The following is a 272,959-nucleotide window of genomic DNA, read 5'->3' as shown; positions in this document are numbered from 1 at the left end:
GTGGGGAGGTCATTCTCTTGGGAAAACGTACAAAACTTGTTTTGTTCCTTGATCACACTTCAAATGGTCAATCCCTGGGACAGGCTTCCTGGCGAGCACTGCTCCCTCAGAGCAGACGTCCGTGGCCTAGCGGTCTTGTCTCCAAAGTGGCCAACCATAAACATTATGACAAGGAGAGCCTTCTGTTCCCGGCATTCACCACCGGTTGAAAAACGACAATGAGATGGTTTTGCAGAGCTGGCTCCTGCCAAGGCTTGCGATGGGCAAGAGAGCCAGAGCGCCAGGGCACGGGGGTGCCTCGGGGGTGCGAGGGCAGCGGGCAAGAACCTGGCCGAAAGGGCCCCGAGGAGCCCTGGCCAGGGGCTGTGCTCAGTGCTACCGAGGAAAAGCAGCAACCCGCGGGGGCCACGCTGGGGGCCCCCTGGGAGCCTCGAAAGCTTCCTCCCCCCGCATGCGGGGCACGAGGCCACCTTCGTGGGGCACCAGCAGCAGGCACCTGGCCAGAATGGCCCAAAGGAGCCCTGGCCAGGGGCCCTGCGCCGTGCAGCAGAGGCAGGCAAAAAACCCCGGGCAGGGACACTTGCTCGCCCACCGCGGGGGAAAAAAAGCCTTCCTCCCCCCAGCTGCGGGGCACGAGAGGCCACCTTCGTGGGGCACCAGCAGCAGGCGGTGACCTGGCCCGAGGGAACGCAGGAGCCCTGACAAGCGGTCGCGCTCAGTGCTGCAGAGGAAGGCAAAAAACCCCCGGGGGCCAGTGCCAATGTGCCCCGGGGGAAAATTCCTTCCTGACCCCAGGCAGCGCTGGCGATCGGCTGTTCCCTGAGCACGTGAGCGGGACCGGCCTCCTCGTCCCACGGGCCGGGCACGCCTCCCGGGAGATGCCCCAGCCCTCTTCTCCCTCAGCCTGGAGCCACCTCAGGGGCTTCCAAGAGTGACCAAACACCCCTGGCCTGATCGACCTGGGGGGACAAGAATCCTTCCTGTGCCTGGCAGGGCACCAGTGGGTGCTCCAAAGCTCTGGGACCCCTGGCAATATCTCTGCATCCCATAACTCACGGCCACCGCCCCTGGCTCCACAGGGATGAAGTCGGTGAGCTCTGCAGCGCTCCTCAAGAAGGCATTCCCTTGGTGGTGCCATGGCTGTCCAGCTGAAAAAGCCCAATAGCCTTGAGCACCTCCAGGTGCTGGTGGTTCTTCTCATCCCCTGAGGGGCTTGTGTCTGCTCCCTGAAGGCTCAAGCGAGATTTCCATCCATCAGATGAACTTGGAACATAGCCTTGTCACAGCTGCCCTTGAAGCGGAGAAGCTCCAGCAACTTCATATCCAGTGTCCCCCAGCCTTCCTCCCTCAGCCCCCGGGGAATCCCACCGGCCCCTCCAGGCCTTCCTCTCGGGTGTCTTCAGGCCGGTGCCAGGCCAGCTCTGGACAGGGGACACAGGACGAGGCCCCTTTTGTACTCCCCCGGGGCACTGTGACTGCTGCGTTGCCAGGTGATGGCACTGTGACACGGGGGTGACCAGGGGTGACGCAGCCCCCCAGGCGCAGGATTTTCTCACCACTCCTTACCGATGCACCAAGGGACATTTGTTCCTGCCCTGCTTGTGGGGAGGTCATTCTCTTGGGAAAACGTACAAAACTTGTTTTGTTCCTTGATCACACTTCAAATGGTCAATCCCTGGGACAGGCTTCCTGGCGAGCACTGCTCCCTCAGAGCAGACGTCCGTGGCCTAGCGGTCTTGTCTCCAAAGTGGCCAACCATAAACATTATGACAAGGAGAGCCTTCTGTTCCCGGCATTCACCACCGGTTGAAAAACGACAATGAGATGGTTTTGCAGAGCTGGCTCCTGCCAAGGCTTGCGATGGGCAAGAGAGCCAGAGCGCCAGGGCACGGGGGTGCCTCGGGGGTGCGAGGGCAGCGGGCAAGAACCTGGCCGAAAGGGCCCCGAGGAGCCCTGGCCAGGGGCTGTGCTCAGTGCTACCGAGGAAAAGCAGCAACCCGCGGGGGCCACGCTGGGGGCCCCCTGGGAGCCTCGAAAGCTTCCTCCCCCCGCATGCGGGGCACGAGGCCACCTTCGTGGGGCACCAGCAGCAGGCACCTGGCCAGAATGGCCCAAAGGAGCCCTGGCCAGGGGCCCTGCGCGGTGCTGCAGAGGCAGGCAAAAAACCCCGGGCAGGGACACTTGCTCGCCCACCGCGGGGGAAAAAAAGCCTTCCTCCCCCCAGCTGCGGGGCACGAGAGGCCACCTTCGTGGGGCACCAGCAGCAGGCGGTGACCTGGCCCGAGGGACCGCAGGAGCCCTGACAAGCGGTCGCGCTCAGTGCTGCAGAGGAAGGCAAAAAACCCCCGGGGGGCAGTGCCAATGTGCCCCGGGGGAAAATTCCTTCCTGACCCCAGGCAGCGCTGGCGATCGGCTGTTCCCTGAGCACGTGAGCGGGACCGGCCTCCTCGTCCCACGGGCCGGGCACACCTCCCGGGAGATGCCCCAGCCCTCTTCTCCCTCAGCCTGGAGCCACCTCAGGGGCTTCCAAGAGTGACCAAACACCCCTGGCCTGATCGACCTGGGGGGACAAGAATCCTTCCTGTGCCTGGCAGGGCACCAGTGGGTGCTCCAAAGCTCTGGGACCCCTGGCAATATCTCTGCATCCCATAACTCACGGCCACCGCCCCTGGCTCCACAGGGATGAAGTCGGTGAGCTCTGCAGCGCTCCTCAAGAAGGCATTCCCTTGGTGGTGCCATGGCTGTCCAGCTGAAAAAGCCCAATAGCCTTGAGCACCTCCAGGTGCTGGTGGTTCTTCTCATCCCCTGAGGGGCTTGTGTCTGCTCCCTGAAGGCTCAAGCGAGATTTCCATCCATCAGATGAACTTGGAACATAGCCTTGTCACAGCTGCCCTTGAAGCGGAGAAGCTCCAGCAACTTCATATCCAGTGTCCCCCAGCCTTCCTCCCTCAGCCCCCGGGGAATCCCACCGGCCCCTCCAGGCCTTCCTCTCGGGTGTCTTCAGGCCGGTGCCAGGCCAGCTCTGGACAGGGGACACAGGACGAGGCCCCTTTTGTACTCCCCCGGGGCACTGTGACTGCTGCATTGCCAGGTGATGGCACTGTGACACGGGGGTGACCAGGGGTGACGCAGCCCCCCAGGCGCAGGATTTTCTCACCACTCCTTACCGATGCACCAAGGGACATTTGTTCCTGCCCTGCTTGTGGGGAGGTCATTCTCTTGGGAAAACGTACAAAACTTGTTTTGTTCCTTGATCACACTTCAAATGGTCAATCCCTGGGACAGGCTTCCTGGCGAGCACTGCTCCCTCAGAGCAGACGTCCGTGGCCTAGCGGTCTTGTCTCCAAAGTGGCCAACCATAAACATTATGACAAGGAGAGCCTTCTGTTCCCGGCATTCACCACCGGTTGAAAAACGACAATGAGATGGTTTTGCAGAGCTGGCTCCTGCCAAGGCTTGCGATGGGCAAGAGAGCCAGAGCGCCAGGGCACGGGGGTGCCTCGGGGGTGCGAGGGCAGCGGGCAAGAACCTGGCCGAAAGGGCCCCGAGGAGCCCTGGCCAGGGGCTGTGCTCAGTGCTACCGAGGAAAAGCAGCAACCCGCGGGGGCCACGCTGGGGGCCCCCTGGGAGCCTCGAAAGCTTCCTCCCCCCGCATGCGGGGCACGAGGCCACCTTCGTGGGGCACCAGCAGCAGGCACCTGGCCAGAATGGCCCAAAGGAGCCCTGGCCAGGGGCCCTGCGCGGTGCTGCAGAGGCAGGCAAAAAACCCCGGGCAGGGACACTTGCTCGCCCACCGCGGGGGAAAAAAAGCCTTCCTCCCCCCAGCTGCGGGGCACGAGAGGCCACCTTCGTGGGGCACCAGCAGCAGGCGGTGACCTGGCCCGAGGGACCGCAGGAGCCCTGACAAGCGGTCGCGCTCAGTGCTGCAGAGGAAGGCAAAAAACCCCCGGGGGGCAGTGCCAATGTGCCCCGGGGGAAAATTCCTTCCTGACCCCAGGCAGCGCTGGCGATCGGCTGTTCCCTGAGCACGTGAGCGGGACCGGCCTCCTCGTCCCACGGGCCGGGCACACCTCCCGGGAGATGCCCCAGCCCTCTTCTCCCTCAGCCTGGAGCCACCTCAGGGGCTTCCAAGAGTGACCAAACACCCCTGGCCTGATCGACCTGGGGGGACAAGAATCCTTCCTGTGCCTGGCAGGGCACCAGTGGGTGCTCCAAAGCTCTGGGACCCCTGGCAATATCTCTGCATCCCATAACTCACGGCCACCGCCCCTGGCTCCACAGGGATGAAGTCGGTGAGCTCTGCAGCGCTCCTCAAGAAGGCATTCCCTTGGTGGTGCCATGGCTGTCCAGCTGAAAAAGCCCAATAGCCTTGAGCACCTCCAGGTGCTGGTGGTTCTTCTCATCCCCTGAGGGGCTTGTGTCTGCTCCCTGAAGGCTCAAGCGAGATTTCCATCCATCAGATGAACTTGGAACATAGCCTTGTCACAGCTGCCCTTGAAGCGGAGAAGCTCCAGCAACTTCATATCCAGTGTCCCCCAGCCTTCCTCCCTCAGCCCCCGGGGAATCCCACCGGCCCCTCCAGGCCTTCCTCTCGGGTGTCTTCAGGCCGGTGCCAGGCCAGCTCTGGACAGGGGACACAGGACGAGGCCCCTTTTGTACTCCCCCGGGGCACTGTGACTGCTGCATTGCCAGGTGATGGCACTGTGACACGGGGGTGACCAGGGGTGACGCAGCCCCCCAGGCGCAGGATTTTCTCACCACTCCTTACCGATGCACCAAGGGACATTTGTTCCTGCCCTGCTTGTGGGGAGGTCATTCTCTTGGGAAAACGTACAAAACTTGTTTTGTTCCTTGATCACACTTCAAATGGTCAATCCCTGGGACAGGCTTCCTGGCGAGCACTGCTCCCTCAGAGCAGACGTCCGTGGCCTAGCGGTCTTGTCTCCAAAGTGGCCAACCATAAACATTATGACAAGGAGAGCCTTCTGTTCCCGGCATTCACCACCGGTTGAAAAACGACAATGAGATGGTTTTGCAGAGCTGGCTCCTGCCAAGGCTTGCGATGGGCAAGAGAGCCAGAGCGCCAGGGCACGGGGGTGCCTCGGGGGTGCGAGGGCAGCGGGCAAGAACCTGGCCGAAAGGGCCCCGAGGAGCCCTGCCAGGGGCTGTGCTCAGTGCTACCGAGGAAAAGCAGCAACCCGCGGGGGCCACGCTGGGGGCCCCCTGGGAGCCTCGAAAGCTTCCTCCCCCCGCATGCGGGGCACGAGGCCACCTTCGTGGGGCACCAGCAGCAGGCACCTGGCCAGAATGGCCCAAAGGAGCCCTGGCCAGGGGCCCTGCGCGGTGCTGCAGAGGCAGGCAAAAAACCCCGGGCAGGGACACTTGCTCGCCCACCGCGGGGGAAAAAAAGCCTTCCTCCCCCCAGCTGCGGGGCACGAGAGGCCACCTTCGTGGGGCACCAGCAGCAGGCGGTGACCTGGCCCGAGGGAACGCAGGAGCCCTGACAAGTGGTCGCGCTCAGTGCTGCAGAGGAAGGCAAAAAAAACCCCGGGGGCCAGTGCCAATGTGCCCCGGGGGAAAATTCCTTCCTGACCCCAGGCAGCGCTGGCGATCGGCTGTTCCCTGAGCACGTGAGCGGGACCGGCCTCCTCGTCCCACGGGCCGGGCACGCCTCCCGGGAGATGCCCCAGCCCTCTTCTCCCTCAGCCCGGAGCCACCTCAGGGGCTTCCAAGAGTGACCAAACACCCCTGGCCTGATCGACCTGGGGGGACAAGAATCCTTCCTGTGCCTGGCAGGGCACCAGTGGGTGCTCCAAAGCTCTGGGACCCCTGGCAATATCTCTGCATCCCATAACTCACGGCCACCGCCCTTGGCTCCACAGGGATGAAGTTGGTGAGCTCTGCAGCGCTCCTCAAGAAGGCATTCCCTTGGAGGTGCCATGGCTGTCCAGCTGAAAAAGCCCAATAGCCTTGAGCACCTCCAGGTGCTGGTGGTTCTTCTCATCCCCTGAGGGGCTTGTGTCTGCTCCCTGAAGGCTCAAGCGAGATTTCCATCCATCAGATGAACTTGGAACATAGCCTTGTCACAGCTGCCCTTGAAGCGGAGAAGCTCCAGCAACTTCATATCCAGTGTCCCCCAGCCTTCCTCCCTCAGCCCCCGGGGAATCCCACCGGCCCCTCCAGGCCTTCCTCTCGGGTGTCTTCAGGCCGGTGCCAGGCCAGCTCTGGACAGGGGACACAGGACGAGGCCCCTTTTGTACTCCCCCGGGGCACTGTGACTGCTGCGTTGCCAGGTGATGGCACTGTGACACGGGGGTGACACAGCCCCCCAGGTGCCACCTCATCCCCCGCCCAGCACCCCTGGGAGGAAGGGCTTTGGGGCACCGGCCCCGGGGCAGCCTCTGTGCCCAGGAGGCCCTGGGCGCTGTCCCTGCCCTTGGTGGCCATGCACGGGGCACAGCTGCTGGGAGTCCCTCTCCATCCATCTGGACAGCCAGACTGTGCAAAGGGCATTTATGCCAGTCACGTTCCTTTGGATGGGGGATGTGAGAGGGGATAGACGGGCTTGTGGTTCCCTCTGCATGGACTCTGCAGAGATGCAGAGAGCACACGCAGGATTTCCTCACCCTTACCAATGCACCAGGGGACATTTGCTCCTGCCCTACATGTGGTGGGGTTGTCCTCTTTGGAAGAAGTCCTGGGGTTGTTTTTTTGTGTTCTTGACCATCTTTTTCCTTGCACTTCAGTAGCTCTTCTCCTTTGGACTTCACTCTTGATACCTTTCTTGAAAGTGATGGCAGCCCTCTCAGCCCCTGTCTTGCCCCTTCTAGTTTTCTTCTGTAGTCCCTCCATGTCCCTAATCAAGTCTTCAGTCTTTCCTTGCCTTGATCACAGATGGAATTAATCCTTCTTGACCCTGAGGAGTGAGAAGGGTCCCTAGTGGTGCAGGCGAGTTCTCACCAGGACTTTGCACAGTGCTTGCCTTCCCCATGGCCAGGCCTGTAGCACTTCAGAAACCTCTTCTGCGTTTGTTACAGAGGGTGTTCAGAAATTTGCTGGTGTCTATTAATGTTAGTAAGTATCTAGTCTGGGGGTTTACCTGTTGTATTACTACTTTTGATCTTGAATGCAACACTTCACAGATTGCGGCCTAAGTTCACCTTGTTGACAGATCAATCAAGCGCTTGGATTTCAATTTGCTTTAAGGCATGTGGACTGAGCAGGTTTTCCCTGCAACACTCAGGAAAAACTGACTCAGTTGCATAGACCAGCTTAAAAAACCTCAGCTAAGTATCACCAAAGGAAAGGGTACTTTATAGAGGGTAGAGATTGGGAGACTGACAACAAATCACCCCAGCAATCTTGTACAAATCCTTGAAATGTAGGAGGACTGTTGGTCTCTCTCCCATAAGGCTTATTTCTTGAGTTGTCCATCAAGGGAAAAGGGAAAGCCACCAAGCTGTTATTGGGGATGTTGCTGTAGGCTGCACAAGACGGCCCCAGCTGGGTTCCTATCTGAAACGAGGAAATGTTTGTGTCTGTCTGAACAAACCACTCTTTCAGGCAAAACACCATTATTCACATCGAAAACAATATTAGCAAATACTTCTGCCTCTGCCCACTCCTGGCACAGAATGAGCAGAATTGCCTTTTAGAAGCAACCGGGAAAAAATAACACACAGGCACGCACAAAGGCACACAAGTATCTGTGTCTGTGTCCATATTTATACCTACCTCCTGGGTAGTGCAAACCAACCCAGCAGTGCTGGTGAGGCTCACAGAGGGCACATGCTGACAACACCAGCTGGAAACAGCAGAGCTGCAGCCAGAGCAAAGGGAGACGAGCTTGAGGGCATTGCAGCAGCAACACTCTTGCAAGACTTGTTCATCTGCAAAGGCAGGGAACAGGAGAAGCAATGGAGGGGCAGCTAGTTGCCAATTCCCATGATGTCCTGAGCTGGTACCAAAAGGGAAGGGTGGGCTCTAGAAGTAAAGCAACAAGAAACAGTGACCTCCCTAGCCAGGAGAAGGACCTTTGGCACTGGCTGGCATGTCCATTCATGGGCCTCGATGTCAGCCCCCTACCAACGGTCTCTTTACAGAAAGAGCAGTCGACACAGCCTGTAACACCCCAGCAGCTGCTAGAGCTCCGGTCACTGTCCTGGTCACCCATGCACTCACACCACAGACATCAAAAGCAGGGACTTGCACAAGTTTCTGTGGCATAGGCTACATTTCAGAGAGCTTTTCAGGTATCATCTGCTTTCCCGACCATGCAAACCACCCCTCTTTTCACCATTCCTGCCAGCCTCTGTTACACTGATGCCATGCACTGGTATATGAAGATAATACGTTAAAATTACTACAAATCATCCCCTTTGTCATTTTTGTAACGCTCTTTTTTTAACCTGTCAAGCTGGTGAGAAGTTGGTATAGAAATATTTCCTCTACCTATATTCTTCCACCAAAAAACTCCACAGCAAGACCTAAACCATAAGCTTTAAGTGTTATAAACTCTGAAGTATCACAGCACCGAAGGAAAGTCACAAGCTTGTCAGCACCTAAGTATCTTATGAGCAATCTCCTACGATGCTCCCCGCTAGAAACCTTCCTGCTTGGAGGAATTCTGTGAACAGTGGCTAAACCCAATACCGGTCAGGGAGAAACTAACTCTCCTACAAGAGCATGTGTGCTGTGAAGCATCTAAAAGGGATCAAATCAAGGAAAGTGAGCCTTGGGAGGTCTGAAGTTTCAGCCTCAGCAAGCATGCAGGAAGGACAAACTCATGTGAAATCTGCTGAGAGTGAGACGCTGAGCTGTGACTTGCAGGAGCAGTGTGCCTCTCTGAGATTTCTCTTCCTTGTTCTCCTCCCCTCAGGTAGGAATATTGTGAGAAACAATTTCACAAGTTAAGCCCAAAAAGCAGTGTTCCAGTATGAAAAATGTTCATGCAAACGATCACTTTGCTTCAATATACATTGTGTCTGTGAACAGCTGCCTTTACATACATCACAAAATATCAAACCACTGCAGAAAACAAACTAAAGGAATAAATCTTTTACTAAGCCTCAATGTAACATCACTGTAACATAAAAAGCAGGTTAGCTGATACTCAAAAAAAAAAAATAGAGAGAGAGAGAAGCACAACCAAGGTTGTGTTTCAGTCTGTAAAAACTCCTACAAAGAAAACGTTCTAACAAGTTACACCAATTCAGAGTCTGGGATCTCAGGCCCAAGAGAAACCTTCAGCCCAGTGAAGACGATGATGGAAAATGAACAGGCAGTGGCTCAGTGAGTGATTTGCCACAGTACACAGCAGAGGCATTAGCAGAAAGAGACCATTTATGATCAATCTAGAATCTAGATTTTAATCTAGAAATTATTGAGAAGAAAAAAACAACCAACCAAAAAACCCCCAACAACCACCATCTTCTTTTCATTATGAATTCATTCCCAAAGCAGATATGTGCCTTTAGATGTGTGAACATTTATTCTCACTTCTGCAATTTGAAATACCTTAAAGTTGGGAAGAAGGGGGAGATTTGCCCACCTTCCATCCAAAGAGACCTAATTTGTCTTTCCTCTGGATGGGCAATGGTGCTCCACTTACAGTCTTGTGATGCATGGAGTCTCCACATCCTACCTTGAGATTAGAACTATTTTTAGGATTATTTTGTAAACATTCTTCAGATAAAGTTAAGCAGTATCAACACAGTTGTACCTTAACAAACTATCTTTAACCTCAGGACCTGGAAGAATGATGGAGAAGATCATGCTGGTGTTATTGAAAGACTTTTAAAGAACAATGTGATCATCAGGCACAGTCAACACGGGTTCACAAAGGGAAATTCCTGTCTTAACTGATTTTATATCCTTGTACAATAAGGTCAGCCCCTGGTGTGTGAAGGAATGGTTGTGGGCAGAGTTTTTTCTGGGTTTTAGTAAGGCTTTCAGCACTGTCCCTCACAGCATCCTTCAGGACAAGTTATCCAACTGTGAGATAGTGTGCTGGGTGAAGATCTGGCTGAAGGACAGGGCGCCAAGCCTTGCAGTGAATGGGGCTACATCTGGCTGGTGACCAGTCCCCAGGAACAGGGATCCTGTTCCTCAGGGTTCAATTCTAGGGCCAGCTCCATGCAATCTTTCTGTCAGCGATCTGGATGCATGAGTTGAATGCATGGTTGGCAAGTTTGCTGATGATGCTAAACTGGGAAGTGCTGCTGACTCTCTCGAGGGACAAGAGGCCTTGCAGAGGTCTCTGGATAGATTGGAGCATCGGGCAGTCATCAACGGCATGGAAGTGAACAAGACCAAATGCTGGATTCTGCACCAGGGACGGAGTAATGCTGGGCACCAGTCTAAACTGGGAGAGGAGTGGCTGGAGAGCAGCCCTGCAGGAAGGGGTCTGGGGGTGCTGGCTGACAGTAGTCCTCCTGCAACAAATTACATTACCAAATAGAGACCCTCCCACAGAGAAACAATGTTTGCTAATGAACATTAATTACATCATTGCTTTAGAAGTGAAAAACCAAAACATCTGTGTTCGAGTGGTCAATTCATTAAAATGCAATGACTGTGCAGAGAGCATTTAAAGGCTGGGAAAGCTAACCAATTTCCTAGTAAAGAAATCAAGAGTTTCATGAAAATCCCTCTCTTCAGTTTCTTAAAGTTAAATGTGTCCAACCTATGATGAAATCACAGAGAGAAATATGGCAACATGGAGATACCAAAACAGACAGCAGTTGAAAATTCCCATCTGTAACCCGCACAAAAATGGAAGAAACAGGCAGTTACAGAAACAGGCAGACTTACAGATCTAAGACATGGTAAGCCATTAGCAATTACAGGAACAACACTAATGATGAAACATTTTTGAATAGCCAAACACATATCCCAGAGCCTCCAATTATTTTTTCTCCTTATCCCTGGTCCAGCTGTGGTAGAGTCCATGAGGCACTCTTTAAAAAAAATAAATAAATAAATAAAAAATGAGCTAAGTAGAGAGGGTTAGTGAAGAAAAATCCAGAACTGTAAGCTGACCTAACATAAACTTCCTCCCGGTCCCTTCAACATGTCTATTTCCCTAGTCCTGCAGCACTCCCACATCTCCCAGCAAATAACCTGCTCCCTCCTGCCCTGCCCCTTGTTTGTTATTGCCCCTCAAACTCCAGAGAGGTTCACCAGGCTCTCCAGGCTGTCAGGTCCATCCATCCAAAGACATTTATCACACCCAGCTCAGCCCCCTAATGCTGTCCCAACTTCTACCTTTCTAATTCACTTCCAGGGTTAGACAGGAGCATTCCTGGTGTTTCAGGAACATCAAAGCACTCTGCCTGATTTAAGCTTCCCTGTTTCGTATGCTTTCCTAATAGAGACATAGGTTTCAAAGCCGCCTGCTCTTCGAAGCAACAACTACCACAAAGTTCAGAGTCTTCATCCACTGCAGCAGAACTTGGCAATGGAAGGGGGCTCGTGGCTTATGTGTCCCACCTGTCCTGAAGTTCTCTGAAGTTTCTGAAAGAAAAATCCCCAAATCTCTCTCTTTTTTCAGCTGTGTCATCCCTTAGATTGGATGCAGATATCTCCACTTGTACAAAGTGGGGACTTATCCAAGAGAAGGGTGCACAAATCCCTGGAGAGAATCACCTCTTAGGCTGCTCCACAGGCACATCCCAAAACAGCTGCTGGCAAGGTGTCTTTCAAGGTGAGTACCGCCAGGTTCATAAATTCTGGAGATAAAGAAGAGAGAGGAAACTGCATGTGAGGTGGGAACCTGCTGGAGCTTGTTCTCCCTCCTGGGGTCTTGGTCCTCCACAGAAATGGATCAGTATCTTACTCTGCACTTCCATGTTTCCTTGCAGATTGTGAAAGATCTCAAAAGGCAGGGCAGGCACTATTTTTTTGTTCCCATTGTCGGAACTGTTAATTTAATTTGATGATCAGTTACTATGACCTTGCAATCCAGTCTTCTCCACAGAGACTGGCAGGACCACTAAGTAAAATGTGTTCATCTTCAGCACCATGCAAATAAAGGCATTGGAACAATTCAGTTGCAGTGGAAGAGAACTGTTCAAATCCATCATAATTAACAAAGACAAAGCTTTAAACAAGAGGCCAGAGAAAAGACTAATACTAGTAACAAAAACAGACCACAGAGATTAAAAAAAAATTGAGTAGTAAGAGGCAGACATGAAATGATGGCTATAGGGTAAAGGTCAAGAAAGAATATTTTTAAACTCATTGGAAAAGAAGGGGATTCTTGCAGGTCTTACAAATTTAGAAGTACAATATGCAAATAGCATTAATGAGAAAAAATGGTTGAACGTGAAGATAGGTTAGGGAGCTATCAAGCTACTATATAATTTTCTAATAAAGATAACTATCACTTTTGTGTCCTTTGATATTTAAAAATAGACAAAGTATTAAAAAATACCAAGTACGGAACAATGCCAGAATAATCTGGGGAAACTGGACTGGGAGACCTCCATTTTTCTTTTATGATATGCACTTTAACAAAAGCCATAATGACTCTCAGAACAAAGGAAGAATATAAAAGATGATGAAGGTAAAAGCCAAGACGTTCAGAGTGTGAATAAAGGCTCTGCTTAGATTAATGCGGGGAGGAGGAAATCATGCAACCTGTAGAAGAAAGAACAGGTACAAGAAGAGGAGCAAGGTGAAAGTTATTACATGTGGTTTATAAATCAATACAACAGAAACAAGAGATTCCCTATAAAATGTTTTCAAAACTGACTAAACCAAGGCTAGTCCAATGAGAATAAACTAAACGAAAAATTATGAAAACTAAAGAAATCAAGAAAACCAAAATAATTTTGGAATAAACATCTCTGGAAGTTGTGGGGTTTTAGTCCCTGACTCAAATCGATCTGTCAGTACCTTTTGTTTTTTAATGGAGGTTTGATTTCAGTGGAAACAGTTCTTCCAACAGGGAGTGCTGCACACAGAGAATAAATAAGGATAATTAACTGATGACATGAATTCGGAGCAACAAAATCATGTAGCTCACAAAGTGCAAAGAGGCAAAAGTGCTTCTGTTCATGTACGGGTCACTCCATGTGTGGTCTGCTTCCTTCATCTGCCAGACAGTAAGGCTCATTCAGCACATAGTTCTGTTTAAGTGGTGTTCACAGGATTGGTGCCTAGGCAGTGGCGCAGGTGGCTGAGAAAAGGATGCAAGTAAGAGAACTGAAAAGATGACAGTGAAAGTAGGACTTAGGGCAGGGAGGGAAAGAGAGCAAAACAACTATCACACAAAAACAAAGTGACAGCAAAAAGTTTGAAATAATTCAGAAAGCTGAAAAGTAAGCATAACCTATTAACACATCTAACAGAAACAAACAAACGAACCAGAGTTGCAAAGAGATTTAAGCAGCAGGAAATTCACTTAGACTGCATGACAGAAAAAGAAATAATTGTATCACGGAAAAGAAATATCACTGCTCCCGGTGACCAGCCTGGAGCTCCAGCTGATCCTTCATTACGCTAACCAAAGAATAGCTGTCAAGGTGACGAACGCCAGAACCGTTCAGTACCACTCAGTGACTAAACCAGAAAGGTACTCAATTTCTTTCAGATCTGTTTCAGACCCTTAAAGAATGCTAGAAAGCAATGAAGTAATCAGTCTGTAAAGCATCAGAGAACAAAACATCAAGGATTCAGTCTCTGAACCCTGTACCCTGGGGTACAGGGGTCCCCATACCCTGAAATAGTACGTTCATCTATGACCAGAAAGCTTAAGATCTAAAAATCTGATGGAACTCCAGGTCTGAAAAGAATATGTTCAGAGGAGAATAAAAAGCAAATTAAATTGAGGCATGGATACAATATATTTAAGTTTTCCATTCTAAAAATTCCTGTTACAGTCAGGGATATAAATCCTTGAAAAAAAGGCAGAAAAAAAAGAAGAAGAAATAAAGGAAAAAGAAAACAGTTCTATAATCTAAAGATACAGAAGAAATCTTGCAAGTGTTTTATGATGGATCATTTATATGTAGATTCCAGTGCTTCAAAAGACTTTAAATATAACAACTGAACTTCAAATTAATATTATAGTCATACAATTTAGTATTACATTCACTTTGCTGGCAGATAAACTAACCAGAAAGTCACACAACTAGCCTTGAGTCATGCAGCAAACATTTACAAGTGAAGAGACAAAAAGCCTTCCTTCTAAGCCTCTTCAGAATCTCAGAGAAGGGTTCCCAGAGTAATCTCTACTCTTAGTGCAAAACCATCATCAGCGCAAGGCCAACGGCAACTGAGTTTTTGACTCAATGTGGCCATCTTAGGGCCTGCCTCAGTACACTCTTCCCTGTCTCCTGTGGTTAAAAATAAAACAATGCATTTTCTTTTTGTTTCACTTGGGAACCAAGAGATTTTATGTCCCTGTGGGATACTGATGTTCTGAAAAATTCACTTGTCTGGTATTTGAATTACCACAAAGTTGTCTAAGTTATGGCTTCCTGTTGGCCCAGCATCAGTCTTACTCAACTTTTGCCATCTTATCCAACTGCTGTGGATAAGCCCTCTCCAGACCCAAGTGTCACTTTTGCATTGGTGATGATAGTGATGATGGGAGAAGTGGATAATGAAACGCATGGCTCAATGGAACTAGGAATATTTTCTGATAAACACGAGGGAAAGACTTAAAGTCGAGACTATTAGCAGTATAAACCTAATATACACACCCAATAAACATTTGTGACACCCAAGCTTGGTACGGAAAAGGTGCTGTACGGCAACATCCCAGGACCCCTTTTCCTATTAATGGAAAATCCTTGCTGCTATAGTTCTGAAGACATGGGTTAAAACAGAGTCTGGCTGAAGAGCTGCTTCGCTGTTACAAAGCTGGGCTTCAGTCTATGCCATGAACTTTATTAAGAACCAAATAAGCAAGCCCAGGAGGAACAAAGCATAATGCTTAACAGAGGGATTTCTAGGCTTTCCCTACAGGAAGGACAGGGCAGCAGCACTTCAGTAACTCACTGAAGGTTTGCAGTAGAAACATGAGTGCAGTTTTACCTGTTCATTCTAAATGAGCAAGATTGGTTCACTTATTACAAACAAACAGATAAAAAAGTGCCCTGAGATCTTTCCATGATTCCAAACAGAAAACGATGTGCTTACTGACATGAGTAAGTAATTATGAGATTCACTCGTAGGGTCTGATTCAAACAGCTTTACCATCACAGTTTACAAAGAGGGAACTCACCCTCCCCTTCTTCCTCTGCTTTACCCTCACCATAGATATCAAATACATTTAAAAACATATCGTGTAAAGTAAACCTTGGTGTAAGAGAAATCAAAGAAAGTAGTCATTATTTTGCCCTTCACAACGATCAGTTCCCCCTTGTGGTGGCAGAAAAGCAGGTGGAGTGTATCCATTCTGGGGAGAATTCCGACCTCCCCCTTGAGGCAAGAACAGCTGCAGAATTTTGTTATGACACAGGTAGGTCCAGGGAAAAACCCAGAGGAAGAACCCAGCTCTGATCAGCTGAAAAAGGCTGCTGCATCCCAAAGAAGTCGTCACACTGACCTTTTCAAACATTGTTTTAAAATGCCCACGTGGACCGGTATGACAGTCTCACCTCCTACACCTTTCTAACCCATTCCTTGAAAATTATTTGCTTGACCAGAGTCTGGCCGACAGGGTGGACAGGACAGGTTACCAGGCTCATATGCACCACTCGTAGTATCAACCCATTTCTCATGAACTCTTGTCTTGTCTCCTCCCTTCTTCCCTCTGCAAACTACTGTAACTGCTTAAAAAGAAAGGGGGACAAAACAAACAAACAAACAAACAAACAAACCCACAACCAACCCACAAGACAGACATTTTCTTACTAAAATACAGTAAAATCACAGTGCTGGAATCCAGAGGTGGTCCAGTTCTCTCTGGTACCCAAAGGCAGGAACCACAACATTTATAGCACATTTGTAAAAGACTCCCAACAATGAAGACTTCAAAACTTTCTCCATCTCTTTCAATACTTCAGCGTCTTTATCACAAAAGCTATTTTCTTGCAAATCTAACCTGAGTTTCCTTTTGTTGCAATCTATGTTCATCACTTCCTATGCTGTCCATTGCTGATAAGGGGAGCAGGCTGGAAAACAGAAGCTGTAGCTACATCTACATCTAGTGCTAATAGTCTGTTAAAAGAGCTCACCGGTGTTTTACAGAAAGCTAAATGCTAGTAAGTCAATATGTCAGTCCTGAAAGCTATTATCTGCTATTGAGGTGATATATATTGGACATAATAGCAGTGTCAGATGTTTTGGGGTACTGATCATGAACAACTTTTCAAGAGATGGAGGAGATAATACCTTAAAGTATGGGAAGAAGCTGATAAATAAGACAACAGCAGCAGAAGAAAGCCTTAGCTATAATACATGGGTTTATACAGTACTTTTTTTTGTAGAAATGGAGCTGCATGCTTAAGTCAGGGTTGGAAGCTAAAACTTATAAAAACTCAGAAGAAATTGGTTCCAGGTCCTGTTTTTGTGGGAAGTTTGATCCAATATGTAGATCTCCACACAGGGAAAGCCTATGCAGTCTCTTGCAGCCAGACATGAGTTTGCTCTGCCCATGTTCCCAGGCAATCAAGAAGCTGCTTGGCTACAGTAAGGGTGGCACTTAGCCCGTATCTGCATAAAACCACAATGTATATAAACACAAAATCAAGGGCAGCAAACTGGCTTAGGGAATCTGCAGCCCCTTGGCTTCCTTTTCTAAAAACAGCCTCAGAACACAAAACATATGGGGTCAAGCATGACAGAAGAGTTGGCTGAGAAAGTACTGTAGTAACTGGGAAAAATTGTGATGAGAATGCAGAAATTACATAGCCTGGAAATTTTGCAGTAAAGAATAAGCTTGCCTTGAGACATAAAAATACATGTAAACACAAAAAGAACCTAGGAAAGTATAATAGAAAACTGAGATGCAATTGCTAGCTACTAGCATAATCATTGTTTTCTCTATTATTTATGGGTTTAATAGCAAAGCAGCATGATGACATCCATCTGCACGCCATTAGCTGTGGTAAAGGATGGGTTTATTACAACAAGATAAGTAATAAAATACTTTAAACAAGAAAAAAAAAAATGTTTGGCTTGGAATTGTTACAGTGCAGCACAAGTTATTAGGTGTGAGTCAGGCAACCTTACCAACAGATGGCACTGATCTGTGAATTGAGTGGCTAAACATAGTATATTATTATTATACCTATGAAAAATCATAAGGAATTATTTTCAAAACAAGTGCACACCAGATTCTGTATATGAACAGTATATCCAAGGTGTAGACTCATAGGCATGTGCATATCTATGAATATATATGTAGAGTTTATATAAACCAGATTTTTACCAGAATAGTAGGCTGGAAAGGGGCGTTAAAAGGAAGTTAAAGAGGGGAGTTAAAAGGGAAAAAAAAACCAAACCAAAAAACACAAACAAAAAAAAAAACCCCAAACCAACAAGGCAACACATATCTCTGACAGAGCAATCATTTTGGATGGAAAAATGTATTAAACACTGCAGTCCCTTCAGGCACCTGCCCCATATGGAAGCCCACTAAATGTTCTGCCCTGTTGGCTGGAAGGCGCTCTGCTTTCGCAGTCTCCTCAATATGCCTGTAGACCTCGTGCTTCTCCCTCCTGCCACAGTTTCGCATCTCTGCTGGCATCTCCTCAGCCCTGACCACATATTATTTTACCCTTGTGGTTTTCTCCTTCCCCCTTTTCTTACACAAATTCTGGTCATCATTCTCTTTCAAACTCCTGCATGTTAACCTTATTTTCACTAGAAAACAGACTCTACATGCAACAAAAGGTGCAAGTTTTTGCTGTTATGTCTAGGAGATGTTCCTAAAGCCACTCAGCTTTTTGTCACCCCTCTTCTTCAGTGCCAGAAGGTGATGCTCTTGCTGCTCAAGGAGGTTTTCAGTTAGTTTTACTGTGGCTTTGATATCACTGAGGAAAACCGCATTGCTCTGGACTTGGTCTACTAATGCCATAAAGTATCCATTGTGCTTCTGTATTTACTTGCATTCGTAGGTGAATGCACAGCAATGCAATTTTCAATAAAAAGCTTCAGAGAATCTGTTTCCTGAAACTCAGCCAGATTTTATTATTCCTGATTGAATCTTATAAGAGTAAGTAATGTGTACCTGTTTACTGTCAAGAGGGACAAAATTTAGATTATTAAATCTTTTGAGAGTGCCTGACAAAAGACTGAAATGTTACTGCAAAAATATGTTGCTGAAAATATTAGTGGTAAGAAACAGGTGGGTAGAGGAAGATAAAGTCACATTAGCTGAGACTGTAGGCATTTTCCATGGAATCCATCACCATTCCTACCTCTTGGCACACTGTGGATTAAAACTGTTCATAAAATGTTTCCTGATACAAATATAGCACAAACATTTCCTGTGGGAAAAGGGAATGCAAGGCAATTTGCTGTAATCTCTTACCACCACAGACGGGTGGAAAGGGCGTTAGAACAGCGCAGAGCTTCCAGTGATTTTTCAGCTGATGCCTGTAAAAAGTTGTTCCTACCTTGAAAAGGCCCTTAAAATCAAAGAAAGGTGTTTAGTTTTCTGAAGGAATGGTGAAATCTCTTTGTCTGGACACCGGGTTTTCTAGATTTAAAAATTATGCTTATTAAACTGAACAGTAGGAAACAAATAATATTAATCCAGGTCCTTCAGTGTTTCCCTAAAGTTCAGAGATGTGGATGTGCAGAGATAACCACCTCCTGTATTTTACACAGCTAAAAGAAACATTTTTCATAAAACAAAGAGGTGCTGGCAGCCCCAGATCAGCATGTGTCCCAACAAGAATGAAAGCACGTGCCAAACAAGTGTTTTGTCATCTCCTGTCATGGCTATTACTGTGTGCAGGTCTGGGTCACGGGAGGAGGTCAAGAAAAGAGCAGTAAAGAGAAGAAAGAAGGAAAAAAAGAGACAAAGGCTTACTAAGGGCATTTGGCTCTGAAAATAAGCTTTGAAAGAGGGTTTTTTGACATAACTGATTATCAGTGGGAACAAGGAACCAAAAGACTTGACTTCTATCCTGGGGTTCAGGACTTGGCACATTCCTTTTAAAAGCCATGGTTGCATTATAAATTTTCAAACCGAAACATTCAGATTTTATCCTCAACTCCTCATTTACTTAAAAGACCACACAATTTTGTCCAACCCCTTCATGTCAAAAGGGATAACTCTTTCTAGTTACGCTTGATGGATAAAACTAGATATTCCTTATATTTTAGAGCAACAGGCTATGAATGTAATTGTCAAACAGCACGATACTTTAAATGTCTCCAACTTTAGATGGATAAATGGTGTCATCTAAATCAAACAGTGCCCTGAGCTACTTTGTCTGTTTATATACAGCACTGAAATGCTCAGAGAAATGTGTTATACCTCAGCAGGAAAAGTGTTTCCAAATGTCCACCCATACACTCCTTGTTTTAACACACAGAAGTCACTCATGGTTTCTAACTTGGGTTTTAGCATTAACTGGATGTGCAGAGTGAGCTCAGAATAGGCTGGCAAACTGATATCATCTATTCAACTGCATGATTCTTAATGATTAGACTAATATGCTCCTAATCAAAATTATATCTGATCACTCGGTATATATATTCAGTTAGGACTCTGACCGGCATTAGGTTTATACATACGTCTAGTTCAGGTAGCATAACCTTACACGTTTGAGTCACTGTGCACCCTAGAAAAAAAAAAGTAAAATACCAACAGTAAATGGCTCAGTAATATTTTTAGTTCGGCTGATGTGTCTGCAGTTATTCTCCTGTAATGAAGAACAGAGCTACAGCAGTAGCTCACCACAAGCCCAAAAGAGTACAAGCATTCAGATTTCAGTTGGGATGCTGGCTGCAAAAAGCCCCCTCATTGACACACAGTCCCCTTTGGCACTCATGGGCAGACTTTTGGAGGCCAAGGAGGCATATGGCCTTTCTCATGACTTTTGCCTTAGATTTGGCTGGGGGAAGTTAATAACATGGGGTGAAAATAAACACGCTGTGGCCCACACGAGAAAAAATGGTCTCCTCTCTCCTCGCCCCGTCCAGAAACCCAACAAAGAAAAATAAATTATTTGTATTGAAGTATGAACAGACTTAAATGCAAGGATAACCAAACTCAATACACATATATATGCATCTCCAAGGTCACCATTTTTAACCTTTTTAAAATAATTGTTTCTTAAGGATAGTGCAGTGTACACCCAGCAAATTATTCTAACTGGGCAGGAACCGATCAATGGCTAGTAAGCCTGAAGTTTTAATACTATCCTTAAAAGGAGCTAGAAAAATACTATCTAGGAAGAGCACAGAAGCCTTGGTGTTATCTCTGCCCACACCTGAGTCCAATGGCACTTTTAAAAAATAAGCCAGTAAGGCAGACTCTGCACAGAATAACAAGCAGCAAGGGGAGCCCACCCCTCCGCCGGGCTCCTGCTTCCTCAGGGCAGTGGGCAGAGCACCCTCAGCCCGACGGTGCTCATGAGCTTCTGGCTTCATTTCAAACATGTCACACCAGCAGAGGACTGGCATCACAGAGCTGTCTTCTGGTGTTTCACCCACGTCAGCGTTCAGGTGAATGGAGGCATCAAAGGATCCTGAGCAAGCCCACAGGTGATGACAATGTAGTATTACCCTTGTGATCCACGTTCAAAAACAGGTCCAGCTCCAAATCTTGATCAGTTACAACATGTTTCCTCCTTCAATTGCATTACAAATAAACACTTATTTTCTTCTGCTTAAAAGCAGATGGATCAAGTGCTCCGGTTCTAACTCCAACCCCATCAACACATGTGACAATGGGGTAGGATTCTGTATACCTGAGGAGCAGGCTCCTGAGAAATTTCTGAATTATTTTCACCGGCATTTGAGTATCTCAAGCAGAGAAGTTGTGCTACCAACAGCAGGGAGGAAAGGCTTTCTGGCACATAAAAGCAGCACACCCGGGAGAAAAAAGCCTCCCCAGTCATCTCCACGAGGACACCAGAAGGTGATTTCAGACACTGAATCGGTGTCTAGTTCTCACCATTAAAAAAAATTGGCTCACGCTGACCGAGATGATGGAAAAAGTGAATATAATAACAATAGCAATTCTCAGTACTAGGAGAAAATAAACCTTTCAATAGCTGATGGTTGTCTAAAACTAATTTTGTATTCTTTCATATGTTTCTCCTCTTATTTTATTTCTGGTATTTGCTATATCTAAGCATGTTTATGGACAGCTTTTTCTGCCTGTCCTGACTCCGAGGCTTGACAAAAATAATAAAAACATACTTAAAAAAGTAATAAGATCACTATTTAAAAAATCTTCAAACCAAACTAGAGGAGAGCTAAAGGTATACAGGACAAGAAAACACAGCAATGGAAAATGTATTAACTATATTCCTCATGGCTGTGTTCATCGTCTTCTACATTGTTTCTTACATGGAGCAGTCAGCCAATATTCAGAACCATTCACGTGAAAACAAGTGAGTTTTAAATGCTAGCATTGTTGTGGTTGACAACAAATGTAAAGTGCTGCTTATCCAAACACATAAAGCAAGCAGATTACTTAGGAACTCTAAAGTTTACCACTTAACGCAAGCTCTCTGCCCCAACTCCCCCAAGTGAACAGACCCGTATGATCTATGAACAAGTTTGGTTTATTCTTCCTCCTCTCCCACTAGACACCACCAGCCCCACAAACAAACTCTGCCAGCTGGGCTGTTTATGTACCCCCTCCTGAAATGAAGACTGCCTTCCCAAGCAGCATGGCCTGATGGCTGAAACAGTTGGTGATAATGTCCTGGTCCCCACACTAGAACACATTTCAGGAGTTCTACTCAGTGCTAGCCTGATCCTATGGATCAAATGCTGACTAGCATCCCTAGTTCATGAGGTACGCACTGGGACCACATCTTCCAGCTGTGGTTCTTCCCAGCACAATCCAACACACATGCTTTGAGATGGCTCTACAAGGGGAACTAAGGTGCAGTAAGGGGACACTGCCAGGAGGTTCACTTATAAAAATGTCTGAGCTCTACATTTGGGCTAAAACACCCGGGATAGCAAACTCTTCCTACTTCATCCATTTAAGTTAACCATAACTTCTTCAGGAGGTGCAGGCTCAGCCAGGACAGAATGCTCTTCAAAACCTTCCATCCTCCACTCTTAGATTTTACTCAGCCTCTTCCATACGCTTTGGTATCTCTGAGAACCAGTACCTCAGGCCATCTGCCTGTCCAGCCGAGGAATGCCTTCATGCCAGACAGAAGCAGGAAGGTGTCTTGTAGCTCTATTTACAAAAGATATTTTTTTCCCACTGGCAATTAATAATGAAGCATGCGTGCGCGCTATGGAATCAGTATTTTAATAAATATGCATTCTTAAAAAGTAATACTACAGTATTGGCTTATTATGGGAGGTTATATCTGTTTCACAGAAATCCAACACAAACAGAAGTAATTTCATAAATTTCTTTGTTTTTAAAAGAGTTCCAGTGACCTGAAAGGAAAACAATAATGAAAAGTATGTTCCACATTATTTGAAAAACAAATAAATACCACTTAGACTTTGCAACAACTTCTATTTGCTTTTGTAATGCAAAGTGCAGAGAGGACATACATGTAATTTCCTGCTCTTTCATAAAAGTAAATATTCTGTAATTCATGATCTTCAACATGTAAAAGCACAAATACAAAAGGGAGTTATAATTTATAGCAATTTCCTTAATTCAGGTTTGGAGTATTTTTTTTTTTTTTTTACAATCCTGAAAAATAATTACATTTTAAACAAAACCAGCAAAATGTGGCATTTTGTTTATGCCATTTTCATAGCAATTTTAGAGGGGAAAACTAGAACTGTAGGACACTGCAGTTCTACAGGTATTTCTTTACAATAGAAGTGCTTTTAAGCTAATATCTTACTAAGACACTCATTTCAGTGGAGAAGTGGTGCAAATTTAAATCACTGGGATAATTCTTACAATGGTTTAATGCTACTTAGAATTATAGGAGAAACTGTTCTGAAAATGATGAAAACATTGAAGACATGAATGAAACTTAGCCAGACAAAAAAGGAGAACAAAGCACTGGAAGCAAAGAAATAAAAAGTGATGGTATCAATACTTCAATATTTTTTTAAAATTTAAAGTATCTGAAAACACAAAAGCACAGAACAGGAGCTTCTTTGAGTGGAAAGACAACCGGAGCTGGTTTATCAAGGTAACAGTAAAAAGATTCATATTGGATTTGGTGAAATTTCCATCTCCAGAATAAAATATAGCAGTGTAAATAGCTTGAAAAGCACAGTATCTTCTGGCAGCATCAGCTGCAGATGCCCCATTGCCTTTCTTTCAGTCCTAAGAAGCAAGTTTTTTCCTCCTAAGGCCCACTTGGTATCAGGATGAACCTGATGCTAGTTCTACCTGCTCCGTAGGAGGGAAGATACTTTCTTGTTCACGCCATAGTTTCCTTTGCTTAAGAAGCGCTTGGAGAGACAAGAGACAACCTTTTTGGTTACAGCTAAATCAGCACTTCCCATTCTTTCAAGAGTAAATCCGTGCCAGCACCTTCCACCATCCCCAAGCAGAAATGCAATTACGTTTTTAGTCCTGTCAAGTTGGAAAATCCTGGTTTCAGAATATAGATCCTTAATGTTTCTGCATTTTTTACATGGAAATAAAGAAAATATTTTGACTTTTGTAAAGCACTGTGAATCACAGAGGAAGGTGCTAAATAATATAATTATTAAATAATTTATTTCAGCACAGCCATTGCATTCTTACTGAATAGGTCTCCCTATATGAGTGTTTGTAAACTTAATGCGATGTTTACTTGCAAGAACAACAAAAGACTCTTGTAAAGAACCTACTTGAAAAGTCATAAAAAGCTTCTTCTAAAGTTGGAGTTAAGTGAATCCTACAAGTGATTAGATAATGGGCTTTATGAATGAAATACAAATTAATGTCAAGTCCTATTCCTGTTCTGACGAGCAAGATTAAACTAAGTTATCTAAAACATATTTTTAATTTAAACCAGTTTTAAGAGTCAGTCTCATGGATATGAGTATCTCATACATAGCTGAAATTTACTGTTTTCGTCACTTTAATAATAACATTCCTTGTATAGAGAAAACCAACTGTTGCAAAATTATGAAAATAAGAGTGTTTTATTACTGTATAGCATAACACACAGACACACACACAGAGATGGTATGTTCTTAGGAAAAACAGTGGAATACTGCACCCAGATCAGAAACATTATCAGCTTGCAAGGAGAGCAGTGTTTAGAAAGGTCTGAGACCCCTACGACTCTGAAACAAGGAAATAAATCACTGCACATAAAAGAAATTGCTTTACCATCCTTTAAATAAATGGAACATGCTCATTTCCTTTGCCCAGGAAGCTTCACTGGCTGGCTAAGCAAGGAAAACCTCCCACACTGACCCTTGCTAGCTCAAGTCGCAACTGGCTCAGAGGAGCAAAACTCATACCTTAGGCACAGCACACTATGGCCTGGCAAAGTCCTCCCCAACACGGAGTAAAGAAGAGGGTATCCAAAACCTTACACCATGAAGGAAACACGAAAAGCCTAAGTCTTTTGCTTCAAAGTGTTACAGATATAAAATACACCATGCAGACCGTTTGCAAAGTCCAGATTAAATAACATTCCACTTTCCCAAGACTCAGACCTGTACATAATCAATAAAATGATGACTTAAGGAAAAAAAACCCCAACATATATAAATAAGCACAACCCTTCAGAAGCCATTCCTCATGCCTGAAGGCAATTACGGAAGGACCAGCTGTTTTGTCAATTATAGTTTGTTGAAAAGTACCATCTAGTGGTGATTTTATATTACATGCTGCAACTTTCTTTGGCCTGGTAATGTCAGAGCACAGATTCACCAAAACCGAGTTTCTCACTGTGATGCCACCCTATACAACACTTTCCTTAAAAGAGTGCATCATCCTTTGCTCTTAGCTTTGTTCACATACCAGCTTGTGAACCGCTGGAAAGGCATGATATTCCTGAAGAGAAATGAAAGATCTGCCACCTTGCTGCTGAGTTTAGCTCATTTTTGGGATTGTAGTAGTAAAGACTTGTGGAAAGAACATTATAATAATTACTGAAATTGTTTTTTTGCTCTATTAGCAAAAACCTCAGGTGGCGTTTTCTATCAAATGAACTAAGAGAGCAACCCAGGAAAAAAAAAAGCACCTTGGCATTTTTCATGTTGCCAATCCTTGGTGTAAGCAGGGACATGTTTGTTGTAAATAAAAATATAAAAGGTTTTATTGGAATTTTTGCTATTGATTATCTACATTTGTGTAATCCACATCAACTCTGATGTCAAAGCACAGGCTACGCTGTTCAACATGTTTGATCATAAATATGCCTGCAGACCACATTAATAAGTCCCAAGTTCTCCTGAAAACAGCAAGACCCAAAGAACAAAAATAAAATAAGAAATAAGTGCTGCTATGTTTTTTTACAGTCTTTAGGGTAACAAAACAGTAGGTGATAACCAGAAGTAGGTGTGTTTGTTGTAGCTCCTGGTTACTGCAAGCCTGCAAAAGGACAGAATATCGGGCATCGTGGGTATCTACACCATCGAGGATTCTGCCCAAATGCTCAGTCTCACATGCCAGGACCCGTATCAGCTTACGGAAAGAATAAAAGCCAGGTCCAACAGAGCTAAGGGTAACGGATAAAGAATATTATTTAAACTTCCACTTAAGCCCATGATGTCAAGGTTATAAACTTCAAGTAAAGGATTCCCAGACAGACTGCAAACGGCAGTGGTTCGCACAGCAGCAGGGGATCTACTCTTGGTGGGTGATCTGTGGGGGTAGGAAGGCAAGCATGCACAACTGATTAAACAGTTTGCCTTCCACTGTCCTTGTAATTTCTGTTGCTATCCAGACGATGAACCGTCACATTGGCCTCTGTTTTCCTAGCCCAACTCTCTACATTCCTGGCCTTGCAGATGCAAATCTCATCTTAACTTTTTTCCCAAAACTCCTCCCAGAGGAAGACACTCAACATTCATTTTGCTGCTCCAAATCCCACTCACATGAGTATGTAAATCCTATGGCAAGAATTCCCCTTCTGTGTGCACACAATCTTTCAGAGTGGTTTTGACTTCCAAATAGCTCAACCACTAAATGCAAAAATCAGTTTAATTGCTAGACTGTAAAATATGCTGCCTCATGGAATGGTGTGTCACGCATTACATAGGTCCTCCTCATACAGATGATCTAAACGCACATTCTTTTCCTAAAAGAAAAAACAAACAAACCCCAAAACCAAAACATTAATTTTTCTCTCTGCTGGTTCCTGCTCCCCTTACATTATCCAATTAATCCTTCAAGCCCTCCTAATAGTTTCTGGTATGACAACCATCACAATATGCTCCACCCAGTCCAGTTTATCTTTCTTCTACCATGTCGTAGTTTCATTTCACTGGTTTAACTATTCAGCTGTTGAAAACAGCTCTAGCAGAAAATCTTTATTATTCCAACTGCTTGACAAATTCATTTCAAAGAGAGCTTGTCAGTGCTTTTAAATACAGTCAGCCTAACAATTCTGAGTTTATTTCAGTTTCACAGTAGCGGGTCAAATACAATTACTTCCGCTATATGTTGTAGAGATATTTTTGAAACCTAAAGCATGTATACTTTCTCAGGTGGTCCTTTTGGAGGCCAAGTTATAATCACATGGTGTCAAACTGGATAGAATCATTCCTTATTGGTTTACATGTAAATTACTTCCAATTATTTCTTGTTAAGCATATTATGCTTGCATGAATTAGAACTGTACTGAGTATTTTAAAAAGACAAATATTCAACCCTAGTAAATATTAAAAAATAACCCATGCAAGATAGTAAAAGTAGAGGATAAACCATTTTCTTAAAACATTTGTGTCATTTCAACTGCTTCAGATGGCTAAAGTAGGGAACTGAAAGCCAGAAATTTGAATTATAAAAATACCCAAGAGTGAGATCCACTTTACAAAGGTTGATTGTAAACATTACATTAAACATATCTATTTCAATAGAACAATCAAAAATAATCTGACTTACTTGCTTTGGTATGATATGAAGCACATCTACATTTTCTAGCCTCAATATTTTCTAGCTTAAATGTTATATATTACTTCTGTTACAGATTTGCATTGTTAATATGCAAATTATACTGCAGAGTTCCAAACCCTAGAGAAAAGGGTGATAAACTTTACAATACCTATAAATGGAAAACTATGTGTACATGTGCACACAAATGGAGCTCTGCATACTTCTCCCTTGTCTCCTCTGTGCTGATATTGTGCTGCACCCCACATTTGGGTAATATGTTCTTGCCCGAGACAGTAATAGCTTGACACAGTGGGTGTTCTGGAATTTAAAAGCAACAAAGGCTCAAAATGTCAGTCAAGTCCACGCTGGGTCTTATTCATATGGGGCATGGCACAGCCTGAAGGTTTTTAATGACAATACTGCCTCAGATTATTGACTGTTCCTGGTTTATCCACCAAATCCTGCCAGATGAGCTGGATGAGGTGAGGCTGGTGCTCCCCAACAGATGGATGCAGGCAGGATTTTGAGGAAAGAACTGGGTTTAACTGTAGTCAGAGGGTTAGAAGGCAAAAAGAAAAGAGGCTGCACCTCAGGACACCTTCCTTTTCAAAGTGTAAACACCCATGACTTCCAAGCCTACATGTAACAGCACTTTAGAGATGCTCTTAATTCTTGCTCACCTACCACAGTTCATCTGAAAATATATTAACTGCAAATTGGTAGCAGTTGGCACCCACTGAATGATGTTACAGAGTAATATGTTCTCTTACAGGAGAATTTCTAGGCATAAAAATGGTTTCACCACCTGGTTCACATACAGGCAGACTGTGGATGAAATCTGTAGAACTGCAGAGGGTCACCCTTACAGTACTGCACTGGCAAGAAGCTCTGAAACTGGAGAAGTGGAAATCACCAGAGCAACACTCACAAAAACAGTATACGACTATACAGGCTTTCAGAGGAAAATTCAGACTTGCCTGTACTTCCAGTGGCTTTAACCTGCATGGCAGTGAGGCTGGGTCAGGACAAATTGCAGAAGCCAAGCCATCACACTGGTGGCTTCTCAACAGCTTTGTCACTGCTGGTCCCCAAAGCGGTGAGCTTGGGTACACCCACACAGGCTAGAACAGAAGCTCTGGATTGCAGAAAGGATATTCTCACAGCAATAATGTGACTTTTAGTTCAGTAAAGTGTACATGTATGAGAAAAATGGATGTAATTATTTAAGAATTTGAGATTTCCGCACAACTAATGTTGCAGCGCTCTCAAAACTAACAAGCTGCAACAAGACTTTTACCATCCCATACCAGGTTAACTTCAATAAGTAGTTCCCATGCCTTGCCCCGGCACAGCCACCAATCCCTCATGAGGTTTCAACAGTTCATCTACTGTTCCTTCATCCTCTCAGGCCAGTCCACCCTGCTTCTTGCCTCTGCTGCATCCTTCTTGTCTCTCCTCCCTCTGCTTCTTCCAGGTCTCTCTTCATCCAGGGACCCTCTTCCATACCCCTTAGACCTATTTAACCACTTAGCAGGAACCAGCCACCACTGCACATTATCCACTTCAGCCAACCCACCACCCCTGAAGCCAGCCCACAGCTGTATATTGTTAATTAACCCAGCTGCATTCCTCTACAAACTTACACTTCTTTTTGTTTGAAAGCAGAAGACAGAAGAAGCACCTCTTAGTGTTTTTACTTCTACAAAAGCTAGAAGCATGACAGGAATGACACAGCTTTCAAGCATATAACGTACAACAAACAACAAACCTGTGTTTGGAAATATCAATAGGAGAAAAATATATTAGCTGAGCCTTTAAAACATAAGAAAACAAGAGCATCTTGGAAAAAATACAGTGCTAGTTAGAAAAAAATATGTCAGTTCAAAGAGTCTGGTTCTGAATTTCTATAAATAGATGGGATTTTTGATCTATAGTAGTGCATGTTTTGTTATTCAGCTTTGGTCAGTGGTAGAAGAGAGAATTAATCATCCTTTGTAACTCTTTTGAAAGGTTGGCCATGGAGAAAGTACTAGACATCTAAGCAAACCTCAGAAGGCTGTGTCCTATCTACAGTTCTAAAAAAATTATGTTTCAGTAAGAGCCACGAGTTCATCCTGACATGTTTTTCTTTCTGGAAAACACTGCTTCTTAAAGCTCCTGTCTGATAAGAACCAAATCATGGGCCAAAGTAATTCCAAAGGATTATTAGCTACAAATACTTGGCTAGCTGCCCCCCAAAAGGCAAGCAGAGATGAAGGTGACTTATTCAGACAGAAATTCTTAGGCCTGTGACCTAAGGATGTGCAGCAGAAACATCTGTCCTTGACTTGTGGTTGATAGTCACAGGATTGCTACGGCTCTTCAACTGTGACAGGCTCAGTATGTCATGACAGTACCTATTGAATGGAAGAGTTAAAGAGGGCCTCTAACCCAAAAGTGCAAGACAAAACAGTGGTAATCAGAATCTTGAGACCATGGGGCAATCACGTCAGGGACTGGTAATTCATCTTATGGACTAGGTTAAGATCTGCGCTCACTTTGAGCGTCTCTGAGACAGTGGTGTGTTCCACAGTTTCAGTCTGTTGGGTTTTTCTTCAAAACATCCCTGACTGATAAAAGCAAAATTTGTTGAAAGACTTTTTAGCTCTCTTTTTTGTTACTAACCATTCCCTAAATTGTGTAACTACTTTTACAAAAATTCTCAATCTGCAGCGTTTCTCTACACCTTTCCAAAATTCTCTTATTCTGGACATTGAGGTACGTTCACCTTTTATTTGATCCATTTTTAAATTAGTAGCTTCAATTCCCATTTCAGACACGGGATTTAATCCATGCAGTACCAAACCCAGTTTGATCTTTGCAATTCATAATTGAGATCACAGTTTTACTTCAAAACAATCAGCATTTTCTTAGTTTATACATTGTTCTAGATAATTTTTTTATTTCTTGATAAAGACAGCCCAACAACAGCTTCATAGAGTCAACCAATACCTAATATTAGTTGGTATAAACTAACACTTTTGTTCTGTATTCTCACACTATTAGCTAGTTGAGCACTGACAGACACTTCAGCCCTGGGGTTCGACCAGCTTTAGCCAAAAGATCAACGTTTGCATTACACAGAGGCAATCTCTGCTTGACTCACAAGCCAAACAAAACCCATTAGCTAATTAGAAAAAGGACCTTTAGCAGTTCAGCCAGACTGCTCTTGCACACTTGTGGTGGCAGGTTATCCACTAACCTAGCCAAAGCCAGCAGACTGCCCAGCACTCCTAAAAGGCAGACCTGCTTGGGCTACAGGTGCCTGTAGCAGGCTGAAGGAGGTTTTGCAGTGCAGCAGGAGATGCTGTCAGCAATGACAAGCCCTGGCACAGCCCAGAGGGCAACCGCAGCCTATAAAGATACAAGAAGACGAAGGTTAGTATGAACTTTCGATCAGGTGCTGCAGCCCAAGATAAGATTTTGGTCAGATAAAAAATAATCAGTCCTTACTGACAACAGTTGCTAGGCTTGCTTTCTTAAATTGGCAGAAAGCTATGGAGAAAGACTTTCATTTTTATTTCATATACTCACCAAGTTTAAGCTCTGAATCAATAGTCCGTAACACAAATAGCAAAGAAAAACCAAAATACCAAATTTTGTGATAAACACAGCAAAAATATCTCTCAGGTAGATTAATCTTCTCCAATGTAGGCAGCTTTCATAAGAAAATGCTGCAAAGCTTGTAGTTCACATGGTTTTGATAATTAATTCATAAACACTGACTTTTCTGAAGTTGGCCTTGTATTTACAACTTTTTCAGAGGACAGTTTGGCATTTTAGCAGAAAATCCAGTTTGCTGTCATGTCACAGCAATTTTAATACACTGTGTTCTGAATTAATACTCACACTTGGTTTATGATTTACGGAAATGAAAATCTAATTCTTTCCATTACTTGGTTTCTATTTTTAGAACTGTCACTATATCAACACATAGGTCATTTTAAGACTATGTAAAAAATAAATTTTCTGGAGGATCTGGAATTAAAACAAATAAATTGCTTCCAGGTAATGTTTTTTGAAAGTTGTTTTATTTTCCCTTTTAAAAAGAAATTACTGTAATAATTCCTGTGGATGATTTTAGAAACTATGTGAAAAGGACTCAAGTGACAGCATGTGGCAAAGGAACAGCTGAACTGCTGAGTATGTTACACTGTACCTTAGCCAAGACACTCAGGCCAAGGGTAAGGCAGCAAAATGCCTTTAAGAACAAACACAGGTTTAAGCCAAAACACCCTCCAGCGCCATGCTGCTTTTTGCATTTCAACAACCCAGCTGGTTTTGGGGCACTGTTACACATGCAAGTCTTCACCCAGGCCCCCATCCCCGGCCTTTGACCCTACAAAAGCAAATATCAACTAACACCAGCACCTAATATGTCATTTTGTCTGCATTGTCTTCTGTGGGAAGGGAAGATGAACTCAACACTTGCTCCCGCAACACCAAGTGTGATCCCTGCCTCCCACCCCTGGCCTCATGCCATGGCAGTGACCGCTGGGGACCAAGTGGTGTGACACAGTTTCAGCCACCTTCAGAGAGCACAGAAAAGGAGGTTATTGAAGAAGCCACTAGAGGCAGGTAGCACATGAGCAAGAAGGGCTTTGGGTGTGCAAGAAGGCACTGTGCAAGGAGGAAGGCATTTGGGAAGCTTCTGCTATTGTGGAGCAGGCAGCTGAAGAACCAAGCAGCACAACAAGAGTTGTGAGCAAACATGACAATGTCCAGCTACAAGAAAGTTAAGCATCCTGACAATTTCTTGGGAAAAAAAATATGGTGGCTTCTTTTTTCCTAAGAGGGACTGTGCTGTTTATGTTACCAAAGTGGGATAACCCCACAAGCATTCAATACCATTTTCAAATTAAACATGAAAAATAATTTAGCAATAATCAAGACAAGCAGAAGAAAGAAGGTAGCACATGAAAAGATAGTGTTCTGACACATTTAGAAACAAACTAAAATTAAAAGAGACATTACAGAAATAAATTATTGGATTACAACAACACACCCCTGCATTTACAGATGGTAATTCCAGGGAAAAAGGGCCAGCATTTCCTCAGAAGTGCTGGATGTTTACTTAATTGTGATGACTTAACACTGTCCTGAACAGAAAAGTGCCAGTTTCTGTAAGAACTGGTGAACAGCAGGCACAAGAAAAAATTATTAGAGACTCACAAGTAGTGAGAAAAGAGAGGAGCTTTACTAGTTTTATACTTGATGAAAGCACAAATTTAAATGACACCTCATACATGGCTCTTCTTTCAAGACCTGATCTTCTGGAAAGAATCCAAGAGGAAATGCATTGCCTTAAACAGAGAGGATAGATTAAATGGAAGAACTCTGCTAACATTTTGAAGAGGGTAGGCAAAAAATGTTTTGTACTATAACTTGATGGTATTGCTGTTAGGCAAAGAGGAAGACTTCAATGCTTATTACACTCACACATGTCACTATCTGACCCACCAAAAGATAATTTAAGTACTGAATTCTCAACCTAATGAAGAAAACTGGTAATTTACTCACTTTGAAAGTCAAGAAAGACTCAGGCAATTTAAACCTGTGATGAATCAGTAAGAATGTTTAGAGAAAGCATTTCATAGAATCACAGTCATATAATGGTTTGGGTTGGAAGGGACCTGAAAGACCACCCAGTCCCACCCCTGCCCGGGGCAGGGACACCTCCCACCAGCCCAGGCTGCTCCCAGCCCCGTCCAGCCTGGCCTTGGGCACTGCCAGGGATGGGGCATCCACAGCTGCTCTGGGCAGCCTGTGCCAGCGCCTCGCCGCCCTCAGAGTGAAGAATTTCTTCTCAATATTTAATTTAAATCTGCCCTCTTTCAGTTTAAAGCCATTCCCCCTTGTCCTGTCACTACCCTCCCTTGTAAAAAGCCCCTCTCCAGGTTTCTTGTCAGCTCCTTTAGGTACTGGCAGGCTGCTATAAGGTCTCCCTGGAGCCTTCTCTTCTCCAGGCTGAACCATCCCAACTCTCAGTCTGTCTCCATATCAGAGGTGCTCCAGCCCTCTGATCATCTTCACAGCCTCCTCTGGACTCATGTCAACAGGTCTATGTCCTTCTTACATTGGGCTCCCCAGAGCTGAATACAGTGCTGCAGGGGGGTCTCACCAGAGCAGAGGGGGAGAATCACCTCCCTCACCCTGCTGGACATGCTGCTTTTGATGCAGCCCAGGGCATGGTTGGCTTTCTGGGCTTCAAGCACACATTGCCAGGTCATGTTGAGCTTCTCAGCAACCAGTGCCCCCAAGTCTTTCCCCTCAGGGCTGGTTTCAATCCCTTCTCTGTCCAGCCTGTACTTGTGCTTTGGGTCACCCCAAACCATGTATAGGGCCTTGCACCTAGCCTTGTTGAACTTCATGAGGTTTGTACAGGCCCACCTCTCAAGCCTGTCAAGATCCCACTGGATGGCATTCCTGCTCTCTGGTGTGTCAACCACACCACAAAGCTGATGTGGTCAGCAAACTTGCTGAGGGTGCACTCAATCCCACTGTCCATGTCACTGAAAAAGATGTTAAGTAGCTCTGGTTCCAGTATTAACCCCTGAGGAACGTCTCTTGTCACTGGTCTCCACTTGGACATCAGTCTGTTTCTTTCCCTACTGACAGCTAAGCCACAGCAAAAATTTTGGACTGATAGGCAAACTGCCTCAATGCAATCACACAGGCTTTGCATAAAAAAACCAGACAGCATTATGCTTAACCCAATCGTGAAAAGTAGGTGGGCAGGCTCACAGTGATTACTGACATGCTAGTTATAAATACTGGGACAGCCATGACATCTGGAAGGAGTATGTTTCAAAACTGATGGATTCCATAGGGTCTAGTTCCTGTTTGTGGCCATAATAATTTGGTCCTCTGCAGTGCTGCTTAATACCATACCTCCACCACTGCTGCAGGCATTGCTCCTGCCTTTGTTGTCTGCCAAAAGCAGTGATGTTCTACTTGACACTCTAACAAGCCTTGCCAAGAACTTCCATTGCAGAAATATTTGTCTGTGGCTACAGGGGTCCAAACAACCAACCAGTGTAATGTGGTTCTAATAATATCATCATTATCCACTGTATGAATTTCCTAATCTCCAACCAGAAGCTCTGCTATCACAACCCCAGCTGGGCTGCTGAGGCTTCTACCAGGGTACAGGGGAAGCTTTTACACAGAGCACAATGTCAGCTTCCCCCTTCCTCAGAGGTGGTCTGGCTCCCACTAAAAGCAAACCTGTTTTCCACCTTAACCCACCCAGAGCCAGCTGCTGGTACTGCTGTTGTAAGCAGATTTCTCTGGGATTCTTGGCAGTGACCCAGCTCAAAACTAAACACCAGGAGCACAGAAAGCTGATGGGAAATCTTCAGCAGGCCCCTTCCTACACAACAGGGCAGCATGCATCTTGCTGCAATTTCTTTGAACTTCCCTAGCTTTTGTTCATTTTTTCCTCAGGATTCCCAGGAAGAAAAATTCAGGCTTCCTAACTGCATCCCACCTTTCACAGTCCTTCCAACATGTCCTCCCAGATCCCTAACACTTCTCTTCATTCTGGATTTCTAATCATAAAAAAATCCATATTTGCATTAGAAGTATTTTTCTTGCTGCAAAACAGGGGTGCTTGCAGCCTGTATTTCATGTACTTGCTGTAATAATCCACTCCAAAGACAGAAATAGGGGCATATAGCTGAACTGAAGGGGAGCTTCAGACCAAAAACATCTTTTTTTGCTGTGTACTTGTTACAGAAGATAGTGACAGTAAATGAAAGAAGGAATTATGCAAACAAAAATTAATAAATGGAGATTGAAGTAAGAGCTCTAAAATCTCAATGATTTTAAAGGCATTTAATACCAATTTTGTTCAACAGACTGACAGTCTTGTATGTTACAAGACCTTACCAGACACCGGGAATAGTTTCAACAGACCGTAATATCATTTACCATTGCTTCAAATCTGCACAGTGTTCTGGCAAATCCCAAAAATGCTGACACAACTGTGTTTTAAATAACCACATATTCAGCAGCTGGAAAACATCCTCCTAAAAACAGGAACAGGAATAGCCTCATGTTTGTAGCCTCTGTAAGACTGCACAAGCTGTAAGCTCCTCAGAAATAAAACTACTATGATTAATTTGTTAGGGGCTGTCAGAATGACATGATATACAAATGAAAACAAAGTTGCTAAGCATTTTCATATTTCTCTTTCCAAACAACCAGGCACAAATGAACTACAAACAAGAAGAAACACATTTCAAGTTAATATTTTGTTACTATAGCACCTGAAATTATTTTCTCTCTTTCTCTTGATGACAGCACGAGTATCACAAACGTTAAAGCACTAATACTGACAAAAGTAATAGCAAGTATTTTGTCACATTAAAGAGAGCTGGTCTACATTGCTACTTGGCACTCTTAGTAACAATGCCAATAATTTTTAAGTAGTTCATCATGCCATAGGTGATTACAGTGGCTTTGGCACCGTATCTGACTTTCTAAAAGACAAATCCAGTTCTGTGATACAGTTTTGTTGGGCTATTAAGGCATAAATGGAATAAAGCCTGAGCAATATATTACATTTTTAAGTAGGAAGCCTTCCACAGTGAACCTTTAAAAGTTAACAAAGGTTATGAAATGGTCATGCAATCTGTTACCCTCATCAAAAATAGTAACCCAGGATATGCTCATCAGTGTTTTAAATTCCCCCCCCCCCCCCCCCAAGTTTAAATACAGCACCCAAAAAATTGCTACTGCATGCAGAAGACTGACACTTCAGCTGTAAAGAAGTGTCTTAAGAGGACTTCTTAAGAGTTCATTAAATTTCTAAGGGATTTAAACAGGCTATGCTCTTCTAGCAGAGGAATGCTGGGATTCCAAATGTCTATGCCTTTCTTACAAACTTATCAAGCATTTTCGTGACCAGAAATGGAGAAACATGACTAAAAGCAATGTATCTCTATGCTTGTTAGTTATATCACCTGGTTTTGTAGAAAGCTGAAGCATCAAAATCAAATTATGATTTTGACAAATTACTTCAACTTGTTCCCATTTACAAAGTCTGCTCTGAAGAGTATGGTGAAGTTGACTTGAGCTCTTTGTCTAGCACTGGAGAACTGACTTCCAAGATCCTTTTCCAAGACCTCAACAACCTGCCCTTTAGTTGACTCTTCAACAAACCTCATGAAGATGAGATGAACTTCAGCAGATTAGCTGCTAGTCAGAACTTGGTGGCTTTGAGGGTGGAGCCATTTCTTAGAGCTCAGAAAGAACAAAGTATTGATTTTTTAAAAAATCTTCTCAAAATTGTCATAATCTTGTATTGTGGATATTGTCACAGAATATTGACTTCTCTGTTTTTACTTAGGACTGTGACCAGTCACACGCCTGAGCGAATGCTGTATTAAAAAATATTAATAGCTCTGAAATACTTAATAAATTAACTTTTTTCCCCTCGCTTCTGAAATCCCTGCAGCATTGATACAATATAATATTTGCACCTCCTGTTTGGCTATTTAGATTAGGCACCTGGCCACAGCATTATCTTTAGGCACAGGCAAAGTACCCTGCAGTTGAGGGAATGCTTTGGAGGTACAAAATGACAGCGTTCTGCAGCACAGAAACGCTGATTGAGTCAGACAGCTTAGAACAAGAACAACCTTCTACAGACACAATGTGTTTTATACTGACACACACACACAGCCCAAGCTGCATTTCACATGACTCACTCTTCCCTTCTCTGATCCTCCATGCTCTCACACTACATTTGATAGAAGTGACATGGAAAGCTGTGTGTGCAGGCTGATCCTGCAGCAGCCACCGAGTCCTCTGCCAGCAGACAGATATTCAGGTTCCTGACAGTAACCATTTTATTTGCTTGAAGAGCCTTCTCCTCTCTCAATTTCCATATCAGACAATGGAAAGGTGTATTTTTTCTTTAAATATTTTCAAAATCAGGAAGTACAGCTGTATGCAAAAGTGTTTCTCCTTTTTACAAGTGCAACCATTCAAATCTTGTCTCCAGTATCATCGAAGGTGTTATTACTGATATTAAATAACCAACTGAACTACAGAACAATTAATAAAAGAAAAAGCTTGTCAATCTGTTTTCCATGGTGGGGTAATTAACTTGGCAAGGGTTATATACTACAGGAGAGTTGTCCATTCATATCAGCCTTCCAGAACAAAAACACAGAGTGAAAGAAATGCTAATGTATCTCCCCCTCCTCAGATGTGGCTTATCTGATTATGATGCTACAGCAAAGAGCATCTCATGGCCTCAGAAAAGTAAGCAAGGCCTGGATTTTAGTCAGGCATCACATCCTTAAACAAAAGGTTTGGATCCAAATTTAAAAAAATATATCCTTAAGCATATATTGTAGAGTAATACATTGGAAAAACCCTACAGACCAGCTAGCTATTGATGCCAAAACTAAACAAACTACTCGGCATCTTATTCAAATAAGGAACTTCATTTATGAAGACAGCAATAGCAAGCTACTTCACAGTAAGCACTTATCCTGATATTGTCAAATAATAAAAGTGCAGGGAATCTTGTACATGGACCACAGAACATAAAATAGAGTTGAATTTCAGCACTAAATTTCAGTATGACAGAGCAATTAACAATTCTAAAGAGACCAAGCAACTCCTTCACCCTGTCATAAAACTCCAACCAGTCTAATAAAGCTATTTTTACTGCTAAGGAAACATTATTTTTTTTCACCCTCAAGTACTGTGCAGTGTTTCTTTAGTCCCCAGAATGCTTCCAGGTGACATTAGGAAACATCACCATGACCTCAAGAATGTAATGTCTGACAAACTATCATCAAACATTTTTGATTAAATGATGTCCTAGGGAGACAAAGGGCAAGAAAAGACAAGTACTCACAAGAGCAAAACAGAAAGCAACACAAGCCATGGGATATTCATTTCTAGCTACAGTTTGTCCAGAATTTCCAAAAGAATGCTTTAGCTTCACCCCCGCTTTTAGCTGGTGGGGAACAGCCGCTGTGCATTTATTTTTATAGTGGCACATCAGTTGCCTCTGCTGGCCTCCCTGCTCCCTCTGAAAGCAGCTTCAGCTACAGACCTCTCCCACTAGTCACTGGTGCCCCACAGCCTCTGTGGTCATCCCACCAGGTCTTCATCGCAGCTCCAGGCAAGCTGATGCAAGTCAAGTTTTGACAGAAATTTGACTAGTGCTATAGAACTCAGCCAGCCTTATCACAGCCTCCCACCCAGAAGCAAAGGGAGGTTTTGGCTGGCTGAGGTACAGGCTGCAGGGGCTGGGTTGCCCCAAAAAGAATTTTTGACTTCTCCCCGCACTCCATTTTGCCAGCAGAAGGATCATGAGGCAAACCCCCAGCATCATCACCTGAGCTATGGGAGACTCTGGCTACAGCACTGTTATTTGTGTAACGGAAAAAAAAACAAGGACTTACATACATAAAATCATCTGAAAAGTCAGCTCCCTTTGCCTGCAGGCCTTCAGGACATGGTGGAGCTCCTGCATTGCTACCTGCCCTGCCCATGAACAAGGAGTCCCATCACAGCAGGGTCACTGGGGAACCCGTGGCCTCCTTCCTCACACTGCCCAGCCTGTCCCATACTACGTGCCCAAAAGATGTCTCCTTCGCATCCTCCTCTTCCCCAGTCACTGTGGGTCCCTCACCTGCTATCTAGATGCTGCACACAGCTAGCGCTGCTCTCTCTTTGTAAGACAGCAAGTGACTTGTTGCAGCACTCTCAAAACCATCAAGCTGCAACAAGGCTTTTACCACCCCATACCAGGTTAACTTCAATAAGTAGTTCCCACACCTTGCCCTGGCACAGCCACCAATCCCTCACAAGGTTTCAACAGTTCATCTACTGATCCTTCATCCTAGGCCACCTGCTTCTTGCCTCTGCTGCATCCATCTCCTTGCCTCTCCTCCCTCTGCTTTTTCCAGGTCTCTCTTCATCCAGGGACCCTCTTCCCTACCCCTTAGAGCTATTTAACTACTTAGCAGGAACCAGCCACAGCTGCACCTTATCCACATCAGCCAACCCACCGCCCCTGAAGCCAGCCCACAGCTGTATATTATCAATGTTAATTAACCTGCCTTCGATTCCTCTACAATGACTCTTGCTTTTTCCTTTGCCCCTTGAGGTGACCCCATCTCCTCAGGTGGTTCATCTTCTGGCCCCTGACTTTAGCTCACAGCTTTGGCCAAAAATTGGATAAACCCCTGGGGCTCCAGCTGAATGAGCTTCTCCACTCCACTGCCAGGAACCCCGGGAGAAAGAAGTTCCAGTGGCAGGGAAGGAAAGAATTGCACAGAAGTGTCCTCTTTACTGTGACAGTCACTGGGGCTGCAAGGGCAAACCACACACTTTCTAGTCACCAGTCCATAAAAAACACAACAGTCAAGCAACTACTTACCAGAATGGGTACTTTGAGCTCTGGTGCCTTGTAGGCAATTTTCCGAGGGACAGCAAGAACCCTCTGGGGCCATCACAAGGGAGTTCAGAGAAGTAAGGGGATACCTGGGGACATGACAAATGCGCTTCTCCATAGCAATTCTCCATAAGGGAGAGAAAACTTTCTGATCCAGTCAGATAAATCTGGTGGGCTAAGATTTGTGGTGCATTTCAAGAGCAACCGGCACAGCCACATGACACCTACAGATACAGACACGTGAGGACATTACAACAGATACCAAACTTCCACATTTTTTCCCACTATAGTAGCCAAAAAGAGGTGACAGCAGAGTGTACTAACAGGTTTTCACGTGGCATCTGCACTGCTTCTGCAACTTATCAATGAAAAAGCAGCATGATCCATGAAATAAGTTGATAGAAGCGTTACACACTTCTGCCTTTGATACAGTGTCTCCTATGAGTGGACCACAGAATAGCTGCACAAGTATGTACCAAGCACTTTGAATTTCAAAATTACACATTCAGGAAGGGTCCTTTTCAAGTGTGCTGGGAGCTCAGCACAACTTCTGTACACCCGTGAAACCCCAGGTGAGTGTAACACTGTTGAAGATGCAGAGCTCTCCCCAGTAGAAACGCTTGGGTCCTCTAAAACCATTTTCAAGTTACTGGATTTCTGGGAAGGGATGAGATTTGAGAGAAAATGGCTGCACAGGATTTGTGAGCAGCATGTTGCCCAGGCCTTCTCAAAGGTAGCACATCAGCACTGACTGTATCTATGCCTACCTGATAACCAGCTGATACTTTACAAATCTGTGTACATGAATCCTATTTAGAGGCTGAAGAGGAATTGCCTTGACAAGACGGGCATATGCTTCCGGCTGTCCCAAATACAGGCAATGTATTACACAGGATATTGGGCTCCTGGTTACAGTTTGTAGCTGAAGGGGAGTGTAAGTGCTAAGTGAGTTGATGTTGATCCCACTGTCTACAGGGGCTAGCTCAGGCAGAGCCGTAATGGAAGCCATACAGTGGATTAAAGACAGTGAAGATACTGCTTGGGTGGTCAAAGACTAATTGCAAGGGCAGAGACTAGAACACCTCTCCGGTGCAAAAGCTGAGGGATTTCTTAGCAAGAAAAGATAGAGCACAGGTTGCTGAGCTGTGCACAGTACCAGGAGTCTCACTTGGTTTTCATTTGCTGCAGCAAAGCAAACGGCTGAGCTGTGCGCAGGGGTACAACACCAAGTCTAGCACTGGCTCATTTCCAACAAGGACGGCCACATCAGTTGCCAGGGCATGGTTTTGTCACAAGGCGATACATCTATTAATCCATGGTTTTGTCAGAAGGCGATACATCTATTAATCAACATACTCATCAGACCTCTGTTAGTCTCAGACTCTAAATGGGCAGCTGTGACCGAGACTACCACGTTCCTCTGTTTCACAGGTCGAATAGGGCTTGTTAACAGTATGCATGTGTGACTCAGGGCTTTCACCCAGATTATTCTGCTCTCCTTCTCCCATGCCTTCAATGATGTGGATGCATTGATATTTTCTCCAGCAGCAAGACTAGCTTGAGGTTCCAACCCTCTTCCATTTAGTGAAGTTTATTCCCACTGCAATACCACAGTTTATGTTCTCCTCAGATATGCCACGTCAACAGGTTTGTTAAGGTGCTTGATAAAGTGGACCTTTAAAATAATTCAGGTTAAAATCAAAGCAGGGGTTTTGGGGGGGTTGGTTTGTTTGTTTATTGTTGTTTTTTTATCAAAAGGGATACAGGAACATGGAAGAATACAGACACAGAGACATGAAGTTCTCCGGCTTATCCTATCACACAAATTCAGTGTAGAAAAAGCTCTCTGAGCCCAGTAAATTTTAAGATGCATTACTATGTGTCTGCATGGACTAATGTCCACACTCTCTTTGGTTGTCTCCCCAAAAAGAAGCCCAGTGAAGCAGACACAGCAGACATTTTAGCAGGAAGAAATAAAGTTTCTAATTGCCTCACAGGAAAGTGCTTTGATTTTCAGAATTTTTCTGCCACCACAAATCTCTGCCACTTCATAGCATGTGATCATACTTACAAGCCATGTGTTTCAGGACTTCAGATAATGAACAACACATAGCCTCATCATGTCTTGGGAAGCTAATGTTCTCAAAATCTACTACTGTCAGACACATCAATCATTACTTCGCATGCATGAGCCACAATAATTTGAGTGTCTTCATATTACCTGCTGCTGATGCTGAAAAACTGATTAGTGGCCATTTTCAGTATGGGGTAATCTACTTTCAGATGAAAAATCTGTTTTAATACAGCCTTCTGGAAACAGAAATTATGTGGAACCTTGGCCAGATGCCAGATATTCACCCAACTACTTTCTCACTCCCCACTCCTCCAGGGAGAGAAAATAAGATTAAAATGCTGGTGGGTCAAAATAAACACAAGGAGATCGTGTACCAATTACCATCACAGGCAAAACAGCCCAGACTTGGACAAATTAATTTAATTTATTGCCAGCTAAAATAGGGTTGGAGAGTGAGAAATAAACACAAAACCTTAAACATCTTCCTCCTACACTCCTTTTTTCTCCAGGCTCCACTTCATTATCAATTCCTTTATCAACGGCCACAGGGTGGGGACCGGGTGCTTCAGTCCAACACTCCTTCTTCCTCACACTCTTCCCCTGCTCCAGCACAGGTCCTCCGCACAGGCTGCAGTCCTTCAGGACTAAATCTGCTCCACTGTGGTTCTCCATGGGCTGCAATGTGGATACCTGTTCCACCATGGTGCTCTCCACAGGAGAAAGGGAAACACTTGATCTGCTGTGGTCCTCTCCCGGGGGTGCAAGGGAATCTCTGCAGGCATGCCTGGAGCCCTTCCTCCCTCACCTTCTGCTCTCTGCCCTGCTGCCAGCACCTTGCCACGAACTCCCCATACATACAAGTAGCTAATGCTAGCATTAACTGCAGTTGGGAAAAGTTGTCTTTGCATGTCACTGTAACACAGAAAAAAGCACCTAGATCGTGTATTACCAAATCAGTGCTTGCACACTATATGCGGATTGTGAAGATGTAAATATTCTTTTTAAAATGCCAAACACTTGTGTGAAATTCTTCTACAACACCAGTGACGAGCACGGGTATAACTGTGGAAAACACTTGCCACCACACAGCTTGCCATGGCAAGCAGGCAGAGAGATGCAGTAAGCACCCAAATTCACAGCACTGTTAGGAAGTAGCTGACATACCACCTGCGCCGGCGAGGCTAAATGCGGTGCTTCTGCTGCAAAGGGCATGTCAACCACATGCGAGTGACATGAAACCTTACGCTGTTAGAGGTCTGTTAAAGATCTCTTAAATGCTATGCCATGTGCCGGGTAATGTTGGAAGATGTACTGGTTTTTAATAAACATCCTGCATGTTTGTGTGTCCAAGACACACAACTCTAAGAAGGAAGGTGGCAGTTACACTGTTTATCCTTTCTCATGCATCTGTCACTTAAACTACTTAGAGCCGATACAGCACTATATGTACAAGAACTGGGATTGGGAGTGGAATAACTTGACAGGTTATAATGGAAGCATTGTGAGCATGGGTCCCCCATGGGCTTATAGGGCTCACAAGATTCCCTTCCCTTGCCTCTCATGCAGCACACTCTGGGATGGAAAAGCTGTGTTATCTTGTGCCGAGTACACATACTAGTTCTCTTTAGGAAATTTTTCACTGATGTAATCTGCAACAGACTGTACCAAGCAAGTTCAGGCTGAATCCCCTTGAATTAACCTCCTGGATAAAAAAATGGGCCCTTTACAGGTGACAAACTGGAAGCCCTGTGCTTTCATGTGTCAGCCAAAAGCCGTATGCAAGATGCTCGCCTTTGACTTCGGAGTGCTGTACCACCCAGGATAGCTGCTCAAAGGGCGACAGCCTCCCCCTCCGGCCACAATCTGTTCCTGCTCCTACTCCTCTCGGCTTCCTGCTCTTGCCTTGCCTCAGATTTCTGCTGGGTCGGATGCACAAACCAAACCAAAAGCACCCTGAAAAGAGCTGGAAAAACTCCTGCCAGGCACTGTGGCATCAATGCCCAACAAGCCCAACAATACCGCACAAGTTTCCAATGCCAGGGGCTGATGCAGCCACTGTTCCTTGCAGCATTCACAGAATGAGGAACGGGGAGATCTCCACTGTGTTCAACTTCCCACTCCCAACTTCACTCTGACACTGACATCTTGTGATCAGCTGTGCATATGGCAACACTCCTGTGCTGATGGGGATGGGACCCTGATTTCAAGGGGATGCTCATTCCATGTTATATCTCCTTTCTTTTCCTGTGGGATCAGTGGATCTCCTCATAGGCTAGATGGATCAGAGTCAGAGCTAAATGAAGATTAGAGACAAATCCATGCAGGTGATGAGGTGTAAACAGACGATGCTGGGAAATCTGAATTTCCATCAGCATCACTAGCCCTAAACACAATCCCAAAATGAAGTCAGCGCTTCCAGCAACTGCGCAGCACCATTAGCAAAACCACTTCTCCACATGGGTCCCTCACCAGCACCTTTGCTGAGAACACCACTCCTCATCCTGCCTGCTGCTTATTTAAGGTGCATTCTTCCATACTTGCCTCTTCCATACTTGCCTCTCAAAGCCCTTTCTTCTCCCTGTTTGGGCAGGGTCATTTGTGGCAGGTCTCAGTGGAAACAAGAGAATTTTCTCTGGCTGCAAAGAAGTGTTTCAACTTTCCAGGCTGCACTCAGGCCAGGTGAAACCATCTAGGAATCTTTTTGCTTTTTACATAAAATTATTTCACCCTCCCTTGCTTCTTCAGATGGAAAGATGTGCCCAAACACTGTGGCACCTTTGACCTTTGGAAAAGTTACAACCACCTCTGCAAGGTAATTACCATTTTTTTCAATTGTCCAACATAAAACAACTATCCTCATCTTGTTAGGTCAACCATTATCAAGAAACTACTATACAGTTCTGTACCTTCACAGTACTGTTCTTTTAAACCTCCATTGTGCTATATGCATATATCTAATGCACAGATAAATCTGCTAATTTTTTTTTCTAGTGAAATCCCCATATGCCAAAAAGCATTAGAGCCAGCGATGCACTGAACTTCACAAACTTTAACTGTCCCTTACGGGAGGCAGGGCAAACATTTAGCCATCTGTACAAAAAGGTGGAAAACAATTTGTGAAAAAGTAAGAAATTCTAGCAGTAGTCACCATGAAAGTTCCGTTATATCCATTCTGTTACATCCAAGCTGTCAACACATTGTAGTCTTGAATACTGGTAAGACTGCTTTTGCATGTTGAAAGCACTAGAATGTGACCTTGTTGAAAGGTTCCAATGTTTATTCCATATGAAGTTACCATTAAATCCATGAAAGTGATCTATATGTATATGTTTCAGCTGGAAAAAAAAATATGTTATAAATTACAGTTTAGATATAAATTACATTTACAAAGTTGGTTTGGATTCATAGCCATCCAAATTTAGAAACCTTGTAAGTTCACAGACACCTGAAGTAATCAATCCCTTCTGATCCATATGTCCAATATAGAACTCTGAAGAAAAATAATGTGAGGTACAGCATTTAGGCCACATATCTCAGTGAGTACATATTTTCACACATTCTCTGCTATTCTTGGCACCAGTTGACAAACCCCTGAAATGCCAAGTCTATACCGGTAAATTAGACACGCCTGGGATACTCCTAGGCACTCGGGCCAACCAACATGACGTGCTTGCTTTTATGCTAATAAATTCCCTCATTCTCCAAGCAGGCTGGCTGCACACAAACAGCTCCCAGGAACACATCAGCTCCAGAAGAATGCCCAGAAGTCCTTGGAAGTGCTGCTCTACCTGGCACAGGCCAGCATTGTGTCAGCAAACAACTATCAGTTTACTGGAGCAGGTAATCACATTCCCTTTCCCCGGGCGCTTGTTTAACTACTACAAACGTTGCCAAACCCTTCTGGCAGGCAGTGTCCAAACACACTTGACACATGTAATACAAAACACTTGTCCAAACACAGTTGATACACTTGAGGGAGGGGATGCCACCCAGAGGAACCTGGGCAGGCTGGAGGAACAAGACCAGCTCCAAGGTCCTGCACCTGAGTCCGGGGAATCCCCAGCATCACTACAGGCTGCAGGATAAAGGGATTGAGAGCAGCCCTTCAGAGAAGGACTTGGGGGTACTGGTAGATGAAAAGGTGGATATGAGCCAGCAATGTGTGCTTATAGTCCAGAAGACAACTGGCTGCATCAAAAAGAAACGTGGCCAGCAGGTCGAGGGAGGTGATTTTGCCCCTCTACTCTGCTCTCTGAGACCCCACCTGGAGCACTGCATCCAGCTCTGGGGCCCCCAGCAGAAGACAGACATGGACCTGTCAGAGTGGGTCCAGAGGAGGCCATGAAAATGGTCAGAGGGATGGGACACCTCTCCTGTGAAGACAGACAGAGAGAGCTGGGGTTGTTCAGCCTGGAGAAGGCTCTGAGGAGACCTTATTGCAGCCTTGCAATATATGGAGGGGGCTTATATGAACGATGGAGAGAGACTTTCTTCCAAGGCCTGTAGTAACAGGCCAAAGGGCTACAGTTTTAAACTGGATGAGGGTAGATTTAGATTGGACATAAGGAAGACATTCTTTACTGTGAGAGTGTTGAGACACTGAACCAGGCTGCCAAGAGAAACTGTAGATGCCCCATCCCCAGAAGTGTTCAGAGTTGGGTTGGAGAAGGCTCTGAGCAAGCTGATCTAGTGAAAGACATCCCTGCCTGTGGCAGGGGGGTGAACTATATGATCTTTTAAAAGTCCGTTCCAACCCAAATCATGCTATGGTTCTATAATTCTATATGTCTGACACTGCAATCCATACTAGATGAGATCAGCTACAAGAATCTTAAAATTTTCAAATGTTTTTTAAGCCCTAGACCCAAATTTTTAATGACATCAGTATAACTGAAATTAGACAGTTTTCTTATGCTAATTTTAGCAGTATTTGTATCATTTGCTTCTGAAATGAGGTCTGAATATTATCTACCAATACTGATGTTCACAGGAAAGCTACCAGAAAAATCATTCAAAACACCTGTGTGATACTGTGCCAGTTTAAAACTGGCAGATCACATAAAAGAGAGGTTTTGTAACTGAATGTCTCTTCTTAGAAAACAAATTTTGAGAGCATTCCCCCAAAACTATTCAGAACTGTGCACATTCTGCAAAGTTAAGTGTGTATTAGCAGCATTTCATCCACGTTTTAGACTGCCAGTGGGTGGCATCAGAAGCACCATCAGCTCATGCTGTACAGAACTCTACTCAAAAAAAATCAAAGAAAAAAAGTGGCCTGTTACACAATCCTACTGACAATGCTGTGCATCACAGTCCAACACCTTAGTTCACTGGCATGGCTCTGTGGCTGCATACATCCCATTAAAATGCATTTCCAATCCTTTAAGCACAATCAGCAACTTACTATAGCACACAGACACAACATTCATATTTAAAAATAGTAAATTAATTTATTGCACCTCTATTCAGACAATACCAGTCAGCATCACTCTGTGATATTAAGGATTACAATAAATTAAAGCAGCTACCACACACGTGAGACCATTATAATTGCTCAGTACTGTTACTGAGCTGGTTCAAATCTACTTTTGAGACTGTGATATCATTTAATAGCAGAAATTAGACTAATGTAGCTTAGTCTGGCATACCTTGCAATTTTCATTACTTCACTGGCTTTTACTTTTTTGACACTTACGGCTGAATTTGCCTTTTCTAAAATCAACAACTGTACCCCATAGTATTTGCAGAATGATGGACAGATGACACTAGTCAACTTCTAGGACACCATTTGAAGCAGAAAATCACAGTATGCTACAAAGAGCTATTTTCACAGTCCATCACTTAATGATGCTGGAAAACACAGGTGCAACCTGTGAGGACTTTAAGGTAGCCATTGACCACTTAAACCAACAGGAAAGACACATACCAAATGTTCCTGAGGAAAAGCGTATGTAAGGATTATGATCATCTGCTTGTTCCTGAGGATACAAGTCTGCCAACTGTGATGCTAACAGCTTATAAGGGTATCAAAACACAGCATGTGCAAAACATAATCCATTTTCAAATAACCAGTGTGCCAGCACCTGGATTTTTCTGCAGCATAGCAGATGTTAGCAGACAGAAATGCCTTTTACCCAGGAACTGCTCCATCAATGCTCTTGAGGTCTCATATTTCCAGTGCTTGTTTGCTTTCTTGTATGTCTGAGCCAGAAGTAACTTGTAAGTATGGCCAGTTTCTCACAGCACACATGCTGCAACGGACCTGTGCCATTCACTTTTCCATGCATCTAACCTACAGACGGTCCTATACTTAGTTATCTGTTCCAGGCTCAGTTTTACTTACCTTCTACCTAGAGACTCTCCTGGTAAAGAGGAGAGTTTTCCTGTTACTAACTCATGTAAAGAATGAGTACCTGGCAAAAGGCACAGTGCTCTTACCAGTTCAGAGGTTCATTCTTAGTTCAGGGGATTTTCAGCTTCATATGGTCACCCCCACAGGTAAGGAAGCCTTTAGAGAGCAGGAAGGAATCTCTTGGAAAAGCTGCACAGCTCTTCCCAGTGCTCCGTGTATTTCACAATCGTATCAAGCTTGCACCCTAGCTGGTCCATCATGAATTGCACTTCTGTTTGGTGTGCTATTTATTACTCGCTATGCTATTTTCCGTTACTCCAAACTAGGAAGACAGGCACAGCCCCGCTGGTTTGATGACAGGCCAGACTACGGTCCTTTGCCCTGTTTGGCTAGTGGGATGTGCCTAAGATCTGGGCTACCAATACTGGAACTACCCACACAATGAATCCACAATTCAGCAAATCTCTCGAATGATCAGGTTATCCTTGGCTGAACAGGGATTACAGGGACTCTGTCTTGCAGGCTTTCCTCCTGCAGTTCAAACAAATATAAAGGAAACCCTGTATTTTTAGTATTTGCACTGCCTTTTCACTGTCTAGCTCAGGGGTCCTCAAACTACAGCCCATGGGACAGATAAGGCCCTCCAGGGTCCTCAATCAGGCCCCCGGTGTTTACAGAACCCACCTGACCCCCGCCACACACACACCCCCACACACACACCCTGATGGGGTTTGGGGGGGAAACCAAGCAGCCGCAGATGCCTGCCTGCCACTTCATCCGCGCACCAGCCTTCTGTTTAAAAATTTTGAGGACCCCTGGTGTAGCTGGATGTTGGTGCTTGACACCTTTGAGTCAAGATCAACACCTGATATCAATTTTCAATTTGGTTAACTTGTATAGGCATAAAACACAGCAACCATAAAACTTAGCCATCACAAAAGTACTTAATCCTGTATTTCACATTCTAACAGATGAAAGCAATACTCACACCACCTCCTCATTTTACATACCTGTTTTTTCTGCAAGCTTTTTTAACCAGTTTTCCAATGGCCTCGACAATGTCAGTCATGAAGTACTGGGCCTGACAGAACTCCTCTACTTTCACAGGTCACTGTCAGGTGGATAATCTCCAACCTAATGCAGAATAAAATGCATTACAATAGTTGCTATTTCTCTTACAAACTCTAATGACAAAGGCAGTAAATGTTTCACACACTGACATAGTATTCAAATCGAAGGCTGTGTTAACCAGTGAAGAGACTCTAAATAAAAGCCTTCCTTACTACTAATTTTTTGCATTCAGAACACTAATTGTCCAATCTGATTATGTGTTATCTTCAAATTACTGAATGTGTTAATCAAACTTATCCTCAAAACAAGTTCTGGGTTTTCTTATACTGATACCAAAACCAGACAGGATCAGGATCAAGATCCTGGCAGGATCAAGACAGCTCTAACCTGGTTCAGATCAGGTCTCACTGGATTGCAGCAGCAGGCAGATAAGTTGAAAAATTGCTAGTTTATCAGCCACTGTATTTTAAAAATAACTTGTTTGGCAACTGAACTGAAGGAAGACAGCCTCCCATTCTATAAGTTCACAATGTAGAACAAGGCATCGTTTTAATGCCTTTTTCCAACCTCTTTGCTACAGACCACAGACAAATGCTGAATGGAAACCCAGATACATCAGCAGTCTTTCAGAGCAGTACAATGTCTTCTCAGTCCCCTAAAATAGTGGGTTTCTTATGTTAAGCTTGCACTTCAAGGTCTTGAAAGTATTTGCTTATCAGAAGCTGCTGCTACCACCTTACCGTGTGGTTGCTCTGCACTGAATTTAACAACAGTGCTTCTTTGCTTACAAACTATTCAAGAGTCATGAATTTTGTTAATTGTTTCACGAACCTACAAACAGCTGTGTTTTGTCCAAGTATGTGGCCAAACCGGCAATGCGAGCACCAAAAGCCCAGTTTTTAGTACTGTCTTGTTAGATCTTAGATGTTCACCACACAAGTATTTGAACAGTCATCGCTAGAAATTATGCTGATCTCTCTCTCCAGTCCCAATCAGTACGCAAAAGGGAGAAATACAGTTATTAGGGGGAAAAAAAGGAAGAAAAAAAGAAGTGCCATGGCTATGTCGGGAAGGGGAAAGGGGAAGAATCAACTATCCCAAGGCCCACTTATGCCTGTAGGTTTGTTGATGAGGAAGCAGCCAATACACTTGGAAAAACCTGACTCAGCAAATACCCGCTCTCCAGTAAACCAGCGAAACGACCTCAATTTCACCACAGCTTTTCAGAAACACAAAAAGGTAAGCATAAGCTATTGAGGCAGGCAGCTGCACACCCTAATCCTCTGCCCAAGGCCCGGAACACTTTCGCTTGCGTTGCTGATGGCAGTGTTACAGTCCGACTTGCTGCACCCCACCATCCTCAGCCCCACCAGGCATTTTGAAGCAAAAAATCACAGTATTTTCTGTGCTTCTAGGACACTAAAATTTTCTGTGATTTTCTGTGAAACACGGGCCACCAGGCTCTACGGCACTGCCACACACTGCAGGTAAACGGTGGTAAGTCACCGTGTTGGGTTTGCCTAGTGGGGGGGGGGGGTGGGTCGGCTACGGGGGTGGCTGCTGTGAGAAGCTGCTGGAAGCTGCCCCCGTGCCCGCCGGCCCCGGGGGGAACCCAGGGCTGAGCCCACCAGCCGCGGGGGCAGCGGATTTAAGGGGATAAACACCACCACCACCCCCCCAAACCTGCACAACTGCAGCTGGAGAGAGGAGTGAGGAGGTGCGAGAGGCGCAGCCCGGCAGCCCCCCGGGGCTGGGCCGCAGGGGGCCGGGGGGGGTCCCGGCACCGCCGCAGAGGCTCCCCCTGTGATAGATAGTAAACTGTTTGTTCATCAATTTCAGTTAAAAGACAAAGGAGAAGGAGGTTGCCACATAAACCATGTAAGACTAACTGCAAGGCTAACTATATTGCTACATTGTGTGAGACTAACTGCAAGCGCTCAACTAACCAAATATAGTAGAGCAAGACAACATTGTGTGAGGGTCAAGGAAGCAAGGGAAAAGGGAGTACAGAAGTACGAGGCGAGGAATTCGTGACGTGAGGAAGACAAGGAGCCTTCATCCCCACGACCACCAGGAGGCTGAAGAAGACAATGAACGACCCCCTAGCAACGAGCCGCGCAGACGCAGAGTACACCGCTAAAGGAGACACATATACAGGAAAACGAAGGGTATAAAACCAGTGACTCTCGGGAGCTGGGCGCGCGCCGTTGGTGGAGCAAGAGACTCCCCGGCCGCCCAGCACTGTTTTGCTTGTTGCCGCTTGCTTTAATAAACTAATTCGGTTCAATTGGCTCTGGCCTTGACCAGTTATTATCGCCAACTTATATAACACCCCCAGCCCGGGGAGCCCCCGGCCGGGCAGCTCCCCCCCGCACCGGGGGCAGGGGGTGCCCCAGGGGTCCGTGACCCGCGGGCAGCCCGCGCTGGGGCAGCTGCCGGCAGGGCCGGGGCCCCGCGGGGAGAGGGGCCGGGCCGGGGACCCCACATTGGGCCCGGCTGTGCCCGGGGGGCCGCACCCGCGGGGCCCCACGCTGGGGCCGGGAGGGTGTGAAGGGGATGAGGCGGCAGAAGCCCCGAGGGACGGACCGGCCGTAACCCCCATGGCCCAGCCCCCGCCCGCTCGGGGGAGGGAGAGAAACCAGGAATTGGTGGAGCCCGGGAAGAAGGGAGGGGCGGGGGGAGGGTGTTTTTTCTGATTTGAATCGCGATAAATCACAGTAATTTCCCCAAGTCGAGTCTGGTTTGCCTGTGACGGCAATTGCTGAGCCACCCCCCAGCCCTCCCCCCGACTCATGAGCCTCCCGTGGGGTTCCCCCTCCCCTGCCCGGCGGAGGCGGGGTCAGTGACAGAGGCGCTGCCAGGCGCCTGGGGTTCAGCCAGGGGCAAAAGGTTGCCTCAACTCCCTAATTACCAAACTCTGATCTAATTAAACAAGAATGTGCACAGGGTTTGGGTCGGGCTGGCCCACCCTCTCAAGCCGGTAATGCTTATGTACGCACCGTCGCAAGTCACCAAAACTGATGGCTGAGAGGACTTCACAGAGGCAGCCAGCCCCGGGCAGGAACAGCGGTAAGGCCACCGCCATATCAATTATGCAGAAAGCAGTCTGCAAGTGAAGAAGTGGCTGCAAGAGGAGACAAGCTGATAAGGGGTTGCTATCACTGATTTGCACTAGAAGCGAGAAACTTGTAAGCAATCTTGCGCATGAATGAATATATAATGTACTATGAATATGCAAGTACTGTACTATATGTTAACACGTACCCCCAAGTACGGTGGTGTGCATGTTACCAGGAGAGATCCCCCACGCACCCAGCGCTGCAATAAATCAATGTCGTCTTTCTGTACTGTCATTTGCTTTGGAGATTTTTCCTGGTTACGATTTATCGGTAACAAAACCACCCCAGTTACTTAGATAATACAAACTTCGGGGCCTGCGCCACCAGGAGCCTCGAGCCCACGCCCCATGAACTAGAACGCGACCACCCCCGCCAGATTCCTGACGAGGAGAGCCCCTCCCGCCGACCCAGCAGCCCCCGCCCCGCCCTTCATACGCGGCGCGCCCTCACTGGCTGCAGTCGCCCGCTGGCCCCACCTCTCCCCCTCTCCCCGCCCTCCGCCCGCCCCCAGCGTCCGCCGCCGCCAATCCCGAAGGGCGATGTGGCTGCTCGCCCTTGGGGCGGGGGCGGCAGCCCCGCCTCCCCCACTCCCCCGCCCCGCTGCCAGGGCGGCTGCGCCTGAGGTGCGTGGCGGCCGGCGGTTGGCGGCCCGCCGCCAGCCAATGGGCGTGAGGCACCTCAGAGCCGGCGCCCGATGTTATGGGGGGAGGCGGGCGCTCGCCCCTGGCTTTGGCCGCTCACCGCGGCGCCGCTTCGGAGGGACGCGCCAGGCGATTGGCGGCCGTGCCGCCCGCGTCGCGGGGAGGCAGCCAATGGGCGGGCGCGGCGTGCTGTGAGGGGCGCGGCGGGCCGGGCAGGGCCGGAGCGGAGCTGTGCAGTGCCGTGCCGTGCCGTGTTGCGCTGCGCTGCGCTGAGGAGCGGCGGGATGAGGCCGAGCGGGCTGTGGGTGCTTATGCTGCTCTTGGGCCTTGCCCAGGTCGCCCTGCTGGCGAGGGGTGCAGCGGCCGGCGAGGAGGAAGAGGGTGACGGAGGTGAGAGCGGGGGAGCGGGGGCTGCCTGCGGATGAGGGCTGGCGGGCCGTTCCGCGGGCCTCCGGGCCGAGTCGGCGGGGCGAGGCGTTCCCCCCCTCCCGTGCGGGCGCTGGTGGCTCGGAGAGCTGCTTGCTCCTCGTAACGGGCTAGCTGCCGCTTGGCTGCGCGGCGCCTTCGCCTCGCCTCCTCGGGGCTGAAAGCTGGCGATTAGCCATGTTGGCGAGTGCTGGCTTTGAAATTACCGGTGAATTTGCCATTTCGTTATTCGACGGAGCCCCCTTTTCCTGACCCCCTTAGCTCAAGGAATCTGTGCACCCTGTGTGTCTCAAACCGAGTGCCTGGGCTTCTCCCCAGAAGGAAAGCCGCCTGTTGCTAGTTTCTTGGTGGTTCTTCCCATTGTCTTTGAATTTCACTGATGCGTGTCTTCTCCTTTCCAAAATTAGCTGAGACAAAGCTGCTCGGACTTAAGTTTAGCAACTGTACGTAGGAGGCAGGCCTTTGAAAGTGCTGGGTTTTTTGTTTTAAGCGTCTTTCACGTGGATTTTGAGAAATCCTACACCTTTCATATTTCCTGCATTAACGCTGCTGTATGTTAAGTATTGGAGGGCGTTCAAGGAGGCTGGATTATGGATGACCTCCTGAACTCCTGTCCTGCAAATTCTTGCTTAGTGAACAGGCACTGGAACTTGAAGAAATGCATTTATGTCAAGGTACGTTATCTGTGTCACCAACTGCATAATGTGTAGGATACGGATTAAGAGATTTATTTTTTTAATAGGATATCGTATCTGCAATAAGGAGATACATATATTTCACCTTAGAATTAAAAAGAAATAGCTTCATGGGAAGATTTTGCATTATGTCTCTTTCTCTGCTTTTGTTTAGAACATTTGATTACTATCACTTTGTAGTCTGTGATGAAGCCTGGTCCTTATTTCCCCCGCTACCATCAGATGATGAAGTAACACCTGTGGTGTAACAGTGCAGCCTGAGTCCTTTGGCAGACAGCAGTAGCTCAGTTTCTCACAGCCAGGCTCTCATCAATATTTCCCATGTGTGCTGTGTTTCTCATCGTGTGAGTTCTTGGTATCAAAGATGCATAGTGATGGAAGTATTTCCTCCTGTGTGCGAGTTGAACACTAATCCTTTGCACAACTTGAATCGTTTTCCTATGTCTGTTGGGTATCTCAAATTTGTATATAAATTGTGAACCAGGCTTTACCAAGCCTTTGCTTTAAAAATACATGTAGTTAGGCATTTCCATTTTTGTCCTTGAAATGCAGACCTGTAATAAATTTACTTAGTAACAAAGAAGTAACCTTATGTAAATTGATTGTTCAGGGGATGAAGCCTGGTTTTGTCTGGATTTTTCTTGCACTGTATGGCTTTGGAAAAGAAATTTGACTAGGGCAGTGTGGCAAATACACTTGCAGCAGCAAAGATGCTTCAGTTTGGGTGCAGCTATTTTATTTTCATGAGCTGTGTTATGCAAATATTTATTAGCTACTTCTGCCTCTTCAGGTGTTACAGTTAAGCTCATTCTGTATCTGTTATTTTCAAACTGTAACTCAGTAACGTAGAGGAAAGTTTGTTGCTCTTTCATTAGAAAAAAGTGCGGATTCCTTCTCCCGTACTTGGTCAGGTCCTTGAAACAGGCCTTTCAGTCCCAACACTAAAGGGGATGTTAGAGGTAGCTAGGATAACCTTAGGTACTGGTGAAGCTGGAGACTGCAGAGGGCGAGTTTGTACTGTTAAGGACCAATCTATAGGTGTGGTTACCGTTTTTGTTTGGAAATTCATGCCCTCCTTAAGCCAGTTGGCAAAAGCTGGAGTCCTGCTGTTCCATGCTACTGTCCTGCCTCCACCTCCAAGGAGGAGGAAGTGGGTGTGTATAATATCCATGACAATGCGTCACTGTCAAGGAAGTTTTATGTTGGCAGGCTGTACAGACACTTGCAGGGAAAGATAAAAAAATATTTTGGTGATGGACGTTAGATCTAGTGGTAACATTTTCTATCTATGCAGGCTGTTTTTGGAGGTGGTGCTTTGTTCTCGGCTTCTTAAACCGTGAGCCTGTGCCACAGTAGCTGCAGTGGTCTTTTGTCTGTTGGGGGTGGGTAGTTAGCAATAGTAAGCCTGAATGAGAGCTGCAACCTGGTAGTGAGTTTCAGAGATGCGTGAGCAGAATTGGCCGGCTAGTTTTGTTCAAATTCCTTTGTGTCAGGAAAAATCAAGTCTGAAGTGATTTGCTTGGAAAAGCAATAGGCATTGCACAACTTGCGGGGAATTCAGGCACAGACCAACCATGAACACTTTGTGGTGAAACATAGCCCTCAAAACTGCTGGGTACAGCTTTGTAGTTACTTCTGTGAGCAGAAGTTTTGAATGCTGAAACCCCCTGAAAACTAGGCTTTTTCACCAGGACATTCATTCCTGTAGGTACGTGACTGCTGTAGATTCACTTCAAGGGTGTTCTGACAGTTCAGCCCTTTCACTGCAAGTGCTCAGAGGTAGCAACACAAGAGGCATTGTCCACTTGCAAACAGTGCTTTTAGCTGCTTCGTAGATCAGAAGAAATGGTAGTAGTTCTTGGAAGAAACTTAATCCAGGTGACTACTGTTGTGTGATAAATGACCTCCTGTGATCTCTTCCCCTCATCAGAAGCTTTAGTATTTTGGTGGTGTGTATAGTTGTGTTCTAATTAAGATAAATACATTTTCTCCAGGAGCACATATTGTTTTCTGAGAGCATATAAACTTATGTTTTTTAATACCTTCTTCTAACAGAAAAATAGGTATTGCAATTTAACAGCATAGTTTTGTCTATGGTGAGGTTATTCCTGTGGCTGCCTTTGGTCTTAAAATAGCAGGGTTTGGTTTTTTCATACCTGTATATTACATATTTATCATTATCAACTTTCACATTTTAGGTGATATCAGAGTAGTTTCAGAATTCTTGTCCTGAATAAATAACTTACATGTATGTGATTTACTGTCCTACTGCAGCAACTCCGATCAGCTTAGTCACAATTGAACAACAAACCTTAATTTTCTTATTTTTCTTTTCCCTAATCCTGGGACTCAGTGGTTGAAAGAGCCTTAGGTTCACAGTTTTCATTTGGGATGAGGTATTTTCATTACTTGCTCTGTGGCTTAACATTCCTTTAAAGTCATTCAAGAAGGTCTGCTTGCCTCCAATGACAGCAGTTTAAAAAAATGAAAGTTTAAAGGAACATGTGAGAGATCAAATATTAAAGAACCCATCTCAAATTCCAAGCCAACAAAGACTGAACCAGTTGAAATATCTTGGCTTCAGATTTCATGTGCGAACTTTGCTTCAGTAATTTAGCAAATGTCCTTTCTCCTTGAATGGCCTGTTCTGGACCAGTGGATTGGGCCTCCTTAAATAGAAGGCTTCCCGAAAAAATTCTTTGAAAGAAGTTCTCACTCCATTAATTTTTAGGAGAGTACTTGGTATCCACCAGGTGCACAGGAATGGATTTTCACAGGACTCCTGTGACAGTCACTTGTTTGCTTTTACACTCACTGTGCAGCCTCCTGCTGATCCAGAGCAGTGATGCTTCTGTGAGTGGAAAGCCTATCCAATGAATTGCAGGCCTGAAACGTTGCTGTAACTGAATGCAAGATACATTGAGGTGGTAGGGGTGGGATCGAGCAGTCAGGAACAGAAGCATAATTTTGAAGCACTGCCTCTAAACCATCTTGGTAGTAGTGAAATGATGGCATTTGAGTGAGTTTGTTTGATTAGACCTTCAAACAGGCAGAGCAGAGCATATCAGTTGTGGTGTTACAACTGTAATGAGTAAGGGTACAAGGGAAGCATTGGGGACAGATAACATCTACTTATTTGGTATGAGACACCTGATATTTTTCCAACCACAAGTTGCTGCACTTGAAGGACAGCTGTTTTGCTGCATGACGGAAGGCTTCTTTTTGAATTCAGGTATCATCCGTGTGCCCCTCTTGCCCGACAACACATGTCTCGCTTCCAACATTTCAACAAGATACCCAATGTACTTTGGTAACGGCCATGACATAGGTCTGTGTGCGTTAATTCTTGTTGTGTCCATTTTACTAGTTTGCCCTGAAGCGCAAAATACATTTTGACACTTCACTGAAATACTTATGCTGTTAGCTGGTGTAGAGTGGACAAAAATTAAATGGTCAAGCATCTGAGTCCAAGCTCTTTGCAAACTGAAGTAGCTGTCATTTTATATGGAGCAGGAACTAAATTGTGTTGATACTTTTTTAACCACAGAATATACTTACTAAATCTTTAACCTGCTAGTGTTGTTTTAATGTTAAACTTGACACAGTCTAATCCCTATTGCATTTTTACTTTTCCAGAATCTGTTACAGAAGAAGCTGATGATGGTGGTGATGATGATGATGATGAAGATGATGATGATGATGATGATTCTGTAGTTAAAGAAGAAAATGGTGTATTAGTCTTGAATGATGCAAACTTTGACACCTTTACTGCAGACAAGGACACTGTGCTGCTGGAGTTCTATGCACCATGGTGGGTTTGCAGCCTGTGGTACCTCCTTAGGTGCAGGATGTCAAGGCTGTCAGGGGCTTCTCTGACAGGACATGCTCCTAAAAAGTGAGCTTGGGTTAGGAGTAGCTGGCATGCAGGAGAAGCACTGGACTCTGCGGAGTCCAAGGTAGGAGACAGTTCTGGTGGTGTGGAGGTCCCCATTTCCCTGCCCCTGTACAGACAGACAACAGCGAGCTCTTTCTCCACAGATGTGGGTAATGCTGAGGGATCCCATGCCAAGAGAAGGACAGCCCAGGTTCAGTCCCTGCTCTGTGCCTCTTGGGGAAGGGAAATGGTCCCAGTGAGCTCCAGAAAAGTAATGCAGTGTGATCTGGCAGCCTGCTATTGTGTCCTTGTGCTGGCCCACTGATAACTTGCGCGTTTGCTCACCTAGATGGACGAAACTTCCCTAGTAGGGGAACTGCGAGAAGGTCTCCCTTGTCCAAGTTCAAATCTCTGTCCTTGCTGGAAGGGTGTGGTGTGAGTAGGGATATATAGCTCATTAGTATTAACAGTTTAAACAGTGCATTGTACATCTAACCAATTATGATAATTCTGCTGGCATATCAGTGTACACAGTAGCACTGGTGCATTTAGGGGAGCTACAATGGATTTACCTGCATATAACAGACAAAGGATCTAGGCCAGAATGTATCTTCTCTTGCATTCTTATGGACGAAAGTAATAGGGATGGTTATTGGGGGAAAACAAGAGTAGGATACATTTGCAGTCAAGTTGGTGAGTTAGTGTTGCAGCCAAAACCTTTTTGCTTTGTGGCTTAGTGATATAAAGCTGACTTGTTTCTCCTCTTTTAGTCTTTAAATAGAAGGGGGAATATGATCTTGCTTGAGGTGGAGTTGCATTTTAACTAGTACCACTCTTTTACAAAGAATCCCATCCCTGCTTGGCTGTAGATACTATTTCTGCAGCTGTAGTTTGCCTGTGTGAAAACTGAACAAGAAGCTGGATTTATTTGAACAGAAGGATGCGTGGTCATCACAGACTAAACACCACTGTTGTTTTTTTTCTTTTTCCTACTCCCCTTCCTGCCGGTTGAGAGGCTAAGGAGCACAGACTATCTGCTACATGCTACTTTCCCTCTCTTTTTTTTTTTTTTTTTTTCTGGTTTCGTCTTCAGCTTCATAAATTGTCATAGAGTGGTTTGGGTTGGAAGGGACCTTCAAGATCACCTAGTTCAAATCCCCCCTGCCCTGGGCAGGGACACCTCCCACCAGCCCAGGCTGCTCCCAGCCCCGTCCAGCCTGGCCTTGGGCACTGCCAGGGATGGGGCACCCACAGCTGCTCTGGGCAGCCTGTGCCAGTGCCTCGCCACCCTCATTTCTTCCTAATACCTGATCTAAATCCACCATCTTCCAGTTTAAAGCCATTCCCCCTTGTCCTGTCACTACACTCCCTTGTAAAAAGCCCCTCTCCAGGTTTCTTGTCAGCCCCTTTAGGTACTGGCAGGCTGCTATAAGGTCTCCCTGGAGCCTTCTCTTCCCCAGGCTGAACAACCCCAACTCTTAGCCTGTCTTCCCAGGAGAGGTGCTCCAGCCCTCTGGTCATCATTGTGGCCTCCTCTGGACTTGGTCCATGTCCTTGCCACGCTATATTCAGCTGTGTTTTATGCTGGTGTCCTCTGTTGTGGCAGCTTTTGCAGCTAGAGCCTGTGTTCTTCCCAAAGAGGTTTGGTGTGGCCAAAGAGAGAGCAGGTGGTGTTCTGCCCTGGTGGGTGTGATATTTCATTAGGCAACTTAAATACAGGTTCATTTTTCTCTTTAGTTCAATTTAGGGTGCTAGGTAGAGAAGATGAACCTAGAGTAGGGAGAAATTGAAGTCTGAGATTTTATTTGGAGGGTCAGGGAGGAAGAAGCATGGTACAAGGTTTGAGATTTTGTTGTAAAAGCAGCTGTTAATTACATTTTACAATGGCTTTATAAAGCATATATGGAAATGTCTGTCAAATGAAAAAATTACAAACCAAAAGTTGGTGTGGTGGTTTTGCATGGCAAAGTTTTGGTAGCAGGGAGGCTACCAGGGTGGGTGGCTCCAAGATGGATCTGCTTCTGGCCAAACAGTGGTAGTGCCTCTGTGATATTAAGGAGGAGGGAAAAATAAAAATCTGCCAGCAGGAGAGAGGAGTGAGACTACATGAGAGCAAAAGCCCTGCAGACACCAAGGTCAGTGAAGAAGGGGGAGGAGGTGTTCCAGGTGCTGGAGCAGAGATCCCACAGCAGCCCACCGTGAGGCAGGCTGTCCCCATCAGCCACTGGAGGTTAACGGTGGAGCAGGTACTTACTTGCAGCCTGTGGCGGTGGGTGCCCAAAGGAGTCTGTGGCCCATGGGAAGCCAGCACTGAAGCAGGTTTGCTGGCAGGACTTGTGACCCTCTGGCAGACCCACGCTGGAGCAGTCTGTTCCTGAAGGACTGCACCCCATGGAAGGGACTCGAGCAGTGTGTGAAGAACTGCAGCCCGTGGGAAGGACTCATGTTGGGGAAGTTCACAGAGGACTGTCTCCCAGTGGAGGGACCCTATGCTGGAGCAGGGGCAGAGTGTGAGGAGGAAGGGATGGCAGAAACAACATGTGATGAACTGACCATAACCCCCATTCCCTGTCCCCTTGTGCCCCCTTGGTGGGAGGAGGAATCGGGAATTATATTGAGCCTGGGAAGAAGAGCGGGGCGGTGAGAAGGTGTTTATTCTGATTTGAATGGTGATAAGTTACACTAATTTCCCCTAGTTGAGTCTGTTTTGCCCCTGACAGTAATTGCTGAGCCACCCCCCGCCCTTCCCTCAACCCATGAGCCTCCCATGGTGTTCCCCTTCCCCTGCCCAGCCGAGGCAGGGAGTGACGGAGTGGTTTTGCTGGGCACCTGGTGTTCAGCCAGGGGCAGACTACCACAGCTGGGTTTTGAACAAACAGCACATTAACTACAGTTACTCTCTATCCATGATCTGAAAACATAGCAAGACAAACATTTTTATATTGATTTTGTGAACATCTGCCAGAAGACATCCTGGAAATGCAGAGCAGCAAAACATTCCTGTGGATCTGTTTTTCATTTATGTATCTACTTTTGTCTTCCTCTGGCAGGTGTGGGCATTGCAAGCAGTTTGCTCCTGAATATGAAAAGATAGCCAAAACTCTGAAGGACAATGACCCTCCTATTCCAGTTGCCAAAGTAGATGCTACTGCAGCCACCTCACTAGCAAGTCGTTTTGACGTCAGTGGCTACCCGACCATCAAAATCCTGAAAAAAGGCCAACCTGTTGACTATGATGGTTCTCGGACAGAAGACGGTAAGCACCAGTCCTTTGCAATTCTCTGTAAAAAGAAAAAAAAAAAAAAAAACCCACCGAAGAGGTATATGGTCTTGCTTCTTTGTGTGACTGTTTTGAAGGACTTTGATCTGAATTACTTTATCTTAAGCAGAATAACACTGAAGACTGAAATTCTCAGTTGGCTGTGTGCTAGAAGAGAATCTTGTAGGTAGTGGGTAGTGCCGTTACTGATGGAAGGTTTCTAGAAATATGACTTGAAGAGGAGGTGGTCTCATGTTTGCTGAAGGATCAGCTAATAAACATCTGTTCTGTATACTGACTGTTTATAAAACCACTTGGTTTTTGCTTAATGAATATGTCCAACTTCAGTCAGAGCCGGGGGGAAAACTACCTCATCTGTCTGTTGAGATGGAATTCATGTGCTGTGGTGCTGCAAAGTACAGATCTGTGCTCTGCATAAGTAAGATGCTGTGTGGCATGGAAAGGAGACCTTGGCAATACCAACAATGAAGTAAAGCGTAAAGGAGCTTGATTAAGAAAGTGTTCTTGTGTAAGCTCAACATGTAAGCTTTGGTCCAAGACCATGCTTGTCACTCTTGAGTTTTAAATTCTTGATACAGACTCTTGCATTTGATATGCTACTGGTATGATAATGCAGACTTGCTGATTGGGCTGTTGAACTGTCTTTCAGCAATTGTGGCCAAAGTCAAGGAGGTATCTGACCCCAATTGGACCCCTCCACCAGAAGCTACCCTCGTATTGACCCAGGATAATTTTGATGACATTGTGAATGGTGCTGACATAATCCTGGTGGAATTCTATGCTCCATGGTAAGCAAGAAGACAGTCCCCTGTACTTCCTCAGCACAGCTGGCCTGAACATGCTTGGTGAACCTGTTTTATGTTGTTATGCCTCTTCTAAAGAGGCTTGCCTTGGTAGGTGTGTATAGCTCTGGTGTCCCTTGGTTCTAATCTGGGTCTAGGATTGCATTGAAGACTAGGCTGGATCTGTGTCTCAGCAAGGGGTGGTCTCCAAAATTTCATTGAAGATTCTCCTTGTTTATCTACTAATTTAGGAACATGTTGAGAGATCTGAAAACCAAAGGGATTTGGTCCTTAGTTTAAAAATGGCCTCTGAAATTCAAACTACTGATAGTAATGTGGGGCCAGCCATAGAGGCTAGCATCAGGTTGGAGAGACAAGTCTTCTAGACCGAAGACTTCTTCCCTAGTGAATAACCTCATTTTTACTTTCTCCATTCTGGAAGGTTAACCTTCTACTTCAGAGGTGGAAGGTACCTAGCAGGACTTATGGCTTGTAAAAACTGCCCTCCCCTCTCCTTCCCTAGGTGTGGACACTGCAAAAGGCTTGCTCCAGAATATGAGAAGGCTGCCCAGGAGCTCAGCAAGCGCACACCTCCTATTCCCCTAGCTAAAGTCGATGCCACTGCTGAAACTGAGCTTGCAAAGAAGTTTGATGTTACTGGCTACCCAACTCTGAAAATATTCCGCAAAGGCAAACCTTATGACTACAGTGGTCCACGGGAAAAATACGGTACTGCAACTTCTGTTTTTTTCTTATTTCCTGAGGGTTTGATCACATATGTACCTATAGGACTTGCAGACTCATTAATATCCTAGCAATGTTAGTTGGGAAAACCTGAAAGCCTGCTCTCCTGCCTATGTAGGGCAGCATTAAATTTGTCTCTAATCTTTGTAATGTCTTCTGGTGGTACTGTAAGCTCCTTTTTAATATAAGATAAATACACATGATGAAGCAGTGGCAGTACAACTAAATGGGCGGCATTTAATTGCTTTGGAATGTGCTCTAAGGGCTGGTAAAGTGCTCAATATTACATATCAATAAGAGGGAAGACTTGAGACTTCCAAGTCCAAGTAGAACTTCGGCTCATAGGGTCAGGAGACGGTGAAGGGTCTGGAATTTCCTTGAGGGTTTCTTGAAAAATCAGCTGATATCCATGGAACTAGTGCTTGGCCACCTCTTCTGAAATCAACCTGAAAGAAAGTATCCAGAACTGTAGCTTTAAAAGCTTGGACTGAGTTCTTGCTGACTTGGTCTTTAAGTTACTGCAGGAGGGCTGCACAGAAAGAAAGATGCTCATGGGAAATGTGGTATTAAGCAGTGTTGCAGAGGGAATGCCTGAACCTTTCAGTTCAGTAAATGTTCTGAGCAACTTTTTGGGGCTGGGTTTCTCTCACAGGTATTGTCGACTACATGATTGAACAGGCTGGTCCTCCATCCAAACAGATTCAGGCTACCAAGCAAGTACAGGAATTTCTGAGAGATGGGGATGATGTCATTATCATTGGTGTCTTTAGTGGAGAGAATGACAAAGCCTATCAGCTCTATCAGGAAGCAGGTAAAGAATGTTTTAAAATCATTAATGAAATTAATGTTTTGTTGAGATCCTGCCCAGGACTTTGGGCATGGTGAGATCCTTTGTTTCTGCTCTTCGTTCAGGGGGGAAGCTGGAGAGGAATAAGACTGAAGGGTGTTCTTCCACTTGTACTCAAGAAAAAAACCTCACACTAGATTTTGAGGCTATAATTAAAGTATCAGGCAGTTACAGGAGATACCTGTTGGTATCATGTCCCTAAAAACATGTAGATTAAAGAGGAGGGAAAACTCCTGGCTGAGGAATAAATCACAACTTCTTGGTTTAAAGCCTTGGTGGCTTTGTCTGCCATTGCTTGTTTTGTATGACAGTTCCAGAGGCTCAGCTTTGCCAAACTTGTTGGGGGGGGGGGGGGCGGGGGGCCTGGAAAAAGAATAATCATCCACCTCTGTATCAGTTTAGTTAGACCATTCCTGGCAACATTTGTTCTTAAAAACTGTTTTGACATTGTGCATTGACCATCCTGTTAATGATATTTACTACCACACGGAAGAGGTATAACAGTTAAGTGCTCAGCCCGTGTCTCACATGATCAAACCACTCACAGCAGCTCTTGGTTTCTGCCAGAGCCTTGAGAGCAGTGTGGGCAGTTCTTCTCCCCTGGCTCTGCCTGCTTCTGGGACTGCTGTCCTTTATAGTTGAATCAGGAGCTGATTTGGTTGTTCCACTATGGCAAGATACAGAACTGTTTCCCAGGCTGCCCCAGAGCCAATAGACTGACCAGATGACCTTGTGAGTTTCTTTCCAGCTCTACTTTCTGTTATTTGGGGAGAAGCCAGCAGTAGGAGACTGATAAACAAGTAGCTGTTTCACCACATGTTTGACAAGCTGTTAAAGGTTTTTGAATACATAGGCTACCTTATCAAGTAGATGGGTGGTTGAACAGCATTCAAATAGTGCTGCTTGAATTGTATGTATTTTAATGTGCTTCTCAGCCCTGGATGAGAGCTGTTCCACAAGACTATGCGTTGTTCTGTGTCTCATTGGGAATGGGAAGAGTTTCCTTGCAGTGCAGTCTTGAGATTTCAGTTGGAAACTGTTGGTTTGCTTCTTGATGACTTGCCTTCTCCCTAACCTTAATTTTTCAGCTAATGGTTTAAGAGAAGATTACAAGTTCCATCACACCTTCAGCAGTGAAATAGCAAAACTATTGAAAGCACCTTCAGGAAGACTAGTTGTTATGCAGCCAGAAAAATTTCAGTCAAAGCACGAGCCCAAGATGCATGTGTTGGATCTTAAAGTGAGTAGCTGATCCAAAGCTAGGAAGTTTGTGCATGGATTGAAGGTTCTCTTTCTTTGTACATATGAAGAGTTGGCATCGTCCTGTTGGAAGTACTCCACTAGATATTTGAGGCAACCTGTTTGTCCCCTGAAACTGTATGGCTTTGTTTAAGAACGCTTTATGAAATTAACCCAGAGGTTACATATTCAAATAATAATTGACCATTACAATACTCAGTTTAAGGGTAGAATAGTAAATTCTTTAATGCTCAAGGATGTGAAGACTATGGTGACAGCATTGTTTATAATATGCCCCTCTTATTTGTGCATGCATCAAGATCAATTTTCAGTACTGTGTAACAAAAATGCCACTTAAATCCATTTGTCTGAACTTTTTCCCTGATTTTGTTACACAGGACTCTACAGATGGCTTGGAGATTAAAGAGCACGTGCTAAAACATGCTTTGCCTCTAGTGGGTCATCGCAAGCCTTCCAATGATGCTAAAAGATACACCAAGCGTCCTCTAGTGGTTGTTTATTATTCTGTAGACTTCAGTTTTGACTATCGTGTTGGTAAGTTTGCCAAGACTGCTGTTGCTCTGCTTTGGAAGGAAGCAAGCAGTAATTAACTAGAAATTACTAATCCTGTTGTGTTCTTGTTTTTCAGCTACCCAGTACTGGAGAGGCAAAGTCCTAGAAGTGGCCAAAGACTTCCCTGAGTATGTGTTTGCTGTTTCTGATGAGGAAGATTATTCTTCTGAAATAAAAGATTTGGGCCTGCTTGAGAGTGGAGAGGATGTCAATGTTGCCATTCTGGATGAAGGTGGCAAGAAATACGCCATGGAGCCAGAAGAGTTTGACTCTGATGTACTCAGGCAATTTGTGCTGGCATTCAAAAAAGGTACAGTTTCTAAAATAGGGTTGTCTAAGCAGTTTGCTTTGTTTTTCCCCTTCCAAGAGCTTTTCCTGAGGCAATGGCTGCAAAAAAGTCTTACATGCAACCTTACAGTGTTCTGTGGGTTAAAGCTTTTGAACGTTGTTTGCTTTTTTATTTTCAATCTCTGTTCATTAAGTTTGCTTGGACTGTGCTGTGGCATCTAGCTGTATTCTAAAACTGAGCGTGTTTGGCAGGCCTAAAATGTTCTTGCAGCTTTGAAGAGTGAGCTGAACACTCACATTTGGGACTAATAATAAATCACTGTGTAATACGTTGTGGTTGAACAGCTATAAAAAGAGGGAGAAAGGTTCTAGGGGTTTGTGAAACAAATTGTTGCCTATATTTCATGAGGTCATTGTGCTAAAAGGTCACCAGCAAACTAGTCTTTCATGCGGAGGTAAGTTAATTTACCGACATAATGCTTTTCCCTGGTGGGAGGATGTACTTCTGGCCTTTCTTGGAGGGGGGAGATCATAAGGACTGCTCTTACTGTATTTTAACGGTGGTGTGTGTTTTACTTCCTTCTAGGAAAACTGAAGCCTATTGTGAAGTCCCAGCCGGTGCCAAAAAATAACAAAGGGCCTGTGAAAGTGGTAGTGGGTAAAACTTTTGATACCATAGTAATGGATCCAAAGAATGATGTTCTCATAGAGTTTTATGCCCCATGGTGTGGACACTGCAAGAAACTCGAACCAGTGTATACAGAGCTAGGCAAAAAATACAAGAATGAGAAAAATCTAATCATAGCCAAGATGGATGCTACTGCCAATGACGTGACGAGTGACCGCTACAAAGTGGAGGGATTCCCCACTATCTACTTTGCTCCAAGGGACAAGAAGAACAACCCTATTAAATTTGAAGGCGGGGACAGAGATTTAGAGCATTTGAGCAAATTTATAGAGGAGCATGCAACAAAACTCTCCAGAACAAAAGAAGAGCTTTAGATAAGATGGGGGTGGTGAAGAAAAATTGTTTTATGTTGTAGTTAAAAGCAAGTTACTGACAAAACTTCAAGAGAGAAGAATTAAGCAGTTTGAGCAAGGAAATCATTGAGCAGTAAAGCAATTGCAGTATCTTTTTTTTATATGGCAGAAGAGTTTTTTTCTGGACAATGAACTTCTAATATGAATGTCTTACGTTAGCTATGGTTTTGATCTTTGGAGAAAAATACATCCTTTATTTTTTGTGACTATCTTGAGCTTGGTTATTTGACTCCTGTGTTTAAGATAAAAGATCTTACCAAAAAGAGAGAACCAGATCCCTCGGCCAAACAGATTTCTCTGTCTTGTTTGTTGATATGATTACTGGAGGGAGCAGTGTTTCGAGCCACTCTCTTCTGATATGTTTCTGTATACATATTCATGTAACTATTTCACTATATTCATCACTGAGGGTAAGAATGGAGGTTTTCTAAAGTGTGGACAAATTATTCAGTCCTATTGAGATAAGACACAGTGACTTGCTTACTAAATGTGCTCTAGACCTGTCTGCTTTTGCTTTGTGCCCCTCTGTACAGAGGGTGATGCTAAAATACCAAGTTTTCCTAATTTACCTCTCTTTACTAGTCCATATTGGCCCATTTACGTCTTAGTCTTCCCAAGTGTGTTTTGGAGTAATTGGAGTGTGCCAAAAAGAGCATCTGGTGGGTGGTAATGCTTGGATTCCAGTATCGAAGCTGTGTATTACAGTCTCTTTCCCTTTTGCAGAGAGGAAGGTTTGGTAGTTGCTCTGCTTCAGGGAAGCAGAATGAGCAGTCTGATGGACTTCAGTCCTGTGGCAGTTACTGCAGGTAGAAAGGATGATTGAGTCTACTCTGTGCTCCACTTGGGAGTATGTGCATTTAAAAGTGGATTTTGATCTTGAATGTCCCGGTTTAGAGATGTCCATAAATTTATGGGCCATGATGAGGTGGTAGCCTTATATAGACCAGAAGCGCTGTCTGCCTTTTCTCAGAGCTGTGATGCTGTGGTGTGTGTGACTTGACTCTCACTGAGGTGGCTTTGAAACATACATACTTTTATGGGTAATGCTTCTCTCCTAGCAGCACTATTTTGTGTCTTGCAAAAGACCAGTGTCATCAGTGTATCTTCAGTATTTCCTTATTGTATTAGTTTTCAACTTTGTGGTGGGTGTGCAAATCTAAAACTACCGCCCAGTCTTTTTTTTCTTCTGGGGAGATGCTGTCTTCTGTATAGTAAGGATAAACATATCTGGGAGGTAGCTGTTAAGGTATAGTCCAAGTACCCAAAGGGGCCTGCAAGGACGTATGTAATCTTTATCCTTTCCTACTACATTTTGCACCCTGGTTGAAGGGATGTGCCTTCAAACAGGACTGTTCCTCACTTACTGTTACAACCTACGCGGCAAAGCATGGCTAGTGACTTACTTCTGCAGAGGTGTATGAGACTGCATGAAGGTTTTCTCTTAATTAACAATTTAGCTGAAGCTAGTGAACAAAGCTCACCAGCAGATTAGGAATGAAGGGGACAGCATCACATCTCCACAGGAGTGGCGGGGTGTGCTGGATAGCATTCAGCTCCTGTTGTTTATTGGCAAAAGCTGGGAAGTGCTAAGCAGCTATTCAGGATTAGATCTCAATTGCTGCTTTGTGTTACAGCGTAGGCATTCACTGTAGGCACTGGCATTGTCATTCTCCTCTTGTCGTAGAGGGCTTTTTCTCTGCTGTCCCTAAATGCACAGCTACCTGTTAAGCTTAGGCACTATTTCACCTGCAAGGCTTAGCAAGTACATTATCTTCCTGTCACTTGCTATTTCTGTTTGCAGCCTTTCTGTAGAGCCTTCAAAGGCCATATCTGTGATAAATGTCTTGCACAGCCAACGGGACTGAGATCAGACTTCGCTGAGCACCAGCTTATGTTAGAGGTGACTTTTTTAGCTTTAGAAAGTATACATAAGCCAAGTAGCAAGTGCTGTCCTGTCTGCTAGCAGAGATCAACGCAGTTCTGCAAAGTAGGCAGACTCATAAAATCTGTTCTTAAACATAGTTCAGTTTCTATCCCTAAGTAAATATCAGGCTTAGTATACTGCAGGGAATTAAACAGCTCCTGCTTGTTAGTTTAGTTTTGCGGGTTTATAGGGATTTGTTCCAAAACAGATGTTGTCTAACCAGCAGGAGGATACTTTCACCAAAATTGGGAATAAAAAAAACCCCAACTCCTTAACACCTTTATTGCAGTGCTGGATACACAGGGGTGGATCATTCCACCTAATGGGCATGCTGTGTGTTACATTTATATAGACCATACATAGGTTTATGCATTACATTTCTTGGAAAAGTTATACATGTTCATTCATTTACCAAGAATAGGTGGTGCTATGTTAATTAAGCATTGTGTATGCTCCTTACAAGTATTTAAGAAAACTTCTGGGGGTCTCAAACAGTAGTTGACCCTCTAGTTACAGTTGACAGAGAATTGAACCTCAGTCACCTTTCCCTATATACACTTGTCTTGACCACAGTTCAGCTTCTTTTGGCAAGTTTGATTTCAGATCTGGCTTTGCAAGATCTTTTGTTTTAGTTCCTTCGTGAAATTAAGGGAAGGTTAATCAATAATGATACAATTATGCACAACTACTCTGATGGCAATTATCCATTATACTGAAATGAACAGTACACAGTGACAATATGGATAAGTATGGAACACGTAGAAGGCAGGGTGAAAAGTTCTTTATTGGTGGTGAGGACTACAGAATGGTCTGAAGCTCTGTTCTTCTTAAGACAAACAGGGTTAGAGTTGAGCATAAATGTTTCTCACCTCTCTTCTTGCAGGTGGTAATTTCAGTGTTGGCAATGACTATGTTAGCTACTGTTTCTGTAGATCTCTTCCATCAGGAGCTGACATCATTCTGGGTGATAGACTACCTCTCCAGCCTGCTGGGAGCCCTGGTGGCCATGAAAGGCAGAAGGCCCAGGGTGTGACTGCATGGTGGTCTTGCTGTCTTCCTTGCCTCCACTGGTGGAGACAGCCGGTACACAGTTACTTCAGGGCTGTGCTCAAAGACCTGAATTTTCTTCCGGAGAAGCAGTGCTTAAGGCAGAGCTGAATGAGGAAGAGGAATATACTAGCTGTAGCATAAATAACTTAGTTTCTTGACAACAGCAAGCTGCAAAAACACAGTGTTACCCCAGTAACTTATACCCAGTAGGCTATGGGTTTAGGTTACGAGCAGTAGAGGGAATGAGGATTTGATCCATCCTTACGCTAGTGTCTTCTGGTCACGTTTCCTGCGAGTCCTTGGCTGTGCAACGCACCTTGGCTTCTGCACCTCATAATTTATCTGTTTATCTTGATCACTTCCCAGCAAGATGAGGGTACTGTTGCCTGTCAACTTTGGGCAAAGTCCTACTGGAAAGCAAATTGCTTTCCTTAGCTGCACTATCCTGTCTTCTGCCGTGTGCACTACTAATATCACATCGGCGTTCTGTGAAACTCGCTGGGATGGCTACCTCACTAGGCCTGTTATCTCTTCTGAGATAAAGCTCTCTACCTGAAAAGTGATATTAAGGCAATTGATGTCTTTTAAGGGAACAGGTCATACCATCTTTTTGGAATTTGCTTAAGGCATTATGCATGTCTGCTTTTCCATTCCCAGTGCATTAAGATGCTTTCCTAAGCATTCTAAACTTCATTAAAGTATTGTCTAAGTGCTGCTGCTTGTAAGAAGGGGACATCTAGGCTAAAAGGAAAAAAATGCATGCAGTGCAGAACAAGGGTGCTCCCTTTTAGCCACAGCTGTGTGAGCATATGGTGTCATTTCTTATTACAGTTCCAGGTGGAGGAACACCTGCAGCTTATGCTTCAGCACAGGGCTGATTAGTCATTGTAGTAATAACACATCCTGGGTAGGCTCCAAGGAGACTGGCCTGGTGTATCTCCCACATATGCATCCACTAGAAAACAAAAATTTTTCTGTAAATGGTAGTACATCATTAAGTAGTTGTACTTGAGACTTCAGGGTCAGTACCTTTTCCTGCAGGGGCAAGGACTGAGACAAGAGGGAACTCCAGCACAGCTGATACTCCCTGAAGAGTATGTCACTACTGTGTGGCGGGGACATTCAAGGTGATTCTAAATACTGGTCTGGGATCTTGATACTGCATTAAGTGCTGGCCTCTGATTCTGGAAGAGATGGTTAACAACAGAGGGTCCAGCCTCTGCTCCTGCAGGAAAGGTGCCCTGCAGGAGTTCTGCAGCTGGCCCTCACCTTCCCTTGGCAGCCATGGACCTGCTGCAGCAGGGCTTGTGCTACCTTTTTTCTCAGCTAAGGAAACAGTCCTCACATGTTCTTGCCTCTGCTGAACACCCTTGGCCACAAACCTGAATGTCAGGCCTCTGCTCCCACGGGGAAGGTGCCAGGCAGGAGTTCTGCTGCTGGCCCTCGCCAGCCCTTGGCTGCCACAGACCTGCCGCAGCTGAACTTGGACTACCTGCTTTCTGCACCACGGCAATGGCTGCAGCATGTTCTCACCTCTACTGGGCCCTTGGCCACCGAAGTGAACGTCCAACCTTTACTCCTGTAGGGAAGGCACCAGGCAGGAGTTCCGCTGCTGTCCCTCACTGGCCTGTGGCCACCACGGACTTGACGCAACAGCATTTGGGCTACCTGCTTTCTGTGCCAAGGGAATGGCCCTAGAGCATTCTCAGATCTACCACAGGCCCTTAGCCACAAATACATATGTCCAGCCTCTATTCCTGTGTGGAAGGCGCCAGGCAGGAATTCTGCTGCTGGCCCTCACCAGCCCATGGCCACCATGGACCTGTTGTGACAGAGCTTTGGCTATCTGCTCTCTGAGCTGAGGGAACAGGGAACAGTCTCTGTGTTTTCTCAGCTCTGCTGGAGAACCTTAGCCACAAATGTGAATGTTCTTTTCTGCACTGGAGGATTTTACTTGGTTTCTTCTCTATAAACCATCTTTTTACTTTAAAAATGTTAATTATGGTAATACCTAGATATGGTCCAGGATTAGGCTGGGAGCAAGCAATCATGGCACTGTGGAGCTGGAGACTAGTCCACAAAGTTTCCTTCCTCTTGTGCATGAGGCTAAGCGTGGGGGAAGCAGTACTGAAAAGTAGAACATGAATAAGAATATACGATACAGGTAAAAGACTTCTCAGTAAGTAGCATTGACTGTAGTGGTCAGACTCGTGTCCTTTCTTTCATGGTACGCAAGAGAAGCTGCTGCAAACTGTCCATGTTCTAAAAGGCTTTTTGCTCACAGCCTGCGTTGGACATGGACTGGGATCTGAGGACTGAGTACTGCAGTCTGTATGCTCAGCCATTGGAGTGGGGTAATGAGTTCATCAAGCCCTGTGCGAACAAGTATCTAATCCACTTAAACTGGTATAGACCCTTGTATTTCTTAAGCACAAGCAAGCCAAAGACAAATTGCTTAAGTTGTAAAACCCCCTTTCTCAGTGCAGAGCAGGTATCTGAGCGACCCTGGCTGAAGGCACTGAAATGCTGTAGCGTCTTGCCTCAGGTTGCAGGCGTTTCTAGGACTTCAGCTAGTAGTGCCTCACAGCTTAAGTATGGAGGTGTCGCAGGAATCGCTGCGCATCACTGCAGTGCATTTGGCAGGGGAGGGTTCCCCTCCTGTTCCTGCCTGGACCTGTGGGACCCGTGGTAGGTCACATGAAGCCATGCAGCCATGGGCAGGAGAAACATTTTCCTGGCATGTGTGACCTGTCTTGCTATCTGTGCCCAGAATCCCACAGAGACCACAAGTCAGCTTGTTTTCTTTCAGCTGCTTTGGACGTTGCTCTGTACTGAGGCTGGTTCCTTGAGACTCAGCTGTGAACATTCTCGGAGGCTGCAGGCTGAGGTCACATAAACGTTGGTGCTGGGTTTTCTGTCTCATGAACAGCTGGTTTCACATGAAGCTGCTGTGCTGTTATCTGATCTTTCGCAGCACAGCTTTCTGCACCATTTCTGAAGGTCTGGACAAACTCTACACACCATGAAATCTAAATTATTGTGTCTTTGCAGAGGCTGGGTGACACCACCTGGATCTAGAAGGACATGACCATTCTCCAGTTTCATTTCTGCGTGTAGCAAGGAAGAGATCTCTTTGAATTACCATGAATCCTCATATTAGAAAGGTGGAACCTTCAGTTCCAGAAATGCTGTTTGTTCCTATCCCAAGCTGTGTGTGGCTTGATTAACAAAAAGGTAGAGGAGGTAAAGCTATATTTAATAGAATCATGCAAAGAAAACCCTTATCACAATCAGTAACCTGGCCCTCTGACGGATTTCCATGTGCTGGGATTTTGAGCAGCCAGTTTTTTTCTTCGTGGTGAAAGCTGATGCTTGTCACCCCTCCTTTGATTAACGCCCTCCTACTTGCTCTGCCTAAGTTACAGTAGCCTTCCTGAAATCCAGTATGTTTTGCCTTACAACAAGGGAGAATTGTTCTTCAATACAGCCCAGTAAATTGCTGTCCAGCATGATAGAAGCAAAGAAAATACAGAAGAAGGTGTGTGTGTGTGTGTATATATATATGTATATAACAGAAGAAAATACTGCTCAGAAAAAAAATTAATAACTCTAATTTCCATAGTCAGAGAAATCAAGGCTAGACAGGACCATTTACTCACCTACTCCAATTGCTTTACATATCAGGCCACAAGTTTTCAGCTGTTTGTTTTTTATATAGAGCCTAATAAGTTGCATTTAATCTATGTACCTGTTTAAAAAAACAAAAAACAAAAAAAACCAAAAACCCCAACAACAACAAATCAGTGTGCAACACAACTAAAGCTCCTCTTCTCTGCTAAGTGTCGATGCTATGCCAATACTGATTTCTGAACCACAGAATGCATTCAGGAGGTGGAACGTACCTCTGGAAAGTGGTACTGCCTTGAGTCATGAAGGCAGCTTTGCATTCACCTGCTATGAGAAACATTTTGTATGTTATTTTTTGCTAATGCCTTTGGTCAGTGGATTTTAGTCATGTATTTTAATGTGGGGTTTGGCTCTTCTGCACTTTGAATTGGGTTTGGTCATTCACAGTCTCAAGATGTTATAAAAACTCTACAAGCTTAATTAAGCCATAGCTCTCCCCAACCAGCAGGTCTTCATCCAGCAGGTCTTCATAGAGGGCCTAGTGTCAGGTGGGTTGAGCTTTGTTCAAGATCCTTTCAACAAGCCTCAAGGAGCAGTAATAGAGCACAAAACTACAGCAGATGCACATCAAGAAGTGTTTATTGGTGTACTAACCAGTCAATTGGAATGTAAGTGGCCTTACTACTCCGCCTGCCTCCTCATTTTTCTGAGAGATCACCCTTAATGTTCAATTTGGGTAAACCAGCCAATCTTTAAATAGAAAAGTCACATTCTAAATAAAAAGGAAAAGTCACAGAGGGGTTTGTTTTTAATTTTTTCACTTCCAAGATGCATCACAATAAGACCTTTGAAGCATGCTGTTTTCTGTAGTGACACGGCAGTGGGAGTAAGGGCAGCAATTCCTCATACCAGAAGCAGTCCAAAAGGATGGGTATGGATCAAAAAGTCCTTCTTTGATCACGGTGATGTAGCAACAGCTTCAGTGGTAGGAGCAAATCAGTGTTTGGGTTTTTTTCCTAACAATGCAGCCCGTTTTGCCAAGAATTGTAGCCTGAGGGGATCCTGTTGAACTATGGATACATAGGGAACAAGTCATCCTTTTGGCTGTAAACCACTGCACTTTGAAAGATGAGACCGAACATGCTAATGGAAAACATATTGCTTGGAAAGGAAAGAGGAAATTAGGATAACATGTGAAAATCACTACACATAGGGAACCATGAATTGGCAGTACTAGCTTAATTATTCACATATGCCACTAGCATATACGTATCGATAACTATGTGAGTGCAAGGAGATGTGGGAAAACAGTCTGAGAAATGCATCAGCTCAGACACAGAAAAAGTAGAACTATGAAGATGTTCTAGTGGGAATTGTGGATCTTGCATTAGTGTTTGGGGGGAAAAAAACCCACAAGACTCGTTTGCTTTGAAACCTTCCTCGTTTTCATCGTATCACTAGCTGAAATCTGTAATCAATTTAGACAATACCTTTTTAATGATGGTAAAAGAATGAATGAGCATTGCCTGACTCAAGAGCAGCACTTCCCTAATAGGCAAATAAACTATCAGCTAAATCTAACTGATTCAGAGACTTTGACTTCAGAGAGTCCATCAAATGCATTCAAAATTATACTGCTGGGCTCTTTTGGATGCCACCAGAAAGAAGTGGTTAATATGTGGTTCTCTGCTACAACGTTTCCTTTCTCCTAGGTCAAATTTTCTTTCTTCTCTTTTATTAAATTGAGTCCTGTCTTAAGCTTTCAGAATAAGAAAGATACAGCCAGCATTATGGTAGCAACAAAGTTTTCCTCATCCCATCACAATTTATTAAATCCAGTAAAAGACTCAGTGCCTAAAAATTAGGTGACTGGTCCCTGCGCTGGTGTGTAAAGTCTGAAGTTCCATATCTGGGATGCACCTACAGGGTAAAAATCCTCCCGCATGGGGTGGATTAAGCATCTCAGACAAGATCCAAACTAAACAAGGTGGTGAGTAAGGAGCAATCAAGCTCCACCCAGCAGGAAACAGCGAAGAAAGGGCCTGAAAGTCACCTCTTGTGCAGGCTTAGGCAGATTTCTTGAGGTCACAGGAATATGCTTGCAGTCAGTTGTGATCCTTAGCATAAAAATCCCTCTGGAAAGCAGTGACTGACAATCTCCATCAAAGAATTTCTCTTTAAGCAGGAGGTGTGACCGTCCATGTTTTTCTAACAGTGGTTATAGCACCTGCCCAAGGTCAAGAAGACACCTTCCCTTTCCTAAAAATGCTCAGATGTGCATCTCTTGAGACAACGCTGTAACTCTCTATCTGTCAGACAGCTAAGCTGTCCCTTCTGCCACATCTGCTGGGAGAAATAAAAATTGGTTGGGTTAGAGAAAGAAAACAAAACTTCACTGCATAGCTGGTGGAGGGGACCAGCTTACTGATCTTGTTCATGGTGCAGGCAGGTCCTTCTCACCCAGTACTTAGGTGTAACCTGTGTTACATTGGCACACAGCTGCCCAGGAGAGCATGGCCAGAGGCAATGACTTGGCTGCTAGGCCTGGTGCATGGGGTTGCTCCCAGCCCAGCCAGTCTGCACAGCTTGGCGGGAAGCTGGAGGACGCATCTCCCCAATCCCTATACGTGCAGAAAAGCAGGTGGGAGAAAGGGTGATCTGAGATTTACCTCTCTGTGCTACTTGCTTTGGAAGAAAGACTCTGAAGGTAAAGGGCATTAAGGGAAAGAGCTGGGGATGAGGCAAGGAAGTATAATGCTGAGGGCAAGAAAAAGAAAAGAAAGATGGAAGAGAACGGAGCACCAGTAAGAAGGGGGACATAAGGAAAGATGAGGAAGAAACCAAGAGGTAGGAAAACCAAAGATGGTGAGAATGTTGCAATACAATACCTAGTCAGCTGTCTTTTCTTACTTTAATTTCTAAAGACAAGTTTCCCCCCCCCAAAAAAAAATGAAGTGTCTTTTTCTGTTTTGTTTTGATTCTCCTCTACAAATCTGCATTATTTCTTTATCTGTGTTAAAACATGGCTTCATTCATTATGTTGTAATATTGAACTCCATTGGCACATCCTTCTCTTCTCCTTATATGCCAAAATTATTGATACCTTTAATTTCTAGGCCCCACCTTTAATGATTTGAGATACATGAACAGATGAAATGTACCTTTAGAAGTGCTCCAATGTGCTCTGAAACTCCCTTTATCTGACCAGGTACACTTTCAAAAGTGAGGTTCTTATACTGCTTCACAAAAATACTTAGCAGTACTTTTAATTGGGCTGACTAAATGGTATGTATTTATAAATGTGTTTGTATTCATAAAGAAGTAGGAGTTAGTTTTCAAGAACAAGTTAACTACAGATATTTCAATTTTCCTCAGAAATCCTTTGGTTTTTTCTGAGAAAGAGCAGACGGCGCTCTTCCCATTACTTAAAAATATTAAAAGAACCCCAAAAGTTACATCTCTAGTTCTCTGTGCTGTGCAGCATTTCTCCAAACCACCCTTACCTTAGAAATGCCCTGGATTCCTCAGGCTTTGGCTCTCCTGAGGCGCTCACGTTTCCCACGCCCAGATTTTGGATCATGCACCAACCCTCCCTTCCCACAAAACCTCATAATTTCTCGTAACAAACAAACCTGATATGCTTTTCGTTTTCCCCTGGAACTCTAAAACCCCACAATTTCTGATGCGTTAGACCCCTTCCTTGCAGCAGGGCCAGACGCGGCACCGGCCCTGTGCTGCCCATTTGCTTCTTGCCCGTTTCCCCATCACAGCCCTGGGTGACGGGTGCAAGGGCCCGTGGGGGTTTTGGTTCCTCCATGCGGCTAAAGGCAGGGCAGCAGCTGCGCAAGAAGCGTGTGGGGCCTTAGTGGCTGAGCACCACGGCCATCCTCTCTGTCACCCTGGTCCCCAGACAGGTGGGAGCAATGCTAGCCACTGGGCATGGCACTCAGCTATCCCAATGCAGTTAGGAGGCGTAAGATGCAATTCAGCTTTACGCAGTGAGCTCTGTCTCAGAGGGTCATCCCTGTTAGAAGCAACACTGCTGTGCTTTTTGCATACCGCCAAACTCATCTAAATGAGCAGATTGTGCTCTGTGCTTTGAAGGCTGCAGGCAGCAGCAGGCAAACCGGACCACCAAGAAAGTGACTGGAAGTATGGATATCGAGAAGAACAGGTACTGGATTCTTAGAAGTTGGCTTTCTACTTTTTGGGGTGCTTTCCTTTGCACCTTTTCACTGAAACTGTGATGGGGAGCGGTGGCTGCAAAATGCAGTGGCGTCTGCTGGAGGGGCAAAAGACCAGTCAAGTGCAGTAGTGGGAAGGGGGGAAAGAGAGAACGAGGAGATCAATCTGTAACTGACTGTGAACAATCAATTGAGATAACCCACTACCTTCGGACCAGCCGAAGCACTCACTTCCCCTCAAAGCTATTTATACCTCAGGATTTGGTTGCCTTTGCAGGTCTGGCTACCAGAGGAGCGATGCCCCTGCTTTTTTCTAGCGATGTGTCCACCTCTTTCATCCAGACACGGTGAAAGCGAGATGAAAAACGCTTTAAATCCAGCAGCAAATTACCCTCGCTGCCCAGGGCGTGGCCGCGCTGCATGCTGGGATGGCAGTATGCAAATCACGGGGAGCCGCCTCTGCGGGCCGGCCCACTTTCCTTGTACTCCGGCTGCCGGCTCCGCAGCGCACGGCTGCAACGCTCCTCATCTCTTTTCTTTTCTCCTTGTTAAGGCCAGCAAATGTTTTCAGGAGCCTCGTAACAACTGGCGGTTCCCCCCCCCCCCCCTCCCCCCTCCCCCCATCTCTTTACTGTCTTTTCTTAAGAAAACTAAGCATCTAGTATACGCACGCAACTGTCATGCTCGTGTCTGCACGCAATTGTTGCTTGTTTGCGTCTCCTTCCATCACATTGTTGTCCTGGCTTTGGTAGGTGGAATTGCAAAAAATAACTCCGCGCCGACCAGCTAAGAGAAAAAGGCTGGCTGGGGGGAAGGAGATGCTAGGCAAAAAATGGTGTTTAAAAAAAAGGTCTGTGCATGTGCTGCCATTGCGGGAAGGGCTTCCTTCATCATGAGCAACCCGCCGAGCACAAGGAGCAGCCCAGGTAACAGCAGGAGCAGACGGGCAGGACCAGTCGGGCTTGGGACCTCTACCAACTGCCAGAAGCAAGCTGCTGGATCGGCTCAGCTGCAGAAAGGAACTGCATGTCTGAGAGCCTCCCTCCAGCAGATTTTTCAGCTTCTTCTGCACGTAATGAAGACAGATATCAATAAGCACTGATTTATGTGATTTATTTTCCTCAAGCTTCTCCCTCCTCTCCCTCAAGGGCCACTTTTGCTGTGGGAATATAGCCCACCTCTTCTGCCTCGCGAGCCCTGGGACAGACACAGCTGCGCTCTCTCCTTCCATAAGTGGAAGCAACTGGTAGTTAATCTCTCTAATTGCTACTTTTGTCCTTCCCCAAAGGCCTGGGATTATCGAAGGAAGATGGGTTTTCCTGGATTTGGAGGTCTTCTCTTGGATTTTTCTCTGAAGGCCTGTGGGTACTTGTCTCCCTTGGCCATTAGGTCTGGTGTAATTCTTCATCAGAAGTGTTTCCATAAACGACTTCACCAAATGCTTCCAAGCTCAGTCTCTCTTGAGAGTTTCCTTGGTGCCAGCGTATGTTCTGGGGAAAATCTTTCCCAGTTAAAGGCTGGGCAGGAGAACATCTAGTTTGGTCCTACGCTGGTGAATGTATAGTAAGAGGTAATGTGCCCAAGCTGTGTGAATTCAGCACTTACTGCGGAAAAGACACAAGTATTTGGTTCTTTAAGCTCCCAATACATATGCAGAAGTCTGTCTGTCTCTCACCCACTGCTATGTGTTCGTAATATCTCCTCCTTGACTCTTCCCAGAATCCCAGCAACAGGTGCCCTTTTCCTTCTGCGGCCTTGCTAATTGCCACTGCAACCGCTATTGCATGACTCGCTGAGCCCCAACGAGCACATGAAAGTCTAATGAAGTAGACTGTTAAAAAATCCTTGGGTCTGGAGTGACCCATAGAATCATTTCGGGTGGAAAAGACCTTTAAGATTATCAAGTCCAACTCTTAACCCAGAATGATTATGGACAGAAACATGAGGTAGGTAAAACTGACTAACAGGCAAGGAAGTTCATTACTGTCAAAAAGCTTTCAGAAGGGCTGTGTGTTACATAAATCGACTAGATGAACTCACTCAGCAGTGGCAGAACCTGAAACACAGAATATGGTAAAGCAGAGAGAAATCCTTCAGAGGCTACGCTTGCTGTACTTGGTTTGGAATCATATGATAAATGTTCCCTGTGTTGTCCTCTGAATGTTCATTTTTTGTAATGCTGAAGATAGCTGTCCGCAGAGAAGAGATATAGTAAAAGGGTAGGGATTAGCGAAAAATAGGTGCCTAAATGTTTGGGTGGATTGCTGGTAGCAATGTTTTCGGTTTTTGTTTTGGAGCAAGAACTGTAGCATTATTAGCTATCCAAAACTAAAACCTTCACATCCAGTCTCTATCTTGCATCTTGAGTATGGGCTGCAATTAAATACAGTCACATCTAACTACTGAGATGCTAAGCTCCTGCACTTCAATATCAACATTCTCTTTATTCTTTTCTTCTAGGAAAGTTGTATTATATGTCATTACTACAAATTGAGTAAGTTCTGGTCTGTTTGATTTAGTCTGGGTTTCTTTTTACTTGCTTCCTAGAAGATCACAGACTCAGATCTTTATCTGACCAGCTTTCTCTTCTGAAGAACTACAGGAACACAAACCAGGTGCAACTTCTTGCTTAGTCCTCCTGCTTACAATGAGAACTCTGCAATAGCAGGAGGTATTGGAAGCTATTTGGTGTCCATGGTGCCATTCATTGTGGCTACATAAATTTTCATTAAAAAATAACTGTTTGCAAAATGGTTTATTTTATCCATACTGTTTGGCTCCTCTGACACTTGGGTTTTTGCCAAGGGAATGTTTCTCTGTACTGTAGCTGCTTTTTTTCCCCAGCTAACATGCACGATAGGTTTCCATTTCATTTTGTTTTCATACTTGCTGATAATTAGGTTCATACCTTCAGTCAGTGTAAACCGGTATTGCTTTATTAACATCAATTACTGTTGGCTATTATTTACATTGGAAAAGCACCAATATGTCTCAACAAAACCAGCACCCCCCTCTGACAGACAACAGGGCAAACAAGAGGCAAGGGACACTTGCCTGCAAGCTCCTTAAGGCAGAGATTTAATGCATTCCAACATACATCAGCTATGGTCCTTGGAGTATTCACGGGGCTAGGACAGTGACAGGGAACGGCACACACTTGTTGCAGCACATTCTTAAAGCATATCTCCTTTAGATGTATAACTTGCCATTGTTTTAAGTTGGTGGGGACAACTTGTTAAATTATAGATCCATATTTTCAAGGCAACAGAGGAAATTATTTCATGTGACACTGTTAGCAGTGCTTCCTTCTGAGGCCAAGTAAGACTTGGTTTACCTGTACTCAGGGTTTCAGTCCTAAGAGAGATAACCCGTATCACTGTGAAAACATTTAGTGTTTTCTGGGGTGGAAACAAACTGTGAAGTAGCTGGAATTACACAACATGTCTATTTTTTTTCTTGCATAGCTTCCATACAATTTAGAGTTTGGGAAGACTCTCTCCCTGTTGGGAATTAATTAAAATTACTTCATTTAATCTCTGCAGACTATAGGTATTTGTATATTCAGAGACTTCTAACGCCTTTCCCTAGGGAACGCTTGCTGAAGAAATAGCTCAGCTTTTTCAGCAGAGGTAATGATGTTGAGTGTTTGCAATTATTATTTCTTACACTAAGCATCGAAGTTAATACTTCCAGAATTCAGTTTAAATAACAAAACAAACCTCTAGTGAAAGGATAACTTTGCCTAGAGAGAAGGTACTATGTCTAAATGTACTTTGAGCTATGTTCTGTTCAAAATGGTTGTTTTGCTTTAATGAATTTCATAATCCATTAGTCTTACACTACCTCCGTAAAATGCAGATAAAAGAAATTGAGTAAATTCTGTAAGAAACTTGTCATATCATGAGGAAGATTATTTTCATGTATTTTTGTTTACCACATTTGACTCTTGCTGGTTTATGGTATAGATGTTGTGGCCAAAATGATTGTGATTAGTGTCTAAAGACCGATGCGGAGGCTAGGAAGGCAATGGTTTTCCTTTTGCAGCTTATTTTGAGGCCAATCCTCTTCCCTCCTGCACAGGTGTAGATAACCCTTTGGCAGAAAAATAGCAATATTTCTGTGGCACGAAGACAGACTGTCACGCAGAAGCAAAAGGTGTTCCGCCTGGTGGTACAGGCACCGCACCTGCGTAGAGGGGCAGGGATGCACTGGAAGCATCAGCTGTAAGCCCGAGGAATACACCCACAGCTACACAAGGGGCTCCCCCGGGGAGTTGCTCTGCTGGTAGGTAGTGGAAGCTCTCCCTGGTGGAAATTTCAGTGGTTTCTATTAAGTTACCTTAACCTTTTTTTCTCAGTCTGCTGAGCTCCATGGGTTTGAGATGGAGAAAACCAGTGGCTCCCTAAATAAGCTACTCTGATCCTAAAAAGGCCTATGAGCCTGGGAAAAGTGATCAAAATTGCCTAATGAAATTTCTACTTGGGTGATCAAATTAAGAGCACATGATTGTGTGTGCCCACACCTCTTTCACTATCACTGACCTTTATATCGCATTCATTTGCGTGAGACTCAGCTGTTGCAGTTTATATCACATAGTAATAAGAAGATCACTAGCTTTTGCTTTACAATATTCTAGTGATTAATATTCTAATAATCGATACTCTGAATGATTAATCAAGTCAGTCTATAAAATTTCATTTGACATCTACAGCTGGAGACAAGTTTCACAGGTTCAAAATGTTATGAAAAGAAGGCATTTTATAGAAAAATAGTCATCACGCAAATATAAAAGATACTTTGTGGCATTATTACCCCCAAACATAAGGTGCAGTGTAAAGACTTGCTGTCCAAAATATATGTTGAGCTGACAGTTGTATTTAGCAGGAATATATTTACTGATCTAGTGACAGCAAAGCCAGCTGTGAGATGTAATCAGGACTCCCAAATACTTAAAAGTCAGAAAGTCTGAATATTTAAAAATTAAAAGTTTAAATTTTAAATCCACCCTCAATTCACAACAGCTTATTTTCTGAAGAAAACACTTTGAGGCTGACCTTTTGCTACATTTCTTCTAACAACATTCATGCAGCCTTTTCTGTTTACAGTGGTTGCCACTTCCTCCGCTCAAAACTTGTGACCTCCAGGATATTTTTCGGAAACAATGAGGCAAACTCTAAATTCAGGGCACATGTACTGCCCCAAGATTTGTACAGACCTGCCAGATGGGGATGAAACTTAGTTATTGCTTGTGTTTGAAGGGAAGGTGGGTTGTTGAGGCTTTTTAAAACAACGTTGACAGGGTTATATCTTCGGAGGCTTGTTGAAGTGGGTCACAGCAGGGACGGGTGCTGCGCTAACAGGGTTAGCAGGATATTTAACTTTAACCCCTCAGTGTGTCTGAATTTTAAAAAAGACCTCACAGCAGAGGGATGTTTTTTAAGCCGCTTGCACTCGATAGGAAACGATATTAGAAATTGCAGTCGCATAGCATTAAGTCTTCAGAAACGCGACCGTTTATTGCCTTCACAGCCAAATCCCTGTGCAGCTGAGTGTATCAGCAATTAAAGTGGTTGAAAGGACTATGACAAAATGACAATAACCTATATACTATATATACTTAGAGATTGTGATTCAACACAGTGGCCAGCGCGGGTGCAGTGGGACGAGTCTCCAGTGCTAGAGGGGATGGCCGGGATGTACAGCGTGCTGGAAGAGGGAAGGAGATTGATCCTGCACACCGCTGCTGCGGAGGGCCTAGGGCGGGCTCTGCTGGGTCTCACTTATCTCAATGGCTTTCTTTAGAAACAAGTGTGCTTGACTAGAGGACGTGGCTTTTCTAGAGGAGGGAGAAGTGGTTAGAAAATAGACTCAAGATTGGGTTTCCAAAGCAGGGAAAAAAAACTCCCTGCAAAAGCAGAGCAGACTAGAATCATATACTGTAAAATGATTTAAAAAATATTAATTCCTTTGAATGCAGCGTTGAATAATGCAAGTGCCTTTCCTCACATGCCAGATACTGCCTAGGTCTTATTAAATATCTCTGCGGTAACACAGACATTACACAGTGCTGTGCAGTAAAGTGGGCCAGGTCAGCCACGGCCTCTCACCGCAGACATGACAGTGCTGATGCGGAGCCAAAGCTGCAGCACTGCCCCGGGCACTGAGGGGGTGAGCCCCGGGGGGGGCAGGCAGTGCCCCGGCATGGGCCAGGCCTCAGCCGGGTCCAAGGAGATGTCTGAAAGCTGGGATGAGGAGGCTGAAAGCTGGGATGAGGCAAAGAAGAGAAAATGGCAGTGAGCCCTGGCCAGCAAAAAGCAACTGTGGGCCATTGGCAACATGGGTGGGCTGCTAGCACAAGTGGGGGGGCATGGTGGTAAAAAAAGCCAACGTCAAAAAAGAGGGGAAGGCTTCCCACACCTCACAGAGGTGCCCTGCTTCCCACCGGCTGCCAACTGCCACCCTGCCCCTCGCAGTACCGTACTGCGCCTGGGCCTGGCCATGGAGGCATGGCTGCCTACAGCATCAGGTCAGGCTAAGCCAGTGGGGGGCCTGCCACGAGAGGAAGAAAGGGGTTTCCCCAAGGTGTTTGCAACCCTTCCGCCCCCCCACCCCCACCCCAGAAAAGGCACAATGTTGAGTTTGGAACCTGCTCCATAATTTGTGCTCGCTTGGCAAAGCATCCGCCGAGATGGCTGTTGCATAAGGGTGGGCACTGCTGCACTGGGGGAACAGGGAGCCCCTCTGCTGGGGTCCTGGTGGCTGGCTGGGCAGCAGCTCAGCGCGGGTATGCCTCACATATTGACCCTGGTATTTGACACCAGGCTCTCAGCATGATCCCTGAAACACATATCCCTTGGGAGCTGGAAGGGTCTCTGTTTGTAGAGGAGAGGGCCTGTGGCTGGGGAAGTGTTCAGGGCCCTGTGATGGAGGCAGAGCTGAGTGTTTGCAACCACCCACACCTGCTGCTGCGTCAGGAAAAGGAGCCAAATTATTATCACATTGATTAACAGTGCTAAATTAAACATTAACATGTGGCAAAGGAGAGTTACTGGAAGGCTAACTCAGGCTTTTGTTAACAGAAAGCTTCCGCACACTAGAGGAAGGGATGTTGTGGAATACTTGTAGGGGGGAAATCAGGAAATGGTAAAGAAAAACCTGAAGGGGGGAAGAAAATATACATTGGATTTAAACCTATGACAGCAAGCAGGTTTCTACCAGTACATTCATGTGATTTGGTTTTATGGAGAGATTTGTCGTTCTTGATTTCCAGAGCTGTGCCTGAGGAGCTTGCGGTGCAGTTGCACAGCGTGAGCACAGCTGAGCCCTCATCGCTTTGGCACGCTCAGCCTGCGGGCATGGTGGGAGGGGGCTGGGGGGCGAGAGGGGTGTGCAGTGCCACTGGGCTCTGCAGCTCACAAAAGGAGCCTTTTGTTTGCGTGCTGCGTCTGTGGGGCTGCAAGGCATTTGTAAGGTACGCAGGTGAAAGGCAGGCAGTGGAAAAAACACAAGAGGGGAATGGAAAAGAAGGGTTGCTATGTGTTTGTGGGGCTGTAAGGCAGTTGTAAGGCAGACACAAGTGAAAGGAAGGCAGTGAGGAAAAAAACCAAGGGGGAATGGAAAAGAAAAGTAAACAGAAACAATAGAAGTTTAGCCAGCAGGCTTTAAAAATTGAACAATAAATGCAAATTTCACATAGAGGAAAAATGCTGATACAAAGAACCTACAGGAAAATGAATCTGTAGTAGCTGAGGCTATATTCCTTTCAGCACAATTAGCATCTCACAGTTCCAAGACATAAACCCCTCAGTCTAGAAAGAGGAGGCTGAGATGGCTCAAGGCTACAAACTTTGAGCTGCCACCTGTGGAAGCAGTCATCAAAGAAATATTTGAGCTTCATGATGACCAAAATTAAATACATTTCTGCATAAAACAAGGGCCTCCACCTTGCTCAGTTGCCGTATTCTCTGATAAATCAAACGGCACATTTTCTTGAAGCACGTAGAGCAGAAATTCTTATGTCTCGTATGTGAAAGGTTTAGGCAGTCATCACTTAATTTTTGCTATTTATCTTTTTGACTATTCTGTTTCATTTACCTGTGAAAAGCATGCTTGAAGTTGTAAGCATGATGTATTAGAAATGAAAACCATTAATTAAAGCAGAATCTCAGGTAAGTGACTCTTCTTTCCTCCTGTGCACCCAGCAGTGAGTAACGCTTTCAATTCCCTCTGAAGCACAGTGCCTGTGTTGTTAACAATGGTAAAACCCAAGTAAGTAGCAGGCACTGGCTTCTCAAAGAGACTGGAGGAGAAAATATATTCCATGAGGGACTAAGATTAAAAAATATGTTCTTGACTCGATGCTCATTTATTCCAGAAAATCAGAGGCTAATAAAAAAGACTGTCAGCTTGCAAATTAAAGGGAATAGGACCTACAAAAAAGGGGAAAGTCACTAAAGCACTTGAAAAAGCAGAATCAGGATGAGGAAGGTTGAATTAAGTGTATAGTGTTGGAAATATTTCTGAGCCCAGGAAGCTGCATCCCTGCTTTGTCTGAGCTCTATACAAACATAATTTCTATAATGTTCTATTGCAAGTGATATTAGAAATATGTGGAAGTTCCATAGCAAAAGACTAGTCAAGTGCAGCAGTGGGAGTGGAGAAAGAACAAAGAAATCTGTAACTGACTGTGATCAATTAATTATAAGAACCACTGCCATCGGACCAGCCAGTATACCATACCTGCAGCAAAATTATTTATATCTCTGAAAACGGCATACCATTTCTGTTATGATGGCACCACTGGCACCCAGGTTTTGCAAAATTACATTACTGTAGTTTTCTCTTTTAAAAACAATGCAGCTGCATCTCTTTTAAAACCCAAAGTGGAATATATTTCGTATGGACCTTTTCCTCTAAGCAACAACAGACAATGTTGCATCATGGGTAAGTGATATGCAAATAAGCAGCCTCGAGCCATAAATTGAAAACGGCTGAAGAAGGATGCTGTTGTCTGAATCTTTTCAAGCAGCAAAGCAGGCATTACATGTGATCTTTGATAGGAGAAACAAAACCCACGTTTTCAGATAATCTTTACAAGTGAATTGAACAGTCCTCCACTGAGTACCGTGCGCTACACCTGCATTTCTGCCTCTGCAGCCCTCTGGAGAAGGCAGAGTCATGGGCTTATTTATACCCATATATTTGTTCGGTTACGCCTGCTGTAGCTCATAACACCACACATACCTTTCTCTGCTCGAGAGGGGCTGCCGAAGCCTTAGCACCCTGCTCCAGAGCACAGCAGTGCTGCAAGTAGTAACAAAGTGGAGAGGCCAGGAGCAATTGGGTGCACTTGGGATCTGGATCCCAAAAGCTACTAAGAAACTACTCTTGCAAAAGAGAACTTTTCATTTAGGGATAAAAGAAATACCTCAAAAATGTCTTTCTCTCCTTTTTTTTTTTTTTCTTTTTTTTTTTTTTTCCCTTCCCTGATGATATTTAGAGCCAAAGTGCATCAAGGAAAGAACACATCCAAAAGGCAGAGTTTCAGCTCTGCTTGCAAATGAAATCAGCTAAAGAATAATCTTCCTTCTGCCCCAGACTGTCCCACAGCCACCTGCCCCTCAGCAGTGCCGGAATAACTGCTTCTGCAGCAAAACCGCACACCCCTGGGAGAAAAATGGCCTCAGTTCTGAAAACCAAAAAAGCCGTGTAATATGTGGAGGGCCCTGGGTAGTGGATCAGCTCAGCCATACAGTTTACAGTGCAGGTCTCCAAAAGAGCACAGCTGCCAGGGTAATGAACCACAGCACTGGGGCAAGAGTTCTGCCCTCCAAACTCGGCATCTCACTCGCTATTTCATTGAGTTGCAGTTCTTTTCACTGTCCCCTTTCTGGCTGTGTAGCAAAAGAGACTTCATGAGCTGTTCTGCAGCCTGTGCTGCTGCCCTAAGCCTCATCCCCTGCAGCCTCACCTTTTCCCACTGATACCCTGGTTGCATAGTCCCACCCTCTCCCTTGCATCAACACAGCTAATCCAGAAAATGGGTAACACTTCAAGTGACACCTTTTCAGCCCAACGAGTTCATGTGCAATTGCACAGGAGCAGTGAGGAAACAAGGGAAGGATGGAATTGCCCTGGAAAATCTTCAGGAGCCTGATTTTAGAATGTCTTTAAATTGCTGTGTGTGCAGTAGCCCACTGTCTTGTCTGAGGAGTAGATTAAATAATCCTAAAGAGAGAAAATATCATTCCTAGTGATTTCAGAGAGATTGGCTTGAAATATTCCAGGGGCTCAATTAAGCTTGATATCTGTGATCTATTAGGCTTCTTTGGGCTTTAAAAGGTGAAAATACAGATATTCCTTACTCTCAAACCAAGCTGGCTGCCAGAACAGAAAATGGAATTATTTTCTGAAATTTGGAATAATGTCTAAATCTCAAAATTTGGTCTATTTGGCCTCTGTATTTCTGATACTAGGTTGGAAGCAAAAGCAAATGTTTGTTTTACTGTAGAATACTGGTATCCTGATGGCACCACAATTAATAAATCAGTTTCTTCAGAACAGTGCTGCACTTTCATTCCAATCCCCACGAGGAAGTGAGGAGTCATAGTTTATCCAAATTGTTCTGTCTGAAGGCACATCAGGCTGTTGTGCTTGAGACCCAGCAGGTTTAACCTGGGTCAGAGAAAGCTTATTACGACACAAGTAGGGGCACCGAATCAGGGTCTCTTTCATGGGAAAGTAGTGTCCAGCCAGCAATAACAGCCAGATCTCTTGTCATTAGCCTTCCTCCTTAAACTGAGGACCTTTTTACCTTTCCTGATTTGTCAGGAGTTCAAAAATGTGTTTTGTTTTTGCTTTTGCAGAGTTCTTTTGGCTACATCAACCTATTGAGCAGAAAGGGAGGCAGGGGAAAAAAAGAGCATGTCATTGCATAAAATCAGTTAAAATGCACTGCAGGATACACAGCTCATTTGGAATGATCCCTGAGATTATTTGCTACCTCTCATTTTTGTCAAATACCTTGATAATGTTGTAAATAAGTTTGGTTAGGGATTTGTTTATGCCACATAGTTCATTTGCACATGTTTTACATCAGTAATATTGTATCCAGGATTTTCAAACAAGTTCCTGATCTAACAATATCTTTTTGGGCTATATCACAGTAGGAACTTATTTCATTTGTTACTACAAAATCTGTTTTGCTGTGAAATTTATTTCCTTCAAAAAGTTGCAAAATTGGGCCACTCTCATCTGCCTCGCAGTGCTGTGGTGCCATTGCTGTGGCAGGCTCCAGCAAGTGCGTGTGCATGGCAAGTAATCTCTGTTTTCACCCTTAAAAGGGATTGTCTATTTTCCTTAAGTTTTCATACCCCTATTTTCATGTGTTTCACTAACAGGGCCCTGCTTACCTTCACAGATACATCTTTTACGTACTGCAGAGATTTTCAAGGGATGATAGGCTTAGAGCTGTAAGAATAATCCCTTGTCATGGCAAAGACCCAAAGTATTTGTAAATGCTGGCAGAGACAGGAACCTGGGGCCAGCCCACAGGCAGACATCAGGATTGGGCCTGTGCTCATTACTCCTGGCTTCATCTTTGGCTTTGTTCCAGCCACATCTCCACAGGCCTCACATTCGTTATTGTTTTAACATGCTAAAGCAGGGGATATATGTCATCTTCCACAGCACCTTTTTCAATATATGTGTAACAATACGTGCTGGAGCCTTGCTATCTGTTCCAGAGGACCCCATCTACAGCACCCACCCACTTTGAATGTAGTAGGACAGGTTTTTTATAAAAACTCGAGAGGATTTCTTTATATAGCTTGTGTTAATTTGTTTGTTGTGAACTGCTGTTCTTCTGACTAGCCCTGTTAGGTTTAATGCTGACTTCTCTCTCATTACCCGCTGTCTGTGTCTTTACAGACTTAACCTGTGGTCAAAATATTTGACACGTTAAGTGAGAGAGTTAATGTTGCTACAGAAACCTTTACGATTGGTTATGTCTGGTTACTTTTAATTCATTTTGACAGACTGAAAAAAGGTAACAAAGATTCTACGGTGTGCTTCAAATATAGAGTGCTACACACAGCATTTCAACATCTAATATTCGTGATGGGTGTATAGACGATCATTAAAAACAACAAATGACCTCACCTGACACTTCGACATGTACTACAAACCACATTCCCAAGAGTGTTTGAGGAATGCAAGACAACACACAACTCAATGAGCATCTCCACATCATCTATACATTTGCCAACGTAAAGAATGAGAGGTGTCTCCTTCCAATGTGTAAGAAGGGAAAAGTAACTTCTGTTACTCAAAGCATTCTCCTGAAGACAAATAACTTCTGGAGAGGTATTTGATCAATATTGCTGATTTTAGCAAACAATAGTATAGCTCATATATCAAAAAGGAATTTTGTTTATCAAGATAAAGCATTCAAAGCACATTACAAAGGAAATAAAACTTCCTTGATTTCCATACAGCCTTAATATGCCTAAAGAAAATATGTGAGTCTGGAGCTAACAAACAACCCTTCCAAGTGATCTAATCTGGCAATAGGGTTGCGGTGGGTGGAGATAAGGTCCAAAAGACATCTCTTTTCTCCTTAACCTTAGATCTCCTAAAAGAAACACGTAGCTTATTTTTTGTTATGTTTTCCTGAACATCCCTGGACTCAAACAGTTTTAAAAAGCATCTCGACCGTAACCAAGAAGCAGTAGTAAAACCAGTGTTTGATGATGCAAATTTCCCGCTGATGGCTGAGCTCCCAGGTTAAAATCAACCAACTAAATATGACAGTACGGCATGCATTTTCTTTGAAATAACTTTTTTTGTTCTCTGTGCCATGCTGACAAGCTCTCTAAATTGTTACAGACTTGCAAGTGTCAGCTAAAGACAAAGTGATGTCACGAATCTAACTAAATTTCTCGCTAGCATAGACTACTTCCACTTTCTTCCCAGGAGTTGTAATAAGTAAGTCCATAATAGTCCAGAATTATCAGAAGCCATGTGTAGCGGCACCACAACTGCTCTGCTGTTGTGCTTTTTGCATTTTGTCTATAAATGCCATAGTAAATGGCAGGATATTTCAGAAATGGAAGGAGTGATCAGAGACATGATGTAGTTGCAGGGGGTCTTTGTTGTTTCACCTAAGGGAAAGCCTAAAAATTGGTATTTATGTAATTAGAAATTTGGACATAAATACCTTATTTTGAGCATTTCCAGACATGGAGGTAAATGGTTTTTTAACTTCTCTCTTTCTGGTTTGAAGATACAGCACAATTTTCTATGCTGAATAAACTAAACATTACAAAGACTATTAATCAGAACAACAAGCTTTCCCACCTCTAAAGGCAAGAGATCACAACCACAATATTTAAAGACTCGCAGCGTTCATGGTTATTAGCCTACTCAAAAATAAACTGTTCAGAGACTAAAGCTAATTCTATTTGGTGCTGTTCAGACAACTTTAGAAAAAATCATCTGAAAATTGATTTCTGCCAATTTCAAACAAGAAAATCATCTTGCCATTTCTTTGGTTCTGACAGCCCTGACTATCTCCACTCAGAAAATTTTATTTCAGTTTAAATTGCCTACCAGTAAGTCTCTTGCTAGCGTCTGTACTTCATCTTTCTGATCTGACTTGTTCTTCCAAAGCTGAATTGATATTGCAATTTCCTAATTTATGTTGACATGTCATCTTATTCAGGAGCCCAAAGATGTTGAAATCTTAATACAGTAGTAATGTTATGGCCTGTATAAACTGGTATATCAATTACATTTGTCATATGGAACATCTGTGTTGAATTGCTTTTGGTAGGCCTGATCAGGGAATAAGACTTTGTTACGGTGAGAATGGGGATTTAAATATAAAAATACAAATTATGTCCATGGATGCCAATAAAAATCATGTTCAAAAATATCCCTGTTCAACAAATAAAGATTTAGGGCTGCCCCTGAGAAGTGCTTAGCACATCATGGTTTTAACTTATTGTTACAAATAATCTTCGCTATCAGTACTTAGCACTTAGCTGGCCTTCAAGTAAAAAAATAAAATAATGGATGCCTCTTTGCATAAGATTTTATTTACGCTATATGTTTTTATTAAGGTTACAACCTTTTACTACACAGTTTATGACTAAACGCAAGCAGTTAAACGGTTTACGACAAAGCACTACTTAGTGAAATCTCATTTAGTAACAGTGTGAACTGAAATCCAGATCTAGCAGAATATTTCAATATTGGCAGTACTGTAAGCATGCAGCTATTCCTTTTGATGCTGAAAATATTGTGCATGAGATTACTGCTGAATTGACGCCATATAGTGTTTCATCTCTGCTGCTGTCTAGACTCTCAGACAGAGGGTTTTTTGCTGATGTTTTTCTGCAAAGGCTATGCACACTGCATATTTGTGCTACAAGTAAAAAGCAGTGCTCCTCTTGCCCTTTTCTCAGTAGCCCTTCCCAAAATGATAGTGTTAGAAAAGGCCAAGGCTTAGAGAGACAAGAAAATTAGGATAATTCAATCCTTGGCAAGCAGATGTCGAGTGACTCCTAACTTTTGTATGCCTGCAAAAGTGGGTCTCTGTGATTGACTGAGTGCCTTTAAAGCAAACAAAACAAAAATTAACTCTTATTTGTCCTTCCCTCTCCTCTCCTCTGCAGCCTGGGTTTAATGTTGACCTCCAAAATATGATATTTGGTATGCTAGAAATCTAAACAACAGCTACTTTCTACACTTCAAAAATGCACTATGGAATATGAAAGCAGGTTTATTTGAGAGGCTGCAATGCATTAGGAAGGAAGGATTCAAAGTCTGGAAAGACACCTACGTTTTTTGTTTCAGGGGAAAATTATAATCAATATGTTACCCTTATATTAACAGCTCCATTTTTTGATTTTTATTCTAAAAATTAGTCAAGACTAATAATGTATTTTAACTTCAGTTGAAGGTCTTCTGAGAAAGGTGAAGTACAGTTAGATGATCCTTGAGAAGGTACTTTAATAAAGCATTGAATAGCACTGGGCAAGCACATACACACACATTACTGCATATATTTAAGCACAAGTAATGTTTATGTTGCTACAACAGTCAGGAATGACCTAAGGGGGCCACATTTGGGTTCACTGTACATTTATAGCAATGTAGGCTGTTATCCAAGTTTGAGCCAGGGATTCTCCTTCTGAAGGTTTTCCTTCTAGACTTTCTCTCCTTGTGCTATAAACCTTTTTTAAGAACAGCTACATTAAAACTGGGATGAGAAATTGAAGTTCCTTCTGAGTTTGGGTTCAAACTGCTGCATTTAGGCAGATTTCAGTACAAGAATCTCATGTGTTTCTGGTTGTCTTCTCCTCTCCCCCAAAATAGTATTAATTTTTATTAGAAGTGTTGTATTCTTGCCTGGCAGAACATATTTCACTACTTTTGTTCAAGCAGAGTAAATACTGGGAAACATAGCTTTTAGATTACCAAGTACAATAGTATACAATTTCTTATCTCTGGTATTTAGCCGTTAGTTTACAGTTCATATAGAAACTGGTGAGAACATCTAATGTAGAGCCATTAAGATTGCTTTGCTTGTATTTGTGTAATTTAGTTCAGTAACAGGCATAAACCATCTTATGTGTTTATAGCGTGGGCTTATGCTGGTTTACAACAGCAATTTTAGATTGACACTGGTTAGAATACTTAAGCCTTCTAGTACCAGCAAAGCCTGCTATAGGGAACTGCCCCAGCATCCTCCTTAATGCAATGTGTGCGTGGTGAGATATAGTTTGTAAAGTGTATCTCCGTTGGAAAGAATTGCCTTTCCCAGCGTCCTGGTTTCAGCTCGGATGGAGTTAATTATCTTCTTAGGAGCTAGTGAGGTGCTGTGTTTTGGCTTTGATATAAGACTTTTCAGTTTCTCAGGCCTTGTTAGCAAAAAGGCTGGAGGGGCACAAGGAGTTGGGAGGGGACACAGCCAGGCCAACTAACCCCAACTAGCCAAGGAGGTGTGCCATGCCATGGGACAGCATGCCTGGCGTATGTACCCGGGGGGGGGGGCGGGGGGCAGGGTGTTGCTTGGGCACTGGCTGGGCATCAGCCACGGGCTGTGAGCAGTTGTGTTGTACACCACGCATTTCTTTCTTCCTTTCCTCTGGATGTTATTCTTTCCCTTCCCATTTTCATTATAACTCTTATTGTCATCATTGTTGTTATTGTTCTTTCATTTTTATTCTATTTCAATTATTAAACTCCACCCTTGAGTTTTGCGTTCCTTTCCAACTCTCCTACCCATCCCTCGGGGCGAGGGGGGAGTGAGCGAGCAGCTGCGTGGTCCTTAATTACCAGCCGAGGTTAAACCACAACACCCAGCATTTCAGAATTGTGATCTCTGCTGTCTTGCACCACTATTGCAAGAAAAAAACCCACATTTTGAGATATTGGGTATGTTTTTGACTACTAACAGCAAAGAATTTTCCTTTAGGTGTTCCGATTCCATTTCCCTACCTAGCAAATGTTACCTGACACTCAACTGTTACGAGGACAGCCAGGTTAATTAAACACATATATTCAGCACATTTTACTGACAATGTTTCCTGCTGAGATGGGAGTTTTCTCTAATTTTACATAGCGGTCCCTGAATCATCCTGACTTCTGGAGAACAATGTAATGCCCTACAATGGAAATTCTCAAATTAAAAATCACCGGAAAAATCAAAATGTGCCTGAGGAATGAAAGATTCTGAGAAACAAGCAAAATTTTTCTCAGAGGTCTATTTTTGTCTGGTATGATAACTCATCACCAAGGCCAACAATCAAGAGAGCAGTTTCTACAGAAGCACGCAAGAACCTCTAATCAAGAAAAAGATTTTTTCTAATCCTCCTCAGCTTTTCGGTTTTGTATGAAAAATGATCCTCTGTGCAAGACCATTACCCACATAAATGCCACAACAGTATTATACCTCAATATATGTGGCAAGAATTTGCACAACTTACCAATGCCTGAAGTAAAATACGGCTTGTTTCGATATCTTGATTGACTTTCATTACTGTTAAAACTCACCTTTTATGTTAATACAAGTAAGTGTAAGTAGCGTCTCAAACTGACTTCCTCTCTGCTATAATTTTACATCCCTCTTTCATAACTCCATCAATTCATCTCCTCTTTTCTCTAAACAGACCCACCTTTTCCACAAATGTTTTCCTTTTTCTGTGTCGTTTTCCTTTGTTTTGCTTTTATTTAGACACCACAGATGAATTCCAAATTCCTTTTAAGGAATGGGATTAACTTTTAGTTTGCCATGAAGTACATTTGTTTCCATTTTTATAGGTCCTAATGATTCATCCACATGCTTAGTTCCCTGCTGTCAATGGAGAAGGTACTTTCACTGAGTTACCCACTGTACTGCTTAGGTTTCCTATTGTGTTATATGCATATTTTTCATCAAACAGTGTATGTATGATTCCTTTTGGCTTCCACCACGTTATCCTGTCTGCACTGGTGTTTTGTAGGCCATTCATAAGGCAGTAATCAAATAGGTCATTGTGAAGACATCATTTGGATTTCTGTATGATTTTAACTTTTGACATGGCTGTACTTTGAAGTCTTATAACATCAGTAACAATATTTCCTTCTTGGTTTGCTCAGTCTTGCTCAGACTGTGACCCCAGCCGATGGACTGCTCACTTGATACACCTGAGCATCACTAAGGATGCTTAACCTTGGTCTGTCTTCCTTGCCTGCTGCTCCAAAATTCTAGTAAGACAAACCCAAATGAGATGAAGTAATTAACTCACCTTACTGAGTATGAGTGAGGAGGAACTCTAAGTCCAACTGGTAAATTCACCACCGCTGTCAATATGACTGAGGCTTGGCCATAGGGGCAGACCTTTGTCCTAAGACTTCCAGAAATTCAGCCAGATGAAGAAAGGCTTAGTAATTTCTGTTGTATTTTTGTTTGTCTTAGAAATTATATAGAGCAGCTGTGGCGGTTTGATCCTGGAAAGGTATATCTACCTTACAAACTGGATCAAAAAACTGTAAATGTTATAAACAAATTTAAAGCATGGCTTTTGGGACAGACACTAGAAACAATTCTGTAGGGCAAAAATAGAAATAAATATAAATAAATCCTCCATTTTCATTTCAGTCCTGCTGCCCTAACAGACCTTTTCACAGCAGCTGAGATACAGGCCAGAGAACACATGGCAACAGAGGACAAAACTGTGGGCAATTTGTCATCATGAATACATTGGAAAAGTCACATATTTACAATTATTTCTGTTAGACAAGAATACTTCTGCCAACTGCTCCTTCTAGCTGGAATTTACATGCACTGCTCTGATTTTCACTGAGGCTGAATACTTGGGTCTTTTACCTTTTTCACCAAATAGGTGGTAGCACTTACAGTCTCCTCTCTAACCTCTGTCCCATATAACAGACCCCTACCCTCATTACCCTCAATGTCAGGAGGAATTGCACCAAAGGCAAAGGAAATTTTTTAGACAGTGATATTACCATATAAATGTTTGACATAATGGTTAAATTGCTCAGCCTGGATTTCTGCAGGTACATCTTTCCTTTCTGGATTCTGTTCAAGAGTAAGGCTTAAATTACTGTTCAGCATTTTCAAGACTTTTTTTATTTTCTGGAATATTTCTTTGTTTTTAATTAGCTGTCATGTGCTTTTTTTCCAGTCACCCTTGCAAAAATAGAGAAATCAGTCTTTGGCCTTAAGAAATCCAGCTTTAAATCGATCGTGCAGGTGTGGCCTCCCCTACAAAGTATCTTTCCTGAACACTAGTAAGTCTTACTAGAGAGCAATGCTTCTGCGAGTTCTTTACACTCTACACCCTTCCACACCTTTCACCATTTCCCATCCAGGTGTAACTTGCACTTTACTACTGCAGTATTTCCTTTCCAATTCTCCTTGGCTTCTTACAAGTAAAGGTCTTTGTTTCCCTGGTTCTATTTTATTCTCTGCAGGTTAGGTAACACTTACTAACCACCTAAATCTTAGCCAGGCATATGTACAATTTTTTCCTGCTGCCTTTTTATCTAAAGTCATCATCAGTACCCTATTGTATTCAAAAGAATGAAACATTAAACTTGTACTTAAAGTTGTACTCCTTTGTTAACCACTATGGCCCAAGTACCTAGAATCATAGCTTTATTACTTCTGTCAAAAAAAACCCGGACATTTGGAAATGCTGTGCTTCTTCCACCATATGGTACCACAAAACAAACTATTTCCCGCAGAAGTTGCACTAGGGAGTGAGAACTGACAGTCACAGCCCAGAGTTTATCTGAGATGTCACTTTACCTGCAGACTAATAGATGTGGCCAGTAGCTGTCAATCTATTAGGAAAAGTAAGTGCCTAAAAAGGTATTAAAATGACCAGTCAAGGTTAGCAGTGGGGTGGAATATAGAAAGGTTAGTTTAACTAACAGTAATAATTTCTGTTAACCCACTACCTTCGGACCAGCCAGCACAAGTGCTGCTTTGTGTTTTATATAAATCTCTCAAATCTCTGTTCCACCCTACTTAGGATGATTTTTTTCACTGCTCCAAGCAAAGAAGATGATTAATGTATAGTATATACGTTGTGTCACCAGCACCAGTAAACAATCTCACTGTCCCCTTGCTGCATTTCTTTGGCAGTTCAGATGGCAGAACTAGTTCTTGGATTGCAACAAATTTGCATGATGGGAAATATAAGCAAATGACTGAGTTGGAAACTGCTATGAAAACATTGAGTCGAGAGACTAGCAAGAGAGAGGTGTATTTAGTTACTGAATTAAAAATAATAACGGGTGCTTTGAAACTGGTGCAGAGAGGCAGATTTTGTGGGGCTTGTTCCATTTTCTGAGCTCTTCCGCATATAATTAAGAAAATAAACACTCTACAAGCCTGTTGATAAAATGCAGCAGATGGCAGTAATGTACAAAGAAAACACGATCCTTTGCTTATCTCAGGATTACTCTGAGCATAGAGACTTCACCCTTCCTCACACTGACTGGCTGGCCTAGAGCTGTTAAATGTCTCTCCATTTTATTTGTCTGGATTTCTACTTGCTTCAGTCTATTTGTCAGCAAGCGTCTTAAATCAAGAATCAGACAGGAAGATTCAAAGCTGCATGCCTTTACAAGTTCAAAAGAACATCACTGAGACGCTCTCAGCATAAATAAATAACCTGAAAATAAATAGCTGCTCGCATTAAGACGCGCCTACTCAGAATAAGAATGTCATCTTGATTTCATTTTAGCCATATTTTTGAAGCACCTGTGCCAGCAATTAAAAGGGTGAATCAAATAAATCCAATTTTATGGCTTTTAAAAAGCAGTATTTCATGGATTCATGCCTATTTGAAAAAGATAGAGCAGTACAACTCTCCTCGCTATCGGTTACAGAAATTCATCACGTATTTCCTGCAAAAGTGTAAAAACTTTCAGTTAAATGTGGCACATCTTACTGAGAAACATTTAGTATTATTGACATGTCTCAAGAGGTGACGATATAATTTTTAGCATCCCAAGAATACTTGACTAAAAATGAAAGGGAAAACAGATTCTCTGATGCTGCTCAGAAGACCTTTAGCAGGGAGGTCTCCCAAATCCTTCCCACTCCTGGCTTCCACGATGCCCCCACTCATTCTCTTTTCTGCCAGCTTAATAACGCTGGGCTCCAGCTCACAGCCCGTGAGGTTTGCGCTAGAGCGGTGCAAGACTCAGCTTTATGTTATAGACAGAACTTGAAGAATCAGCTGAAAGGTTCTGCATCTGATTTTCAGCCACTACTGAAATACATATGAAACCGGAGGTGAGTGTTGGTGTGCTATAACATGCTGGGCTGTGACAAGGGGATTGTGGCCACCCTGGTGATTTGGCTGTGGTGTGGTGAACACCAGCATTGCCAGGGGTGATGAGCTGCCAGGTGGCTTGGGCATGAAGTGTCAGAAATCATGAGTTATGGGCTTCTGAGGTGTGCTCAGATTCTAGCCACCCCGCAGCTGCCTGTCAGAGTGCACACAATGTACATTTCTGTGAATTGCACACAACGGATACGATCTGGGTGCCCGCTGAGGCACGTGCTTTCAGCTGCAGCAGTAGCTGAAATCTCCCCTGGAGAAGTCCCTGTGGCCAGTCCCAGGCAACACAATCAGTCTCCCAGAAAAAGAGTGAGCATGGCATTGAGATTAGGAGTTAGGAAGGAGGCAGCTTAATTGTATATGCTTTAGTCTTCAGACCTCTTTGGCCCCATGATTTTATGTATGTTAAGGTTGGAAACAAACTGGTGCAAGTTGGCAAAGCTCAGGCAGCACCTAATGGAGAGCACTGAAGCTCCCTTGTTTCTCCCTGGTGAATCTGGCCTTGATTTTAACCATGAGGGCAAGAAATGAGCTTTAAAGGAAAAGGCAGGTGAGATTCACTGTTAACCACAGCTCTCATTAAAAAGCACCCATAAATTCATTTTCACTCCCTGCCTCTCTTTGGTGCTCCTCTGGTCCAGCTGCAGGGATTATTTAGACTTTCCCCTCTCCCAGGAATGCCACCAGTGACCAGCATTTGGGTAAAGCTCTTTAAGACCTAGAAATGAAGGAAATATTGGTTACTGTTTTTTCTCGAGAATTTTATTTTTTTTTAAGGAGCAGTAATGCTTCCTTCTCCTTTATCAGTGACCAGAAAAGTAAATTAATAGAAAGTAAGTGAATAGTAAATGAAAGCTTTGTTTCTTTTTTTTAAATGATTCTAGACTTTATTGGCCACAGCCAACTCCATTGCAAAAAAAAATATTAAAAAAATATAATCACTAGATGATAATACCAACTCTCATTTACTGAAAGCCAGTGGCGACTAAGATATGTCAGCAAGAATTATGCTGCAGATAAAACTTACGAATATAGAGCCCATTTTCATTAGATCAGCCGCACTAGTAGGTGCAATACTTAGAACCGGGTCTAAGTGAACCTATTTTGATAAAGGGAAGCTGATCTAGGAAGAGTTTTTCAGAATTCATGCCACTGTTAGATTGCAACCGTTGCCTTTCAGAAGGGAACCAAGCAGCATCTAGTATGACTATTTCGACCTAGAAACTTCTAGCCAGAAGACCAGGTACCTTTTCCACCTGTTTGGCGTCAGCTCAGCTCACTGACGGTCCAGGCCACTGTGGTGTGTAACACTTTCCTTTTCACAATGAAAAGATGTTGTTCTTAAAATGATTTTTACTTCTCATATATCTGCAGACTTGGTGCTACCCCTCATGAAAAATAATTTCTGGAATAGACTAGTCCATGAAAATGACGTTAATTATTTCACGACTCTAACAATAACCTGGAGGCCAGCCTGTTGGCATCCCACCTAGTTACTTCATTTGACATCTTTTATTCTTCAGGGGTTATTTACTTAAAAAGTACAGCCTAACATTATTCCCAGTTAGAGAGAAAGCGAAACTCTATTTTCTGTCAGTATTGTGGATGGATGTAAAGGAATACTACTGTCTGTAAAATAAATCAATTGAAAATATGTAGAAACTTGTCTTGTTCTGAGCTGCATTCAGCATGAATATCTAAGCATTTATGGAAAATCATCTATAGCACAGCAGCTCTTTAGCCTTTAAAAGGAAGATGTTACTACACTGTACATATCAAACAAACACAGAAAAGATATGAAGATTATTAGTATAACCTCAGTTATCTTGGATATGTCCTTAACATAAAATTTAATCTTCCCATTTTTCTCAGCCAATGAGGCATATAGATTATGATCTGCAGCTGCTGGCCGAATGCTTAGGTACACCTGTGTTAAGAGAAAATGTTCTTCCTATATTTTGTGGATTTTAGTTTCAAGCTGTGCCTGTCACTTTAGTGTCTTTTTATGGCCCATTTTTTATTTTTATGAGTAGTATTACACAATGCTTTCTCAAAACCCCAAACCAATTATACTGAAAGAGGAATCTGAGTCAAATTCATAATCTAAAGACTCTCATTCTTTTAAAAACAATTCTAAATTTAGGTTATCTTTTGAATATGGTAAACCAGAAATGATGTGACAGTGACAAGCCATACTGCAGTCAGTTCTTTAGGTCATCCTGTGTGTAAGAAATAAGGCAGTGCTCAATTTCCTCTGCAGATGAATGCAGAGATATCGAAGAGGATAATTACAACAAATACTGACTCAAAGAGGGAGAACATATTCTCTTAAACATAGCAAAATACAAAAAGGACAATGAAAAAAAACCCCAATGGAACAAGAAATGTCAAAAGTAAAAAAAAAAACCACAAGCCCAAACCAAAAAACTATGAGCCTAGAGCTATATATTCCTGCATGTAGAATTATCTATTCCTGCTCTGAAGGAAGTAGGAAAAGACAATACAAAATGAGAAACGCATTGGATTACAGGAGCTTTGTGGGTGTGAAAAGTACGTGTCATACAGAAATTTTATCTGCTTATTTTATTATGGTTTTAACTGTTTTACTTTAAATCATGGCATGCACTATTTATACAAGCTTAAACAGAATATTAATTAGAAGTGACGGTTAAGCCTGAATATAAATCAAGATGTTAAGTGAGCAGTCTCAGTGGACAATTATAATTAGCATTTGAATGTATAAGTACGTATTAATTGCAAGCTACCCAAAGAACTGTAGAAAAAGCTATAGTTTTGAGTATGAACAGGGCTGGATTTCATATGATTGCATTTACTCATACAACACATTTGGGTAAAAACGGATTCTCTCAGCTTCCTGGTCCCCTGAACGGCCTGCAAGCAGATTTTCTTAATGTCTGTCAAGACAATGACTGGGTTTTTTTCTCAGTCAGAAAAGAAGCTGGCGAGGATTTCCTCGACCCCAGGATGCTGGATGGCCTTTTTACAAACCCTCCACTGAAAGCAGCTGTACATGTGCCAAGTGGTGTTTGAGCAACACGTTTAAAGAGCGCTCTGCTGACTGCACCCCAAGGAAACCGTAGCACGAGTGCCCAAACGGCGTCTCACGTTCTCTCTGTCCCTGTCATTGTATGGTGTTGCTTACTGTGGCCTGACAGTGATCTGAGCACTGCTCTGCTTCACATACTGCTGCTGGTAAGAAGGGAATTAGAATTTAAATGATAATTTCATTAGGGATTCACAGGTCTCAATAAACTCCAGCTGACTCTCCATCAGCTGTGCAGCTCTGTAACACTAGCAGTAGTTAAGGGTCTGGTTTTGTCAGTGGTACAAGCATGTAAGTCAGGGAAAGAACAGATATATATATATATATAACAAATAATTTCTTAATTTCTTAAAATCTTGAAACCTAAGACTTAAAATCATTTGTATCATCTAAATATTGAAATATTATAAATATATATTCTAAAAATAATTCTTTAATTATGAATACAAACATTTTTGTATACAAGCATTGCATAACTTGCAGTAATATATTGTATATGCTAAAAATACTACTTAATCCAGGAGGAATATATTGTAACACAGTATTTCAATTTCCTACATAAAGCAGTAAACCAAAACTTACATTAAGCGAATCTGAGCCTTTGCATTCTGACATTGAATTAATTTTTACTTTGATAAGAAAAAAAGATTGAAATTAAACAACAGTAAAAGGTGGGAAAAATTTTAAGTGCAGTGAGGTGAGCTATGAATTTTCATCATCATTATTACTACTACTTTTTATTTCCTTGGGGTTTGCAGGGAATATTTGGTATTAAAAAGTCATGTTGGAAAATGAAAACAATTTTTTGCTAATACTAATGAGGTCTCTGATATTCTGCCATCCAAGGTTTACCAAGTGTTTTACAAAAGCCTGCATCATCAGTATTCTCTGATAACAAATGAAGAAACAGGTGTAAAAAGTGTGAACTGCTCCAAACACCATGATACAGCTGGGAGAGTGAAGAACAAACCCAAAGCCTCCTGACTCATCTGCATCTCCTCTGTTGTGTCACCAGTAAGTAGAGCACTAATGAGATATGAAAAGGATATGTAGGCTTTACATTTCCACACATGGATTTGAGAAGGAGGTAATAGTGAAAGAATACTGGTACTTATTTACTTTATGGTTGGTAGATGAGCTGGTGGTCTTCATAAAACCCATCAGCACCTTGCAGGAGATGTTTGGTGTACACAGACATATTAACAACTAAAGAAAATGAAACCAAAAGCAAGGAGAGAAAATGAAATCAGCGTTATACCCCACAAAGTAATCCCTCAAAGACTGAAGCACTACTAAGATGCTATATTTAGGACAGAAGTCTTAAAGGTTGTTTTCTAGCTCATTGGGCCTGGCACTCTGCTTATCACAAGTGCTAGATCCTGTAGTTTATGTCACGACCCTAGCTGGGTCCATAACTCTTTCTCCTTTCACCTGTTTACAACCTAGTCGACACCTCAATGCCTTCCCCTCTCCGTTCTGTACACACTCCCACCCCCATCCCCTTTTCTCTGGTTTTCACTCATTTACGCTCAAACATTTTTATTTCCTTCTTTTCCACACTGACTTCCTGATAGGGACGAAGAGAAATCCCTCCCTCCTGCTGCTTTCCTCTCTCTTTCCTCCTTAGTCCTTATCAGTTGCACCAGGGCAGCTCCATGTCACCTAAAGCCCTGCTGTAGGCACAACATTTAACCCTTTGACGTATTTGAGGAATACCAGAGTCACTTAAAAATGCTGCAACAATACGAAACACTGGAACTGCCTAGCTACCAAATTAATTCTTGAATGTCTATTTGTACTAGACAAAATTTACCTCAGGTGGCCTTCCTTTTGCACCTCATAGCTGAAATGATGTCTCGGCTATCTGTGGGCTCTCCAGACTAGGGGTAATTTCATATTTATCTCAGAAAAGGGTCTTCTGATTTTTTGAATGAATGGATTTACTACTCATGTAAGTAAGTAGAATGTTATTCCATCAGCTAAAGACAGATTTTATTTAAAACTTGTTTGCATTTATACTAAATTAGATACTGCACTACTAGTGTATCCATTAACTATAAAAATAAAAAATACATGTGTAGTTTTGCCACTGTTTTAATAATGTGACATATAATTGACCTGTTTCAGTCATCAGTTAAACCATACGTTATCACCAGTCTTGCACATGTACATAAGAACAAGTCAATCTTTTAGTCTAGAGAAGTATTAAACAATATTTAGCTGTGTCTACAGTACCTGGGGTCCCACTTACTCGTGCTTTGTCTGTTTCCAGCCATTTTCACAACATGTTGTGGATTTCATGTCTTAGTAGATGTCTATAGGTAAAGAAGATTTTCAGTAACTGACCTGGAGACATAAGACTTCTCCAGCAAGCAAGTCCGGAGCAGATCAACTCTCAATCAGATAATTCAGACCATAGGTGGTGATGTGAGTGGCGAAACTCCAGAAGGTATGATCGCATAGCAACATGCTTTCTTCTGGTCTTCACTTAAGATAACACATTTCCCACCTGTAAACTTTTCTCTAATGTTTCCCTTTCCGTAAAATTCTTGCTTGGCATCTAGTTACATGATGTTGGATTTGCCAGAGTTCGAGGCCATTTGGTAGACTGAGGTCTACACACGTGTTTACAATAAATGTTCTTCTTTACCTACATAACTGAAGGAAAAGAACATTAGAAATAGCCTTTGCCTTACAATTTTCCAGAATGTATTGAAAAAATCTTAGTACTTCCAACTGAAATACCTGAAAAAGGTTTAAAATTACATTTTGGTAGAACAGTCCTACCTGCAGGTTAATGCATATGTGCCGCACACCCATTTTACAAGTGTCACTTCAGGAACTGAGCTGCTTCAGACAGCTGCAGTCCACCTGAAACTTGGAATGCTGCAGCAAACGCGGCACCCACTCAGCAAGGCACATAAGCCTACACTTAACAGACTTTGCTGAGTAAGTATCTACAACTTCAAGACACTGCAATCTGTGCTTTCAATATACCTTCACTGATATATACAGGTATACCATATCATAAGTTCTTCTAAAAGCAACCTCTCTGTAACAATAAGACCCAAATTTTGATATTTTTTTTTCCTGATCTACAAACATGCATCTTCCCTCTCCTCTCCTGATCAGTTTGGAACTAGCAGAGATTTACAACAGGTCTCAGCATCTGGAGCCCAAAGTCTGGGCATGTGAGCAAGCTACCAGCTGGCTCTTTCAATAAAAGAAGTGAAGGCAAACAAACTTGATTCTGTAACTTCAAAAGCAAATTGAAATGGGGAATACCTCTTCCAACGAAGTCTGACAGTCTATGACTTGTTTTAATCAGATGCATGGCAAATGTTGCTGTAATTTTTCTTCACAGTATATATGCTTTGTAAAATATCAGAAAGGTTGACCAGCTGTACTCCAAACATCTTCAGCCTTTCCTGGTCTATTATACATTCCATCATGTATTTTGAATGTGTATACAATATGGTTAACAAGATAATAGGTGTTGGTTCCTTGTTGGCTGTTTCAGACCATAATATAATCACATAATTGTAGTCTTGAAGCATCTCATTTACCTGTTAGGCCTGAACTGCAGTTCTCAAAAGCCAATTGTAAGGATGCTCAGGCGAGACAGAAAGGATGTGTGGATTCATCTATGCATGGGTAAAAAGCTTAAGCAAAGCATGACAGAAAATAAATTCAGGGAGAAGTAGCTGAAAACCAATGATTACAAAATAAGAAACTCAGTAAAAAGTATCAGTAATAATAAAATAAGAACTCAGTAAAAAGTATCAGTAATTCTAAAACTATATCTATCATCCTTATTAAATCACAGAAGTGAAGTACTCCATGAAAGTGCCATGTAAACTGACAAAATCATAGCTTCCAAAGATTTAGACCAGACTGGTATTTGTAACTTTTTACTTTTTCTTAACAACAGATGCTGTTCCTCTCCCTTATTCCCTTGGTACAAAACAGTGTGTCTGTGATTTGCACAGGTAGGATAAGCCTGTCAGGAAATGGGTTTAACAGCCCCAAAGCACTTGAAATTATTAGTATAAAGCAAAATTGTCAAATGGTAAATTTTACTAAAAAATTTATTCATCACCTGGAAGACACCATTGCATGCCATCCAAAAATCTTAAATGAGTTTATACTTAGAAAAGAGGTGTAAGTATTAGTACAAACCACTGAGCCAATAAACTCCTGAAGCCCTTTGATGAAATTGTCTCATAGTCTTATATAAAAATTCCTATAAAATATCAAGGAAGACAAATTTTTTACAATAAGTAGAATGTTTGTTAGCTTCCAAATCTTGACATTTCAGCTGACTGATCTCCTTCAAAAAATGAGGCATTTGGAAACAATCTAGATAATTATTAGATAATTATTAGATAATAATAAAAATTGTTCTATTTACACAAATACTAAGGTTTTATTGAAGCAAGCCAGGTAGCAATAGTGTGTTAAACTTTTAAAGGTGCTAAACTAAACTGCTGCATCTGTTATTGCTTTCCAGTTAATACAGCAGGTGCACAGTCCTTTCCAGAGTTTGCCTTGGTATCCTTGACTTACAAATCTACTGCTTTCTCTTTTTTTTTTTTTTGTTTTAAGTCCTGTAATTAGAAATAACTTGTCCCTTTAATGTATTACTGAAAATTATTTCCATTAACAATAAAATACAAGATATATATCATTACAGAAAATGTTATCGACATAAAGGAAAGAAAACGTGCATTATCTTTGGTTCTTTGCAGTGTTAACATTTTGGTCTCATGCATTTTAGATCTTCGGCAGGCATTATTTCCTAAATTAAGGCACTGGCAGCTTATGAGATATGATAACGTCTCACTGCCATATGCAATGCTAAATGAGTTTAAAAGTCAGACTGTGATTTCATGGTACCATAAACCTGAATTTAACACTTACGCCAGCACTGGATAAAAACCACAATGGTGATGTAATTTGAAACACTGACCCAATATAAACTCTTCCAGATGTTTCAAATCTGTTTATGGCCTCAGATGAAGAACTTTGCAGTAACAGGCTTTAGTGCCAGAGCAGGTTCTCTCTCTGAGCTGCTCTGACCTCGAGACGCCTTAGGGAGCCTGTTTCACCATGGCTGATGCAATGCCTGCATGGAAAACACACCATCCAGTAACCGCGTGGTCCAGGCCAACAGCAATGTGATCATAAGCCCGTTCATCTGTATTGAAGACATACTCGTGGGAACCTTGCAGTGCCCTGACGCAACAGCGATGGCTGAGGAACCACCCCTTCACAAATAATATAGTCAGTTTAACAGCTGCTTTTCTGAAGATAAGATTACCATCTTAAGTATTTGCAAGTCTTTGTGCAGCCTCTGTTGAAAGACTGCAGTACAACAAAAAAAAATAATATGTATATGCTTATTTTACATATAGAGGGGGGAAAAAATAAGGCCAACCCAACACAATTTGTCTTGAGTGAAATCTGGCAGAACAGATGTTTATATGTGCCCCCAGCCTTCACTTGTTGTGATAAACAGATTTTTAATGTAACAAGAAAATGGAAAAAAACCTTTAAAACTGCAGACTTCTTTCTGCAGGCCTACAGTATCTTTATATTGCACATGGAAAGTGGCAGATATTAATAGAAGCCACAACAGGGGCCACTGTAGCTATGCCTAACTATCGACTTTTATGCTATTATTCAGTATTGTATATATATTATTCGTGGTCCTATTGTATATATTATTTTGCGTGGTCCTGCGACTAAGTCTAGGCGTTTTTCAAACCCAGTGGCAAAGTAGCCTCTACTGATGGTGAGATCATCACTGTTAAAATTTTGGCTATTCAACAATTGGGAATAAATCTTTTTCTGATCCCCTCTTCTATTCTATGGATAGCATGTGCACAGGCTTTGTTTTTCTCTTGTTTAAGTAAATGTGAATTCTAGATGATCTTCCTCATGGAAGACAAGATTAAAAAAGGATCAGGTTTCTGAAATGAAACAGAATTCTATGGTAGTTCATAAATTGGTGTATTCCATAGTCTACACGCATTATCAAAAGCATTTACTCCTTTACGCACACATCATATTTTGAAACATAGAGATGATTAAAATCTTAGAAACAATAGTACGATGCATAAATGGAAAATAAAGTGCAGTTTTACCAGTTCTGACTTACTAATTCCATGGGAAATGGTAAGGGTTCTTAAACGTTTTTACTGCCATTGGTCATGGACAATGAATACTGAATGGCCAAATAACAGCTACTCAAGGTCTCCACTTCCTTCTGCAAGCTGCATTTTTCTTTACTCAGCACCACTGCAGATTTAAATAAGAAGTTTAGGACTAGCTGTTAATTTGAAACATTCACATTTTCAAGGCACGCTTATTTACAAGTTAGGTTGCAAATCCAGCTCTAACATATAAGACTGTTTCTACTAAACAGATCAAAATTATGTGTTTCTTTGCAGACTTGACTTCCAACTAGCAGACATGACTGTAAGTAGGTTTTGGGAGTGGCAGCTCAGTGTTTATCCTTCTAATATAATGGGGGTTTTTCTGTATATGCTACTTCTACTGGTTCTTTCAGTCAAATTCAACATCCAGTATTAAATTCAGAATAATAGTAAATAGTAAAGGTTCACATGTTTCCTCCCTCAAAAAATTAAACCAGACCAGGGACACTCCCTGCCTCCCAAAAAGATCTCTGTATGAATATACACTGGACAAAACCAGTTCAAGTCAAATTCTTCATCTGTTCCGCAGTGTGCAATTTAGTGATCAATCATATAAAAATGCTTCAGAAAGATTGCTAACCACTTAACTCAGGTCCCAAATTTACATTTATGTATTATTGTGTGTGAAAACTTGTTCAGATAATAAATTCCCAAATATCACACATTATTTAATGAAGAACATGCTAACTAACACAGATTTTTCAGCAGTCCTTAGAAGCATATACGTTTTGAAGCTTCTCCAGCAGAGAAACACGGGGAATTCTCTCTTGGTTAGTAAATTTCTAGGTGTTGTTCACTTTGAGCTAAAGAGTAGAAGATAATTTTAAATATAAAATCTTACAGCATAGAATTGTTCTCTAATTCACAAATGCAGGATGTTATCAGCCACAAAATGTAAATATTAAGCTTCTACAGCAACATTAATTTAGACACAATGTACATCTGGTTTATTTTACAGTACACATTAAACAGCAGAAGTGTAACAAGCAATGTATTCCATTAATTTTATTACTGAGACGTATTTTATTATTATGCAAGCACTAATTATATTTTTCCAAACAAGTGTGGGCAGTTTAGTTGGTTTGTTCCAGATGTTAGCATCTTATTCTCAAAAACTGTGAAGCTTCTGCAGTTTAAGAGGGGCCATAAACCTGAATAAATGTAACAAGGAAAACAGGACGAGAAAGACTGTCTCCATTCCATGCAGGAAAGCTGACATAAGAACATTAACTTTTGCATTTCCTGACTTCTTACATTTCAACAGAGTAGCTGTACGTGTGCATGAATGTAGGGTTTCATTTATTTATTTTTGCATTTAATTTCCTAGAGTTTGGTGTTTTTTAAAAAAAAAAAGGCGAGTAAATAATGACAAAAAGCCTTCTGTTTATGCAGTCTAACGAAGCTGATTTGGTGTGTTTGATGTGGTATTCTCTGCATGCTGGATAAGGCACACAGGGGGAAGTGTTTTTCAACTATGCAGTTTAGAAGAGCCCTCTGAACTGCTGCGATTCTTTGGATACAGCCTGAATCTCAGGATTAATGAGGTTTCTCTTTACGCCTTCATACAGTGTCTCCAGAAAACACTGCATACTACAAATAAATGAGCTATAGCTCCGAGAACATGTAAAGTTTACTCAAAGCATGAATCTGAAGCTATTCATGCTGGCCAGTCCTGCAGCATTGTACAAACTGGTTTTAAAGATGCAGCTTCTGTAGCACTTTTCTGGTCCCTTCAGTCTGTACGCAGAGAAGGGCAGCAAAAGCTGGTGAAATAAATTTGGATACTCATAATATGTGTCAACGAGCAGCTGTCAAACGGCAGCAGTTTTTTATTATGTAGGATCCTCTCTACCTTCACACTAATATGAACTTCTCAACCCGCGAAAGATACTCAGTGAAAGAGGCACTATGAACAAGCACATGATGTGCAAAGCGTGTGCATTTGGCTGCCACACTCTGAGGAAGCATGAAGAGAATTCTGAATCAGTTACATGAAGTATGGGCTAAGAAGGTGGAAAAGTGCAGCACTTCCAGAGGTAGGCCATTATTCTTAACGACGCTGTGCACAAAAGTAGTCATGAGGTTCTGTTTTTGTGCAGGCATCACTATAAGGCTGAAGCTCAAATACCAAATGAGTCATTCAGGTTTCAATTTATTTTTGTCTATTAGTCCAGTTTAAGAACCAGAGTGCAATCTGATCACCGCATGCAGCGGATGCTCTTCAGTTAAGCTCCATGAGCCATGGTAGACATCGAGCCACAGCCAGACTGACCTTTCTAAGATCTGCAAGAATTATGTGCACATGAGCCTTTGCTTGCTGTATGGTGTAACTAACAGAGCACACTGCCCTTTCTTATCTGAAAAGTTGACCCAGCTGTGGGCAAGGTTTCTCTCTCCGCGTATTTGGCCACCCAAAACAAATATGACATGATTTAACCCCTACTTATCTTCTGATACTGTATTTCAATATTGCATTCAAATCTTCCAATACAGTACATTCTGTACTTCAAAAATAATTTTAAAATTTCACAAATATGAATGTCAGTGACATCTTATATGGTATGTTTCCACTCCAATAATGACATTCTGAGATGCTAAAGCCTTCTTTTCTCTAGGCATCAAAAGCACTTTATAAACATTCATTAATCCTGGCCTCATTTTGAAAATGCAAGAATTAGGCACATGGAAATGCAGTTGCAAAAAACCACAAAGCGAATCAAAGGAACAGTAAAGCACATCTGTTCCCTTATCCTGGACCATCTACTCCTCACACCTCAGGTTCCCAGCAATTAATACTAAACTAAAGAACTAGACTGAAATAATCCCCAAACCCTCTTCTTTGACACACAGTTCATCTCAGAGAGATGTTGTTGAGCCTTCTCTGTTCAGTGGCACTGTTTGGAATTGGTAGTTGGTGACTGAGAAGAACATTGGGCAGTTTTCAGCTCTTTGTAAAACAGTTGCCAATGGTAGCCTTAGATAGGAACACACGTGTTTTGATTGCAGAGATCAAATAGAAGATTTTTGCCATTTACCAATCAGTTTAAAACCTAGACTGGTAATTCTCAGTTTTCTATAAAACAATTCTGCCGTTTAAAACATTTTCAATAATTTTTGCCTTTGTTTATCTCCAGGTTAGATATTTGTTGTCATGAGACCTGAATGGAATCCCACCCTAGTTTTACCACTGCATGGATAACTGGAACTTGCCCACGTGACTTCCATCAACAGAATTCACAAATTTTTACCTTTGGCATTGGACTTGCACATACATCAGTGAATAATTTTGCTCATAAAGTCAGATAGCTCTTTTGGCTAGGTAAACCCACAAAAATCCCAAAATTGTTACTTTCTTTAAAGCTAATAGCATAGTTTAGGACATCCAAATCAAGACCAAATACACTTGGAAAGATGGCAGCATATGCAGAACATCAGCATTTTGCTAAATCACAGTTTCTTTGCCAAATTATGTCCTTTTCTGGAGGACTGCCATCCCAAACCTTGGGGATGTAAAAAGCAAAGGATTCCTGCTTTTTAAAGAAGGGCAAAATGTTGTTAGATCATAAGATACATGAAAAAATACTGCCAGCTGCTCAATTTACTGACACATTCTGAGAGAGTGTGGTACAGATGAGAGGGCAGATTTTGGCTTAGGATCAGGAAATATCTTCTATTGGAACAATCAGCCGACATGCAAGAAAAAGCCTGAAAAACTGCAGGATTCATTATGTAATATACATATGTTTCCCATAACCTCAGTTTTCAAATTCAGAATAATTTACAATAATTAAAAGCATTCCCCAGCTCAGGTCAAGACATCAGAGTTGTTGAAATGCTGGTAACTACTAATGCTTGATATATTTTCTCCGGCCTTTCCTACTATTGCAAGTTACTTTTTTTATTATTATTTTTCAGAAAAAGGTGTTGAAGGCCAGTGAGTCTTCAGGAAAAAAAAAATCCATAGGGAGGAAAAATCTCAAAGTTTTCCAAGATTCTTTACTATGTCTTTATACGCATGTATCACACCTATGATTTGATTGGATTTTAGAAGCATAGTGTTGACTCCTCTTAATTGCATGCAGCTATGAAATGAAAAGTGACAATAGAACATGATTTATATATGATATAACAGAACAAGGCTTTATTCTGTTTCTGTGTGTGCTATTTGAAGGAATAAGCTTTTAGGGTGCCAAAATTATTGCTAGCCTTGTTAACTATGTTGGAAACAAAACAGTTGACATAAGGAAAGCCAAATCTGTTCCTTTATGAAAGTGTAATATGACAGAAAATCATTTCATTGTCAGCTAATGCTTCAGTTTATATTACACAATTAGATTTGCAATAAACTACAAACAGATTTGGTAATGTCACTTGTACCAATAATCCTGGAAGAAGTAAGAGTGTACCATTGAGCTCCCCAACACCAGCGGGCTGAAAGCAACCTGAAAGAGTTACAGGTATGCAACCGAAAACACACCTTGGCATGTTATCGTTCATATTTTTTAATTTGTCTCCAAACTATATAACAAGTTTAGCTCTAGCTTATGTGTATTAATATTCCAAACACTTGGCTCATTAGTCTAATGAAATGATGAAAAGACCACACAAATGTATGGATTGTTCAGTAACCCTGACCCCACTCATTCACACATGTAATAGCCCTGCCATTCACTCATGCATAGAAATGATCACAAAAGCAAACAATGCTGTGCTCACTCATTCACTTAATTAGTTAGTCACTGTTTCACTCACTTGGTTGACTCAGTCCTTCGTACTTACAGCCTTAGAATCTCATCTCACTTTCCCAGTGAGTAATGCCAATTAAAATTCACTTAAGACCCACATAGATTGAGAAAATCAGAATCACACCCTCAGTCTGACAGATACTAATCTTCATGAAACAATCCCTCAATGTGACTTGGAAGTATTTTAAGGTATAAGTAGAAATTTAGTACTGTACAGGCCTTGCCTAGCCTTCTCTTTTTTCCTTTCTACCTCACTTGCTTTGAAGCAAAAGAAAGGGTTCTGCCCTTGATATTATTTATTTAAGTAAGCATTATTGGGAGCAACATGTGGCCTTTTGCACACAAATTAAAGACAAGGTTTGAACAGTTCATAGTTGTCAGCAGTCTATCCTTCATAAAGCATTTCTCAGCATCAGTCTGTGCAGACACTCATTTATTTCACAGTTTTCTTGGCTAACATCTAGTTCCCTTAATTTCTTTTAATTGCATATTTCATACTCAGTGTAAAGGCTTCTGAAAGGATAGGATGACAAGTAACATTTTAAAATTGTTAAGCCAATGACCTATTTTTATTCTATGATACAAGTCTGAAACAAACTCAAATTGGTGTTTCCTTCTGTTACGTATCTGACCAGCATATTCAGCTGACACCCAAAATGCAATGTTGTCTACACATCTCACAAGGAAGTCTTGCATCACTGCATCACAGAGTAATGTGCAGGTCTGTCTGTATTTGTACATGCACCTAAATCACTGTAATGGTGATTCTTTCTGTCATAAAGCACAAAACCCTCTTATCCTCTGATTTTGGAAATAAGACCATTATTTTCTCAGTAATAGCTTTTCCAGACCAGCAGTAGAGTGATTTTTGTTTTTACCATTTTGATCTTCAGAGATATTATATGATAAAGAACCACATCTTTGGCAAAAAGTCTGCCAACTAACTAGAAATCCTTACAGCTAGGAAGTTAACTCACTGACACAATGTCACAGTAGTGAATGGGTCTGTGTAATCCTTTTCTAAAATTTCCATTTATTTGTGAATGTTTTCATCAAGAGGTAAGACTGGAAAACAAAAAGCCTGGGGTGCTGGAAGGCTTTGCCTTCAGTTGGTAGGGACCAGCAACTCAACTCACTACGGGATCTCCACAAAGATGCAAACAAGGAAGAGGAATGGGGCAGCAGCTTGGTATGATCCTGGACCTGACAGAAGCTTTCTGCAACCCATGCCCAAGGGATGAGCTTTGGAAAAAACTCTAACTTGAAGAGGCTTCTGAATCATAAGAAACATTAACACAACCCGGAAGCATATTCAAACAGGATCCATAATTTGTACTTTGTACATCTCCATAAAGCTTTGTGAAGAACATCTTATTTTTATGACTTGCATTAGATGACGTTTACCTAATGGGTGGATAGGTATCATTACCTTTTTTGCTTCCAATGTAAAGTCTTTACCATACATCTTCTTAAATTCACTTTTTTTGACAAAATACCTTACAAGTCCTGGCAAGATTTAACAGATTATCAAATCCACTTTCAAAGTATAGGTATTCACAGTCTTCTCCCATAAAGGCAAGAAGACCAGGATTTTTTTCAGTTGAATCAAGTTTATGTTATGAAATAACACTTTCATTTTTCCTTTATGAATCTACCAACCTTCAGAATGTCAGATCATGTGTGTATATATATATATATACATGTATATATATGTATATATATATATATACATAATATGCATTATTATATTTTCTAAAAAGGTAGGTAGGGTTGGTGCAACTGTAAATACATCCCACTATTTTAGATGTCAGGATTAGGTAATTCTAGAAAGGACAGGATTGCACCTTTACAAAGGATGACCTGAAAGTGAGTATACTGTCAATATAAAAGAGAGAATGAGGAGGGGTAAATGATGCTACAAATGGAGGCCTATGCATGGCAAATTCGCACACAAATGGAAGTGTGGCTACATTTGGAGGTAATACTTTTGAGAGGTGAAACGATGAACAGAAGAAAAGAGATTTTACAACTGCATTTACTTTTGCAAACAATCTGATTTATGACTATGGGTATATTGCTCTTCACTGTCTAAAGAAATACTTTCTGCAGCCAAACTAGAAGATTTGATTCTAGTCAGTCAGCTCTATCCATCTGCTAGGGTAATCGAGCCACTGCCTCTGAAGAATCTTGACACCTCAGACACAGAGCACTCAAACAGAGCTCAAGCTTTTTATCTTGGATTTGGCCTGATGGTACACCATCCATCAAAGCTCATTGAATGCCCACTTGAACCTTTAAATTTGAGCAAAATCCTCCCCTGTGAGTAGCACACCCAGCAGTATCATAGTTACACTGCCAAATACACCTGGAGATGGGGACAGGGCTCTAGAATTTAAGTTCTCAAGCATGTGCTTTCATGGCAGTTTTGTTACATGAGACCATTTAGACCTTTAAATGGTTTGACTATAACAGTAAATGCAGATCAGGTAAAGAATAAAAAGAAAAGGGAAAAGCAAGCAATAGGGATGGGAGAAGTTTGTCTTCCTCAACTTAAGCAGCTTCTGTGACCATAAAACAAACAAAAGTAAATTCTTTAAAGTGAAACCTTACCTATAGATAGTTTTTTAAAGTCAAATTCACTTCTAACTGATGCCGGGGAAGTCAATTAATCCCTTTCACAAACTGAAATGGATGCTCACATGTAATAAGCATTATCTCTCTGTTAAAAAAAAAGTTAATAGGAAACCACCTGCATTGCTTTCCTTGTTGTATAAAAACAACACTGGAGTTTTCCTTTTGGCAACATTTCTCCTTAGCCAAAAAGATACTATCATGCATTTGATACAGAGCCATAGTTTGAGTTAATTGTTTGTGCCACTCTCACTTCCACCTTTATTTGTCTTGCATCCCCTTCCCTCAACAAAATCTCATTGCACTCAGTATGATAGAGCTGAGGTGGCCTGGCATGCTGAAAACAGTTATACTTAGTATAAAATAGATGACATACCTTTATCATGATACATGAGGCAAACATTCGGTGAAAGGTCAGGCAGCTTTACACTACTTGCAGCGGGAGGGACACTGATGCTTTTGCAGAGCTAAGAACCAGCTGCATGTGTTACCATTTGCAGCACCAGACACAGACAGACCCTAAATGGCACAGAAGTCATGTTTAGCAGTGTACTTACTCTTTTTTCATGCATGCGGTCTATTTAATTTTCATGGTGCTCTCGTGTTAGACAATACACCTACGCTTGCCACTGTGCACATTTTTCACTCTGGCTGCGTACACCTCCCAGCCTTCTTCGGTTATGTGAGTTCCCGGGTACGGGGTCTCGTGACAAGCGCGTCAAGTCAAATGGCAACCACACCTCTGCTTGCAGGACAGGGAAAGGGTCTTACAGCAGGAGTAACTTCTGCTAGCAGGGACCCTTGGAGCATGGTGCTTCTTTTGGAGGCATGCCTTCAGCTGCAGGGCTTGGTCCAGCCCCCAGGCCCTACACCTTCGGCACATGAGGCACCCAACCAGACGAGGCCACGGTGCTTGCTGCAAGTGAACAAACAGGGGAAGGCAGTGCAGGGAGTCAAAAACCACTGTGTATGTTAGGTCTTGCAGTGACTCGGCTCCTGGTTCTCTTAATCTAGCCTAATGGCCACTGTGTCCAAAGATACATTGGCTGATTATCAGATTATTAAATTCAGTTCTGCAGAGATGCACATAACAAACGGAAAGAAAGAGGTCAGAAAGGGTTTGCGAAACAGGACATAAGGTTGCATTTCTTTCAGGGAAATTGGCCCAGAAGTACCATTAAGATATTAGTGGAAAAACATTTAAAAACATCATAGTGGATCTCAAAATGGGTAGTTACAAAACACAGTCATTAGCTGTTTTTTAAAAGTTAACACAAAAGTAGTGCTTTTTTAATAATAATGAAACAAGAAGCCAACTCTTTTAAGAGGGCATGAACTGACTTCTGTGTAATCATTGCCATGCATGAACAGTTTAATGCCATCACAGATTTACTAGCTTAGGCTGTATATACGTTTCCATGTGTGTCAACCTTTGGTAAAATCTTACCAATTTCACATGAGCTACAATGCAGAATTTAAGCCCTGCAATAAGCCAAGTTACCAGGAAAACTACAGATTAGCATCAGGAATTGAATGAGTAGCATATGGAAGGCACATCTGCCAAAACAGACACGGAATATGTTTTTAAAATAAATAAAATAAACAACTCCCAAAGAAACAAAGACCATGCTCCTAAATGACCTGCTGAATGAAATATTATTTGCAGTGCTATAGGCTTTGCTTGTAGGGGTAAGGTACAAGAAGGGGAGTGTGTTCATCTTCCTTCTCTCCCCACCAGTGAGCAACCAAGCTCAAAAGGAAGCGGACTGAACCTTTCCAGGCTGCGTGGCTAATACATGAAGTCCCCCAGACCAAGCCACAGAGAAGACCCACCCAAAAGCTGCAGGCAGCGTTGTTAGAGCGCGATTTGGAAGCACAAAGCCAAGTGATGCTGTGATCGAGTCACAAGCTTATCTACAAGAATTACAGATGCAGCTCCAGCATGCCTGCTCTGGGCTGCTTGTGGCGGGGGTGGCCTAGCTGTGCTTCTCCGTAGTGAACCCAGGCGGACAACAGGAAAACTGGCCAACATTCGTGGTTATTTCAGGCTAAGGCAGTTCCCTGACTGGTCCTGCTTGGTTCCCCCAGCCAGATGGAAGAAATGCCATGTGATTCTGACCACAAGGAAATCATTAGGATGATAAATGCTTAAAGAATAAGCTATGCTTTGGAAACACCATCTTGTCTGAGATGTCAAAATCTTAATTTAAAAGAAACCACTCAACTATCACTTTTGCTTTGAAGTGCTGTACCTTTTTTTTTTTTTTCTGTATTCAAATGCCACTTTTTTAAAGGGGGGAAGAGGTTCAGAAGTACACCCCAATCATTGTTTGCAATATCCTGTGATGCTGTTAAACAATTCTTTTAAAGTCTAATTGATGTTTGTGATCTAGCACTGACAAATCCTTATTCTGCTACTTTAGTCATACATACAGTATGAACATACATCTTTCATTCACATCTCGGGAACATTGAAAAAGTTATTCTACAATGTGTTAGCTATAAAAAAAGGCAAAAGCTTTCAACAATTCCAGAAGGGTCTAAACCAAATCTGATACTTTTTTCCTAAGTCTGATTTTATTTTCATTGTTATGTAACACATGTATTTCTACAATGTTAGCTACTTTTCTCAAAAGCACTATTACATGCTGTCATCAGAATTAACTCTTTTCAGAATGACTCCTCAAAATACCAGGTTTTGTAATTATTTCAAAAATATTTGTACTATTTTTGCCTAAAGATCTGGTCTGAATGTCTCTGCATAAAGCAGATCCTTGTTCAAATAGGTGTTCTTTAATCATAAAAATGCAGCAGAAACAGAAAACTCTTTGGGTGTTTTATGGTGTGAAAACAGAAAGTCTGTACGGAGCTGGTTTCAACATCAAACTGCCGTATGCAGAAAAAAACCCCCGACCAGCTGCTAAAATTCTGCTGGTTCTTTGAGACAGCCTGAACAACTGATCAGAAGATTGGTGCATGATGGAGTTCCTCACTTTAAAAGCCTAGAAGGGAGCCTTGGTGGAAAGGTTGTTTTGCTACAGTGCAAAGGAGAAAGAGTAACTCCATTCAAAATGTGTTTAATTTTCTAGTAAACATTGGTTTCAGGTATAATGGATGATAACCTTCTGGGCAAGAGAGAAAAACAAAGTTATCTGTGCTGAGGTCTAGTCGCAGGATAGGTTCTACAAGGCAGATTTTCCACCTTGTGACTGATTGTGCCTTACAGTAAGTTACCCTTTGCTTATTGAGTGATGATTATTCACACTTACTAAGACCAGATCCCATAAAGTGCAACTCTAACTCTCAAAATAAATTACAAATTCTAGGTTGAGAAGGGACTGGGGAGCCATTTTGGTGGTGGCAACCATCTTGGGGCAGAATTGATTCAAATAGCTGGATTTCCAGAAATTACTAATATTTTGCAAATGTGATAATTTTAAGATAATCTTTCCAACTGTCAGCCATTCCACTAGAATTAGAGGAAGGGTACAGCAATCTACCTATGACACGTAATCATAAGAGGAATAATTTCTGCCACACATTTTTTGCTCTTAACTCAGAAGACCTCAGAGATTTAGAAATAAAAGTGAGTAGTAGAAACCACTTTTCGAGGCCATGAGGTAAATTGAGAACATACAGCATAGGAATGCCCCCTCTTAAGATCTCATTGCAGGTTTAATATTCAATGAAGTTTGGAGGTTTTAAGTACTTACACATTTGACACATAAACCAACTGCATGATTTAGGAACGAGGTTTTGTTTGTGATTTAGTTCCCCTGCAGAAGACTTATCACTCAAGACCTGCTCATTTGCGGAGCTTTGACCCTGAAGATGCACCAATGTATTTGTGAGGAAGAGGGTTCCTGATACTTGGTAAAGAAAGATGAGGGGAATAGTCTGTGAAAACAAGGATGAGGCTCATGCTCCTGTGCACCTCAGAAGCGATGCTCAGTGCGGGATGCACAGGAAAGGGGTACGGTCCCAAGGGAAGGACAAAGTGGCTGTTAGGAAAGTTTTATCTTCACAGATTTATTTTTCACCACTGAAGATGACAAAGGCTAGAGTGACTGAAGAGGGGGAGTACAGAGGACTTTTAAAGGAGCAAGAATCCTCAAGGTTTAAACAGAACCTCTGCAACAAGTTTGATGCACGGGGCAACGGTTTAGAAACGGGGGAAAACAATAGCAATCTTAAGAGGCTGGAGACTGCACGTAACAAGCCACACGATCCAAGCCTGGTGTGGAGCAGACACCTTTGCCGCTGCTGTGATTTATTACCATTCCCACGACAGGGCAGGGCAGGATTGTGGCAGTGGAGAAACCACTGCTGGATGCAGAGCAACGAGGCAGGAAAAGCCGAGGGGAACACCGTGATGCACAAAAAAACAGGGCACCTGCCGGTGAAGTTTGCGTAAGCAAAGGTCAAACGCCCCGACGTGAGGCAGCCCCGGGCAGTGAGTCAGCCAGCCGGCGGGCCCGGGGAGCGGCAGGGGCGCCCGTGTGCCGGGGTGGGAGGGCGCAGGCCGCCCTCGCCTCAGCCCAGAGCCGGCCGCGACCCGCTGCGGCGCCGAGAGCCGGGCGGAGGGCGAGCCGCCTTGCCCGCCGGGGAAGCAACAGGCGGGGGGCGGCGGCTGAGGGGAGCGGCAACTGAGGGGAGCCGCGGCGGCGGCTGAGGGGGGCGGCGGCCGAGGGGAGCCGCTCCCCTCCCCTGCCCGCCGCCGCGGCGAGCCCCGCGCCTCTCGCCAGGGCTGCCCCTTCCCGCGCGCGCAGCGGCGGGACCGTTAAAACCGTTGCCGCTCCCACTTTCGAACTGATTCAAACTCGGCAGCGCCGAGCGGCGCGGCCCCTCCCCAGGCTGTGCCGCGCTCCCTCCCGGTGCCCGCCAATCCTCTCGCCTCCCTCCTTTCCCCTCCCTCTCCCCCCTCCACGTGAGGCGGCGGAGAGTCCCAAGCCTCCCCGACGCGGCGCCGGGCCCGGCCCCAGTGAGGGGGAGCTGGGGCGCGGCGGGCGCGGGGCTGGGGCCGGAACCGGGGGGCGGGAGGGGGAAGCGCGGAGCCCCCAGTCCCCCGCGGGCAGCGCGAGAACAAAGAGTTCTCCCACCCCTCTCTCCCCCCCCCGCACGTGGGGAGCGAGTGCCCGCCTCTCGCCCCGCCCCCCGCCGCGCCTGATTGGCGCGGGGGGGGCCCTGTCCGGGGGCCGTCCAATCGGGGCGGCGCTCGGCGCTCGCCAATGAGCGCGATGCCGATTGGGCCGCTGCGTTTGGCGCTCGGTCCGGGAGGGTGAATCCGGCAGCCGGAGGCTGAGGGGAGGGAGAGCGGCGCGGCGCGGAGCTGGCGGCGGCGGCAGCGGCGGGGCGGCGGCGACGGCGGCGCGAAGCCGGGGCAGGGGGGCGGGTGAGTGAGCGAGCGGGTGGCAGGGCGGGCGGCAGGGCGAGCGACACCTCGCGGGCTTGAGGCGTTGGCGCCGGGAGCGGCTATTTATAACCGGCTGTCTTTGTAATGGGGGAGGGGAGGAGGGGGTGGAAGGGGGGCGACGGCTCCCGGGGAGCAGCCGCCTCCCGTCCCCTTCCCGCGGGCGCGGCAGGGCCGCGGGGGTCCGGCGGCGGGTGGCGCTGGCGGCCCGACACGCGCGCTCCCGGCCGGTGACAGCTGGAGGGGAGAGACATGGAGTCTGAAGTGCCCTTTGTCTAAGTTGGCTCCGTCCAGCCCGGCCGGCGCTCCCCGTTCCGACCCCCGCCCGGCGGAGCGCAGCCCCGGGTTAGGGGGCGAGGTCGTCGCCCCCCTCCTTCGGGGGTGGGGGGCGGCGGGCGCGGGGCCCGCGGGGAAGACCCGGTGGTTTCGTTCCCCGCCTCCCCGGTCCTGCTGGCCTCATGCGGCGGCGGCTGCCGGGCACGGTTTGATTGCAGGGGCAGAGGGGAGGGCTGCGGGCGCCTCCCGCCCGCCGGCTGCCGTCTCGGAGCGCTCGGTGGAGAGATCCGCGGCACCCGGCGCTTCCCCCGCCGAGGCCGGGCTGCCGGCGGGCTGGGACGGCGCGGCTCCCGCGGCCGCCCGGAAGCGGGCGCTCGGCGGGGCGAGCTGGGCGGGGAGGCTGAGCACGCCCCGGGCCGCCACCGCACCCGCTGTCCTGCAAACCGGCTCCGGGCCGGAGCTCCCGCCCTGCCGCGCCTGGCCTTGCGGGGGGTGCTGGCTCGGGGAGGGGGTTTGCGGGGGGCGAGGGGGTGGATCGGTCTGGAGCCGTCTCCCTTCGGCCAACTTCCTAATCGTTAAGAGCACGGTGCGAGCTTGGACTGCTGGAGCGCCGCGAGAAAGTTCAGAGAGAGCTGGAAGTCCCGGGGTTTGGACCTGATGTCGCCGAGCTGGGGTATACAGAGCGCTCTCTAAAACTGGGGTGTCTGGGGAGGCGTGCTGGGGGGCACTGGGCAGCGCTGGCCCCGAGGAGCAGTACGGTTGGGTAAAGGTGGGAGAAATCGGTGTGTTGTGGCGTCACGCGTGTGTGTGTAACACCAACAGGTATTCATGGTGATTCAGGAATTGTTATTAGCAGACAAAAGGAAAGCAATCTGTGCATAGATGCAGCAGGAATGAGATAATAAACCCTGCACGTTACTCAAGATACTTATTCCTAACTTACAAAGCACTACCCTTATTCTCTTGGAGCTACAGAAAAGTTTTTTTTGTTTTTCTAACTAGGGAGCTGGAAGTTCAGATTCTTGGTCTCGTTAATAAGAAGCATGTAACAGTTTGAACAAAGCTGTTTAATTGTTGCAGGCTAGGTTCGTCTTTGTTTAAGTCTACCAACCGTAGTTTCAGTTCTCAGGAGTTTGGTTCTTACTAACACAGATTCCAGTGAAGAGTTTTTTTACCAGCATTTTCAGTGTAATCTTCACTTCTAAATTGGGATTTCCTCATAGATAGGTTGATCTTTTTTGTAGGGGTTGGCGCATTCAGGTTCTTTATATGAATTATAAAAATTAAAAGGTCGTTCTTTGTTTGTCCCCAGTGTCTATATCAAATTGAGAGTCCGGGGAATGTTTATTTGTGGTAACAATAAAGCATCTTCAGAAGGGTGAGTATTCCTTGTACGTAGTGTACTATAACTACTCTCACTTTAGATTATTAAAATGTGAATATTTAAGATCTGCAGAGTCTTTCAGAGAGCATGCTTCCAGTGTTTTAGGAGATACAACTCAAAAGTTTTGTGCAACATGTTGAGTGTTTTTAACTTTGAGAGCTAGTGAGTGCTTTATCAAGTACTGGCTTTAAGATCATTACATCAAAAATGTTACATTTCTTGTTGTGGCATTTAAAAAAAAAAGGGGGGGGGGAATCTTTTTTTTTCATCTGTCTACATGATGAATGAAAGTAACAATTAAAGTTGAACAACCTGTGGAGAAATCTGTGACAGTAAAGTGTTGCATGAGATGCCAACAGCTATTTTCGTCTGGAACTTTGGAAGAATTCAAGATTCTAATCAAGGAAAAAAATTAGGGAAAAAAATATTTTTTCCAGAGATTTCTGTTTTAAATAAGTAGTTTCATCCTGAAAAGTGACAGACACTGAAAACTGGCATTGTCAAAAGGTCATACAGTGTCTTTGCTCAGTTTAGAGCTAAAGCAGTAGTGTGTAAACTTAGGCCAGAGACTTGAAATTCAAGCTCAATTTTTTTTTTCTGACTGTATTTTTCCCCCTCTTGCTAGAATTGCCAACAAGCTGAAATACGGTGATTTCGTCAAATAGATTTTTGTTTGTTCTGAAACATTGCAACATTCGTGGGTGAAATGTAAATATATTCCTGCACTTCTGCTTACCTGTAAAGAAACTTCAGCTTAGTGAGAAGGAAATTTTTGTACTGCATTATTGAACACGCTAACTATATTATATAGAGAGTGCAAGCTAACTGCCGCTTTCTGTAAAGCAGTTTATGTCAGAATAAAATACATCTAGCATGTAGTACAGTCCAACAGTGTTCCTAAAAAAGCTGATGCACTCTAAAATTCCTATCAAAATCAGTCAAAAAAAATCTGTTCTTGTCACTGCTCACAAGCAGATTCAGCTTCTTTAGCTGTATATATTGTATACATTTTAATAAGTTCATAGATAAAATGTTAAAATTGAACAACAGTTTTAGACAACAGTACTGTATGCATGTGAATGAACAGTGAGAGTTATTTTTTAAAATGGCTGCAATACTGACAGCAGGCATATTTAATAAATGTTTGCTTTACTTTGTATTTGAGCAAGTGCTGTGGGAAACTATTGTTGGCTGTCATCTGAAAGTTCTGTAACTCTACAGTCGGCTAAAATGCATCTGTAAGCGCCGACTTGAGAAGTATCAGTGAAAATTCAGGGGGAATAAAGTTTTCCTCAGCAGGGATGCTGAAAATCTCAGGAACAGGACCTAGTCTTTGCTAAGCAAGTAAGTTTACTAAGTCAAGTAGGTCATCTTTACAGATTTACCTATTCAAGCAAAATTTGGTTTACCAGATTTGTTAAAAAGTGGAGGAAATGGACGAGGCGCTGTATATATAAATTTTAAGGCTATGTTGAGGTGTTTGAATAATACTTACATTAAGAAACAAGCTCCCTGTTAACAGAAGCTGTAGGACAGTAATGGGAGGTTTATTTTAATGTTAAAACCGCTACTAGCCTTCTGCTCATACTGTGAGCAAGGTCCATGGAGAGCAGTGCTGGGCTCATTGAAATGGTGTCTGGTTGAAGACCGCATTTATGCTGTCTCTATCTCTAAATGTATAGATACATTCAGCACCTATGTATATGACTTGTACAACTGTTCTGGAATGACTAAGTCGATGTTCAAATGGATGAGTTACTCCAGTACGGACATATAAGTGATAACTTCAGTTAAGTGATTACGTCTATGAGGTGAGGCAAAGAAAAACCTTGTATAAAATGGATGCAAAACAGGGAGAGGTGCTTGGCAGGGGAATGATACATTGATTACAAGTTAGCAGAGTGCTTGGGTTTCTTTTTTAGCTCTGAGTATGTGGCCCCGGGGGTTCTGTTGACCTCAAGGTGAAAAGGAAAACAATGTACAGAATTATTAAATTGGTATTCTGTTCTCACAGAGATCGGTTAAAGATTTTGGGATGATGCTGTGTATGTCTGTTTATGGATGAGGTAAAACTGAAGAGTGAAATCTGTTGGAGGAAGGGAACAGGTTCTGTTGAGTTCCAAGCAAGAAACAGTGAAGTTTTCTAAAAAACAGTAGTAACAGTGCTGCTTTCTGTAACAGATAATTGTAGGTAGTTTGATAGTTATGGGCTTTTTCTAGTTATACACCTATATTTCTACTAAGATGTGTCACGCTGTTGTCTTGAGGTCTGGATCCTCAGTGAAAGTGAGAAAACCACCTCCAGTCTTGCAGTCAGAATATGTATTCTGAATTAAAAAGATAAAGTAACACTATTAAACTGTTGTAGAGGCAACTCTTAAGAAGAGTGAAAAGTATAATTTGCCTATTATATCGATAAATTAAGCTTCTTTAGAAATGGTAAAAAAGAAAGGAATCTTCAAATATATGACTATTTAACTGCAGACTTGTAAACTGGTCATCATGTAAAAAAAGAAAAAAATATTGGGAAAGAAGAGGATGTCTGTTAGTGTCCCTGCTGTGCCCAGGAAAAACTGAAAACGAACCAACACACACAAACACCCCACACACCCCTCAGATTAATGTGGGTCATGCCCTTATTTTAGGAATCTTTTGGCTACCTGGCTGAAGTCTGCATATAGTATTTTCCAATAATTGTGCCTCTGCTCAGTTTCTGAAAAATACTCTTGTCTTGGAACAATTTATAATGCATGCTATGCTTCCTTTCTAATGGTAAAATCAGTGGTACTTTTAAGGCGAGAAGGCCATTTGGAAATCTAGATAGATCCTGCACGTGTTCTGAATGCTCTGGATCAAAATAACAATGTAACGAGTGGATCAGCACAGAGTTGTCATTTGCTTGAAAACGTCATGTATTACTTCCAGAGCTTCTAATTTGGATATATACAATTTCATCAACAAGTGAGGTAAACCCAGTGCCTTACTGTGTCCAAATAGAGACTGCCTTGATACACAATTGCAGAACTTCAGAATTTACTATTAGTTTTCTTTTTATATGTATGCATATGGTGCCTGCTTAAACGATGTTGTATGTGTAATTATGCAAGCAAAGTAGTACAAATTGCAGTGCACATCCTAGGTTTTCTGAGGTGTGAACTGAAAATAAATCTGTACAGAAGAGTATGATTTCTTTATGCTTTTATATTATTTTTAAATCTAGAAATAGGCCCATTTCCCTTACCAGTTTTTGTTGTACCTTGCTCCTTCCCATTCTGCTTTTTACGTGGTTGGTTCAGGTTTTTTTTTTTCTGCCATGTATTCTATTTTTCACAGCTTGCATGTTCAGTTTAAATCCCAAAGCAGTTGGATCTAATTTAAAGAAACAAAAGTATTTGAAAGGAAGAAAACTCAAACCTTTAAACATATATAATTTTTATTTTTCTTTTTAATGTGAGCTGTTTCCTTTCCATGTTTCTTAGTGTGAGTGGATTTGGCAGGCTTTATATTTTTGGTGTGTAATTGTCTGATTTTATTTTTCACTATTAAGATAAAATATTCTAGAAATGGAATTCTAGAAACTGGAATTCAGTTTGCTGCTGCTGTCAGAAGTCAGGCAGATGTGTGTTACAGGTGCTTGATTTACCTGTGAAACTATACCATGACAAATGTATTAAAGTCATTAAGTTATTATTGTCTCTTTTTAATGATATGATTTATAACCAGGGTCAGTATATAATCTGTCTTTTGTGATAACTTCTTCTACCTATATGTTCACTAGTTTGTGTCATGTTTCTAGTGAGTATTTATTACTTGGGTCTTTAGTGCAAAGTTAAATCCACTGTTCAACCATTGGAAGAAGGATTGACATAGGTTGTTTTATTCTTAAAATAGTTTAACTGTTATTGGTGTGGAATCCATCATTGCTTTGAAACTGGGAGATGTAATTGGTCCCAAAGCCTTACTATTTGTAATTTTCTTCCTTACCCTGAGGGAGGTGATTTTTTTTCACTGGTGGGTGCTGGCGTTTTTTGGGGTGTGTGTTTGTTTGTTTTTTTCCCTTGTGCTTGGGATTTTGTTTTGTGTTGTTTTTTTTTCCAAGATAAACTGTTTCTTATTAATTTTCTCCATTAAATCAAGCTTCTAGAAAAGTAGTCTCTCTGTTTTTTCCCTTTATAAGCAACGCTTAATCTAATGTGCTGTTGGATTAATCCCCATATACCTTATAGAAGAGTAATGCCATACATTAGACCCAATTATTTTCAGGACTTTAAAATGAGAGTTGTGTAAATAACTCTTATGGTTGTTTTAATCATTTGAAGCTTGTCTTAGAATTTTTCAGATGGCTGGCAAAATACTAGATCAGCTCCAAAATTTGCCAGACTGTTCTAGAATAAATTTACATACATGGAAGTGTAACGTCTTTGAAAGTTTAGAGTATTTGCCTATGCAGGGGAAGAAGTTAGCTATTAAACTAAACTGTTGTGTGGCAGGGTTTTTGTAGTATGGAGTGTGTGGTTTTTTTGTGTGTGTGGATTGAGCTGAAGAACCTGTGGCTATTTTAGCGTTTTTAGAGTAAAAAAGGTGTGTCCACAAAACAAGTTTGGGTGGAATAGTCTGCACTTCATATTCACACCCTAAATTTTTGCCTGTGGAGACATGCCTTAAGTGCTCCCAGCAAATGTTACCTTTTCTGCCAGACTTATCCAGGATATCAAAAAGCTGAATATTAAGAGATGGAGGTGTTAGGCAACAGAGGCTATTTGGAATGTGTGTGGGAGTCATCTGACTCCTCTGGGCATCTGTGAATGAGTGTTAAGGGAGAAATTTGGAGGTATGCATTTGAACAACTCAGAGGTGCTGTTCGAGTTTTATGTGTAAAACATAACTTTCTCCTGACAAGTAGCCAGGCTTGGTCTTATGTAAGGAGTGTGGGATGGTTTTAATGTGACTTGTAAAAATCATGATCAAAATTAGGCCTGATACTTTTTGTTGCTTTTGTGCTGTTCTTAGATTTAAAATGTTTTACTTTGTTTTTGATCCATATAGTCTTACTCATGCATGCAAATATAGTTAAAAGTATTTATACATGCAGATACCCAAATAGAAGGTAAAAAACTTGCATTACCCTGCTGCACAGTGTTTTGCTGATGTTGCCCAAACTGAGGAAAGATGTCAGTTGACTTCAGTTAGTGCAGATTTTGGATTGATCTTAAATATAAAGTATCTGGTTATGACTTCCCCATTCTCTCTTTCCCCTTTTCCCCACCCAGGTTGGGGGCAGGGGGGAGATAGTACTTGAACTTGTTATTTTTATTTCCAAAACAGTATTTTTCTAAAAGTATCAAATGTTGAAATGTTCTGGAAGAAAGCAATAACATAGTGAATTTAGAAAATTTTGCTTTGAAATAGTTACTGTTACTCCTTACATGTTATTCAGTAATGATTTTATGTCTCTTCTTGTTTCTCTAAATTCTGAGGCTGTAGGGATACAGAGAAGGAACTTAATTTTTGAAAGGAAGAGGAATACTTTTGAAGGTTGCAGGCTTGCATATGCAGACTGATTGGACACACTAGTAAGGATTTGTCTTTTTCTTTTAAGGGCTGTCTGAAAGGTGCTACATTACTTTTTTTGTTCTACTCTTGTATTTGCTTAAGGAAATGTATTGAAAACCCAATTATTTGTATGGGAATCTTACTTTGTTATTAACAGACATAATTTTTTTTTTTCTACTGAAGAGAATGAGACTGAGAAGTACCCATACCGTTGTTTCTTGAGGAGTAAATGTTCTAAATGAAGCACTCCAACAAAATAAATCTAAAGGCAGTGTACTATTAGGAAAAAAGAAGTCATCAAACTGATGTCCTCCTTTTTGGCTGTTAGAAAATCTGAAATAAGCTTGTTTTCTAGAACTGTCATGTTGTTGGATCTTACTCAGGTATTCATGTTTAATCAACCTATACTCAGTGCCTAAAACTTTTAAAATGATTGGGAGAATTAGTCAAGACTAGGTGAGTTCTTGCCATTTTTTCCTTCTTCCTTTTTATTGTTTAAATTTTTGAAGCAATTGATTTATTATTTATTTTTTAAAGATATTTAGAACCACAGACAATTTTGGCTGTATCTTTGGAAGTACTTCTGGAAGGTCTGAGTTACTTAAAAATTCTGAGTTGCAAAATTTTTAACATCCTGGCAGATAGGGTAGGGGATGTTGATTATCTGATAGTTGCTTTGTTTTGATAGTTTTCTAACACCCCCCACCCCCCCTCCGCCCCCCCCCCCCTCCCCCACCCCAAAAAAAAGAAAATCCAACGTAAAACTAGTAAGAAGATAAATTCAGATTCCTCATGTTTTTCAAGGAAGGAAAAGGGGAGTGATGGAACATTTCCTCCTCTTTAATATCCAAGAGCTACTTGACTCCTAATTCTTCCCTTTCTTTCCTCCTTGTCCTTGGTAAAGAGTTGGAGTTTCTAGCGTTTGCCTGGTCAGTTTATAATGGTGGTAAAACTCCGTATAAGAATATTCAAGCAATACAGTGCTAAACTATCTATATGAATGAACTGTTAGGGGAGAAAGCAAGAAATAAAATAGCATGGGAGGCAAGTTCTTTTATTTTTTTTAAATCAGATGGGGGGGAGCATGATTGAAGAAGAAAAAAAGTGAGTTCTGTGAGCCCTAGAGTTGACTTGCTTCTGTTCTGTCTTGTGTGTCAGTAACTGAACTGCTTTGATTTACTATGTGAGGTGAGCATTCCAAGTAATAAGTTGTATGAGTTTCAGTATGAACTGAACGCATCCAGAAATTGATCTGCAGGCTTAGGCATTTAGTAGTCTCACAAGAAGCTGAAAATTGAATGTCTAAGGCCATAGCTCACAGTGTGTTTAGATGGGAACAGAGTGGCTGGATGCTCACTTTTCTTCAGTCAAAAGTAGCAAGGTATTTTCAGCCAGAGAACTTCCTCGCGTCTGTCAGTATCTGACTGCAAAAATGCTCATGCTGGCAGGAGGGAAATGACAGCACAGGTGCAGGAAGAAGTGGCAGGTAAAATTGCTTCTTTTTGCAGCAATGCCAGTGTAAAGTAGGGGTGATGCTTGAAAATCAAAGCTGTCTGGTCCTCCATACAGTTTTTGCCTGGTATGTTTGGGCAGTAATGAGAAACTGTGTTTGAGAGATTCATTTAACTTTTAAAAACAGATTGCAAACAATAATTGATGAAGGAAGGTAGATATTGTCATCAAGGTAAGCAGAAGTCGGGAGTTAAGTATAGGGAGGGAAAACAGGGATTTCTACCAAATCTGGAAATTGGGCTGAAGGTTAGAATTTCTAATACCTAAGGTAGGAGCATTCCCTAGCAACATCTAGACATACAATGCAGGATTGTAGCTACTGTAAAGTGGTGTATGTAATTATGTTACGTACTGGAGCAGAGAGCAGGTATGGAGTGAGTCTTCTGAATTGTGGTTAGCTGCAGTGCATTGCTTGTGTAGGGATCTGCTGCTATCTGTTGATATATCAGTGTCTGCAGCCTGAAGTGATGTTTCTCCCTAGTAATTAGTTTTGGTTTTCATGACTTCCCTGATTATTTATTTATTCATTATTTTTTTCTCTAAAATGTGAATTCACACTGCAGCATTTCATTAATGCCAGGGTATTTGCAGTCCTTCATGAAACCGTTGCAGAAAGCATACATAACTTGGTGACACAGTCACGTCACATTTGACTTACGTCTGCCATTTGCACCAAAAGTTACTGTAGAGGATGTATGCAGAAGGATGCATCAGCCTTGTTATCACAGGAAAGCTAAAAATCAGCCATTTAGAGGAAATTCTGATTACATTGATTAGCTCCGATACAAGCTATTGCCTATGTTTATAATAATAAGTAACCATTCCAACTAGTTTTAGTTTGGGGAATAATACTGCAAATAAAAATATAGGCATTACAGTTAATAAGTTAGTTTGGTAGTAGTACTGCTGCTACAAGTAAGAAGTTTGATTAGATTAAGTATGCCATGAAAATGTACTCTTAGTTGACTGATAGCCGTACATACACTGTAAGAGAAAAGGTGTCTGTTGTAAACACAGTAACTGTACACATCTTGGTCAGGGTAGTGTGTGATGACCAAGTGTGAATTTGCCACAAAATGATGATTTATTTTTTTTAATCCTCTTTTGAAAGAAGCTGTAAATCTTACTCAAAAGATACAAAAAAGCATCTCTGTAATCTTGATTATCCTGAAGGATCATTTGGGAGCTATTAATTAAGGAGCTTCTGGGGTAGTAAAAAGGCCCAAAACCATTATACTTGGGGAGAAATAATTGAGAAGGAACATCTTTTGAGTTGTGGGGAAGTAGGTCATAGAGTAGTTGCTTATTGTGAATGTGTATGGCTCGACTTGCTTGTTAATATGTTTACTTGTTAATATGTTTTAAAAAATTTAAACAATGTGTTTAAAATTCATTTAAAAAAATCAAAAAAAGTGAAATTGAAGTCAGGGTGGGTGGGTGGGTGGGGATACCCACCAAAAAAACCCAAACCCAAGAAACCATTTAATGTTCCAGGGTGTATCTCAGGCTTCTGATCTTAAGCACACCAAATGCAAGGTAAGGCTGTAGTCACTTAAAGGATAGAAGATAGAAGTAAAAGGTCTGAAGAGTGAAATTTCAAAGGCACAAAGATTGGACTGTAAAAGAAGCGGAACCCTATTAGGATAAGAAGACAACTTATTGGAAAAACAGTTCCTTCATATTTGTTTTTTGGTTGGTTTTTTTTTTTTTTTAATTTTAAACATAATGGTAAGTTTAGGGAGAGTATGTAGCACTTGTTAGACTACATTCTTAATTAGTGAAGACCTTTCTGATCTGGCTTTTTTAAATTATGATTTCTAAGAGGTAGAACTGAGGGCTCCAACTATACTGTTAAGCAGACAAGGCCTCTTTCAAATGAATAAACACACAGAATAGTAGTGGAAAGGAGTGTGTGAACTAAGTAGTTGATGGAGATGTTAAAGGACACTGTAATATAGCAAATGTTTCTACTGATTAGAACAATCAATGATTACACACCAAACTGAAGAGTTCAGCCTGATTAAGCTCTTAAGCATTTTAATTCACAAATTATTGTTCCCTTAAAATAATTCCCAAATTGTACCTGTAGCTGATTGAAATACCAAGAGTTTTAGAATGCAGTGGTGGTTGTTTTCATGTGCTGAAATATTAAACTGGAATTTCAAAGGCAAGCAAACTCCATAGCATCACCTTTAAAAATAATGTGGTCCTTGGTTTTGAGATGGTGGGCCCAGTTCAGAGTTGTATTGAACTGTAGAATAGTTTAGGTTGCAGGTACATCTAGAGGTCATCTGATCCAGTGTCCCACTCGGGCAAGGCCAACGTTGAAATTGTCTTTTCCAGACCACTCCTAAAATGTTTCAAGAATGGAGATTCTAGCACCTCTCTGCTTAATGTGTTCCTATACTGGACTGCACTCACCGTGAAGAATTTTCTCCCTCTGTCTTGTCTGTTGCCTTCTTGCACTTTTATTTAGCATAGATTAGCATGTCTCAGTAGAGGGGCTGGAATAGTGCTCAGCTTCTGTGATCAGCCAGGTTTAGCACTGATTTGTGTAAGAAAGCACACTGTTAAGGAAATTAATTCTTTTATGTATTGTTTGAAATTCTTGAAGCGATTCGTCCAATTTTGATGAAGGCTAGAAACAGGCAAAAACATGATATATTGTAAAGAGTCTGTTTAGGAGTTTGGGAGCCTACATGCCATATTCTTAAATAATTTTGTTAAGAATAAATAGAATGTGCCTTGAAGCCTTAGACTTGTACTAATGCCTTAGACTTGTACTAATGATAGGAAATGGAAAATAACCATTGTTAACCATTGACTTGAATATATGCAGTTGTTGTGAATGGCTGTAGCGGGATGTGTGAGGCAGAACTGAATTGAACAAACCTATGGTAGCTCTTCATGTGTTGCAGAGATCTATATTTGTCTTGCACTGGCAATTAACGTAGACAAGTTAGAGATGGTTGCTGCTGTTTTGCCACTCACATCTTTTCAGAGCAATCTTCAGTTGATCTAGAGATAGCAGGAAATACGCGTCTTGAAAGCTACTTGTACAGAAGTAGTTTCCCACATTAACTGCTTTGATTGTGCAAAGTCTTGTAAAAAAAAATACACTGTGTGAATAGTATGTTTTACATGGTATGGAAATGTCTAGTGTAAATGGATGGTATGCTCTAATGGTTTGCTGACATTGACAGGGAAAGGCTTTGATCCTTTCCCTTGACCCTTGTTGTATGCTTCCTCTCCTTCCCTGCCAGTTTGGGTACTTACCAGGCCAGCATGAGCAATTTTGGTCCAGTTAGGGAACTCCTTATTTTGAGTACAGAAAAGATCTGATTTGATGTAACTGATCACATTTGCAATGCAAATTCTATCAGAGATGCTGAAGTAGTGCAGACAGACAATGAAGAGAGGAAACAAATGTCGTTTTAAGGTTCCACTTTCTTTTGCAGTCCTAGTTGAGAAGTACGGTAGGATGTATTTCTTGTCAACTTCCAAAAGCAAATAGGCATGTAAATGTGTTGCACGGTTTTGGTTAAGCTGAAATGTTCTTCAAAGTTAAGTTCTGTTAAGTAACTGTTAATACACAGTAACCATTGATTATGTTAGGGAGGAGAGAGAGCACTGACCTTGAACTTGACAACTCTGTTCCAGTGGAGGCAAAATGTTTAAGTTGTTGGTACATAAACAACACCCCCACCCCCCCCCCAATATCGTAGTGACAGCTGAGTACTTTTGAAGGGATTCCACTAACTGAAATGTATTCAGTGTTGCAAATAGTAATTTCAGGTAACTTAACTATCATGATAGAAGGAGTTTAATTGTGATGTGACTGCTCATAATAAAGGCATGCCCGTTATTATAGCAGCAGGCCACCTGCTTTTGGTGCTGCCATACTGTCTTGAAAACCTACAGCCATCATCAGTCTGTATTGGTGTTAGGGCTGACAGTAAAAGGTCTTGGATGTGGTCATTACCTACGCTGTACAGAGGCTTTTAATTCTACTTGCAAGTGAGGGGTTTTCTGCTAACTTGAGAGGGAGGAAGAGGTAGTATTACAAGATTTGAACATTTGCTTTCATACACAGACATTACTCCTCGATTTGGGGTTATGGCATTGGTACATCTGAGGATGTTAATAGTTCTCCTCCTTACATGAAGTTTGTTCAAATTAATACTTTTGTCTTTGGCAATAGCTTGAATAATGGTTTCTATCTCTAGAGTAATCAAAAACATTCTTGTAGAACATGGAATCTCATTAGAGTACATCACAAGTGTTTTTCTTAACCTACATCATCCACAGCCTCTGAAGCCTGTCCGAGTGCAGAAGAACAGATGATTTGTTTGGAGTTACTTGCTCAGATCAGTTCGTGAACTTACCAGTTTCTTTTGGATACTGTCAGAGCCCAATAGAGGTTAAACTTTTGTAGGCCAATACAAGCCTGTTGGCATTTTTCTGCCCAAAGAGTGGTACAGCTGGCATGGATGGCTTAGTAAATGTTTCCTGTTTCTAGTTGTTAAAAATAATATTTCTATATTGGTAAAACGGAGTAAACCCTCTTGTTTTGGCCCCAGTGTTGCCACGCCTTCACTTGTGCTGATTCAAGAATTCATGTGGCTGCTGAGCAAACCAGCTTGTGGAGCTGATTTTGTTGAAAAATTGTATTTAAGAACCAAGCGTGTTTATTTTCTGGGCTGTTCAGAATTTTTTTTAATTTTTTTTTTCCCCTGACCTAGTTTGATTAACAGAATCGTAAGCACTTAAGCTCTCACGGTAGAGAAGACTGAGTAGAGGTGGAAAGGAGTGACCAGGGGCCACTGATGCAGCAAACAGATGATCTCTTTCCCAGGTAAAACTGACACTAAATTTGAGGAAGGTAGTTGAACTGATGGTAGCATTTGATGTAAGCTCTCTCTAAATGCAAACATCCTTTATTGATTCAGTACTTCAGCATATGGAATAACAACATGAAGCAAATTTTAAAGCATAGATAAGTATTTTTAGGTATTTCTAGATTAAAAATAGGTTAAGCTGCGCTAAGCTTAAAATACCACATTTCTGTAATATAGAATCGTAAAAAACACACTACAGTTTACTCCCATCTATTTCTCTGTGACTAATTCTGTAAAAGAGTAAACGTGCTGTAGTTGTTTTTGTAGTGAAATATTAATAATAAACTGTGTAATCTTTCCTTACTTGTGTTTCAGAGCTAGAGATTTTTCTTAGTCGGTCTGGTTTGGCATCTGAAACCCCAGTCTGACAGTGGCCTTGAGAATATTTTTCTTCTCATGGAAATGAGAATGTTTTATTTTACATAGATAAGTTCGAAAGAAAACCATGTTTTGCTTTAGAAAGTCCAGAAAGCAGAGTAGCAATCAACTACAAAACTTCTGGGCGTTTTTTGTGTGTCTGCTGATAGGACAGGTAAAAAGCCATTTGAGGTGCTGGGAGTGTCATTCTTCCCCCCGCCCCTGCAGCTTGCATAACTTAATGTGGAAATAGCAGCTGTGAAAATTACAGCAGTGAACAATTTTTCTTACTTAGCCCAAGAGAGTAATACTGTTTTTGACCATAGTTTTTTTATGAATCTCTTTGTGCTGTTAACATTTTGGTATAAATGAAGGAGACAGATTATAGCATTAATTCATAATTAACTTTCAAGTCAGTTTTTTTGAAGGCTGGCAATAGGTATGTGTTTTATTGATAGTTTATTTTCAAGTGCTTGATAATTGTAGTAAGAATCTACTGGAAACTGCTTATTCTGGAGGGGTTTAGGATAGGTTCATAGAGAACATTGTTGTTTTGCATTTAGGGTGCAGGAAGTAGAATAAAAGTAAATTTCAAAGAGTTTCTGAGTAATAAAGTTTAGTTTAACGTAGCTGAAAACTACTTAGCTGCTTGGTTAACAATCATTTTGTTGTATTGTGCTGTGTAAAATCCCATAACATAGAAGATCATTTGGGTTTTTTAATGAGGTGGGTTTGGAAAGTTAAGAACTCCACATCTAAGCTTTAATGCATTGATTTTTTGATACTTGAAAGGTGTTATCTTTTTTTGTTTTCTAGCAAGTATTGAATTTTTTTGCAGGCTTATGGAAAAATCTTGTTAATCCCTTCTGTTGGTAAAAATCTGCTTTTTGAATTGAACATGAAAGTTGTTCTAAATTCTACTGCCCAAGCAAAAATCTTTTTAGTTTGAGAAAAAACATAGAAGGGTGTGGTGGGGTTGGATGATGGTGGTTGTTGTTGTTGCTTTATTTTAAACAAAACCCCAGGTTTTGTAGATGCTTGAAGAAGTTCAATGATTATTTCAGCTAGGGTTTAATGTACAATTTTTTCATTAGTAGGATTGCATATGCTTAGACTGAGAGTTACGTATACTGTCTGTATCTGGTAACAGCTTACAGTTAAAGACCATGCCTGCCACTCCAGAGCAAACCAATGTATAAAACCAGTGCGTTTGTGGTATAATTGCCTGCACTAGTTTCTTCCTAATGTTGGCCTAAGTTCCTAACAAATCCTTCCTGCTTTATAGTTGTGCACAGGAAACCAGAGTTGTGCATGGGGTCATCAAACTGATCTGTGTTTCAGAAAACAAACAATCGCAAAAGTGAGCTTTTATTTGTTGTTGGTCAGTTTAATCCAGTTTACCATGCATCCCTTCGAGAAGAGTGGCTGTGGCTCAGTGGGCAGTATTGGGGTGAGAATAAAGAGTTGGGATGGGTGGGATGATTGTAAAATGTCGTTGCTGCTGAAGAAATTACTTACGTGAGCATCTTCGTTATGTAGTATTGCATCTAAATTCATAAGTTTATGGTATCTGAAGTGACAGTTCATGAAGCCAGCTCAAATGCATGTTTTGAACTTACCAGCACATCCAGTCCAGGGCACTTAGTGGAAGTTAATTTGTTCACAGGGCTGTGGGCATGCTAATGGTGAGGTAGAAGAGGTTGAGAAGCAGCATGATGCTGTTGATCGAACAGGGTTGTGCAGTTAAATGCATTCCTTTAGAGTTCAAGGTTTTAAGAAGCAAATGTGAAAGCATTCACATTTGGTTTTATGGGAGGTAAAAGTAGTACTTCACCCCTGCCTGCCCTGTCTGAATTATTTTACTCCTTCATTACTCTAGGCAACAAAAAGCACAATGACTTGTTTTATTGTTCAGCTTGCGTCAAGGTGCATATGTAGTTTCTGTGTTGGGTTTTATATTCTCCACCATTCTCCCTGCCCCGTGATTGAAACTGTTGCTTAAGAGTGCTTTTAAGTGCAGTATTATATCAGTGTATGCATATATTTTAAGTATGTGTATATATATAAAGTATATGCATAACCTTTTGAGTGTAGATTAATTCACAAAAAATGGCTGAGAAGTTATATTGTACACAGTATGTTTTAATTCATAAATATCTCCAAACAGAAATCCTGAGTAGCAGGAAGATAAGGTAATACTGTTACAGTTTAAAATATTGTGTAATATTAAGCACAGATATAATCTAATAGCATTCTCTTAAAGGGCAGACCTCTTCATTTGTTCTCCCATGCTTTCCAGCTTGAAAATCTTCATTAATTTTTTTTGCCTGAAATTTGGCACAGTAGCCAGAGGAGCTTAAATATAGTCTTTGACAGCAGTATGACTGCCTAATTTAGAGAATTATCTGTGTGCTTGTCTGTCACTGATGGATATTGCCAAAATGATGGAAGAAATAGGACGTTGTCTTTAAATAAGGCTATTTCTATGTTTGGTAGGCAAAACAGCAATTTGAGCTGAATTTTTCTACGCTTCTTTGTCTCTCGCTGTCAACTCTAGATGTATTGTACACACTTCGGCTGCTGAAAGTGTTGGCGGATTTAAGCTTATAGACATGAATTTTCTTTGAAACTTACTGTAAAGAATGTGGATCTTGTACATAATTTAATTATGAAACGTAAATATGTATGCTCTAGGACACTGCCATTTCTTTGTTGTTGAATTTCCAACTATGCAAGCATGAGTAGGAACTGAAAAAAAATAGCTATGTGTTTGTTTTTATTTTCTTGTAGTATTTTTCTAAAAATCAGTGGTTAGGTGGGTTCAGTATATATCATTCCTAATACCATAGTTCACACTTCCTATTGGTCAAAAAGAGGCATTAATTTTGTTATTTTTCTTGTATTTGATGGTGGTCTGTTTAGAATTACATTGATCCTCTCACTAGTGTGACTATGTAATGTCTAGTTCTGCCCATGCACTTAGGTATACAGTGCATAGGTATAGTCTGTAGCTTAGGGAATTAAGTAGCTGTAATATTACAAGTAATGGAAAAATATGGATGTTACAAGAGCTGTCAAGCAGAGTGTATCAACACTCAGCTGTATGTTTGGAATAAGCAACAAGGGGTTGCTTTGGTTCTGCAGTGCTGTGCTCTGGGAGGGTTGGCTGGGTTAAGTGCAACTTTGGACCCAAGGTATTAAACTTTTGCATTTCAGTGTGCCACATGCATCCTTGCTTGCTGTGGCATCAGGGTGATTGCTCGGTCTGGAATGAGAGTCCATCTGGCTGTGGCTGTACCACGTTGACACTAGAATTGCTTGGGCTGTCTCGCCACACTTTCCAGTGTCTCCTCTTCCACAGAGAGGGTGCAGGGAGTTATGGCAAGGTTTCCCTCCGTAGTGTGCTGCCAGGTATGATCTGGCAAGTTTAGCTCAGGTTCTACGTGGAAGTTATTGTGCACTTTGGGAGATGCACTGTGTCTAGAAGCAGCATACCTGCTTCAGAGTTAGGCTTGCTTGCTTGTATCTCTTCTGGAGATGAGATAATATGCCCACAAGTAACTGAGTTGACTGCTACTTAATTTCTTTCTCTGGAATAAAAGTTCTCTGGGCTGGGATCTTTAGCAGTTAGATGGTTTCTTTGGGCCCTTCCTATGAAGAGGGTGAAAAAATGGGAAAGAAAAAGACTTGAAAACAATAGAAACTGCTAGCAGGATTCAGAAGGGAAGATGGGGACAGAGAAGAGGGACACGGCCTAGGGGCTCTCAGAATCAGACTGTTGCACTAAGACAATCCAGTATCATGTTTTTATTTGTTAAATGGAAACTTTTTGACATTATGCTGTCTCTTAAGACAGGCTAAACCATTCTTAGATGGGATTTAGCTTGTGCCACTTGTGCTACTGTAGGGAATGCTCTGAAACTTCATATGAAAAGTTGACGAGTTCTGACAAATTGATCTTAACTAGCTTTTCTGCTGTGCAATCCTAGTTAGAAATCCCATGCAACATAATTTAATGAAAATGTACAGTTTTTTTTTTTTTAACAAGAATTGCTAAAAAATTCTTGTTTAGCAAAGTAAAATCTGTGTCGTTACAGCTCAAGTACTTATGAATGTGAACAGCAGAAATGCTGGAAGAAAGCGATTTGGGAAAGGTTTTTCTTCCACATAGGTACTAGCGCAAGTGGACCAACAGTAGGCTTGAGAAGACAGCATCTACAATCCTGAATTATGTTTCCCTGAAGTCTTTTAATCCTTCAAATTACTCTCCCTTTCAGGAATGGAGGTAATGTCCAGCACCCTTCTGTAAGAGTTCCATCTTTCTGTCTCATTTTTTTGCTCCCACAGCCCTGACCCAGCATGGGCTGTCCTTGTCTGTAAAACTTCTTATCCCAGTTTCTCAGGCTTAGTTTCTTAAATGTATAGTTTGGGGGCCAATCTTTGAATTGACATTAGAAATTGTCAGTAGCATTTGGCTATGGTCCTAATGTGAACATGATGTATCAACTGCACTGTGAGAATTAACTGTCTGCTATGAATATGCTCTTCTTTCCCTGCCCCCCTGCTTCTTCCTTCCCCCGCCCCCCCCCCCCCCCTCCTTCTTCTGAGATTAGGGACAGAAAAGTTACCTCTTACCCCATTACATGTATTAACAACACTGTAATTCAACTTTGGTGGTCTTCAGCTGCCCAGAAACATACAAATATGGTTCACTTAGTTTGAAAAACTGCTGCTCAAAATCAGAATTCATTAATAAAGTTTCAGGGGTTTTCAGAATTGATAGTTTACAAACATGCATCCAGGACACTTGGCTTTTTTTCTTAACTATAATTTTTCTATAACCTATACATGCATTTGCTTTCTTTCCCCTTAGGTGTTTTTTTTCTCTTAATATAGACTTGCCATTTATGAGGCTGTTTCTAATTTGTTTATACATACTTGACTTTATACACTCTGTGTATCCCACTGACTGGTGCACATTAACATTATTACTTTATCTGGAAGAACTTTTTCTTGCTATACCTTGACATAAGCAACAGTGCCTTTTTTCATTTTCTATGGTTTATTATTTGGTGTCTTGAACATTAAATTATTGTCTATGATGTGCCCTAGATAGCAACTTCAAACTAGTGCAAGAGAGTGTTCTTTTAAGTCCCATTTGTTTTCAGATGAATGACCTGATTATGTGTAAACTATGCTGCTTTAAAAGGGGGTATTTATCTTCTTGTGAAGTATTTTTTTTTTTTTAACCAATTTAATATAACGGGTAACAATGGTGTTCATTACTGAAAAATCGAATAGATTGGATTTGCTTATTTGATGGGGGTGTATTTCTCTCAGGTCTTAAATCCTTGTTTGTGGGGTCTTCCAGGGGCTGTATGAAAGAAAGATGAGATTTCTGTTGGGTTTTGTTTGTTTATTGTTTTTGGTTTTGATCTAATCATATATGATTTCCATATAGATCTGCTTTTGATGAGTAGGGCTTATCTGGCAATTTAATTTTAGTTAAGAAAGCTTTTTTTTAAGCTTGAGTCATTTGTAATTCTCCAGGAAACTAGAATAAAAAGGGTTGTGGTTGGTGCAGCATTAAAGTGAGGAAACATAATCTGGGTTTTGTTTTTATGGGATATGTTACTTCAGTGGTGTGAGCTGAGCCTTCATTTATCTTTTGAATTCATTGGTGCTTTTCCGATACCTTTTGACTGAATCATAACCAAAGTGATTTTGATGTTCTGCATTACTTACAAATTGAGATTTTCTCTTTCTGTTATTTAATGATACTTATTCTATGTCTAATTTATTTCCAGTTAGTGGGATGTTCTTCTGGTTTTTTGCTTTGCTTAGTTTAGCATATAATATAATGCATTTTCTGTAGTTCGTAATGCTTTTAAGCTGTTCTCTAAGCAGTGTCCTAGTGCACTATGAATCACTGTCTTTACCATCTTCAAACATGAATGGTCCAGGATTTTTTTTGTGGCTTTATTTTTTTTTTTTTTTTTATATCTTTCTCTTGTAACCACTGGTGTTGTGGCAAATGAGATGCAGGTGGATTCTGCTTGCTGCCCTGAGGCCTGTAAAGAGGGCAACTGTGTTTGAGCTTTGCTCTAGATTTACCTGTCCCTGCTGGTTCTCTGTCATCCCCCTCTGTCTAGTCAGGTGCTTTGGGCATTATGTGGAACTTTGCCTTTTTTCCTCAGAGAATATTTCCCATAATTTGGATTGGCAATTCCACCATTTGTTTGTTGATTCATTGTCATTCTAAATCTAAAAACCTGGCAATTTTTCTTACAAAATACAATATAATGTCTTGCATAAAAATGGGTGTCAGGCTTTTATAGACTATAACTTTTGTTCAATGTAAATGTGTGGTGTAAATGAAGGCATACTACTGAGAATAAACAGGTTCTGTATTGATTCCCCCCTCAATCATCGTAAAGTCTGATAGAACTCAAGTCTGACCTGTACAAAACCGCTGAAAATAGAGCTGTATGTACAGCAGCGAGGAGCTCTTGATAATTTGGATAAAGCTGTACTCACAACTGTCAGGGGAGCTGTGGTGCGGAGCAGGGGCTGGCACTGGACATTCAACTCCAGCCTGAAGAGGACACCTCTGTTCACATTTACCTACCTTGAGAATTAGAAAGGCTGAAATTATTTCTGCTCAAATTGATTATGCTTGTTTGAAAATGTATTAACCTTGGGTAACTGGACATTTCAGCCATTCAGTCCATGATGGCTATTGTGACTGCTATTGCTATTCAGGGAAATACTGTAGGTTGTTACAGAGCAACTCTTGAGAGGAAGCCAGTCTTCAGTGTAGTGGTTTTGTTTCAGGATGCTGTCAAAATAGTCATTGCCAGCATAGTCACAGCATACGGTCCTTGATTTTGAAAAACGCTGAGCAGATTGGCATATTCTAGCAACACATTTGGATTGTAATGTAAAAATACAACTTGATTGCCAGCAGTCCTGTAGCATAAAAATGAAGCACTTGGTACTAGGATGGTGATCAGTAAAAGTGGAATCAGCATCCTATTTGCAGTCAGCTGGACAGTTTAGGTTTTTGTAGAATACTTGAGAAAAAAGCAAGGCCTCTTACTCTGTTTCAAAACTCTTAATGTCTGAATTTTCTAGAACTTTTTGACATTTGAGTGGCTGGGTAGGAGGACTGTACTTGGGTACCTCTTAGCACTTGCAATCAACTCCAGAAGCCTATTTTAGGAGTTGGTATCTTACTGAAGAGGACCACTCCTGCAAGGAGGCAAAGGTTTGTCTGCCATGAACACAGCTGCCCAGAAGTTTATTTACATGACTGCTTGCAAGGATTCCAGTGTGTAGCATTGCAGTGGGAATCTTGATCTGTTCCGCTTCACCCCTTTAAATCCATTAGGTACCTTCCTGTGTAGAGGCGTTAGAAGTGCTTAAAGCAAATGTGAAGGGTCCTGCTGATTTGTGATTAAAATTACTGTTTTCTGGTGTCTATTTTAATTGTTTTTGTTGTTGGATTGGGATGGTATTGCAAGTGTCTGATTGAAAGGAATGAAAGGAGTTGGATATGAAAGGTATTAAAGGAATGTTTCTATCCTACTTTGACTTCCTCTGTAAGCAACAGTGTCAGATCTGGTAATGTTAACATGATGTTTCTTGTAGGATAATCATGGGTCAAACCGGAAAAAAATCTGAGAAGGGACCAATTTGTTGGCGAAAACGTGTGAAATCAGAATATATGAGACTGAGGCAGCTCAAGAGGTTCCGACGTGCAGATGAAGTAAAGGTATGTTATCTTTCAGTTCTATTGCTTAAAAAATGATACAAAAATTTATTTTCTTCTGAAGTAGGAGTTGTCCTGCAGTTAACACCTGCAGTAACAATTTAAGTAATGAACTTGTCAACATACTGAAAACTTGTCTTAACTCTGTGATCTGATGAACAGGTATGATATATTCTATGTGATTGAATCAGGTATGCTAAGTATCAGAAGAGACTGTGGAGAGCAAGTACAGCAATTTCTTTAGCCACATACTCTTTATAATTCCAAGTAGAATTTAATTCCATGCTAAATCTCTGAGCCTCTAAACACGAGGACATGGTTTGAGTCAAAGAAAGGGACAATGAATTACATTGACCCTCTCTGACATCTAAACAAAATTTGCATTGTTGAGTTTTGAGCACTTTTCTTTTAATCCTATCGTGCTTTGTTTGGTTTTTTTGGTTTTTTGGCTTTTTTTTTTAGTAAATGTTGTAATGCCTTATGATGCTAGCAGGTGAATTTAGAGTCTTTGATTTATTTGTAATGTTTACAATTGTGATTAATTTTTAGAGTATGTTTAATTCTAATCGTCAGAAGATACTGGAAAGAACTGAAATCTTAAATCAAGAGTGGAAACAACGTAGGATACAGCCTGTTCACATCATGACTTCTGTGAGCTCATTGCGCGGGACCAGGGAGGTTGGTTAACATGTGTTGTGGTAATTTCGCTTACAAGGTTGTTAGCACGTTTTTGTTTTATTACTGGAAAGTTGACTGTTTTTTTTTTGTTTTGTTTTTGGTTTTTTTTGCAGCATGCTATGACTTGGCAGATAAATATTTTTCATACAAATCTTTTAAAGAATTTATTATTTACTTCAATCATCTGGCTTCTGGAAAGCAATAAATATGTAGCAGGCTACCTAGCTTTGAATGACACACAAAAGTGAAACTTCTTTTTTTCTGATATCGGATCATACCTCAGCATCCTTTAATCAAACTGGTTTGACTCGCTCATATTGGGAGTTTAATCTTGTACCTATTTAAGTTGACACCTGGTGGTACTTTGGCTCTTACTGAGTTAAAGCACATGAAAGCTATGAACATACCCACTTGATGAAGTCTTTTAGATTAATTGAAGTCATTGAACCACAGAGGTGTGCTAAAAGGACTTAAAGTTGAGTTGATGCAAGCTTGTGTTGCACAAGCTGGCTGGATGCTAAATTTGAAGAAAACACTTCCATGTTTGTGATGCAATTTGAGCGCCTAAACTGGCTTTCACGTTGGTAGCTCAGTGCTTTAAACCTACTTCAACTTTCTGTATTCAGCTTAAGTTAATTTATCTTCTTTCTCAGTTGCTTTTTAGACACTTCTCCAAACTAAGCCAGTTTGAACATGTTCCACATGTAATAATCTGAAAAGCTAGCTGTTTTCAGTAGGATGAGAATGAAAAGACTTTACTGTCAATAGGTTAAAAAAAAAGAAAACAAAACACTTTATCTTCAAGGAAATTTGTCAGATTTTCCTTTTCCTAAAATTTCAGTTGGAAACTGTGTGTGTGTGTGTCACAGAGGTCCATTTGTGTGCATGCATGGTCAGATGCAAACAAGCAAGGACCTTTGCCTGAGTGTTTTGTTTTAAACATGATTGAATATGCAATTACTGATGTACAGTTCTATACCTATTATATGGCATTGTAGGATTGGAACATCTGATAATAATTGACACAGGTACACATCCAATTTTCACCTTTTTTTTGTTAGTAAAAGATCGTTCCTCACTGTTCTTCTTTCTTGTTGCTGCTTTTTTTTTTTAGCTCGATTCACTATTCTTTTATGTTAATTTCCTGCCTGAATTGATTTCCTGCCTGAATAGATAGAGCACACTAATTACTGCATTCAAATCCAGTCTCTGTCTCGTGAATCAGAAATCTTAATGCTTGATTTAAGATTGCCGTAATTTATAATGAGAGAAGTGAGACACAGAAATGGTGGGGTTTTTAAAAGATTACTTTAAAAATCTTTTTTTTTTGTTGTTTTTTTTTTTTTTTTAATATGCTGAATTTTTTTAGAGTTGCATAGGACACTGGCTAGAAGTTTAGTGACCTGATGGAAAGGTTTTGTGAGAGCCTTCATGTGTTTGAAGACTGCAGGGCATCGCTGGTGATACAGGTTTTCTCTAATGGCTAGTCCAGTCATCATCAACCAGAGACCATAACGTGTCCTGTGTTGGCCTAATAAGCATCAAGCTGAGTTCCGTACCAAAACAATTGGGCAACGTAACTGAGACTTCGTACCAAACACTTCCAGTCGTTTTGACATAGCTCGTTTATCAGCCTGAGACTTCTAGTTCCAAAGATAAAAGTAATTATTTTTTTAATTTTGTATTTTTTTAAAAAGACATGGAAAATGTGCTGGATGGCTGCTAACTGGAAAACTAAGTGTTAACCTGAAATGTGAATAAAGGACTGGCATAGGACAGTCTTGTCAATATCTTGAGTATTGATATACACAGCAGAAATCTAACTTCATTTGCTGCAGATTAAAAAGAAAATAAATAAATCTGGCTTGTGTCATTCTACCGGGGTACTGTCTCTGTATACTGTTTGTTACATTACTTTGTGTATTTCTTTAGAAATGTGAAGCTCTGTTCATCTTTCCCTTCTGGAAAGGAGAAAGATCTTTTGTCTCCACTTCCTTTTTTCCTTTCAGGTAGCTATGATAGCTGTTCTAAACTTTGTTTTACCTACCTCCAAATCCTCTTTATTGTACTTTCCCTAGCTTTGTATGTTCCTGTCTTGCTTTTGTTTGTAACTTTTTTCAGAGTTCTTCGTACTGCTGTCCAAGTATTTGAGAAAAGTTGATCTGTGTCTGTTAACCGTTCAATAGATGCAAGAATAATCTAGAAGTTGTCTGTATTTCTGTGGCATGTTTATCTTTTGGAGGCTACATAAAACTCTGAATCTCAAAAAAACCCAAAAAGGAAGCCCTGTAGCTGAAAAAAGTCATTGACATGTCCAGAGTTGCATATTTAGGGTTAATTTTCATTTTTCAGTTTTGAGTGGTGAACATAATCAAAGGCTGGAGGATAGGATAAACAGACAATTATGGAGAAACGGCGCTGGAATTAGCAAGACATATGGAGTGTTTATTTCCATAAGATGTCTTGCTGGCATTAAAGTAAAATTTATTATTATTTTTAAACATAAGTAATATGATTTCTGCAGTGTATTGATCTGAAGCCAGGGGAATTCAGTAGCCTTTCTGATGGCTTGAGTAAATACCCTTAACATCAATGTACAGGCAACTGTTTTGCGATACCAAACATATTTTCTTTTGTATATTGTATAGTCTTGAGTAAAATACTATCACAGCCACTTACTATGTGGAAAAAGAACTATCACCATCTATTTAGTAAAGGTATTGACATAGAAATAATTCTTGTGTCTTTTTTTTCCTGCTAAACCTCTTCTTACTATTACGCCATAAAAATCTAATGCATTTTTCAAAGGCTGATAAGGCTAATTTTGACAAACACTTTGAATTTTTTGCATTGTAGAGTGTCCTGTGATTTATTTTTTTTTTTTTTTTTTTTTCCTGGTGTTGCTGTGTAAGTGTAACTTCAACCTCTTATTTCAGTGCTCCGTTACCAGTGACATAGATTTTCCAAAACAAGTCATCCCACTGAAGACTCTCAATGCCGTTGCTTCTGTGCCTATAATGTATTCTTGGTCTCCCCTTCAACAGAATTTTATGGTAAGTTTAGAAAAGTGCTGGGAGGAGAAATGTATGGAGAAAAGGGAGGGGGTAATTTTAGAAATAAACCAACAAAAAACTGTTGCCCGTTAACGTTCCCTGTCTTTTTGGTGTTGGTAATAAGGCACTAATGATTAGAAATAGGCTCCCCTGAAAAAAATTTTTTTTGGGGAAAAAAAAAAAGTAACTTTGATTGCAAACTAAACCTTTGTCCTCGTTAACCTGAGTATCTCTAAAACCTTGCTGTAAAGTGACCCCAAGGTTATTTAATTCAGATGACCAATTGACCAGCATACCTGTAGCATATAGTAATCCTTATGTAATAGAGGACTTAATCCTGAAATAGTCTCCCCGCATAATGGTCCTTCTTGTATAGTAACTGATTATAGCCTTTTCTAATTAGCTTCACTGTATGTAGAAGCCATAATGTTAGATTTCTGATGTAGGTATTTGACTGACTTGAAAAGCTTAGCTTATTACAAATCTTTGTCACATCATTTTGTATATGATCATCTTTGCTCACTGGTTATTATGATAATAATCATAGCAGAGTGATTTAAGTAACCAGTTTTATCAGTGTAGGTACAGAGTTCTTCCACACGCTTTTGTATGTGCTTTCAATTCATCAGTGGTTGGGTATTTCGCGCTGCTGCAGAATCCTGCAGAATCAGCAGGAAAGTTTATTTTCTTAACAACGGAAACCACAATTCTTCTGTGGTATTGGAATATATATCTGAGTATCAAGGTCTGCAGATTCTACTGATAAAATGTGGGAGTATTAATGCATTTAGTCTACATGCAGACAAAAAAAAAATCAACAGCGGAGTTCAGATTAAATTATAAGGCATGTTTCTGTGCTTGCTCTTTAGAGAACTTTAGATTTAGAGTCTTTATGTTGTTTTTTCTTATCTCTGGCAAAGCAATGCAGGGGTGATTTCCATTGCACGTTACTGTGGAAGAGAACCAAGGACGGGAGAATGAACTTGGCAAAGGCAGGCTTCCCAAAGCTAGGTAGCTTACTGTGTTTCAATAGTAGAAGCCTTTTGGAAACACCCTGCTAACCTTCGTGCTAGGAGCTAGTGTCGCTATGTTGAGCCAGTCACTGCTAGAGAAAAAAATTGTTGAACACAGATGAGGGTTTTATTTTATTAATGTAGTTAATGGTAAATGTGCTAAAGCAGTGAAGCTAGTTAGCTAACTGTGATAGCTAGGCATTTGTAGATTGTGAAAATAGCAATGCAGAAATGGTCAACTGAAAATGCAATTTTAAATTGTTTGATTGTAACTGTTGCTATCAGGTAGAGGATGAAACTGTTCTACATAACATTCCATACATGGGAGATGAAGTGCTTGACCAGGATGGTACCTTTATTGAAGAACTGATCAAGAACTATGATGGGAAAGTGCATGGAGACAGAGGTGAGCCCAAAGACGCAGGTATACTAATCACTTCTTTCTACATAAATAATTGTTGTCAGTGTTGCTTGTTAAGGCCTGATGCTTGATTGTTACAGTATTATCCCTAGAATCCATGCCTTGTGTAAACATTGGGGTATAACAGACTTCCTTATCTAAGTATATTGATTTGCATTTTCATAACGCTGCAAAGTATTAAGGTAATAGTATGGAGAAATTAAACACATTGACTTTTTCCCTGGTCTATAGAGTGATTCATCATAATGCCTAGTTGCAATGTGGAGAAGTCTTCAAATTTATGTTTGGAGCTTTGGAATATAATGTCCCTACCTGTCCTGCCTAGCAGAAAGTGGCAGAATTATGCAAAACTCTGGTAATGACAACACTTGTGGATGCAATTCGATAGAATAACCTCTTGTGGTTTTGGATTTTTTTTCCTTTAAGGAAGTTATTAGCTATTTAGAAACCTCTTTTCTATAAGTCAGCATATAGAGCAAAGTTGTATCCCTCTGTTGGTACGCTATGTATATTGTTTGGTGTAGTTTACCTCTTACTTTGTGTGGGGACTAGATGCGATGTCATCTATCTCTTAGTTTGCAAAAGTCTCAGTGAAGTAGCAACCTTTCACTTGCTCTACGTATCCACTCAGAACTGGCTTATACAAGCCTGAACTTTACAGTTGTGAAGGTTTCTCTGACTACACTGCTTTCCCCTTCACAGAAACATTATCCACCCACCTGCCTTTGCCCAAATGGGGAATTATTTCTTAAAATTGCTTATATTCCTGTTAATGCTGGAGTGACTGAGAGAGAGAACTACATCTTTTGAGTACATTGTATGCCACTCATGGAGGTTAAGCTTGCGACTCAGTAATAAATGCTACTCAATCCTACCTCAGTCGTGTTAAAGGCACCAGCTATCCTAAGGACATTATATTTCATGAGGAACATGAAATGTTACATGGGGTTTTGCCTTTGGATATTTGTACAGATTTACAGATTGCTGACATCCCTGTCGGAGAACGCGTTATGTCAAAATAGTGACGTTACTAGTAAATGAAATATTGATTTCATTTATTATTAAATCAGTCTAGATTTAAAATTAATCTTGTTTCGTAGTCTTGAGGTTCAAGTTTATGACGACAATTACTGTTATAGTTCCTTCAAAACTATATGTCAAAAGCAGAAAGATTTATTTTTATTTTTTTTTTAGTCTCCCAGTAACTAGTATTCTTGTGTGACTGTAATTAAATGTAAGTGCTGTGGGAATCTGAAATCCAGAGGCATTCCCATGCAGGAGTCAGGATTGTCAGCTAGCTCTGTAATTGCACTTTTGGAAGAGAAATTCAGTACTAACTTGTGTATGTTAAGCTGTGTTTAAAACATCCAAGTGAAGTACCATGCCTTGTCTACTTAGGAATAAAACTATTAGTTTCCTTCAAGTTATTGTTTGACATCCAATCCCAGGCTAGGTTCAAAAGGATGGTGATTGGCACTACAGTCCTCACTCAGTTCACAGTTATTTTTTGAAAAACAGCAGCAGTCTCTGTCAACGCTAACTACGATGTTCCTCTCTGCAGAAATGCCGTATTGTCTGCGCTGCCCTCTGAATTTTACAGCAGAATCTAAGCTAATAAGCAGATATATGCAGCATTGTATCCTTCAGTTTTCTCTTGATTTTTTAAAATATAACTGTTTTCTTTTTTATCAGCTTGCCAGTGGGGTCTGTAGTGGGGAAGTGGATGCTATGGAACTACCAACCAAAAAAATCTCTCTGGAGATTCCCTAGCTATCCAAGGATAGCTTCATAGACTGTTTGCATGCATTTCCAGGCTGGCTTAACTCAACCGTGTTGGAATTGGGATTCTGGCATAAAATCTCTTAAATCGTCTAGCTAGTAAGTAATTTTATCTTCCAAGGAAGAGAGATTTATTTATGTCTGCTGGTATGAAGCACAGTGAGTCAGGAAAAGAAAAGTTTCAACAAGTTCCCCTGTTGTCAGTCTAAGAAATAAATACTGAGTATTTTTAACTCTTCTCAGTTCATGACTTGAAACTAAGACATGAAAAATACAGGACTGTTATTCATAAACTACAGCATTGGCCATAATTCAGGTATAGGGAGGATTAAGAATACTTCATATACACCTTGTGCTTTTATGTTCACTCCCAATTTTGCTGAATTTCAGAATGTGGATTTATCAATGATGAAATATTTGTTGAGCTGGTCAATGCACTTGGTCAATATAGTGATGATGAAGATGATGATGATGGAGATGACAATCCTGATGAAAGAGATGACAAGCAAAAAGATCGGGAAGGTAACAGGATGGGTATGTCTGTCTGCAGACTTTAGAAATTAAAACAATACCCCTTTTCCTTAATGACTCGATAAATTTGTTCAAACCCTTCTACTAGACAGTTTTCAGGTCTAAAGTAGCATAATTTTCTTCATCATTTCCTTTTCCATTTAGTTCAGGAGTTGTACAGATAATACTATGAAAGGCACTTCTGCCGGTTTTTGTTTATCTGCATACTGAGACAGTGAAATGCTCCAAAAATCAGTCAAGATCTGTCTAATAAATGCTTTGGTACTCAGAAAATGAAATACCATTCTAAAGTAGGCGGTTCTGAATTGCCATCTCCATCTGCTGGTGAAATAATGGTTTCTCCAAATTTTACTAGTGGAGTTCTCTCAGCAGGAAAGATCACTTAATGCAGTTTAAGTTGTCTGTAACTTAGAAATAAAAACCTTTGCTTCTTTTTTTTATTAGGATTTTGGCGAAGTCCCCCTTTCTCTGAACACCTCCTTGAAGTAGCGAAGGAGCAGAAATATAATTTTTTTTGCTTTCCAAATTTTTTGCTTCTTTGACAGAGAAAGAAAGCCACCCACCTCGAAGATTTCCTTCTGACAAGATATTTGAAGCCATTTCCTCAATGTTTCCAGACAAGGGTACAGCCGAAGAATTGAAAGAGAAGTAAGAAGTATTCCTTAAGATATATTGCTGTGTTGCTTTATGAAACAAAGATTCCTTCGCTTCATTAAATACTTTTTGATTAGGAATGGTCCCCTTTGCATCTAGGTTCTGTGGCAATTGTGTAACTTCTGCAAGTGCTACTTGAAGGAAATTGGCTGTTCCCACAGAGTCAAACAATACAGAGGTGTTTATTAGCCTTCCTTTCAAACTACTGAAAATACTGGGGGCTTGTATGTGTTTAATAATCCACATTGGGTTTTTGAGGTGGTAAAATAACAGCTTCTGTTAGAAAAAAAAATAAAAGTCTCCTTATTGGAGTTAGCGAGTAATAGTGAGTAATGTATATGAGGAGATGACGGCCCAGAAAGTAAATGCATTCTTTCCTAGCCAATTTCACATTTGTATCAATGAGTATGGCACTAATAACTTGTTGCATCATTGACAGATTAACATTTCTAGCTGGCACGTATTTCTTAATATATTTTTTTAACTTGTCACTGAAAATGCAGAGCGGTACTGGAATCAGAAATTACTTTTTTAAAATATACTGAGTAAATAACTTCTATTTCTTTCTTTTAAGATACAAAGAACTCACTGAGCAGCAGCTTCCTGGAGCTCTTCCTCCTGAATGCACACCAAACATAGATGGACCAAATGCTAAATCTGTTCAGAGGGAGCAAAGCCTGCACTCTTTTCACACACTCTTCTGTAGACGCTGTTTTAAGTATGATTGCTTCTTACATCGTAAGTACAGTTATAGTGTGCTTGTATATCTTCTATTTTTTGCAAGTCAGGAAACCTAAAAGTACCATGAGATGCAATACAGGAGGAAGGAGAGAGAAGAAAAATGAAAGCAAGAATATCGCTAAAGTTTACTAGAACAACCTGTCCATACTGACATCATTTTGCAGTGAAAACTACACCTCAGAAACCTGAATGCACCTGTTTGGGGTAGTTTGTTATCCTTTTTGCATTTAGGAATTCATATAGAATTCCTGGCTTGGACCAACCTATAATGTTACTTCTCTTTTTATAGTCTTCAAGAAAACTATGTTGTTTTCTACTGCTGTTTTTGTGTTACACTTTCTCAGTTTGTGCATGGAGAATGGAATATTTTTCTCCATAAAAATACACAGTTATTCATCAGACTGGCTTAATTTTCCGGCAGGGAGAATGAATATCCAACTCTTATTCTCTCAGGTTACTTTCTAGCCACTTCACATGCACCTGGTGATTTGAAGAAGAATTGTTTCTGACAGTTGAGTTTTAGAAATTGCGGTATGCTTTCCAGTGAATTGTTTTCATGTTGCCCCATTCTTTTGGGGGCAGGATTTAACAAGAGCATTGGCAATGAAGCTCGTTTCCATTTGCAAGGTCTGAAGAGTAAGAGAGACTCTGAAGTGCTACTTGAGACAGTTTTCTCTGACAACTGAGCCAAATGTAAAGGGAACCTAACAGTCAAATGTGAAATGGTTTTGACTTGCAGTTAATACTATGATGCCTTCTATTTCAAATTAATTCTCTTTTGACTTAACTGTTTATTTGCATGTCCCACTGTGAGTGTGCATGCATGTTTGTTGGGAAACCTTTGCGCTTTGTCAGCAGCTCCTCATCCAGCACACATGCAGTCTGCCTGTATTTGTACTTCACACTGAAGGTTTTACACAGTGCTGCTGCTTTGTAGTATCCCTTAGTTGCCTTTCAGTTTCAGGAGGAACTGGGGTTGTTCTCAGATGGTGGGGAGAGGGTAAGCTTTTCCTGTTCCTAGTTTCTTCAGTATTTGTGGCTTTTGGAGTTAGGTCTGTTGGTTTCACTTTCTTGCATTCTGTTGGCAGGTCTTGCCTGAAAATACAAAGAAAGAAGCTCTTGCTTCTGAATAATGTTTAAGAACAGTAAGTTTCTGCAGCTTGCTGCCTTGTCCAGCCAGCTTCAACATGGTGTGTTCTGTGAAGCTGTAGGTTTTGTTTAGGATTATCTTAGTCGCTTAGATGACTCATTCCAAGAAGCATTGAGTGCAGCCTTAGTCTGTAGGACAGGGAAGCAAAGCTGTATGCTACCTCTTGGCAAATGCATTCATCTGGCAGTGGTTTAATGAGTTCTTGACACTCTGAATAGTCTATCAAGGAGATTGAGTGTCAGTCTGGTTTTACTTCTTCAAAAGGATTTTGGTTTTTAAGTCAACAAGAAAGCATTGTCCAGACATAGTGAGAACAAACTTTTTCTTGTAGCACCCCAGAAGGCTTTAGGTACTTATGCAGCAGTGGGTTTAGGCCATTTTTCTCACTAATTTTATAAACTTGTGGGAGTTTTCTAGTGAAGATATGTGCTCCTCTACAATACACACATATTTGATTACTTACATAGTTTATATAGATTTGCCTTTCATCGTCATTTTTGCAGATTGTTAGAAGTAGAACTGAAAGGATCCACAGACCACATTTTGTTACTTGTTACTCTGGGGAACCTGGTATTAGCAGTCCATGGTTTTGAGGCACCAACTCAAGTTCTTTTCGCTGGTGATTTTTTGATAAGTGCCTTAAACAAGTCAATATTCTTTCCAAAGTGTTCCATGTCCAAGGCTTCATTTTTAAACCATACTTAGTACTTAAAAAGGCCCAAACCTTACGTCATCTCATCAAGTTTTCAGGGCCATAGCAGAAAGAAGGAAGAATAACGCTTCCACCGTGGAGGCATTAAAGATGTACTTTTGTGTCAAGATGGAGTGTGAAATTACCAGTTATGATAATGCTTTTCATGAGTTTATGCAGCACATGCATTGTCACTGATAAAAATTATGTTTGATACTTGATTGTTGCAAAGGGATCTCTTGAAGCTTGATTTACACATTCACTGTGTAGCCTTCAGACTGCACACTGAATGTAGTAAACTGATGCTTCAGACCCTGTTCCCTGAGACATACCTAAATCCCACCTCTACAATGACTGGTCACTGCTTTGGATGCATTGCTTCCTTCTGCTTTTGTCTATAGTAACACCAAAGGAAGAGATTGTTTTCTTTCTGTGTGTCTGTCTCTCTGTGTGTCTGTCTAGAGCTAAGAAGTTATCTGTTAAAAACTGACAGTGTCAGCTGTATGACCTTTTTGCTTTCTGTGGAATTTTAAGATTGTCAAAATCCACCAGACTCATTGCTGGGAATAAGTAACTCATCAAAAAAAAATACTACTCTGGTTATTGGAAGGCTGAGTGTCTCTCTGCAACAATTTAATAATTGAACTTTTTTAAAAAATAGAATGGTGTTCTGGCTTCTGCACATGACTTTTGATGAATTACTTTGGTAGCATGGTGGACTGCAGTGATCAGATTTGTACTTCAAAAGGTGCACATCTCCAGAGAAGGCATAGAGAATAAAAAAAAAAAACAAACCAACCAGGAATTCTATTAGGTCTGGGTTTGATTTTTGTAATTCCCCCTCTTGGAATCCATTTTTGTTAAGATTAGCCTTATTTTATGGCGTTTCAAATCTCTGTTCTAGAACATTTGAGTTAAATATTAGAAAAGTTATCATTAGATTTTTACGTGTCAAGTCCCCTTGACGACCTGGCAATCCCTTTATGTGCAGGTGATGACATTACTGAAAAAACTTGTGTACCGACTTCATTTGCTGACAGCAAGGAATTATGCCTAAATGTCTGGACTAACAAAGAATTTAGAAGAAGGAAAAATATCAGGTAGGGAGAATTTCCCAAATAGCTTGACTGTGAAGCAAATGTACATTTCAGGCTAAACTGTTGCCTGTGTACTTTCACATTATGAAAAATATGAGAATTGAGCCCACTGGGGATGAGGCAGGTAATAAATCTCAAAGACAGAAAACATGCTCAGTGAAGCAGTTTTAGAATGACTTTCTTAAGGAGATTATTGAAGAAATACAGAGTTTAGTTATTTAGGAAATTCTACAAAGTCGTCTTTGATTTTTTTGTAAATAATTCACTGCTGATATTTGCAAGATTCATAATACAGCTATACAAGCATTTTTATGTTTTTCTTGGGTCTTTTCTTTGTAACAAGCCTTCCAAAAATTACCTCACAACAGCAGTGGTAGATTCTGACTATAATTATCAGTACTACACTATGTTGAGTGTTTTTGAAATAGTGGGATACAAGATATATGATTCGAATATGGAGTACCAGATAAAGCATATTTTTGAGGTCTCGCTGATTTAAGAAGTCAAATGTTGATTTGTTTCACTGCATTTCAAACTAAACATTTCTTCATCATCTAAAGGCAAACAATTTAAAAAACCCAACCTCATTTTAGGACCTTGCACAGATGAAATTGAGAGAGTGTTTGCATCTGCAAGCAATGTAAAAAGAATAGTTTTGATTTCTGTGAATTGCAGCAGTCTGATACAGATCATGGCTTGCAAATGATTTAATGGGGTTTTTTTTGTGTCATTGCAAAATTATTTTCCTTGTGGTATGGAGAGAGGGTAAAACAGTTACATGAGAAAAAACCAAAAAAACAACCAAAAAACCCCCACCAAACCCAAAACCCTGAATGAATGAAATGGTATACTGTGCAAATTTAAAGATGCAGTGTTGAAAAATGTGGGGGTTTTCCCCTCCACTTTTGGGTGGGGAGCAGCCATCATCTCTTCCTTTCTAAAAATCTGGGATAAGGTAGAATAACTTGTAATTACATTGCAAGGTTTCTTTGTTATTTAACATATTTTACCTACAGAATGTATGAACACTTCAACGATATGTAAAACATATGAGAAGTGACATACCATGTAAAAGCTTTTAACTGGAATGTGGGTGAAGAAAGAGTGCTGATAGCAATAATAAGCACAATTTACATTTCTGTACTTTCTTGTAAATAATTTTTATGTATCTATATATCATACATGGAAAATCAAAGCTTTTTTGTTTTCTGATTTATAAAATGTAATATATTTCTCTGGAGAAAGTGATGCAATATTTAATTAGTGATACTTTTCTATTGTTTATAGCTTTTTAAGAAAGCTTTGGAAGAATACATTGCTTCCTTGAGGTTCCCATGTGCTCCTGTCATTAATACAGGCATTGTACAATTTATGATTTGATCGCCATTATGGGAGGGGAGCATGAAGTGATGGTTCCAAGATGAGTGGTTTCATCAGAGAAGCTCTCTTAAAGTGCTCACCACGACTGGTCACCTTCCCCACTGGTGCCAAAACAAGTGTTTGTGAAGCTATGCTGCAAACCAGATCACTGAAATGAGATTTGCTTTTAAAAACTTTCTGTGAAGGCCTACGTGAGCTGTGCCCACATTCTTTAAAAGGGAAGGGACTGCATTCAAAAGGTTCAGTCTTGAAAGTGTAGTGGACTATTACGAAGAGAAGCCTTGTTTAGAAATCGGTCTAGAAACCAGATGAGTAGGAAAGCCTATGGTGGTGGCTTGTTGAAGGAGAAAGATGTGTGTGGGTTGGTACAGAACAGCCCTTACAGATTAATAGGGGATAGAGGAGAGGGATTTCTTCTTTCAGTTTGAACATTAGCACTTCTTATTCACTGAGTGTTGAAAAACTTAACTGCTAGTTATGGTTGCCTAGCTTGAACTGTGGTAAAACCACAGCGTAAGTGCTTTTGAAGTGCTTGGGAATCATGCATTTTCAGATTGGTGTCTTTTGTAGCGTTAGGAAGCCCACAGGTAGCACTGAGTGTTGGTGGTTTTTTTTTTGTTGGTTTTTTGCTTTGTTTTTTTTAACTTGAGTGCATTCTCCAGTTTTGTTCCTTGCAGTTGTATACTTTTTAGGGGGGAAAACTATTGATAGATAGATAGATATCTGTATATTAAACCCAGAAAATTTTGTTCCTTGAGAATGAAGAAATTTCTTTTAAAAGAGAATTGCAGAAAACTAAGCATGGTATTTCAAAAAGCTCCTAGTATAATCTGGAAACATGAGTATGTGAGTTCTGGTGAGAATCTAGCTGCATGTTTTCCAGGCTTCAGTTAAGGTAGTGTGGTTTAACCCAGCAGGTAGCTAAACACCACACAGCTGCCTGCTCGCTCCCCACCCCCACCCCAGTGGGATGGGGGGAAAGTGAAATTCATGGTTGAGATAAAGACAGTTTAATAGGACAGAAATGGAAGGGAAAATAATGATAAAAGAATTAGAATGCATAAAACAAGGTGACACACAATGCAATTGCTTGCCACCTGTCAACTGATGCCCAGCCAGTTCCCGAGCAGTGGCCTCCAGCCAGCTTTCTCCCTAATTTATATACTGAGCATGATGTCATATGGTATGGAATATCACTTTGGCCAGTTTGGGTCAGCTGTCCTGGCTGTGTCTCCTCCCAGCTTCTTGTCCCTGCCAGCCTACTTGCTGGTGGGGTGGTATGAGAAGCTGAAAAGTCCTTGAGTTAGTGTAAACAGTGCTTAGCAACTACTAAAACTTCAATGTGTTATCAACATTATTCTTATCCTAAATCCAAAACACAGCAGTGCACCAGCTACTAAGAAGATTAACTCTATCCCAGCCGGAACCAGGACAGTAAGGGATATGAAAGAGTTCCCAAGACTTCAGCAAAGCCGGGAAAGTCAGTCTCTGAAAACATCCTGCTGTGAGGCAGGGATGGCTCGGGCAGAAAGTTGGTAGAGATGAGCTCTGGCTAAAGGAATGTGTAGGAAACTGCCATGCTGTTATGAAGGTGCTTGTGTTGCATCTGTAATGTGCCTGGCTCTGCTCCATTCAGAGTCACCCTTCTGCAGCTTATACAGAGCTATACAGTCTGTCAGGTACATGAGCAGACACTTCTCTGCAAGTCGCAGACTTAATTGTCGTTGTTCTGATCCATAGTGACTGTGCGATGCTAACTTATTTTTACCCTGCAGCTGGGATGTAGGAACTGAACTCTTATCACCTGACAGCTTAGTTGGAGTGCTGATAAACTAATAGAGTAAAATCGCTTGTGCGTCCTTCTCACTAACAAGAAGGAAAAGTGGGTCTATTACTTTTCCAAAGTATGTGGGGTTGGATTTTTTGACAAGATAGAAATTGAACACCTGAATTTTATGCATTGAGAGATGATCACACATTATTAGGTGAAGCCCTGAATAATTCTTTTTAATACGGTAACAGAAGTAAAGTCTGTTCTGTTTGTGGGGAAAGGAGATATAGTAAGTCTTCCTTGATACATGAAACAAATGTGGTGATATCTTCACTGATGTAAACGGGCATATGTGAAACTTACCCCTGTGCTGTCTCTGTGTGTTAAAGTGGTAAGTCAGATGTCACTAGACGGGGTTTATTTTGCAGGTTTTTTTTTTCCATTTGTTATCATTTTTATTCTGATTTTAGTGAAGTCTTGGTAAACCTTGTGTTTTAGATACTGTTTGAGGTTAGGTATTTAATGTATTTTTTGTATTAAAGCTTACAAATGTGATGTTTTGATTTAACAGCATTCCATGCAACTCCTAATACTTATAAACGAAAGAATACAGAAACAGCATTAGATAATAAGCCTTGTGGACCGCACTGTTATCAACATCTGGTAAGATAATTTCATATGTTAGAATTCACTAAGTGCTAGCGCTAGCTGCAATATAGCAAGCTACACTTAGTGTAAGAACATGCTGGATCTATGATACTGCATATCCTTGTGGGCTACTCGCAGTCTATGATCTTATCTTCAGTTTGTGTGAAAGAAGTTAACTTTCAATCACCTAAGTAGGAATAGTTTTAGCTCTTATTAGATGTAGCCTGATATTTGTAGGGAAGAAGGATTATTATCACCTAATAAAACATTGCTGCTATTGTGTCTGGTCTTGTCAAAAAACTACAGACTTAGCTGTTTCGCAAGTTGCATCACAAGTAAACATTATAAAGTTTTTTTTAGTTTGCTGGAGGCGAATTCCATCCAGTATTTGTGCTGTTAAGAAACAAAGGATGGAAATTAATAAGGTGAAATCCTTAGTAATGTAATTTCGAATCTCCCTCATACATCCCCTGATTTTTTTAATACGAGAAACCATGTAATTTTCCAATTTAAAAACTTGCTATGTGTTGTCATACCCCTTTCCACTAGAAAACAATTATGAGTGAAAAATCATGAGTGATTGATTGCATTTTAAAAAAGTGCAGAATGTGTATTGTTTAAGCGCCACTTACAAGAAGTATTGTATTTTGAAGGATATCCTCTGTGGGAAATTCTCATTCCTTTTCTGTCATCTAGGAAGATAGGAACTTCCTATGGAATTATTTTTCCTTTGGTAGCCAAAACAAAAGTATAACTGAAATACCGACATAAGTACTTCATAAGTAAATGCAGATTTTTTTCACGATAGCATCAAAAGTACATATGCTCATGGTTAAAGTACATTTAACTCAAATTTGTGTGTGCATGATTAATTTGTAGAATAATGCAGTTATACAGCATTCAGGTAGAATGTGTTCTCCCTCAGTCCCTGATCATAGGTGAAAACACTTTCTAATTCCTTTACTGAAAATTTGCATGTTTTGTGTTTAGGAAGGTGCAAAGGAATTTGCAGCTGCCTTGACTGCTGAGCGTATAAAGACACCACCAAAGCGCCCAGGTGGCCGCCGAAGGGGAAGGCTTCCAAACAACACCAGCAGACCCAGCACGCCGACAATAAATGTATTGGAATCAAAAGACACAGATAGCGATAGAGAAGCTGGAACTGAAACTGGAGGAGAAAACAATGATAAAGAAGAAGAAGAAAAGAAAGATGAAACATCCAGTTCCTCTGGTAAGGCTAGTCAATGCTTCTTTATTCAATTAGCTACAGTGCTTGAGAGGATAAAAATAATAAAATAAGCAAAAGGTTGGGCCATGCGATTGTAGAAACCAGGTATTTGGCATGTATGGAACTGAGTGAAAAGACTGAGTAATAATACGAGTTTAATCAAATAGGACCCTATAAGAAAACTTCCAGATTGTCTAGATTTCTTTATAGAGGTGAGATCATATAATTTCAATAGCTACTGTTACCTAATTTTTACCTTCGTTAAGAGGTATGTGAAAATTGCTGTTTTGTGTGGCACTTAAATAAGAAACAACAAAAACCTGGGATATTTTAACTACAGTTAGTAATTTGCCATTTTTAAGGGCTGTGTAAAGTTTTTGAAACATAGCCTTACATTGACCCATACTCTCAATTTATTACAGAAGCAAATTCTAGGTGTCAAACACCGATAAAGATGAAGCCAAATATTGAGCCCCCAGAGAATGTGGAATGGAGTGGTGCAGAAGCCTCTATGTTTAGAGTTCTTATTGGCACCTACTATGACAACTTCTGTGCAATTGCCAGACTGATTGGGACCAAAACATGCAGGCAGGTAAGAAGGGAATCTACTTACTAGGGATGATAGATAGCATTTTACTTTTAAAACTGAAGTATAGAAATACTAGTATTGATTACCAAAACAGAAAATGAATTCATTTTCTTGGTTTTCCCAAGAATGCTATGATCCAGAATTCATGCCACAAATATATAAAAGTTAGTTTTAAAACTGTTTTTAAATTACATTGACAGGAGGTTTAAATTAGACTATCTGTTCTTAAATGACAAAAATAATCAACTTTTAAATGTATTGAAAAGAGACTATGACTGGATATAATCTGTAAGTTGTTGGTTGGAGGAAATCATACTAACTTAGAAAATGAGCAACCTTCTACTAGTGAGAGATTTATCGTGGATGTATTATGGTATCTCTTGTTAGGTGTATGAGTTTAGAGTAAAGGAATCTAGTATTATTGCTCCAGTCCCTGCTGAAGATGTTGATACTCCTCCCAGAAAGAAGAAAAGGAAACACAGGTAAATCTGTTACTAAATAACCTTAGCATAACAATAAATTGAAGATACAGGGGATAAGAACAGAAAGTATTTTAGAGGAAAAGTCACGCAACTCTTCTCCTTTTGCTTCCCAAACCAAAACTTGCAGCAATAAAACAAAAAGGTGGTTTGGTTTCAGACAAAAGTCTTACCACATTGGCAATTATAACCTTCCTCTTCTCTTCCCCTCTCCCTTCTTTTTAACCTCTTTAACAGCCACATTCTTGTAGGTGTATTGTTGCAAGTCGTCAAACTAAGTTTAGATTAGAAATACTCTACACAGCTTGTTATAAAATTCAAGATATTGTGGTATAATTTTGTTTACAGCAATAAGCAGTACATTTAAAAATGTTATAATGGGATTCAATAATCGTTATATGGTATTTTGTAAATTAAAACTTATGGGGGTTTTATGGTGAAGTGTATTACATTAAGATTCAGATGACAAGGAAAAATGTAGCAAACTAGTAGGATTGCCTTTTTTTTTTTTCTTTGAGAGACTGAATGTTCCTTTGTAGCACCCCAGCTTCATTATCAACTAGAACTCCAGCTGAAAAAATAGGTTAACAAGTTATTATTTGAAGTGAAGCTACAACGAAGGTCAAAATCAAGCTTTTTGCTGGAGCCCCAAAGACCACCTGAAACAATTTCTGTTGAAATTGTAAACTTGGTGGCTACTGTCAGTGAAATGCATTTTTCTTTGAGAATCCTGAGGTTTGAAAATGCGACCCTGCATTGATTATTTTTATTTCCAGGGGTAAAAACGTGGGAGGTAAAAAGCGAACTGAAAACTAGTGAGAACATTTCTTTCTGCAAGCAATAAGTACACTTTTTTTCCATGAAGTTTCCCATTTCTCCCTTTAGCTTTCCTTATTTTCCCTAAGTTTGTTCTTCCAGTTCTTCTCCCATCAATTCTTGTCTTAGCTTGTCTGTTTATTATTTTCAGGCTTAGTGAAATTCTTGATACTGGCTCAGAGATACTGTTGATGTGGAGTAGAATGTTTCTGCTTTGTAGCATAGAGGCAGCTGATGTGAGCTAGGAAAAGATTCAGCAAGCATCTGGAAGAGATTCTGTTTTCAGCAAAACTATTGATTTAATGCTCTAGGCACAGTTTTCAAGTTTTGGGGCATTTCATGGGCTTGTGTGTTTGAATCTGGAGTTAGTAGCCATAGTGCAAGTTTGGAATATGCATTTGGGAATTAGCTTGCTTTCAGATTCTTGCAAATAGCTATGAAAATGATGCCACTACATCTGTTTGAAAAGAGCAACTATAAGACTCAAATGCATTTTGAAGCTGAAATGGATTGTGTGGTTACCAGGCTGACATTGTTTTGGAGGAGTTTGAGACTTTTTTTTTTTTTTTATTGAGTAGGTTTTTTTTCCCCAAGTAAATAAAATCACATATCATTTTATGGGGTTTCTTGATGTTTTGTTCTTACTAGTTGCCAATATAAAAACTTTTATGCTAGCCATTTAGTTCTGAAATGCCTTTTAATTCTTTTAACTCTCACTGAAGGAAGGAGATTATTTTTTTTTAATTTGATTTCACAGAATATGTGGCAATCAAGCTGTCTCCATTCTTCTATGTGCAGTAGGCTTTTAAGACAGGAAAACCTTTTAGCCCGCCTACATACTACTGTAATCTGAGCACTCCCTAAAGATGTCCTGCAACTAGCAATTGGGAAAACCACCTGGAAGTCTTTTCTTATATTTCTTTGAGTTGAATTTGTTTACTCCTGGAGTAAATTCAGCCCTAGAGCCAGGAAGGCCCTTCTGTCCTGTTTGCGCTTTTCCACTGTGAACCTGGTCCACAGGTTTTCCGTGTGTATGTGTGGCAAACAGCCTTTGAGCAAAAGCAGCACTCACGCCAGAGAAGAGCAGCAGCAGAAGGCTGCTTTTAATGCCCTCTTGTAACTGATTTGATAGCAGATTTGCTTACAAGACTTTACCTATTTCCCATGCAATCTTGGTGCCCATAGTATCATTTAGGTTGGAAAAGACCTTTAAGGTTAAGACCAACTGTTAATCGAGGACTGCCAAGTCCACCACTAAACAGTATCCCTAAGCACCACATTTATGCATTTTTTTGAACACCTTCAGGAATGTTGATTCCACCACCTCCCTGGGCAGCCTGTCCCAGTGCCTGAGCACCCTTTCAGTGAAGAAATGTCTCCTAATGTCCAATCTAAACCTCCCCTGATGCAATTTGAGGTTGTTTCCTCTTGTTCTGTCGCTTGTTACCTGGGAGAAGGGACCACCGCCCCCCCCGCCTACAGCCCCTGTCAGGCAGTTGTAAAGAGCGAGAAGGTCCCCCCTGAGCCGCCTTCTCTCCAGGCTGAATCCCCCCAGCTCCCTCAGCTGCTCCCCATCAGCCTTGTGCCCCAGCCCCTTCCCCAGCCCCCTGCCCATCTCTGGACATGCTCCAGCCGCTCTGTGTCTTTCTTGCAGTGAGGGGCCCAACACTGAACACAGGATTCCAGGAGCAGCCCCACCAGTGCGGCTTACAGGGGGATGGGCACTGCCCTGGCCCTGCTGGCCACGCTGTTTCTGTTACAGGCCAGGATGCTGCTGGCCACCGCCCAGGCCCTTTCCCACCGGCAGCTCCCCAGCCCCTGCCCCCCACCTGCAGCTCCTGGGGCTGGTGTGACCCAGGGCAGGGCCCAGCATGGAGCTGTGTTGAACCCCATCCAAGTGGCCTTGGCCCCAAGCTCCAGCCTGCCCAGCCCCTGCAGAGCCCTCTGCCCCCCAGCAGATCAACGCTCCTGCCCAGCTTGGTGTCCGCTGCCAACTGATGGAGGGTGTGCTCCATCCCCTTGTCTGCACCATCGGTGAAGATGTTGATCAGGACTGGCCCTGCCACCGAGCCCTGGGGACACCCCCTGTGCCCGGCACCAGTGGGATGGAGCTCCATTCCCCACTGCGCTCTGGGCTCGGCCCTCCAGGCAGCTCCTAACCCCATGCAGAGTGCCCTGGCCCGGACAGGAGCAGCCAGGTTCTCCAGGAGATGCTGTGGGAGATGGTGTCAGTGCCCAGGTAGACACTGCCTCATCCACTGGGTGGGTCATCTTGTTGTAGAAGGAGACCAGGTTCATCAGGCAGGGCCTGGCATTCATAAACCCGTCCTGGCTGGGCCTGACCCCCGGCTGTCCTGCACATGCCTTGTGATGGCACTCAGGGTGATCTGCTCTGTAACCTTCCCTGGCACCGAGGTCAGGCTGACGGGGCTGCAGTTCCCTGGATCCTCCTCCAGCCCTTCTTGTTGTTGAGTGTCACACTGGCTAACCTCCAGTCTGCTGGGACCTCCCTGGTTAGCCAGAACTGCTGATAAATGATGGAAAGGGGCTTGGCAAGCTCCTCCGCCAGCTCGGTGGGTGGGTCCCATTCGGCTCCATAGGTTTGTGCACTTCTAAGTGGAGCAGCAAGTCACTGTTTTCTCCTGGACTATGAGCTGGTTGCTCAGTATGCCTGTATTGAACAGCTTATGTGGCTCTGCCTAGAGTTCTGGGTGCCTTTTTATAGGGATTTAAAGTTTTACTGTTACCAGGCAAAAGGTGCAGCTGAGGCATTGACATGGATTGTTATGTCCCACCTGGTTGGAAGGCTGTGTCTTAGAGTGGCAGGGAGGCTGTGGATAAAATAGGATTTAGGAGACTGAAGAGAAGTCTTTGAGTGATGCCAGAAATATCAATCACTACAAAGACTTAACTACATATATTGACATAATTGGCACGTATTTTGAATTTCAGTGCTGTTTCTGGTAGCAGAGTATCCCTGTGCAGAGAAAGAAATGTGAGTGTAGCTTTTTCCAAAGAATGTGTTTCTGCTGCCTGATGATAGTAGTGCCTCCTTAAAACTCTGGCAAAACCTAGTAGGTTGTTAGCAGAGAAGAACAATATTTTTGACAGCTCTGATCGTAATGCTTCTGGAAACACTTGTTTTCTAAGCTGGCTATCCTGCAGATGTCAGCAGCCAGATGTACAAATCCACCTGCTTGGAAATCTGCTACTGACTTTTCAATTTGCCTTTTTTTTTTTTTTTTTTTTTTTTTTTTTTTATGAAGCTTCAAGTTGTGAGGGCTTTCTCAGCTTTCTGTCTTTTCATTACCTTTGCTTCTTGGTGCATGGGACCACATCTTGCCTCTTGTTTCTGGTTAAGATAGCAGATTATAGGGCAGATAGATCAATTAGTCCACCTTTAGTATGATACTCATTCAGGCTTCAGCTTTCTGCATTAATTTGCCGTGCTTTGTGGCAGTTTTTGAAAGTTACAAGCCGAAATTGTGCTAATCAAACCTTCTGTTGAACTGGTCAGTGTTGGCAGCTTACTTCATGGTGTTTTCTGTCATTCACCACAATTCATGCTTGTACTTGGTGTCTCCAGCTCCTTTCTTGCTAGGTTCTCTCCCTCCTGTGAGACCACTCTCTGTTACAAGAGTGGCTAAGCCTTTGCCATGTGTGGCAACGTGTTCAATTCTCTATTTGGTTTGAGTTGTTAGTATTAATGTTTTATTGATGGTGGCAATCCTTGTCATATTCAGGTAACCTTGTCTATACAGTCTATACTTTCCCATGGAAACCAAGAAGTCTCAGCTGGCAACTAGTCAGCAAGTGGCATTTTACTTTTAAAGTATTAAGATAGTGCTTACCTGGGGTGTGGGGGAGAAATCATACTAATTGCTAATGAAATGAGGTTTGAAGAAGTCTGTCCACAGAAAGCTTTTAAGGGATTGGTATGCCAGGTCTTACTGTCTTGGGCTGACAGACAAACTTCTGTGAAAGAGCCGTTCAAAAATACGGTATGTGTTACATTTGCTGAATACCAGCTAGACAAAAAAGAAAAGCAGTTTGATGTGCCTTACAGTAGTATAAGTCAAAACTGTTTTCCTTCTTTCAGTTATATAGGAACTGTCTTCAAAGAGTCAGCATCTCATAATTCATAAATAAATGTTGGTAGCCTTTTTTTCTAGAACGAGTCATACTTAATAGGAACGTTATCTATTCATTATAGTGCTCTGTAACACTGATTAGTCTTTGGGCTTGTTCCTTTCCCTCAGCCTCAGTTACCTGGACAAGCCTGCTTCTGTGGGCTCCTAACCTGTGGGGGTGCCGAGCTGGCTGTTGAGCACTTCAGTCTGACTTAAGTTAGAAAGCTTTGAAAGGGCAATTGCACAAAGAACCTTGTTTACACAAAGTGTTTGTATGTGGTGGTGGGGCCAGCACATCATTCAGTTAAAGTAGAAGTTGATACCATGCTTTTATGAAAGAAGTAGCAGTTAAAAAGTTCTATTTAAGTAGTTACAGCAGGAGATACATTTTTCTGAGTGTTGTATTCACTGAAAGGCAGGATAGCTTTCTAAGTGTCCTGTGCTGGGGATTTTTGAGTATAGTGTTCACCAGTATTTTGGACTGCTAAGTACATCTGCCCAGAAAATGAGGTTGCTAGGTGCAGCTAGCAGTGTATTCTTTGGTCAGGGAATGAGGCTTCTCCCATATTCTCTTAACATTGCTAGATCATACACTAAGAAAGCTCAAGAAGTATAAGCTTTCTAAATTTCTTACAGTTTGTTCACTGAAATTCAAGTGCTAACTAAAATGCATAGATTTGAAGTAAAACTAAACCTACTGATTTTTCCTTTTAATTTTAAGGCTACTGAAATTAAAGTCTGGTTTTCTTTTTTGGTACCAAAGGTCAAGACAGGTGTTTTTGCTCAATTGTGTGTGACACAGCTTTTCAAGGATTAGTAGACATTTCCTGCACTAAGAACTTGCAATCTGACATGGATACAAAATAAAAGGGGTAATTGTAACTTGCAAGAACTTTATAGTGAGATATGTTACCGTAACCAAAAGCATGATGTTATTAAAAACAAACAAAACCCAACAAACAACCACACAATAAAAACACTGTTTCCTGCAAATGGAGTGCTTAGCAAAGCTAATGGGGAAAAAGGACACTGGAGGAAAACCCTAAGGACATGAAGGCGTACAGACTTCGAAGTAGAAGGGAAGAGGCTTAGCACAGTACCAGTGGGTAGAACAAACTGGGAAAAGTCCATCCAACCAGAAGAAATCTGAGGCCGCATCAATGTGGCTGTGCCAGACAGATGCGATCCCTGTTCTTATACACTTGGGAGCTCAGCACATGAAGGTTGTTACCTGGCTGCGATCTCTGGGAAGCCACCAATGTGGTACAATGTGACAGACCTTCACTCCCCCATTTAGACATGTTCCTCCCTATCTGCAATTCCACATCCTTCCTTCCAATGCTGCTGCTGCCTGCTTAGAAGTAGCTCCAGCAGCCTCCTCTTTGCAGGTTTTCTTTCAAGGCCATCTGCATTTAAGCATCTCTTTAGCCTGGGCTGGAGGCGGGGGGGGGGGCTGCTCGCCTGTACAATTCTGGGACTAGCGGAATCGTATGGGGAGGGGGAGGGAGCAGCCGGTGGAGCGTCGATCTTGTCAGCTGCAGGAGCCTGGGACAGGGTGGTTCTGCTGCAACCACTTCTGGTTGGTGTGCAGCTCGCAGGTGTTCACAGTACCAGCGGCTTTCCCGTTTTCATTCAAGTGTGGGTGCAGCTCCCTTTCCCAGCCCACTGCAGGAGGAGTTCCTGTCAACCTTTTTGTGTTTGTTTTGTGTTTTTGCAGGTTGTGGGCTGCTCATTGCAGAAAGATACAGCTGAAAAAGGGTTAGCATCTTTCCATTCAATTTATGTCCTGAATTTTTAAGATCCTACTATTGCATTTTTGGTTTTGTTTTTTGGGGTTTTGGGTTCTTTTTCTTCCTAATGTTAGGCCATTATATACATTTCATGGGGAGCTACAGATTATAGGGGGAATAAAAAGAAAAAAAGTAAGCTCTCATTACAGATATTGTAGGGACAAAAAGGTACTGTTTGGGTTATGTAACTCGAAGAACTCTGTATAATTGAATGAAAAGGGGAGGAGGCTGAATTTGCAATCTTTTCAGTATGGCCTCATTGAAGTACAGATAAAAATGTTATTAACAATAGGAGCTGCAGTAAAAAGCGGCATTTGTTTTTTTAAAAAACCAGTTTATTTTAGAAATAGTTATCTGAAAATTTGTTGAGAGTGGTTGGGACTTCTAGCAACATAAATAATTGATGAGTTTGTGTGTGTGTCCTTTTTTGGTTGCTGATTGCTAACTTGAGCATTTTTACAAATACATGCAAACACAACACAAGCTCAGGAGTATTAACAGCATGTGTAATTTACATAGCACTGAATTCTCCTAGCTGCTCGTTAGGTAAAGCTCTAAACTTGCCCCCAATAGTCCCTCCTTGCCTATAAAACATTAGCATTGTCTGTATTGGAAAATTGATTTGGGAAAGCACAGTGGTATAATGACCAGGTGTTATTTTGCCAGTCTGTCTGTTTGAAAGTTGACTGTTGCTCTAGGGTAAGAATTACATTGGGTATTGGAGCAAATTTACTTTGCTGAATAATCTCAGTGTTATTCTAGAACACGTTCACATAGGGAATTATACCATTGTAGTTTCGTATTTCAGTTTTCCACAGTAAACACTTTTCAGCTCCGATTCCTTGAAGCAGCTGAGTAATGGGAAGAATGAAGTGCACTAGGATGCAGGCAACTAATGGTGACAAACACCTAACTAACGTTACAGTTCTGGTTTGGTGTCTTGATTTTAACCCCACTCATCATAGGTTTGGGGGGGGGGGTTTGTTCGTTTTTGGGGTTTTCTTAGTTAAATGACTAAAAGGGCATTTGTGCTTCAAAGAGTGAAGGGAACTGCATCTTGTTTGTTTGCACCTTTCAACTTTACAAAATGTTGCTATTTTTATTCAGATGGGTCATCGAATCATGTTTACAACTATCAGCCATGTGATCATCCACGTCAGCCTTGTGATAGCTCATGCCCATGTGTAATTGCTCAAAACTTCTGTGAGAAGTTTTGTCAGTGCAGCTCAGAATGTAAGTAAAACATTTAAAAGCTATCTATAAATTCCCTTCACTGCCCCAACCTCTAACTCTGTGCTAGCAGTCTGTGTGTACTGCAGGCATCGTCCGCAGGAGCAGCAAATTGTGTCAAATGGTGTGAGAAGGGAGCACATGCTCCGTTTAATTTGTTCCTTTTAATGAGCCATTGAAAGAAGGCAGAAATAGTCTGCAGGCTTAAAATTGAGGAAGACTAAAGTAAAATCAGGGAAGGAAAGAATTTACAGTACTTCCGAATGTCTTAGATATCAGTGGCTATAGTTTGGGGTTTTTTTAATATTCTGATCTGCTATAATTTGCACAGTCTTAATTTTACAATGTACTTTTTTCATAATTGCCCTTTCTGTTTTCCATCTATCCCACTGTAGGCCAAAACAGGTTTCCTGGATGTCGTTGTAAAGCACAATGCAACACTAAGCAGTGTCCGTGTTACCTAGCTGTACGCGAATGTGATCCTGACCTCTGCTTAACATGTGGAGCAGCTGACCACTGGGACAGCAAAAATGTTTCTTGCAAGAACTGCAGCATTCAGAGAGGATCCAAAAAAGTATGTAGCTAGCTGTACAACTACATGCCTCTTGCCTTGGTTTTGAGGTGTTTTTTATATTTTCATGCCGGAGAATGGAATTTCTTTGTCTTCATGCTGTCAAACAGGAAAAGAAAAACAAAAAGGGAGGTAGCTGTCACTTAGGTTAGCATGCTTCTGTGCTGCTCTTAAGCTCTGTGTACATTTCATCATGTACCGATTCGTGGTTTCAGTGTGACACTGCAACAGATGATCTCCTTTTCCCTGTGCAGGTTTTGCTTGTAACTTGCAAATAGGCGGCTGCTGTTTTAAAGTGGTAACTCATCAGTCTTTCCCTGGATCAGCATAAGGAAGTTTGGCTGAGACACAGATACTGGCTATTTCTTTCTTCAGTGTTTGATTCTAACATGCAAACTTTGTATACCATCTACTGAAAACAGTGCAAAAGTCCATCCAGCTCTGTTAAATAAATAAACCAGTAAAGTTTATTTCTGCTCCAGACCATCTTTTCACAAACTTGTTCAGTCAAATACTGAGCTGATCAGTAGTGGGCTCCTGTCTGCAGACCTTTCCAGTTTGAAGGCCTTAGCGCATATGTCTTCATGTAACACCTTTGTTTCAAGGTTAGACTAGTACTTTTACTGGTTTTCAAGTATTTTACATGGTTTTTCTTTCGCGTACAATTCTGATCCACAAGCTGTAGTTTTAGTGTGCATTTGATAATTAGAAGAATCCATGTTTGCCTTCTCTCCTGGAGTCCCGGCATACATTTCATTAAGTGATACAATTAAAAACAAAATGAAAAAAACCCTAAATCCAAGCCAGGCATGTCTAAACTTCCCCCCCCCCCCCCCCCCCCCCTCTCCCACAGCACTTGCTCTTGGCACCTTCAGATGTGGCAGGCTGGGGAATTTTCATCAAAGATCCTGTACAGAAGAATGAATTCATCTCTGAATACTGTGGTGAGGTAAGGGTGGAGAACAGTTGTTATGTGTGAGCTTAATTGGTGAGGCTGCATCTTGGCTAGGGACCAAGGGATTGTCTCGCTCGGTATCATGCTTAGACAGAGAGAGGTGATTGAAGTACACAGGCGCTGCTGTCGGAGGCCCCAGACCCAGAGGCCAGGCAGTTGAAATGTCACCAGAAATTTGACATAGGTTCTTGTGAGAATGAGAGGCTGGAATGTCAGTTTTTCTCTTGGATGTAATTTCAGTTCAGACGTGGCAGAGATTGTGTGCAAAATCATTTAGTATAGTGCTACAATTCAGTGGGCACTTTCACCAAATTATGTTCTATAGTAATAAAACCCCGAATCAGGTATGCAGTCTTGATCTTGACATGAGAAGTGATTCTTGCTTTCCTTCTGCTCTGCAAGAACTTATTTGTGCTAAGAACAAACCATGGTGGTTTGATAAGTGCAGAATGCTTGCTGAAAACAGTACTTTATGTTTGGTAATATTGTCGGTCCCAGAGAATAGAAAAATCCACATTTCTCTCAGAATGTCTACGTTTTTTGACCTTTAGCTGCTACGGTTACAAAGGGGAAGAGGTGGTCAGTTTTACAAGTACTATTTCTTTCAGATTATTTCTCAGGATGAGGCAGACAGAAGAGGAAAAGTATACGACAAATACATGTGCAGCTTTCTGTTTAACTTGAATAATGGTATGTATGTATTAGCCACAACCCTTGCCGCATAAGTAAAAATACGTATGGTTGCTATTTTGTTCAGCACGGTTCTTTTGCAGGCAGCAAGTAACGCTGAGAAATCTTTTTCTTTTGCCTATCTTTTCTGAGCAGTGCATGGATTCCTAATATTGATGGCCAGTCACCCCCCAGCAGATGCCAGTCTGCTGGCAGTGGTAGTAGGCAGTGGTGACACAGCTTATTACGCAAGCTAACTAGACAAGATGAGTAGAAGTAGAATTTCATGGAGTAAAATTACAGGAAAGCATTAAGTAGCCTAAAGAATTTAAAAGGTTTGCTAGGTGTTGTCTGAAAGAATTTTACTGTGACTTAAATTAGCAGTAAGTTACGATGGTTATTTTGTGTCAGGGGCGGGAAGACACACAGATAGGTGGCATGTGGCTACGCCACTTGAAGTGAAAAGTACAGGCTGCAGTGCACGAAGTGTGAAATACCAGAAAATACTTGAAAGGAGGGGAAAAAAGCTGCTTTTTTTCAATGTCGACTTAGCATATTTATGGTACTTGTTCTTATGGAATAAATGTAGAGAAGCTTCAAATGAGAAACTAAGGTAGTGCCACTGTGGCAGGAGATAAATGGAAAGCACAGCAGGAGTATCTGGCATCGTGCAGAACAATAAAGCTGTTGTAGGATGATGTGCCAGTACGTACTTCCATGTGCGAAGCTTGCAGTTATCTTTTCCAGCTGCTAAAATCCAAGCACAGCAGGTATTAAACACAAAAATTTGTTTGTAGGTGACCTATCCATCACGTGTGGGTTTTGTTTGTTTTTTTCCCTCCCCTTAGATTTTGTGGTTGATGCAACACGCAAGGGCAACAAAATTAGGTTTGCAAACCATTCAGTAAATCCCAACTGCTATGCAAAAGGTAAGTTTTAAATTTACTTGCTTTTAGCAATGTGTGAAATGTTGTGGGATACTTATTTAGAATACACGTTTTACCAGTATTTGTGTTAACATATGTTTTGAATTTCTTTAAAACAGTTATGATGGTGAATGGTGATCACAGAATAGGAATATTTGCTAAAAGAGCCATTCAGACTGGTGAAGAACTGTTTTTTGACTACAGGTTGGTGGATGGATTTTTGTAATTTCTTCCTATTGCAGACTGGATTAGCTTTCAGTATTTCTGTCCAGCTCAAGATTAATTATTGTGCCTGCCTCCTTACAGCCTCGGGTCTCGGCAGCTGAGAAGCAGTCCCTGGCATATATATATATAGTTTTTTTTTTTTTAAGCCAGATACCATAGTTAAGACTGACTTGAGCAAACCAACTGGTTAAGAACCTTACAAAATTGCAACAGCAGCTGGTATAGAGAAAAGTTTAGTGACAGGTGGGGACAGACCTGCACAACTTTTCCAGGCAGACCCACGTATTAAACTTTCTCTGGTAGGTTTCCTAGGTACCAATAAAGGTAATCTCTCCCATCATTCAGAAATGGACAAGAATTAGTCTTGTGTAAGATTGTGTTCATACTTTCTTCTAAAAGCATCTCACTTGAAGAAAATCCAGCTGAGCAGCGATGCTGCTGAGTAAGCCAACCTTGAGAAATGCAGCTGCTTTCCACTAGCTCAAGCTCAAATGAACTTTAGCATTGTGAGATTCAAGGCAAAAAAAAAATAATAAAAAAAAAAAGTGTAGAATTTTAGTGGTTTGTTGCCTTTTGGTCAGACTTCTCCAAAAGCAGTTTCTTGGATAGTCAGCATTGTTCTGCATCTGCAAACTTCCACAAGGAATACATGCCCCAGCTGGTGAGGAAACTATGGGAGATCTAAATATGATGGTATTCCAGGCTGTGGTGCTGTTCTGTTAGGTCAGAACAACAAAGCAGAACTGTTCAGTGTTACTGGTTTTTATTTTTGGTCTTATTTTTTAATTTCAGATATAGCCAAGCTGATGCCCTCAAGTATGTGGGCATTGAAAGAGAAATGGAAATCCCTTGACACCAGCTACCTCTTCTTTTAAACAAACAGCTGCCTTATCTTCAGGAATTTCTAGTACTGTGGGCAATTTTAGAAAAATTAAAATGATGCAATTTGAAATTCTGTATTTGCAAAGTACTGTAACAGTAATTTATAGTAACAAATTTAAAAAAAAAAGACAACTTTTTATTGCCTTCTCACCAGCTGCAAAGTGTTTTGTACCTATGAACTTTTGCAATAATGTGGTGTGGTACATTTTTCAACCTTGAATAAAGGATACTTGAACTTCTTCATTTTTACTGGAGCAGAGTTGGAATTTTGTGTCAGTCGGTTGAGGAAGCAATGCGAGTACTTACTTCTGAGCAAAGGCAACTCCATACTTGTCTGTCTTCTCTTACTTCAGGTCACATTTAAAATTAGTATGAAGATGTAAACAGTGTAGGAGACATCAGTCAGGCTGACTGGGGAATTTCAGCACAGAGCACCGCAGTGAAATAGTCACGGTCTTGCAGTTTTCATGCACCCTCGGCATGAAGCTACACTCACGTTCTCTGAAGTGATGGCTGCAGTTCAGAAACTTCTCCAGTTGCTCTTAGTTACCTCTTGTCACAATAGTGACTGCAGTTAATTTTTTTTTAAAGCTTTTCTGTACTTAGAAACTAAGTCTCTGGGTCTGTCTAGTACCGGTAGATGCATTAAAAGGAGGCAAAAAGGGTCCCAGAATGGCTGATTTGTGATTCCTGGGACAAACCCTACAGATCTGTTGTACGAGGTTGGCTTCTGCCTGCCTGTTAATCTCTTCACTCTTGTTCAGCAGTGTGGACATAACACAGCTGAAGACCCACTTCCATCACCTGATGGGGAACCAGCAGCGGTATTCCAGTAAACTGGAATCCTCAAGTGCAGCTTCTCTGAATAATGAATGCAACAGTAATTTCACATACACTTATCTCCTGCATCTCGTTTCTCTGTAAGCAACCATTTTTTTGCTTATTGGGCCAGTTGTTAGGTCTTTACAAATTCTCTATATACATGTTTTTATCCAAAATAGTTTAGATGGCAGCTGGTTGTCTGGGTATTGTACAGGGCTGCCACGTGCTTATTTCCAGCGTGCCAGGGGAGCATGAGCCCGCTGCTCAATGGAGCGCGGTGCTCTGGAACAGGGCTGGGGAGGGAGGGTGGGGACACCACTGCAAAACCCATTTCAAGAAATCTCTCAGTAATGAGTGTGTAACCTTCTACACTGAGGCGGCTCCAGCTCCCCGGACCTGTTGAGCAAGAGCCCAAGCAGCGGTGCCTGCTTCCACACTCAGGTACTGCAGTCAGCTGCCATCTTGCTCTCCAGTGGCCTGAGTAAGAACTAAGAATTTATACCCCTCATCTTACTCATGAGAAAAAAAGTAGTCCTTAAGTCAAAACATATTAAACTGATTTTCTCCCTGCTTGGGTAAAGCATGGCTCTTGTCCAAAGCTGTATTGACAGCAGATGGGTTTGAAAAACAAAGCTCTGGAAGCACCAGCACAGAACGCAATGGGGCTTTAACCTGCGGCAGGTGAAGTCAAGGAAGGCTCCGAGGGGCCGCTTAGAGCCGGTTCTTGCTGGCTGCCTGCTCCTCTGTTACTGTACCACTCCTGCATCCTGCCACACAAATCTAGCACCAAACCTCCTGCAAGAAGGGTTCACAAAAGCAAAACAGCATCTTTAAGAAAAAAAAAAAAGGCAACAAAAAAGCCAGCAGAAAAAGCATCACAAACTCTATTCTGAATTTCCAAAAGCAATCTGAAAATTGAACAGCGAGATGCCTCTATTTCCCGTGCTGGCAGTCTGAAGGGCAATTGAAGTTCCTTCCAAACACGAACAGCAAACATGCAAAATCTCAGGTGGGGATGAGACTTTTTTTCCCCCATTTTCCACACCAGTTTGGGTCACATCTAATACTGCTCCATCATTTAATTATTTTTAAACCCAGACATTTTTGTAGGTCAGAGCTCAATTCTAACCATGCAAAATTAGCTTTCCTCAGAAAAACACAGTATCAACACAAAACTTGGCTCCCTTTTCTTCGTGCTGGAACAAACACTGAACAAATCACAAATTCTAAGGGAAAAAAGGGTTTGGCTGCAGAAATTAAGTTCTTTTCACCATCAAGAATAGAAAAAATAAATTACCAAATCTCAGACCTGTAGGGACAGTAGCGTTTTGCTTGTAGCACGTGGAAAGCTCATAGTCATCACATGTATATAACGAACACAAAACATTGTGAGAAGAATGGAATGAAGCCTGGTTGATCAATATACATGTAGGAACACTCCAAAATATTTTAATTCCCAGCACAGGTTGCATTTAAAGGGAATTAATCTTTAGGAACACACTCAATTTTCTGTTCCAGTCAAAGAAACGGGCAGCCTAAACCTTATTTATTCAGGGCAGCATTCAGGCAAGCGTGATGCATTTTGCAGCACACCAAACAGTATCAGAAAGCGCTAAGACTTAGATGACCAAGCATTGCCACATCCATTCTAAGTAGTTTCTGTTCTGCGTATCTTGTGAAATCATCACAACTTTTCAAAGCACAGACATTTCCTCTTAAAAAAAGAAGTAACGTGCACATTTGATGATAGAGGACAATTCATTTCTTCAGAGAACAAAATGTGCTTAAATCACCAGAAAACAGGGAAAAGGAGGAAAAGCAAAACGAATTTCTATAGCTTTCATAACCATTATACCTTTTATTTACATTTAGAAAGATAAGTCATGAAACTTAAAACAATAAAACCAAATGCAACTTGTACAGAAATCTTTTAATTTTTTTTTTATTTATCACACATTAAAAAATGAAACACACTATACAAATGGTTTTTCATAGCAGATTACACATGGGTCCATTCAGACTCGCTCTCAAAGTGCTGCCAACATTTATAAGTGCTGCCTGTGACAGCAGCTGTTTATCATATAGCCAATGTATTGATTTAAATGCAGTAGCATGCAACCCTTAAAGGAGAAGGGTTTGATTCCTTTCTGTTCTTAAATTAGGTTAAATGGCATTGGTGTCCATATTTACATACTTGAAATGTATCAATCCTGAGCAGTTCTGATGTAAATCTGAGACTGGCTGATGGGAGTCCTGGTCTCAGTTATTAAAAAGGGAGGTCCAAATGGCAGCAGGGTGGCTGCTATGAAGTTCCGTTGCTTTCATTCTTTCCATCACATACCTATTTGCTGAGTGTCACACAGTCAAGTAATTGCTAATAAAAATGTTAAGCCAAGTAACTGTAGGTGTCCTTCTCACCATCCACGCGTTCCAAGTACTCTTTCTCAATCAGAATGTCGATGCATTTCTGTGGGGGAAACAAACAGAAGCGGTGGGACGCTGGCAGAAAAGCCCTCTCTGCTTGCTACAAGATTTGCACAATTTTGGCCACCGCGTTTCCTGCCAAGCAGAGCACAGGAGTAGGCGATGGGCACAAACCACGGCACTTTGCTCTCCCGTTTCTGACCACATCCCAAGCAGATGACGTTGCTGAGTCACTACGGGGAATTACTTGGTGCCATTCCAGGGTAGCGACTGGGAGAGCTGAGTGACTGCAGAGTCAGGCAGCAAGTAAAGAGTTGAGCTAAGATGCAGAGTGCTTACTGTCATGTTACTAACACTAGCAGCCGCAGTAACTTGCTCCCCGTTTCATGGCCTACCTGCCCCTCCCCCACCCCCCCCCCCCCCCACCCCCCCAGCCAGCACTGGTCAGTACTGCAGCTGCTCTCCGCTGCCTGGTTTTTGCCATGCCTGTCCCCCTTGGTTGTGGATTAAGAAGTATCCGTGGGACACCACACAACTGATAAGGAAACCATAATTAAATGCAATGCCCCCCTCCCCACTGTCTTTATTTTAGAAGAGATCCGGCAATTGTCACATTAAGCTGTGGCGCTCCCACAGCTGGCAGAGCAGGAACAAGAGGTAAGCCTGGAGCAAAGAGTGCCATAAGCCAGTACTGATGTGAAAAGATGCAATCAAGCTACTATTTTACCACTGCCAACATCCTGAAACATGCACATTACCATAAAAGAAATAAAGTATTTCTTGTTAGAATGCGTCCTTCTTATTTACAACTCCAAAAACCTATCCTTACCCACCCCATCTCCTTAGCTTTCCTTTCTAATTAAGCGTGTATTGTGCCTGTACATATCTTCCCCACCTCCTGGAATACAGGTTCAGAGACTTGGTTCTCACATACCTTAATTACTGGAACTCGTGGCTTAAACCTTGAAGACAGCTGTGTTAGCACTTCTCCAAGCAGTTGCTGGTGTTTTAGAACCTTCCTCATTTTCATGATTCTCACGATAGCAGCCTGCACAGCAAAGTCGGAAAGGTGTCCTTAGGAGCAAACTACTTGTCCTTCTGGATAAACCAATTTACTTCCCTAGCAGATCGCGGCTGCTAGCGCGGAAGCACCATCACAGCAAACTCGAGTACCAGATGAGGAGAAGCATGCCTACAAATGTCAGCCACTCACTCAGGCTTCTGAGAACCCAAGATTCTGCACAGCCTACAGCCATCAGAAGTGGGTTTGACACACGGATCTTAAGAACCGCTTTGCTTACAGTAAGTCAAAGTGATCGTACCAACTGGTACCAAGAACAACACAAAACTACTTCTGTAACAGAAGAATGCCTTTATGTATTTAACCCCACTGTGCTGCTCTCTCATTAATACATCTGTATTTCCTTCCCCTGCCCCTTTGCTTCTCAAGTGGATTCCAAACAAACTGACAGAAAACCACTCCGAAGTTGCTATTTCCTAGGTGTCACTAGTGTTCACCCAGGACAGAGGTCTGGCGAGTGTGTGCGTCCATGGAACCCAAACACAAATCAACGTAATGTTAGAACAAACGTGAAGAACAGAGTCCTGACATGCCCTCCTACATTTTCTATTACAGGCTCCAGTCGCCTTTAAGAGTATTGTAAACACATTTTTAGCTCCACCACAGTGCACCGCAATGGCATGTTGTCGTTTAATAAAAATTAAGAAACCCCCACAGTGAGCTTCAATAAAGGATTACAAAGCTGTAAATCTAAGTTCATAGCACGGCAGCATTCCGCAATACAAGTCACCTGAATCAATAGTTTCCTATCTTCTTCTATATTTTTGTGTGTAGTCTCTTGCTCCTGCTTCTGTTCAGTCTTCATTGGCACATTGATGTTAACCCTTAATTTTTTGCTGTAAAGAAAACCAGAAGTTAAAAACCACCAATTCCCCTGTCTAAAAACCAAATCAAACAAGCAAAAAACCCCCTTGAACAAAACCCAGATCCAAAATAAAAGCCACACCACCACAATGACCTTACAACAAAAGGGGACTTTGGCACTTCTGAAAATCTTAAGGCAATCTTGTTCAAGCTTAAAAATAAATACAAAACGCAACCAACCAAAAAACCAAAATACCTTTTTGGTGGTTGTTCGTAAATCCAACCTAGGGATCTGTTAGGTCAAGTCAGTGCTGTACAATTAACACTGTGCTTGAAACATTCGTATGTTTAGTAAAAAGCATCCAGTCAGTGAAGGGGACAAAGCAGGTGGAAATGGAATGACCTTTCTGATTTACAGATCTGATTCTGACCCTAATGTGCAGGAATCAAGTCTGTAGAAATGAATCCTGCCCTTGGTGCGCTCCCCAGCACCCACGGTTGCGACTGCTCTCAAGATAAGGTGCTGTGTCACAAGCAGGGAGCAAGCCTCGGCACCGGGGAGCACGGGGAGTGCTCAGCCTGGCAGCTGCACTGGAGAGAGCATCTATTGGTTATTTAGCGTAGTCTCGTGCATCGTCAATTGGGAACCACTGAGCCGCACAATGGCTGTTTCCATCACTGCATTAATGTAACTGATGATGAATTAAACCTTTAATTATTGGTCAAAGAGGGAAGAAAGCAGATAAAGAGTGAGGTACAGGGAAAGATTTTTAAATGTTTCCTTCACTTGAGATCTTATCTTCAGGAAGTACTGAACTCCCAACTGAATTTATGTGGGTTTACATCTATGCTCTGGTAAGCGTGAGAAAAAGTCCCTGCAGTACTGCGAACAGCTTAAAATACAGAAACGTTGAAAGCAACACTGGTTAAAGTAGGTAATAAAAACTACTGAAAATCACGTTGATTAAGCGTTCAAATCACTGTACACTCTGAAGTTCTAAAATGAACCTGCTGATCTTCTCATGTTCTCTCTAGTCAGCTATTTCAGACTCTGACCTACACTAGTGACTGCACACTACTGTAACCTTACAGAATATAACGTATTTTACTGAGCACGTACAAGTCATGCACCTCAGTACAAAAGAGCTCAATTTCTTACCAGAAATACATCATGAAAGAATTCCACAAGACTCAAGAAACAAAGAAAGGACATGTGAAAGGATGTCCAGGCCTTGACAAGACTTTACGACCAAGTCAAAGTCAGCTGGAATTTACCCATCCCCTCTACTTGCCAGCCCTCTCCTTTAAAGCTGTTACACGTTGGATCTATATTTGAATTGGCACTGGAACCCTGGAGCTTTCATCCCAGGTATATTAGGTTTTACCCAGATTTTGAAAGTGGAGGAGGATGCTACCCATTATACACAAGTGATGTATGCTCCTGAAGTTTTTCCTTACTTTTTATAACCGAGATACAGTTTTATTAAGGTATCTGGTTTTAACTCCACCTCATCAACATTTGCATTTTCATCTTCCAAAACCTGCAAGAAATAAATAAAATAAATAAATATTCATTAATACATTTTGCTGAATGTTAAGCAGGTCATAAAAAACCAAGAGTACTTACAAGCAATTTCGATTTCAACAGTATCTGTAGAACTTGTGCCAAGATATCCTACAAAATTACAGAAAATATTATCAGTGCAGAGAGATAGCACCTTTCTCCAACTTAAAACACTTCAACAAGAACACACATATTTAGACTAAGAAGTAGTGAGTGCAGAACACTGCCAAGTAAGTGGGTAAAAAGAACAGTAAAAATTTAAGTTTGCCAAAATAAAATGTAATAAGGTCCTTTTGGGGCATTAGGACATACTCTCCTTGTGGTCAGTCAAAAAACATCTAATTCTTTAGAAAGACTAATTCCAAACAACAGATCTTTCCATTTACTGTTTTAGTAGATTTGTAAGTGTAAGAAATATTTTTTCCCAAACCATGCCAATACAGATACCGTGGCAAGCTTAAACCTCAGAAAGCAAGCACCCTTTGCTTCCTGATCAACATGTTTTTCTGTCCTTGCTCACACCATGGATCTGTCTTGGTTACTCTCGCTGGTCGGTCACCCAGTGGCTACATTACTCTCAGTGTCCGTGCAGGCTTGCAAAGCTGCTGTTTCACCACAGTGGAAATCACCTGGGTTTCATGCCCTTAGTTTTCCGCTGTCTGAAGGGTTTTATTCTGGTCCACTCATAATTTGGGCCAAATATTTATTTTGCATAAATAAATGAATATCTGAAATAAGTACTTATGATAAATGGCAACCCAGCAAGACTTCTGAGTTTGCTGCAAACCATCATAATCAGTAACTTGCTAGATACGCATTTTGAAAAGTAAATATTTCATTGACTAGGAATTGCCTAACTTTCCAGAAGTCGCTGCAGACTCTATTCAAACCTCCTAGTAAAGGGCACAGATGCCAAAAACTGTGGGCTGTAAAGTGTACTTGCAAAGAGAAGAAGGGAACCCCTTCCACAGAAGGAGCAAGCCAATGGAACTACAGATTTCACTATGTTTGTGCTTTGAGATGTAAAGAAGAATGGGTGCATAGATCAATTGTTTAGGGAAAACACTTTTTCCTAGAATGTTGTCTTTTAATATTAAAATGTACATAGCGAAACACTGAAAACTTACTACCAGAGCTGAGCAGGAAGCTAGACAATTCACTCCAGTCATGGACAGGAGTACCTACACACCAAGATTCATCAGACAACTAGGCAGTTAGGGTTACAGGGCAGTAAACCAGGAAAGTAATTTGACCAAGAACAGAGCACATCTGTCTCCTTCAGGACAGAAACTGACTCTGACTTCAACCATGTCTAATCCCCATTTCTTACGACAGCAGGAAGAGCCCTGGAGACCGACAGACTTGTTCACAAAAGTGTGGTAAAATGTGCAAAGTCACTACCATTTTTATTTGGGTACTGTCTGTCAGCTGCTGCACGGTATAGGCATCTTCTGTGTTGTACTGCAGTAAAATCGCCATCTGGAATGTGGATGCCTAACGGATCCAAAAAAAAAAAAGAAAGAAAATGAAGGGGAGAAGGGGGGGGGCAGGGAAATCAGAAAATGGAAACGAACAAACACACTTTCTGAATTTGAACAGCCTCAGATTCACTAGTTAAACACGTACATTGGAATATACGGACAACAGAGAATAGCCAACTAGTGCTCATTACACAATCCAGAAAAATGTTACTTATACAGCCAGAACTCCACCTTCCAGCATTATCTAAAGATAAACCCTAAGATTACAACCATTTAACTGGCTGTGGACACTTCATCAAATCCCCTATTATGGTGTCAAAGCCTCTTCCTTCTCCTAGCTAATATAATTTTAAATTATTTTCCTCTGTCACTCCCTGACTCTTACCCATTTAATCTTCATTAAAACCTACAGAGACTACTGAATTCACTCTCACAGCCCTCCCACCTCCAGCAGAATAATGAAACCAAATTTATAAACAAGGCAGCTATCAGTGGCTTATTCGGCTCTGTCACCACAGGGTTAACATATGTTGATGACAACTTCAAAGTCTGAGATTATCTTGTTTCTTCTCACGGTCATGAACTCCCCTCCTCTGTCTACTTTTTGAGAGAAAGCAGACAGGAACGTGTAAGAAGCATGAGATCTTACACAAAGAGGTTGCAGTTGTCTTACATAACGCAGTTCAACACCTGTTTAAACCACAAGTAACATATTCCCTTTTCTAAGTCAATTTTCTTGCAAACACAGACCTTAAGAATCAGTACAGTAAATAAACCAAATATATAATAAAGGCCCTATTAATCTTAACACCAACACCATCTGGGGAAGGGTAACATTTATGTTCGCTTCAGTAATACAAAGATCTGTAGCCATCAGGTCTTGCATCTGTGCTTTGCTTTATTTAAAGACAGTAGCGTTATTCACAAGGGATAAAGCTAATGAATGCACGTGAGCGTCAGAAATAGTAGCTAAGCATGTATGTGTGTACATACATATGAACATACACACCCCACCACCAATTAAGGAACTGAATGATTTAAAATACTTAACTGTGAGACATCATTACATACTGTTAATGAGTATTTTGACATACAAATAAACTACCGCTCAATTCACGGTATGACCTATGAAAAGTAGTTTGTGTGCAGGCACAGGCATTCACATGAGCTCCACTACTTCAACATCTACACACTTCACCATTTTAAAACTCATTCATCTGCACAACGGGAAAAGTAATTATCTCCAAATGAGGAGTAAAGAGGCTGAGCTGCTCATCCAGCTAACGCAGGAGCAGCGGAGCAGAGCCTGAACGCATGGCTTTGAAATGATCAGTGGCACCCAGCCCTCCGAAGGCAACCTGCAGCGAGGGTTTCTACTGGGGCGACATTATCCTTACCTGTAACGTGTATCTGTTCTTGAAACAGTTGGTAACCAGTTCCCCTTTGGACAGCTGATACAACCATGTTAATTTTCTTCCACTATGACGACTGGCATAAAATGCAGTAAATCTCTGATAGCTCCGTTCTAACTGTAAAAAACCAACGACAATAAATGAAGAAGATTATTTACCTTCATTTACCATTACTAGAACACGCTCTGGAAACAACAAAGAAAAATCAAATCCTATCACCTTTGACTGCCATGTTATTGAATAAGACAAACAGAAATCAAATGTATTCAAATTCTTCAGACTGGATAAAAGTTCCCTTTGCTATGGGTTCCCCCTTTGAAGTGTCATTAACAATACAAACCTAAACAAGCGTTTAAGTTCCACTCTTCCTTCTATGACACATTAAGCAAGCCTAGAAAGGTAATTTTTTGACCACCTTCACCCTCCAGGTAACAGCAGTTAAAACTTACTTCTCACGTTAAGTATCTGTGTCTCGTCTATTCAGGGTAACCACTCAACAGAAAACCCAAGATTTTACTGGCCAGAGCCAAAACAATGGCAAGAAAGTTTTTAAAATAAAAGTATACATAGAAAAGTACACCGACAAAGCTTTGCCTCAGTTGCTGTTGAACGTTTTGAAGAAAGATTCATTAACCTGGGCCTTTTCACAGGAGCCAACACTTGGGTATCTCACACAGTTCCCTCCCACGACCTTTCTCAATTAACTTGTTCCAAAACACCCTCCAGCTGCACAGGCAAAGATCAGACACTTCCAGTCCTCCCCGACACACAACAAAACAGGAAGAGACACCAGCTTTGTAAACCAAATTTCTCCCATGAGTGTTCCACGTTCGGATGAGCCAAGTGCAAGCGCCTCACCTCAGACGGCAGAGCAAACGTGCAGGACTGCTGGAACGGCCACGATCCAGAGCTCAGCACCTGGATGCTGAAATCCACTGGAAGAGAGGGGAAGAGGCTGAGCTGTATCATCCTACCCCCTCTTCAAACACACTGTCCCAGTTCTTCCACAAACAAGAAATGGTTCTGCCTTTTGCTCAAACTAACATGATGAAAAAAATCATTCAGCAATATATATATATATATATATATTATGCAGACCATAAACCAAAGGAATTCATGTAAGATCTCACTGCAATCGGAGAGCTTTACATTTACTGAGACACTCACTCAATTTTCTCTCATTTGTAGAAGTTATTACCCTGTTTCTATCCCCACAACATACTTCCCTTCTAACACACAAGTGTAAAAATTGTAAGCGTTCATTTTTATGTGTAACAAACTCATCACTCCACAGTACACAACTGCAAGAATAAACATTTCACGTTTATACTTGTAAGGCATTTTGGGCAAGTCACTAAGAATAATACAAAAACTAAGTAAAATTTAAGCCTGACAAGATACAACTCTAAATGTAATCCAACAAATAATTATCAAATCTTTAAAGAATTTGTTTCAACGTGCCTTAATGAAAAAAATATAAATTCTTTAGTGATAGGGCTCTCTAACAACCTAAAATACATCACTTTTTCCTTAATACTTTTACACAAGTATGAACTTAAGCCATGTTGTGCTCAAAATCAGAACTGTTTAAAGAAAAGCATCTTTCAAATTAAAAAAAAGGGGAAAAAAAAAAAAAAGAAAGAAAAGACAGGATTCAACTTAATTTAGTTACATACCTAAACATGAGCTGCAAAATCAGGAGGAGGCTACCCATAACAGAAAATATAAAGTGCTATTAGAAGACAAAGTACAGACCTAAAAAGACTAATTTAAAAATCGTAGCTACCTTGGTCAAAATAATATTAACTCTGATTTCTGGGGGTATGACGTCTAAATCAAATATGACCCTCATACAGTTAGCTCTGTAGAAGTAAGAGGAAGCTAAACTACTCAACAGTAACTTAAGTAAATGTATTACTTACAATCTAACGGTTCTGAATTGGTCAGGTGCTTTTTAAATTGCTCATTCAAGTCCTTGCTTACACCAATATCTTGGAACATCCGCTGCAGCTTGGAGGTATACTCAAAACCACAAGCTTGCTGTATTTTAAAAGCACAGATATGTCAGCAGACACATTTTTGACATTGGAGAATGAGAAGAACAAAGTATCTGAGCCTATTTTCTTACAAGAAGATGTACAAAGTTCAGTATTTCTGTTACCCAAAGTACTGATTCCAACCAGACATGCTCTGTCATCAAAAGCTAAAGAATTTTTTTTTTTTAAATGAAGCAAAATACAAAATGAAACAGACTGCTACACGATTATTAGATCTTATTTTGTTTGACCCTGAATGAGCAAAGGTTAATGAAATTAAGCAACTTTTCAGCAGTCATTCCCTTGGATAATTATATCCACGTCATTCATTTGGCTAAGAATAATTAAGCTTAACTACATCAGGGAGACATACACTGTGAGGTCCTAGGAGGTTTAAAAAAACAAAAGCTGGGGGGGGGGGGGGGGGGGGGGGGGGAGCCGCGGGGAAAGACCTAGGTTGTGTATTTTTCTATTGTACGTAAAATAATGGCAGCCTGAAGACCTGCAACACAGTGGATCATGGGACAGTCATGGAATACTCACTTTCAGTTTAGAGATCATGCTGGCCTCAGCATCATCACTAGCGCTGTTCTGATGTACAAGTCTTTTTGCCAGCATTTTGGCATAGAATTTTTGAAACACATCTTTGTCTTCAATGTACTTGAAGACAACCATCTGGAAAAGCCAAGATAATGCGTAAGGAAAAAAAAACCATATTAAAGCATTTGTCTTGAAAAAAGCTGTAGCAGTAGCTACTTCATTTCCAGTTAAATTTTTAAGGTCAGGGGGTTTTGTTCAGGTTTTTGGGGCAGTTGTTTGTTTCTTTTAAACACAGTAACTATATATTTCACACGTACGGCCTTCTATATTAATATGTAGTGAGTATATGTAATTATATAAAAATATACTGTAGATATTATATAAAATATATTGTAGATATTACATATTAGATGTGTATATAAACATGAAGCAAAAGCATAAATTCCATTTAGCCAATTTAAATCTGCTGCAAAGGGCTTCTTTTTTTTAATGAATAAAAATACAACCAACATGCCACACAGGGCTGAAGATTATTAGTGAAGCGCTGAAATATTAAGTAATTAAATCAAAGTATACAAATAAAAGGTTTTCTCTCATCTGATTTGTGACAACTGCGTATTACTAATTTGTCAGTGCTTACACTGAAGAGAACTGTATTTACAGACATCTTACCACTTGATTGAGTGTATCTTCCAATTCTGCTTCTTCGGGATTCTTTGAGCTGCAGTTGAAGAAGTAAATTTTTATTGAGTCCCAAAAATGCTGATTTAAACCAACACATGGATATATATGGAAATTTCATAAAGGAACAGATTGAGTAGTTCTGGGATCAAAAACTCTTTAGAGAGGAAAGAGCGTAAGGAACACTTCTCTTCAGTACTCCACACATAAGCAATTCTGAAGTACACAGTTTTTAAACAGCAGGTTGAAGTCCTGGACCACGGGTTGCTCAGGACTTCCTGACAGCCTGATACTTCTCAGGATTTATGGGCTTAAACTTCCTGCATTTTTCTGCTGCCAAGTTCTATTTTCATTTCTTATCTTACACAGTACAGTGAAAAAAAAACAGCCGAGAGTGCAGAGTCCTGGCTGGGGGAGAGCTCAGGTGGCACAGTGTTGTTTTCCTCCATATCATGCTTCTCCATCAGGCATATCCCAAACCTACCCTGCAGAAAGCTAGTATTTATAAAAGGGGAAATAAATCCTTTGCTGAAGGAAGGAGGGGATGGGGAAAACTAAACAAGTTGTTCTGGTTTTTGTACTGTTTGGTAGTGGGTTTTTTCCTCCCCCAAAACAGCCAGAAAAGTTGCCAGTGACAAAATTGACACCAAACCAGTATGAACTGAACCAATATCAACTCCATGTATGAGCTGCTGAATCATTTAAAGCCAAATACCTTAATTAAATTATGAAACATGACAGGCTAGAAAGCAGGTTTTATCCCCCTCAATTTCTGCCCAGATGGAAGAAGATATAAGAGAAAACAACAGGAGGAAAACAATGGTTTTAATGGAAAAAGGGAACGTGCGTCTTCTTTACAACATACAATACAACTTAAATTTTTTTGGGGAAGAAAACCAACTTAAAAAACTCCTGTTTCATTAAAAAAAAAACCAACAAAAATTAGTTTCCTATAAGGAAATAAAAGATCTAAGACCTTTCTTTCCCTTTCATTTCCACCCTCTTCTTTAAAAAAGAAAAGTAAATTCCATGTAATCTTTAGGAAAGGTCCTATTGACATTTTTGTATTCAGAATTTGATATAATTAATTTTTCTTGAAGCGTTAAGTTCTGTTTCTGAAGACACAATATAAAATTTTGTATGTTAAAACCTTTTAAAACAAAAGCCAACCTGAAATAATGATTTGTCTTTGAAGACGTACCTTTTCTTTAGTAAAGAGTCACAGTATCGTGCCAGTAGCTCTGGTGATTTACTGGATGATTGAGCCATTTTTGTCACTGCATTATTATTTATAAATCGACCACAAGCCTGTAAATCACAAAAGACAGTGAAATTTTGAGAGAGAAAACACTGAATAGGAAAAAACCCCCATCACCATATGCCACTATGTATACATACTTTGTCTAGCGCAGCCACAAAGCCAGCATCATTGTTGAATGCAGACATGACTAAAGCGTTGTACTTCTTATGGACATCCAACACTGTCTGTACATACATTTTGGGATCCTGCAATAAAGAGATTGGGTTTTTCAACCTGTTGACTTTCTGCTTTCCACTTTTTCCAAAATGGAGCTACTCACTGGCCTAAGCAAATTTTTATGTGAAGGTCTACAGAGTATTAGAAATATTTTATAGCTTAAATAGTATCCAGACTAGTTTAGGTCCTATGTCCCCGACTGACTTACATTAGCACAAGCTCTCATTTACGGCAACCAGAGTGCAGTGTGCTACATTATACAGTACAAAAGACAACAAAACCACCTACTCGACCACTGCAAAAATTTTCAAGAAGGACATTTTCAAAGATAGCAGCTTAATTCGAATTAAACCTGAGAAAGATGGACAACCATAAAATGGCAGTTCTATAGAAGAAACCCTTGAAATAAATCTCTGTAGTAAGAACATTAACAGGTATTCCCCAAAGGTACAATTCAGCACAGAGACCTCAGTCATTGTTGACAGTTCTTAAAAACTATAGCCGCTTACCCCTCGGTGGCAGCCAAATGCCAATAAGCATCAGGTTTACAGCACCCACAGACCGAGTCCTGTGTGCAACTCCTGATCCTGCATCTCAGTACAGACGGAGTCAGAGCAGGAACAGTGAACGGCAACTAAACCAGCAGGCAGGCAGCGTAGCTACTAGACAACAGACTAAAAAGGCTGGAAGTCTTCAAGTTGGAGATCAGAGATTTGAAAGGGCGTAAGAGACCAAGGTTTACAAAATCAGGAGGACGACTGAGAAGTTGAACAATCATGAAAAGCCACGTTTTATAACTAGGGGGCACTTGATGAAAGGGATAGGAAACAAGTTAAAGACAGATAAAGAACATCTTTACACACAACCTAGTGGACTTCTGGAACTTGCTGCCACCAGAGGTTGCTGGAACCAGATAAGATCAGCAGGTTCAAGAATGGAATAGACAAACCCACAGATAACAGCAGACAACAGGTTCATAAATAAAAACCGAACAGACTGGGCATGGGGGCACTCCTGTAGCATCCCTATCATAGGAATTCTGGATGCTGGCAACAAATGGTAGAAGATTGGCAGGGTTGTATCAAGATCCCAAAAACCATTTCCTGTTGCCACTGAAGACAGACAATAGACTACAAGGACCACTGACCTAATGCCATGCTGGAGATAAAGAACTGGGATTACTGAGAACCTCCCAGACAAGAAATTCAAGTAAAGGACATTCAGGAAGGCATATCTACTGATTACAAAGACTCCAAAATAAAATAAGCAAAGGCACAAAATGCAGTAATCTTCTGACTGAAGAGCAGTCACATTAATATAGTTAATGGAGTCTACAGCACAACTCACTCTGCACTAAAGACTTAAAATAGGTCAGATGAGTCAAGCTGGTGTGACTATTTCTCTCCACTGACTACAGAGTAACTGAAAAGCATTTGCTCAGCTGATTATCTGTTTAGACACAGTACAGATCTATGAAATTAGGCAGAATCAAGCCTACTCAAGTGTGATAGAGAGCTAACAAGGCAATAACAATATACAGTGGTGTGAAAGATATTGAAAGAAGAGGCAAGATGGCTCCCAAGGCAAACAGCCAGAGATACTGTTATGAAAACAAAGAACAAATGTGGAAAAAAAAGAAAAGGAACAAAAGAGAAAGATGAAGAACAAGAAAGAGTGTCATGATCAGGAAGAGTTTTGTAAAACAGAGTCAAAAGAACTAATACATACAAACCTCAGGCTTCCCCTCTCTCAATGATGAACTAATTCCTGGAGAAAGAAGAATTTCCCATTTTTCTGGGAAATTTTTCAACACTTAAGTACAAAGAAGCATCCCCCAGTGATCTCCACACTTGAGCGTCAACCACGGAGCACATGGGATTCCAACCCCCAGGGTGGCATTTAAAATGCAGCTACAGACTCCTGAACTTCATGATTCGTAAAAGATCAACACTGTCAAAGTGCTACACTACACACTTAAAACTACAGAAGTGAACAAGACACTACACACACGTAAAACAAATTTATCTGTGCTAGAACCTGAAGTTTTTACTGTCTCCATGCAGTCATTACAAGTTACTGCTTTACTGATTGCTAGTATACAGCTATTTCAAGAATATCTGAGGCCAGTAACAGGTTAAAATGAACTCTATCAAAAATCAAAGTTAAATCCCATTTTAAATAAAATTTACCAGAATCTATATTCTATTCTAATTTTGCTTTGTGCAATGTTTCATTCTATTTTTTTCCAAGAAAAGTCATATTGCCTACAGACAAAAAGGTTAGCAAAGGGTTTAAACAACTTCATGGTGCTGAGACTCAACCCTCATCAATACAAAATTAAGTCTGAAATTACAATTATGGGAAAAAAATCAAGAAAGCCAATTATATGGCTAAACACAGTGTTGCAGAAGACCCGACCTGCTCCTTATATTGTGACCTCTCTAAACATTTCAGTTACATCTTCCTCTTAAATTTCTCATGCTTCTCCAAACAGAATAAAGCCATTCACCAAAAAACTAACACCAACAGAAACGTTCTTCATACAGTCCCATCCAAGTCAGAAGTCTGTACGATGACGAAACATAATACAGTCCACTGGAGATAATGCTTCTTGGAACAGTGGACTTTCAGGTGTACTTGGAAGTGTAGGATGTTGCCAGCTTTCCAAGCAGCATGACATCCTGACAAAGAGCAAAAACTCAGAAGGAAAAAACCCCAAACAAAAACCCAGCAACAACAACAACGAAACCCCACCACCAGAAAACCCCCAACCAAAGCTCAAGGAGCAGTAACACAGTGATGTGACTGCTGTTTTAAGCCTACTATCAACATCTGAGAATTGCCTAGTCCTCACTAATTATATCAGAGGGAAAACACACGCAAACTGGAAATTCTATCAGGAAGCATTCACGCTCCTGTAATGTAAAACTGGCAGCAACCACACACAGACTTATTTTGATGGGATACTTGCATTTAGAGCAGCTTCTCCACATTTCTCAATTGCAGCTAGACCCTGATTATGAATGTGGGTTTCCAAAAGTTTTTTCAGCTCTCCAAGGCCATCCTGGATTCGAGATACGAGGTTATACATGCGTCCCAAGTCTGGGGGAAAAAAAAAAAAGAAAAAAAAAGAATTAATTAATTAAATTACATAAATATATTTACTTCTGAGTTCTAGTTTTTATAAATGTAAAGAGGTGCAATGATTTAAAAAATGGAGTTAAAACCCTCTTGTCCAGATTAAGTTTTGAAGTGTTACCATGAATTAGGACTGTGGTTAGTGTAACTGCTGGCCATGCTAAGAGCACAACACTCTCCGGTTGACCACTGTCTGTTAAATCTTATTCTGAACAGGACAGTTCTCAGAGATCTAACACCCCCCTGCAGCCTTTTGTATATTAACACTTCTACTTGTGGCAGCATCAGCAGCAATGGTTGGAAATTTAAGACAAAATTTTATGTTATTGATACAACCTTAGCAGATAAAAAAACATTATAAATGAAATTTCCTCCAATAAAGCAGTCAATAAAGCCATCTCTTAAAGAAAAAACCCACAACATTTAAGTAACCAATTCCCAGTAGAAATAATTGTATCTCAAGGGAACAAAAGGTTCTGAAAATCATTACCATGGAACAAAACTAAGAAAGGTAAAAACAAATCGGACATAATTTCATGTATGTTAAAGCTTCATATTAACACCTTACCAGTTTTCAGCCAAGACTTTCAAAAATCAATTAGTCTAATATTGAAGAGGGTTTGGGTTTTATTATTCATTTTCAACAGGGCAGGTACCTTCTGAAGTAAAAACTTGAATATGGCCATAAATCAGGTACACAAACCCACTAATCACCTCTTGTAATCTTGCCCTCACTGAACAGGCACTCAAGTGAAACAGTAAACAATCACATTAGTTACTGTAAACTAAAGAGGATATTTCACCTTATTGAATCCATCTTAAGGCTGTCACCTGCATCTAGCTCTTCTAAAGTGTAACGACTTCTCTGAAGGGCTTATGGGCAATTTATTACCACCTGAGGATTATCAGATTAATTAGAACAGCACAATCAAGCAGCTGTATCACTACCTAACTCTGAAATACATCACACAGAGCCTGATGCCTTTAATATCAAAGCAATGACATGTCTACTCAGACCCATTTCCATATAATGCCTTCCATTCACTTAGAACATTGGGAAGCTTAAACTTCTGGATTTGGAAAGCAAACATTTTTTCTCTCTGCAAGCCACAATTTGCCACCTGATGTTAAACTGTAATAGCAATATACAAATGCTGGAGTTTGTACCTAAAGAAAATTTCAAATAAGTTAGGAGAATAGTGCCATGCATAGAGATAATAAGCTGCTACTAGACCTACCCAAAAATAAAGGTGGCACAGGTTGGTCTATCAGGATGCCAGTATTTGATGAAATATGGAAGAGATACTACAAAGCCTCAAGGAAGATTTACATGGTAACTCCACCTAAATCATTACAGCCTGCTTCTAATAAACATAATTATTTTCTACAGGTATCATACTGACGTGAATAGGTAACACATGACATATGTGCCCCACAACCTTTATAACTAGTTGCACAATGCAATTAAAGAGTTACAGAACACCACCAGGAGTGGCTGTAATGTGATACGGGTAGCATACCTCACATGGGAGGACCTCAGACCCAGTGTACTTTCCAGAGCAAAGCAATAAAGATTTTAATAGACAGCAAGATTTTATTCTAAGTTTAGGATAGCCTAATACAGGCTATTTTAGTACATTACAAATTTGAGAGTGAACTGACTCAAGTGATTAAAGAATAAATTATTGGAAAGTCTTTAAAAGAAAAAAAATATGTTTCTAACCTTGAGTCTTCACGAAACTTAAAAAGGGCCAGGGAGCTACTGTAATTTGCACAAGTGAAGCCCAATAAGAGAAAAGCAAATATTTTGGAAAAGAAAAAAAAATATCAGGCATTTTAAAATGCCTAATTAATCTCAGAAATAACCAAATGAAAGTAAAACCAAAGACATACAACAAGATTGTACCCAAGGCAGAAGTGGTACTTTCCCTTTTTTACCCCAGCAAACTTCTGGAGTTGCATCGCTATGGTAAGTGACTGTATTAAAGACTCACATAACCCATGAGCTTGATAAAGTAAGGGGAAAAAAAGAAAAGCCTAGCAAGGCCTCCTGAGTCCAGAAGAATTTTGTTTCCATTACTACCATTTCTATTGTCAGAAGGCTTTTATATAGCCATTTCACTAGTCAACACTCACCTGTATCAAACTTCCTTCCAATTACAGAGTAAATACATTTATTTACAAACATAAACAACATCTGACTTAAAAACCAGTATAGGATAAAAATCTTAAATTTGAAATGGGTAACTTCTGACCTACTAATCATGTTGAATTGTCCTTTTCCATTTGAAGCATCTCTTAGTTATGAAGATCATGATTATTGTAATTACTCATAGTTGCTCTTTTAAGGCTGATATATAAATAGTCATAGTTGCAATTCACCATTCTCAAATGAACAGTATCATCAATAGTCACTTAATCATAGTATCTCTTAAATTCTGACACTTTCTTAAATGCAGTACTTCAGCTACAGAGCCTTACCTTGAGTTCCTATATAGATTTAATTAATTCCCTAACTGGAAAAATAAAAAATACCATTCATCCTTATCTTCGGCACGATGCACAAGAATTATTTGGCCCTAGTTCTGACTGTTATTTTGTGCTAAGCATTAACTCCTGAAGAAACTCATAAAAAACAATGCAATTGACAACTCCTTAAAGATACCTAAAGTCTTTAATAATCTTTACTTATTTTAGAGGAACCGCTGAAGTCATTATCCATGTGTTCACTAAGAAGGTACAAACTTGATCCTAGTACAAACTAGTGGCACTTAGGATTCATTTTTCACAGCTAAAATTATCTCATCAATTCATAATGTCCACTCTTTCCTTGTGCTCTGTATGCAGTTTTATGTATTTTATACACTGTATTTTAGAAGCTCCTTATTTGCTTCTATCCCTCTTTTAACATTTCCTATACATACTTCTAGATAACTCGGGTTTTAAAATTCTCACTGTGGACTCGGAAAGATCCATGTATTAAACTGAAACAGCTGGTAAGTGTACTGGGCTGGTTTTTGTCTCGCAACTCTCATGCAAGCTTCAGCTCCTGCTGGAAGGATGGCTCAAGCACTCTCAAAACTCTTCCAGCCAGGTTAAAGAGGAATCAAAATTATGCTGTTTTGCCTTAATATTTGGTATTGGAATAGGCTTCTTGAGGCAATATCCTCAGCCATCCCAATTTAATCAAAAGCTGCTTGTCAGTCAATTTAATGTCTATATTCTCTTTTAATCTAATTCCTGAAGAAACTGCATTGAGCTATCACCAGAATTCACATTATTCACAAATCATCAGGGAGGAGCTACAAGCCTAAACCCAATGTTTGAATCTCCTTACCTTCATTTTTGTCAGCATCCAACAAATTCTGAAATTCTGTATGAAATATCTCCAGGTGTTTTTCAATAAGTACTTGCTCACATTTTCGTGCTAACTCATCTTGTGTGCTCTCATGGAGATATACCTGAACTCTGCGCTGTTCCTCCAGAAGGCGAGCTTCAGCCTACAGAACAGAGAGATAAATATGAAACCTATATGGAAGGCAGAACAGAAATCCAACAACAGAAGTCAGATGGCTACTTAGTAAATCCATCTAGAAAACAACAATGACAACAAAGTTCAAGACTCTTACTAACGTGGTGCTATGGTTCACCTACTTAAGCAGTTATTTTCCTGGGAAATATAATACACACATGGAATGGATGTTAATGTTGATGCTAATATTATATACTGTTTCAATGGGGGGGGAGAATCACAGCAAGATTGTTCTCCCGTTACTTCTGAATAAGAAGTTTACTGATGGAACTCTGCTGTCAGAAAAAGAGAAAGCTGCTGACGTGAGGTGCTGGCAGTTCTAGCATCAGCAAGCTTTCCAGCTACAGAGGTAGTTTTAAGACAAACATGAATGTATTTCATGCTTCCACAAAACTAAAGGGCAGAAAACTACAATTTAACAGTATCCCCATGACAAATTTATTTTAATGTTCTCATCTACATTCTTACACAGAAAAACTTCCCAGTAATATACAATCATTTAAATTATACTAGCATTTAATTTGGCATATGAAATGCTACATATGCGTATCTTCCCAGCAAACCAAAATTCTAAATGTCACTCCAGGAACAGTACTTAAGCCAAAATGTAAAACTGAAGCTGTTTATATAACAATTACCTCTATTTTGTTTGCAAAAGTGTTAAAAGATTCACTTTACAAGCCATCTGTAATTGCAGTACATTATTACGGATAAAGTGCGTATGTCCTCTTTTCAGTCCAAAGTATTTAAATTAATGTCACCAAGAGAAGGAAATTAAGTTAATGCATTTTCCTAGTATTTCAGAATACTGGCTAAGCATGAAAGATCATATTATGGACAACACCACCACCACCTCCCAACCCAACCCAATTTCACTGCAAGTGCACTGTATCATACACAGATGGCTTTAAATAATCTCTGCCGCTGTTAGCATCACTGATTTCTGTAATAATTCTGCACTCAGCTCTTTTGAAATGGTCGTGGATTACGGTCTCCTACAGTTAAACCACTACAGGGTCACAATATGGGAAACAAAATCAACAGTTTGGGAATGTATATATGTTCATGCTTCAGAGTACTGTCCGATTTCTTACCAGTAAGGAATAACAACTGACTGCCTTAATGACAGCAAACGGCAGCAAATCTTCCTGATGAATGCTGGAAACTGGGATCAGACCAGTAAGATTCCTTATCTCTCATTTAACCAGTTCTGTATTTCTGTAGCCCAGGAAATTCTGCCACTTCTAATGCTGCGTCTTAAAATATCCTTAGACCTTCACTTTTAATGTTAGCAGTTAGCTCTCACTTTGAGCTCCTTTATGAAAAAAAACATCAACTCTGACTTCAAATTTGTTTAGATTCTCCCATTTTTTGTGTTCTTATAATGCCATTCTCCTTTTACAGGCACATTTCAGAAACAAGGGAAGAATAACTGGTTCACACAACAGTATCTTTGGCTGTTTTAACTATAAAGATCAAAAGTTCAATTTGAGACTTTATTTCAAGGGACAGTCTTAAGAAATACTGACCTTTTTCCCTACAGCACATCAGGCCATGCCAGCTTTACTCATGCGTTCTGGCCTGAGAAGAAAAATTCACAATCCTTCTAAACTCAGTACATCTGCCTGTAGAACTACATACACATATCGTAATTCTAGATCAGATTTCATAGAATATTCCACATGAAACAAATACAATTTTACTACGCCACAGTAATGCTGATGTCATGCTGGTGCACACTAAGGTACTCCAACATTTTTTTGTGTTTTAATTTGCAATGCTGTTTATCCCCAATTAGAATTCAGCGCTTCAGTGAGAAAGTCAAGTAAGCGTACTAACAGCAGATTACTTAGTTCATAGTTCATACTTCTAACAGATGACTTTTAAGACCTTCTTACTGCTAGTATGCCATGTGACTGCTGGACAGCTGGCAGCTTTTCAAATTGGTCTCATTTAAGGTGTTTCATACCAGAAAAGAACCCTAATTCTAGCAATATGTGAGCAATAATTATGGGGAGATGCCTGCCCATTTCCAGGCATTTCAGTAGCATGCAAGATTACAATACCCAAACTGAAAAAAATAATTAAGTTCACAAAACTGCCTTGTCATGTTTAAGTAAAAAATGTTAAGAATTCCTTGTGTATAACAAAGTAAGATAAAACTGAAGGACAAACCTTTCTCAATTTTAAATTAACAGTTCTGAAAACTTGCATGACCTCTCTTGACCTCTCCAGCAGAGCATGCAGTCTAGAGATCAATTTATCCCAGCAAACTGTCTTGTAGCTTCAGTTCATGTTTCCCCTTTCTGTTAAGTCATATCCCTTAATTTGTATCATTTTGCAAGCTTTGATCATATTTACTGTAGAGTCTAACACACATCCTTTACAGTTTCATCAGTTAAATCCCAGGAAATGTGTAGTAAAAACAAATGTCTTTCTTGTTCAGTTTGATTTCAGTGTATGCACATTATCTGTAAGGAGATGCCAAGCCAGCCCGAATAGCTTGTATACATCTCTAGTGTATTAATTTGAGCAGAGACTTAAGGCTGCACACTTTCTTGCTGAAAATTTTCCCTGCCTTATGCTAGCTTTATATGTGTTTTCAGCTTCAACACCAGTTTCAAGCAAAGTGAGTTGCTCTTTTGTGGATTTTTGAAACCTTGGAGATTGTTTGGGATACTAATAAGTTCTTTCTACTTGCCACTAATCTCTAGTTCTTGAAATAGCAATGACCTTCAGAGAGCTCTTTTTACTGACCTGTACCGAGAAAGGCTAGATCAGGCAGTCATTCAAGTTATGAATGACTAAAATTCCCTTATTCTGTTTTTATATATATATATTAGGGTGAAAGTAAAGAAAAGAAATTGGAAGGGAAGTAGCAAAAATCATGAATTCAACAACAGAAAAGTAAACATAGAACGGTGTGGGAACTGCTGGGCTATCCCAATGCACTAAAAGCAGGATTTGTTTTACTGTGTTATTTCTAGGACTTACACACACACACACACTTTCTGGGGTGGGGGGTGGAGGTGGAGGGTAAATCATTGACTTTAATGCCAAGACTCAGACAGGAGGTGTTCTGTGGCAAAACTGTGTTTATTTTACTGCAAAAATCTTTACCGGACATCCAGGGAGGTGGGATGCTATTTATGGGCTCTGATAGGGGATATACATTTATTTTTGAGAGAGTAACAAAACCTTAAACAAATCTCATTTACCATAAGGTTGTACAACTCCACTGATTAGTTACACAAAAGAAACACAAAGATACTGCAGGGAGGGATGTATATCTGCATATCACATACTCAAAAAGCAATTTAAAAAAAAAAAAAAAGAAAAAAGAAACTGAAAATGAAAAAACAACCAGCAATTCAGGAACAGTCAGGAAATGTGCTGAGAAAAATATACAAAGCAGCACTTGTCCAAGATGGAAGATGACCTATCTATTTCACATTCAGTAAGACTGACCCAATAACTAGGCTAGAAATAGTCAATGTTTATCCAGCTTGCTCTTAATTGCCCTTTCTGGAATCCCCCAAACCAGAGACTATTTAAGAATTTAAATCTTGCCTCTGCCGATCTGAAGTATTGTGTAGGGTTCTTTACATTAAAATATTCTGAGAGAATTAAAGCTAATTAATGATCTACTTCCTTGGCCAGGAAGGTATTTCAGTAAATGTGTCAACACACAATTCCTTGTATAGGAACAACAAACCTGTAGGTCTAAAGCAGAATGACTATTTTGGTGTCTTGAAGTAAAAAAAAAAAATTATCTGAATTTATTTCTCCTCCATTTTGCCCATTAAGAAAGTTCCAAACTTTCACTGTACTTACTGATATACACGAAAGAGACAAACTTCAGATCAGATAAACATAAAAGTACATTACCACAGGGAAAAAGAGCTAACTGTTTCTGTAAAATTCTCAGCAATTTAAGTAATTGATAACAAAACCCAAGAATTTGTATTACTTTACCGCTACAAAAATCTGTATCCAGAAAATACTCACAAAGCTTGTTAAATAACTTACCTTCTTCATGTACTCCGTGACTGGGTTCTGTTGCAAAAATTCAGTACTTTCTCGTGTATAAAATCTCTCTGTGTCAGCAAGAAACTGAGATTCAAAGGATTCTTTATAGACAGTTAGTGTAGGTCCTTTTGCAAATGCATCATCTTCATTCAGCCCCAGCTCCACTACAAAAAAAAGAGCAAGTAATGACAAAATTGTCTTTTATGAAGTGGTCACTTGCAAATGAACAGGTACCCTTCATAGTCTTAACTTACATGAAGTTAATCAATTGGGACAGTATCAGCACCGCTTTTTAAAAGTTTTTAAAAGTATACATTTACTTTGCATTTAAAAAATAAGCAGCATAAGACATTACTCACGTAAACTGCACTTTCTGATACTTCACTAAATGGGTGACAGGATTCAGAAAACTTCACTATTCCAAAGGCTAGTTTAAATTCCCCTTCTATCTTTTGCTCTTAAGAGTTCCAAAATACATGCAATTACCTTTTTATTAATGACACTGGTCATTAATCTGCATGACAAAACTCTCAATTTCATGCAAATAGGAAAAAACAATCCCCCTACACTTTGTCAACTCCTATGCTTCCCCCTTCCAGATTTGCTCCTAAATAACTGATTTGTAAACAATAAACACTTGTCTATCAGTTGCTCTTTCAAGCTTTACAAAGATGATATAATCAACTGTAATTGTGTCCAGTGTCTCTACAAATATGAAGTTAAACAATATATAACTATTTATTTTACTGTAAAAATCTTTACTGGACATCCAAGGAGGTGGGATGCTACCTCTGGGCTCTGATAGGGGATATATATTTATTTTTAAGAGAGTAATAAAACCTTAAACAAATCTCATTTACCATAAGATTGTACAACTCCACTGATCAGCCTTGTATTGATAGTTTCACCATTTCTTTCCTTTTCAATCAACTTCAACACAGCATTTGTTACCTTAGGAAACAGGGATTAAAAGTCAAGCACAGAGAAAACGGTAGCTCAAGCACAGTATTTAATCAGAAATATATTCTTATGTTCCAGACAAGTCAAGCCCCTTGAGAACAAAACTTAAGGACACCTCAACATATAAAATTCCTACAGACATCACAGACTATGCTACACCTTGAAGTTCTACAACGTAATTACAGTCTGCTTACTGGTGAGCTGTAAAAAGGTATGAAAGTGCTTGGTTGTTTGGGATTTTTTTGTTTTGTTTTTGATTTTAAATTCAAAAAGCACCTTCTAAACCAAGTTTCTGTTTGTTTTATAACTGAAATACAAGAAAACTGCAGTAAGAGCTGAACTAACTGCCTGTACTTTACACAAACAAAGCTATCAGCTTATGCTGATAAATAATGTGTTGCAACTATTGTCCCTCTAAACTGAAATCTAGCTAGTATTTTCATAATATGATACAGTCTTTTCATCATGAAGTACTGGTAAGTAAGAGTTAAATCCACATACATAAATATAATTTTGTCTTGTGATGGAACGTCTTGTTTTTCATCATGTTGATTCACTAATTAAAAGTATTTGGTTGACGTGAATCTCCCAGGCGTTGGTGTAAATGTAACAACTCACAGTAATGCTACAAGAGACCAAACCCCAGGCCTGTGACTACCTGTGCTCACCCAACCTGACTCTGAAACCTGCGGACCTGGCTGTTGGCCTGTACTCCTGCCTAGCCTGCGAACAGCTGAAGTTGTTACTTGTTTTAAGATGAGCCCCCTTAGCTTTTTTTTTAAAAAAAAAGAGCCACGGGTCCTCTCAGCAAAGAGGTAACAGAGCAGTCTTGGTATCAAGGTTCAACCACACCCAGAGACAAAGTACTTATCTTTTCACATCACAAAGGAGAAGCCGAAGGCTCCCTTTTATTTTCTGGGCCTGTCCCTGCCCCCATCCTCCAAATTCTCCTTGGAACAGTTACTAACAATATAGAAAATCAACCTTATAAAATAACACTATAGTTTAACATATATATATATATACCTGCTTATTTAATGGCCTGAATAAGCAGTCTCTCCAGGTCACCAAGGCAAGCTAGAAGCAAAGGAAGGGAAATAAAAGACGGAATAAAGAAAAGATATACATATACACACACACACACATGCAGGATAACCCCTTCAGGAAAGCTGATAAAAGTATACTAAATAGCCAGATTTTTTTAAATTACTGTATTTTGGTACACACATTTCTCATGCAACAAGACTGTTTCACAGTAAAATTACCATTTGCTTTATTGCTATCTCTGCCCCTTCCTGACAGTGATCCACAGCCAACTCTGAAAACTGACAAACTCTGCAACTTTGACAACACACAACCTTTTTAGTGATTTTCAGGCTGACACAATCCCTTAGGATTAGGCTAGTGAAGTTAAGCAGGAGGGAAGTAAGGATACCAACTGCTTTTCTACCATATGCAAAGTTATTTTAATGAAGCAGTAAAATAACACACCACAGCCAGGACAATGATCATCCTTTAAAAAAGAAGTGCTTTTAGTTATCTGAGATACAGATCTTCTGCTATGTTCTTCCCTTGTTTACATAATTTCACATTACAAAAAAATTATCAAGATCACATATCAATCTTCCAGAACGGTACCAAAATAACTTCTATTACAAACCAAATGTTGACTGAATCTTAGCAGCTTGGATGCTAAAAAATTTGTAGAGCTGTATTGAAGTCAACAGAAAAAAAATGCAATTTACTGCTCCATTCTGTATTTGAAATGACTGAATTCTAAGTGAAACAACAAGGCCACCCTGATGCACACAGATAACGGTATAAGCAGCAATATTCAGAACCAGCCAACCCCTGACAATCTAATACCGGTAGTCCCAGTATGTACAAGGCAGACTGAACATCTCACAGGTTCAGACCCGTGGAATTTTTACAAATATACTGGGATGGGAGTGGGGAAAGAGGGTAGCTTTCCACTTTGCCCACTTCTTCAAAACTTCTGTGAACTTCCTACAAGTTTCAAGGAGCAATCTGCAGGATGATAATGCAAATGTGACAGATGGAACGGATAAATCACTCACTTCAAAAAGCTACTTACTGAATAAATTTCATATATTCCTTTACGACCTTCATCGCACTCACGACGAACCCAATGTCGATTGAGGTAGGCACATATCCCATTCAATACTTTGCTTGAAAACCTATAATCTTCCCACTGTTGAGTGTAGAATTTCAGCACACTCTCATCCATCAAATCCTCACCATCCTGAAATAATAAGTTTGTCAGTACTGTTGGGTAATTTTAAGGTACCACCAAGATACGTAAGGTTGTACAAATAGTGTAATAAATCTATACTATGAATATATATATAGGAAACATAGGGCTAAGACATTTCCTTCTGCATTAATAAAGTCCAAGGCCAGTATGAGATTTAGAAATTAAGACACTGGTAAAAAAAGTGCATAGCACAGACAAAGCTCCAGAAGACATTCTGGTCCCTCCTGCGGGAGGGAGCAAGATGGCACCACGTTAGAAACACCGACACTGAAAAGCACGCTAGGTGAAACATACCAGTACAATAGTAAAGCATTCAAAGTGACAAATCTTTCCAAACTGGAACACTACAGCCTGAATGGACGAGGGAATAAAAACAGGCATGCATTCCAGGTAAGACCTCAGCTACTTCTAAGCAGCTTCAGAAATTAATTACACAATAGACTTGGAAAGACACCAAAAATTCTTTTATTATTGCTCAGAACTAAAATCCCAAAAGTTCCCAGCATGATTCCTTTCAAAAAATAACTAGGAGCCACTCTCCTACAAAGCAGCCCAACATCAAGCTGTAGTAGTAGTTTATTTATTAAATTAAATTAACGGCTGCCGCCACCAGGCATTTTCAACATTACCAGCGACCATTTTATTTTCAGCATCACTAATACGCTGGCCAATGGGTTAGAAATTTCAGCTGTTCTTGTTCAAGATACAGAACAGCTTAAGATGGCATATAACATTACTGCTATAAAACACAGGACTGCCATTTTGCCTTGAAGAGGAAAAGCAGCTCACAGGTACACTTAGCACCTGACCGATGCCCAAGGTAAAGCCTACAACACATTTTAATGGCTAATAGAGACCAAAGCAAATTTTAGCGTCATTCAATTTACTTCCAGTGGCTGCATACACCTCTAGGTTTGCTGATACAAGCTCTTCTCAACCCACATTACTGCTACAAATGCAGACTGATCTGATGTGCCATCTTACCTTAAGGAGATTTGTCAAGTAGTTCTTCAGAAATTCTTTTAGCCGTTTGTACAATTCCAAGCCAACAAACTGAGCACCTCCGGGTGTCTGGCCCTTTTTCGATTTAGAAGGAGGTACTCCAGCTCCCCGTGCTTGATTAGACTGGTGTACACTAGTACAGTAGTTATAAACATGACTGACGGGAAAGTTAAGGAATACGTATGTGCCAGCATGAGACGTTAAAAAATACAATGAAAACCAATGTTAATTTCAATAAGCTCTTTTTATATGACTGTAAATTACTTAAACATAATACATTACAAGATGCATTAGCCCACATAAAATCAAACCAAAGCTCAGAAAATTAAGTAATTTTCAGCAGAATTATCTGCAACAGAAATGCATCTGACTGCTGAGTGCACTGCAAATACTGAGACCAACATTTACTTAACACAACGACCAAGAAAACAAAGCAATGGAACTTGCTAATAAAGGTTTTTTTCAAGGTTTAAATGTTATTTATTTGTTGTATTATATTGGCCTTCTACAAATACATAAGCTTTCATTCAAACAGGAAGAAATTTCAACACTAGCCTCAAGCAACGTTCAGTAGTTGAAAACACAGAGGATAACATTTTTGCATTCTTTTGAAGACAATCCTTTGTAAAGATCTGGCCATTTAACACTGGCAGATGGGACAAACCTAGAAAGCAGTAACGGCGAGAGACACACACACACACTCAAACGCACACTGTAAGATGAGATTCACCAAAACCCAGTTTTCAGCTATAAGTACAAACCCAACATTTAAGCATGTCGTAGTAATGATTTTTCCTCTCATACTAATACAGCCTGGAAGACTTGCTGCAACTGTTAACATTTCATGAAAACATTCTGTCTTCTGATCTAAAACATTCATATATATTCAGAATTCTTCCAAACTAATAAGTGGAAGTCACATTGCTCAAAACACTTCAAATAAGAAAGCATCCTGAAAGAAACTGCACTCCACAAACAAAGAAAAACTAGCTTGGCAGCACTCAAATTCAGCTTGATGAGGACTCAGATTGACAACAAAAATTACCCTAATTACACAACAAATGATCAGCCAACAAGAGTGAAGCTTCTGAGCACTCACCTTTCTACTGATAGTAGAGGGCAAGCTTTTCAGTCACATCCCTTGTTAGAGAACATCACATTAAGCAATCCAGAAGGTCTAATTTGGTTTTAACTAATAGGCAAAGCTTTAACTACTAGACAGGCTTCCTCCACAGTATGCCATGTATTAGGAAATTAATATGTTGCTGAGATTTGCCTTTTATCTTTCCCTTCAGAAAGGCCAGCACAATATAATGGAAGACATCAGCACAATTAAATACCAAGGGAATTATAAACCCCAAATGTATGATGCATTACAGTCGTCATGAACAGACTTGCTTCTAGTATTTAAACTTTACAGCTCAAGCAGAAAAATCTCTTAAAATATCCAGTTAACTCCCTTGCAATTACTTTAAAAAGATCTTCACAGACAAATCATATCCTTAAACCCAGTTTAAGGGCCAGAGCATCTTGCAAGCCACCAGGAACAAAACTCAGATCTTTGCATCAAACTGAAAGGAAAGCCTGCTTACGGTCTATACTCTTGTACTTCTTCAGAAAGTCACTGTGTTCAGTCCAAGAGAGTCATACTCGTTGCCTGAGATTAACCCTTTTTGAAAACATAGAGCACATGTTTATTTCTTACTTGTTACCTCATCCAGGTGCCAAATAACTGGATTTCCCATGGTATCAACCAATAACATAAAACCTTCATTTGAGCTTAGCAACTGACCTTCTATCAGCCTCTTATCTCTATCAGCCACTTATTTCCTGGACATTAATGATTTCTTCCAGCTCCTAGTCAATTGTTTGTTCAACTTTCCTGGCACTGTTGCTACTTCTACCATCTATGCTTTGATTTCAGAATTCCCTGTTCAAGTGAGGAATGCCACACAACATTAACACTTTTTCTCTAGATATGCAACTTACTTCCCTTTCACATACAAGAAAAGCAGGGTTTATGTCACTGTTTAACTTTACAATAGTTAATATAAGGTCCTCTGAATTGTGTATGGGAAGTCTCTCCATCACGATTCAAGGACTTTAGGGCTGATTCAGAAATACCCAGTTGACAGTCTTGCCTCCTTCCCCTAACTCCTATCCCAAGTGGCTTTAAGCAAGCCTAAAAATACAAGGACTGCCCAGATGATGGGTAACTCTTGCAGTTTTTGTGAATACTGCTTGATGAAAATATTCTTTCTGTTCTTCTCCAAGAATAATCACAACAGCCTTCAGAGAAATAGAAGACCAAGGTTAGAAGACACAAGCCTTTTTCTAACCCCATACATTTTACTATTAAACCCAGAATTCCTTGTAAAGTAAACACTGAAAGAAACAGAGGCCTTTTGCCCCTGCCTGACAGCAGTCAGCTCAGAGCTGGAAGAAAAATATACCAGTAATACCCATATAACTGTTACTTTGGCTGGAGTCTTGCTAGCCAAAGTGTGTAAGACAGCATTTTTTAAAGGCTCTAGTTTAGTTGTTCTATGCAAAACAAGTTTGCCTATGCAGAAGGCAGCTTGCAAGTGCAAATAACTCTTTGACATATTATACATGAAAGAATGCTCTCTCACACTTTGTTTACAATCTGTGTCCCCATCTGCTAAAGCCAACCACTGACAGAAAGACTGACATATTCAAAACAAAATCAGTCTCATGCTGCTTGCAACGAACTACATGACAGTCCATCTCAGAATCACAAGGGGAACGCTATGAAAAGAATTCTTGGTTGCAGAAAGCAAACAAATCCCCTCCACTGCTTTGTATGCTGGAAGTCATATACATATCCAAACAGCTATTAGGGAACGTTTCTGTGGGTGTTTGCACAATTGTGCATAGCAATTCGCATACTATAACAAGCAGTGAAGTTAATTCCTCAATAGAATAGTTTGCACTGCAGTGAAGCTGTGCTGCTCCCCAAGCTTCTGGCTGCTGAACTTCAGATTTAGCCCAGCGAACAGACAAACCATCTACAGGAGGCACATATCAACATCAATCTCCTCTAACTTCTACACCTTCCTTACCGTAAAGGAGAAATTACATTTACGTATTCAAATTAAAATTTGAGGTATAAAGCTTATATATTGATTCAGCATTGTGCTGTTTAAGATGAATTAAAAAAAAAAAATCTTTCTTGAAACTTTATTCTCTGAAACTCTTCAAAAAGGGATACAAGAAGCAGCCGAAGACTAATTACTTTGACCACCTTTGTCTTCAACATAATTTACACTATGTGACAACCTTGACTCAGTTTCTACAGTGCAAAGGGAAAAAACCAGTAATTCCCATTTTGCCACACCGTAATGAATCCATGGCCTTGGAGGAGATCCTGACACACAACTGGTTTTCCAGTATAATGGGAGTTCATGCAGGCAACTGGTGATGTGACTAGGGAAGTGACGGCCACCACAACTAAGTGTTGTCACTGTTCCCAGGTCCTTTGCTAAGGATATCTGAATTTCTCTGTCCACAAGGCAGAAGTGAAACAGGCTTTCAGAGTGCTGCATATACTTTTTCAGCAAGTACGCCCTCAAAATACAAGCTTGAGCACACCAGTCACCTCTAATCTACTCTCCACCCCAGAAAGTACCAAAATACTCCATACAGCATTTTTTTTCCCCTCCAAAAGCAACTGCAAACAGAAATTAAGCGAGACAAGTATCAGTTCTGCAATTCAACACACAACAGGAAAACACTCAGATTTTACACTGACGGGTACAAATTACTCAGTTTCACATGAGTCTCCTGATCTTAAATTTTTTAATAAAGAAAACAGTTCTGCTGAGGTATTAACTGATTCCCCTTTCAGCAGCACAGCTAGGTGCCCACAGTTTTTCCATTTTGCTACAAAAAATTAACATACTACACCAAGTCTGTATGAGGAACAGGTATGTAAAATTAAAAGGAACTGAAAGAGAAGCAGAATTTAATACAATGTAGCACAAAACCATAGGGCAGAGAGAAATGACAACAAAGCTTTTGAGAAGCAGGAAGCACATCAAAACAGCTGAACAACTCCCTAACCAGATCTTTTCTCTCATTACTTCTAGTCTCTTTATAATAAAAGATCCGTCTTAGGCATAAATTTGCTATTGCAGATCTTACTCAGTAATTAACTCTCTCTTAAGTGCTCTGTCACTTCAACAGCTGGCCTACAGGAACAAAGTGAGATTAGTTCCACTTTTGTCAAAAATCTGTATTTCCTAGATTACACCAAAGCATGCAAGAACAACATATAGAAATTTACTGAAAATACTGACAGGAAAACTGCTAGGAAGGATCATGGAAGTTTTGTACTCTTGTAAAACCACTTCTAATACAAACAATACAGCCTTACCATATTTACTAAAGAACAGCTTTACATATTTTCTTCAAAATTATTAAAAACACTTCAACTCCTGTTGAAATTCAGAAGATTAGGCTGTGCAAACCTCACAAAACCTCAGGCACGCCGCTATAGAAGTGGACATGCCTATGTGACTTTAACATTTCATAAGCTAAACAGATGAAGGAATTTTGCACAAGTTTTTGAAATTATAAGGTTGCCAAAAAGAAGTAACAAGTGGTTTAAACACCCACTTCAGCTTTGCTAGGAGCAGCAGTAAAACAAAAACCCCCGAACCCTTCACTCCTTTCAGGGAGGTATCAGCAAGAGCCTATTTTAAGTATATTCAGTTTGTCATCCAGTAAGGAAGGGTTACCTCGACAAAGCAATTCAGAGAAAATGAAAACCCCAAAATTAAGACCTTGTCCCCAGCCCCACACACTCTCCATTTGTCTTTCAATACACTTTATCCTAAGATCAATTACACATGTAAGTCTTTAGATTAGATAAAATTGCACGGTTAACCCATCACCATTTTAGTGGGGGAAGGACTGAGGCAGAGACTGAAGGAGCTATTGCAGCAGCAGCCACACAGCTGCTATGAAAATCCAGCCATAACTGAGCTCAGACACGTTTCTACAAGTCTGAGATGGGAGAAACTTCCAGCAAAAGCTATCTGAAGACCAACAGGTAACTTCTTGTTTTCCTCTTCCTAGCATAAACTCCAAAGAACCACAGAGAAGCACTGAGTTACAAGGAAAAAAACAAATTTTCAGAGCCAAACACATATACACAGCATACAGTCTTTATGCTGGGAAGTATAAGAACTACTATAACTAAGGTTGCTTTAAAGTTTAAATTTCTTTGCATTGACAGAGGTTGGTTTTGTATAGAATACTCTTGGTTACTATAAAAAGCAAGTAGAACAGCAAGCAATCACGGTGGCAAAGAACATTAAAAAAGGAACCAATCATACTAATATAAACATTCTGCACTTCTTTCAAATGGAAGCAATGATTTTTATAAATATACACCAAACCATACAATTATATCTACCTTTCCACACAAGGAAAAGTGTATTACGTACCCTTCGAAGACGTAAACAAATACATTTACTTCTACCTTTGCACTCCACACAAACACTACATGGCACATGGGAAACACTATGAAATACATTGAATATAAGCAGGATTAATACTAGCAGACAGCGGAGGCTACTTTCATGTGTTCAGAGCAACCTTAAGCAACTGGACTTGAAAGTGAAAGATGGCTTAGAGTGACAGAACCTCAAGAGAAAGTGGAACAGTTTCTGAGGTTTAAAAAATGCATGCCCTAACACCCCATTATCTTTTCTGTACAGGAAAAGCATAATAATCTGTTCGGGGGCCGTGTGTGTACAAAGACCAAAAAGCCAAAAAAACCATACCATGCTGCCTAGTAACAACAGATTCATGGGATTGGAAAATAGAAGATTCTCAGAGTTTTAATATACATCTGCTAAGCTAAAATCCTACTAAAAAACAGGAATTCCAGTGAAAGCCACTAGGACAAGGACTGCAGTAGAAGCAACTTTTACAACTACAGAAGACCGTGGCAAATGGATGCCAAGAGAAAGGCTTCATGGTTTCCCTTGAGTAACATATACTACTGGTGCTGAATCTACCCACGGGCAGAAAAATGTTCAATGTATTTATACATTCTATTTTATGAACAGAAAAATTATCCCCAGTCATCTGGTATTTTTAAATGTAAGCATACTACTCTTAATTATTTAATGTTTAACACAGTCTTTCCTTTACCACTTGCTAATATCTGAGGGAAAAAAATCCCAGATTATAAAACTGATTACAGTAACCTTTTGTGATTTATACTTACTTATATTTATCAATGGATAATCAGTAATTATCACTTCATTAAAATCAGTTAACAAAATTTAATCACAATAAGAAAATTCAAAAACAAAGGAAAGATTTTTCATAAAACAATGAAATGTGACAGAACAACCTAACCTTACTTTAAAATACTTTAAACAATTGAAAATAATTACTGTGGCTAATAAGGGAACAATAATATAAGAAACATTTGCAGAATCCAATTTACAGGTGTAAGATGAACAAATTTTAAGTCATAGCAAATTCGGTCATTTGACTTCAAAGTTTCACATAATAGCTATAGAATAGCTAATGCCAAACACAACTACTGAAATGTACTCTAGGAACTGTTGACATTTATGTACACAACATTAGAAAGATTTCGAAAGCCAATCTGGACGTTGCAGATGCACATTTTAGTAAAACCACCACAACTTCCATAGTACTGTATAATCTTTTTATCAATTAAAAGATCTTCATGTAGATAAAAACCTTATTTGTTATAAATTAACGGTACTTGGAACCTTTAAACAGTCTTATTTTTCCCAATTTAATTTTCATTAAATATCAGAACTGTACAAAAAGGTTCCTCTGTTCAGTATGAGCACAAGAGAACTACGCTGTCTAAAAAAATTCCTTAAGAATGCTTCTCATATTATGTTTTGTAAATCAAGACAGTGAAAGCCTGAGATTATGCTGTAAAAAAGTCATTTTGACATTTCAAATAAAAAAGTACACACGTATGAAATAAAAGTCCACCACTAAGCCTTCCACTGACCCATCATATCTGGAAACTGAGAAGTTGATGTGTGCTTGGAGGAAGAGTAACAATTTCAGAAATTAATTCAGCTTTTTGTGTAAGCCACTATTATGCTAGTTTAATATAGCGCAGGGAAGTTTAACTGTAGTCTAGTAGCTGATCTGAGAACCTGCTTAAGATACATAAAACAAGAGTAACAAAATCCTTTAATTCTTTCCACTGCAGAGTTTAAATCCAAATGTATGTAAATCCCAATTCATCCTCTCACACCACGAGGCCTGAGGAAAATAAACTGCAGACTCACCATACAATTACTCTGAAAACCAGGCATCACCTTCTGCCAAAACCAGAAAACCAGCACAAGATGCACAAATATTTTATCATTGCCAAATGGAGTGTAAGTAGAGGTGGCCGTAAAGACAAGTGACTTACAGCAATATGAATATGTTGAGTAAAAATAATTCTAGTAAAGGAAGTTATAGATCTTCCACCAACAATTCAAAACAGAAGCCCACAACTTCAGTTTAATGGAAGCACAGTTCTCTCAGACGGATTAACTAGCAGTTTCCTTCAAGCAGACTAAATGCCACATAGAGATATTTTGCATACATTGATACTACAATTTCATTAGTCCTTGACTAATTGCAACCAACAGGGTTCCTTTTTTGTTGCTGCAGAACAGTGGCTTGAACTTTTTTCCCTTTGCATAAAGCAGAAAGAATTACTTCTGAGTGACCCCCCCCTCAGATGCAATGTACCCAAACTTGCTGTGGTCCTCCCGAGTTCCAGGAGTGACTCTTGGGTGACTTTATCACTGCTGTAACGCTGACTTTTACAACCTAGTCCTGTGGCTAACAGTCTCCAAACTAATTGCTATCAAAGGAAAAACAGAGTAAAAAGGCCTTTGCCTCACGATATTAGTAATGCTGTTAGGTCTGCTGTTCCTAAAAATCTAGTTAATCTTACCATTTCTCTTTTCTGCATGAGGTCAATTCTTGGCATGTAATTCTATGCTAACTTGCAATACAGCCTGTCACAAGATGTTAGTTACTATTGCAGGAGCTACTAAGCTCTCTCCAGTACTATAAATTACTTAATATCTGGGTAAGGGACAGAAAAGCATCCAGATTTCATTTTCAATAATCTCACACATGGGAAAAACAAAACCAAACAAAAAACCACCAAACTACACAACAACAAAACAGTGTCACCATCCACAACAAACAACTAAAGCAATTCTGTTTCTACATGGAAGTTGTAAATTCTCAACAGGAAGCACAAAGAACATACCTCAGAAAGCAATTAAATTACATTAGTACAGTGATCTTCATAATCATGCAAGGAGTGGTAAATAAAAATAACAACTTCCATAAAGACTGCTTTTTTTGGTTAGGTGCTTTGGCATATCTGGCAGGCAAAAGGAATCACAAAAGTATATGCAGTACTGAAAAACACCTGGTGATCATCTGATCTGACAGAAAAATATACCCTGCAATCAGAAGCACAATTGAATCTAAAATAGAAAAAGCAGGGATAAGAATCTTGATAACCACCTTTAAGAAACAAGATTTCTTGGTTCATATCTTCAGTATTCTAAGATCTACAAAGCCCCTGGTATAATCAACCTCCTTCTTCTCCTGCTGGAATGAAGGAAAATAAATAAATAAATAAATCACTTAAGTACAAGCTCTGGCCTGTACTCAGAGACTGCATCTAGTGTCTCACAAAGACAGACACTAAACAAAGAAAATGAGTGGAGGCAGGATGGAGATCCAAACTGTCTGAATTGCATAACTCCTCCAATTCTTTTCCAGATTCCCTTGAAAAATGCACAACAAAAACCTCCACATCTCCAATCGACTTTGACTGAGATACAGAACTAAAAGTAGGTTTGCTTCTATGCATGGTTCTCCTCCTCTTACAAATTACAGGGATGAAATGGAATCCATTTTAGGAGCAACACCCTGACAAAAACAAAAAAGGATGGGGCAGGTGTGGGGGTGTGTGTGACAGGACATGGGACAAAAGAGGATGAGGAAATGCCTAAACTGTCCACTGTGCAAGATTCCCAAACGGCTATCACATCCAGCATCCTTGTAAGTAGGGCTGATCTTCAGGCCACTTACAGCTGCAGCTGAAACTCATTTGCATGTTTGGCTTTCCAAGCCAAGCTGTTTGATAGGCAGAGCTTCCAGAAATAAAAGTCCATCCATTTACTAGTTATTGTATGCAAAGACTGAGCAAAGGTGTTACAGATACTGAAAGGGGAGTAATCTTTTAAGCCTAACTGCTGAACGTGTGCACTTAGTATAGGATGCAAAGTGCGCTGTTTTCTTCATAGTAGATTAAAAACTCTTAGCCTAACCAGTGCCAAATATTCTGAGTTATCAGACTATTAAATTAATCCACAAATAAAAGTCACCCACTAAAACTATCCACTAAATCAATTCACTTGTAAAAGTAACAAAAACCACCCTTAGTTTCAGATCAAACAACTCTGTGAAGCAGCAACAAGAAGCAAATGAGCAGTTAATAGACAATATATCCCTTTTACAGCTTCATTCCAAGAATATTTGAGAACATCAGGAAAAGAAAAAAAGTGTTTTAACATTACCATTACAAGTGGTACTTAGTCCTCAGCTGCCCTGCTTGACAGATCTCACAAACCTGAATATTTTAAAGGCACTCAAGGAAAAAGTCTCCCAAAGGTTCTACTACATGTTAGATTTCTAGCAGACATTCAACATTTGCAGACTGTTTCATTTAGTCAAGAACAATGCTGAACCTAGTGCTGCAAGAAATCAGTCATTTTAAGAAAAGTTAGGACCCTCAACCAAATGTTATTTCATTTTCCCATCACTATTAAAGAAGTAACCCAGAAACACTCAGCAGACTGCCCAGGGTTTTTCCCAGCCCCACCAGAAGCATGGATTCTGCAGGCACAGATAAGGTTACACATTGACTGAGATTACATGTACAGAAAACAATCTTTTCCATCTCCTTAGAAAGTACAGAGAGCTACAGAATTAACTGCTTTATAGCCTTCAAGCTCCTCTTTCTGTTATAAAAGCTCTGCCCTTTCAAAAACATTAACACAGACTAAAATTCAATACGCAATTCCAAATCAGTGCCAACAACAGCTTTAGACGTTAACTTATGTATCAGAACAAAAAAACCTCTAAAATTTGATAAAGAAAACAGCAGAACTACTTAGTCAGATAGGAAATGTATTCAGTCATCATCTCTTCTACCATATGTCTACAAACTTTGCTGTACCACCATCTTCTTAAGCAGTGCTTACTCTACTGAGCAATACAAGGTTACGAGAGTGAACACAGAACAACAGATGCAAAACAGAGGTGGCTCCTCACCAAATCCATTTATGTGCAACTTTACAGGTGGAACATAACAGAAGGATTTCTCACTTTCCAAACAAACTCTTGAAGTCAAACACTGAAGCTATAATACAGCAAGAGGCACATTCCTCCTTCAAATTAGTTATAGAAGATCCTTACGCACTACCTGATAAAAACAAGCTTCCTACAATCTTGCAAACAGTACTTCAGTACACACATACAAGGATGAACACAACTCCCTTTCAGCATCTTATAACAACTCCCAGAATGGGGAGATGCTGGATGCTGGGAAATTTCAATAGCTCTCTGATGCAAGCTAGGAATTCAAGAGAAATCCACTGGGTGCATTCTCACTCCAGCTGGAAAATTATAAAAACAACTCAAGAGTAAAGTCCTACTCTGAGATTGACAAGAGAAAATTTTTCCAGATAACTGGCCATTATGACCAAGTAAGACCTGCAGCATAATGCCAGACTAACATATGAAGGAAAAAGAACTTCTGTTTTCTTTTGGTGTACTGTGGACTCAAAATTAGACCTATTAATGAAATCACTTTAAACATCTGCTCTGTCAAAGATAACAGTAATCAAACCTGAAATTCAGAAGTAGCCATAATTATGAAGACAATTTTCCAGACAACAGAATGTTCCTGCTTATTCGCCAGGAAGATTAAATAGAAAAGGCTAATCTTCAAAATCAAAATATATTCTTAAAAGCCACTAAGTCAAATTTGCACTTATGAAGCCATTTTGAATTTAGAAAAGTAAAAAGCTATCTCTAATCTACTAACAGTGGAAGTATTAACTGGCTTAGGCATTAGGATACGTGTAGAGTTCCATGTATCTGGATTTTGCCATACTTTGTCTGGTATAAACCTGTTGAATTCCAGCTCTTAGGTCATCCCATATCTGGTCAAGACCAATCTGTTTAAGTCCATGTGGGTTCTGACTCCTATTTGATGACATTTTGTATTTCCTGTAAAGTCTTCCAGTGCAGCAGCCTGAGATCTGCTTATTCCTCCATCAGAATCACAAGTCAAGTAACATTCTAAACTCAGTTGCAGCAACTCGGTGAGATATTCTTTACATACAAAGAGTGATGTTTCCCAGGAGGACAATCTGCAAAAGGAAAAGAAAACATGCACGTTACATGACAGTCCAAACTCATTTACATTGGAGAAAAAGATACAAAATTAATTATTTCACTGAAACATCTTCATTTACACAGATAAGAAATCCATGATGAGATCTGAAATACCAGAACCAAGGAAAATAATTTTGCAATTCAGCAATCAACTACAAAATGTGACTGTCAGTGCCCAGATCAGTCCAAAGCCTGTAGGCACTTAGGCCTGTGCTGCTGACAACAAAACCCTAACGCCAATAAGAAAACCTAACAGTAAAAATCTTTCCAAGCAGCAGACACCTTGTGCAAAAAGCCTCCCTACACAACAGTAAAACTCCAGTATTTCCAAACAACTCGGGGTTCTGTGGTAACTCGTTGTTTAACATGCATCCTGATAGATATCCAAGATTAACAAGATACTAAACCCAACCATTTTTCTTCAATTATCAATAATTCTTCCAGACTTGAGATTCTATTACAGGTAACCTGAAAATCCAAGATATTTTGGAAGCAGGGAATTCTTCTGTCTGGTAAATGCATGCTTACATACATTTTTTTTGCTAAGTAAATGAACACTACTTCCTTCAATGTCATCCTACCAGCAAGAAAATATGCAGCCAATAATGGTGGGAAGAACGAACAGCTAATAGAGTGCACAAAATAAAGACTGCATGAATTGTGAATAAAAGAATAAGATACTAAGAAAATGCAGAACTCCCATGAGTGCTTAAGTGTGTCTTTGTGTGACAAACACAAGGTTTGGGAGGTAATGAAAGGATAGTTATCAATTCATCAGCCACGTGAAATGACAGGGTAGGAAAACAGTCACCTGGAAAGGATTACTGAGAATATCAAGCAGCCAAGAGCCTTTTTTAAACAAGTCCTTAAAAATATTTTTCAATTTTAATGTGTCTCATCCACCATAACAACAAAATTAGACAACACCCAAAAACAACAAAGGTAACAGGATTTAAAAAACTAACCCACAAGTAACAGTTGTAGCGAGTCAGGATCAACTTACTCTTACTGCAGCCTTTCTATATATAAAGGGGGCTTACAAGAAAGATGGAGAAACACTTTACCAGCAACTGTAGTGACAGGACAAGGGTCAATGGTTTTAAATTGAAAGAGGGTAGATTTAGATTAGATATAAGAAAGTGTTTTATACAATGAGGGTGGTGAGGCACTGGCACAGGTTGCCCAGAAAAGCTGTGGATGCCCCATCCCTGGGAGGGCTCAAGGTCAGGTTGATGGGGCTTGGAGCAGCCTGGGTTGGTGGAAGGTGTCTGTGCCCGTGGCAGGGGGGTGGAACTAGCTGATCTTGAAAGGTCCTTTCCAACCCAAACCATCCTGTGATTCTGTACCCTACAGCCCATTCACTGAAATACTCAAAACACAGTGAAACATGATGATGGTTTTGCTATGCTTCTGTAGACAAGAATACAGCTTTATGCTAAACCTGTAATGGAGCCTGCTGGCCAAGACATGTATGAACCCTTCCATAATTTCAAGGGTAGTATAGGCTGAGACCTGATAAATCCTATTATTTGGTTTTGACCTTTCAGGAGCTGAAAATAAAGATATTCCTTCAGGATCTACAGTATGTGATAGGTGCTTTGTCACAGCCACTTCTAGTCTATTGTATATTCTACTCCAGTTTCACAGATTAAGTATTCTGTTATACCCTCCCTGATATCTGCCCAATTATTTGTAGGACTTCTTTTCTGCGTTTTCTCCCTGACCCTAAAAAGACCAGATAAGATTGAGACAGCTCTTCAGGATTCTTAGTCAATGACTGCCTTACTGCAGTAACACCTAAGTTACCACTCTTCATAGTCCTTTACTATACATCACCCATAAGGACTTAAATCTCACGCTCTTAAGTAAAATCACTGAGAACTATTTTCATTATGTCAATCTGAGCAACAAGTACTGTCTCGTTTCAATCAAACATAAACTGCTTCTGTAGATAATTTTTCTTTTTACATGAGCAATGATTACATAAAAGATTAGGTGGAAAACCAAGAATTCAATTAATATATATCTTATAAAACATACACTTAAAATCCAACCTTGCCATTCTGTTTCTAAAATTACAGCAAACTGGTTGTTAAAGACACGTCGGAATAATGCTGCATCATGCTTTAGTGTAATACAGATCATACCTTGTTTGTATTGAACTTCTTTAATTTCTGGAAATCGAACCTGCTGCAGTACTAATAACGACAGACTTTCACAACCAAGCAATGAAAGCCAGAAAGAACAAAGGTCCACAAGTGGCCACTTGCCTCTACTGCAGGAAATGCTCTGTGCATGTTACACACCCACAGTCTTGGACTATGACCCTAAGTCAGCATCGCAATACAAAGCAAGAAAATTCAATGTCTACCATCCAGGAGAGAAGAAACTTTTCAGTTCCTGAAATTGGGTACTATTTGAACTCTCCACAGAAGCAAGAGAAGACACGGTTACAAATCTACTTATGACTACAGTATGTGTAAAAAGTAACTGACCGTTATTGTCTTACTAATCTGCAAAAAGCAAGCAGCCTAGAATGAGAGTGCATTATAGTAAAAATACTTCGGCATACCAAGGCAAAAATCCTTCACTGCTGTCTAAAAGTTCACAACAAAAAGCTAACCCCTTGCTAGCTAGCAGAAATTGTAACAGGTAAAACAGCTCATAACTGAGCCCAGGTCCCTCCCCAGGCAGCCTGCAGAGAGAAGCTACAGCCAGGGCTCTTACTCAGACATCTCTCAGAGTGCCTGTCAGAGGCAGCCACCCTTCCATTGCAAGCCTGCCTGTCACTCAGCAGATGTGGATCTTCCCCCTCTATAACAATGGAAATAAACTTTCTTCCCCAACTAAGCATCTCCTAGTTTTTATGTACCCTGGTGCATCTACAAATCCTATCTTTTCCCAGAATCTTTTAAACTCAAGGTATTCACACTGTACTAATTTTCCCTCCCCTCCCCTGAAAGTAACCCTTGGTATTTAAATCAAGATGTAGCCATTAAAAAAACAAACCAAAACATTAAAAACAATGTCATAAGAAAGAAGTTAACTTTGATTATTATTTTCTCATGTAGTCCACTACATAGACATACTCTTTATAAGCAATAAATTCACTGCATTTGACATCACCTTGCTATCCCTCGGCTGGCTTCCAATTTGAATTCTGCAATTAAAGACACAAATACACAATGACAGCATCACATCACTAACTTCCTAGACTCAAATAATTTACTGCTTCCAGTCACTAACTAGTTAACACAGTTGGGAAATAAAGCAGTAGAGGAACAATGCTACAAACTACTAGGTTTTTTGCAGATTTAGTCATGTGCAGAAAAACAGAAAGGTAATTATTAATATAATATCTTAATAGGAGTAAAGTTTCACTACATAAGAATACTTTAACTACTATAGCATATTTATGAAGCAACCATTTAAACTTGGTGGCTAAACTAAGCTATGGTCTTACATGTACAGAAAAAGGAGGGGTAAAACAAGGCTTTGTTACTCAGTACAGTTGTTACTATACACAAACACAGTAAAAATGTGATCTAAAATATGAAGTCTATTTCATGTGAAAAATCTAAGTGTAGTTTTCAAAGGTATTTATGGGATTCACACACAGAAAAACTCTCCTAAGCAAAAAGTTCTGGAAGGTCAAATCTGGCCCACAGTACGGACAGTTATCTCTTTACCCAACATCCCATTTGCTAAACCTACAAAGAGGGAGAAAAGAGAGGTTAGAAGTCTATGACTTCCCAGTGCCCAGGCTGTCAGCAACTGCCAAGAGCAAGGCGCCTCCCCACCCAAGAACCATGCATTGCTACAGGTGAATTAAAACATTCACATTGTCATAACTTTGTATCAGTGAGATCTCTCACTTTCCTGTGGGCTGTACTGTTGGCAGGACTACACGCACATCAGGCTTGAACCGTACTTGTCACCATACTTTCTTGCCCAAACAGCTCAAACTTGCTGGTGACCTGCTTTGTGGACAGGATCACTTGCCTGACTTGCAACATCCACTCTGTAGCTCCAGACCAGAGAACACAGACTTCATCATATCTTCAGGACCAGCTATTATTACATGGAAAAAACCCCCATCCCTGTAGTTTCCAGCTGATAGATACACAATTTGAAGCTGAAGTATGACAGTGCTCAGCGCCACCCCCGTCTTTCAACCCTGCATTCAACTGTAATTAAAACACTGTCAAACAAAACTGTAATTTCTGCCCATGCTAATCGTCAAAAGGAGGTAATATTTCTGCCAAAACTTCAGAACAGCCTTGAACGACAGCAGGAAACATTAAACCCTCCTTTTCATTACTGGGGGACACAAAGCATGGCACACCTCATATGCAAGGAAACACATCACATTTTGTTTGACCGATCGTCGAGTAACAAACAGTATTTTTTTGTAGATATCCCACCTGAGTAAAATTATGTGTATGCCAAATGAGGCCTACAGGGAAATCTGAAAGCTAACCCTACTTTTATCCAAAAATCCTAATAAAAAGAACTAGATGTACATCATCTCAAGCCATCTTCTGGAATGACTACCTCATTTTTACTTCCTAATACAACATAACTTTCAGCTTCATGGCTCCAAGACTTATGCATCACCTGTTGTCCTCCCACAACCATTTATTTTAGATAGCTAGCTTCAGTAATTACAGATAGAATTTGAAGCTGTCAGCTTCTAAGCCTAGTAAAAACTTAGAGGTCCAGAGCAATGTTTTCCAGCTAACACGAGAGCCCGGATAGCATTTTTTTAATGACATAGTAGAGGCACAGGACCTAGACTTAGTCATTTCCAAGTATTTAATCCCTTGTCTAATTTCAAACATGAGGAGAACATTCTTGTCACGCCTAATAGCATGAGCTGGGTGACCAGATTTAATCATACTAAAACCAAACACATTAGGGAAGAGAAGTAAGTTTCACTAATAAGCTATGGTGGAATGAATGCCATTAAAAGTAAGCTTAAAGACCTTCAGTGTTACGAGGTTTCCAAAGTTTACAAGTGTGTATTAAAAGTCAGAATCTCACCTTTGCCTCAGATCCATTTTCTAAAACAGAACGCAATTTTCCCAGCAACAAAAATACAGTACAAGTTCATTTGGACACTGGCTGTCGTTTAACGACTTTTGTAAAAAGTGGTGCAGTGACCATGTTCACCTGAATGGCTACAATACCCCTCTGATAAATGTTTAATCTTTGGCTTCAAAACACAAGAAAAAGGAGTAAGTTTAATATAGCCACACACTTAATGCAACATGAAGCTCCTCTTGCCAAACTCTTTCCTCCTCATTTTTCCAGCTTGATTCCTCTAACTTTATCCTGCTCTCCTGTTGCTGTATTTCAGCAAGTCCGATCCAGAAATTCAACAGATGCTCTTGTATTCAGCAAAACAGCAACACTCAATAAGGTTCCCAACCAGTTTTATTCCCTCAAAGTCTCTGCTACTGCCACACTGTGCCAAGGCAACTATTAAGGTTTTTCACCAAAGATACACAGTACCGACTGAACCAACACCCCACAACACAAGCACACTAAAGTATTTTTGAAAAACTGTAAGAGAAGCACACTGAACACTGCCTTTGTTCTAACACAAGCTGTTTGTGTATTCTTAAACTATTCTAAAACCAACTTAAGATATTGGATGCTGGTGTATACCCTAGCTCACATAAATTTCAAAATTGCTATAGTTGAAGTGACCCTAAAGTATTACGGTATTAAAATTTTTGACGAGTTTTTGCCTTACAGTAAGCATCCAAAGGCACCTCTGATTGTTTTCAGTGTTAGGCTTGATACAAAACATACCAAAAAATAAACCAAACCCCTCTCATAACCAAAGTGGTCAATTTATTATTTATATATCCTCTCTTACCAAACACGGACACTTTCACAGATAGGACACTGCAAATGATTCATCCTACAAACCAGTCATAAGATTCTTCTTGAAGTCATGCAAACACACACTTTGAAAAGGTGTGTATATGCAAAGTACAGAGCTGAGAATAATATAGCTCCCTCCACTTCTAGTTAGCTTGTAAGATACAATCTACATGATTAATCAGATAAAAGCACTGGCCAGGGTGGGGTGACATTTAAAATTTCTCTTTGCTTTCACCTTTTACTTCTTTACGTTTACAATCTATGAGCTATTTCTTGGAATTTTTTTCCCAGGTTAAAAATAATCTCTTGAATCCTAGAGAATGCAGCCTCCATTCTAGCACACATTTATGTCTGATGGAGTGGAAAGAGACAAGACAAATAATTCTGTTTTGTCCCTATAATCACCTGTACTCACAATTTATGATTTCACAGTCACTTTTTATATCCATGTACCTGCAAATGTAATTATTTTGTGTTTACTTGACTTCAGTTGAGGTGAGCATTATGAGCTCAAAACTATAGCGTAACATGGTCCTGCATGCCACATTTTACAGCACTAACATTTCTGTCCAGAAGTATTTTAGGTCACTAAATATACAGACTGTAAACTAGGGAGACAGTTTATGCACGTAAAGTGACCCAATCCTTAAAGCATGACTAGGAGCATGCATAATGACTTTAGCACTTTACATGCTACAAATGTGTAATTAACCAACATGTGGAGAATCTGTCTACAGAAGACATTTCCACTGTGCCCCCCAAAAATGAAATCACAACTACTGTAAGAAATGGTTATGCTAGAGATCATATTAGTACCAGAAGAGAAATATTAGAATCTTTTCTCCTTTTTCAATATCAAAGATATTTAAGACACAAATTGTGCAAATTACAATGCTCAGTTCCTCTGTATTATTATGAAATACTGAGTTATATGCAGTGTGAAAAGCTTTAGCTCATCTTTATTTTCAAGAGAGTTAAATTCAGTTCACCCTCATTATGACAAAAAGACAGATCTATACATGCATACACCTCCCCCTTCCAAAAGTTGTCTTTGGGTGGTAAAAGCATTCTGCACAGCATTTTTTTCTTTTTTAAGTAATTTAGAGTAGAAGCAAGTATGCTTAATTTGCCAGTAGTTTAATAACAGGTTGTTTAAATTTGGTGTAAAGTTTGAGCAGTTGCTACTTTACCTCACTGACAATGCCTTCATTCAGGGCTTCAGTGTTCTTCCCACACCCCCTGCTTTGTGTGTCACAGCTCTGATCAATGATACCTAAAGCGCTATAAGGAAAGGATACACCCCTACGTTACTTCATATGCCAATGATACAGCTGCCAGCTGAAAATATAAATCAAAAGCCTGGATGTCTTCTTCACAACTAGAAAGACACTTAAGTTCACCTTTCTTTCCACATTTAAACAGAACACCAGGCAGGTTTGCCACTTTTTCATTTATTCTTGCCTATTCTTTCACTAGTTCTTTAACATTCTTCTCTTATTTCAGCTTTAACCATGTCTTCCTTGAGCAAACAGTCCTGCAAACTTTGACAGAGACCTCACTACAGCAATGCAATAGCTAAAACAAAACACCACACCACATATGTGCCACCTAACAGACAGAGCCTAGATCTGGACTAGACCAGGTTTGCTGATGCACCGAGCAGACTGTCCCTTCCGCACTTGCAACTGAAGTAACCTTTGGTCCATATTAACAACTGTGCCAACAAGGAAAGTTTCACGGTAGCCTTACTGCATTGCCATCAACTTTGCGAATTATGGCAGCGATTACGTCCTTAACACTACTATACAGGTACATTTTTTCAGGTTTTATTTGGCCATCTTTAAGGGAGTTCGCTTTTTTGCTGTTCAAGTAATCCTTATGCACAAAGTTTGTAGACTACTCCTAAACTGAAATGCTCTTTCCAACCTGAGGTCTTGGGTTTTCCTGTGCCACAAATAGGATGCAGACCTTACTGTGTTTTTAACTGAGCCTGCAGCAATAAGCTCCATAGCTTCTTAAAACACTGATTACGCTCAGCTCTTGCACCTTGGAAAAAGGAAGGCTGCAGACTAGGAAAGGAGCAACAGTGTGCAAAGTCAAAATATCAGCGCGCTGAAGAGGAGGAAGAAGGGTTTACACAAGACAAAGGGCCTTGAATGTTCCCACTCACTCTGGCTTAAATCATATATAGATACAATCTGTGCTAAACAACAACAAACCCAACCCCAACCAAAAAAAAAACCAACAAAAAAACCAAAACTAAAAACCAACAAAACCCAAATACACATAAACCTTGAAGGACAACTCACATGGAGACCCATTTCTTGAATCATCCAGGAAGACGCAGAAAATGAAAATGAGGGAAGACAAGCCATGAAAACATGATGTTAGGTGAAGGAGAGGAGAAAAGGAAGGAGAAAAGGAAGGAGAAAAGGAAGGAGAAAAGGAAGGAGAAAAGGAAGGAGAAAAGGAAGGAGAAAAGGAAGGAGAAAAGGAAGGAGAAAAGGAAGGAGAAAAGGAAGGAGAAAAGGAAGGAGAAAAGGAAGGAGAAAAGGAAGGAGAAAAGGAAGGAGAAAAGGAAGGAGAAAAGGAAGGAGAAAAGGAAGGAGAAAAGGAAGGAGAAAAGGAAGGAGAAAAGGAAGGAGAAAAGGAAGGAGAAAAGGAAGGAGAAAAGGAAGGAGAAAAGGAAGGAGAAAAGGAAGGAGAAAAGGAAGGAGAAAAGGAAGGAGAAAAGGAAGGAGAAAAGGAAGGAGAAAAGGAAGGAGAAAAGGAAGGAGAAAAGGAAGGAGAAAAGGAAGGAGAAAAGGAAGGAGAAAAGGAAGGAGAAAAGGAAGGAGAAAAGGAAGGAGAAAAGGAAGGAGAAAAGGAAGGAGAAAAGGAAGGAGAAAAGGAAGGAGAAAAGGAAGGAGAAAAGGAAGGAGAAAAGGAAGGAGAAAAGGAAGGAGAAAAGGAAGGAGAAAAGGAAGGAGAAAAGGAAGGAGAAAAGGAAGGAGAAAAGGAAGGAGAAAAGGAAGGAGAAAAGGAAGGAGAAAAGGAAGGAGAAAAGGAAGGAGAAAAGGAAGGAGAAAAGGAAGGAGAAAAGGAAGGAGAAAAGGAAGGAGAAAAGGAAGGAGAAAAGGAAGGAGAAAAGGAAGGAGAAAAGGAAGGAGAAAAGGAAGGAGAAAAGGAAGGAGAAAAGGAAGGAGAAAAGGAAGGAGAAAAGGAAGGAGAAAAGGAAGGAGAAAAGGAAGGAGAAAAGGAAGGAGAAAAGGAAGGAGAAAAGGAAGGAGAAAAGGAAGGAGAAAAGGAAGGAGAAAAGGAAGGAGAAAAGGAAGGAGAAAAGGAAGGAGAAAAGGAAGGAGAAAAGGAAGGAGAAAAGGAAGGAGAAAAGGAAGGAGAAAAGGAAGGAGAAAAGGAAGGAGAAAAGGAAGGAGAAAAGGAAGGAGAAAAGGAAGGAGAAAAGGAAGGAGAAAAGGAAGGAGAAAAGGAAGGAGAAAAGGAAGGAGAAAAGGAAGGAGAAAAGGAAGGAGAAAAGGAAGGAGAAAAGGAAGGAGAAAAGGAAGGAGAAAAGGAAGGAGAAAAGGAAGGAGAAAAGGAAGGAGAAAAGGAAGGAGAAAAGGAAGGAGAAAAGGAAGGAGAAAAGGAAGGAGAAAAGGAAGGAGAAAAGGAAGGAGAAAAGGAAGGAGAAAAGGAAGGAGAAAAGGAAGGAGAAAAGGAAGGAGAAAAGGAAGGAGAAAAGGAAGGAGAAAAGGAAGGAGAAAAGGAAGGAGAAACTCTGGAAACTCACAAATACCTTGGGCCAGTTTAGAGACCTTAATGATCCTGCAAGGACAATTCTTACACATAACTGCTTTCCTGAAAGCTCTTACCAGCCATCAAGACTTTAACTAAATCCAACTCAATAAGCTAAACACTGATCCTACTGATTTCCACAAAGAAAATCCTGGTATGGTCTTACAGTGTACTTCAGACACAGTATGATCTCTGCCAGAACCCACAGGGCAAACCTCTGAACCCCGGGACAAATCCCCCTCCATTATAACAGCACTTAGTGCACCACAACAGGTACTTTCATACTGACCTGTTAGACACAAACAGGGATTTTCACCTGTAACAATGTCTACATACAAAGTTCTCCCATGCTCTTGGAAGGTGGTGGTTCTTATCAGTAATTTTAAAAAGTACTAATGTTAATGGGCATAAAGCAATTCTGGCTGGAGTCTCTTCCCAACAACTTGCTAATTTTATAGCATCTTCCATCTTGTTACTTTTGTAAGAGCTCAGCTGATTAAGGCAATGCGGTTTGCCACCTCAGTTTATAAATAAAGATCACGATCACACCGATTCGTCTTGCAAACAGTCTGACATTTTCAGATGTTCAAACATACCACAAGAGTATGGCTTAAATACTGAAGAGCTTCCTCCTATATTCACCATCATGCTAACGTCTCCCTCAGAAGTGACAAGGATTGCAATTATCATATAGTAGAAACAATCTACAAATCAAGGACTACTGCAGGTACTCACATTTTGTGCATCTGACAAAGTTGCTACCCTGTGAAAGCTGCCCCCTCTATCTTTTTTTTTTTTAAATCAGGTCTACATTAAGTGCACAGATACATCTACTCCCGATCTAGATTCCTACTGTGGTATAATGCTGCAAACACTGTTAGCCATGAACAGTACAACTTTTACGTATCTCATTGCAGATGCCTAAATACTGACAAGGCACACTTACTTCCACAACCAGCAAGAAAAAGAATGAGAACTTTCTTGTTAAAGCCTAGAAAGGGATTCATACATGATTTTTTCTGATTCAACCACAAAAACTGAACTGGAACTGAATTAACTCCCAGCGAAGAAATTGTATCTCACAAAAAAATAAATTCAGTATAATTTTCAACAAATTTTTAATCAGTTTTGACCTCTAATGACTGCAAAAGGTGTGCCTGCTACAGAAATGAACCAGTTTAACTTAATTTTGTAAAAGTTAAAATCGATGCACATCCTTCACAGCCACACTTAAATCCCGCTTCTTGTCGATTTAGCTTGCACCATTAAGTTTTAAAGCTAAACCTGCATTAAAACCTAACAAAAGCCATTACTTAAGCATATATCTTTTTATATGATACTACTCCTATCCCTTATGGCACTCTAGCAAATGCACACTTTCAGAGACAACAAAACTTTTCCAAAGTTATCTCTGAAAAAAGCACAGTAAGAGAACATATGTTTTCTTAAGAAAAGGCAGAAATTTTTAAAAAGCATTTTCAATTGTACAGTGAAAAGCTTCTCCTTTGGCTATCCATAAGCAAGCAAAATGTTTGCCCATGACATTATTATGATGAAAAGCAAGACGGAAAGGCTAGCAGCTATGAAAATAAGAACTATTTCCTATAACCCTCTTTTCCCCCCTCAATTCAGTCCTCCAAGCTTTACATAAAGCTTCCAGATGACAGTCTCCACTGCTGTGAGACTAGAGGAGCTGTTAAATTTACATAAGGAATTAAGTTTAAAATTACAGAGCAAAACAGGGTGAACTAAGGTCACACCAGCAGCCTTACTTCTGAACTCTAATCCACGTTAAGATATTGTCCAACCAACACAACAATACACAGAGCGACAAAAAGCCAAGTCACATCAGATGCAAATTAAAATTACAAACAAGAAGTTTCAGAGTTAGCTACGGCTGAAATCGCATTCCTAACAAGCCAAATTCTTGTTGCTCCCCGCTTTAAATTAAAAAAAAAACACCCAACTTTTGTCTACCTGGTATATTAATGAATCTAATACATGGGTCCCAGTAGCAAGACCACCAGTATCTCCATGAAAGCAGGAAAAGAGAAGCATATGCATATCTTCAAAAGATCAGTACATTACCAAAGCAGAGTGAGAAGCTCCTACACTGTAAAAACTTTTGATCATGATCCTCACCATTCTACGTGTGAATACAATATTTCCATTTCTTCTTCATAGTAACACCAAGTTTGATACATACAGCAACATAAACTAGAGCAAATCTAATGAAATCCAAAGACAAGGAACATTTTGTATCACCTTTATGTACTTCTAATTTAAAAAAAAGCAGAACCCAATAGCATTTGAACTGATAAATCTAGTACATCTAAGACCTCTGAGAAAAGTTATTTGACCCTTTATTCTTCGTACTGATGTCAAACAGTGCCTCGTACCTGCTAGACCAAGCTACGACAGTGTTCCATATGACTCCAAAACCAGAACAATCAAAGGGGGAAGAAAAGTAGATAACATTATTTTTTTCCTGAGATTTTGGAAGAACATCACATCATAGTTATCTTGTTTATTCAATAATCATAGAATGGTTTGGGTTGGAAGAGACCTTTCAAGATCATCTAGTTCCACCCCCCTGCCCTGGGCAGGGACACCTCCCACCAGCCCAGGCAGCTCCCAGCCCCGTCCAGCCTGGCCTTGGGCACTGCCAGGGATGGGGCATCCACAGCTGCTCTGGGCAGCCTGTGCCAGCGCCTCACCACCCTCACAGGAAAGAATTTATTCCTTATATCTAACTTAAATCTATTCTTCTCCACTTTAAAACTGTTGCCCCTTGTACTCTCACCACATGCCCTGGTAGAAAGTCTCTCACCATTTTTCCTGTAAGCCCCCTTCAGATACTGAAAGGCCACAATAAGGTCTTCCTGAAGCCTTCTCTTCTGCAGGCTGAACCCCACAACCCCAGCTCTCTCTGTCTGTCTTCACAGGAGAGGTGTCCCATCCCTCTGACCACTTCCATGGCCTCCTCTGGACCCACTCTGACAGGTCCATGTCTGTCTTCTGCTGGGGGCCCCAGAGCTGGATGCAGTGCTCCAGGTGGGGTCTCACGACAGCAGAACAGAGTGTGAGAATCACTTCCCTCGACCTGCCGGTTATGCTTCTTTTTACAAGTCCAGGATACAACTGGCAAAGAAGGTAGGGCAACCTTGAGGATAAAGTGCAAGAGACTGCAACTCTGGCAAAAACCTACATATGACTGTATACCAGTTTCCTGAAGTGCAAAATGGAATTAGTATTCTCCTATTTTCACAGTAGCCTTCCTTCATTTTTTCCTGAGGTTCATAGATGAAAAGGGATTTGAAAAATGTTACATTAAAGTGGAATGTAATAAATGTTTGGCTTATTTAAAAAATATGTATTTGATTTTGACCTGCATCATTTATAAGAAGAGGTGAGGTAGCAACATGAAGCAGTTCACTGTTGTAGCATCAGAGGCTGGGTAAAAAGAAAACTGTCAGAAAATTACCCATTGGGGTACATAATATTTCCTAAGCCAGTGCTTTTCCCAGCAGTTTAGTGCAATTATTCCATGATTTGGCCTCATGTAACTACTCCTGCTGGATAACACAACAAGTGTTTAAATTTGACAACGTTCCACCTCTGTAGTTAAGGGCTACAAGTTACAGCACTACAGCACGGCACATCAGCTCAAGACAATTTTATTACCAAATCATGTCTGTAACATGTCTGAACAGCAGTGTTGTAGAAACATCAATATTCAATCTGTAGTAGTTCTTCCATCAAAAAAGCTACAACTCTTAAAATAAAATAGGAAGTTTATTATATAGACAAGCTCAACAGCTCTCTAATTTTCCAACCATTACATTTTCTTGCCTTTTCCTTACTGAAAACTCTCCCTTTAACCAGTAAGGGAAACACAAGTGTCTCAGTGACTATTTAAAAAAAAAAAATAGTTTAAGTTTGCATGCTGTATAGGTTACAACTTTTACCTAGGCCTCCAAACGTTGGTTCCAACAACTTCTTTACATGGAGATTTATCTTGAAAAATACAGTATTTATTAGTTTATACAATATTTATCAGTTTACCCTTGCAAAAAAAATAATAAAATGCTAGCACCTAAAGTAGTCCATCTAACGCAAGTTCATGCATTCCTAAAGCACATGCAGAACTTCCAAGACCAAATTTTTCCACATTCTTCTTTCATCCAGCTCTGTCCAGCAAGAAGACTGTCAAGCTGCAGGCTGCTGGCACTGCCTGTGCACATCCTCCTGGCATGTCCATCCAACTGGGACACCTACCCCATTTTCTTCCTCATGCACACAGACAGACCCTGTTGGACAGCATGGGAAGTACAAAAGCACAGCACTGATCCAGCCACCTTACACTTTAATTTGATTCTGTCCTTGGTGAGTTGGAAAATCCTGGTTGAAAAGTGCAGCGATATTGGTATCCACGTGTAACACACTGACAACCTCTTACAGGGACAAACCCACTCACTTCACATTCAGGATACAAATTTTTGATGTTGATAGTGGTATTAAAGCCAGTGGGACATCTTTAAAGCTGTTTCATCCACTATAAAATAAAAAATAATAATAAAAAATCACAAAAAAACCCAAACTGCAATGCCAAGAGAGAAGACTCCAGGCATATCCAATTCACACAACCACTGACGCCCAAGATGTGACTCATCATTAAGCTGGGCCCTACTGAAATAATTGTGACTACACAAAACTAGGCACTACCTGAGAAATGCAACAGGTGAAAAGCGGTATTCTGAGATCTTAACACACAAGTTGTCAGAAAACACTTTTTAAGCTGAACATCTGAGGTAACTTTCTCAAAGGACTCAGTATTGCTTTAACAATACAGCTAGAATGTAAGAGCTTGCACCAAGACTAAGAATAAGCTAAATTAAAAAAAAAAAAGCCACCCCCAAATCAGTATCCAAATAAAAGTGAGAAACAATTTAGCTTAAATTAAATTATTTGAATTACAGCAATACACTTTTCTCATGCCAGCAGTCTAACAGGCCCAAGTTATAAGACAAGTTCAAACCAGTGTAAAAAGGACTAAGGTGGAAGAAGAATTGTTTAGTTAAATTTCAGCCAAGGAACAGGGTGCATATGCCTAATTTAGGCACCTGAACTAAGGAACTGTTCTCCACACAATCCCTGTATAGGCAATGGAAAGTTTCCTCCAGAGGGGTAATTCAGATCAGAAGCCTAGTTTAGTTGCTCTGAGCTGCTGTTGAGTTACTAGGATCTGTGTGTACCCAGCTCAAGAAATAAGCCGTTAACACTAGGCACCGAACCTGGATTCTAGTTAGGTGTATAAATTACTCCTCCATGGGACAGCTACATCCAGTGTTTCAACTGCACCTCAAATACCTGGTGATGATGCGACTGTGAAATGTAACCAATCTTAAGAACCAAAACAACTAAGAAAGACATAAAATAAGAAGTTGGGCAACAAATACTGAGACACAAGAAAAGCCACAAAGTAGAGGGAAAAAGACTTCTTTCTAGCAGAGTGGGCAGCAGAGACACAAAGTGTCAGTGCAACACAAGACACCTAACTATCCATACACAACATTACAGCAGTTCACCACAAGCACCTCTGGAGTAAAAACTATGCACCATGGTACCTATGAAGTATCTTATGAATTCCCCAAAGAGGATGCATCCCGAACACACTCCGTATCAGCTAAGTACCAATCCACAAGATATTATTACAAACAATACTTGGCCTAATTTAAGTTACACAGTCACTAGGTATTTCTGATACTCATGGACCATCCCTCCTCCTAGTCCTGCCAAAAGGATTTCCAAGACAGACTCATTTTTTCCGCAGACTAGCATCAGGGTATGTGTATGTATTAGGGGGGAGGTGTATGATTACATATGAACACATATGCTGGGGGAAAGGTGGTTGAGGAACTCAGTAACAAAACAAAAGGAAACAAAATAGGGTAAAACAAGTAAATAAACTATATCCTCTTAGTGCTGACAAGTATACAGATAACACAGCATTAAATTCCTTTCTCCTCAAAGGCACAGCTGGAGGGTTTAAATACAAAGTGGGGGAGACAGCACGTGAGCCTACAAAGGAAAAGGAGTATGTGGAAAGTATGAGGCAAGATGACAATGAAGGTCTTAATGACAGAATAAGATCAGAAGGCAAAAAACATGGGGAAGAAAACAGTCACTGGGAGCGAAAACCTGAATGGGGAAAGGTAGTAGGGGGATAATGATGGTGATACAACGTGACTCAAAGAGGGAACAAGAGGGAAAAGGATCCCAGTAAGGACAGAATTAGCTTTCAGTGGCAAAGCTATCGGGAAACAAGGTGATTATTTGCAATGACAGAAACCAGCAGGACTAGTGGATGGAGGCAAGAAATACGGAAAACAGACACAGAAAAGGTTACAGGGGGCACCTTCTCTGGTGAGGCCACAGCAGTGGGTGGCAACAAGGGCAAGAGCCTGGTGCACAGTCCTTGGCAATGACAGAAACCTGGAGAAGGTGACGAGGAGGAGCTGCGAGGAGCATCCCCCAGCTGACACGACGGTACTGGGGACACAGAGAGATCCCTCTGTGCACAACCCAGCAGCTCCTGGACAGACCCGAGTGCCACTCGGGCTCTGGGGATGGCTGGGATACAAAAAGGGGAACGGAGGCGGCACAGAGAAGGCCGTGGAGGACAGGAGGCAAGCGCGGAGCCGAAAACAGAGCTGAAGAGGTGACGGAGGAAAGCTCACAGAGAGCGAGCAGAGGCTTGGGACGAGCAGGCCCGGGGCGGCGAGGGCGGGCAGGCCGGGGACGGGGGCAGGGCGCGGGGCCGCGGCGGGACGGGCCCGGGGGCTCCGAGCCCGCGGGAGCGAAGGCAAGCGCAGGCACCGAGGCGGCCCCGGCCGTACGGGGCCCAGGGTCCCGGGGGAAGGCGGGCAGGCGGAAGGGAGGGCCGGGCGGGCACGGCGGGGGGAAGGCGGCAGGGGCGCGCAGGCCGGCCGGCGGGCAGAGCCGGCGGGGCAGCGGGGCGGCCGGCGGGGCAGCGGGGCGGCCGGCGGGGCGGGCTCCCGCCCCCACGGGGGCGATGCGTGCCGAGTGCGCAGTTAGCGGCCTCCCCGGCCCGGCCCGCGGCTCCTGGCGCCGCACCGGGGAGCGGGCGGCCAACAGATCCCGCCGCCCGCCGCGCTCCGCGGCCAGGTGCGCGCCCGGGAGAAGAAAGGCGGACGGGCGGCCGGGCCGGGCCCGGCCTCCCCTTCTCCCGCGCCCCGTGCCAGGACTCGGTGCCGGGTCCCGCTCCGCCGAGGCCCGCGCGGCCTCAGTCCAGCGGGGCCGCTTCCTCCCGGGCTGGGCCCGGGCCGGCCTCGCTGCGACACAACGCCGCGGCCTCCCCGCACTCACCAGCATCGCGCGTCCCGCAGAGTCAGGCCGCGTCCGCCCGCCCCTTCCGCCTCCGCCAGGCCCGGATCTGCCGCCGCCGCCGCCTCCCCCCAGCGCGGCCCGGCAAGCGCGGAGGCACCGCCCCTCGCCGCCCGCTCCGCCCCGGCCCCCGGCTCTCGGCTCCCGGCCCCTGGCGCGGCCAGGCCCCGCGGAGAGGCGCGGGGGGTCCGGGGCTGCGGCTGCCCGCGCCGGGAGGGTCCGCCCGCCCGCTGCCCTCCCTTCCCTTGCGGACGGGCGAGGGGCGCTGCGGCGCGTGCTGGGGGGGACCCGAGCCCAGCCGCCTCCGTCGTCCTTCAGGAGAGGAGCGGGGCAGGTCGGGGCCCGGCCGGCAAGGGGGCGGCCGCCATCTCCCCTCGGCCGCCAGGCCCCTGCCCTGCCCCAGGGGTCGTGGCTGTGACCCTCCGGCGTTAGCCCAGTGCCAGAACTGCTGTGGGGTGGGTCAGGTCAACACCATGAGACACGATAAGACTGCCCTGCGTCTTGGGTGTTCCGTGGGAAGCGGGGCTCTGCGGCCTGCCCCGCAGCCCCGGCAGGCGGCGCGGCACGGCGCCGGCGGCTTGTCCCCGCCGAGCGAGCGGCAAACCGGCTGCAGGGCCGTAGGGACTGTCCGGTGAACGTCGCGCTGGAAACTTGGCGGTGATGAAAGTGCAGCTGTCCCAAGAGCGCTGCTGGAAATCTCTCTGTGATGGTGAATTTCGGATTCATAAGAAAATGTGAAAAGCGACGCTGCAGAGAGATCAGGGTAGGGATTGGAAAGGGAGTTGTGTTGTTCCGCTGGGAGCCGGTTGGAAGATAGGTGGTTGTGAAGGTATTGGGTCCAGCTGATTTAAGGAGAAGCAGTTACATGAACCTGTTTGCCGTCTGCGGACAAATCTAAGCAAAAATACCTAGTGTAGGTCACTTCAATTTATGATGATAAAATACAAAGGTCCAGCATATTTGCATCACTTTTATGTGATTGAAAGTGGGCCAGTTATTTTTTCTTTGCAACGGTATGAAATCAATGAAACAAAATCATACCACAGTTAAGATAGGTTTCAGAGAAGTAATGTCTTGCAGTCAGTCCTGTCTTATTTATTCCTGAGGACTGTGGAATTACATTGCTGGAGCTGTGCTGCAAAGGAAAAGACATATGGTCGTGTATCCTTTGGTATTGTGCTGTGTCAAGGTTCTCTGCACAGTACTCACAAACCCTGCCACAATGAATTCGGATTCTGATCTGAATTATACCAGACTACATTTAAAGCAACTCAAATAAGGTCATGAAAAGTTCTTATCCTTTAGATTAGTATAAAGAGTTCAACCCAGAAAATGCAGTAGCTTCATAGGAAAGAGAAACAGGGAAGCAACAGGAAGAAATGCTTCACCTGCATCCTGGCTACACCAACTGCACACCATTTTTTAAAATTGGCCTTTTCAAAGCTAATGGCCCTTAGTCACCTAAGTGCTTGAAAAATTATTTCCCTGTATAATAATGCCTTACTACAGCACAGCCTACTGAAGTGGACACAAGCAAAGTCATTGACACAGCCCTTCTAATGAAGCAATGCTGGCTAAGCACTTGAGAAGCACAGTCTTAGGAACAGGTTTAATGTGTAGCAGGGACAGCGTTTCAGTTGGCCGGGTGGCATCACAATGCGTATATTAATTTTGCCCATGTAGACATATTTTGCAAATACCAGTCCTAGGCATGACAAAATTTCTGGCTTGCTCACATATGTGAGCTGTGCTAGAGGAGAGTTTGTGTTTGTCATGCTGGATGCTGCATCAGCATGGCCAGTTCTGCACGGTGTGTTAAAGACTGGGGAGAGTGAGGGCAAACAAAATGATCTGTGGGAGATGGGAACCAAATCCAAAGGAGGGTGTACTGACCATAAAAAAATATGGGCTGATTTTTCAGACTTGAAAGGTAGGTTTTAATGCCATGTTTTACCGAAGTTCTATTTACACAGAGGTAAAGCCATCACTGTTTTAAAATCCTAATACAGGGGACAACAGAGCCATGGATAAGCAAGGAAAGTGGAAATGACAGGAAGGGAAGAAAATACAGGAAGAGGGAAGTTCTGAATTAACACCATCTTGCACTAGACTGGGTTTTTTGCTTTTGTGATTAACTGCAGTACAAGCTTGAGATCTGACAGCTTGGAGTGTTGGAAGTTTGTTTCTTTTTTCTCCCTAAGGTTACATCATGGTTTGCATACACTTTTAAAGAGGCAAGTCACAGTTCTCTGGTTGATTGTACTCATGATGGTGGTAGCTTGGTTGGCACTCTGAAAAGGTAGGCCCTGAAAAAATTCTCGTGAGACGATTTAGACATGGCACATAACATGGCTCATTCATACACCAATTGAAAGAATTCCAGTATCAGGATAAGTGGTCACAGAGAGAAAAGGGAATTGAACACCAAAATAAATATTACAAAATTACTCATAGCAGGATGGCTATTGCATTTTAAATTATCAAATGGAATTGATGTACTTTACATCAAAGGAGAGCAGCTTTCCCTAGAGACTGAGGCAGCCAAAATTTCAAGGACAGACTTGATGAGAGAAAGCCACTCTGTTTTTACTGAAGTGAGTTCGTTCGCAGTGCTGCTGAGAGGGGCCTGTTTTGAAAGTAACTTGCAGGTTTCGGACTTGTTGCAACAGCAATGAATCAGCAAGCAAGGAAATTACCATCAGAATGTTTGCTGTCAATGCAAGTAGGAAGCTTCGCTGGCAAAGAGGAAAAGCCTGAGTCATTCGAAGACACAGAGGTGCAGTGGCTGTTAGTTTATTACTACCGTCAGAGGCTGGACAGATGGGGAGGAATACTTCCCCTGCTAGTTATATCTACAGTGATAGTCTGAAAATGGTAACTCTGTCATCCCTTCAATATGTCCAGGAGGACAGACTAAGGATAGATGGTAACCGGATTTTTTGCCACATTCTTATCAATTATGCGTTCGGTTGTGCTGCTAGTACACCAGTGACTCAGGCTGGCAAAACAAAAAAGCAAAAAATCCCAGAGAGAGAGAGAGATCATATAGCCAAAGTGTTTAACTGAACAACATGAGAAATCTGCTTTTTGGAATTTACTCTCTAAGATATGCAAAACCAGTGAATGCAATCAAACACACCACATGGTGACATCATATATAAACCACAGCCAGCTTGAATATAAACAAATATTTATTTGATTATGATACTGACCCAAAAGAGAAAAAAACCAACCAAAAAACCAACATGATACTGTATTAGACTTCAGCTTGTAAATAATAATTTTGAAGTTCTAGATAAAGGAAACTCCTGTATGACAGTAGCTAGCCTGGATGTAAAGTTCTCAGAGATGCCAGAGTGCTCACAGAGTTGCTGTTATTTGTCTTCTGATCACGTAGAGACTTGTATCTGTCCTAAAAGTTAGTGTAAAGACTATGCTACAGAGATGCCTGAGTGTATTCATGCTTCTTAATCAGAGGTAATGTATTTCGTATTTTGAATTCCTTCAGTTACGCTCAGTGGGCTCGCAAAATGAAAATGACTCTTCCAAAACAATTCTAGATAATAAAACTCTGCACTACAACTTCCATTAAAATACAGGAGTTATACACACCCCAACCGATGTGCTTTTCACTAACAAATACATTCATCTAGTGAATTGTGGCAGTTTTAGAGTTACGTTACAAACTGTAACTAAATGTAACTACCAAATGTTCTCAGTGCTCCATGTGTTTTAACAAATTTTTATATCAAGTAGAACTCTGATTTGTGCATCTGACTTTTCTTAAAGGTATAAGAACATTAACTAGTATTATTTTCATTTAGTTTACTTAGTCCAATGCTTATTTATAAGTATGCAACCAGTCAGTGAAAGCGATGAAGGGAGACCGCTACTTAATTCCTGCCAAGAAAATTCTTCAGGTGCTATGGGGACTAAGAAAATGCTAATATGATTTGCTTGGGGCAATAATATAATAGAGCTGCAAAGTAAGTTATTGATGGATAATTTGGCCTTCAGTATACATCTAGATACAGAAAATCACCAAATATGTACAGCTTTAACTTCTAATCTTGCACTTTAAAAAATCTGGAAAAATGGTACTCTGAGGGGAAGGCTTGTGAAACTAAAATGAATTTGTTAAATGGGATCTGCTAAAATTGGAAGAGGCTATCAGGCTATACAAGCTAGGTGGAGAAGGGAAGGAGGGGATTTAGTAAACTACTGGTCTGAAAAAGTCACTTGAGAGTAGACTTAGTGCTGAGCTGATGGCACAGACTTTGCTGTGCAGGCAAGTTGGAGGTGTGCAACCAGAGCATTCCCTTTGCTTTTGGCAGTGCTAATATGTAGGGGACTGCAACTGTCTTCCCTAGCCTGATAAATCTCCTGGTAAACATGCAAAGAACTTGGAGTGGTGTTTCCTAAACTCAGTTAGAGGGTTTATTTTGTTTTGGTTTTCTGCAACAATGTGCTGGATAGATAGAGCCTGATGGAGTTAGGGATTTGGTGACGTGAAGGTGGGCCTGCTAGCATCTGCTTTTAAGCCTATGGGTTTTCATTAAATTTGATGCCAGCATGTTACAATAGTTTCCTTCTTTATGGAAAGGAACTCCCTGAGCACCAGGGAGTAGTGTAATTGAAATACTCAGACCCCTGGGTGTAAAGAATTCCCGTAGTCCAAAAGCAATTTTAGTTCTGTGCAGAGGCAGGCAGCACCAACATCTCTGAATCACGCACTCAAATCTGCCACGAGGAAGGGTGGATGTCTGGAAGCCTGTTTTGTACTTGTTGCCAGCTGTTAATGTTGAACACAGCACACTTTCTTCACTCTTGAGAACATATCAAGGTTCCTGAGAAATTTAATAGAGCCAAATGCTATTAGACTTACTCTCAAATCCATTTTTTGGAGCCTGAAAGCCAAAATTTCACAGGTAATATAGCTGAGAGGTGCCCTCAGGTCTGGATTTTTTTGTATTGGGAAGAAAGCTGTATATGAATATGATGGATTTAAACTGAAGTGACTGTATATATATTGAGCACCTCTCACACACATAAAAATCTATCCCAAAGCATAAGTGAGAATGCCTGAGTGAAGATAATGAGGTTCAGCAAAAGGTGATCAGTCAAACTTCTGTGGAGGTTGTGCATGCTTGAGTAAAGAATTTTCTTGCTACAAGTCAGAATGTGTTTGAAATTTATCTTGCAACCTGCTAAAGAGGCTCAGAGTTTTCAGGATACTCTGCATTTACACAGTGGGTAAAGACCCCTTAATGCATGGGTTTTTTCATCTTCCTTCATAGAATACTGGGTACTCAGTCATACATCCTCAAGTCTCAATGGCATCTGATTCAATAACATTTCCAAATATCTGGGAGAATCAGAGGCCAACTTTCAGTCTTTTTATGTATTGAGAGCATGTACCAGAAGAGATTTTCTGTACATCTCATACATTCTCATAAACTGGATTATCACAATGATGTTCTTCTACCTCCAGGAAGCATCTTAAAATGTTTTCCTACTGTATTTGTCCTTAAAAAGATGTTTCAAAGCTTTCTTTTGTATCTGGTGTCACCAAACTTACCACTAGAAGCCAATGAAAACTATTCTCTATTCACTGTGAAATGAGACAAAGTTTTGCCCATTACCTAACCTAACTGCCTTCATAGAAGCCTTATTCTCTCTAGGCCCTCAAAGGGTTTTGTATTTGAATCTGGCATTAACCAAGTCAAGGCAGAATGCTTTGAATTACTTTTTAGATGGAATTCTTACTAGTAATTTTGTGTTTTAGAAGAAGGTCTGTCTGTGTGGATAATTGTTTTGAAAAATTATTACAGATCATGGCAGATGCAATTTTTCAATTTTTTTCCAGCTGAAAAAGCTCTGTATGTTGTTCTTTCCTTTCCTTTTCTGTCCCACTTCCCCTCCTCAATCTTCAGTTTGTTTGACACAAAGCATTTCATTTGACCTGAAAGTTTGTCTACGAGCACTAGAAACTGAGTTCTATTTTCTTTTCTATCAGAGTGAGAGCATTGTGCTCATTTTTTTCTTTCTTTAAGGGGGATCTATAAGTTTGCCTCGTTTAGCAGGAGAATGCTCTTCCCATGTAGCAGTAGGCTTTGATTGTGGTAGCATGAGCCTTACTGTGCTTTACAGAAGTGGAAAATAGTGGGAAGCTATTATGCCGTTCAGCTGGGAGGTGGGACCTCCTGCATGTAGTTTCAACTTTGCTAATAGTTTAAGATTACTAAACTACAGCTGCCGCCTTTTTTTTTTTCTTTCTCCGCCCCCCCCCCCCCCTTCCCCCCCGCTAATACATTTGCCAAAACCAGCAAGGATTGTTGTAAGTGCTAAGAGAAAGCAATGTTATGAAGGCTGACTTAAGGAATACACGCTGGCTGTAATCTTCATTATTCATATGCATTACCTCTCCAAAACACCCAAATATCCTCCTCTTGGGTCTTTCAATTTCCATGCCTAATGTCAGATGGAGAGTCTCAAAACGAAACAAAAGTGAGATTACGTGCTTAAGGCGTATCAGCTATGTCTGTGCTGGTTTGTTGGTCTTAATGAGTAGCAATGTAGCAATCAGCTCTGCCAATTATTGGTCACTTTGACAGCATAGACTTGAGGAAGTAATACAATCACTGCTAGTAATGCCTAGCTGTTTCTGTATGATGCTGTACTGCAGTATTAATACTTGTATTTGGTGAAGGTTGCATGGCTATATTGAACATCTCTTACTTTTTCTGGCAGATCTGTTTTGGTCAAGAATGTTTGGCTTGGCTCTTAAGTGATGGTTGCCCGTTTTAAAGCTTTATTCCTGCTTTTCAGCTGAGCACAGTTTACTCCCTCGCTCTGAGAACCTCTGTTGCTTGACCTAGCGAGAGGCAGCAGGCATGGTTTTGCCTTGGGGGGCTTGCAAGCTAAGATACAGGAAATATAAAACAAAGTGTTTGGGAAAGGGATATATGGTTGTGTACAGTATTTGAACGTAGTGTGAAGAGGCTACCAATTTCTACAGCTTTTCTGTCGAGTAGAATATTTGAGTTTCGGGATTGTCCATTGTTGCTAGTAAATCAGTCTTGGGCTCACTTTCTGTTATGAATGTTTGTATAAACTGAGAAGAGAGATTACCTATGCTTCCAGATTCAAAGGTGTCCAAAAGAATCAAACAGTGGCAGATGGTATCCAGTGCTCTACTGCTTCTTGTGCTGCGAACGTTTGCCAGAAGTAAAAAACATTTTGCAGAGATCACATTTTTCTTCACACGGAAGACCAGTCTCCACATTTGGAAGACAAGTGCTGCCAGATGTATATATTTAATAAAAAGGCAGTCTAAGAATGCTGCACAAATATGGTAACTTTTGGTTAATCTGCTGCTTCTTTTATAGCCACAGGCCAATGTTACTACTGTCAAACTCTCTTGGCTGGCTGTATCACCAAGAAAAGCACAGGACAGTAGCTGTCCTTGACTTCTGATTTTGCTCTTCTCTGCCAGGTATCTTTCACCTGAATGACTGATTGCTTCAGAGGTTTGCGCAGAGTGAATTCCAGCACTAGAATAGAATAGTTGAGTTAAAGGGACCTACAACCATCATCTAGTCCAACTGCCTGACCACTTATAATAGTTCTAATCTCAAGGATAGTGCAGAGACTTCATGCAATTTAGCATCACAAGACTGTAAGTGGAGCACCATTGCCCATCCAGAGGAAAGACAAATTAGGTCTCTTTGGATGGAAGGTGGGCAAATCTCCACCTCGTTCCCAACTTTAAGGTATTTCAAATTGCAGAAGTAAGAATAAATGTTCACACATCTAAAGGCACATGTCTGCTTTGGGAATTCATAATGAAAAGAAGATAGTGGTAATTTTTTTTCTCTTCTTAATCATTTCTAGATTAAAAGCTTTTGATCATAAATGGTCTCTTTCTGCTAATGCCTCTGCTGTGTACTGTGGCAAATCACTCACTGAGCCACTGCCTGTTCATTTTCCATCATCGTCTTCATTGGGCTGAAGGTTTCTCTTGGGCCTGAGATCCCAGACTCTGAATTGGTGTAACTTGTTAGAACATTTTCTTTGTAGGAATTTTTACAGACTGAAACACAACCTTGGTTGTGCTTCTCTCTCTCTCTCTCTTTTTTTTTTTGAGTATCAGCTAACCTGCTTTTTATGTTACAGTGATGTTACATTGAGGCTTAGTAAAAGATTTATTCCTTTAGTTTGTTTTCTGCAGTGGTTTGATATTTTGTGATGTATGTAAAGGCAGCTGTTCACAGACACAATGTATATTGAAGCAAAGTGATCGTTTGCATGAACATTTTTCATACTGGAACACTGCTTTTTGGGCTTAACTTGTGAAATTGTTTCTCACAATATTCCTACCTGAGGGGAGGAGAACAAGGAAGAGAAATCTCAGAGAGGCACGCTGCTCCTGCAAGTCACAGCTCAGCGTCTCACTCTCAGCAGATTTCACATGAGTTTGTCCTTCCTGCATGCTTGCTGAGGCTGAAACTTCAGACCTCCCAAGGCTCACTTTCCTTGATTTGATCCCTTTTAGATGCTTCACAGCACACATGCTCTTGTAGGAGAGTTAGTTTCTCCCTGACCAGTATTGGGTTTAGCCACTGTTCACAGAATTCCTCCAAGCAGGAAGGTTTCTAGCGGGGAGCATCGTAGGAGATTGCTCATAAGATACTTAGGTGCTGACAAGCTTGTGACTTCCCTTCAGTGCTGTGATACTTCAGAGTTTATAACACTTAAAGCTTATGGTTTAGGTCTTGCTGTGGAGTTTTTTGGTGGAAGAATATAGGTAGAGGAAATATTTCTATACCAACTTCTCACCAGCTTGACAGGTTAAAAAAGGAGCGTTACAAAAATGACAAAGGGGATGATTTGTAGTAATTTTAACGTATTATCTTCATATACCAGTGCATGGCATCAGTGTAACACAGAGGCTGGCAGGAATGGTGAAAAGAGGGGTGGTTTGCATGGTCGGGAAAGCAGATGATACCTGAAAAGCTCTCTGAAATGTAGCCTATGCCACAGAAACTTGTGCAAGTCCCTGCTTTTGATGTCTGTGGTGTGAGTGCATGGGTGACCAGGACAGTGACCGGAGCTCTAGCAGCTGCTGGGGTGTTACAGGCTGTGTCGACTGCTCTTTCTGTGAAGAGACCGTTGGTAGGGGGCTGACATCGAGGCCCATGAATGGACATGCCAGCCAGTGCCAAAGGTCCTTCTCCTGGCTAGGGAGGTCACTGTTTCTTGTTGCTTTACTTCTAGAGCCCACCCTTCCCTTTTGGTACAAGTCTGAGAAAACCTAATGAATTTTTATAGCTAGGAGACCTATTCTGTTGGCTAATAAAACTGCCTTCACGCCACTGCAAGGAAAGAGTGGTAAACTTACACTCAGTAGAGCGATTAACCAGTTTTACCCTAATTCTCTGGTGTTTTTTCATAGCCAAGTACTAAACCCAGATAGTAACAGATGATGTACATGGTTTTTTTTTAGAAAAGGAAGCTAATTTACAAGTCAATTATGCAGGAATTAAAATTGCTGTTGCTAAAATAAATGAAGTACATTGTGTTATTTGTGACTGATGCTTTTAGATATTTGTCATTATGTTTGATTTTTTTGTTCAGCAATTTACAGTGGGTCTCCCACATATCATTGCAAAATAGCCTGCTTTGCTGGATAATAAATACTTTTATCTCTTCACTAAACAAAAGACTGCATAAAATGAATAATAGTAGTATTAGTATGTGAAAAACCTGGTGCTCCTGAAAGCCATTATAAGTACACTTGAACAATAATTACAGGCAACAATGCCTCCACTCATTGAAATTTGTCATAGAAATTGTGATAGCTCTGAACTTGACTAAAATGTGGGACAGTTGAGAAAGCCATCTACTTAACAACATTGCCAAACCATGTCTGCCCCCTTTCGAAATAAACACACAAAGACACCCGCAAAAGCTGCAAACGTGTGCATTTTCCTTTGTTTTCATATATTGGGTTCTGGAGACAAGGTATTTCCACTTAACTAGTATTATTATTCCTAGCGCACCTGTCTGTCTGAACCACGTGGACTCCATTTGTAAAATAGTAAGACAACAAAACTAAATGATTTGTCATGAGCTGCACGTTGTGTTGGGGCCCAGATGCCATCTCCAGGGTAAGTGCTATGCCACTGAACGTGCCCCTTGGCACTGTCTGGATCAGATTTGAGTTCCTGATGTCTTTATTTTTTTTCTGCTGAAGATACAAGATAGCATCAATGTTGATTCTTTGACACAGGCTTGGCTGTATGCTGGGGAAGGATTACTTATGTTTATTACCATGGCAATTTTGTTAAATCAGAGTATCAGACTGATGGTCAAAAAGTACACTACCCCCACCTCTGCACCATTTAAGGCTATCTGGCAAGATCATGCTATGCCAGCAGGGAAAATAATGTTAAATAATACAAGCGATTCCCAAGGCAACTAATCCCTAAGAAACAACATATGAAAACATTTGAAAATAATTCTAGTGGCATTCAGGTCAGTGAATCACACGGATGCATTGTCCACCCTCCCAGTACACACCGTGAATGGCTAATTCACAACCTGAAAAGTTGTAGGCTGAACACAGACCAGGTACTAGAGTGGAGAAATCTTATTTTTCATCTGTTCTAACCACCAAATCTGATGCTGATTGTTCCTTTTGTTTCCATGGTGTGTAAGACGACATGATAAAACTGGGAGTAATGATTACCAGGATGGTCTACACAATGCTGGTCTTACTGCTCAGGCTTTTGTTTTTGCCCTTGTGTCCTGATTTCAGCTGGGGTAGGCTTAATTTTCTTCTCAGTAGCTGGTGCAGTGCTGTGTTTTGGATCTGGTGTGAGAACAGTATTGATAGCACTGATGTTTTCAGTTGTTGCTGGGTGATGTTTATGCTATAAGTCAAAGACCTTTCAGTTTCTCAGGCCCTGCCAGGGAGAGGGCTGGAGGGGCACAAGGAATGGGAGGGGACACAGCCAGGGCAGCTGACCCCAGCTAGCCAAAGGGCTATTCCATACCACAGAACCCAGTATACAGCTCAGTATATAAACTGATATATGTATACATAGTATATCAGTGTGTATAGCATATATAGTACATATACTATATATATAGTATACATAGTGTGTATATATATAGTATATTTAGTGTATATATATAGTATATATAGCTCAGTATATAAACTGAGGGGAGTTCTGTGGAAGGGGCAGGTCGCTGCTCAGGCTTTGCCTGGGCATTGCTCAGCTGGGGGTGAGCAATGTGTTGTGCATCACTTGGTTTCTTTTCTCCCTTCCCTTTTGGATTTTGTTCCTCTTCCCTTCTCCTTTCTTTTAATGATAATTGGTGTTATTATTGTTGTTGCTGTTGTTATTTTATTTTATTTCAATTATTACATTTCTCTTATCTCAGCCCTCGAGTTTTACATTCCTTCCCAATTTTTCTCCCCATCCCTCTTCGTGGCGGGGAGGGGAGTGAACAAGCAGCTGTTACCAGCTGGCGTTAAACTACAACACCTTGCCATGTCCAAGAAAGCATTTGAAATAAAGCAGATGAAAGCCCATGTCCAATGGATTATCTAAACTGGAAGATCTTCCACACTTTAGAACATGTAAGTGAATAAAATGCTAAATGCAACTTAGCTTCCCATGTGGGCCATCTTAGTTTCGCCTAATATTTAACATCAGCCTTGTTGGTCAGTGCCTGACAATAAGTCAAATATCACTGCAGCCAAGCTCCACCACAAAAGAGGTTCTGCGTACACAAGCTGGTGGAAACATGCTTGCTCGAGATGCTAAATAATGTTGCTTTTTGGCATAACCATGCAAAACTTCCTATCTGATTTAAAACATCCTAAATACCATTATTTAATATTGGAAAGGCAAAGGAAATTTATTTTCAGTAGCAAAAGACAACTGTTCTTTGCTTATCAGTACAGTACACCCTACTCCAGAAATTTCCAGAAGAACTATTGTCCTAATGAAGAAAGTACACCCAGAGGTATTTTTAGGTTGTGAACCTATGTTCTTGCACCTCATTTTTCTGACGTATGGTTCTGTATTGCTCTGAGTTTCAAAATGAAACCATTTTTAGTCAGAAACTAACATTGTGAGAAGGAACTACAAGTTCTCCTCCAAATATTTATTAAACTGATCTCTAATGAGCCAGAATTTTTCATTTGCTCTTTAAGTGACTCAGTCAACTAGCAATCATTAAAGCCCCCATTAGTTCAGAACAGTAATCTGTTCTCAGTTTACTTTAAATAAACAGTAAAAATATCCTAACCCCTAACAGAGTGATTAATATATCAGTTTTTAAATTCATTTTCAAAGCAATACCTTCCTTATAAAGGTCATGTAAAGTCAAGTGATTCCCATTTTGTAATGGCCTCTAAATTTTTATGGATTTAAGGAGCTCTGGGAAAGTAATTATTATTACTGTAACTGTCCCATCTTAGCCTCATTCCTTCTTGTTAAGGCTTTGAGAATTGAATTAAAAGTAGGGGTTAAAGACCCTTATGATTTTCCCCTATGCAATTTGGACCGTCGTTTTTGCAAAGAGTTACAAGTAAAGTGAATTAGAGATGCTAGTGCCTTGGCTGCTTTGTGTTGGGGAGGCTGGTCAGAAGGTTTGTGTGATCTCCTTCAAGAACGTGTAGTGGCTGTCATTTTTTTTTGCTGTCCTTGACATTTCTGCCTTCCAAAATTCTAGGCACCAGCAATGAGTGTCATTAAATTCTTGCTAAAGAAAAGCTGTGCTGTAAACGCAGCAGTGCTGGAACGGGAGGAGGTGATGGGTAGGTGCTGAGCGCTGGCTGCACAAGTAGCGTAGCCCACACGTGCCATTAGGCTGTGAGTGATGTGCATGGACAGTGGGGGGGCATGAGGGAGAACTGGGGCTCCTGCCCTCTCTGTCGCTCCTATAAGCTGGTTGTCAGGCTATTTTAATTGACGTGGTCATCAATGCACTGATGTTGCTCCATTGGTAGTCAGTGGTGCCCACAACGGATGGTGTCTGTCCTTCCAAAGAGAGTGGATTGGTTGAGGAGGAGGAAGAGGAAAGGAATTTTTCAATAATCGGCTCTTAACAAGCGTAGTTTCTATTTCAGTATATTTCAGTATAGCTGGAGGGTTTTGAAATGGCCTGCTTCTAACCTGGAAACATATTCTCTCTCACACAGCACAACCTTTCAGGGCTGGGTTAGGCATATCACTCGGCATTTGTGCAGCCAAATTACAGGTAGACTGAATTTTAGAGATCCTGAGAAAATCTAAGTTCCCATGTGTGCTGTAGGTGTTCAGTACTGAAGGTGCTTTACTGAAGTGCCTAGGATTTATGGCTCCAGGTTTGAAAATGTGATGCTTTTGAAAAAAGCATGGAAGCTTTGTAAGATTATTCTTCTGTGACTTTATGACGAGCGTAGTCTTTGGCTGCAGTGTGCTCCTTACAGCTGTTGCCTTTTCTCTGCAGCTTTGAGAGTTGCTAGTAGAAAGTTCAGACTTTATAAAGCAAATTGTTCCAGCAGCTCATGACGGATTGAAAAGACTTGACTCAGGGGTGTGTGCCAGAGAAAAACTGATCAATGAAGGAGTCAAATGCATAGTGCCTGTAGCAGGTGTGATATTAATTTCTATAAAGTATAAAATTTGCTCTTTACAAAAATGGTGTCTCAACAAAAAGCAATCAGCTGGTCAGTTTAAAGCCACCAATGTACCAAACCAGACCAACAGCAGGAACACCCCACCAGTTACAACTAACTAGGCATGTGAGCACTTCTGTGTATTGTATAAGATCTTCACAAGAGAGAACCCAAGAATCTTTTGGTGATAATTTTGTGCAAGTGCATCCATGTTGCAGGGAGGTGGGTTTTTTTGTAAGTGAAACTGCAAGAGACCCCAAAAGCCTAAATATCCTATTTTTTGTATCTAAGGTAAAGGGAAGTATACGGAGAGATTTCCCAAAGCACATAGGTTCCTACCTCCTCTTGCTTAAAAGAGAAGTTAGGTACAGACCTGCTGTTAAAAATGCTACCCAATTTTTGATTTGCAAGTTGAAATAGATAAATTCCTTTTCAAAAACCTGCACGAGCCGATTCCCTCCTTCTCTGTCATTTCCTCACCAGTTCTATAAGATTTGCTCTGGGAAAAAAAAGTAAAAAACCAGAGAAACCTTCAGTACTGAAAGCGTTTGGAAAAATATGGTGAGTCAGAGGAGAAATGTATTACAGTCATTAATGAGCGATGTGCTGGTAGATGGAGGCAGCGCAGAGAACGTACATGTTGATGTAACACCTAATTGTCTCCTCGCCTGAACCGTAGCACGCTTCCAGGGCAGGGACCTGGTATTTAAAATCACAGGCCTTTTAATACCGAATATAGCAGAAGGATCTGCTCACTATGTTTAAAGAAAACAGTGACATCTGCACAGCTGTTAAATATGCCTAGGGAAGGAATTTTGTTTGAAACAGAAGCAGCTGAAAAATTGTAACCTTACCACAGAAAATACTACGATTCTGCATTACCATTATTTTAAATATTAATATTATAAATAGATACTATTTATTATTCTTTTAAAATATTAATTTATGTTTCTGCATTTTAGAAGACATGGGGAAAAATTGCTTGATTATTGCTACACAGTAATCACAGGTTCTGCTGCAATTACTTTCTAATATTGTGATCTTCAGAGGTATTGAGTAGTGAGGATTTTAGTGATGAAAACCTGAGGAGTTCAGAAACCATTACAGCTAAGTTGTGTAGTAAACATGTCCTTTTAAATAAGTGCTGATGTCTTTCCTGGTAACTTCCTCAGCAAAAAAATAATAAAAAACCGCAACAGTCTAAAAAGCAATGAAAGTTGCTGTGTATATTTTATTTTTCCCTTCCCTCCATTTTCTTCTGTCTTTCTTTAATAATCTTTCTTTTTCATATCCTCCAATGTTGTTTTTTTATCACAATTTTTTAGTCCTAAAATTTTTCTAAGGCTGAAAAACATTTCCTATTAAAACAGACAAACAAATGAACAAACAAGAAAACAGAACTGTTGCTGGACATTTCTAATTGATTTTCTGGATATTTTTCATTCCCACACATTTCCTCTCTGATATTTTCTTTCTCTTATGGAATTTAGTATTATTCTTTTGCAATTTAACTCACTTGTATTTCTCTTTCCCAGTTACCAGTGTTTTTCTTATTACTGCCCCTTATCCTCCCAAACTTCCTTTATCTCTGTCTCCTGTCTGTTTTATTCCATGAGCTTTAACTTTGCGAATTGTGAATGACACCACTCAGGACATGACAGAAAATGTTCAGGTTAACTTCAAAGACTGAAAGACAATCCTTGGAACATGAAAAAGAGAAAATATCACTGGCATGTATGAAGGCTAGGCTCAGGGGATAGTTTCAATTGATCAAAAATTCTTTCATCTTGGAGAACCTCAAACAGAAGATAAGCGTTATATGAAATGTAACGGACACACTTATTGATGCCTTTGTTGAATCAGGTTAATACCCATGGCTGCATTTTACAGTTAAAACACACACACAAAAATCCTGTTCCTGGACTTAGACTTGATATTCATTTAGGCTCTATGTGCTTATGTAAGATTTCTCACAGCATGCAAATTTCATTGAAACATACAGAGAACAAGGTTCACAAAGCTGAATTTCTGACTGTACTCAGCTATATCTCAATTTAGTAACCAAAAAGAAAAACAGCAGGCTGATTTTCAGAGATAGGGTGAACCCACAGTCTTTGCACAGCTTAAATGCAGGAAGGAAAATCAGCAGCTCTGGCAAACACCCAACTTTATTAGAGTAGCTAAAGTTAGGTCAGTTTTGAGATATTCATCTGCAAAAGCTTGCTACAAGTTGCGTAGAAAAACTGGGAGAGCAGTCATCCAAAACTGGGATTTCCAGACTTCAACTCTGTTCATTAACCACAGGTCAGTCTTGGGTTTTTTAATCCCATTTAGTGCAGTGGCACTATGGACAGCTTTACAAAATCCAAACAGGCAAATCATTTTGAGTGTGGCGTGCCCAAATTTTCATAGGGTGTCTTTGTTGTAAGCTCTGTTTCAGCTTGCATTCCTGCAGAGGTATGATTACAGAAGCTAAAGTGACGTGGCAGAGGCCAGCAAGGATGTGGCTGGGCCTGTTTTCAGTTTAGCTCCGTATCACCTGAAAGCTAGATTAAATCTATGATTAAAACTATGCGTATGCCATGACTTCTTTTGGCATTGCCTAGAACCGGCACAAATAACTCCTCCAAATTCCTTCCCAGATCTTAAAAATATGGTGAAAAGGCTACGTCTATCCATGACTGGCAGGAGCAAGGTCCGGAGAAGCAGGGTGGTTGGCTTGGGCTGTAGGAGAAGCAGATGCTGAATCTTTTTGCCCTTCAGCTAGCTGCTGGGCTGCTCTTCGGGCCACCGGTGCCCGGCGTGAGCAGGATGGTGCCTGGGTAAGGGGGAGAACCCTACAGGAGCAGCAAGGCTCCTTGGGGACTCTCCTACCGTCGATGCTGCAGCCTCAGGTGAAGAGGTGCTGCCTTTCCAGGGCTCAGCAGGGACTTATGTGAAGCCTACCCAAAGAGGAGGAGGAGGAGGAGGAGAGGGAGAGGCAGGGGGGTTCACCTCCAGGGTGGCATGTAATCTGGCTGCTCGGTGATGGCGTGTTCATCAGGCAGCAGCAGCGGTGGAGTGGGCAGCAGGAGCAGGTACTGCCTGGGCTGGTTAAGTGTTCTGGAGGAGTGGGATTACGAGAGGTGAGAGTGAAAAAAAGACTGACACGTCAGAACCCCCCCTCTTAATTTGAACCATCTTTCTAGTCAGCCTCACCGTAAAGCAGGAAGAATAAATTTATTGCTTGGGTTTAATCTAAGTCAATTCAAGTAATGCTTAGAAAACACTACAAAGAAACTGAATTGGCCTGGTTTTCTCTTTTGCAGCCATCGCTGCATTTGCTGTGTTTGAGAAATGGAAAATTACTGGAGTAAGCTAGATGTGATCATCAGCTATGAGGATAAACCTGATACCTGTTTTGAGGCACTTGTTTTTTCTGGCGGGACTATTTTGTAATGACCCAAGTATTCCAAGCAGGGTAGATCCCAGGGATGCTGTCACACCTAGGCAACATGGGGCAGGCTGTGACTGCTGGCCTCACACTGCCGTGATAAATACGGTGTTGGCAAGGGATAAATCAAACCTGAACTCCTCCGGACGGCGCTCAGCTCCAGCAGAGGACACGACAGCAGGACCAGCTCGGGGAAGAGCGATCTGATTGCTGCCCTAAGCCTTGGCAGGATTTAATCCATGTGTTACATGTCATGGGTTTGGATTTGCTCCCTCTCTTTGGAATGTTACAAACAGGAATAAAAGTAATGTTAACAAGTTAATGCAGAAATACCAAGAGCCCCAAGATTTTACGTATACGTGTGCATGTTTCATACAATTTTTCATCAGCATTTTTGACCCCTGAAGATGTGCCACAGCTCACTGGGAAGGCCACAGCTGGCTTCTTCAAGACACAAGCCCAGACTGATCCATTTGTGTGTGTTTCCACATAGATGTTAACATTTCCATGAGCTCATGTTTTGAAGGTTTGCAGACAAACCTTTTCCCTCCCCTCCTCTGCCCCCCCCGCCCATCTGCTGCTTTCCCTTCACACCAGTCGTGATGCTATATCCCCAGTTGCTAATGGGAAGGCAAATCACCATTTTTAATGAGGTGGAACAACCCACAGGCATTAACCCAGACTGTCTCCACACTTCTGTGCCCCACAGCAGTACTTGAGACATCAGCAGAGCCTGAAGTCCGGCTACACGTTGGCGTTTTCAGATGCATGGTGGTTCTAGCGAAGTCTGGCTAAGCAGAAGAGGTGGCAACATCATCTGTGGTGAGTGGCGATCGGTTATGGGCAACAGCCCTGCAGACATATCTGTTCTGTTATATCTGGAATGCTTCTCAACTGAAAGAGCCCAGGGAGAGAGAAGATATTCCAGGTTTTTTTGCAAAATGATCCTCATGCTTGAGTGGTCCGAGATCTAACACTGGCCTTTCCAGTTCCCCAGTTCTAATGGTGTATGTTATAACTAGCTATGAAGCCTATCCTAAAGGAGAAAAAAAACAGAAAAAAAAGAAAACACACTCAGAGCAGAGAACAAATTAATGTTTAAACATTTCAAATAAATGCCAGGTTAAATAAGCAATTTCAGCTACCATTTTCATGGAAATGTTCTTTTAAAAATTCAATAAAACTATCATGTTATCTCACCCAGCAATAATTCAGTTCAGTTCTTCTAAGTATCGAAAATGTTTTGGATACAAGTATGTCTCCCCACACTTCTAAAATAAACAAATAAATAAATGAATAATTATTCCACCACCACCATCACTCCATCCTACAACACCCCCAAGCTCTCCAATAAAAAAATAGAAATTTTTATCTTTACTACACAAAGACTTTGAAATATTTGCCTAGCAAATAATATCACTTATCCATCCAGTCTGTGACACAAGTCAGGGAGGTCCAGCCCTTGGTACGCTGAGGGCAACAGAAAGTGCTAGAAGAAATGAGCGTGTCCCAGTTTGAGTACAACAAAAGCTCTTGCTGATCATGGTGTGTATCGCAGAGCCTTCGGTTCCTTAAGTTTCTTTCCAAGTGCTGTAGAAATTGCTATGCTTATATTTCAGTTGGATTTGGGAACAGAAAACAAACCTATTAATTTTAATGATTGCAGTTAATTTGTTCCAGAACCACTGCTCCTTAAGTTTATACAACAAGAGCGCCTGCATTGTTGTTAATTAAAAAAGAAAAATCTATTAAAAACCTTTTTATATAACAATTTTACTGTCAGCAAAATATTTTGGAATGTAAAATTTTGACATCTTTTAAAACAAAACCAAACCTGTCATCCTCAGTATCATTATTTTAAAGAATGCATCCGTTCAGCCTGTTGGCTTCAACACCTTAAACCAGGTGGAGATCCTCTGTGGTGCAAAACTGGGTACCAGCAACCCACCTCCTAGACACCGATGAAGGAAGGTAAGCAACTGGAAATGTTCTGGTGAAAATAATAGACTAAAAGTCTTCCTGTTGGCATGGCAATAGGAGTGATTCAAAGTCACTACACTTTAAATACTGTCAAACAGTATACCTTGTCAAAAAAATCATGAGCCAGTGCTCCATTAAAGCAGCACGGTTTGGGGAGGAAAAATTCCCGGTCTCCGTACTTCATGTTTGCTCGTAATTTCATTTCAGTTCTACTTTAAAATACCACACTAGGAAATGGGAGTGGTTAGTTTGTGTATGTGTCCAGCCAGCCTATGGATGAAGAAGGTACCGGTGGCTTGGGTGGAATATTCTGTTCTGGAAGTTGCTGGCTGGAGCAGGACCAGCCCCACAAGTATCCATTCCCCATCTCCTCCTGAAGTCCATTCTGCCTGGGGACCTGTCCCCCACAACTGTAGGCAGCTGTAAAAGGTCTCTTCTCCCCTTCCCCCCGCCCCCCACCAAGTTCATGTTCCTTTCTATCTGGAAAAACCTGCCTTTGATTTTATGCAAACTAAGATGCAGGCTTTGTTTCCTGAGCATCCAGGATGATAAATTCTCAACAATAGGTCCAAGTAAAGTTGGTGGGGGTGGGGGTCGGGAAAAGAAAAGCAACTTTCAGTAGCACTCCTGACACAAGAATTGCTTCTTAGGATTCTGTGTAAAATAAAACCAAATTATTAGTAATTGTTACAAAATAAAGGTAGAAGTTACATCTAGGACAATTCTTTTCCGATCTAGATGTAGGACAAGGCTGTGGTATTTTTCACAGAGACATGGATGTGTGCATATGTATATTTATCCATTACAAATTTGTCGAAAATATTTTTAGTCGATATGTAACAAAAGAATAGAAGACAAATAGAAAGACAATTGGCAGTGAAAGGCAAACATGGGCAGACTTCCAGCTCTTTCTTCTAATAGCAAGCTGTCAATCAGATGCAAGTAATGTATCTGTATTTTGCAATAGCACTTCCACAGAGGCAAGTAGGAGCCGTCGTGGTTTAACTCCCTCAGAGCATAATCTCCATGTAGATCTACTCAGTGTACCTAAATCCACCTCAGGTAAGTACAGAGTTTTTCATTTTATCAAAGTTTATTTTATCACAGGGGGATATTCTGAAAGTATCTTATGAAATTTCTGTCTGTGATAAAAGGAATAATAAAGTCTTTCCTCTCCTTGGGTTAATTCATTGGTCTGGCAACAGGCACCAAGAGCTTTGCTCACCCTGCAAGTACCTTGCATAGCAAATATCTGCTTTCAGAATGAAGCAGCACCAGTGCCAGCTGCTTCCAGTCCATCCTGCGCTGCCAGGGACAAGCAAAAACTCCATGGGCCACTCCACAACCATCTTCCACCTTTCCTATCTTCACTGACGTGAGCTACAGGCTTTCCAATACTCCCTGTCCACAAAATACACGGCGATCTCTTTTTGGTTACGGTTGTCTGGAAGAAATGAACAGTTTTCCCAGACCTGCAGGAAGCTCCTCTGGGAGGAATCCAGGGCTGGGTGAGCCATCACAAGTGTTTTGCTGGTGTCTCTTACATGTGTTGGCAACTCATTCTCACTTTGTCATGCCACGCTGTGCTTAACTGTAGTTTATAGACGCATACAGAGCAACGATCCCTACAACTACCTTACTACAGGACGGTGCTATGTGTGCGGCTGGCTGCATAATGAGAAACAGATTGGATCAGCAGCGGCGTAAGTGTAGTCTGGTTTAAAGGAAGCAATAGGACTGATGCAAAGTACTTGTTTAAGGTATTCCTAGCAAGTTTAAAAACAAAACTCGGCTGTGCTAAGAAAACAAAAAGCCTGTGTGTAATCTTTTTAAGCTGGGCAAGACTTGCCTGCCTTGTAACTTCTGTCAGGGCAGAAGCTGGGTTTGGTGGTCTGTAGTGGGAGTATTGCAGTCTCTAGAACGGTGCCCCACAAAGTGAGTTTTGCATTGCTGGCAAAGGTGGTACATCACTTTTGGTTAGGAGATCAGCTGCTTGCAAGTAATTGGCTGAAATGACCCGTTCTTTGTCCAGATTTTGTATACATACAGGTTTATTGATGCATGTGCACACACACCTGTGTTCACCCACGTGTATACACACACGTGTATGCTTTATGTATATGTGTGTATATATATATATATATGTATGCAGACAAGCACACTATCTATACATACATAAGCATTTACAGGGAGAGATCATTTTAGTTTTAGCCAAAATATTGAATCCATTTTACGGAATGGAAATAGAAATAGAAATCCTCTGCTTTGGTCAAATGCCAGAGTTATGGTGACTTTTTCTTTGTGATCTCTAGTGCCATCTCCACCCACCACACACGCTGCCCTCTTCAGCTTTCTGTAGTTAGGTCATCAGCTAGCAAGAGAGTGTTTTGCCTGGCTTCCCAGCGTGACAGATGAACTAGGGAATATACATGCAGTGCAATGCCTCTCTCAGTTGCACTGTTCTGGCGGGGTTTGGTGTGGCTTGGCAAGCCTAGCGTATCTAGCCCTGCAAGCAGCACGCACAGCCCTCTGCCTTCCGATGGGACTGCGGCCCAAATACGCTGCTGAGCAACTTCATGGTGTGACAGTGTAAGTGGCTGTGTGATTTGGGAGAAGCCAAAGTGATGAGAGAGCCTCATGGGTTGCAGCTTGGGCATTGATGGAGCTCAGGCATGCTGCAGGTGAGCTCGAGGCCATCCAAGTGCCAGGCGTGCCTCCTGTGCAAACTGGCAACCCGTCTGTAAAAATGCTGCACAACTGCTTGTTTGCTTCCAGTAGCTCTTTATCATCAAGCGTGGGCTAATGTGACTTATTAAGCCTGCCACACACCAGACAGCCGTCGGATCATGACTTAAATACTGTGGTATTTTCCCAGGGGGTTGTCTCATGCATCATATATGAAGTTCAAGGGGATGTGGCAGAGAGGATGCACATTGTTCACCACCTGAATTTTCTTTCTGAAATTTCTTTGAATTGTTTGAACGGTAGCAAGAGCCCGATTCCTTCTGCACCAGCCCATCTCTTCAGCCCCAAAGGAACAACTTACGTGGAAGTTACCTTTACAGAACAGACTGGAGAAGAAGCCCTCCAAGCCAGTTGGTACAGTCGAGACACAATATCCTTGCAATTCCTGAAAGGCAGAAAGCAAGTTGCTTTTGTGTTTTAGATCTCGTCTTCCAATGTTTCATTCCCTTTTGCCCACAGCCCGTTCCCACAGTAAAGCACTGAGGGGATGAGCCTCACAAAGGCTCCCAGGGAGCCGGCCGTGACAGTGTGGGTGGTTCCTTACCTCACCTGAAGCTGGGTCAGCCAGAACAGAGCAGCAATGGAATTCTCAGGAAGAGTGGCCCAGTAAAAGAAAAAAGTAGATTCCATAAATTTCTGAGCGTTTCTAATATAGGCAACTCTTAAGGAAATATTAAAAGACATTAAATAGATCTATAAGTAACATAATCTCTGTAGTATGCTATATATGTATATATACATATAATACATTAAATGATATATTACAATGATTATATAATAACAACATACAATAGATAATACTGTAATATATGGAATCCTTTAAGCTGGAAAATACCTTTAGGATCATCAAGTTCAACCATGAACCCAGCACTGCCAAATCCACCACTAAACTGTGTCCCTGAGTGCCACATCTGTATGTTTTTTAAACACCTCCAGCGATGGTGACTCCACCACCTATCTGGGCAGCCTGTTCCAGTGCTTGACAAGCCTTTCAGTGAAGAAGTATTTCCTAATATCCAATCTAAACTTCCCCCGATGTAATTTGAATATATGGTATGTAATATAATGCTATATATGATATAATATATATATAAAATATATATAATACTATATATTTTTATTTCTCTCTGTAGAAACATTTTAAATTACAAAATTGGTCCTGATTTACCCAGTGGATGTGTCACTCCTGTCCAAGTCTGCATTTTCCCAGCAATGCTTCTAAGTTTCTGTAGTGACTACTCAAAGCTTTTGGAGCAATAAGCAGGAATTCAGCTGTGCATTAGTAATGAACAACAGCTGGAAATCTTCTGTTACTAACACTTTCAGTAATTAATAAAAAATACTTCTAATTAAACTTTGATGCTAATCTCACATGTCTGCATTAGCAGTGCAACTGGAAAAAGAAAACCCACCCCAAAGACAATTAAAAGTATTTGGGGACGATCAGGTACATATGTGAAAGCTAAAACAGGTATCTTCTCTTGAGCTTATTAGCTGTTCATCTGTAGTTTATGCTACTTGCTTTTAATGTTTGTAATGCTTTTTTTTATCCTCAGCTAGCACTTAACCTCCATCCTGTAAATTCTCTTAGTTCTTCCAGGGCAGAGGGGAAGTCACCTGAATGCAAGAGAAGCACGGCACCTTTAAAAGCCATTCATAGTTCAAAGCTGCCGGGGAAATAATTGAATTTAACAGGAGCTACCGTTCCTAAATTATTGTGTGGTAAATCACAAAAGGGTCATCCACCCATGAGAACTGCTCAATAATTCATTCTTTGACTACATCCACACAGCACAGCAAAATATTTAGTTCATGAGATGGCAAAGGTATCTCACAAGCTTTGCACAAGCATAGTTTAAACTTGAATAATTTGAAATAATTCACAGACTTTGGCAGTTTGGTATTGCAGAATAACTATGTTACAGATTAAAAAACCCAAAATGTATCAGTTCAGATGCAGCCTTTGAGTTTAATCTCAAATCCCTCCCACTTCTCTGTATGTTCCCCTGAGTCCCAGCTCAGCTAACCATGGTGATGTTACCTGTAAAGCAACCTGTAAGTTCAGGATGACTGTAAAGCTTTGATACACTATAAAATCATCAAATTATCATAGTTATTAAATGATTACAATGCTTTTATGGAGGCTGAGGTGTATTTACCTTTCACCATGTGTAAGGATGTGTTTTTATTAGCTCTCTAGCCAAGGACGCTGAACTCATGACTGCATTCTTGTCATGCTTTTTGTTGTTAATAGTCATGCTCCAGACCAAAGGAAGCCCTTGGCTACACCCAGACACCTTCGCTCTCTGTGCTGGGTTTGCACACACCTTGGCTGAACCTGCACTTGGCCTATCACTTGCAATTTCTCTGAGGAACCGCAGGAGAAAGTTGCCACCTAGCTTAGCTTTGCCATTAAAAGCAGCAGATGTGCTTGAACACCCTTTAGGAGCAGAACAGTTACTGAAAAGGCAGTCATGTTACGTGGTCTAAGTTAGGATAAATCCACACTTTCAGATAAATTTTTAGCATTACCATAATCAGTTCTCACCCCTCTGCTTATGTAAAGCTGCCATTTCAACCAGTTCGACCAGTCCCTTGAGAAATCTCATTTCACGCGGAAGCGAGGAGCTGTTGTTAAATATCATCACTTAGTTAAATAATGCTCTGGTTGGTCTCGCAAGTCACCTGCCGTGGCTCTCACCTACCATGGCTGCTTCACTCTGTGACCTTGCTGAGGTAAACCAGTTCATTTAAATAAGCAAAGTTCATTTGAAATTGAACCGAGACTGCAGCTCAGTGGCGCTGTGAAGCCAAGCACCTAAAACACAGCCTCCCCTTCCTGTAGCCATCAGATTATTTGGGGATTTGCTTGCTTGGTGTTTAATTTTGCCCAAGTTTCTCCGATTACTGGAGAAAAAAAGATAATAAGCATATTGTGTGTTTGGTGACCTGCTGGGTGAGCTGGATTTGAAACTCAGACTTCCCTGTGCTGGGGGTGGGAGTAGGGTGGGATGGAGCCTGGTGCAGCACTGCAAATACTTGGTACCATTCCTTTCTGCAGGGGGAGGTGATGGCTGGGGAGGATAAGCCAGACCTGGTGTTTCTCTAAAACTTGGTAATATAGCACTGGTTTAGAAGGGGACGAATACAAGAGGGGGGGTGGAAAAAAAAAAAGAAAGCAAAGGAGCGGAGCTTGGGCACATGCTGGACCTGACTGTGGGTGATGCTTTGGACACAAAGCCTCAGTGGCTCAGGCACCAGCGGTTTGTACAAGCACACTCCAGATTGCAAATATTTTGTGTCATGCTGGGGGCATCCCCCAGGCTGGGGATGGCCGGTGTGGGCACAGCTCAGGAGTTTAGGCTGGGGGATTTCATAACTCCCTACAAAATCCCTGCGTGTCCCTACGTGACATGGATGTGCCCTGTGAGTTGACTGCCACTGTCAGCCAGTTTATCTGTGTTAACGGCCAGGTTAGCTCTGTCTGCACATGCTGCCCTCGGGGCACAAAGAGAAAGGAAGGACAGGGGGAGGAAGAGGAAGAGGAGAGCTGGAAGTAGCAGAAAATCAACTGAGAAGAGGTGGGTTTTGTGGATTTATGCTTTCAGAAACCGTTGATGATAGGAGAGAGAGAATATTTCTCATCGTGCTGTTGCTCCTGCTCACTTGCTGGGAGCATTTTTGTTCCCCATAGGCCCCCAGAAGGCTTGAATCTGCAGATTCTGCTTGCACTATTTTATATCAACTGCCTTGGACATTTTTACTTTTGATATACTTTTCATCTAGCTTTCCAAAGCAACAGAAGTCATCCTCTTAAAGCTTAGCAGAACCTAACTCCCTGATCTCTCAGAAAAATCTAAACTGACAATTGGCAGGAAAACATTATATAAAAGCAACTCAGATTGGGTTATGTCCCTTTTTATGTTTTACCCAACGGAAGAAGTTCAGACTGATGGGTGTACTATTCGACAGAAGTATTTTGCAACTATAAAGAGCCTCTTGGTTGAATGAAAAAAATTAAGGTGGTTATACATTGTTTATAGATACAAATAACCTAGTCTTGCAGGCAACTGAGGTACATTAAACATTAATAATATAATAAAAGAAAGTCCACCAGCTTCTCCTAAAACTCATATGCATGTTGTGACCATCCTGTAGTCTCCACCCCTGAATACCCGCCTTCTCAACTCCAACATGCCTTGAGATCCCCTGTCTCTGGTGACAGACCTGCTGTTTGCTTGCCAGTCTATGCTGCTCCCGCGAAGGTTGCTACCCCTTGCGCCATCCATCCCTCTTTTATCCAGGCCTTCTCTTCCATCCTAATGCCTCCCCTCCTTCCCAGTTTGGAGTACTACAAGATTTTCCTGTGGCAGCCTATAGAGAAATTATAGAGGAATTGAAGGCAGGTTAATGAACATTGATAATATACAGCTGTGGGCTGGCTTCAGGGGCGGTGGGTTGGCTGAAGTGGATAATGTGCAGCTGTGGCTGGTTCCTGCTAAGTAGTTAAATAGCTCTAAGGGGTATGGAGGAGGAGCACTGGATGAAGAGGGACCTAGAAGAAGCAGAGGGAGGAGAGAGAGAGTGCCCTGGATGGAGAAAAGACAAGGAGAAGGATGCAGCAGAGGCAAGAAGCAGGGTGGACCGGCCTGAAGAGGATGAAGGCACAGCACGGACATTAGATGAACTGTTGAAACCTTGTGGGGGGTTGGTGGCTGTGCTGGGGCAAGGCGTGGGAACTACTTATTGAAGTTAACCTGGTATGGGTTAGTAAAAGCCTTGTTGCAGCTTGATGGTTTTGATTGTGCTGTGACAGTGGCCCAACACAAAAGCATAGCAGAGGTAAGAACTAGGGCTCTCCTATGGCTGTCTGACATGCCCTGGCTGCCGTGCCGTAGTCTGCTCCTAGCTGTGTCAGGGAGAACCAGTCTGGTGGAGTCAGGCCAAGCAGCCGTAGTGATGATGAGGATTCCTGTGTATTTGTAAGAGCGCACAGGATAGTTTTAGATCAGTGATGCTATTTTCAGTGGATCAGAGCATTTCTAAAGACACCTAATCTGTGTATTCACCTCTGTGGCCCATTAGGGCAAGTCAGGAGAGAGTCAGATTATGAGTTGTCTGAAGTCAGAGACAACAGCCCCTACAACGAGCAGAGAGGAAGGACATCTTTCAGAGCCAAAGCAAGTAAGTAGAGCTTTCATTCCCTCAGGATGGCTGAAAGCAGTCACAAGGTGCATGTTGTGATGAGCATCCAGCAGCTCCATCGATGTGTGTGCAGGAGAGTGGTCGAGGGCTCATCTGTCATTTGTAGATGGTTCAGAGGACAGCTCACTTCCTTATGAGGTCCCTGCTCTGCTTCCTCACCGTTGCAGGCTTCCATCTGTGACTCAGCCACCAAATGGCTTTGGGACTGAGAGATAACACGGTGGTGACTTCATCCATAAATGTTGGTGGCCGCTGGCCTGCTGTGTGCTGCTGCAAACCATATATACAGAATGCCAAATGGTCCCCTCGGAAGGCGCTGCTGGAGGGGCACAGGACTTGTCTCCCAATCTAGTCTGGTTTTCCTCCTGTTGAAGCTGGCTCCTACCAGCTGTAGGACTTGGGAGTTCAGCCTGTAGAGAATTTGCTGCCCAAACTGCCTCTTGCTTTCCCACCCCTGTGTGCCAACATACCACGGATGAGAAAGCAACACTCGGTGCTGCAGGGGTTAATCGCTGGAGTGAATCATCATCATCGGGGAGTCCTGGGGGAACTGTTTTTGCTTTTCCAAGTTGTGGCTACAAACAGAACAAAACTCCAACCCCCAAACAACCCACCATCACAAGCTTCAACATACTTCTGTGTGTGGGGATACCGGGTTTTTGCAATCAGCTTCCCCAAAAGCTCTCATTGCTTTGTGATGAACACGAATTGTCTGTCTTCAGGGGACCTCCTCAGGCAGCTTTAACGAGGAAGGGGAAAAAAGACCTTCTCCTTGCTAGAAAAGTCTGAAATTCCCCCAGAGCTGAGAGTTCAGTCTAGTTTGCAGTCAGTTATTGCACCTTATCGCAGGTGCTGGTGCAAGGTTGCCTTTCCCACCAGCGGCACAGCATCCCACTGCTGCCAGCTCCCGGCTTTGTCCCAGCAGGGCTGCAGGGGTCACAGGAGCAGGGCAAGCTGGGGGGGACAAGCTGTGATGGTGCTTCCATGTGCTTCTAGCAGAAGAGCAGCTTGCCCAATGCCAACAGCTGGCCTGCCACACCACATGCATGGTGGCAAGGGCCTCTGGAAACTGGGTTGGGGGCATTTGGCTAAGAAAGTGGGTCCTTCACCATCCTTCCCTGTAAACAAGGCATCTGTGCATACAACCACACTGTCGGGTGTCCCATTCTCCCGGTGATGCTCCTGTTTTACCAAGCTTTACATCACCACTCACTTCAGCTTGTAGCTGTATGGAAAGAGCCGCCTTAACATCTCATTTTTTGGTTGTACAGTGCCACCTAGTCCTGACCAAACAGGCTGGAGAGGGATTTTTAGTGATCCTGAAATGCTGAAGTGTTCTGTTTTACAGGAAAAGCAGCAGGAACAGTTTGTCTTTAGGCCAATACTCAAATCTCACTGCTCTTTCCTCCTGTCCTTACCTACAACCCATCATCTGCTGGCTTGACTACTACTTCTTGCAGGTGGCTATTTGCAGAGGACTAAAGGTCTTTTATCTATTTAGCTGGCATGTCACTTCAGTTAGTGGCAACCATTTGACCAAAAGCAGCCATCCTACCTGCTTGGATACCCCTTCCTACCTGATGTTACAGTTACTTCTTTTTGTCCTCCTCCCAGCACTGTTACTAGTTTACTGCGGAGGACAAGCTGGTGTGCTCTGGTGGCTGGCCAGCCAGCAGCTGTGATAAGAAAGCAACTTGAAGACCATTACATCGCTCAAAAAATATAGATCATGTCTTCTTGGCATACAGAGGATAATCAGGGTGATGACCTGTGACCTTGTCATGGTGTGGAGCTGAACATATGTGCCGGGAAGTGAAGCAAGAAACCAAGAAGGAAGGTAAAGGAGGATCTTGCAACCTGTTGTCACCATCCTACACCTTCCTCCAGTAGCCCAGGAGATCCCACCACTCAGCAGAGATGCTCATGTTTCCCATGTGGTCTCTGTGCCCATCTTGGGGCCTTCCCCCCTGCTCTGCTGGAGTCCTAGGGTTGGGGAAGCTCCGCTTCCTGAGCACCTGCAGAAGTTTTCACTAGCATGATGCTGAACCTGGGGAGGTTTTGTATTCCTGTGCAGATGACTGTGAACTTTGTTAGTTTTCCCCCAGGGACTTTTGGTGACAAAAGCTCAAAATATTTATTGGAAACAGAGGCTTCTCCAGGAAATGCTGTTTTGAATGAAGGCTGTTTACTTGGAAAATGTTTTGAATGCCAGGTGCCCTCTTAACTCTGAAAAGGTTTCATTTCTGCCATTCTTTGATAAGGACTCTAGTTAGCATCAGTACCTGAAACACTATTAATGCCTGAATTAACATCTCTTAGGGTGGATGGGGTGGTTCACATCTCTCATCTGTTTTATTCAGGGTCGGTGAAAAAATCAGGCTGGCTCTAGCTGCTAGCTAATGGTGCTGGTGAGTACTAGTGCTGGTTGTAGGTCCACTGAGGTACCACTTCTCATGCTCCTTCTGGCTATCCAGCCAGATACTCCTTGCAAAAAAGCAGCTTTGGAGAAGACAGCTACACACAAGAGGCTGTGGGTGAGATGTGATGTCTCATTTATTCCTCAAGTCAATACAATCTTATATGGATTCTCACTAGGTTTTTCTAGGGGTCGTTATGGGTGAGAGTAGCAGAGAGGCTGATGTGTTTCCAGAACAGAGCAGCCATTGCACACACACAGTATTCAGGCCTGAACTGACCAGTTATCCACCAGGAAGGAGTGTACCATCACGGTACCTTGTCCTTTAGGCTGGCAGGACTGAAATAAGGTGGTTAGTTCTCTTCTACAAGATCATGGAAAGGCAGGTGACCACTGAGTATCGGTGTTTCAGCAATGATATTTCAGGAACCCTAAGGTAATTAAGTTGGAGTCATAACGATTCAATAACACCATGTGACATTTCCAATATGACAATTTAGTTTTCAACAGTTGTTAATCTAAGAGCAACTACGCGATGTCTGTTTTGCCCACAGGAAGCCATTCCATCAAATGGAGGACACGTGCTAATTCAGCATGCAGCGATCCAAGCTTTCCAGTAAGGGGGATATGGAACATTTTAAGATCCCCCTTTGGGGTATTTTCCTCAGGTGGCACACAAAGATTTTTCTTCTCTTTGCTGGAGGTGTATGACAGCAACTCCCTACATGTATGTGGATGTAGAGTGCATCACAGGTGTAGCTCGTGATCTTGTACCGCTGTAGTTGCAACAGGAGATGTCTAACAAGGTATCCCAGGGCCAGCTGAAAAATCAGTGCCCAGCTGGAATTATTCTGTAAAAAGCCCAGCCCACAGAGAGCCAGTCTGTGGTGCTTTAACACATGAACTGGTATTATACAAGATGCAATTGGTTACTTGCAGACAGGGAGCACCAGCTTCACTGAAACACCCTCAAAACACCAGTAGCTGTTTTCTCAACCAAGAGAGTTTGAGCAGAGATGTAACAGTTCTGTGACAAGCTTCAGAGCTGTGCGTGACCACAGAAGAATAATGGGGGCTAGAGAGGCAATTTATAGTCTTTTTGCTTGGCTACAGCCTACTATTTGAGCAGCATTCCAAACAGCAAAACTGAAGTCTTCCCTTCCTATCCATGCTTTCAGATGGCCAAGGTGTTGGTCATACAAGATGTATCTGTGCCATTTTAAGCTTGTCTTGAGATGATAAAGTCAGAACTAAGCCAGGAACGAAAAAAAAATAATCCTTTTCATTCTCCTTGAGAGGAGAGCTGTGGCACTGCTGGGACTGCGGCCCTGGTAGCCAGTCTCCCAACTTTGGGTTAGTCCCCAGAAGGAAGTAAAATCGTCTGAGATGCCCGAAGTCCTCATATAAACCCAGCATCACGCAGGGAGCCACACCAAGCATCCAGCTCTGATGTGCTTACGCATGTGACTTTATCTCATGAGCAGCAGATGGCACTCTTTAGATTATCTTGCTCTAAGTGATTTTTGTATTAATAGAACAAGGCACATTACACAGACGCAGACACACACACACACTTGGTTCTCAGCAAAATGTGTAAACTAGAAAAATCTGTTTATCTAAAATTTCACTTCAGGCAGTACTTAAAAAAAAAACCTAAGAAACAGAGGGTGATGACAAAGTCTAATCTAGAGTTTCCAGGATTTTGTGATTGCGCTGCGCTATTGCTAATGTTCCCATTCCTTTTTTTAACTCTGGTGTACATAGCTGTCTGCTCTCTCCACCTTTCCCTGCAACAGCACCTTTCAAGACTGCTAAATGATCTCCACAGACCAACACCCAGTGCCAGTGCAAGAACCAGCCTTTCTCTCAGCCTCTCCCCAACATGTTCCCAATAAAATAGTGGGATGGGATGATAAATTGTCTCCTATCCTTTTTTAAAGTGGGAAAGCACAAACTCACACAAGGACTGCCTGAACCAAGCTTGCCCTTCTGCTTGGTCTCTGCTTTCACCCCCCCATCTCCTGTTTTATCTTCCTCCTCTGGCCTCTCTGGTGAGCTCCCTGCTGGTGTGCTTTGTTCTGCTCAGGTCCAGGGGAACTCCAAAATTCAGTCCTTGCTGTCAGCACTCATACAGGAGCCCTGTGTTTGTTCCAATTCACACTGCAGCTTGAAAAGTAAACCATGTGCTGCTTTTGCTTGGCTTTACTGGGTTTCATTGTGTTAGGGTTTTTTGTTTGGTTGTTTTTTTTAAATTATTACTATTTTTTAATTTTCATTTGTGAAATTCTCTTTCAAGGAGCTTTTCTGGATTCACAGCAAGCTGGAAGGACTGTCTTCTCCACCTGTGGGACTTTGTGCCTTCTGACTGCTGCGGTCCTTGCCATGCCAAGATGCTTAGCCAACGCTCTGCAACAGCTACTAGTAAACCCAAAGAGCAGATCCCGGCCCGGTTAGTTTTCTGTAGCTGAAGCTGTGGAACTGCTCTACAAACTGCTGCACAGTAATACAGCAACTGAATGCTTGTGTGACAGGGTTCAAGAAAGCCAGTGGCTTGTTCAGGCCATAATATGACACTACAGCAAGTTCTTTACGCGCATCAGCTCACGTCGGTGCTAGTGGGATGCTAGCCGCACCGTGCCTTTGCAGGGGAGGCAGAGACTGTCACCCCAGTTCACGGAATAACTAACTCTGTGTTTTGCCTCACTCCCACCTGCAGCAGGGACTTAACAGTCACAAACTCCCAGAATTGGGTGCCCTGCTGTAGAGCAGGAAATATTCAGGAAGAAAATTATTCACGGTGCTTGTTTAGAAGCAAAGAATATGCTTCAAGGCTCTGCTGGCAGTTTTAATTCTTTTTTGGCTTTTAGTTTTGTGGTGTGGATTTAGAGAGAGGTAAAACAACTGAAAACAGAAGTTGGCCAGTATGTTTTGTACACCAGGATTTCCCTCTTCCCCCCTTACCAGCTCTTGCAGGAGGTGGGAGAGGACTTTGCCCCAGATTGTAGTCAGTCATTGCACAAAAGACAACAGTTGCTGTTAGCATATTCGTTTCTGACACTTATTTTGATTCCTGGAAGCTTTTAAAATTTATTTTCAATTTGTTTTTTTTTAAAGCAGGTTTAATTAGTTATTTTTATCCCCAAATTTAGCTTCAGCTTCCAGTAAGTAAATGCAATTCCTGACCAAAGTCCAAAATGCCATTGCTGTACAGCCACAAATCCCAAGGGCATCCTCTGCAGAAAATGGAGGTGTTAATGGAAGGAGTGAGATGGAGGGAGTGAGCTGGTAATATTTTTTGAGCCTGAGTTGCTAGTGACAACATCTATCATTAGCACTGGAAATGCTACCGTTTGGAGGGTACATGGTGTCTAGTGGTGCCCAAGAGCTCCTAAACTGACTCCAGAAATCTTGGCATTGCTATTTTATCCTCCTTGTCCTTTTCCAACCTTTCTTATTGCTTGTTGTATTGCACTGCGTGCTCCTCCTGACACTGGGTAATACTTTACACTGCCATCCACAGCGACCTCTTCCAATGGGAAAAATATTCCCATTACCTTCTCCCATCCTCGCCATCCTTAAAAACACGATGACGCTTGCACCTTCAGCAGCACATGGGCTCACCTGGCCTTCCAGCCCTGCCTTGCCTCTGTGCATGAGCTGCTGGTGCCGCTCTTCCGTCCTCTGTGCTGCCTGCCCTTCTCTCCCCTGCCTTGGCCTGCCCGCCGCTGTTCATCACATGCATGACAGGCCACCATCACATCACGGGGTCTTCCCCCATTCTTTTAACTCAAATTCCTGCCCATGGCTCCTCGGTGTGCCCAGGACTGAGTGGCCCTGAAAGCTGTTCAGGTCTGTTGGAAGAAGGAAGCTGTAATGGTCCTTCACAGAATCCTCTCCAAGGGTGAGGGACAAACCCATACAAAATTACAGACAAATATAAGCATTTAATAATTTCAAAAGAGTGGACTGAAAGTGTGAAAGACACTGGGCTTGGAATGCCCCTGTGACCAAAGCCAAATGGCGTGACCTGATTTATGGTTCCCAGGTGAGACTGGCTCTTACCTGATGCAGCCCTGATGACAGAAAAATGATGGGTGCTCCTGATGTGCAATCAAATAATTTGTAATTTTTCACCCAGCCTTTTTCCCTTAGGTAATTCGGTCCCTGCTGTGACACTGTGAGTGAATTGTGATTGCATGCTTGGTCCTGAAATCAATTGTACGAGAAGCAGAAGGTGGTATGTGTCGGGGAGGGGGGAAGTCAATGCAATTTATTGCAACTTACTGCAGCGCATCAGAGTCATTCCTCTTTCTGCCAGCATGAAAGAGTCCTTGTGGACTGTACCAATGGGAGAACACTGGGGACGTGGCAGGAGAGCAGTCTAGAAATTTCTCCCATTCTCCAAGGCATACCTGCAATGTGGAGAGGCAGCCCTGGGGAGCTGGCAGCCTCACCGGGCCTGAGTTAAAGTCAGCATCGCCTGGACGAGGAAGCATGTCTGTGTGCAGGTCCTGAGTGCACCAGCTCACGCTCCTTTGGCTCATCACCATCATCACTGTGCGTCTGCCAACTGTCCTCCTGGGCAGCAGCAGGTGTCTACAAGGTTTTGACCTATTTGCTTCTGTTTGGTTGCCCACCTGCAGAGACAGCCCCACTTAAAGTTGCCACAGTGCTCCTGCCATGGTGTGAACTCTGAGTTTGTGCCTGATGGTAATGCTCAGGGCACCTCACACCCCACGGCCAGGTTCCTATGTCCAGGTTCACCTTTTTCCTAGCTCCCTGCACACAGGGGGATGACCGCAGAGCAGCTTTCACACAGCACATCGCTTGTATGAAGGTTGGTGGCTGGGAGAGGGTTGATAGCCAACCATGGCACTGCAGGAACTTTCCTACAGCTGGGCTTGGTGGAACTCCAGAATAATTAGCAACAAACCAGGAGTGTGCCTTAACCTGAGAAGTGCTTGCCTGGGGAAGAAAGCTGGCAGCCACACCAGGGCACGTAAGGTGGCTTCCAGGAACCATTTTCGCTCCTGCTCCTTCCTCTCTCGACCATCTAAGGGGCTGCTTTCTCCCTCTCATAAAAGAATAATTAACTCTAACTTAATAAATAAGCCTTATGGTTTGAATCCTTGTCCTTTAAGCCTTCTTTACAAAGGGTAGAAAGTATCCTCCCACAAATCCCTTCCACACAAAAATAGCACTTTCACTTCATTTCTTATCCAGCTAAATAAACATGCGCCAGCATCTGGAAACGGAGAAAAGCCAGCAACGGTAACGTGCCTACTGCATCCCGCCATGAAGGATTTGGAGATTAACAGGCTTACGCGGCGCAGCTCTGCAAAGGGAGATCCTGGCTCATTGCCTTCTGAGGCGTAGAGTTTGATAGGATTTAAAATGCATCTTTACCATAGCCCCTATAGATCAAGCCGAGCAGCTCCAGGGGTCCTCAAACTACGGCCCGTGGGCCAGATATGGCCCCCCAGGATCCTCAATCCGGCCCCCGGTATTTACAGAACCCTCCTCGCTGGGGGTTGGGGGGGGAAACCAAGCAGCCGCAGATGACTGCCTGCCACTTCATCCGCGTGCCGGCCCCTGTTTAAAAAGTTTGAGGACCCCTGAGCTAAACCCTCACCTCCACCCTTCCCTTCACCGTGTCACGCTGAGGCACCAAGCAATTCAAAACTGCTGGGTTTAATCAGATCTTTGCCTCAGCTTAATGACCATCAGTAGCCAGAGGGTGCAGGAACCCTTTTCCCAGCTAGTGAAGGTTCCCTCCTAACACCCCTGGGCAAAAGGTGTCAGAAAGAGCCGACCTCCTTCTACAAGCAGGCATGGTGGCCGTGCGCTTTCCCCATCGATGACCTTCACACCTGTTGGAAGAGGGAGGAGTAGCTGAAACTCGTCAGGACCTTCAGGGTTTTCAGCTGTGTCCCCTGACGATGGAAGCTGAGGTGTGTTTGCCACGGCTCATGGACAACCGGTGTTACACCTGCTGTCTGCTCAAGGATCCTAACAAAATGGAGATGTACAAAACAGACGTGCTGAAGCCACGCCAGCTGCTGGCTTCTGCTTTCCTCCGGTGGCGTGTGAGCTACGGGCAGAGCAGCTCTGCCAGCCCCTCTGGGTACTGCCACGCTCCTGGGATTCAGACCGGTCATCAAGGTGAGGTCAAACCCTCCCCAGGGAAGAGATTTCTGCAGCAATACGTCATGAAACACCACAGGGGTAACAAGGTAAATGGGAATGGAGAGGTGTGGAGAGGACAGGCATCTCTGGTTGGTCTTGCTCCGCGTGGGATGGGGACCCAGCGTACGCCAGGGCTCAGGGCAGTGCTGCCTGTAGCACTTCCTTGGTGTGAATGTACCGAAGGTGCTTTGCAACCACACAGTTAGGTTTCATTTAAAACCAAACTAGCACAGGGGAACTTCTGAAAACAAAGCAAAGCAAGCCAAAACCTCCCAGCTTTGACGGGCAGTCCAGCAGAGAAACAAAGCAGACTTTTTCCTTGCCTGCATTGTCTTCCCAGGCCAGCCCTTTTCTTTCATCCTTGCCCTCAGTTCAATAACTTTCTAGACCCTCCTGGGCTGCAGCAAACTTAATAAAGTCTCTTTCAGAGCCTTAGGAAAAAACTTTGCGCCCACCCCGCACCCCAGGAGGTCCCCTGGGCAGCGCCCAGCTCCCAGCATCTGGGCAGGGGAAACATGCCCCTCTGCCCCAAAAGCTGTAGCTGCTCTGGTTGAAGCTGGCAGGACAAGGTGTTCCCTCCAGTGCTGCTGGGGTCCTGCCTTTAAACAGGGGATAACCAGCAAAGCATCTGCCTGTCTCTCACACAAGAAACATGACTATCCATGGACACTGGTAGATGAGAAAGTCTCAGATTTCTGTAGTACGCATGCAACGTGGGATTGAGCTACATTTGACGTAGGGATGGGTCACGATGGGCTACGATAATGATGGGAACCATGAGTCAGAAGTCAATTCACACAGGGTTGTGGATTTATTTGGGTATCGTGGCTACGCAGTTTGCCTTCAGTGTGTCATTGTGAAATGTGGTGGGCTTTAGGGGCATGTGCATGGATGTAATTGGAACTGTGCAGAGAAATTAGATTTGAAAAATTTCTTGTGCATCTCTGCTTGAAGACAGGGTGAGGTTGTTTCATTAGCAAGCAGAGATAAAGAAAAAACTCCCCTTGCTCAGCTGCTAGTTTTTTTTTTTTTTTTTTAATTAAATAGCACAGCAATTCACTGTTTTGAAATGACTGGTGGTGTGACGAGATCCCACTTGTTCTGCACCAGCACATGGTGAATAGGGATAAAAGAGATGACTAAATACATGAAAACACCTCTGGCCCACAAAGTCCTTAAACTGCACATGGCTGGCAGCCAAGAGGCTCTTCTGAGGAAGTGTCACAAGCACTTTGTGCTATGTCCTTGCTTCGTTATCATCATCCCGAGGCATCTGCTTTTGGACACGACAAACCTAGGCTACAGCATGAGGCGCACCTTTGGTCTGACCTACCCCGAGCTGCATCGCTCCAAGGCTGAAGGCAGCTCCTGAGGTTCAATTAACAAACCCAAGGGCTGTCAGAGATGAGATCCCCTTTCTCCTCACATCCCCATGCAGATTTTTTCCCCCTTCTGGCTGTGTTGCAGGGCAGGGCTCACACAGTGACATGGAGGAGGCAGAGCTGCCTGTGACAAGGAGCCAGCTGAGCTCTTGCACCAGAAAAACCAACCCCCTTGCACAAAGAGGCAGCCGGCCACCACGGCGGCACATGCACCCAGCGCTTCCTGGGCACGGGAGCGTGGTTTTCTGTCCTGCGGGAAGCACTGGCGTCTCTTCAGCACCCACTGGTGTCAGTGGAAGGTTTGCTGGCAGGAGAAGCAGGAGTCCCAGCCCACAAAGCTGTTGCTGGTCTGCATGGGGGCCAGGCAAGGGGATGCCCGCAGGAAAAGCAGCCTTCAGGGTGGCTGTTCCCCTAATGAGTAGCTCCATGAGCAATACTAATCATTATCCAAATGCACGCGGTATGTCTTGAGCAGGCATCCAAGCAGGGGAGATATGTGCAGAGTGTGGGGCAAGAGCCGCCTGGCTGCAGCCTGTGCACACCAGCCCTTGCTCTGGAGGGGCCTGAAGCTTCTCCCATTAAATCAACACCAGCTGGATGTGCAGTGGCAGCATTAGTCTGAATTCTTACTAATAATTAGTTTTATCAGATCCTCTCCTATTAATCTCCAGCTAGCCCAGCACTCCCAGCCGCTTCTGTTTCCAAACAAGCTGGATGCAAACTATTCAGAAAACCAGATTCACCTGCCCCCCTCCCCGGAGCCGCTGGACACAGAGATCTGAAGAGCACTCTGCACATCGTCTCAGGCTTTTATACACACAGCCTGCAGAGCTTTATGGTTTGGTTTTTTTGTTAAATGAAGATTTCAAATATTCAAAAGCAACCATACATGCACACGCACAAAAATCTAGTCCTCATCTGGCAAGGCTCTTTTAATGTACTTTTACCAAACCACAGTACATACTTCAAATAAGGCCTAACAGATTATACTCTTTATAAATTTACAAACAGTTTATTCTCCTTAAAGAGATCATATTACTTTTATCAGTCTTGTGTATTTCAATGAATTATATGTTTATTCAAGCATAACATAGCAAATGTAGCCATAAACCTGTAGACTAAATGTCTATAACAGAGCAATCTCAGATACACTCTACTTTCAGATTAAGATTTTTTTTTAAATATACACGTTTTTGTTTAAATAGGGTAACCGCCATATCCTGGTTATGCTTCCCATGGTGGGAAAATTGTGCTGAAGAAAGAAACCTGTGGACTAGAATAACTGCTAACAGACAAGGCCTTGGTTCACCCGCCAGGGAATTGAGTCAGCTCTGCAGGCACGTAACCCTGGGCTTGGAGAGAAGGAGTGAGAGGCTTGTTTTGCTTCCTAAAGGCTAACGGCCCTGGTCCTTTCCCAGGCACAGACCACTCCACAGCAGCAGGAATGAGATGGATGAGAAAGCACAGCAACGTTTCTACCTCGCACCCAGAGCCCCAGTTACTGGGAGGTGGCCAGCCAGTAGAGATGCATTACTCAGACGTGGCATACAAACAAAGTATTGGGAGTGGAAGGAGTAAAGGGAAGGAGTAAAAGAAAAGAGGAAGTTAAATGATCTGCCTCAGTAGCAATTTTAACAGTCTTTTGCTACTGCTATGTTTATGAATCTACTTCTGAACCCTGAACATGTCCTAGTCTCTGCTGAACCCTGAACATATCCTAGTCCCTGCTGACCCCTGTTCTTCCTCACGAGGCTATCTACACCCGTGGCCCAGCTGCTGCTAGCTTGCTAGTGTGCCAAGCCAAGCTAGAGAAACAGGAGGCCCTCACTAAACTATGAAAACCCCAATAGCTTGCTAAAGAAACTGTTTTGGGGCCCTCACACAGATCAATGCCACGGGCTGTGCAAGGCAAGTGTTTCTGGAGTGTCGTATGGCAGTGATGGCTTCAAACCATCTCTCAAAGACTTGAGAAGCAAGTTCCTGCTTGAGCCCAATATATCCCTGCCAGAGAACCAACAAAGAAAGGAAAAAAAAAAAAAAAAAAAGACAAAAAAAGACACTGAGACAAAACCCAAATCCAAACCATGCAAGTTATAGCTGAATAATAAAAAATCAAAATCCAAGCCCATACCCCAAGTCCCTGTTGCCACAGAGACAGCTGGCTGCTTTCTAAACTGCAGAACCAGCCACTCTGCAGCTCCTAAATAACAAGAGTTTGTCAATAATTACCATGCACAAAGTAAAGGCCATTTATAAAACATCTCCATAAAAATATCTATTTATCTCTATATCTCTATTTATATGTCAGTAAGAAGCTTCAGACTGAGCACATCCTAAACACTCCATAGTGTGTGTGTGTGGGGAACCTATTTAATCCCCACAAAATTAAGTGCCCTTGGAGTTGGCATCCACATGTAGGATTAAGTCAGTACAGATCGTTTCCAGGAGGCCTCAGTTAGCACTAGTCAAATAGGGTAGCAGGTTGTCGAGGAGCTGAAGCTTTTCAGGAATATTGTGCCAAATCATGCGGTTGCATCAGAGGAACTCCTGGGCTTGGGCTGCTCAACACATGGTTCAGTTCACTAGGACCGAAGATATTTTACGCGACACCTGCCCAGCTTGGTGGGGCTTGATCCACTGAAGAGTAGAGCAAAAGAAAAGATCCTGCTTACCCGTGTTACAAGCAAGATCAACCATGCAAAGCAGGTTTGTGGAAAGCCAGTTCCCTGTGCTTCAGAGAGTTAATGGGAATCAAGTGATGCCTTAGTCCTCCTTATTCAAGTGACTCTGATCCCTTATCTTAAGCTGCTGGAGCTCCAAAAGATCAGACACAACGCAGGAGTTGCAACAGGACAAGTATAGTACCACAGGTACTCCAAATGCAGAATCATTTTTTATTCCTCTCTGAGATGTTGATCCAATGAAAATAATCTAATTCCTCGATGAGAATTTTCTTGGATGTGCTAATAAGTGAAATCTGTAGGAGAGCTGCCTTTTTGCCCCTGTTGAGATGGACCTTTAAAACTCCAAGAAACTCAAACCACTAGAGGCTTCTACCATGTCACTCCTTTTGTGCCCTCCTTTAGAGGCTGGCTGCCAGTGGTCTTGTGTAGGCTGAGGGTGGATTCTGACATCTTGTGACCCTAAGGAAAATAGAAACTGGCTTTTGCTAGACATTTGAGTGATGGTATCTCTTGGGAAAATGTGAACCAAGCAAAAGAGAGTGAGTACGCTTGCTGGAACGAGGGGCATCTGCCTTGTTTTCAGACTTTCTTTGCCAGACAGCGCTGTGATTTTTGGAACAAATACAAACAAGCTATAAAATAACGCTGCAGATGGCAGAAACCAAACTTTTCCTTTCAGTCACCAAGTACTATAAACAGACAAAACCCAGCTGCAAATATAATAGATGACAGGACTTTAGGCACACAACTCTCCCACTACAACGGTCACATTTTAGGAAGGTGAGAGGCTCTACCTTGGTCAAAGCAGCAAGTGCTGCTGGGGAGGAGTTCAGAGATGATGGTGAAGGGTGATGAATGGATCAGTGAGAGGGAACGCTTTTAAAGTGAGGGGAAAAAAGCCAGAACTGTCAGCCAGTTTCTCTCCATGCTGGCCTTGGAGTGGTGGGTAGGGGGTTTGGAGAGAAGGAGACATGAGATGTGTACAGAGATCTCAGCCCTGTACCAGCAGATGTGTAACAAAAGGGACTTACATTGCGTTTCAGGGTGTACTGCGAAGGGAATTTCTCTTTGCTACCTCGCCCTGCTGCTGTAGTCTGTGTTTCAGGGATAAATGTCTCCTTAGTGCAAGTCACACAAGAAAACTCTACGGACAGACCTTGATTTTGTAACAGAAATAAAACACAACCAGCTGCTAATACTGCATCCAGTGCTTTATAATGGCAAAACATAGACTCATTTTTAAATATTTACCCAAAACAGATTTTTAAGACAAAGCAGCACAGGGCTGTTGGGCCAGCTTGTGAATGATTTATTGACTGTGCCATGGTCAGGCTCCTTCAGCAACACACGAACCATAAGCCAGAGGACACGCAGTTTAGAGAATAAACATTAGTATACAGGGGATGGCTACCTTGTCTTTATTCAGCCAAGTTTATTTATCTCACATACCTCCATATGGGTTTAAAAAAACACACATAGATTTGGCTGGTTGCTGCATCACTAAACAAAGCCATGACCAAATGTAGGAGAGCTGATAGGCTGGAAATTTTCCAAATAAAGCCTACTTCCACATGACATGAGTCATTTAAAGTTATTGCTTTCTGGCTGATTCAAGAGTTTGTTGACTTGCTCCAGTGACTCTTTCAGTCCATCTTAGACAAGAGCCTGCTGATAGCCTACTGTCCTGAAAAAGGAGTCAGTGGGGAAAAATACACAACAGGACGGGATGCTAGGTGATCTCATCTCAGCTGCCTTTCCCACGGAAAGCTGGACCAGAAGGTCTTTTGAAGTCCCTTCGAACCTGGGCTGTTCTGCCGTTCTGTATGATGGGGAACAGGGGACAACAGACAGGGACAGGCAGCAGCACATCTGAAGATTATCTTCCAAGCAAGGCCAGACCAGCAGGTGGAAGAGTTTGGGACCTATGACTCTCTGCTCCCACAGCAGCCTAGAGCAGCTTGCTTAAGTTTCACATCTTCAGCTGTATTCTTGAAACAGCCTGTTTTAAAGCATGTGAAAGGCGGGAGAAGCTCAAATATTCTGGCCAAATAGGCAATGCACACATGGTGATGCACGACTAGCTGCAGCGCTGTAGCTACCCCAAATCTTCAACTGGAAAGCAAGGAGAAACTCTTTCTGGTATAGTTTATTGTTCAGCATGCTAAACATTTCCTCAAATAGTTTCTGCTCTAGTGTCATCCCAGCAACTTACTTTTCTTACTTGTCAGAAAATACCATCTATGCGCCTTGACATGGGTTTCCAATAAGTAAGAATTTCTTAGAACAGCTCTTTGCTAGAATGCAGAATGTCAGTTGTTCAGTATTATCAGTACAAATACCTCTAAGTTTTAATAATTAATACAGTGATAGTACCTCTCTGACCCTTGCAGACAGCAGAATTTTAATGCTATGAAATCTGAGGAAATAACCATGTGCTATTCCCTATTACCCTATCACACACCAAGCAAGAACATCGAACTATGGCAACACAAAGGGTATGCACTCTTCTCTCATGTTTGTTTAATCCAGATGTTTTACCATTAAGGAAAAAATAGCAGTGGGAGTATAAGCAGGCATTATTGGAAGCTGCTGCATCACAGAAGGAATAACAATTTAGATGCACTAAATTTGTTACTTGCCTCCATGTATATTTGCAGAGTATATCTTACCCCCTTTTCACAGAAGCAGTTCTCGTTGTGCTTTGCATCACGTGGAATAATTGCTTAACTTTTCTCACAAGATGTTTTGAAAATAGAAAACCAGTCAAAAGAAACACTCCTCTGTGAAAGAACCCATTAATACCAAACTTTTCTTTTTTACATGAAGTGACTTTTTTTAAAAAAAACCCTTCTTTTATAAAGAAACAACAAATCCGCCACTTTTCTTCCCAGTTCTGAAGTTGTTGGCACAATCAGTTTTGAGCATAGTGCTTCAAGAATTCTGCTTGTCTGTGAAAGTTAGAGTTAAGTAGGATGTTATAAGAACTGTGTTACAGATTGTTAGATAAATGCTTTTTGGAAACCACGTCCAAGTCTGTTCTCATTTGAGGCACCATATGTGCTTACTACTGTAGAGCAAAGTCTGAGTTTACCTCCAAAATTGTATTTAATTTCAAGAGCAAGTGATTTTGCCAGCACTGCAGACTCATGGATTTGAAGCAAGTTTGGTATCTTACCCACCCACATTATGGCAATAAATACCCAAGAGCTGTAGATATCGCAT

At 41.8% G+C, this 272,959-nt stretch overlaps 4 protein-coding genes and 1 long non-coding RNA gene across 17 annotated transcripts in view; 2 read left to right on the top strand and 3 right to left on the bottom strand.

Moving 5' to 3' along the window:
- Positions 1–9,467: 9,467 nt before the first annotated feature.
- On the bottom strand, positions 9,468–52,561 carry LOC114017996 (uncharacterized). The gene is made up of 3 exons (XR_003563368.2): positions 52,340–52,561; positions 49,015–49,138; positions 9,468–11,729 (listed from the first exon to the last, which is right to left on the bottom strand). It is a non-coding gene; the product is annotated as an uncharacterized LOC114017996 (long non-coding RNA).
- Positions 52,562–53,041: 480 nt separating this feature from the next.
- PDIA4 (protein disulfide isomerase family A member 4) lies at positions 53,042–66,833 on the top strand. The gene is made up of 10 exons (XM_055708830.1): positions 53,042–53,225; positions 57,593–57,767; positions 60,881–61,086; positions 61,760–61,898; positions 62,416–62,621; positions 63,289–63,447; positions 64,572–64,723; positions 65,121–65,277; positions 65,372–65,605; positions 66,170–66,833. The coding sequence occupies exons 1-10, from the start codon at positions 53,120–53,122 to the stop codon at positions 66,583–66,585; spliced, it is 1,950 nt and encodes a 649-aa protein (XP_055564805.1). The 5' UTR covers positions 53,042–53,119; the 3' UTR covers positions 66,586–66,833.
- A 53,343-nt stretch (positions 66,834–120,176) lies between these two features.
- EZH2 (enhancer of zeste 2 polycomb repressive complex 2 subunit) lies at positions 120,177–172,443 on the top strand. Of its 12 annotated transcripts, none has more exons than XM_055710233.1 (21): positions 120,177–120,323; positions 121,930–121,995; positions 141,972–142,095; positions 142,642–142,770; positions 145,707–145,823; positions 147,122–147,260; positions 149,427–149,570; positions 150,113–150,215; positions 150,796–150,959; positions 157,623–157,714; positions 158,690–158,930; positions 159,350–159,519; positions 159,904–159,998; positions 166,659–166,699; positions 167,839–167,964; positions 168,357–168,535; positions 169,386–169,481; positions 170,096–170,177; positions 171,005–171,085; positions 171,202–171,286; positions 172,100–172,443. In XM_055710233.1, exons 2-21 carry the CDS (start codon positions 121,958–121,960, stop codon positions 172,158–172,160), a joined length of 2,307 nt encoding a protein of 768 aa, XP_055566208.1. In that variant the 5' UTR covers positions 120,177–120,323; positions 121,930–121,957; the 3' UTR covers positions 172,161–172,443. The 12 variants fall into 12 exon arrangements, with proteins under 12 accessions (XP_055566208.1, XP_055566211.1, XP_055566212.1 ...); XM_055710237.1 differs by lacking the exon at positions 120,177–120,323 and adding an exon at positions 121,151–121,290 and having other exon boundaries at positions 142,642–142,743; positions 147,122–147,242; positions 149,427–149,558; XM_027816181.2 differs by lacking the exon at positions 120,177–120,323 and adding an exon at positions 121,151–121,290 and having other exon boundaries at positions 142,642–142,743; positions 147,122–147,242.
- Positions 172,444–174,926: 2,483 nt separating this feature from the next.
- CUL1 (cullin 1) lies at positions 174,927–230,142 on the bottom strand. Its single transcript, XM_055710232.1, has 22 exons — positions 230,014–230,142; positions 212,644–212,936; positions 201,430–201,604; positions 200,266–200,433; positions 199,197–199,247; positions 198,071–198,161; positions 197,211–197,374; positions 192,987–193,149; positions 189,483–189,613; positions 186,433–186,540; positions 186,236–186,342; positions 185,026–185,074; positions 184,357–184,488; positions 183,700–183,817; positions 182,636–182,712; positions 181,763–181,894; positions 180,286–180,378; positions 178,948–178,995; positions 178,779–178,861; positions 177,247–177,352; positions 176,370–176,483; positions 174,927–175,478 (listed from the first exon to the last, which is right to left on the bottom strand). The coding sequence occupies exons 2-22, from the start codon at positions 212,781–212,783 to the stop codon at positions 175,398–175,400; spliced, it is 2,331 nt and encodes a 776-aa protein (XP_055566207.1). The 5' UTR covers positions 212,784–212,936; positions 230,014–230,142; the 3' UTR covers positions 174,927–175,397.
- A 37,829-nt stretch (positions 230,143–267,971) lies between these two features.
- The window catches only part of CNTNAP2 (contactin associated protein 2), a 1,159,973-nt gene continuing 1,154,985 nt past the window's right edge, over positions 267,972–272,959 (bottom strand). For both annotated transcript variants that reach the window (XM_055709318.1, XM_027816209.2), the window contains one exon: positions 267,972–272,959. This exon is cut by the window's right edge and continues 5,913 nt beyond it. The gene's annotated coding sequence lies outside the window, so the exon portion shown is untranslated.

The sequence above is a fragment of the Falco cherrug genome, chromosome 4, assembly GCF_023634085.1.
Source record: "Falco cherrug isolate bFalChe1 chromosome 4, bFalChe1.pri, whole genome shotgun sequence".
Lineage (NCBI taxonomy): Eukaryota > Metazoa > Chordata > Aves > Falconiformes > Falconidae > Falco > Falco cherrug.
This window is presented reverse-complemented; position numbering and strand designations above follow the sequence as displayed.

Coding starts and splice junctions, on each gene's coding strand:
- PDIA4 (XM_055708830.1), top strand. CDS start 53,120: ATGAGGCCGAGCGGGCTGTGGGTGCTTATGCTGCTCTTGGGCCTTGCC. Junction 61,087..61,759: donor TGGTTCTCGGACAGAAGACG/GTAAGCACCAGT, acceptor ACTGTCTTTCAG/CAATTGTGGCCAAAGTCAAG. Junction 62,622..63,288: donor TGGTCCACGGGAAAAATACG/GTACTGCAACTT, acceptor TTTCTCTCACAG/GTATTGTCGACTACATGATT.
- EZH2 (XM_055710233.1), top strand. CDS start 121,958: ATGTTTATTTGTGGTAACAATAAAGCATCTTCAGAAGG. Junction 147,261..149,426: donor AGGTGAGCCCAAAGACGCAG/GTATACTAATCA, acceptor GCTGAATTTCAG/AATGTGGATTTATCAATGAT. Junction 149,571..150,112: donor TCGGGAAGGTAACAGGATGG/GTATGTCTGTCT, acceptor CTTCTTTGACAG/AGAAAGAAAGCCACCCACCT.
- CUL1 (XM_055710232.1), bottom strand. CDS start 212,783: ATGTCATCAAATAGGAGTCAGAACCCACATGGACTTAAACAGATTGGT. Junction 201,605..212,643: donor AGATACATGGAACTCTACAC/GTATCCTAATGC, acceptor CTTTCCCGTCAG/TCATGTTTATAACTACTGTA. Junction 185,075..186,235: donor GACTCTTTACTAAAGAAAAG/GTACGTCTTCAA, acceptor CTTCAACTGCAG/CTCAAAGAATCCCGAAGAAG.